Source organism: Capra hircus, assembly GCF_001704415.2.
Source record: "Capra hircus breed San Clemente chromosome X unlocalized genomic scaffold, ASM170441v1, whole genome shotgun sequence".
In the NCBI taxonomy this organism is placed as follows: domain Eukaryota; kingdom Metazoa; phylum Chordata; class Mammalia; order Artiodactyla; family Bovidae; genus Capra; species Capra hircus.
Genome location: NW_017189517.1, coordinates 7290747 through 7549131, shown reverse-complemented (window position 1 = coordinate 7549131; position 258385 = coordinate 7290747). Strand labels below are relative to the sequence as shown.

Here is a 258385-nt window from a genome sequence, read left to right as displayed (position 1 = left end):
TTCATAAGATCAGTTCAGTTGCTCAGTCATGTCTGAATCTTTGCGACCCCATGGACTGCAGCATGCCAGGCTTCCCTGTCCATCACCAACTCCCGGAGCTTGCTTAAACTCATGTCCATCGAGTCAGTGATGCCATCCAACCATCTCATCCTCTGTCGTCCTTTCTCCTGCCTTCAGTCTTTCCCAGCATCAGGGTCTTTCCCAAGGAGTCAGTTCTTCACATCAGGTGGCCAAAGTATTGGAGCTTCAGCTTCAGCATCAGTCCTTCCAATGAAGGATGAGATGGGAGATGGTGCAAGAGGACTAGAACTTTCTCTGCTCTCAAAGGCCTGCACAAGTGGCAATGTTCTATCATTTAGATGAGAGTTGACTCATTGGAAAAGACTCTGATGCTGGGAGGGATTGGGGGCAGGAGGAGAAGGGGACGGCAGAGGATGAGATGGCTGGATGGCATCACCAACTCAATGGACATGGGTTTGGGTGAACTCTGGGAGTTGGTGATGGACAGGGAGGCCTGGAGTGCTGCGATTCATGGGGTCGCAAAGAGTCGGACACGACTGAGAGACTGAACTGAGCTGAACTGATTAGGCATTAAAATATTCCTACATAATAAGACCCAATTTCCTCCCTGCTCTGATCAGTAGAAATAACTATCAAGATAAATGGATAAATTTGATGTCAGGTGGCAGATCTGGAAACACTAATATCTGCAACCTGATTCCTCCCATACCATTCAGGCTGTCACATAGTTACAGAAACTATGTCTATTTATTCTACATTTAAAAAAAAAATCCATTCATGTAGTAAGAGAAGCATCAAGGCATAAAATAAAAGGCTGAGGGCTGGGAGTGGGAGGACTGGACCTGATGCTGGCATGGCCACTGAGCGGCTCTAGGGTCTGGGGCAAGTCACCTCCACTCCTCACTCATTAGCCACCACAGGCAATACAACAAGTGCTCCAAGGCCCCAGACATCCTGAGATCCAACAACAAGTAAAATCCAGAGACAAAAGGAAAACACCCTGATGTTTCTGTCATAAAATGTCTTCCACAACTGTGCTGACAAAATCACATTTCAACACCAACACAAAAGAACAAAATAATGGTTAAAAGAAACAGACTCACAGGGATAGAGAACAAACTAGTTGTTACCAGTGGGGAGGAGGAAGGGGGAGGGGCAACACAGGGGGAGGGGATTAAGAGGTAAAAACCAGTATGTGTATAATAAATAATCAGCACAGGAAATGCAGCCAGTATTTTATAATAACTTTAAATGCAGTATAACCTTTAAAATTTGTGAATCACTATATTTTTCACCTGAAACTTGTATTATTAATCAACTACACCTCAATAAAAAAAAATGGTTAAAAGAGAAGATGGTACTATTGGGTTGGTCAAAAAGTTTGTTTGGGTTTTTCCATGGCATCTTACAGAAAAACCCAAAGAGATTTTTGGCCAAACCCAACATTTTAGGGAATGATCACATTCTTGGTTGAAAACAGGGTGAAGGGAGAGGACATAGCAGGAAAAGGAAACAGAAGCCACGGGGTTGTCACTGGGCAGCCACAAAAGACGCGGTGGCCTTGTTGCTAAGAACAAAGAAATAGAATTCAGAGAAAGCTGACACTGAGTTAAACCCAACTTTGTATCTAACCTCTTGAATTTCCACACAGATTTCCCTCAGAAATGTAAAAATGAGAACAGATATGGTTTAGGATGTTCTTGATGACCCTTTAAACTCTTTTACTCGAGAGCATGAGAAATAAAAAGCCTAAGTCACTAAAGCTGGATCAGATCCACATCACAGCGTGTTTCTTGTTGACCAGATTTATATTTGATATAAAACTTGCAGAGCTGCCCCATGTGGAAAATTCAATTGCTCAAAAATGAAAGGTGTGCAGTCTCCTTACTTTGGACTAGTTGTGAAACCCCAAAAGGACTGGTTGGGAAAACAAAACAAAAAAGCACTAACGCGATAAATTGGGAGATTTGGATTGACGTATACACACTGCTGCTGCTGCTGCTAAGTCGCTTCAGTCGTGTCCGACTCTGTGCAACCCCACAGACGGCAGCCCACCAGGCTCCTCCATCCATGGGATTTTCTAGGCAAGAGTACTGGAGTGGAGTGCTATTGCCTTCTCCAATATATACACTACTATGTATAAAATCCTGGAGGAGGGCATGGCAACCCACTCCAGTATTCTTGCCTGGAGAATGCCATGGACAGAGGAGCCTGGAGGGCTACAGTCCATGGGGTCGCAAAGAGTCAGACACAACCGAAGCTACTTAGCACAGCAGCACGTGTATAAACAAGATAATTAATGAGAACCTACTGTAGAGCTCAGGGAACTCTACTCAATGCTCTGTGGTGACCTAAGTGGGAAGGAAATCTAAAATAGAGGGGATGTATATTTACTTACAGCTGATTCACTTTGCTGTATAGTAGAAACCAACACAACATTGCAAAGCAACTACACTCCAATAAAAAAACTTTTTTTAAAAGGGCACTAACTCAACAGGCTTCCCTGGTGGCTCAGACAGTAAAGCGTCTGCCTGCAATGCAGGAGACGTGGGTTCAATCCCTGGGTCAGGAAGATCCCCTGGAGAAGGAAATGGCAACCCACTCCAGTACTCTTGCCTGGAAAATTCCATGGACGGAGGCACCTGGCAGGCTATAGTCCACGGGGTCTCAAAGAGTCAGACAAGACTGGGCGACTTCACTTCACTTTAACTCAACAGGTAATTTGATGAACACCCTCAAAAACACCCTGATGGAACACTCTTCACTGACAAGCTCTGCTGAAGAACCATGTAACTGCACAATCAAACACAATTAAGGACATATTGAAGACAAGACAAAGAGAGTGCTTGTCAACTTGTTCATTCCATACATTTGATCAGGAAGTAAAAGGAGCAAGCTTTTATTGAATTGGCTATCAAATGCAAACTCAATCTCTAATATTTCTTTTATAATATAAAAGGTAGTTGTGCAAATGAGAATACAAGCTCACAATTCACATATGAAGAATTTTAGAAGTCCTAAAAGGTGTGGAAATAAATAATATATTTAGGATGGTTTGCAGAGGAGGAAGGTAAACCCATCCAATTAGTTGATTCATTTCAGTGATGTCACTTGCAGGGGAAAAAACAAAACAAAACAAAACAAAACACAACACTTGTCACCTTAATACAGGGTGCCCTTTATAGTTTTTAAAGATTTACTTTGGACCATTTGTTTTTTAAAAACAAATATTTCTTGAGCACCTACTAAGTGCCAGATTCTATTCTAAACTGTGGATAGATGTTCTGGGTAACAGTAAAGATTTACAATCAAAAAATTTTGTGAACTACTGGGGTTTAAGCATACTGTAACATTCCCCAGGAAACACAGACACACTGCATGCAACTCCTCCTTGGGTATGGGCTATGTATGCAGTGTTTCCCAAACCTATTCCTTCAGGTACTTCTTTGGTTGGTTGGTTGGATAGTTGGTTGGTTGATTGGTTAGTTTTTTCCCTTCAGAGTAAAAGAGAAGACAAACAGAAAGCAACAGAGAGCTACACTGACTCCACGTAAAGAAGCACTTGTTTTAAAAGTCAGAACGCTCTATAGACGAAATGACTGCCATGGTAGCTAGAGAAGCCCTTTCCCATCACTAAGAGCATTGAAACAAAGGCCAAGCAACTCTGTAGAAAGGAGACTAGAGAGAATAGCGGAGCATGTAGGTGGATTTGAGTAAATGATCTTTCGTGTCCTACTTCTCCAAGAGTCTATGCCTCCATGAACTGAATATGTGCTGCTATTCCAAGGCATTTAAATTCTGAGTTTATTAATGACTCTTATAGGGAAAATAGTGGTTTATTTGATATCTACAAGCATTCTCATTTGATAGAAAGCGTTTTTACTCCAGATTCTGGTGTATAACAGCAATAATTCCAGCTGTTGAGCTTTACTTCCTAGTGACATGTTCTCATGTACATTTATATTTATCCCTTCCCTGGGGGTTCTGTCAGAGAAGGCAATGGCACCCCACTCCAGTACTCTTGCCTGGAAAATCCCATGGATGGAGGAGCCTGATGGGCTGCAGTCCATGGGGTCGCTAAGAGTCGGACACGACTGAGCGATGTCACTTTCACTTTTCACTTCCATGCATTGGAGAAAAAAATGGCAACCCACTCCAGTGTTCTTGCCTGGAGAATCCCAGGGACGGGGGAGCCTGGTGGGCTGCCATCTATGGGGCTGCACAGAGTCGGACACGATTGAAGCGACTTAGCAGCAGCAGCAGGGTTTCTGTTCCTATCCCATAGAAGAATATGAGTTCTGAACCATGCTGCATAATATGCCATTCTGTCCAAGCACCAGAGAACCAGGGCAAATATTAACTGCTTAAAACAGCAAATACCTCTGCTTTCATCTTTTCTGAAAAATAAGATCCAAAAGAGAGGGCATATATGTCTAGTAGTCATGTATGGATGTGAGAGTTGGACTATAAAGAAAGCTGAGTGCCAAAGAATTGATGCTTTTGAACTGTGGTGCTGGAGAAGACTCTTGAGAGTCCCTAGGATTGCAAGTAGATCAAACCAGTCAATCCTAAAGGAAATCAGTCATGAATATTCATTGGAAGGACTGATACTGAAGCTGAAACTCCAATACTTTGGCCACCTGATGCGAAGAACCGACTCATTTGAAAAGACCCTGATGCTGGGAAAGATTGAAGGCTGGAGGAGAAGGGGACGACAGAAGATGAGATGGTTGGATGGCATCACCAACTCAATGGACATAAGTTTGAGCAACCTCTGGGAGTTGGTGATGGACAGGGAAGCCTGGAGTGCTGCAGTCCATGGGGTCACAAAGAGTCGGACATGACTGAGTGACTGAACTGACTGATAGCTGATTTACTTTGCTGTATAGCAGAAAGTAACATAACATTGTAAAGCAAATATACTTCAATAAAAAATGTTTTAAAATGCGAAACAAATTAAAATAGAAAAGGAAATAAAGGAAATGTCAACCAGAAAGTTATAATCTCTTTGCCACCACCAATGTGAAAACAGAGGGGTAAAGTGCTGTGAATGATTAAAAGTAGCTATTTACTGAGCACCTAGTACTTGCCAGGTTTCATGAGATTTCTCAGGCAAGAATACTGGAATGGCTTGCTATTTCCTTCTCCAGAGGATCTTGCCAATCCAGGGATCAAACCCACGTCTCCTGCTTGACAGGCAGATTCTTTTATCATCTGAGACACCAGGAACCACATGGACAGAGGAAACCTGACAGGTTACAGTCAATAGGGTCGCAAAGCGCCTAACATAACTGAGGGACTAATACACAGTACTTGCCAAGTATGCATAAAGTACTTTGTATGCATTTTCTCTGATCTTACAACAATCCTCCAAGATGGATATTAAAACCCGGACCTTACAGATGAAGTAACAGGCTCAGAGAGGCTCCCATTCATGCACTTATTTATTTAAGAAATTCACACAGAACAATTGCTAGGCACAGGCACTGTTCAGACCCTAGTAGAAGATGCAGAAGAAGTTTTCACAGTGTCATCCATTTGGTTCCCTAACCTTCAGACAGGCAGAAGAATACAATCAGCTCTAATGCAAATTACTAACTAGATATGGTTTATTAACCTCATATTTTCTTCCAGGAAGAGTTTCATCCCAAGCCATATCAAGAATGTTTATAACACAATCTTTTGCCAGAAATGCCATTATTCTTACAGACTGAAATTCTTTTTGAAGGTTCACTATTGCTGATGTTCACGACTCAAATAAAACTTGGTTTTGTTTTGAGTCCTAAATTCCATTGCAAGGCAGATGGGAGTCTATGTGTATAATTCTTCCCTTTCAATATGAACATCAGATATACTATACCATCTGTAAACAGTAATGACTTTGAACATGCAACAAATTCAAGTGCTCTCTTGACAAGTGTTATGCTTTAAAAGGTGGAACAAATAAAAGGGTAATTCTGAAACCATCACAAAATGAATTCCCATTAGACTATAGTAGAACAAACTATGCAGTACTTTGTTCTGTCGTACAGGTACAGTATAAAAGACTCACATAATCCTGCACTAACAAAGGAAAACCAAGATTCTTGCTAAACCCCTCTGCTCACAACATCCTCCAATCTATTTTATTCAACTCACCAAACATCTATTGGGCTTTTATTTGTTCCTCCTGCTAGGTGCTGTGGCCTACTGGAATATGAAAGAGTGTCTCACCACAAGCTTAAAAATTAACAGAAGATACATTTAAACAACTGACCATAATATGTAGTACAGTATGCGCTATAATAGATATGCACAATATAGACTAAAGGAAGAGGAGAAAATATTGCATTGAGATTAAGAGATTAAGAAAAAGGAAGGAAAAAAAAGAAAAAGGAGGATTTCATAGATGAGGTGACATCTGACCTGAGCCTGGAAAACTGGGTGGGATTCAAATACACAGACAGAGGAATAAAAAATGACATAGAAATGAGGCACCAACGCAGGAGTAGGTGAAGGCATCAGGGACTGTATATGTCTTGATATGGGTTGAGTTCAGATAATGGGATAATCTAACTAAAGCCAGACAGCAAGACTGGAAATAAAAAGTGGAGAACTTTTCCAAGCCTCCAGTGGAGAGCAAGCTTCTGGAATGCCTCTGATCCAAGATCTCTGCCTTAGCACAAAGGTATTTTCCAAGCAGGCAACACCTACAACACAGTGGTGGGGCTGGAGAAACTGGCAGAGTCTAGAGTCAACTACCAACTCTGGATATAACTTCAAGATGCCCCAAGACTCAGGTTGTTGATAAGCGCTTGTGAAACAAAACGTGCAGGAAGGAAAAGGGAAAGGGAAGTCCAAGGCCCTCTCTCCTGTAGTATAAACTCCAAAGAAAACTTGGCCTGAGTACTAAGATGCCCATTTTTTTTTTTCCAAAAGTTAACATTTTGAAATCTCACATTTGACTCTTTTTCATTCTTCTACCTCAAACCCAATCGTAAGGACCTTAGAACAAATCAATTAAAGTCGTAAAAAGAAAAACAGCAAATTTAAAACAATTAATTCCCAGACTTCCCTGGTGGCGCAGTGGATAAGAATCCACCTGCCGATGGAAGGGACATGGCTTTGATCTCCGGAAGATTCCACATGCTGTGAGGCAAGTGGACCACAACTATTGAGCCTGCGCTCTAGAGCCTGTGTTCCACAAGAGAAGCCACCACAATGAGAAGCCCGCGCATGGTAACTAAAGAGAATAGACCCCCTCACCCCACCTAGAAAAAGCCCATGCAAAGCAACAAAGACCCAGCACAGCCAAAAATAAATAAATAATAAAATGAAGAAATAAAATTTTAAAAATTAATTCCAAAACTCTTTGTAGCTGCTATAGACATGTATACATCATTAGATTTCACAACTGTCATTTTAGATGTCATATAGTCCAAGATGGGCTTCCCAGGTGGTGCTAGAGGTAAAGAACCTGCCTGCAAATCCAGGAGACAAAAGAGACGCAGGTTCGATCCCTGGATCAGGAAGATCCCCTGGAGGAAGGCATGGCAACCCATTCCAGTATTTCTGCCTGGAGAACACCATGGACAGAGGAGTCTGGTGGGCTATAGTCCATAGGGTCGCACAGAGTCAGACATGACTGAAGTGACTTAGCATGTATGCACACAGGGTGTATAATGTCATATGCAGGCTGTGATGTTGCAGGAGATATATATATATATATATATACATACACATATATAAATACACACACACAATGGAATATTACTCAGCCACAAAAAAGAATGAAATCATGCCATTAGCAGCAACATGGATGGACCTAGAGATTATCATACTGAGTGAGGTTTGCCAGACAGAAAAAGACAAGTATCATATGTTGTCACTTATATGTGTAATCTAAAAAAAAAATACAAATGAACTTATTTATAAAACAGGAACAGACTTGTGGTTGCCAAGGGGGATGGGGGAGGGCTGGATTGGGAGTTTGGACACAAACTACTATATATAAACTAGATTTTTAAAAAAAAAGGTGGGGGGGCTTCCCTGGTGGTCCAGTGGTTAAGAATCTGCCTGCCAATGCAGGAGACATGACTTTGACTTGGTCTGAGAAGATCTCACATGCTGCAGGGCAACTAAGCCTGTTCACCGTGACTACTGAGCCCATGCACCTAGAGACTGTGCTTTGCAACCAGTGAAGCCACCAAAATGAGAAGCCTGCATACGGCCAACTAGAGAATAGCCCCCACTGGACGAGATTAGAGAAAGCTCACACACAGTAATGAAAACGAAGTACAGCCAAAAAATTAAAAATTAATCAATTTTTTAAAAAGAATCTATAAAAAAATATATAAAAACAAGGACCCACTGTATAGTACAGGGAACTACATTTAATATCTTGTGATAACTACAATAGAAAAGAATATGAAAAAGAGTATGTATATATTTGTATATCTGAATCACTTTGCCTTACACCAGAAACTAACAGAACATTGTAAATCAACTATACTGCAATTTTTAACAAAAGTGTTTATCCAGTATGATGTCAAATATATAATTAACAACAACAACAACAAAAACTAAAAAAACTTCAGTGTTAACAGGGCTTTTCCTCTGGGCCATAAAAATTTTTTGGTATATTTTTCACTTTTTTGGGGTAATGATCATGTTCACTTTTTTAAGAGCAGTTTTAAGGTTAACAGCATAATTGAAGGGTAAGTACAGCAATCTCCTATATACGCCCTGCCCCTACATATGCATAGCCCCGTAATAAACATCACTCATCAGAAAAGTACATTTATTACAACTGATGAACATTCACTGACACATCATTGTCACCCAAAGTCCATAGTTTACATTAGGGTTCACTTTTGGTGATGTAAATTCTATAGGTTTGGACAAAAGTATAATGACATGTATCCATCATTATGGTATCAATGCAGAGTATTTTCACTGCCCTAAAATTCCTCTGTGTTCCACCTATTCATCTTTCCCACACACAACCCATGGTAATCACTGGGTTTTTTAAACTGTCTACATAGTTTTGCCTTTTACAGAATGTCTTATTGATGGAATCATACAGTATATAGCCCTTTCGGATTGGTTTCTTTCACTTAGCAATATGCATTTTAGGTTCCTCTATGTCTTTTCATGGCTTGCTAGCTAATTTCTTTTTAGCACTGAATAATATTCCATTCCCTGGCTGTACCACTTTTTATTTATCCATTCTATTTTCCTCTTTTGATAAGTTGTGTTTTCATTTTCATTTAATTCAAAGTATTTTTCTAAAATTGCTTTGAGATTTCTTCATTGACCCATGTGTTATTTAGAGGTATGTTGCTTAATATCCATGTATTTTAGAATTTTCCAGTTATCTTTCTGATATTGGTTTCTAGTTTAATTCCACTGTGGTCTAAGAACAGCCATTGTTTGATTTACACTCTTTCAAATGTGTTAAGGTGGTATATCATGGTTAATATTCCCTATGAGCCTGAAAATAATCACTTTTTAATTATATACTTATTTATATTTATTGAACTATAATTCACATATCAAAAATTCATCCTTTTAAAATGTACAATTTGGTATATTTTAGTATATTTAAAAAATTTTGAAACCATCACTGCTATTCTTATTTTTTTAATTGGAGAATAATTGCTTTAAAATGCTGTGATGGTTTCTGCTGTACAACATGAATCACTTATAAGTATACATATATCACTTCCCTCTTGAGCCTCCCTGCTAGCCCAGCCCCTTCCCACCGCCCTGTGTCATCACAGAGCACCAGGCTGAGCTCCCTGTGCTGTACAGCAGCTTCCCACCAGCTGTCTGTTTCACACACGGTAGTGTCTATATGTCAATGCTACTCTCTCAGTTCATCCCACGCTCGCTTTCCCCCATTGTGTCATCACCTCTGTTTAACTCCAGAACATTTTCATAATTTCAAAATGGAATCCTGTAAAATGCAAAACAAAACCACAATGAGATACCACCTACACCTGTCAAAATGGCCATAATCAAAAAGAACACAAATAACAAATGTTAGTGAGGATGTGGAAAAATGGGAACCCTCGTGCACTGTTGGTAAGAAGGTAAATTGGTGCAGCCACTGTGGAAAACTGTATGGAGGTTTCTCAAAAATTGAAAATTTAAAAAAAAATGGACTACCATGTGACCCAGCAATTCCACTCCAAGGTATATATCCAAAAGAAACTAAAACACTAATTAGAAAACATACATGTACCCCAATGTTCATGTGTATGTGTTAAGTCACTTCAGTTGTGCCTGATTCTTTGTGACCCTACGGACCATAGTCCACTAGGCTCCTCTGTCCATGGAATTCTCCAGGAAGAATACTGAAGTGGGTTGCCATTTCCTCCTCCAGGGGATCTTCCCGATCCAGGGATCGAACCCAAGTCTCTTATGTTTCCTGTATTGGCAGGTGGGTTCTTTACCACTAGCGCCACCTTGGAAGCCCCAAAGATCATAGCAGCCTTATTTACAATTGCCAAGGTATGGAAGCAACCTAAATGTCCATCAACAGATGAATGGATAAAGAAGATGCGATGTGTGTGTGTGTGTGTGTGTGTGTGTGTGTATGTATATATATACATATATATATTGGAGAAGGCAATGGCACCCCACTCCAGTGTTCTTGCCTAGAAAATCCCATGGATGGAGGAGCCTGGTAGGCTGCAGTTCATGGGGTCACGAAGAGTCGGACACGACTGAGTGACTTCCCTTTCACTTTTCACTTTCATGCATTGGAGAAGGATATGGCAACCCACTCCAGTGTTCTTGCCTGGAGAATCTCAGGGACAGGGGAGCCTGGTGGGCTGCCGTCTACGGGGTCACACAGAGTCGGACACGACTGAAGTGCCTTAGCAGCATATATATATATATATATAATGAAATATTACTCATCCATTTAAAAATGAGATTTTTGCCATTTGCAGCAACATGGATAGACTTGGAGGGTAATGCTAAGTGAAATAAGTGAGACAAAGACATATGTTATATGATATCACTTATACGTGGAATCTAGAAAATACAAGAAAAAATTAAAAATTAAAAAATACAATGAAGTAGTGTCTAAAACAAAAAAGAAGCAGAAATACAGACTTTGAGAAGAAACTAGTGGCTATGGGGAAGAGGGGCAATACAGGGGTGGGGAAGTCGGAGGTACAAACTATTGGGTGTAGGATAGGCTCAAGGATGTGCTGTACAACATGGAGAATATATCCAGTATTTTGTAATAGATGTAAATAGAAAAATTGTATTTAATTTTTAAAACAATTTTTTAAAACTTTCTGGGAAAAAAAGAATCCCTGTAGCATTAGAAGTCAGTACAGAAAGAGTTAACATAGCAGGCCTCCACTGCTTATCCTTAGAAAGGCCGAATTGCAAAGTAAGCCTTTGGCTGGAATCTGGGAACTTTGACTCAGGAAGTAAACAATGCGGATTATGCTAAACACCTGCTTTCCTTTAGGGAGCAAGGAAACGTTGGTATCTGCTAGTGATAGAGTCTCCAGTACTCTTGCCTGGAAAATCCCATGGACAGAGGAGCCTGGAAGGCTGCAGCCCATGGGGTCGTTGAGGGTCGGACACGACTGAGCAACTTCACTTTCACTTTTCACTTTCATGCATTGGAGAAGGAAATGGCAACCCACTCCAGTGTTCTTGCCTGGAGAATCCCAGGGACAGGGGAGCCTGGTAGGCTGTCGTCTATGGGGTCGCACAGAATTGGACACGACTGAAGCGACTTAGCAGCAATAGCAGCAGCAGCAGTGATAGAGTGCCTATGTGACTACCCACCACTATCAACCCTGCAAGAAGCCTCTAAGAGTCCCTGATTGGCAACACTTCATATGTGTCACAACTTGTTGCTGGGGGAACTATTTAAGCACATTCTTTGTGACTCCACTTGGAAGAGAACCCTTGAAAGCTTGTGCCTGGTTTTCTCTAGACTTTATATTGTGTGCCTTTCCTCTTGCTTATTTTGCTTTGTATCTGTTTGTTGTAATAAACACCAGCTATGAGCACAACAATAAGCTTGAGTCCTGTGATTCTGCCTAGAAAGTGATTAAACCTGGAGTGGTCTTGGTGATACCCAACACACAGTCACTTCCCCAAAGGAAAAAGTAAAACTATCTCTATTTGCAAATGACTTGAATGTAGAAAATAATAAGGAATTCACACACAGAGACACAAAAACAATAAAGCATTTTAGTATTAATAAGCAAGTTCAGCAAGAGTACAGTATATTATTATAGTATATTCCAGCTGAGCTACTTAAAATCTGAAAAGATGATGCTGTTAAAGTGCTGCACTCAATATGCCAACAAATTTGGAAAATTCAGCAATGGCCATAGGATTGGGAAAAGATCAGTTTTCCTTTCAATCCCAAAAAAGGGGAATGCCAAAGAATGTTCAAATTACTGTACAACTGCACTCATTTCACATGCTAGCAAGGTAATGCTCAAAATCCTTCAAGCTAGGCTTCAACAGTACGTGAACTGAGAAGTTCCAGATGTTAAGCTAGATTTAGAAAAGGCAAAGGAAACAGAGATCAAACTGCCAACATCCGTTGGATCATAGAAAAAGCAAGGGAATTCAGAAAAATATCTACTTCTGCTTTACTGATTACACTAAAGCCTTTGACTGTGTGGACCACAACAAACTGTGAAAATTCTGAAAGAGATGGGGATACCAGGCCAAATTACCTACCTCCTGAGAAATCTATATGCAGGTCAAGAAGCAACAGTTAGAACTGGACAGGGAACAATGGACTGGTTCAAAACTGGGGAAGGAGTACATCAAGGCTGTATATTATTTAACATCGATGCAGAGTACATTATGTGAAATGCCAGGCTGGACAAATCACAAGCTGGAATCAAGACTGCCAGGAGAAATATCAACAACCTCAGATTTGCATATGAAACCACCCTAATAACAGAAAGCAAAGAGGAACTAAAGAGCCTATTGACGAAGGTGAAAGAGGAGAATGAAAAAGCTGGCTTAAAATTCAATATTCAAAAAACTAAGACCAAGGCATCTGGTCCTATCACTTCACGGCAGATAGTTAGAGAAAAAGAGGAAGTGTGACAGATTTTACTTTCTTGGGCTCCAAAATGACTGCAGCCACGAAATTAAAAGACGCTTGTCCTTGGAAGAAAAGCTATGACAAACCTAGACAGCACATTAAAAAGCAGAGATATCACTTTGCTGACAAAGGCCCATCTAGTCAAAGCTTTGGTTTTTCCAGTAGCCACGTATGGATGTGAGAGTTGATCCATAAAGAAGGCTGAGTGATGAAGAATTGATGCTTTTGAATTGTGGTACTGAAGAAGACTCTTGAGAGTCCCATGGACAGCAAGGAGATCAAACCAGTCAATCCTAAAGGAAATCAACCCTGAATATTCACTGGAAGGACTGATGCTGAAGCTAAAGCTCTAATAATTTGGTCACCTTATAATAAGAGCCAACTCATTGGAAAAGACCCTGATGCTGGGAAAGATTGAGGGCAGGAGGAGAGGGGAGTGACACAGGATGAGATGGTTGGATGGGATCAATGACTCAATGGACACGAATTTCAGCAAACTCCAAGAGATAGTGAAGGACAGGGAAGCCTGGCATTCTACAGTCCATGGGATTGCAGAGTTGAATATGACTTAGTGACTGAACAACAACAAAGAGCCTGTAGACCTCAGGACTGGGTTGCCTCAGGCCAAACAACTAACAGGAGGGAGCACAGCCCCACCCATTAGTAGAAAAATGAGCTGAAGATGTACTGAGCCTGGCCCTGCCCAACAAAGCAAGACCCAGTTTTCCCCACAGCCAGTCCCTCCCATCAGGAAGCTTGCACAAGCCTCTTATCCTTACCCACCAGCAGGCAGACAGAAGAGGCAAGAACTACAGTCTCACAGCCTCCAGAACAAAAACCACAATCACAGAAAGCTAACCATAAAGAACATTTAGTAATCAATAATAAAAAGGCAAATACAATTAAAAGTGGGCAAAGTGGATTTGAATAGACACATCTTCAAAGTAGGTATAAAACTGACCAATAAGCACATGCAAAAATGCTCAATATCATTTATTCATTATGGAAATACATATCAAGACTACAATTAGATAACACTTCACTCCCACGGGAATGGCAATAATGAAAAAAGATGGACAATAACAAGTATTAGCAAGTAAAAGTCACTCAGTAGGGTCTGACTCTTTGCAACCCCATGGACTATACAGTCCATGGAATTCTCCAGGCCAGAATACTGGAGTGGGTAGCTGTTCCCTTCTCCAGGGGATCTTCCCAACCCAGGGATCGAACCCAGGTCTCCCACATTGCAGGCAGATTCTTTACCAGCTCAGCCACCAGGGAAGCCCAAGAACACTGGAGTGGGTAGCCTATCACTTCTGTAGTGGATCTTCCTGACCCAGGATCGAACCAGGGTCTCCTACAATGCAGGAGGATTCTTTACCAGCTAAGCTACCAGGGAAGCCCAGTTAGCAAGTATGTGGACAAATCAGAAACCCTATATAGTGTTCAGGAGAATGTAAAATGGTTCAGCCACTGTGCAAAACAGTTGAGCAATTTCTCAAAAACCTAAACCATATGACCTAGCAATTTTACTTCTAAGTACATACCTGAAAGAAATGAAAACACACATCTACACAAAACATGCAAGAAATCTCAATAGCATTATTCATAATAACCAAAAGTAGAAACAGAAATGTCTATCAACTGAAGAATGGGTAAACAAATGTTGTATATCCATGTGATGGAATATTATTCAGCAATACAGAGTAGTAAAGGATTGATACATGCTACAACATGGATGGATCTTGAAAACACTTTGCTAAGTGAAAGAAGTCACAAATTATAAGATTTCATTTTATGAAATATCCTGAATAGGCATAGAGAGAGAAAGAGTAAGTAGACTAGTGCTTGCTTCAGTTCAGTTCAGTCGCTCAGTCATGTCTGACTCTTTGCAACCCCATGAACCGCAGCACGCCAGGCCTCCCTGTCCATCACCAACTCCCAGAGTTCACCCAAACCCATGTCCATTGAGTTGGTGATGCCATCCAACCATCTCATCCTCTGTCGTCCCCTTCTCCTCCTGCCCTCAATCTTTCCCAGCACTAGGGTCTTTTCAAATGAGTCAGCTCTTCACATCAGGTGCCCTAAGTATTGGAGTTTCAGCTTTAACATTAGTCCCTCCAATGAACACCCAGGACTGATCTCCTTTAGGATGGACTGGTTGGATCTCTTTGCAGTCCAAGGGACTCTCAAGAGTCTTCTCCAACATCACAGCTCAAAAGCATCAATTCTTCGGTGCTCAGCTTTCTTTATAGTCCAATTCTCACATCCATACATGACCACTGGAAAAACCATAGCCTTGACTAGATGGACCTTTGTTGACAAAGTAATGTCTCTGCTTTACAATATGCTGTCTGCTGCTGCTGCTGTTGTTGCTAAGTCACTTCAGTCATGTCCAACTCTGTGTGACCCCATAGAGGGCAGCCCACCAGGCTCCCCCATCCCTGGGATTCTCCAGGCAAGAACACTGGAGTGGGTTGCCATTGCCTTCTCCAAATATGCTGTCTAGGTTGGTCATAACTTTCCTTCTAAGGAGCAAGCGTCTTTTAATCTCATGGCTGCAATCACCATCTGCAGTGATTTTGAAGCCCCCCAAAATAAAGTCAGCCACTGTTTCCACTGTTTCCCCATCTATCTGCCATGAAGTGATGGGACCAGATGCCATGATCTTAGTTTTCTGAATGTTGAGCTTTAAGCCAACTTTTTCACTCTCCTCTTTCACTTTCATCAAGAGGCTCTTTAGATCTTCTTCACTTTGTGCCAGAAGGGTGGTGTCATCTGCATATCTGAGGTTATTGATATTTCTCCTGGCAATCTTGATTCCAGCTTGTGCTTCTTCCAGCCCAGTGTTTCTCATGATGTACTCTGCGTAGAAGTTAAATAAGCAGGGTGACCATATACAGCCTTGACATACTCCTTTTCCTATTTGGAACCAGTCTGTTTTTCCATGTCCAGTTCTAACTGTTGTTTCCTGACCTGCATACAGGTTTCTCAAGAGGCAGGTCAGGTGGTCTGGTATTCCCATCTCTTTCAGAAGTTTCCACAGTTTATTGTGATCCACACAGTCAAAGGCTTTGGCAAAGTCAATAAAGCAGAAATAGATGTTTTTCTGGAACTCTCTTGCTTTTTCTATGATCCAGCGGATGTTGGCAATTTGATCTCTGGTTCCTCTGCCTTTTCTAAAACCAGCTTGAACATCTGGATTCATGGTTCACGTATTGCCGAAGCCTGGCTTGGAGAATTTTAAGCATTATTTTACTAGCATGTGAGATGAGTGCAATTGTGCAGTAGTTTGAACATTCTTTGGCATTGCCTTTCTTTGGGATTGGAATGAAAACTGACCTTTTCCAGTCCTGTGGCCACTGCTGAGTTTTCCAAATTTGCTGGCATATTGAGTGCAGCACTTTCACAGCATCATCTTTCAAGATTTGAAATCCTGGTTTCTGAAAGTGCTTGCTTAGGGCTGGGGACTGGGGAAACTGGGAAGATCCTAGCCAAAGGGTATAGGGTTTCTTTTAACAATAATGAAATGCCCCAGCATTGGTTTCAGTGATGATGACACACATATGAATGTGCTAAAAACATTGAATTTAACATTTTAAATGGGTACATTACATGTATGGTATGTTAGTGAAGCGAAAGTCACTTAGTCATGTCTCTTTGCAACCCCGTGGACTATACAGTCCATGGAATTCTCCAGGCCAGGTTACTGGAGTGGGTAGCCGTTCCCTTCTCCAGGGGATCTTCCCAAACCAGGGATGGAACCCAGGTCTCCCGCATTGCATGCAGATTCTTTACCAGCTGAGCCACCAGGGAAGCCCATGGTATGTTAAGTATATGTAATAAAGTTGTTACAAAATAATAAATCAAGGAAAGAATCACTGTTTGTAAGAAAAATGTTCATCTGAATTATCTGAGTAAAGGATGCCTGTTTTCTACCTTTCCTTCCAAAGGAATTTGAACATGGAAAAACAAATAGAAGTGGGTTCAACTTTTGAAAATGTGTGTTAAGGAAAAAAGATGAAGGTTGTGGGGCCTCCCTGGTGGCTCAGATGGTAAAGAATCCGCCTGCAGTGCAGGAGACCTGGGTTCGATCCCTGGTTGGGGAAGATCCCCTGGAGAAGTAAGTGGCAACCCACTCCAGTATTCTTGCCCGGAGAATTTCATGGACAGAAGAGACTGGAGGGCTACAGTCCATGGGACTGCAGAGAGTCAGACACCACTAAGCAACTAAGCAAAATAATAATAACAATAAAGGGATTTTTTTTACAAAAGTTAAAGGTTGTGCATAAAGGTAAACCACAATGACATCACACAGTCAGTAAGTTCACACAGTGCTTATATTTCATTATCTTGGGTGATGTAGAAATATAAAATTCTGATATTTTCATACACACAAATATTTCTTATAGAGTTAATATAGCACAGTACTTTTGACTGCATGCTTCAAAGGCAGACTGTCTATATTCCAATTCCAGCTCTCCCACTTACAAGCTGTATCACCAAGGACAAGTTGCTTATACTCTCCGTGTCTCAATTTCCTTTACTGGTAAAATGGAGAAAAATGACAGTAGCTATTTCATTGTGTTGTTGTAATAAGTAAGCAAAGACTTAATATGCAAAGACTTGGAATAGTGTCTAATATATGGTAATTACTCAATACACACTGGCCATTGTTATAGAGGAAAGAAAAAAATAAGATTCCAATTTAAAAGGTTTACTGTACAAGTGAGCATTCAGGCAATGGCAGATAATAACTGGGTTAGCATTATGGTTCTGCAAAGAGTTTCATTCCCACCCCTCCCCAAATAGCCACAGCTGTTCCTGGCCAGAATACCACTTCCATCTTTCAGTTCATCTGCAAATAGGGGAGTAGGTCACGGTTCTTTATCCATATCTAGGGTTTTGTATACAAGGAAAACTCTGAGATGGTATCATCTTTGAATATAAAAATGGAACTTTCGAGTCTGAAAAACAGGGAGGAGTTTACCCTTATTGGTCTCATGGGGGACTAAAAATCCTAAAAAAATCTTCCTGCTACAAAACATAAAAACATAGTGGAAAAAACAAAATTAAATCATTCCTAATTTATTTTTCTGCTCAGTTGGCAGGAAAAACAAGGAAGTCTTCAAAGGCCAAAACCATTACGAGGGCAAATATCCTGAGAGAAGCCAACAGAGAATAGTAGTTGCCCCAGGGCAGCTGCCAAATCACAGGTGACTTAAAACCTGGTTTTAATAGTCATGCATTGATGGAGATTCAAAGCCTACAGCATTGGGAATCAGATCAGAGAAAATGTGTATAATCTGTGGGTAAGATAGAAGTTTCTAAACAGGACACAAGAAGCACAAAGCTTAAAGAAAAAGACTGATAATTTAGGCTATACTAAAGGTAAATTTTTCTTTCATCAAAAGACATCACAAAGAAAGTGATGACAAGACGAATTAGAAGCAGACACTGCAATACATATGTGACAAGTAATATCAAGGATATATAAAAAGATTGTAAGCCAATTTTAAAAAGAGACAAACAACATGACAGAAAAATGGAAAACAAAATAACAGGAACAAGCATTTCACAGAAAAGGAAATAGGAATGGTCAATAAACATTTGAAAAGATCTTCCAAGACATTTGTAAAGTGTGAAATGCAAATTTCAAGGACAGTAAGATAATCTTTTATACCCAATGCTTAAACAAAAATTTTATTTTAGCACAAAGTATAAAGGGGCTTTTTAATTATATGTAACATAGGCAAAATTATTTAAGTCATGGCAAAACCAATACAGTATTGTAAAGTAAAATAAAGTAAAATTAAAAAAATAAAAATATTCACAGGAAAAAAAACTTTTAAGGAATTGCACATGTTCTCATTCTTTCCATTGCCAATCACGTTAATTCCTCCAATGTCAAAAACAAGATAAGATTGTCCTTTCAGAAAGAAGTTTTGCTCAGTCCACAGCTGTCATGCCAATTAGTCCACAATTCTTTTAGTTGGGCTTCTCTGATCTCCAATGGAAATGGACACACTTCAAAATTCCCCACCTATAATCTCTGGGATCCAGTTTCCTCAAGCAATTCATTTTAGGACCACATTTAGGGTCAGGAGATGGGTCTGTCTGGTTCTGAATTTGACACCCTGTAAAAAGGCATTAAGTTCAAATCATATTCACTCCTAAGCTATCACATCCAGAAAAGTACAGATCGTTGGGTTATACCAACCCCTAGTAGCACGAAGTGGATTTCTAAGGGAAGCCAGGGAAGGGAAGGAAGAAATGAGAGGCTGGAAGGAGAAAACGGGGATACAAATGAGGAATCCACATTGCAAAACCACTTAAGTGTCTTCTTATTTAGGCACCAGCCACTTTCATCATCTGTGTATTTCTTCTTTCAACAAACTTTTGTTAGACTCCCATCTGTTGCCAGGCCCTGTGCAGCGATGGGGGACACACAAAAATCAGTGACTTACTGGCCCTGCCTCAGGAGCGTGTCATCTGGGAGAATGCAGTGACAGCTCAGAGTACTAAGTGTTACAATAGCGTTGAGCCCAGGACAGCATGAGCACACAGAGAAACGACATGGAGTACTAAACTGATGAAATAGATCGTGTCTAAAAAACGGGAGAAAAAAAAAAAAAACGTTTTGTGGCCTGACCTTTGCTGAATATATCTCCTGGTATTCATTTTCAGCATGTTCAGTTTGCAGTCATGACTCAACATTATACCAAGGTCGATGGTCTCTGACCTGCTTCCAAGGAGGGGAGTAAGTGGTGGCGAGCTCCCTCATCCTGTCATGGATAAGATAAATGAAAGGGAGCCATTCATTTCTGTAACTTTTGTCAACATCAACGTTTACATGTTTCTCCACATGCATCTAGTCCAGAGAACTGGAAATAATAAGTATGCAATTTAAATGACTGATTTTGAAAGTTCATTCTAGCATCTTTCAAATAACTTGTAGGGAGGGAGGCTCAAGAGCAAGGGGAATGTGTATGTGTGTGTGTGTGTATATCTTATTCACTTTGTTGTATAGCAGACACTAACACAACATTGTAAAGCAATTATACTCCAATTAAAAAAAAATCACTTGTAAAGTCGATAGGCAATATGAAGAGGCTCACACTGATAAGAAAATGTTAAAAACTGCAGGGTAGAGCCTTTATTTACTCTTCTCCACTGTGAAAGCACTTTTACGACTTGATCATGTGCCTTTTAAAATTTACACTCCATAAAAATTGACAAGATCTTTGCTAAATGTCAGAACTCTGGTAGGGCTCTTTAAATTGGCTATGAGTATATATATATTATATACATTTTTCATATATGTTTTATACAATTCTACATCATCTTCAAAACTATACATTACCTGTCATGGAAATAAATGTCTTTGAGAATTAGCTTCCATGAGTACTTCAGAAAGCACAGGTTTAAAAAAAAAACTCTTCATCACACAATTTTGAATGTTCCAGATTATTTCTTAGCAAGAGAAATTTTGGGGGAAAAAAGCATGCAAATCAAAGGGCCATCACTTTATTCATCTAAATCATACTCATTCAAGTACCCACAGTGCAAATGATCAGGGACAGGTTGGAACATGAGCTTAAAATCAAATCACAACCCCCAACCACCACAGTCACCGCCACCACTAGATAATTCTAAACACAGTGACTTAGTAACAGGTAAATATTAACATCAGCCTGTTTTTAAAATTTTTATTATAACATCAGGCCTTTTGAAAGCAGCTATTTAAAGTACAAGCTATAAAATAAGACAAGACGACCCACTAATGTCAGAACTCACAATATCCATGTAGGCATATGACTAAGTGCCAGATCTCCTATTCCATGGCTATTCATCTCTTCTTAGGTTCAGAAAATCTAATTTTGAAATACATAGCATCTGCAATGGTAAATCCAATTACAATGACTTACTTTAGCTTATAAGGCATGCAAAAGAACACATAACATCTGTCAATGGTCCTTGTAAAGTGTTAACGGAAGGACGCAAAACTGACCCTCTTTTGGAAACTGACACGTACAAAATGGCAAAGAAAACCAGGGCAGCTGCTTTTTGCGCTATCACTAATCATGTGATCAGGCTGGCACGTACAAACACAAAGATGTCCTGCAAATACACACATTACTTTTCAGTCTTATCAAAGACTATAAGAATACATAATCACACCATTTCAGTTTAAGTAGGGGAAATATTATTTAAAATAATTTCCTATGGTATTTCTTGTCTTCAGTCTGCATATTGAGCAGCTAATTCTTCAACTTCACTGACAGTGGCACAGAAGTGCAAGTGAAGGTTTGATGAACAGAGAACCCAGTGCCTTGAATGTGTAGAAGCCTGTCTTATATGAAAGGAAAAAGATAACAACATGATTTTATATATCTTATATTTCCTGTACTCCTGTGTGTATCACACACTTTATAATGAAATCACTTTTAAGTAAACCTATTCAAACGCAAGTCACAGTTTAACATAAGGCGGGAAGATTACAATTTGGTGAAATGCTTAGATATACATGGATTCTATTATTTTTAAGTTAGCTCTTTTCAAAAACAAAACAACTATTTACTTATTTATTTGGCTGAACGAAGTCTTGGTTGCGGCATGTGAGATCTTTTTTTAGTTGCAGCAAGAGGGATCTAGTTCCCTGATTAGGGATCGAACCCAAGCCCCTGAATTGACAGCAGAGTCTTTTAGCCACTGGACTACCAGGGAAGACCATACATGGATTCTTTGTTTCCCTCACCATTTATTTAGAAATAAGCTCCTTGTTGGCAGGGATTTTCGTGTTTTGTTCACTGAAATACCCCAACAGTATCTAGCACACAGAAGGTGATCTACACATGTTGAATTTATGTATCTATATCCATAAAAAATGTCCACACATCCAAACTGACTGCTTATAAATAACTTAAAAACCAAAGACAATTTCTTTCTCTTATTTCACTCTTATTTCAGGTCCATCCACTTTGCTGCAAATAGCAAAATTTCATTCATTCTTTATGACTGAGTAATACTCCAGTGTGTGTGTGTGCCTGTGTGTGTATCACATATTCTTTATCTATTCATCTGTTGACACTTAGGTTACTTCCATGTCTTAGCTATTATAAATAATGCTGCTATGAACACTGAGGGTGCATGTATGTTTTCTAATCAGTATTTTTGTTTCCTTTGGATATACACCCAGGGGTTGAATTGCTAGGTCATATGGTAATTCTTTTTTTTTTTTTTTTTTTTTTTTTAGTTTTTCAAGAAACCTCCATACTGTTTTCCACAGTACTCCACATCCTCACTAACATTTGTTATTCATGGTCTTTTTGACAATAGCCACTTCGAGAGGAGTGACGTGATACTTCATTGTTGTTTTGATTTGCATTTCTGTGATGATTAGCAATGTTGAGCATCTGTTTATGTTCCCGTCGTCCATCTGCACATCCTCTTTTTAAAAATGTCTATTCGAGTCTTCTGCCCACTTTTTAATCAGGTTGTTCAATTTTTTTATTATTTATTTTTACCTGGAGGATAACTGCTTTACAATATTGTGTTGGTTTCTGCTATACATTAACATGAATCAGTCATAGGTATACATATGTCGCCTCCCTCTTGAACCTCCCTCCCATCTCCCTCCCCACCCCACTTCTCCAGGTTGTTACAGAGCCCCAGTTTGAGCTCCCTGAGTCATACAGCAAATTTCCACTAGCTATCCAATTTTACACATGGTAAAGTATATGTTTCCATGCTACTCTCTCCATTCGTCCCACCCCCTCCGCCCCCACTGTGTCCACAAGTCTGTTCTCTATGTCTGTGTCTCCACTGCTGCCCTGCAGACAGGCTCATCAGCACCATCCTTCTATATTCCATATATATGCATTAATATATGATATTTGTCTTTCTCTTTCTGACTTACTTCACTTTGTATAGTAGGCTCTAGGTTCATCCACCTCATTAGAACAGACTCAAATGCATTCCTTTTTATAGCTGAGTAATATTCCATTGTGCATATATACCACAACTTCTTTATCTGTTCATCTCTTGATAGACATCTAAGTTGTTTCCATGTCCTAGCTATTGTAAATAGTGCTACAATGAACACTGGGTACATGCGTCTTTCTCAATTACGGCTTCCTCAGGGTATATGCCCAGTAATAGGATTGTTGGGTTGTTCGGTTTTTTTGATGTTGAGTTGCATGAGCTATTTACATTAGGTTGGCAAAAAGGTTCATTTGGGTTTTCCCATAAGATGCTATGGAAAAACTCAAATGAACCTTTTGACCAACTCAATATATTTTGGATAGTAACCCCTTACTGGTTATATGATTTGCAAATGTTTTCTCCCATCTGTAGGCTGCCTTCTTGTTTTGCTGTGCAAAAGCTTTTAAGTTTAATTAGGTCCCGTTTGTTTATTTTTGCTCTTATTTCCTTTACTTTAGGAGATATCCAAAGAAATATTGCTATGATTTATGTCAGAGTGTTCTGCCTATGTTTTCCTCTAGGAGTTTTATGGTTTTTCCTCTTACATTTAGGTCTTTAATCCATTTTGAGTTTATTTTTTTATATAGTGTTAGAGAATATTCTGATTTCTTTCTTTTATAGGTAGCTGTCCAGTTTCTTAGCACCACTTATTGAAGAGACTGTCTTTTCTCCATTGTATATTCTTGTCTCCTTTGTTGTAGATTCATTGATCATAGGTGCATGAGCTTATTTCTGGGCTCTGAATTCTGTTCCATTGATCTATGTGTCTTTTTTTGTGTCAGTACCATACTGTATGGTATTGCTTATAGGTAGAATCTAAAAAATACACAAACTAGTGAATATAATAAAAGAAACACATCCACAGATATAGAGAACCAACTAATGGTTACCAGTGGGAGAGAGAAAGGTGGAGGGGCAATATAGGCTTAGGGGATCAAGAGGAACAAACTATTACGGATAAGACAAGCAAGAAGGATATATCGTACAACACAGGGAATAGAGTCAGCATTCTATAAAAACTTTTATTTTTTAAATATTTTTTAAAATTGTGAATCACTATATTATATAAATATAACTTATAATTCTTGTTCTTATAATTTTATTTATTTATTTTTGCTGTGTCTTCATTGCTGGGTAGGCTCACCCCTGTGGTGAGCAGGGGTTACTCTCTAGTTACAGTGCCCAGGCTTCTCATTGCAATGGCTTCACTTGTTTCAGAGCACGGGCTCTAGGATGTGCCAACTTCAGTAGTTGTGGCACATGGGCTGAGTAGTTGAGGCTCCCAGGCTCTAGAGCACAGGCTCAATAGTTATGGTACTTGGGCTTAGTTGCTCCACAGTATGTGGGATCTTCCCAGATCGGGGATTGAACCCATGTCTCCTGCATTGGCAGGCAGATTCTTTACCACAGAGCCACCAGGGAAGCCCAGCTGTAACTTATATAATGATGTACATCAATTATACTTCAACTAAAAAATAATAATAATATAAATCAGATTAACGTGCTAAAGTAAATTGAAACTTTGACAACAGAGACTGCACATTTTCCTAGTACAACAGCTGGAGCTGTGATTGTCTTGGGAACCTGCCTAAGGATCAAGGCCTAGTCAATTCATTACTTGGGAACCCAATACATATAGGTAAATTTTGAGAGGGACTGAATCTTACCATAAAGAGAACTAGATATGTGGTGATTTACTCTATGTAAAAATCTGGATAAGTAAATGTTTTTCCTGCTTAAAGCATCAGCAAATCCATGGCAGAGTTGGCCCAAGCTTAACTGTTCAGCACTGAAATCTATTTTCCTAAAAGATACCTGCTGCCAAGGGAAGCGGATTATACATTTGATTGACAAATGGTATTGTCCAGCATGAGAAGGTCTTTTGCAGATTCCTGGTAAATATGGTATAAAAACACATTGCTTCTCATTTTCTCTATGTTAACCCACTCCAGTCACACACAGACTCACACATCAAATGCTGAATCACAAACACTAAGGCAATTGAGTTTGTGATTATATTTTGTTGCTGCTTTTGTTTTCATTGTGATTTTTTTTTCTTCAGAACTGTATATATTTATATTTTTTCTTTTTTTGCTTCTTAAACTGCTGGCAATGTCTCTAGAATTACCATAATAAGAATGAATTAATATATCATATTAATAATCATTAATATATCATAACTCTAACTAAATTCTTGAAAATCTACACATGAATAACCATCTAATGTGAGCGCTGACGGGCCAGAAAAGCATTAGAGTACATAATTATCAAATATCTTAAGAATGAATGCACTATATTGGGGGAAAACCTCAATTTGCACAACACAAAAATGAGATTCAGACACTCCCTAAATTGATCCACAGAGTCAATGCAATCCCTAATAAAATCCTAGCTAGTTTTTTTATGCAGAAAATGACAAGCTAATCTTAAAATTAATATGGAAATGTAAGTGTCCCAGGATAGCAAAAACAATCTTGGAAAATAACAAAGTGGAAAAACTCACAGTTTCTGATTTCAAAATTGAGTACACAGTTACAATAATCAAGACAGTATGATACAAGTATAATGACAGACTTACAGATAGATCGGTGGAATGGAATTGTCCAGAAATAAACCCTTACATCTATGGTCAACTGATTTTAAACCAAGGTATCGAAACATTTTAGTGGGGAAAGAATGTTCTTTTCAATAAATGGTGCTAGGAACACCTGTGTGTAGGCCCATGGTTAAAAGGATGAAATTGAATCCATAGCTCACACCGTATACAAAAATCAACTAAAAAAACTATCAAAGACCAAAATGTAAGACCTAGAACTATAAAACTCAGATGAAAATATAAGTGGAGTTCTTTGTGACCTAGGATTAGGTGGGGCTTCCTGGGTGGTTTAGATGGTAAAGAATCTGCCTACAATGCAGGAGACCTGGGTTCAATCCCTGGGTTGGAAAGATCCCCTGGCAACCCACTCCAGTATTCGTCCCTGAAGAATCCCATGGACAGAGGAGCCTGGGGTCACAAAGAGTCAGACACAACTGAGCAACTAACACTGCACAATGATTAGGTAATACTATATACGACACCAAAAGCACAGAAGACAAGAGAAAAAACAAGTCAACAGGTACATACAAGAAAAGATGCTGAACATCACTAGTCACAAGGGAAATATAAATCAAAACCACAGTGAGATATAACCTCACACCTTGTAAGAATAGCTATTATCAAAAAGAGAAGAAATAACAAATGTTGGAGAGGATGAGGAGAAAAAGGAACCCTTGTGTTAATGTAAATTGGTGCAGTAACTATTGAAAACAAGATGGATGTTCCTCAAAAAATTAAAAATGAAGACTTCCCTGGTGGTACAGTGGATAGAAATCCATGTGCCAATGTAGGGGATATAGGTTCGATCCCTGGTAGAGGAAGATTCCACATGCTGAGGAGCAACTGAACCCGTACATCACAACTATAGAGTAACCCCCACACTCTACAAATAGAGAAAGCCTTCTTGCAGCAATGAAGATCCAGTGCAACCAAAAATTTTTTAAAATTAATTAAAAATGAAATTGCCATATGATCCAGCAATTCCACTTCTGGGTATTTATCCAAAGAAAATGAAAACAACAACTCAAAAAGATATATGCACCCTCATGTTCATTGCAACATTATTTACAAATAGCCAAGACAAAAAGAACCTAAGTATACAAATAGCCAAGACAAAAAGAACCTAAGTATACATCAATGGATAAACAGATAAAGAAGCTATGGTATATAAGTACAATGGAATATTATTCAGCCATAGAAAAGAAGAAAATCTTGCCATTTGAGACAACATAGATGGATTTGAGGGTATTATGCTAAGTGAAGTAAGTTAGACAGAGAAAGACAAATATCATATAATGATTCTACTTATACGTGGAATCTTAAAAAAAAAAAAAAAGCGAACAGACTGACGGTTGCCAGAGGTGGGAGATCGAATGGGGGTGGGAGACATGGGTGAAGGAAGTAAAAAGGTGCAAACTGTAAGTTATGAAATAAATCAGTCATGGGGAGGTAATGTACAGCAGAGTGACTATAGTTAAAAACATTTTACTGCACATTTGAAGGTTGCTAACAGAGCAAATCAAAGTGTAGTGATGGATGTTAATTAGGCTCATTTCCTAATATACAACTACTGAATTATTATATTGTATACCTGAAACTAATATCTCAATTATGTCTCAATTTTAAAAGAGAATTGAAAACAGAAACTCAAAAAAGAGAAATAGGTAAATTTGATTCCAAAGTTAAAAAGGCTTGTGCTTCAAATGAAACCATTAATTAAATGAAAGATAATTCACAGAACAGGAGAAAATAGTTGCAAATTAATATTTTGCAAGGATCCTTGAATCCAGACTACATAAATAACTCTTACAACTAAACAGTAAAAAGAGACATAGCCCAATTTAAAAATGGGCCAAGAATCTGCACATATATCCAAAAAAGATACAGCATACAAGTGGCCAATAAGCACATGAAAATGTCCTCAGTTTCACTAGCCATTCGGGAAATGCAAATCAAAACCACAATGTGAAACAACTTCACACCCACTAGAATGGCTGGAATCAAACAAGTCCTCAGAAGGATGTGGAGAAAATGGAACCCCCCCTACAATGATGATAGGAATGAAATGTTACAGCTGCTTTGGAAGTCAGGGAGTTCCTCAATGATTAAACTCAACAGTGACTCTATGACCCAGCAAATCCACTCCTCCATATATACTCAAGAGAAGTGAAAACACGTCCACACAGAAACTTGTATAAAAATATTCATAGTAACATTATTCACAATAGATAAAGATGGAAATAATTCAAATGTCCATCAACTGAAGAACTGATAATTAAAATATGCAGTCAGATAGAAGAATGAATACTGGCACATGCTACAATATGGATGAAACTTGAGAACATTATGTTAAGTGAAAGAAGCCAGACACAAAAGATCATATATTCTATTTATCTGAAATGTCCAGAATAGGCACATCTTTAAAGATAGAAAGGATATGAATGGCTGCCAGGGGCTGGTGGGAAGAGCCAGTGGGAGGAAATGAGGGGTCATGGCTAATGGGCATGAAGGTTTCTTTTAGGGGTGATGGGAATGTTCTAAACTTGTGGTAATGAATGCACGACTGTGATTATACTAAAACCTACTAAAATGTGTACTTTAAGTGGGTTAATTGTATGGCATGTGGGCTTCCCACATAGTTCAGTTGGTAAAGCATCTGCCTGCAATGAGGGAGACCTGGGTTCAATTCCTGGGTCGGTAAGTTCTCCTGGAGAAGGAAATGGCAACCCACTCCAGTATTCTTGCCTGGAGAATCCCATGGACAGAGGAGCCTGGCAAGCTACAGTTCATGGGATCACAAGAGTTGGACACAACTTAGCGCTATCTTTCTTAAAGCTGTTTTAAAAAAAAAAAAAAAACTAGAAGGGATCCTATTTTTTTCCATCTGCCTTCTTGCTAACAAAACTTTTTCCACCTTCCCTTTTCAGATTAATGCAAAAATTATCTGAAAACAGAGCAGACAAATCTCCGTTAAGTTACTGGCTCATAATTTTCCAGAGATGAATACACAAATGTAAATTATAAGTGCTGTTAATAAGTCTGGTTTCCCAGCATCTGTGGGGTGAACCAGACAACTTAACTTCTTCTTGGCAAAGGCAGCAATATCACTGGTAAATATTCGAAAGTCAGAAAGGAGATAATTACCTTTTGAAGTAAATTTCAGCATATTAAAATGTCACTATATTTGCTAATTCAACTATTTTATAAAGCCCCAAACTTTATTATAAGTATAAACTGTTCCTTCTTTCCAATATGCCATCAGCTTTTTATTTTTTTCATTAACACGTGCATGTACTTGTGCTTAGTCACTCAGTCGTGTTCGATTCCTTTCAACCCAATAGACTGTAGCCCGCCAGGCTCCTCTGTCCATGCGATTCTCCAGGCAAGAATACTGGAGTGAGTTGCCATGCCCTATTCCACAGGATCTTCCCAAACCAGGGATTGAACCCAGGTCTCCTGCATTGCATGTGGATACTTTACCATCTGAGCTAACAGGGAAGCCCTTCCATTAACATATGATTGTTTTTTAAAAAATTATACCATGAATTGAAAATGGTAGAAGGTAACTGATAAAGGTCTTCTCAATTGGAAAGCAATAGTGGCTGCTTAGTATTTCTACTGAAGAAAGAATAATATGGGAAGGAATTCATCTGCCGCAGGAATTTAAGTCGCGAATGACTAAACTGAAGATTTCTTATGCCCATAAAGATTAAGGCTCGTTTAGCCCTGAAGTTGTAGTTTCTCTCCTTGTAGAGCTCTCCTAGACCTCTTCTTTGTTGTTGTCAAGTCACTAAGTCATGTCCGACTCTTAGGACTGTAAGAGTTGCGATCCCATGGACTGTAGCATGCCAGGCTCTTCTGTCCTCCACTGTCTCCCAAAGTTTGCTCAAATTCATGTCCATTGAGTTGGTGATGCTATCTAACTATCTCATCCTCTGTTGCCCCCTTCTCCTTTTGCCTTCAATCAGACTTCTTCTTTACCTCCAGGAATAGATTATTTTGGTTCCAGACTCTGAGCAAAGGAACGTGAGTCAAAGTGACCTGTGGGCAAATGGGACAGTGCAAACATTTGAACAACAAACCACAGAAATGATTTGTCTCTTTGGAGCACGGCTTTCACTTGTGCTCTGTTAAATAAGATCGGGGGGAAAGGTTATCCCCAAGTCTTTATTGAGGGAAACAAAGAACTGTCCCTTCTCACTGATCTCTTCTCTAGACTCATTCATCCAGGCTTCAAATACCACTTACGAGGCTGATGACTCCCAAGTTGATATCCCTAAGCCAGATCCCTTCCCTGAAGACCAGATTTCTATATCCATTTGCCAACTCAACAACTCTGCATGGACATCGAACAGACACCTCAAAGTTATTAGGTCCTAAACCAAACTCTTTTTTGGGCTGTGCCACATGGCTCATGGGACCTCAGTTCTCAGACCAGGGATTGAACCTGGACCTATAGCAGTGAAAGCATTGAGTCCTAACCACTGGACCACTAGGGAATTCCCCCTCAAAGCAAACTTCCAATCATGATTTCGCCACACCCTGCTCCACCTGCAGGCATCTCCATCAATGACAATTCCTTCCGTCTGCTTGCTCAGGCCCACATTCTTAGTCATCCTTGATGCATCTCTTGCTCTCAGGGCCCACATCCAAACCATGAGCAAATAATTTTGGGTCTACTTTCAAAATATACCCAGACTCTCACCACCTCCATCATTACCTCTCTGGTTCAAGCCACCATCATCAGTCTTTGCAGCCTTCTAATTGGTGAACTTGTTCTGGATGCGAGGTAAGTCTCTCCTTTGCTTAGAACCTACCTATGGCTCCTCATGTGACTCAGAGTAAAACCCAAGGTCCTTACCATGCCCTTTATGATCCAGACCCGTTACTTCTCTGGCTTCATCTCGGTCTGTCTCTGTCTCTCTCACATACACATACATACACACACACATAACTTCTGCCACACTGGTTCTCTTCCCATTCCTTGAATTTGTCAGTATTTTGCCATCTCAAGGCTTTTACATTGATTGTCCCCTCTGCCTAGAACACTCCCTCAGACCCCTCTGGTGACACCCTAACCTCTCTTAGGTCTTTGTTCACTGTCACCTTGCCAGTGCTGAAATGAACAAGAAGCCAGTCAAAGCCTTACATTTGCCATGCATACACAGTAAGGGGTGGACTTGGGTGAAAAAAAAAAGAGAGGATGGCTTCTTGCTAGGTTCGGAATAAGACCTGGATCAGCCAGGAGGTATCTCTCTTAGGGGGCTGACCCCTGCTTCTGTGCTGGAGCAGGTGAGGAGCAGGGTTTTTATTGAGCTTTCAGAGAGTGCTTGGTTGAGAAGATACCATAGAGGGATTTTGCTTTCAATCCTTGGGAGCAACTCCTAAGATTGAAATGCTTCCTAGTGCCAAGCACTTGCAGCCATGCCCAATGCAATGGATAAAATGAATCTCAATTTTCTGATGGATTTTTAATACGCTTATCTGTTTCCTTTATAAGAAAGTAAACTTACAATTTCACAAATTGTAATAGCTCAATTTGTAAGAGACACAGGTTTCAGTCATACTGATTTAACAGCCTCAACCCTTCAGGATACAACTAAGAACTAGGAAAAAAAAAAACAAAAATCTTTTAGGAACAGAAATAGAGGCACAGATATAGATACTAGGTAAACTAGTGGTTACCACGGGGAGTGGGAAGGAAGGAGGAGCAAGATGGGGAAGGGGATTGAGAGGTGCAAAGTACTAGGTATAAAAGAAGTACAGTACGGGGAACACAACCAATATTTTATAATAACTTTGTTTGCAGAATAATTTATAAAAATACTGAATCACTATTTTGTACTCTTGAAACTAATATTGGATAAGTCAAGTATACTTCAATCTTAAAAAAAAAAAAAAGCTTTTATGCAACCAGAAGAGATCATACTAAAGTTCATATACATTAGTATTAACAGAAGCAGAATCCCCACAACCCTACTCATAGTCTATTTATTCATATTTTGCAAACAACACTAACACGTGTGGTTCTCTCGTTTCCTAGCTCATAACACATGAGAATGGGCAACGAAGGAGGGAGATTAGAGGATTAGGCAGTAACTGCTGGCTGGTAGAAACAGTTAAAATAACAGCAGCAAGAAATGGCAGCTATGAGGGGTGGGGTGAAGGCACAAGAGGGAAGAGATATATGTATACATATAGCTGATTCACTTTGTTGTACAGCAGAAACCAACACAACATTGTAAGGCAACTACACCTCAAAAAAAAAAAAAGAAAGAAAGAAAAAGAAGTGGCAGCTAACAGAGAGGGGATATATGGAAAGATTAGAAAACCAGGCATTGCAAATTAAGAGGCAGAACAATCTGTGCCCAATTTAATGTGAGGACAAACAGACCCATCACGGTTTAGGAGCCCTTGAGGCAACACTATATAGAACAAATTAAAATAACTAATGCTATTATAAGGATAATCTTGAAACATCAGGAAAAGATGCAATTATTTCCAGGTTCAGGAGTCAGGAAGGTAAATAATCTTTTTGAAAAGCTTCCCATCTAAAATGGTTAGATTGGGAAGAGGGAAAAAAAATCAAGCTCTAAAAGTGCTGAAACCTCAGTTACCCAGAAAATCATTTATGCGGAATCACTCAGAAATTAGTGTTACTCAGTAAGTGACCCATTATCATTGGAATCCATTTTATACCATGTTGCAATGTATATTAAATAATTAATCTTTGTTGTGATTTACACATCTTTTTTGTTGTTGTGATTTACACAGCTAAACTCTGACAAAATCAAATTTGCAATGAACAAGTTTTCACAACTACTTCTCTGAGTTACAGAGACAGTTTGCCTTCTTTTGGACTGCAAGGAACGAAAAACATTTCTTTTTTTTTTTTCATTTTTTCTCCATCATCAGGTAAGGAAAGTGTGAGGGGGGAAGACACTTCTATTCAAGGGCAAGTTCAAAAGATAATTTTATACTAAGTGGGCTCCATCTAGGCTAGATTTTCTGAGTGATCAAGATAACCCATAGAAGTCATTTAAGGAAAGAACTTGAATGCCAGGAATTGTTTGATGGGCGCCACGGATGACTGTAAGAAATAATATTCACTTCTTCCCAGCTCTAGACCTATGCGTCAGCTCTCCCTGAATGAAGAAACCACATATCCAAAACTGAACCCCAAATTTCCTCTCCCTCCTCCATTCCTGGTCTTTTCTCTCTCCCTGCCTCATCACTTTAATGAGAAACCTGCGATTGACCTAATCTCCTGTGTTGTTCCTCAAACCTCACAACTAGCCAACAAGTCAAATCAATTCTACTTTTTCAGTTCCCGAAAAGGAGTACCTCAAGGCTGTATATGGTCACCCTGCTTATTTAACTTATATGCAGAGTACATCATGAGAAACGCTGGGCTGGAGGAAGCACAAGTTGGAATCAAGTCTGCCGGGAGAAATATCAATAACCTCAGATATGCAGATGACACCACCCTTATGGCAGAAAGTGGAGAGGAACTAAAAAGCCTCTTGATGAAAGTGAAAGAGGAGAGTGAAAAAGTTGGCTTAAAGCTCAACATTCAGAAAACGAAGATCATGGCATCTGGTCCCATCACTTCATGGGAAATAGATGGGGAAACAGTGGAAACAGGGTCAGACTTTAATTTTTGGGCTCCAAAATCACTGCAGATGGTGACTGCAGCCATGACATTAAAAGACGCTTACTCCTTGGAAGAAAAGTTATGACCAAACTAGATAGCATATTGAAAAGCAGAGACATTTCTTTGCCAACAAAGGTCCGTCTAGTCAAGGCCATGGTTTTTCCTGTGGTCATGTATGGATGTGAGAGTTGGACTGTGAAGAAGGCTGAGCTCTGAAGAATTGATGCTTTTGAACTGTGGTGTTGGAGAAGACTCTTGAGAGTCCCTTGGACTGCAAGGAGATCAACCAGTCCATTCTGAAGGAGATCAGCCCTGGATGTTCTTTGGAAGGAATGATGCTAAAGCTGAAACTCCAGTACTTTGGCCACACCTCATGCGAAGAGTTGACTCATTGGAAAAGACTCTGATGCTGGGAGGGATTGGGGGCAGGAGGAAAAGGGGATGACTGAGGATGAGATGGCTGGATGGCATCACTGACTCGATGGACGTGAGTCTGAGTGAACTCTGGGAGTTGGTGATGGACAGGGAGGCCTGGTGTGCTGCGATTCATGGGGTCGCAAAGAGTCGGACACGACTGAGCGACTGAACTGAACTGAACTGAGCTTCTCTCCTTCTCCCCATTCCCTGAACTGACTCATCCACTCTTGCCCAGCTTGTTCCAGCTGCTCTCTAACTGGCCGCCCTATTTTTGTACTTCCTCCTCTGCTCCATATGCCACACACTGGGTCCTCCCTACAACCTCCAGAGTCGTATTTGCAAAAGAAAGAAGCTCCACCACACACTAACACAGCCCACCACTGTGCGCCCTGTGCGCCCTTACAACCCTATGCAGCAGCCTTGCTCTATTCCTCCATTCACAATGCTCTGACGGCTCCCCACTGCTCTACAAAGTAAAGCCCTTTAACATGCCTGATCCAGCCTCTGCCTACTCCTCCAAATTGATCTCCTGTGTTTTCCACACTTTCCACTCCCATCATTACAAAAAGACTCCCCCAACCTATGATGCTGCCCCCTTTCTACTCTTTTGGCCACATCTTATTTCCTCCTTTGCCTAGACGACCTCTCCCTACCTTTCCCCACCACATTCCGTGCTCAGTCTCCAGTCCACCTGGACATTTGGCTGCATCCTTAAAGTTGCAGATCCTTCTTCACCCTCTCCCTGAAGTCTTTCCTTAACTTCCTCTGTCGAGTCAGCAGAGGCTTTTCTGGCTACCCCACAACAGATCCTGCACAAACAGGTGAATTTGTTTATTACACCTTGGTACATCTTGGTAGCGAGCAGGCTCTAAATGATCATCCTTGAAATGATCTCTTGGAAAGTTCTGAACCACGAAGAAAAGCCTTGTAAATATATGTTTTAAATGGATGAATTATTTTTAAATAGATGAAATCCTTTCCACACATAAAACTATCGGCCTAGGGTGTATGTCCTAACAGCCAAGCTAGCTACAGACCACTTCCAGGTCGTTCTGTTGGTCCAGCCAGCTACTAAAAATGCCAAAAGGCAAAACAGCACCGTTTGCCGGTGTAAAATACAGCACAGCAACCGGTGTCATTCAGGTGCTGCGACTTACAATGCTGAGGCGACAGAAGCCTGCCAACACGCTGGAGCCTAGAGGTATAGAGGATGAAACACCGCACCCAACTATAGTAAGGGAGAAATCACTGGAGTAGAAATGTCAACTTCGAGTTCATAGCATGGCTAATTTAATGTTTGTTAAGAAAGCATACATATCTTCTATGGAGATTTTTTTTTTCACTCTCAGGAAGATGCAAGAGACAAACACAAGACACAAAGGACTCCCCACACTTCCCTGAGCTGCCCAGGTTCCAGTGAGGGTCTGGTGTAAGCATTTCAAGCCATTTCAGACGCTCAACACCTGAAGAAGGAGCACGTGCCCCATTACCACACTCCCCTTACTGCTTGATCACACCTGGAAACCCATAGCATGTGTATATGCTAAGTCGCTTCAAACGCGCCAGATTCTGTGAGACTCCAATGGCTGCAGCCCGCCAGGTTCCTCTGTCCATGGGGATTCTCCGGGCAAGAATACTGGAGTTGGTTGCCATGCCCTCCTCCAAGGGATCTTCCAGACCCAGGGATTGAACCTGCGTTTCTCACACCTCTTGCAATGACAGGCAAGTTCGTTACCACTAGCGCCACCTGGGAAGACTCGGAAAACAATAGTGCCCACCCCAAAAACCAAACGTGGAGGGCTTCTGAAAGAGCATAAGCCGCAGCCTTGGCTTACTGAGGTCTAAATACAGGGGTTGGCCTAGAAGAAGGAGGCAGAATATTTTGAACATGTGTGGTGGCTATCTGATTTTTTCAGAAAATTGTCTCCAAGTCTATTTCTGGGGATGCCAAAACTTCCTGCGCCAGGCTGAGCACCTGCTAAGGCAAAAGCACCACGGGCTGCCGGGGAAGACACATCCGTGAATTGCAGTACCTCGAAAACTTGCCTGAAAAGCCCTGGCTGAACGTAAGACAGCAGAGCTGCACCCTCCCCATCGCAGGGCCCCTCTGACGGGGTAAACGCATGTGCATCGGTGTGTGAATCACGGCCGTCAAGTGACCGCGTCCAGGGTCCCCCAATCGCCGCTCTCATCCCTCATCCACACCGCGGAAGTGGCAGAGAAAAACTTCTGCCTTTATAGTGAGGACCCCGGGAAGACAGGAAACTCGTGGACCCAGCTGGAAGGACGCACTAGTCCGGGTGAGAAAGCCAAGGCGCCGGCGGCACGCTTTCTCTGCAACGACCCCTCCCAGCGCGGTGCCAAGGGTCTCTGAATCCGAGCGCTTTTTTTTTTTTTTTTTTTTTCGCTTTCCCCAAACGTGCGATTCAACCCCCAGCCCCCGCTTTTCCAGCATTCATACAAAGGAAATGCACTTTCGGGAGGCGGAGGCGGGGAGCATCTGGTCGGCGGGATGCGGAGTTGGAAGATACGGCGCAGCCCCACCTCCCCCAACGGGCTGGTTCAGGTCCCATCTCCGCTCCTCGCCCGCCCTGGAGACGTCCTCGCACCACCCGGACCTTCTCACGGTCCCGCGGCAGCGCTGCCCCGGGCCGGAGGAAAACGGCGGGCCAGCCAAGGGCGCGGGCGGCAGGGGAGGGCGAGCGAGCGGGCGCCGGTGGAGGAAGGACAAAGTGCGCCCGGCAGCCGGGCGGCCGGGGCTGGAGCGCGCGAGGAGAGGGGCGCGCGAGCCGGCCTGGGGACGGCGGGCGCGAGGGGGGAACTTACTTGCGACGGAGGCTGCTTGCAGCAGGCTGAAGTAGCTCTTGCTGTACTTATCGGAAATCCGCACGCGCCGCAGAGCCATGGACATGTCCACCTGCAGAGGGATGTCCTGGGTAGCCTGCACTAACGCGCCGCCTTCCCGGTTCCGGGGCAGTTCCCAGGTACTGCCACTCGGCGCCAGGGTCCGGGGCTCCGGTATCCCGGGCGCGTGCCCGGGGTCCGTACCCAGGTGGTACCGGGAGCCCGCCGCCGCCGCCATCCTCAGCGGGGAGCTCGGCCGGGACAGCTGGCCCGGCCCGCCACCGCCGCCGCCGACCTCCACCGTGCGTCCGGCCCCGCTGGTCCGGGCTCCGGCGGGGGCGTTCCGCTGCCCGCCGGCTCGGTGCCGACGCCACCACCGCCCGACGACCCCGAGCCCTCTCGTGGGGACCCGGGCGCCAGAGGCCGAGAGCGCGGCGCGCCCGGAGACCGGGAACTTGCTCGGACTTTGGGGCTCCAGTGGGGCGCTTCTGGCCGTGGCCGCAGAGGGCGACTCCTCCCGGGAGCGCACACACGCCCCCTTTTAGCTTCCCGAAGGATGGGGGCGGGGATGTGGAGGAGGGACTCCGGTAGCCCAAAGGGAGAACCCCTGCAGAGACGCCCATTGTCGGGGGAGGGGAGGCGGCCAGGGCGCGCACAAGTGGTGGGAGGAGACGGCCCGGCCGTGCACTCCCAGGGTAACTATTGCAACTCTTGCAACTCTTGCAACTCTAGATCCCATCCAGCTAGCCCTGGGCGAGACAGATTCGCCACGCGCGGGAGTGGCTCAGTGAGAACGCTTGCTCGTGGCCCTGCCAAGATTGCCTACCCTTGCCGGCGCCAATAGTGTGCTATAGCCCTGGAGGGTCTGAACGGGTCTGTGCCCTCCCCCCACCCCCAAAGCAAACACCCACACCCACACATCCCGCCCCCTTGGGGGTGCTAAGTCCTGAGTCCCGATTCTCAAACGCTGGGGTCTCAGGAAGGGCCCTGTAGAGACACCTGGGCTGCCATCCTTCTCCGGCTTTGGAATCTTGGCGTGTCCTAGAGAGAGGGCTCCAAAACGCAGAAGAAAACCGGAAGGCAAGAGGAGGCGACCCCTTAAAGAAGCAAGAAGTGGGAAAGAAAAGGAGTCGACCTCTTTCCTTGTCCCAAAGCCCCCGGAGATGGGGTCGATGAACTACCGGACTCCGCAGAGCCGTGGTGGAGGTGGGGGGTGGGGGGTAGAGGGGTGGGCCGGGGTGGGGGGGTGCGGTTGCTGCCCAGAAAGCTGTGGCCACTGGGGGAGAAGCCTGGGGTGTCAGCATAAAAACTGCAAGTCTGAAACTGAGTGACATCGGAACTCACCACGAGTTTGCTCCAGTGCTACAAGTCTTTATGGGAATTGCAACTGCCATTTCTTTCTTGTTGAATCCTTATTCTTCTCAAAATGTTCTGGCAAGAGAGTGGTCTGATATTACATAGACCAATTATTCCTGGTCCATCTTTTAAAGGCTCTATGGGAAATTACTGATCTACACCTCTTGAAAATGCGTGCAGCCAAATACAAAAGGCAAGAGTTACAGAAGGGAGGAAAATATACACATACTCACGTGCACGCATGCACACACACACCCCAAGGGAGGAAAATATACACATACTCACGTGCACGCATGCACACACACACACACACACACACCCTCTTCCTCTAGGCAGTTTAAGTTCTGTCTGAATGTGTCAAGTTAACAGGCACAATGTTTTCCAGCCCCTCTCTTGAATGTGTGGAGACGTCCCCTCTACATTGTGGACCAGATGATATTAAGAATTCCACTGACACCACAATTGTTCTTTTACAACAACTTTATTTTAATAACTAAGTTAAAGATAAAAAAAAATAGCTTCTAAAACTACTAAAATGACAATATAGGAGGATATTTTTTATAATCATAGGTGGAGAAGGCTTTACTTAGCATAACAAAAAAAAAGTATGAGATTGATCTGCATATGGAAAGATGCCTTGCTGTACTGTCAAGTGAAGAAAGATGCAAAAAGATATTTATAGTTTGATCCCACTTCTTAAACATTATACCTATGTTTATGCTTAGAAAGTGGTTAGGAAGGATACAAATTGCTAACAGTAGTTATCTCGGGAGGATAAAATTAGGAATCAACTAATTATGGGGAGCTATCACTTTTTACTTCATAGGTAATTATATTAAAATTTTCACAATGGGCAATTTTTTTTGTAACGCATTTTCTAGATAAAGAAGGAACCAAAAAGTAAACTTAGGTTCTGAAGGGTGTTAGAAAATTAACAATGAAAAATAATTTTCTAATTATAAAAGGAATAGATGCCCTGATTTCACATTATGCTACAAAGTGATAGTAATCAAAACACTATGGTACTAGTGCAAAAACAGACACATAGATCAATGGAACAGAATAGAGCCCAGAAATGAATCCACACTTATATGGGCAATTAATCTATGACAAAGGAGGCAAAAATATACAATGGAGAAAAGAGCCTCTTCAGTAAATGGTGGGCTTCCCTTGTGGCTCAGCTGGGAAAGAATCTGCCTGCAATGCAGGAGGCCTGGGTTCGATCCCTGGGTTAGGAAGATCCCCTGGAGAAGGAAAAGGCTACCTGCTCCAGTAGTCTAGCCTGGAGAATCCCATGAACTGTATAGTCCATGGGGTTGCAAAGAGTCAGACATGACTGAGCTACTTTCACTTCACTTCACTTCACTTCACTTCAGTAAATGGTGCTGGCAAACCCGGACCACTTTCTCACACCATGTACAAAAATAAACTCAAAATGGACTAAAGACTTAAATGTAAGACCTGACCTCCTAAAAGAAAACATAGGTAGTACACTGCTATATGTTGCATAAAAAGTTGTTAGAGTAAATTCTGACAGTTCTCATCACAAGGAAAAATTTTTTTTTCTATTTTTAAAATTTTGTATCTATATGAGATGAATATTCACTAAACTCATTGTGGTCATCATTTCATGATGTATATAAGTCAAATCATTACACTGTATACCTTAAACTTATATAGTGCTGCATGGCAATTATATCTCAATAAAACTGGAAGAAAAAAAGGATCATCATCATAAAAAATAAAAAGATCAATAAACTGACATAAAATTTGAAACTGTGTAATTAAAACTCATTAAAAAAGTCAAACCACAAATGGGAAGTCTTCAGCAAAGAAATAGTTTCCAAAACAATAAGATCCTTCAAGAGATATAGAATAGCCAAAACAATCTTGAAAAAAATACTGTTGGAGGACTCACACTTGCCAGTTTCACAACTTACTACAAAACTTCAATAAAAAAGTGGAAACAGTATGATACCAACATTAGAACAGACTTCCAGTTCAGTGGAATATAACTGAGAGTCCAGAAACAAACCCTTACACCTAGTGCTAAGTGCTAAATCACTTCAGTCGGCTCCACCTCTTTGTGACCCCTTGGGGACTGCAGCCCACAAGGTTCCTCTGTCCATGGGATTTTCCAGGAAAGAATACTGGAGTAGGTTGCCATTTCTTTCTCCAGGGGATCTTCCCAACCCACAAATCGAACCCAGATCTCCCGCATTGGGGGCAGATTCTTTACCGGCTGAGCCATGAGAGAAGCCCAAGAATACTGGAGGGGATCCTCCTGACCCAGGAATTGAACCAGGGTCTCCATGCAGGCAGATTCTTTACCAACTGAGCTACCAGGGAAGCCTAGACCTAGAGTCAATTCTTTTTTGACCATGATGCCAAGACAATTCAATGGAGAAAGAAAAATTTTTTCCAACAAATGGTACGGAGACAACTGGATATCTATGAGCAGAAGAATGAATTTGGACCTGTACTTTACATCATATACAAAAAGTATTCAAAGTATATTAATGATCTAAATGTAAATGCTAAAACTACAAAACTGTTAGAAAAAAACAGAGGCATAATCTTTATCACCTTGAATTTGGCAATTGTTTCTTAGATATCACACCAAAAACACAGCAACAAAAAAAGCAGATAAACTAAGTATCATAATTTTTTAAAAATCATCATTCAAAAACACTATCAGGGAGACTTCCCTGGGAGTCCAATTTTTAGAACTCCAGGCTTTCACTGCTGGGAGGTGGGTTCAGACTCTGGTTGGATAACTAAGAATTCTACAAGCCATGTGGTACAGCCAAAAAAAAAAAAAAAAAGGGAGAGAGATACTATCAGGAAAATAAAAAGGCGACTCACAGAATGGGAGAAAATATTTGAAAATCATATATCTGTCAAGAGTCTACTGTCCAGAATATATATAAAATTCCTACAACTCTAAGATAAAAAAGACAAACCAATTTCAAAGTGGACAAAGGATTTAAATAGACATTTCTCCAAAGAAGATATACAAATAGTCAAGAAGGAGGTGGAAAGATGTTCAACATCATTAGCCATCAGGTAAATCCAAGTCAAAACCACAATGAGATACCACTTCAAGTCCACTAGAATGATTATATTACAAAAAAGACAGACAATAACAGGCATTGGTAAAACAGTAGAGGAAATGGAACCCTCATTCATTGTTGATGAGAATGTCAAATAGTGCAGCCACCGTGGAAAACAGTCTAGCAGTTCCTCAAAAATTTAAATATAGAGTTACCACATAACCCCAGCAATCTCACACCCATCAATCTACCCAGGAGGAATGAAGAAGTGTTCACACAGAGAGCTGTACATGGATGTTCAGAGCAGCATTATTCATAATAGCCAAAAGGTTGAAACAACTTAAATGTCCATCAATAGATGAATGGATAAACAAAATGTGATATATCCGTACACTGGATTATTATTGAGCTTTAAAAAGATATGAAATTCTTGTACATACTACAATGAGGATGAACCTTGAAAACAAGATGCTTAACTGAAAGAAGCTAGTCACAAAAACCACGTTTTATAATCCCATTTATGTGAAAAGTCCAGAATAGGCAAATATATAAAGACAGAAAATAGAATAATGATTGCCAGCAAATGGGAGGATGGAGGGAGTATGGGTAACAACTAAAGGGATTAGAATTCCTTTTTTGGGAGATGAAATATTTCAAAATTCATTGTGCTGATGGATGCTCAAGTATGTGACTATGCTAAAAGCCACTGAACGATTTTTCTTGAGGTATAGTTGATTTACAACATTATATTAGTATTAGATATACAACATAGTGATTCAAAAATTATATAGATTATGCCATATATACTTATTATAAAATATTGACTATATTCCTTGTGTTGTGTGTTCCCTATATATCCTTGTTGCTTATTTATTTTATACATAATAGCTTGTACCTCTTAATCCCCCACCTATTGTTCCCCTCCCATCTTACCTTTCCCCACACATAACTATAGTTTGTTCTTATATCTGTGAGTTTTATTATGTTTTTGTATATTGTTTTTTTTAACTTTTTAATATATTGTTTTAGTTTTTTAGATTTCACATACAGTATTTGTCTTTCTCTGTCTGACATTTCACTAAACATAATACCCTCCAGGTCTGTTCATGTTGTTGCAAATGGCAAAATTTCATTCTTTTTTATGTGAGATGTAGTTCATTGCATATATATCTACCACATATTCTTTACCCATTCCTCTGTTGATGGACAGGATTTTAGTTTCCTGATCAGGGAACCCCTTGAAGTGGAAGTGTGAAATCTTAACCACAGGACCACCAGGGAAGTCCGAAATGTATAGTTTAAGTGAGCAAAATGTTAGTTTTAGTTTCCTGATCAGCACCCCCTGAAGTGGAAGTGTGAAATCTTAACCACGGGAGCACCAGGGAAGTCCGAAATATATAGTTTAAGTGAGCAAAATGTATGGTATTTTAATTTTATTTCAATAAAGGTGTTAAAAATAATATCTTTAACATGTAAAGAGTATTTATAAATTAAAAAGAAAAATGCAATGGAAATGGTCAAAAGATAGGAGATAACTCTAAAAAATTTTAAAACCAAATATATACATAAGCATACATATATATAAATTTTTTATTTTCATATTTGTAAAAATAAACCAAAAAAGTCTCAAAATATCATTTTCACTTGCAGAATTGGCAAAGATTTTTACAATACTCTACATCAGTTAATGTGGCCTGCCAAGCACTTTCATGTACTGCAGGAGTGTAAGTTGACACAAACTTTCTGGAAAGCAGTTTGACAATCAGTATTCAGACCCTAAAATTGTACATATCCTTTGACTCAGCAAATCTCCCAGGAGTTTCCCCTACAGAAGTAATCAGAGATTTTGGCAAAGATTTATATACAAAGACATTCTCTACATCATTATTTATTATATTCCCAAATTGGAAGCAACCTACATTTTAAACAATAGTAAGATTAGTAAATTATGATAGATTCCAAAATCAATTATTCAGTTATCAAAAATGACTTTCCCTTGAGATGGAACTGTTCTGTATCTTGATTGCACTAATGTCAATGTGCTGGTGGTAATATCATACAATAATGTTATGAGATACTGTCATTAGGGGAAACTGGGTGAAGAGTATATGAGATCTCTCTGTATTATTTCTTGAAACTTCTTATAGATCTACAATCATCTTCAAATAAAAATTCTAATTTTTTCAAACTGACATTCTTGAAGAATTTGTTTTTATTTTTGGCTGCGCTGGGTTTTTGTTGCTGTGCTCAGGCTTTCTCTAGTTGTGACTTCAATAGCTGTGGTGCATGGGTTTAGTTGCTCCATGACATGTGGAATCTTCCTGGACCAGGAAGTGAGCTCATGTACCCTGCATGGCAGGCAGATTCTTAAACCCTGGACCACCAGGAAGCACCCTGAGGAATTTTTTAGACCATGAGAAAACATTCATGGTCTGATGGTGATTGGGTTGTCTGTATGCAAAATGAATCTGAACTGCATGCCATTTTTAAGCATTGAAAAAATGTTGGAAGAAACATTGAGGAGGTAGGTAGGTAGGTAGGTAGGTAGATGGATAGATGATCAGAAGATAAACAGCCAGCCAAGCAAATTGATAAAAGAGAGAGAAGGCTGGGATTACATGAGCTCCTTGTATGTCATCCATACCATGGATTCCACAGTCATTAGAAATGATTACCTCCTCTATGAAGCTTGGCCACAGTTCCTGAGCCACTCCCCTTCTGTTATGACCCTTTGTCCTATCACTGATTCTCATCAGTATGAGGACAGGAAAAAGAGCTTATTAAGCACTGTCTTCTGGGGCCTGGAATATAGCCGACACTTGAAATATCAGTTAATTGAATGGATGAATAAAGTAATAATGGATGAATAACTGTTTTTTAATTTACTGTGGACCATTACTGGAAAAAACACTAATCTCAGGGTTTCTCAAAGCTAAAAGAAGAAAATGTAACAAACTAGTATGTATAAAATAGACAAGCAACAGAAATCTAGTGTACAGCACAGAGAATTATGCCCAATATCATATAATAACCTCTAATGGAGTATAATTTGCAAAAATACTGAATCACTATGCTGCACATCTGATACTAACACAGTATTATAAATCAACTATACTTCAGTAAAAAAGAAGAAAATGCATGACTCTATTCTCCAATTTGCAGAACACATTCAGATCCACCTTTGTGCAACTGCTCTTAGGTGCAATCGTTGGGGCCCTTGCTACAGGTCAAACAATAGAACATCTTTGGAAATCAGGTTGTTTGGTATTTCATTAATGTCCTTGAAGGCTGAGGATGAACTAGGCTTATAACAAATTCCTCTCTCTAGTAACACTGATGAGATAACCTTTCATCCCATTTGGCTAAATCCATAAATCTCACCTATCCTAGGTAAAACAGAGGGAATCTGAGTAACACAAATCAGTTCAGTTCAGTCACTCAGTCCTGTCTGACTCTTTGCTATCCCATGGGCTGCAGCATGCCAAGCCTCCCTGTCCATCACCAACTCCCAGAGCTTACTCAAACTCATGTCCATTGAGACAGTGATGCCATCCAACCATCTCATCCTCTGTCATCCCCTTTTCCTCCAGCCTTCAATCTTTCCAAGCATCAGGGTCTTTTCCCAGTTCTTCACATCAGGTGGCCAAAGTATTGGAGTTTCAGCTTCAGCATCAGCCCTTCCAATGAATATTCAGGATTGATTTCCTTTAGAATGGATTGGTTGGATCTCCTTGCTGTCCAAGAGACTCTCAAGAGTTTTCTCCAACACCACAGTTCAAAAGCATCAATTCTTCGGCCCTCAGCTTTCTTTATAGTCCAACTCTCACATCCATACATGACTACTGGAAAAACCATAGCTTTGACTACACAGACCTTTGTTGGCAAAATAATGTCTCTGAGTAACAGGAATAGTAAATTAGGCAGACGCTTTGAGAAACCAGAATCTCTGAAATGCTGAAAGTGGAAGGGGACAATACATTCAAAGGCGCCCTTAGTTGCTTCTTACTACCTTTGATTTTGAGATGTTCTGTTGACATCTGTGAGGATTACCAAATGAAAACTCATTTGTAGAATAGGAATAATAGCAACCTCACAATTTGTAGAGATTCAGTTCAGTTCAGTTCAGTGGCTCAGTCGTGTCTGATTTTTTTTTTTTTTAATTTTTCGGTTGTACCACATAGCCTCTTAGTTACCCAGTTCAGTTCAGTTCAGTTGCTCAGTCGTGTCCGACTCTTTGCGACCCCATGAATGGCAGCACGCCCGGCCTCCCTGTCCATCACCAACTCCCAGAGTTTACCCAAATGTCCATCGAGTCAGTGATGCCATCCAGCCATCTCATCCTCTGTCGTCCCCTTCTCCTCCTGCCCCCAATGCCTCCCAGAATCAGGGTCTTTTCAAATGGGTCAGCTCTTCGCATGAGGTGGCCAAAGTATTGGAGTTTCAGCTTCATCATCAGTCCTTCCAATGAACACCCAGGACTGGTCTCCTTTAGGATGGACTGGTTGGATCTCCTTGTAGTCCAAGGGACTCTCAAGAGTCTTCTCCAACACCACAGTTCAAAAGCATCAATTCTTCGGTGCTCAGCTTTCTTTATAGTCCAACTCTCACATCCATACATGACTACAGGAAAAACCATAGCCTTGACTAGAAGGACCTTAGTCGGCAAAGTAATGTCTCTGCTTTTGAATATGCTGTTTAGGTTGGTCATAACTTTCCTTCCAAGGAGCAAGCAGTGATTTTGGAACCCACAAAAATAAAGTCTGACACTGTTTCTCCATCTATTTGCCATGAAGTGATGGGACCAGATGCCATGATCTTAGTTTTCTGAATGTTGAGCTTTAAGCCAACTTTTTCACTCTCCTCTTTCACTTTCATCAGGAGGCTCTTTAGCTCTTCACCTTCTGCCAGAAGGGTGGTGTCATCTGCATATCTGAGGTTATTGAAATTTCTCCCAACAATCTTGACTCCAGCTTGTGCTTCCTCCAGCCCAGCATTTCTCATAATGTACTCTGCATATAAGTTAAATAAGCAGGGTGACAATATACAGCCTTGACATACTCCTTGATGTACTCCTTTTCCTATTTGGAACCAGTCTGTTGTTACATGTCCAGTTCTAACTGTTGCTTTCGGATCTGCATACACATTTCTCAAGAGGCAGGTCAGGTGGTCTGGTATTCCCATCTCTTTCAGAATTTTCCATAGTTTACTGTGATCCACACAGTCAAAGGCTTTGGCCTAGTCAATAAAGCAGAAATAGATGTTTTCCTGGAATTCTCTTGCTTTTTCGATGATCCAGTGCATGTTGGCTATTTGACCTCTGGTTCCTCTGCCTTTTCTAAAACCAACTTGAACATCTGGAAGTTCACAGTTCACACACTGTTGAAGCCTGGCTTGGAGAATTTTGAGCATAACTTTACTAGCAAGTGAAAGTGACGTCGCTCGGTCGTGTCCGATTCTCTGCGATCCCTGGTTCCTCTGTCCATGGGATTTTCCAGGCAAGGATACTGGAGTGGGCTGCCATTTCCTTGAGTGCAATTGTGCAGTAGTTTGAGCATTCTTTGGCATTGCCTTTCTTTGGGATTGCAATGAAAACTGACCTTTTCCAGTTCCATGGCCACTGCTGAGTTTTCCAAATTTGCTGGCATATTGAGTACAGCACTTTCACAGCATCATCTTTCAGGACTTGAAATAGCTCAACTGGAATTCCATCACCTCCACTAGCTTTGTTCGTAGTGATGCTTCCTAAGGCCCACTTGACTTCACATTCCAGCATGTCTGGCTCTAGGTGAGTGATCAAACCAACGTGATTATCTTGGTCGTGAAGATCTTTTTTGTACAGTTCTTTTTGCCTCCTCTTCTTCATATCTTCTGCTTCTGTTAAGTCTATACCATTTCTGTCCTTTATTGAGCCCATCTTTGCATGAAATGTGCCTTGGTATCTCTAATTTTCTTAATGAGATCTCTAGTCTTTCCCATTCTATTGTTTTCCTCTATTTCTTTGCACTGATCACTGAGGAAGGCTTTCTTATCTCTCCTTTCTATTCTTTGGAACTCTGCATTCAAATGGGTAAGTCTTTCCTTTTCTCCTTTGCTTTGTGCTTCTCTTCTTTTCACAGCTATTTGTAAGACCTCCTCAGACAGCCATTTTGCCTTTTTGCATTTGTTTTTCTTGGGGATGATCTTGATCCCTGTCTCCTGTACAGTGTCATGAACCTCTGTCCATAGTGTAGAGATTAGATGTGATTATATTATACAAAGGACTGTATCAAGTTGCACACTGTGATAGGTTCTTTGCTTTGTACAATAAGGGGTATCTGCCATTTTTGTCTGCTTAGCACCTGTGTACTTCAGTATTTCTATGCAGAACCATCCCTGCTCCACTCTAAATCTACGTGGTGCACATAAGACTGCCAGTAACTGCATGCCCACCACCCCATTCCAGGGTGGAAAGGTGACCCAGGCCTAGCAGCTCAGTGTATTCTGTTTCCTTGGCCACTGTGATAGGTGTAAACTAGTAAGATATTATCCCAGGACTTTCTGGAGCCAGTGAAAGGGAGAGTAAATCTTTGCTGGAATTGTCAGTTCTAAGAGTGAGGTAAGTCTGAGACTCAGAGAGAGCCTGTAGTTGCACAGATTAAGCCATTTTCTTCTGTGCTTAAAACTATTTGCAATTGGATTTCTATCATTTGCAACCAAGCAAACCCAACTAATATGTCGTGATTAACGTAACACATAATCTCATCTAATTCTGGGTTGGCATCAGGGCATCTTCTGTATGTATGCATAAACCCACAAAAGCATGTTGAACATAGAGGCATCCCTTTGACTCCAGACCTCCAAGATATTATAAACTAATTGATCTGAGCCCAGGCCCTGCCAGGCGTGACTTAAAATTTATCCCTCCTCAGGAAATTCCACAGAAATCTTTTCATTCATTATCATTTTTTAAGATTTATTTATCTTATTTTTTGGCTATGGTGGGTCTTCATTGTTGACAACAAGGGCTTTCTCTAGTTGCGGCAAGTGGGTGCTATTCTCTACTTGTGGGGCTTGGGCTTTCTCACAGCAGTGGCTTCTCTTGTTACAGAGCATGGGCTCTAGGACATGCAGGCTTCAGTGGTTGTGGCACTCAGGCTCAGTATTTTTGGCTCCTGGGCTCTAGAACACAGCCTCAAAAGTTGTGGCTCACAGGCTTAGTTGCTCTGCAGCATGTGGGATCTTCCTATAGCAAGGATTAAACCGGTGTCTCCTGCATTGCTAAGTGGATTCTTTACCACTGAGCCACCAGGGAAGCCCCTCAGAGGGAAGTATTTTAATTTCTGTCATTTGTTAAAGGAAGTGAGTACTTCAAACTTTGCCCTGTTTAGATGGTCATATAGTTCTGGTTTTGTTTTGGCCGTGGTGCCTGTGGGATCTTAGTCTCAAAACCAAGGATCGAATCTGCAACCCCTGCATTGGAAGCAGGGAGTCTTACTCACTGGACCACCAGGAAAGTCCCATTTTTTTCTTTTTTTCAGCTTTGAGGTATAATTGAATTTAAAAAGAAAAAACAGTACCTTTAAAATGCTTTCAGAATATTTCCAATGCAATTATACTTACAGTGGAGAAAACAACTGCTCCTATTAAGGCTGGCAGTCCTTTTATGAAACGCTTTGGATACCTACTCAGAGAATGAGAAAATATTGGAAATGTAAATGTTAACTACTTGGGACTAAATTTGCGTCAGAATTAGAAATTTGGAATCATTACTCTCCAACTCGAATTTTTGACTAGGACCACCTCTTTCCACATTAGCCATGATGAATGAGTTCAGGCTTAAACAATGAAATGGAAATCTATTCTACTGCTGAATGTCTATACTACCCAAACAAGTAGTTATTACAGTGGACTGGAATTCTGAAGCGTGTTCATGTAAATAGCTTAATTTTAAAAAACCACTTTCACCAGAGTGGTTATATAAGTCACATGAGGATAAAAGAAGTGCAAGTGCTCAATCTAAAAAATAAAAATTAATAAATTTTCAAAAACTAATTAAAACAGAAACAGACTCATAGATACAGAGAATAAACTGGTGGTTGCCAGAGGGAGGGGGTGGGGTATAGGTGAAATAGGTGAAGGGAGTTAAGAAGTTCAAACTTCCAGTTATAAAATAAATTAGTCCCTGAAATAAATAAGTCACAGAGGTGTACAATATGGGATATTGTCAATAATATAATCACCTTGAATGATGACAGGTGGTAACTAGACTTATTGTGGTGACCACTTCAAAATGTATATAAATTACTGGGCTTCCCTGGTGGCTCAGATGGTAAAGAAGTTGCCTGCAATGTGGGAGACCCGGATTCAATCACTGAGTTGGGAAGATCCCCTGGAGAAGGAAATGGCAACCCACACCAGTATTCTTGCCTGGAGAATTCCCTGGACAGAGGAGACTGGTGGGCTACAGTCCACGGGGTTGCAAAGAGTCGGACACGACTGAGTGACTAACACTTTCACTTTTCATAAATTATTGAATCTGTGGCGTACACTTGAAGCTAGTATCATATTCTATGATACAATTATACTTCAATAAAAGAAAGAAAGTATAGGTAACAAACCAATGCTAAATCCATAATTATATTTGTTCCCTCATTATTTCTCAAACATATATATTCTTTAGTAACAATGAGCAGTGAAATATATAAAACATGCTATTTACTTTATGTACGGCCAAATTTAAAGATGCAAGTCTTTGTAAGATTAGCAGGTCACAATATAGAGAAAAAACTAGTGGTTACCAATGGAGAGAGGAAAGGTGGAGGGCCAAGATAAGGGTAGGGGAGTAAGAGGTACAAACTGTTAGGTATACAGTAAGCTACAATGGGACTTCCCTGGTGCTCCAGTGGCTAAGACTTCATGCTCCCAGGGCAGGGGGCTGGTTCTATCCCTGGGCAGGGAACTGTATCCCATAAGTCACATCTAAGAGCTTGCATGCCACCATGGTGAAAGGGAGATTCCATGTGCAACAAATCACACTTGGTGCAGCCAAATAAGTACATTAAATAAATAAATTTTTTTAACAAAATAAAATAGATTTTTAAAACGATCAGCAGGTCACCATCTTCATTTGCTATAAGACAGGGTTGCTGTTATTACTGCTACTAATAATAAAATTAATGTGTCCCACCCTCATTTTCACAGTTCATTTTCATTCATACTTTAAGTACTTTTTCATCTCTTATCTCCTTTGATCCTAAGAAACCTATAAGGTAGATGCAGTTTATTTATCCCCACTTTCTAGGTGAGGAAACTGAGGTTTTGAGAGACTGAGTTGCCTGAGCTCATGCTATTAGTTTGTAGCAAAACTAGAACTAGTCAGTTAACTAATTTTAGCATTTTTGAGGTGAGGACAATCACACAAATGAATTGTGATTTTCAAATCTGGACATTGAGTATATTATTCCAAACAAAAATTTTTTTTTTAAATTTCTCAGACTTCCTCTTTCCTAAAGCAGTCATAGTCCTTACAAAGTGTAGTCTCCCAATCCATGAAGAAATTCACTGATTAACAATTGTAATATCATCGTTTAAGATTCTACTTTTCTAGTACCCATGCTTTTTTTTTTTTTTTGGTAGTAGTTGTATTGAGACAGAATTCATATACCATATAATTCTTCCATTTAAAGTGTATAATTCAGTGCTCACAGTTGTGCAATGAGCATAATAATTTAATTGTAGAACACTTCATCCCTCCAAAAAGAAACCCATACTCTTTAGCCATCACCTTCCAAGCTCCCCAAGCAACACCAGGCCTAGACAGCTACTAACCTACTTTCTGTCTCTGTGGGTTTTCCTATTCTGGACAACTTTATAGAAGTGGAATCATATAACATGTGACCTTCTGTGTCTGATTTCTTTCATGTAGCATACCATTTTCAAGGTTCATCTATGTTGTAGCATGTGTCAGCACTTCATTTCTTTTCACAGCTCAATATTCCACTGTGGAGCTCCCCTGGTGCTCCAGTGGCTAAGACTCTGTGCTCTTAAGGCAGGGGGCCTGGTTTTGACCCCGAGTCAGGGAGCTAGATCCCACATGCTGCAACTAAGATCCGACACAGCCAAATAAATAAATAATAAATAAATGTTTTTAAAAATATAATATTCCATTGTATGGTTAGACCACATTTTGTCCACTCATCAGTTGGTGAGGGATACTATTGAGACCTAGATACTTTTGAACTAACCCAATATTTTTTTCTCCTTAAGCACTGTCATTTAAAAAGTCTAATCTTGAATGCACACAGTTAAATTTTTAAAACAGAGCTACACTCACTTTCAAAGTTAAGAACCACCCTTTCCTGTGTAAAACCCTTCCAAGGTCACTTACTGTTGGCTAGCTGATTGACTCTGGGTTACTTGTGGGGTTGAGCATCTTTTCCTGTTTCCAAGTCCTTTATCAGTTCTCTTGGAATCTATATCCTTCGTCTGTTTCCACAGGTCCAGAAGGAGTAAACTTAGAATGAGGTGTGAATGTGAAAAAAAAAGATTGGTTGGGGAGAGGGACGCTAAGACAGGGTGATGATGAGAGGGGAAGAATGGGGGCCTTAGGCCCAATTCCCAGCTCTCTACCTTGATCTTGAACACCTCCTTTTCCCTAATTTGGATTTCTTATTTTCCTCCCCCCTTTTTCATCCCAGCCAGATTTCTTTCCTTAGGATCTCATCCTTCTTCCTCTATGATAATTTATTCTACCCAAGATCTTTGTCTGTCATCCTATCTGGAGCCAAGACAGAACAGCCTCATCTGAGCCTCCCCCAGGAGGAACAGTGTGTTACAGGGATAAAGATACCCTTATCTCAGTATTTAATAAAATGCTGATTTTTTTGTGTGACTTGTAACAAATACCCTTGCAGTTGGAGAAGAATTTCACCACCACTACCAGATCACTGAGCCTGGGCTGTCAATTAAGACCTGGATAGTCTATAGCATTGGACTGGATTTCAGCCACCAGTTGTGCTTCTGTTTCTATTGCAGACCCCTCCTGGGCCATGTGGTTCTTAGGATACAAAGGATACTCCTTTCCCCACCTTCTTCCCACTACATGGGAAAATGAGACTGAGTGGTTTGAAGCTGCAGATGAAATTCTATTGATTTATTACTATTTATTGATTTATTACTATTGATTTATTCTCTAAGAGACCACACTATTTTTGTTTTTAAATGTATAAATCCACAAAGATGAAGAGAATAGGAAAGGGCCTATGAAAGAGATTTCACCACAATTTGGAAAGTCAAAACTGGATAAAGGCTGATTAGATATGAGAGAGCCAAAGCTGAACAGGGGGAGGCTGGGACTCACAGAAACCGGATGTGGATCAAATGGAGCCAGTTTGCCTCAGAGAACCCTGGAAAGTCTGGGGATTTGGAAATATCAGGTACTCTGAAAGGTGACAGTGAGATGTGAGCCTAAAGACAGGAAGATTCATGAAAAGACTTTGTGTGGGCAAAGTCCTTACTGTCCCCCCAGCTCCACCCCTTACACCTTAGCCCCCATCCACACATAGCACTCTCACTCCAGTGAAAGAGCAAAGATGTTGCAGCAGAAATGAAAGGCCTTCAAAAAAATCCAAATTTTGCTACTCAAGGGTCTCCCATCAGAGGGCTCTTTCTTTCTTTCTTTTTAAAGATTTCTTTATTTACTTTTGGCTGTCCTGGGTCTTCATTGCTGCACAGGCTTTTCTTTAGTTGCAGAGCAGGGTCTACTCTCTAATTGCAGTGTGCAGGCTTCTGATTGTGATGGCTTCTCTTGTTGCAGAGCACGGGCTCTATAGAATCATTCAGCTTTAGCTTCTTCAGCATTACTGGTTGGGGCATAGACTTGGATTTCTGTGATATTGAATGGTTTGCCTTGGAAATGAACAGAGATCATTCTGTCATTTTTGAGATTGCACTTAAGTACTGAATTTTGAACTCTTTTGTTGACTATGAGGACTACTCCATTTCTTTTAAGTGATTCTTGCCCACAGGAGTAGATTTAATGGTCATCTGAATTAAATTTGCCCATTCCAGCCCATTTTAGTTCACTGATTCCTAAAATGTCAAAATGTTCACTCTTGCCATCTCCTGCTTGACCACTTCCAATTTTCTTCATTCATGGACCTAACATTCCAGGTTCCTATACAATAATTGTTCTTTACAGCATCGGACTTTACTTCCATCACCAGTCACATCCACAACTGGGCGTTGTTTTTGCTTTGGCTCCATCTCTTCATTCTTTCTGGAGTAATTTCTCCACTCGTTTACACACTTCTCCTTGACTGATGTAAGTCACCAAATGCAAAGACAGACCAAGATAAACAGCAAAAATGATCTGGCCCTGCCTCCTTCCCCACACTCCTAGCACTCTGCTTCCTGGTACACTTTGTTCTGCCCACTTTAGCCTTCTTCCTGTTCCTGCAACAAGCCCGTTTTTAGGTCTCTACTCAAATGTTACCTCTGCAGAGACAATTTCCCAGGCAGTCTATTTAAAACAACAGCCCCCGACCAGTCCACATATTACACTGTTTCATTCATTCGTAGCAAAGATGATTTCCTTCAATTAGATTATATGTTTTCACATTTCTTAGTGGACTGTACAACAACTACCTTCATGAGCTTGGAAGCTCCAGGACAGGTACCTTTTGTGTCTTGTTTATTGTATCATCATCACCTGAAATAGTGCCTAGTCCTTTATTTGACAAAATGATACATAGATGGATGGGTAAGTGAAAAAAATCCATGGAAGTAACAGACATAATTCAGGGAATGGAGACCTTTAAAAGCAATGCTAATTGTTTATACACTGGAAGATTTAAGTCATTATTACAAACTATAAACAATAACAGTATACTGTGGAAAAGGAATGGGCTTCCCAGGTGGCGTTAGTGGTTAAGAACTTGCCTGCCAATGCAGGAGACATGAGATGCAGGTTCGGTCTCTGGATAGGGAAGATCCCCTGGAGGAAGTCATGGCAACCCATCCCAGTATTCCTGCCTGGAGAATTACATGGATGGACAGAGAAGCCTGGCAGGCTACAGTCCATGGGGTCACAAAGAGTTGAACACAACTAAGTGACTTAGCATGCACGCATGCATGAAAAAGGAATAATCAGAGTTTTAAAAAAAGAGAGAGCTCTTAGAGTGGAAAATGATTGGCAACATTTTTAAAATTCCATTAAAGGGCCAATTTCAGGCTACTATCTCGATGTCACTGAATGTCAAGTTGGGAAGAGAGGCACAGTGTTGGTTGGGACAGGCTGCTCTGAACCGATTTCTGGGCACCACCGAGGTACAGGGGGGCTGATGCATTAGAAACTGTGATGTGCCATTCAGGTCCCTCTTCTGGAGGTAAGGATTTATTCTTCCATTTGTTGAAAATGCTGCCAGATAAATTAGAAACTGTCAGCACCCCACAGGGATTGCCTAAACTGAAAAGAGCTACCCAAGCCAAGGTCCTGGTCTCTGCCAAGGGCAACCCAATGACTGAAGAGCATGGGGTGTCAAGATCTAGCTCCCTTGCTCCAAACAGGAGCCACTCTGACAAATAATCCCATCTCTAGAACTTACTGGAGGGGCTGGATGAGACTTCTGTTCAGAATGCTTCACCAGTTGACTTCTGCCAAATCCATCTTCCTTCTCTTCCCAACTCCTCCACAGGAGTTCATCTCAGTAACACATCTTAACAAGACTCCTGTATCTATTTTCTTTCTGATGTCATGAATTGATGTTAACAGATGATAGTAAGGAGGAAGAGTAGGGGTAGGAATTCCTCTTCCTCCTCCTCACTGTTTTTAGAGTGGAAAACTGGGTTTCTAAGAAAATATAGTGTGGGTTGCCTGGCAGTGTTGAGTGAGAGAGCAGAGACAGAAAGAATGAATTCAGGAGGCTCAGAATCCCACAGAAGCCCAAGAAAGAAAGAAGAAAGAAAATGGGGAGGGGCATTTCAAAGATATCAGAAAAGAAATAGAAGAACATTTTTTCTAGAACTGAAAACCACAAGTATTTATATTAAAAGGGCCCATCGAAAGCAAAATGAGATAATTTTTTAAAAAGAAGTACACTGAAACACACCCTTACAAATTTTTCAGGATACCAGGGATATGAAAAAGAACTCAAATATTTCCAGAGGGGTAAAAATAAATTGGGATTGAACTTCTCAGTAGCAATACTGGACTCTAGAAACTACTGGAAAAAATACATGACAAATGGAGGGAAAATACTTTTCAACTTAGAATTCTTTACAGAGCCAAAATCCCAAAGAAATATGATGGTAGACTGAAGAGATTTTACAGCCGTGCAAAGAATATTATTTAAAAAGTTTGTCACCCATAACCTTTCTTAGGATGTTACTAGAGAATGTATTCCCTCAAAATTAAGCAGTAAATCAATAAAGAGGAAGACAGGGAATCTAGGAGAAAGTGATTCAGTCTATGAGCACAAATAAGGGAAATGCTAGAAAAGTTGATGTGTAGGAATCCTGGAAAACAACCAGCTTAGGAGGGATGAGAACAGAGGGCTCTGAGATGGAGCTGCCCCATCTCTTGGTACCTCCATCTAACCAAGTTCAAATATGCTTTCATTGGGGCCTTTTCATCCACCCAAAGAAGCTTTAAGAACTTGGCACCTCAGGGGAGAATTTTCCTGCTGGTCCAGTGGTTAAGACTCAGGCTTTCACTGCCGCAGAGCAGGTTCAATCCCTAGTCAGGGAACTAAGATCCTATAAGCCGTGTGGTTTGGCCAAAAAAAAAAATAAAGAAAAAAAAAAAGAAAACAACTCTGCAACTCAGAGAAAGAAGAATTGGAGTCTCCAACACTTCACTCTTAGAAGGCCCCCAGGCTCCTTACACAAAGGAGTCCTTCTCCAGAAACTTCCTCCCCTCCAGAAATCAATATTGTAGAGCAAGTATAAGATGTCGTTTTGCCTCAATAGATACCACTCCACCAAAATGTGAGGAAGATTATCACATTCTTTCACAAAATTGTTCTTCAGACACTTGATTTCTCTTTGTTCTCCAAGTCTATGCTTCCCAGCCACCTTTTAGGGACCAAAGTGGTTTCCAGGCATTTTGGTCCTGGGAAAATATGTTTAAAATGAACTGGTCACAGGTATGGAAAGGTCTTGTACTGACTGCAAGGGAATAATTTAGTGTTCAAATTTATAAGCCAGTCTTGCCTACATTCAGGTAGCATGAGGCACCCTCTCATGTCCTAATCACTATAGGGCTCAGAGTCTGAGACTCTTGGATTCCATAGAAAACCGCGCCCCCTCCACCACCACCAACATACAGCTGTCCCATGAAGGTCAAGAACAAAGAGCCAGCAGACCAGTCTGGTGCACCAGGAATCCCAGCTTCACGCCTGGTGAAATCCCAAACCAGAAATGACAAATTCATGCCTCTGTTTCCTTGAAGTCCCTAATTACTTTAGGAGACATCTGAAGAGGAGATAAAGAACTGGGGGAGAACTCTGAAGTAGGTATCTCAGTCTGCATGTATGAATACAACAAGAGCTGCAGGGACTTCCCGAGCCGTCCAGTGCCTAAGATTCTGTGTTTCCACTGTAGGGGGCTGGGGTTTGATCCCTGGTCAAGGAGCTAGAGGGCTTCCCTGGTGGCTCAGTCAGTAAAGAATCTGCCTGCAATGCAGGAGACCTGGGTTCGATTCCTGAGTAGGGAAGACCCCCTGGAGGAGGGCATGGTAACCCACTCCAGTATTCATGCCTGGAGAATCCCCATGGACAGAGGAGCCTGGTGGGCTAAAGTTCATGGGGTTGCAAGGAGTCGAACACAACTGAGCGACTAAGCACAGCACACAGGGAGAAAGATCCCACATGCTGCAACTAAGACCCAGCATAGCCATATTAACACAAACAAACAAACAAAAAACAAGAGCTGCACTGTGTCCTGCAAATCACTAGCTCTAGAACTGCGGGGTTCTAGGGAAAGAGTGCAAGGGACTGGCTATGGTGGATGCTCTTTTCATAGTATTATTCCAAGATAGACTTACTCATGCCTAAATTCATTTCTTGTATTAGTCTAAGGCAGAGAAATCCTTACCACAGATATTGGTTCTTAAGACTGTTGATGCTTATTTTCCGTTTCCTCAGCCAAAAGGAACCTTGGCACATCACAGCCTCTTCCTGGCCGTGAGAACAAACTCATGCTTGCTCTTAACTTCAAATTAAACATGAATATTTGGAAGAATGTTTCAAAACCAACCTGTTTTTGCAACTGAAAGTATAGAGAAGGCTTGACTTGGAGTAGAACACAGAAAACAATTTTATAAGCCATACACTGTATCACAGTGAAGGAGGGGGACCTACAATAGTAATGCAATTACTATTTTAGTTACAAGGACAAGGCTGGGAAAATGGAGCTTCTACTAGAAAGAATTAGCCTGCCAGGTTGTAGGTTGTAAGCAAATTAATTGTGTATGTGTGTTGATTGGTTGATTTACAATATGTTAGTTTCTGGTGTACAGTAAAGTGATTCAGATACATAAACAGATACATATAGATGTATATGCATACATATACATTCTTTCATATTCTTTTGCATTATAGTTTATTACAACATATTGAGTATAGTTCCCTGTGCTATACAGTAAATCCTTGTTGTTTACCTAATTTATATATAGTAGTGTATATCTGCCAATCTCAGCCTTCTAATTTATCCCTTGCCTTTTTCCACTTTGGTAAACATAAGTTTGTTTTCTATGTCTGTGAGTCTATTTCTGTTTTATAAATAAGCTCATTTGTATCATACTTTTTAGATTCCACATATAAGTGATATCATATAGTGTTTGCCTTGTCTTACTTCATTTAGCTTGATAATCTCTAGGTCCATCCACATTGCTGCAAATGGCAATATTTCATTATTTTTTTATTGCTGAGTAGTATTCCATTGTGTATAGGAGGGTTCCTTTTTCTTCACACTCTCTCCAGCATTTATTATTTGTAGACTTTTTCATGATGGCCATTCTGAGGAAAGTGGGATAATACCTTTGTAGTTTTTATTTGCATTTCTCTGATAATTAGTGACATTGAGCATCTTTCATGTGCTTATTGGCCATCTATATGTCTTCTTGGAGAAGGAAATGGCAACCTACTCCAGTATTCTTGCTTGGAGAATTCCAGGGACAGAGGAGCCTGGTGGGCTGCCATCTATGGGGTCGCACAGAATCGGACATGAGTGAAGCGACTTAGCAGTAGCATATGTCTTCTTTGAGGAAATATTTATTTAGGTTTTCTGCCCAGTTTTTGATTCAGTTGTTTGTTTTTGTTGTTGTTGTCTGTATATTTTGGAAATTAATCTCATATCAGTTGTATCACTGGCAAATATTTTCTTCCAGTTGTCTACATCATCTCTTCCCTCCCTACATCTCTAATTTCAACTTCTACCACTCTCCCTCCATTTGGGTCACACCGATCTCTTGGCAGTACCTCCAATATGCCATGTAAACGGATCTGTGCAGTGGGAACAGCCAGGATAACCCTCATATGTTCATCCATATATCCTTTTCTTGCTTATTTCAACTCTCTACTCAAGTGTCACCATGTCAGAGAGAACTTCTTCCACTACTATATCTAAAACAGCATTTTCTGAACACTTGCATTGATCGCATGTTCATTAAACTTATTTTGTAATGTAAAAAATGCCTGACATAAAGGTAATTGGACACAGAGAAAAAAATAGTCACAAAATATGTGACAAAATATACTTTTCCCTAATATACTGATACAAAGCGTTCTTTCGAAAAAGGAAGGAATAAAAATGAGCAACCAAATAGAAAAATGAGAAAGGAAATGTAAACTGCCAAAAGAAGAAATACATGTTTAAAATATTTAAACTCACAAGAAGCAAAGGAAAAAAAAAGCAAATACTACAAAGAATAAAGCACTATTTTTCCTCTAAACCTATGGTTGACAAATTTTTTCTGTAAAGATCTTCTACATAGTAGAAGTTTCCATGTTGTGGGTCACATACAGTCTCTGTCACATAGTTTTCATCTTTTTTTTTTTTTGGTTGCACTGCGCGGCTTGCAGGATCTTAGTTCCTCCACTGGGGATCGAACCTGTGCCCCCTGAAGTAGGAAGCGCGGAGTCTTAACCACTGGACATCAGGGAAGTCCTCACATCAGAATTTTAAATATGCACATTCTTTGCTCTAAGAATTCTCCATCTTTGATTTTATATCAGAAGTTAATCCAGTAAGTGTGAAAATATTTTGGTTGAGAGTGCACTGTCACTCCATTCACAGTAGCAGGCAGGAAGAGGAAAAGGGAGAAAGTTACATAGGCATCAAGCAGGCAATGGTAAAATAATCCATGGTTGGCACTAGTGGTAAAGAACCCACCTGCCAATGCAGGAGACATAAGAGGTGAAGGTCAATCCTGAGTTGGGAAGATCCCCTGGAGGAGGGTGTGGCAACCCACTCCAGTATTCTTGCCTGGAGAATCCAATGGACAGAGGAGCCCAGGGGGCTAGAGTCCATAGGGTTGCACAGAGTCGGACATGACTGAAGTGACAGCATGCACTCATGAAATCAATAAAATACTACACAGTGATTTCAAAGGACGCTATATATCTGAATCAGTTAATGTGAAAAGGTCTTCATGGCCTTTCTGGTTAAAAAAATATATGTTTATATATGTAAATATATACATGTAAATATGTGTGTATATATATATATATACATAAAATGGTGTGTTTATCATGGTTTATTTTATACAAAATTATACACATGTATATATATATATGTGTGTGTGTGTGTGTGTGTGTGTGTGTGTGTCCAGGACTTCCCTTTAGTTCAGATGGTAAAGAATCTGCCTGCAATGCAGGAGACCTGGGTTCGATCCCTTGGTCAGGAAGATCCCCTGGAGAAGGAAATGGTAACTGACTCCAGTATTCTTGCTTGCAGTATTCCATGGACAGAGGAGCCTGGTGGGCTACAGTCCATGGGGTCACAAAGAGTTAGACATAACTGTGTGACTAACACACACACGTGTATAGCCCTGTTAAGATATACATAGAGATAGTCTGAAGCGTATAGTTAACAGGAGTGGAGTAAGATGTTACATGACAGACGGTAAAGTGTCTGCCTGCAATGCGGGAGACCCGGGTTCGATTCCTGGGTTGGGAAGATCCCCTGGAGAAGGAAATGGCAATCCACTCCAGCACTCTTGCCTGGAAAATCCCATGGACGGAGGAGCCTGATAGGCTACAGTCCATGGGGTCGCAAAGAGTCGGACATGACTGAGCGACTTTACTTACTTTACTTAATTTTGAGAAGGTATCATCATTATAATCAGAAAAAATAAAGCTCTTATTAAATTAGAAAAACATCAGGCAAACCACAATGGATTTTTGCCTGAAATGCAATAATTCTCTTCCAAAATTATTCTTACAATAGGATCATGGTAGATATTTTCCACCATTTGAACAAATAGTTTTACTGGCTTCTTGTGTGTTTTCTTGTACTGAAAGTACAAAGTTACTCGTTAGTTTGTCATCTTATGAATATTCTTTTAGGAAATCAATTATGCATTTAAATTTTTGCTACTTCTTTTTCTCAAACTCTGTGTGAACATTCACTGACACTGTAAGATCACCATATTCTCAAACAAGGGCATGGAAAATGGATCTAGAAGAACATCACACACTGACCACTGCTGTACAGAAGCTGGGGCATGGAACAGTAGAGAGAAGATGGATGGTCAGAGCACTCCAAGTGCATCACTCTGTAATTTGCAAGGAAAGTCGTCCTCAGTTACTGTATCTTGCAAGTTTGCATATTTGAAAATGAACATGTTAAAGAACATAAATATCACAGCCTTGTGGTCTACATAGCACTTCACTTGTACCATGTTTTGCACAAATGAGCAGCTTTTATGGATCAACATTGTATAATTCAGTATTCAAATAGGCCTCACTGACAAAATAGGACTTCAGATGAAAGCTCTTATCTCAGAAATGGGATGCCTTTATTCTTGGAGAATAACTGTTATTTTTTGTGTTTGCATTTTTTTTGATTGTTTGTACATGCTCATTGTGGAAGATTTGCAAACTATGGAAAAGCATTAAAAAAAAAAAACCCTAGCCTTAATTCCATTATCTAGTGGCCACCATGATTAATATTATGATGTTTCCCCCAGTCATTTTGAAATCATACTGTTTATAATTTTGATTTTTTTCACTAAGAATTAGAGTGTACTCATTTCCCATTAGCAATATTTCTTTAATAAGTGTGAAAAAACACATCTTGGATTTCAATATCAAACTAGTCACAAAATAAGGGTAATGGGTTACATTTGTACAATGTGTTTTTCCACAGTTCTATCATTAAAAATCTCAAATAGACAAAAATGCATTTTAAATACCACAAGGAAAATCAAAGTGGAAAAAAACCCACTAAAATTTAAATACTGGAATGGACAATGTTTTCAATCAAATGGTCAGAAGATTTTTTATAATCCAAAGGAGGGTCAGTGTTACTCAGAGCCTTAATGACACTTTAGTGATGGACAAAAAAGTTAAAATTGCTATTTAAGTTGTAATATACAGGCCCACTTTAAGGCATAAAAAGAAAACAAGATAAAAATCTGTCATCCCTTTCTAGTTCCAAAACTATTCAACAGAACAGATAATTTAAATGTCAGAGAAAGGCTTTTCAAAAGATTCCAGAAATACTGACAAATTATATAAATAATTTTCACTTAATATTTTTGTCATTTAAGAGGTATTCTTCATAAAAAAACACTTTCTGAAGTCTTCACAACAATTTTACCTGTTAAACAATCATGCTATTCAATGAAAATTCAAGGCAAATTTATATTTAGATTTCAATAGTACATGTTCATCCTTAAAGGTTATAATTTGTTTTAAATAGCACAACCATCTGTCCTGTGATGGCTCACATGAGTTTAATTATTGGAGAAGTTTGAGTGGAATTTCTCCCATGAATACGCATCCTGCTGAACTGTACTGAAAACAAGAGATTTGACTCTGACATTTTTATCCTACAATAAAATTATAGTCGAGTTCATGATTTTTCAGTGGTGTAGATCACTATTGTCTGCTACCTTATACATTACATTCAGCTGTCTATCATATCATATCATAAAGCAGTTGTTACTCTTAGAATAATTTTCTTTATTCTTATTTCCTTCTTTTCAAGTTTAAGTTGTCATTTCCACTTTTTTTTTCAGTTTAACCTTATTTTTATTGAGGTAACAGTGGTTATATGTTTCATGTGTACAACCTTATATTTCCACTTCTGTACACTACAGCATGCTCACCTCCAAAAATTTAACCATCCATCCACCATACAGCTGACTCACTTTACCTGTTTCACTGTCACCCCCAATCTCATCCCACTGGTAAACCACTACTCTGCTCTCTAAATCGATATGTTTATTTTTGTTTGGTTTATTCAGTTTCTTGTTTTTTTTTTTTCTTTTTTTATATTCTACACATGAGGGAAACCATACAGTATCTGCCTTTCTCCCTACAACTTACTTAACATAGTACCCTCAACGTCCATCCGTGTTGTTAAAAATGGCAAGATTTCAACTTTTTAATGGAAGAATAGTATTCCATTATATATATGTATTCCATATATAAAAATACATATATATGCATATATATATAATATATATAATATTAAAAAGCAGAGACATTAGTTTGCCAACAAAGGTCCGTCTAGTCAAGGCTATGGTTTTTCATGTAGTCATGTTATGGATGTGAGAGTTGGACTATAAAGAAAGCTGAGCGCCAAAGAATTGATGCTTTTGAACTATGGTGTTGGAGAAGACTCTTGAGAGTGTCTTGGACTGCAAGGAGATCCAACCAGTCCATCCTAAAGGAGATCAGTCCTAAATATTCATTGGAAGGACTGATGCTGAAGTTGCAACTCCAATACTTTGGCCACCTAATGCGAAGAACTGACTCATTTGAAAAAACCCTGATTCTGGGAAAGATTGAAGGCTGGAGGAGAAGGCGATGACAGAGGATGAGACGGCTGGATGGCATCACCATCTCGATGGGCATGAGTTTGAGTAAACTCTGGGAGTTGGTGGTGGACAGGGAGGCCTGGAGTGCTGCAGTCCATGGGGTCGCAAAGATTCAGACACAACTGAGCAACTGAACTGAACTGATAATATATACCACATCTTTTTCATTCATTCATCTGTTGATGGACATTTAGGTTGTTTCCATGGCTTGGCTATTGTAAATAGTGCTGCTATGAACATAGAGGTGCATGTATGGTTTCAGGTTATAGTTCTTGTCTTTACTGGATATATGCCCAGGAGTGGGATTGCTGGATCATATGGTAGTTCTATTCTTAATTTTTGCAGGAATCTCTATTCTGTCTTCCACAGTTGCTGTACCAATTTCCATTCCCACCAACAGTGTAGGAGGGTTCCTTTTTCTATATATCCTATCTAACACTTATTTTTTACCTTTTAGATAATAGTCATTCTATCTTGTTGTGATTTTAAGTGTCCCTGATGATTAGTGATGTTGACTATCTTTTCGTGTTTCACTTACTGTTGGCCACCTGAATATATAAGGAAGAATTCTTATAGCATTCTCTGAGTCAATGTGGTCCTGTCAACACCTTGATTTCAGACTTCTAGCCTCCAGAACTATGACAGAATACAATTTTAAGCCATGAAGTCTGTAGTAATTTGTTCTGCCAGCCCCAGGAGAGTAATTCAGGGACACATGGCTTGAAAACAGTATACATGAAAATATCTGGGCCAAAAGTCTGATGTGACTGATAAAGAATGCAAATGCTGCCCTGGGCCACAGTAACAGAACCAGAGTTAATAGACCAAGGAAAGAAATTTTCAACCATATAGCCACAGTATTGCACTCTGTGCTTAGTACCACATTTCAGGGATGAATGGGAGCCTAGTTAGAGGCAAGTGACCAGGACAGTGATCATTTTGGAAAGCTGTTCATACAAAGGATGATTTGACGTCATTAGAGAGGGGTATCCCATAAAAGGGGTGGATGAACGTGAGAGCAATCCTGAAAGATGTGAAAGGCTTTGTCAAAGACAGAGTCACCTGATTTTGTGTTGCTCCAGGAGGCAAAATTGGGTCCAGCAGGTGGAACATAAAAGCAAGAGAAAAGTTATCTAATGACTGTTGATTGTTGTTCATTGTTTTTGTTCAGGCGCTGAGTCATGTCCGACTCTCTGGATCCCATAGATTGCAGCATGCTAGGCCTCCCTGTCCATCACCAACTCCCAGAGTTTACTCCGAGTCATGTCAATATATGTCAGAGGCATATGTGAGGTTATGGATATTTCTCCCGGCAATCTTGATTCCAGCTTGTGCTTCATCCAACCCAGCGTCTCTCATGATGTACTCTGCATATAAGTTAAATAAGCAGGGTGACAATATACAGCCTTGACGTACTCCTTTCCCTATTTGGAAGCAGTCTGTTGTTTCATGTCCAGTTCTAACTGTTGCTTCCTGACCTGCATACAGATTTCTTAAGAGGCAGGTCAGGTGGTGTGCTTTCCCATCTCTTTCAGAATTTTCCAGTTTATTGTGATCCACACAGTCAAAGGCTTTGGCCTAGTCAATAAAGCAGAAATAAATGTTTTTCTGGAACTCTCTTGCTTTTCTGATGATCCAGTGGATGTTGGCAATTTGATCTCTGGTTCCTGTGCCTTTTCTAAAACCAGCTTGAACGTCTGGAAGTTCACAGTTCACGTATTGCTAAAGCCTGGCTTGGAGAATTTTGAGTATTACTTTACTAGCGTGTGAGATGAGTGCAGTTGTGTGGTAGTATGAGCATTCTTTGGCATTGCCTTTCTTTGGGATTGGAATGAAAACTGATCTTTTCCAGTCCTGTGGCCACTGCTGAGTTTTCCAAATTTGCTGGCATATTGAGTGCAGCACTTTCACAGCATCATCTTCCAGGATTTGAAACAGCTCAACTGGAATTCTATCACCTCCACTAGTTTTGCTCATAGTGATGCTTCCTCAGGCCCACTTGACTTCACATTCCAGGATGTCTGGCTCTAGGTGAGTGATCACACCATCGTGATTATCTGGGTCATGAAGATCTTTTTTGTCCAGTTCTTCTGTGTATTCTTGCCACCTCTTTAATATCTTCTGTTATGTCCATACCATTTCTGTCCTTTATTGAGCCCCTCTTTGCATAAAGTGTTCCCTTGGTATCTCTAATTTTCTTGAAGAAAAATTCTTACTGGAGAAGGGAATGGCAGACCACTTCAGTATTCTTGCCTTGAGAACCCCATGAACAGTATGAAAAGGCAGGACACTAAAAGAGGAACTCCCCAGGTCGATAGGTGCCCAATATGCTACTGGAGATCAGTGGAGAAATAACCCCAGAAAGAATTAAGGGATGGAGCCAAAGCAAAGACAACACCCAGTTGTGGAAGTGACTGGTGATGAAAGCAAGGTCCAATGCTGTAAAGAGCAATATTGCATAGGAACTTGGAATGTCAGGTCCATGAATCAAGGCAAATTGGAAGTGGTCAAACAGGAGATGGCAAGAGTGAACATCGACATTTTAGGAATCAGTGAACTAAAATGGACTGGAATGGGTGAATTTAACTCAGATGACCATTATATCTACTATTGTGGGCAAGAATCCCTTAGAAGAAATGGAGTAGTCATCATAGTCAACAAAAGAGTCCGGAATGAAGTACCTGGATGCAGTCTCAAAAACAACAGAATGATCTCTGTTCGTTTCCAAGGCAAACAATTCAATATCAAGGTAATCCAAGTCTATGCTCCAACCAGTAATGCTGAAGAAGATGAAGTTGAACGGTTCTATGAAGACCTACAAGAACTTTCAGAACACCCAAAAAAGATGTCCTTTTCATTACAGGGGACTAGAATGCAAAATTAGAAATTCAAGAAACACCTAGGTAACAGGCAAATTTGGCCTTGGAGTACAGAATGAAGCAGGGCAAAGGCTAATAGAGTTTTGCCAAGAGAACACACTGGTCATAGTATATACCCTCTTCCAATAACACAAGAGAAGATTCTACACTTGGACATCACCAGATGGTCAACACCGAAATCAGATTGATTATATTCTTTGCAGCCAAAGATGGAGAAGCTTTATACAGTCAGCAAAAACAAGACCAGGAGCTGACTGTGGCTCAGATCATGAACTCCTTATTGCCAAATTCAGACTTAAATTGAAGAAAGTGGGGAAAACCACTAGACCATTCAGGAATGACCTAAATCAAATCCCTTACGATTATACAGTGAAAGTGAGAAATAGATTTAAGGGACTAGATCTGATAGACAGAGTGCCTGATGAACTATGGACAAAGGTTTGTGACATTGTACAGGAAACAGGGATCAAGACCATCCCCAAGAAAAATAAATTCAAAAAAGCAAACTGGCTGTCTGAGGCGGCCTTACAAGTAGCTGTGAAAAGAAGAGAAGCAAAAAGCAAAGGAGAAAAGGAAAGATATACCCATTTGAATCATTTATCATGCAATATTATCTCAAACACACCAAAAATCAGAATGCTTTTGAGACATTCAAATAGTTATGCCAAAGTCTATGCATTTAAAACATCTATAAACATAATTCAGAAAAAAAAAAAAAACCAACAACAACGCAGGGCCTTTTTCTCATCATTGCATCTGCAATGCCTGGTCTTCCTCTATGAAGAGAAGGGCCAGTGAGAGGGCTGATTGGTGGCCCCCTGGGAACCTGGGACAGCTGGGGTGGCTGGATTTGGAAGCATGGAAGTGAAAGCAAGAAAGAATAGCAGCCTCCTGTGGAGCTTGTACAAAAAGAGAACACAAATGGGATGGCAAGTTCCAGCTCCTTAGAATTCCACAGAAGAGGGGCTCCACTCAAAAACAGGTAGGAGAGGCCTGGAGGAAGGTCTTGAACCAAGGAGATTTTATATAATTCTGGAGGCCTTGTGATCGTGAGTGGGCCCCTGTCTGGAGAGCTCAGTAGACCTTGAGATCCAAGCACATCAAGTTCTGACCCACTTATTCATCTGCATTTCCAGTCATTACATGTTGTTGTCACTTAAAGAGTAATTGGTGGGAGACTTTTCTGTTGGTCCAGCGATTAAGAATCCACCTGCCAAATAGGAGACATGGGTTCCAGCCCCGCTCTGGGAAGATGCCACCTGCAGGAGGACAACTAAGCCCGTGCGCAACTACTGAGCCTGTGCTCTAGAGCCTGGGAGCCACAACTACAGAAGCCTGCATGCCTAGAGCCTGTGCTCTGCAACAAGAGAAGCCACTGTAAAGAAGCCCATGCACCACAATGAAGAGTAGCCCCTGCTCATTGCAACTAGAGAAAAGCCCATGCAGCAATGAAGACCCGGCTCAGCCAAAAATAAATAAGTAAATAAAATCTTAAAAATGGGTGGGGAAAGTTAAGAGGAAGAGTAGTTTTAGATCTATACACATCACAAACTCCAATACTTTGGCCACCTGACGGAAAGAACTTACTCATTGGAAAAGACCCTGATGCTGGGAAAGATTTAAGGAAAGAGAAGGGGACAACAGAGGATGAGATGGTTGGATGGAATCACCAACTCAATGGACAGGAGCTTGAGCAAGCTCCAGGAGTTGGTGATGGACAGGGAAGCCTGGAGTGCTGCAGTCCATGGGGTCGCAAAGAGTTGGACGTGATTGAGTGACTGAACTGACTGACACATTACAAAAATAGCTGTAGCTGACAGCATGGCACAAATACGGGAACCATCGTGCTTCCAGTACGGCACTGTGCTGGATCTCCATAACGATGACCCAGTGCCATCAATGGAAAGTAATGTGGTAGCTGGTGCCTTCTGCATATGGAGGCAGAGAACAGTGCAGCACATTGGAAAGACTTCCACTTAAGAAAGTTTTGGTGCTTAAATAAGTAAACTGCAGCTATCTAGAAAATCTAACTATGTAGAAATTTGACAGTGTAGGATGAAGGAGAAAATGCTTAAAAATAATGTGAAAGGGAGTTGTTAAGGAAATATAGCAAACTCAAGGGGAGGTGCTCAATAAATATATTTAAAAAATCAATTCAATTCAATCTGTAACCCTGCCTAGTTCCCATCTTGCCAGGCTGCATAAATGAATATGAGTGAATGAAAACTGTCCTTCCATGGGCCCCCCTTCTCAGGGCTGTTCTATGTTCTTGGAGCTAATGCTAAGGTTTTGGAGACAGACAAGAGTACCTATCTGGTCCTCACTCATCATCCACACTTACACTGCAGAGATCCATCATCTGATCTACATGGTGTCTTCTGCAGCCAGCAACTTACCTGGCTCTTGCCATGTGGAGGCTTGGAATTGTCTGCCAAGACTGGTTGGCTGGGATCCTGTCTGCCTAGAGGCACTCGGCTGTTGCTGCTTTGCAGGAAAGCGTAGGTCTTGCCTGCCCTTTGCACTCCAAGACTCCTTTCTCATGTCTCCTCCTGAAGACACTCTATGGCCATGACTCCCCTTTGTCCTCTCCTCTGCAAACCTTCTATATTCTTCTTAAAGATCTGCCTTTGGAACACAAAAGCCAAAACCTGTGCAGCTTTTGGTACTATATACTTCTCGAAGTTGTAAACTGGGGTTGGCTATTAGTTTGAATATGGAGAAGGCAAAGGGGAAGATGCAAAGAACACTCCTCCCCCATCTTGTCATCTCTCTCCCTTGGGAGTTCAAGCCGCTTGAGCAATAGGCTCAGGCATCAATCAGTCAGGGATAAAACACACTGGTTTATTTGTTATGTATTTGTTAACCAGTATCTCTGGTCCCAGAATTGCTCTAGGCATTAAGAATACAGAAGTGCCTAAAGCAGACAAAATAGCCATCTATTATTTGCAAAGCTGCATTTTAAAACTTGGTTCAGCTTGCGGTGGAAATGACATCCCTGACTTGAATTGATCCATGTAGTCAAGAGACTTCACTGGCTGGAAAACTGAAGTTACCCTTCCAATATGGCTTCCGGTCCCCAGTGAGCTTATTGCACAGAAGATCCAGGAATGGAGAAAAGAATAGAGCAGACTCCAGGCTGGTAGCTCTAAAAGAGAAAGGGCCAGAGCAGACTAAAATATGCACACGTGTACACAGGTGCACCACAAAATAACCCCTTCTGCAGGCTCACCAGTTAGCACTCGAGTGAGTGGAGAGGGGCAGAAACCTTGTTCTACATGCTTCAGAGAGTGAGAGTTCGTATTTTATTTAGGCAGAAACATAAGAGGGAAAATTATTCCCTTTGTTGATTGCAGCTTTTTATTGAGACCCGTTGTGAATTTTTCTTGAATTTGGAATGTGACATAGGTGAATTTATCTAGATATGCTTACTCCTTCATTTAGCTCTAGTATTTATGCTACAGTGTTTTTATTATTACTAATTGAGAAGGCTGTATTATACAAAGGCCTTTTACTCCATTAATTATGTATCCATAAAATCATATGACTCACACAAAATGCTTTACAGAAGTGAGTTCAGATTAGAGGCATTTCTCCAACTTTCCTGCTCTGCTGTTCTGTGATGATGGGGAGTGACCCCTTCAAGCTGCTTCTCAAGGAACCTATGGCAGGCACGAGAAGCCAAGGCATTTGTACCTCAGGGTGTGTCTCCAACGGTGGTTGATGCTTGTGTGGGCCCAGCTGCTCCAGGTAGGTCCACCATCTTTCCTGTTTCTGCCAAGTGGACCAGGTCCTAGGATCCAGGATCTCCACCTTCCCCTTGTCCCCTCAGCCTGAGTGCTTCTGGCCTCCTGTCGTTGTTGTTCAGTCACCAAGTTGTGTCCGACTCTTCACCACCCCATGGACTGTAGCACGCCAGGCCTCCTACTCTTTCTAATCTCTGGGATGCTTTACAAAGAGTCCCAGTTGAGGACTTCCCTGATGGCCTAGTGGTTAAGACTTTGCCTTAAAAGTCATGGGGTGCAGGTTTGACCCCTGGTCAGGGAGCTAAGATCCCAAATGTCTTGTGGTCAAAGCCATAAAAAAATCCAAAGAGCCCCAGTTGGCTTTGCCCCTCTGCCATCACTTGTGTAATCAATTCGCTTAAGTTCCCTCCATTTTAAATACATGGAATGGTCTGATTTCTACTTTGGAGCTTGACTGAGGATTTTGGCTTGAAAACTATCTTCATTTACATCTTTCTCAGATCATGAAAATGAACTCCGTCAACTGAGTGGGAAGGAAAGAGAGTTCCATGGAAAACTGAATTCCACGTTAGATGGTCTATGCAAAAAGGTTTCCTTGGTCCAGTGTTTGGAGTGGGTTAAAAGAAGTTAAATGGATTTAATATTAGAGTTCTTATAGAGTTGTAACTTAGAGCAGTCATACATAGAACTTCCCAAAGTTGTTTAACCAGAGAGTGCTCTCTTTTAAGGATTTTCTAATAACATTCCCCAGGACTCTAATGCTTCATACAACCCAGTTCGGGAAATAATAAACAATTATTTCAGCCAGACTTTTTGCTAGGAGTGAGGTAGAATCATTTGAGATGGACAGTGCCTTCAATATTCCCACGTTCTTTAAGTGATGTACATATTTTAGATACCAGGTGGCTAGCTTGATGTCTCATTATTAAATTGAAAGGGGTTATTTGCATTCTCTAATGGTAGAAAGCGAAGCAGAACTGAAGAGCCTTTTGATGAGGGTGAAAAGAGGAAAGTGAAAAAGCTGGCTTAAAACTCAATATCCAAAAAACTAAGATCATGGCATCTGGCCCCATCACTTCATGGCAAATAGATGAGGAAAAAGCAGAAACAGTGACACTTTATTTTCTTGGGCTCCAAAATCACTGTGGATGGTGACTGCAGCCATGAAATTAAAAAAGACGCTTGCTCCTTGGAAGAAAAGCTGTGATAAACCTAGACAGCATATTAAAAAGCAGAGACATCACTTTGCTGACAAAGGTCCGTATAGTCAAAGCTATGGTTTTTTTCAGTAGTCATGTATAGATATGAAAGTTGGACTGTAAAGAAGTTTGAGTGCTGAAGAATTGATGCTTTTGAACTGCGGTGCTGAAGAAGACTCTTGAGAGTCCCTTGGATTGCAAAGATATCAAACCAGTCAATCCTAAAGGAAATCAACCCTGAATATTCATTGGAAGGACTGATGTTGAAGCTCCAATACTCTGGCCACCTGAAGTGAAGAGCTGACTCACTGGAAAAGACCCTGATGCTGGGAATGATTGAGGCCAGAAAGAGAAGGGGGCAACAGAGGATGAGATGGTTGGATGGTATCACCAACTCAACGGACCTGAGTTTGAGCACACTCTGGGAGATAGTGAAGGATACAAAGCCTGGCGTGCTGCTGTCCACGGGGTTGCAAAGAGTCAGACATGACTGAGGGACTTAACAACTATTTGTATTCTCACTCAGATGAGGCGGGGGAAGCTGGGTTAGGAAGATCAAACTTGCCTCAAGAACCACCTGAAAAAGCAGTACTTGAGGGAAACCCAGTACAACATCAAATTAAATGAAAGAGAAATCCTAGCCTGGGGCATTCTGAGGGCACTTGCCTCAACCTTAAGGGCATTGGCATGACTCTTGTTCATGGTCTGATTTGGGTTAGACCATCGCATCCAGATGGGCCCACAGGAAAACTGACTTCAGTAATTTCCTCTTTAATTTTTGTAGACTCCAGCAGATATGCTTGAGAAGTGCTAGACAGACCGCAGGGTAGAGTAGCAGAAAACACATGGATTAGACCTAGGTTCAGTCCTGAGGGACCAGGGACAAGATAATTAACTTATCTGAGCCTCAGTTTCTTTATCTGTAAGAATCCAGAGTCTCATGATTAATCTCTACACAGAGCTGCTGTGAAGATTAAATGAAGTATGTTAAAAACATTCTGTAAAGTGCCATGCAGATATTTGTTAATAAATTATATTTTAGTCTTCTAGAGTCAACTCAATGCCTTCTCCCATTAATATCTGGTATACTTCATTATGTTCTAGCTTTATTTTTCAAATTATGATTTTGAAATAATCTGCAAAAACAGTGCAAAGAATTCTCATATACATACTCTCCACTCAGATCCCTCCAAATATATACAATCACAGCAAAATTTTAAAAATCAGGAAATTAACATTGATATAACCTATATATCACAAACTTCACCAATTACCCCACCAATGTCCCAATTTCTGGTCTAGGATCCGAGGATCACACGCTGCACTTGTTATCATCTTCCTTTCCTTCATCTGGGCATCCCTGGGTCTTGGTCTTTAATCATGTTAATAATGTTGATGATTACAAGCCAGTTAAAGTGTAGAATAGCCCTCAGTTTGGGTCTGATACTGTCTCATAGCTGATATCAAAAAAGAGTTAATACCTATTTCATAGGGTTGTGGGGATTACTAAAGGAGTGAATATATGTAAAGTCAGTGGAACAGTGCCTCACACATAGTAAATGCTACTTAAGTGTTAGCTTATATGATGAGCTAGGATTTTAGTGACTTTACTGGTAGGAAATCTGTCTTAACAAATTGATGAAGAGATCAAAGCAGCAGCAGGCATTTTAACTATGAACATCTGTTGCCTCTCCCTATCCAAAGAGCCAAGGCCAAAGACCCATGGCTAGCAGGAACTCTGCTCCACCAAGAGGGGCACTGTTCAGCCAGTGGCCTGCCCATAGGATGAGGACTTTTTTGCTCTACACAGCAGTGCTTTTTCACAGTAGGTCCACATACTAGGAACTGAGGCCACATTTCCTTACTCATCCATTGCTGGAAAAATGTGTCAAATTAAATAAAAAATGCTGTGAAATAATTAAGCCCCTCATTTTCCTGACAACTATTCCCAGAACTCAGGCTTTCAAGCTTCGTTAGTATGCACCCAGCGCTTCAGTCACCGACACATTCACTGAATAACCATAGTGATAACCTCAGCCCCTAACCTTTGCATTGCTTCTTACTGAAGAGGCCAAACCACTCAGTCCATCACAATACTTACTTCATTGGCCAATCCTGGGCAGACTCCACAGTGAGGCAGTGCCTTACCAGGCTGTATGGGGGAAGGGAAGGAAACCTAAATAGACTAACTCCAAGAAGGTAGAAAGAATCTAAGACACATGTATGAAAACTTGGTAAATGACAACTACTGATTACAAGTGTCAAAGCATCAACAAAACCCCTTAATATAAAAATACCAATGCATTTGTCTGGCTAGTAAATGTCATTTTACAAAGCAATTATGATCTTTTACCTCATATGCTGATCTTTTACCTCATTTGCTCTCCCCTCACCCCCAAGACACCACTTTACAGGTGAGAGAAAAGAGGATCTAGAGGGAAATGGCTCTTAGTGGCAAAGCTGAAACTTGAACTCATGTCTCACCTCCTCATAGAGCACATTTCCCACTTAACAAAAAAAGAGGAAATGCATTTTCTCAACGTAGGTCAAAGACTAACAGGATTAAAAGATGATAAAAATACAGAGACGGAAGTGTACAAATGTAATGAAACCAGCTACCCAGGTGACTAGTTTTTTAGGAGTCAAGGAGAGCAGGGTTTTTCAAGGAAAAGGGACACTCACAAGGCACTAGAGGCACGCTGAGCAACAACAGAGGGAAGGAACGGAGGGGGAGGGGTGCGAGGGAGAGAAAGATGTACACACACACACACACACTCTACTGTAAAATCCCTGCATCTTCGGCTACTTAAGAATCAAATGATTTCAGGAACTTCTCTGGTGGTCCAGTGCTAAGACTCTACACTCCCAATGCAGGGGTCCGGGTTCCATCCTGGGTCGGGGAGTCAGATCCTGCATGCCACAACTAAAGACCCAATGTGCTGCAACTAAGACCCGGTGCAGACAAATAAACCAATCAATATTAAAAAAAAAAAAAAAAGAATCAAATGATTTCAATGGGATGCAGACATGGACCATATATTGCACAATGTCCAACAAGTGGGTACTGCCTAGCACACAGCAACCTAGCAATACATATTTGCCTATTTAGCTGGACTTTTCTGTATACAGCAACCAGATCCAGCCTTATTCAGAACTCCCAAATATTGGAACGTCCCCAAATTAGTTCTGCCCTCAAATGCCAGTGTGCACGCAGAAATGGTCAGTCTTTTGTGAGCTGTACAGGCAAAGAAGAAAGTAGAAACTTATTTCCTATCACCAAATTGCTTCCATATTACTTTTATGTCAAACGGACCTTTACAAAAAAGAGACTGAAAATGTCAATTATATCATACCAAAGTTTATTGATTACATTGAACAAAATTTCTGTAATGAAAAAGGCAAGTTGCATTCATAAAAGATGGCATTCACATTCATTATAGAAAGCAATGATGTAAAAAATTGCTGAAGTGAAAAATGTAATATTGCAGTCCCATTTTGTAAGCTGAAAAATGATTTTGTCAACACTTGCATAAAATCTGCATTTATATACTGCATGTTATTAAAAAATTCCATCACTAAATTATTATGAATTTTGCAAATTTAGGCTTACATTTTATACTGTTGCTGGTGTAAATGTGGTAGATATGGAATTTATGTTTTCAGTTTAGTAGTAACATCCTTAAACAATGGACAACAGTTATGAAAACTATAAGGACAGTTTGTAGTTCAAAATTATTCAAATGATGGGTATATGATCCTATTATTACACTTTATCAGTTTCTCTGGTGCAAAATAAGGTGGTTAGATTGTAGTGATAGGAATACTGGATGGCTTACTTCTGCTAACCTCATGCCAACCCTTTTCTTTAGCTCATTAATAAAATATCTATCTTTAAAAAAGTCAAGTCAGGTCCCTTTCAAGAATCTAGGCCATATCACACATCACTGTCATCATGAATTTGAGCTGCAGTGTAATGTGTTCCTTATAAGACACGACTTTACATCCCCCTTACTTATCTTTCTTCCAGGTTGCAAGGAATTTTACATGCCACCAGTTATATTTCTGCTACCCTAGATATTTTGATTATGTCAAACCTCCAACGGTCTGCATTAAACAAGGCTCTCTAGTTAAGGTGGGCTCTTTGTATTCACAGTCTCTATAATTCTTATGTAAAACAATAATAATACAGCAACAATTATAAACACAAAAACAACAACAAAACATCAAAAGCTTTCCTGGCTCCGATTTTTAGCTCTTTGGAATAGGTAGAGAATATACTGACTTAGTTTCCAGCAGACTTCTTCAAATACTAGGCTACTAAAACACAGCACACTTAGGAAGGCGTGATGACACCTAACAAATACTCAAAAATAATACTGATAGATGGTAACAAATGAAATAATGAAAAAGGGTCGGTAATGATGGAATGGCTTCTGATAACTGAAATTATGTCCTTTCGAGAATTTAAGAAAAATTATACCTAAACATTAACACAAAATGTAAGTGGAAGAATCAAATATGTCATCTGGACTTTATAAATACATTGGCATAGACTGAATCTAATACTTCTCCAAATCAAGGTACAATATAAACACTAATAATAGTACAGGCATGCCAGAAAGACAACCAAAAATGGAAACTGGAACAAAAATACCTTTTAAAAGACCATTTCAATCTAGGAGTCAAATGTAGTCACTTATATCCAGAAACAAGTGTATGTTTAATTTTAACATTTAATAAAGACATATCACATTTATTTTTATGTTTTAAGTGAGCTCCTTAGGAGGCTATAATCTCCCTCTAGTCCAGTAAGTGGAGGATTTAACCAAGGTGAATCTCATGGTTTAGAGTTAGACCATTACTCTAGCCATGTTTCCTAAGAGAGACAATATTCATGTTCAGAGTCATGTTATGGACCCTTCCTCCTTCCCAAATTGCCAAGTTAAAAAAAAAGTGCTGCATATGTGCACAGATGCAACCTCTTTCAAATAGAAACTGTTAACAGTTTCAAACAAGCTATTCTTCCTTCTTCTCCACAAAAAAATTATAAAAGACTGATGTTCAGAATGGCATTTTAATGTAACTATGGGTTTGCCCATTTTACCTCTGATCCCAGTAAAACTAATATTGGAAAAATCTGTTATATCTTAACTATTTTGAGGGTCACTGAAGTGATTGGAAATGATTTCTTTTCAAATCTAGTAGTCTTCCACCCATTAAGTGTAATTCAGAAGAACAAAAATAAATTTTTTTGATTTTTGCAAAAATACCCAGGGTCAACATTCTTTCCACCTTTCAATGCACTATTTGGCAAGGATAATCAGCATGTAGGTGAACAGAAAGGATTAACTACTATCTGATGCATTGATTTAGCTCTTTTATATTTTCAAGTATTCCTTTCATATGTGGGAAAAATTTAAGATCATCATTCAGTAGGAACAAGAAATGTGATCCAAACAGCCTATTTCTTTTGCCAGGCAAAAAAGTAAGATTAGCAAAATCTATTCATTCCCATTGCATGACTTCTACTTTATTCTATCATATTTAAATCCATTCACAGAGTTCATGGGTTAAAAGAGAACCCATTTGGTAGTTATTCTATCTAAAGCCAGAAATTCTATATATTCTTGCTTTCAACTTTCATATAATTCATAACTTAGAGCTTTGGCCATAATGGCTACTTATAATAATTATAAATGCTTAAGAGAGTCATTTGGTATTTTACTGGACATTTATTCTGAACCTCAGACATAAGATAGTGGTTTAGTTAGTTGCATATCAAGTATCCTGAGATGATAACTTTTTGAAGTTGTTTCTTCATGCTTTCTCTTTTATCTGTAACCACTGTCAATATGCTTGTAGGACAATAACATAGGCAGTTCAAGATTCGGATTCTGAAAGATGTAAAATATATGGAGTTAAAACATTAATTTTAATAATAATGTGAAACCATCTGTTTAGCACTTAAAAAAAATAAATCATGTAGTAAATTTTGTTATGAGAGTAAACCAATTGTCTTAAAAAAGCTGCCAAGTTTTATTCACATGCTTGGGGAAAAAAGTGACACAGTAACCAGTTTTTAATCTTTTCTTCATCTGTCAGCTGAATAGATTCAGACTTGCTTTTTGCTTTTGGATTGCTCCAGGGTTCTCCTAAGAACTGTTACCACTAGGATAGCAGAGGCTTAGCTGACTAGGATCCCTTCTAGCTGTGAGCCCCACCCCATGAAAACAGGGATGTTTTATTTAACTTTTTGTCTCTAGCACCCAGTCCAGTGTCTGGCACACAGCAGGTGCTCAGGACAGGATGAATGAATGAACTGATTACTGGTTTTTGGTTGTGTTTATTATGACAAACTCTAATTTGAAAGATTGTTAAGAAAGCACTTTTACTTAAAGAAACATGTTTCCTCTCTATAATAGCTAAGTTAATTTTTTTCTGATAGATCATGTATCTATGAGTCAATTGACTCTTCTGTTTTCCCTATTCATTATCTTTTTAGAAAAGAAACCACCCTAAGAAATCTAGATTCTTCATCCTCTAAACACTATCACACACTATCATTAGGATGCTACATGAGAATTGGTGCCTGTAAATCAGGTATGTGGAGAAGTACAAGTCCTATTGTCAAGGAGGTGAACCTAACCTTAATTCAACACTCAAAAATTCAAATTTTAAAAACTTCAGTAGTGGAGGGCCTTAAGGGGTATACTATTTTCTTCCCCTTTTGGTGTACCTTCCTTGCCATTCTTGGACTAGAAGTCCTGTAGAATACCTTCTATTTCTTTTGATGTTTCATTTTCTTATACTGGGGGCTTCCCAGGTAGCACTAGTGGTAAAGAACCTCTTTGCCAATACAGGAGATATAAGAGACGCAGGTTCGATCCCTGGGCTGGGAAGATCCCCTGGAGAAGTGCATGGCAACCCACTCCAGCATTCTTGCTTGGAGAATTCCATGGACAGAGGAGTCTGGTGGGTTATAGTCCATAGGGTTGCAAAGAGTCAGACATGACTGAAGCAACTTGGGACACACACATATTCTCATATTAGTTCTTCAGGTAGCAGGGGCAAGTTGACGCTAACCAAAATAAGGCTGACATTCACATGAGAACTTATATAAGGAGTCAGGCAGTTTCCTTAACAAACAAGGGACAAACTCGGTGGCTAAACTAATTGCCAGATTTCTTTTCCTTGGAGAAGAAATAATGTTATATGAAAATATATTCCTAGAAGAAATAATTACTTTAAAAATAGAACAATCGTTTTTGAAACAAAACAAAACAAAACAAAACCTTACTTAGTTTTAACACTAGGAGTTAAGGCCCTGGAGAGACCAAAAGCAGTAGCAATGTCTGCTATCCAGCCTAGTCTCCCAAACCACAGACCAAGCTAAGTAAAGCAATCCAGGGGGATTAAAAAATTCACTAAAATACACCACACAACTTAGGACACGGCTATCTGGGACAAGATAGTCAAAGACTTTGAAGGCTACTGGGAACCAGACTCATTACTGAGGGAAAATATTTTGGATGGCTTCATCGACTCAATGGGCATGAGTTTGAGTAAACTCCAGGAGTTGGTGATGGACAGGAAGGCCTGGCATGCTGCAGTCCATGGTGTTGCAAAGAGTCAGACACGACTAAGCGACTGAACTGAGTCACTCCAACTGGGTAAAAGGAGGTAGACCGAGACAAAATGAGTCATCTCCCAAAATAACACTGCAGATACAGACTGTGATGAACTGTAGGAGATAGAAGAACCAATGGATTCAATCTTTTAGCTCAATTTTTATCCTTTGCTGAAGGGTAGGGAAGCTGATAGCTGATGAAAAAATGGGCCTATGAAGTGGCCTCACAATTGTTAGCATCAAAGTGAACTGATGTGCAATATCATTCATGATGATCATTAATTTTTATGTGTGCATGGAAGATGCCCTGCCCTAAGCTGTGTGGAATTGTTTCTAAGCTGACAAATTTGTAAACCTCATTCATGAAGTACTTTAAACGTCCATGGATGGATAAAACACCTTGAAAGGCCTGGGGTGACAGAGGCCCCTGCCTCTGTGGGAAACAGAATACACATACAGGAGTCAACTTCAAAAATTCCTCCCATGGCATATCAATTTCTTCCAAATATTTTTTTGGGGGGGGAGGTAAATGAAATAACATGTTATATGATGAATATACTCACTTTTGGAAAAAATAATTATGATGCATTCTAAATCATTAGGCTAGCATCCCCCTGAATGGCTAGGAAAGCTTTCACCTTCGAAAGTTGAAATACTTAGCTTGAATAAAACTTGACACTACAAAAAGTGATTAGAGTAGATTGGTTCATTACCATACACTTGGGGATCAGACATTTACAAGGACATAAATATATACCTGCAAACACAGACATAGCACATGGAGGTGCAGACACATTGAATTATTTCCACATAATTCCCAAAAGAACATGCAATACTAAAACTGACTTGATATTATACAGATGCAATTTTGGAATATTTATTTTTAATTTTCCAAATGATCTTCTAAAATCCAATTATATTTCCTGATCAGTGGTAACAAGCATTTTCATGTGATGCCATGAAAACATGCCCCTTACAAATTAAATATATTATATTACTCTTCAGCTCTGGAAAATGGATAAAATTTTATTTTGGGGCTCAGCAAATTTAAAATATGTATTTCCCCATATTCCAAGTAATGCATCTTTATATTTTTTCAAAGAATAGTATAAAGTTCACCACACCAACAGCAGAGAAAATTTAGAGAGTGATATTTTCATTTTTTGTTTATAATGCTGTTAATCTGTTTCTTTAAAGCCAGCCCACTTGTTTTAACACTAGGTACCTGTTAAAATATATTAGATTCATCTGAGAATGTTCGTAAAAGAAGAGGTCTGACTGAAGGTCTGGTGGATAATGAGTCAGATGCCTTTTTACAGCTTAGATTGCTCTGTAATAGTGAGGTAAAGATACTTAAAGCATTTAAAGATTGGTAACCTACCTGGTGATAAAAATGTAGGAAGAAAAAAAAAACCATTTCCTATAAGACTACTCTTCTGGCCAAAAGTACACATGATTATACTATAGCAAATGCATAACATTTAAATGAGTACACTTAAAGACCTAAGAAAGTCTCCACCTCAAATTGAATTGTTTTCATGGTAGAATACAGACATTAGTAGTACGTGGCAAACTTGAGTTTTTGAAATGGTAAGTTATGTGGTAGATGAAGGCAATATGGTTTGATTAGTAAACCTTACCATCCTTTTGGTGAACACCTCTGAGAGTTGTTCCGGTACTCTGAGTGTACTGAACAAAGAGAAATTTGTGCAAAACATTCCTGCCTTAGTGAACAGACTAGCTCTAACACTCTGTGGCTTCTACTGTGTACCAGGAACCAGTGGGACTACAGACCTACAGTCCAGGTTTTTGATTCTCCATTGTGACAATTGAGAAGGTGAACAAATGATTAAAGGAAAATGGCAAAATATTAAGTATCAAGTAGAAGATATAAAGATGAGTCATGAGAATCTTTCATAAAGAATCAGAAAATGTTGTCAAGCAAATGAGAATGCAAGCAAGTTGGTACATTAAGAAAGGAAGTCACCTTATTCACTCCAAGAGAAACTGTGATTGCTGGAAGTTTGAGAAAGCATGAAGATAGTAGATGTTCCTGAGGAAGGGAGGCGTTTCGTTACCTTGTTCACAATTGCACAAAAGGTGGAAAATTGCAGTAGAAAAAAGAGAAATGCAGAAACCAAAAAGAAAGAAAAAAGTAAATATTCTCTGAAATGTAAGACATTTAAAAAGAAACCTTGAGAATTAGAAGTCGAAATGACATTAGTTTTAAAGACGTTACTTTCTGAAGTAAAAGAGAGTTAGGAATAGTTTATTGTATGAGCAAACTGCTATTTCTCTGTATATCAATTTAAAAACTTTTGGTTCATGGGAATATTGACTATTTTGAATAAAATAATTTAAAAGTATGTTTCTCACTGAAATAAAGCTCATCTCTAATCATTAGTTCACTAATTTACACTGTTTAAAATTCAATGATCAAAGAGCTATGCTCAGGATCTATCACCGACCTATCTTCAAGTAACTATCTCATCTTGTCCAATTGCACACATGTAATACGGACTGACTGTCCTTGGGCATTTTCAGGTTAAAAACCTAATCAAAACTAAATAATGGAAAAACTGTTGGTGAAACCACACTTTAGTACCATTTACCTCTGAACCAAAGCTTAATTCCTTTATTCTAACATAATTTCATTGGTTTCCCCTCCTTTTTCCTGTAGAGACTCTTTAAAAGCGTTGCCTGAAAAGCTATGAATTTTTCCTTTAAAACACTAAAAAGTGAAAATCAGTGACTTAAAGTTTAGTTAGAAAACCTAAGAGGTTAGTTTTTTCCCCCTTATTCTGTGCCTGAAGCTGTAGGCTATGCTCTAGCAAAACAGATGAGTGGTGAACTATGCGGATGAGCTTAACAATTCTGCTAATCAAGATTACCCATATTATCTACTTAGCAACTAACAGAAATAGGCTTAACAAAAAGAAACCAGCTAAAGCAACACATATATCTAGCAGAGTCTAATAAACGTTTATGCTTCCAAAGGAAAAATTTTGTTTATTCATATATGCTTTAACATAACTACATTTCTCCTGTTCATAATTTACCTTAATAAAGTTGGTGACATGTTGGTAACATGCAAATTACCAATTGATAAAAGCTAGAGAGATTAATATTTAGTTTCTGAGAAAATTTTTTAATTGTTTGCCTTCTCTTTTGTAGGCAAAAACCTTGCAACAAGATTAACATGATACCAAACCCCCCACCCTGTGTTTAAAATACAAGCCCATCTATTTAAGAGTGTAACTTGAAACACATTTTGGTGTGCTCAGAACCTTGTATCCAACTGTCAGAGATAAAAGTTTCTCTATGAAGTAGAAATTTTAGGGATTTATAGGCTACTTTATAAAGGAAAACAGAAATATGAGAGTACAGAAGGCAGTAGAGAGCATGAAAAGAGTAAAGCAATAAAAAATTGATACAGCCAGCAACTGGTTGGGGGCAGGTAGCGGGGGTAGAAGCTTGAGAGATAACAAACAAAATAGTATGAAATTTCCACATTCCTTTGCAGTCATCTAGGGAGCTTTGACACTGGCTCAATTAGCAGTCTGTCAAAGAGGCCAATGCATAAAGGTCCACCTCCACAGCCACGATGTTAAGATTCAACTTTATTTTTGTCTAATCTAGATCACTGGAGAAGGCAATGGCACCCCACTCCAGTACTCTTGCCTGGAAAATCCCATGGATGGAGAAGCCTGGTAGGCTGCAGTCCATGGGGTCGCGAAGAGTCGGATGCGACCGAGCGACTTCCCTTTCACTTTTCACTTTCATGCATTGGAGAAGGAAATGGCAACCCACTCCAGTGTTCTTGCCTGGAGAATCTCAGGGACAGGGGAGCCTGGTGGGCTGCCGTCTATGGGGTCGCACAGAGTCAGACACGACTGAAGTGACTTAGCAGCAATCTAGATCACAGGGCTGTTAACCTTAGAGCTCATGGTTGTATGAGACACTGTAAGGATTTCAATAGTCATCATCAGTCACCATTGTTACTAAAGTGCTTTCTCTGGGAATTTTGCTCAGATACCTGACATTCTTCCTTCTCCTGGCTGCCACTCTGAAAGAGCTCCCTATGTAACTGAATGTTTGCTTTTGTTTGTGCAGATGCCACCTGCAAGGTATAGCCATGTTGCTGCATCCATTCTCATTACATTATAGTGTTTCCGTGTCTACTAGGCAAAATCAAGCCTCCTTTGGATCATGGTGGTTTCCATGGGAAAATTTAACATAAAGATACGTGGAAAATTCCTCTGCCTGAAGTGGTAACTGGTATTCACTAGTTGGCTAGAGGGTCCAGGTGTATTTTATTGATTAAGAGCCAGCCCAACAAAAGTGCTGAGAGGGGACACGGCTTTTTGAAGTGCCCCAAATCCTAAACTTTACATTTCCTTTGAAGTGTTATCTGCTGTACCCACTGTTCAGTGCTCAATGATAATTTCATCATATACTTGCTGGCAGCGTAAAGCTAAAGAAAAGCCCTATGATCCTTAATGATGGGATTTTAGCTCAAAAATTAACTATATTGCTGAAAATAAGGGTGTGAAAATGTATTTACCTCCTGTGTTAAACGACTGAGGGAATCTATTTTCGAAGATAGCAGAGTTCTTTTATACTGCTAGTATCAAGACAGAACTCAGCTATGGTGGGGGCTGCCAGACTGGCTTTTTTATCAGAGGCTTCTGGAGGTAGTGACTTGGACCCTGAGATGGCTCAGCTGTGTTACAAGCCATATTATTGACTCTACTATTCTGTTTATACCTGCTTCCAGAAGTGTTCCAAATAAATCCCTTTATAACTCAACTAGAGTGAGAGCTTCCTGTGAGCTGGAACGACCAACCTAGCACAGCAGCTAGCTTATCCTGGACCCTCGGGCAAAGTGTTCTGAATTGAATAGAATTCAACAGAAGGCTGCTTCTACAACAGTTAAATGTAAATGGCTTAGCTTCCTTCTCAAATGCCATGGAGACATTTTCTCTATCCACTACCGAGTTCCCTTCTTAAAGCAGCTGCCAAGACTCACAGGCAGATAGCACTGGCAGTCTACTTGCCACAGGCATTTCTGGCTCTCCCTGCAAAAGATCTGACCCTTACTGGTTGAGTTCAGGGGGATCTTCTACTTCTAGCTAGGGACACACACTCTACCCCATTAGGAAGCCTCTCAGGAATGAGGTGGATCCAGTGTAAAAGAATCTTTTGCTGTTCTTTAAATGAGGCCAATGTCTTAGCAAGGGATACTGAATAAGTAGGAAGTCACCCTGAATGCCAGATTGTTGCTCACTGAAGTGTGAGTTGCTCAGTCGTGTCCAACTCTTTGCAACCCCATGGACTGTAGCCCGCCAGGTTCCTCTGTCCATGGAATTCTCCAGGCAAGAATACTGGCGTGGGTAGCCATTTCCTTCTCCAGGGGATCTTACCAATCCAAGGATTGAACCTGGGTCTTCCACAGAGCAGGCAGATTCTTTACCATCTGAGCCACCAGAGAAGCCTTTAAGATACTCTTTCTTTGAAGAAAGATCTTTGAAGTGGCCTCTGCCTCTTTGATGTGGCCAACTAGAGCCTTGTGTAAATAGACATGACTTATCAGAGTAGTCATGGCTGCCATGTTTCAGTTGCCCTTTATGCATTGATATGCACTACTTTGCTCTTGCATTTTCTCACAAGGGGGTGGAAAAAAGGCAGTGCTGATGAGTGCCCACAATGTTCTGTCTCATCTGCAAGTTTCAAAATTTCATAGGGTCTGAAAAACCATTTAGCCTTTCAGACTTTGGATGTTAAAGAGAGATGTTCATCAGTAGGTGGTTCAACACATGTTCACTGGTTCAATGACGACAGGAATAAATGAATGAATGAATGAAGGTGATTATGGAAATTCTCCTGGTTGTTCTAGCACATCAGCATGCCAAGCTACAGCACAGACACTAGAATTCCTCCTATCATGGACATAATTCATGGCAAACAAAGTTCATGCTGAACCCTGGAAATACTCTATACTGCTAAGTGAAAAGGGCTGCAGGCCCAGAACTCCATGCTTTCTTTCCACAGAAGTCTGGAATCTGCTGTTTGCATGGAAAGAAAATGTTCTAAGTCTTTATCATCTGTGACTGCCTTGTAGCATCCCTCCATTTAATGGCCATTTAATTTATGTAAGTCACATCCAGCCAGTGTCATTTTTTTTAAAGGGCCTATCGAAGAGGATAAAATATTATGTTTGAAGGTTTTGATTTCTGAGATTTTTTGTCTCATCTTTACAGGATGAAGCTTTGTCAATTTATAAGTTGGCTGTGAGCCATTGTTTAGCATGAGCTCCATTACCTCAAGTAAGAAAAACATCAAGGAGCTCCTCAGAGTGCATTTCCAAATAAAGAGATCCTTTGTAGACAAATCTCTATTATGACAAGGCACCAAAATATTTCTTACCGTGACATTTTTAAAATTTGGTTTCATACAAATTGCCATTTGAGCCGTTAGAGAAGTAACCTGTTACACCCCTGTCCAACTGGTATTTAAGGTATAATCAGACAAATAAATGCCACTTTACCATTCTAAGACTAAACACCAGGCTGGAGGGAGTCAGTAGCTGGTCTAATGGAAGAATTAGAGAGATTAAGGTGGTTTTAGTTGGTTAATGTTACAGTGTCCACTTTCATCTATAAGGCATGCAGAAGCATGGAATTAAGGCCAGTTCTGACCACCTAACCATATAGTGATTGGCCAGTTTATACCACGAATCAATGTGGCTTGTGCCACTGATCATCTGTTGTTTTTCATTGGGGTTGATACTGACTTGGATCATGAAGCTTCTGTTTTATACACCCAATCACTGAAGATTTTTCCCACTATAGACATTTTAGTTCCCTATTCTATATGATGTCAACCACTGGAATCTACCAATAGGAAAAAATTTAAAAATTAAAAATCAAGACAAACCAGTTTTCTGGCTAAACTGGCAAATTTAATCAAACAGATCAGGTAGATATACTTTACACTACTTCTTGAAAATACTGCCTTAGAGGGGCTATAAGATCTAATTGGTGTCAGTATGATTGAAATAGGGTTTTGTTGGGCAAAATTAGCTAGTGTTGGCAGGAATATGACATATTTACTTAACCTGTAGGTCAAAATTTGCCAGAAGTTTTATTTTTCTAGACTAATCTACCTTTTTTCAGTTTAAAGGCTTTTTAAGAAAGGTTCAACAGATATCAGACAATGCAGGTCCAAGCGATTAGGCTGACAGAGGATAATAACTTCTCATTGCTGCAAAAAATTTACCATATAAGCAGCAAAAATAAAAACACACTCATAAAACCATCTTAAATTTTTACAAGTGTGTTTGAGAGGGGAAGGATGTAGAAACCACATCCAGGGAATTCTCTTTGGTTTAAATATATGTTGGACAGACAGGGCTAGAAGCAACACAGAGATTAAGCAGCACTATAATTAAAGGAAGGGGAAAGGTTTGAAAGAGGCAAATTGGGATTATCAACTGAAAAAAAAAAAAAGTCTGCAAACAACCCACAGGGAAATTTCTAAGGTTAAAGCTGGAATGCTTTGTTTAAAAAAAAAAAAAAAAAAAAAAGCTGAAACGTTGGTGTGGACATTCCCAGCATGAAAATTCTAGGCTAAATTAAAAAAAACATCATTTTTTCTGTTTAAGTTCCATATGGAGCATATGAGATACTCCATATGGATCACTAAAGGTCACATAGAACACTATTAAGGAATCTACTTACCACCTGCATTGGATAACGAAGTTTTTTAATATACTTTTTATGCAGAAGAGGAAATTAAGTGATGAACCTGTAAGGAGGGGTTTAACATGCTGTAACTAAGGCAATTCTCTAAATAAAGATTTTAGTTCACGGCAGATATTGAAGCCCCTTACAAAAATCAGGTTATAATATAAAGTTAGTTCTTACCCTGGTACTTCTTCTTCTTACACTCCTTAATACAATCCTGAGCATCTCAGGGGAAAGGCTGACAAATATTAGAAGAATTATGGTTAACCATATGGATACAGATGACAGCATTTGAGCAAATATGAAATACATTCTCTGTTGTTTCAAGAATGGCCTAGAGTGGAAAGAGAATACATAATGGAAAAGCAAATCAGTTCCTGTTATATGAAATAGAAATGTTACTGAAACTAACTGTTGTATTTAAAAGGAATCCTCATTATATACATTAATAAAAATAATCTTTAGAACGACCAAAAGTAGTAAACATATTTCATTTACTAAATGTTTGGAAAGAAAAGGGATGATAATCAAAGGGGAAAATGCACTTGACTTGAAAGTAATCAAAGAGATAATAAAATGCACTTGACTTGAAAACAACAAAGCGATCTATTTTAAGGTTGCCAACTGGAGAGTATTTATTTGCATTAGAAAATGCTGGCACTTCTGACATATTCAAGAGAAATGATGATTAACTTTATGTTAACAAACATTTTACTTCCTTGGCTGTTTTATTAATGTAAGAAAGGATTTGTGCTCTACATTAAAGACATTTTTATTACCACTGCCCCACCTCTGCAAAACACCTATGTAAGCATAATAAGGACTGTAGTTTTTCTCTCTCAAATGTGAGAAATCTACCATTCTCATCTACAAATATATACTGAGAACCAGAGTGTGCAAAGTAGGTTGTCAGAAGAATATTGCTAATCATACATTAAGCCTTGGGGTCCAGAAATCCAGGAGGATGCTACATTCTGCCGAGTTTAGTCATCCACTGAACCATTAGGTGGCCACTGAGAAGTCCAGCCAGTTGCCCATCCTTATCTGAGCTGAACCACTGAGAGACTCACTAAGGTAGCATGAATGTTGTCTGAAGCTGAGGTGGAGGAAGTACAAAGCAGCTGCTCGAGCTCAGGGAATGTACCAAACTATCCTTGGATTAGGAGCCTTAGGTATGTAAGTGGCTGGTCCCATTTAGTAGATGACAAATAGTGCTCACTGAAGATAATGGAAAAGCAAATCAGTTCCTGTTATACGAAACAGAAGTGTTACTGAAGCTGCCTGTTGCATTTTAAAGGAATCCTCATTATGCACATTAATAAAAATAAGATGATACACTGGTTTCTCATTTAAACACTGATGTTTGTGCACTGTCATGCAACATAACATGATCACATCAAGCTCATGGCTCTACACAGATGAAGACTAGACTGTGGAATATATGTGGACCCACTACCCACTAGATTGTGGGGATTCCTCGTAGCTCAGTTGGTAAAGAATTTGCCTGCAATGCAGGAGACCCCGGTTCGATTCCTGGGTCAGGAAGATAGGTTACCCATTCCAGTATTCCTGTGCTTCCCTGGTGGCTCAGTTGGTCAAGAATCCGCCTGCTGTTTGAGACTTGGGTTGGATCCCTGGGTTGGGAAGATCCCCTGGAGAAGGGAACAGCTACCCACTCCAGTATTCTGGCCTGGAGAATTCCATGGACTGTATAGTCCATGGGGTCACAAACAGTTGGACATGACTGAGTGACTTTCACAGGGCACTAGATTGCGAGAATAGTAAGGTGGAGAAACTTAAGAGTTTTCTAGGGCTCCTACCATAGAGAAAAGATTTCCACAGAGCTCAAGTTCCACTCTAATGTAGAAGAACACCCTGACCAGGCAGCTAAGACACAGTAAGGGTCCAGCAGACAATTCTGACTGCTAGTTACTGGGTATTCCTTTGCATAGTACCCATAATACTCTGTTTCTAAAAGCTCCACAGTTTTCTTTCTGATTTTGACAGCATCTATGGAGTCTTGTAAGGGAGCAGTCAAAAACAAAAGATATTATTTTTAGAAGGGGTTTGGAGCTCAGAAATCATCCTCACTGCCTGTCCCTGAAGAGAGGTGAGTCATCATGCCTCAGGGTTGAGCGTGTCTGGAGACTAGCTGTAATCAGCATTCAGCTGAAGTTTTACAATTTCTAGTCACATTTTGTTGGTTGATTTATGATTAATATAAATTTTATATTCATGGAGTAGCTCAACTCAGACAGGTCTACTTAAGGACAGCACTAGAGGCAAGAAAGTAAAACAAAGATTTATTCACATTTCATTTTTAGTCAGCATCTCTAATCAATAGAAACAGGTATGACAATATTTTAAATCGTGTCAAGGATTTGTTTTAATCAATAAGGAACAGTCTGGAGAGAGTGAGAAACTGGTTCAGTTTGCTAGAAACATTTCATTCTTGAGGAAATTTTGCACAATTAGTTCAGATGCTGATTACACAGATTCCTAGACAGAATTATGGTCCTGTGGGCAGATCTTACTATTGTATATCATATTTGGTTAATCAACTTTGATGCATTTATATATTATTAAAAAAAATAGAGACTTCCTTCAGTGTCACTGCTTCAAATAAAGGTGTCAAATAAATGCTGTAAGTATACTTTCTGGAGTTGCTACTTTTGTAAGTGATTCGGTTTTCCATATTTTTATTACTTGAGCCCTTTATTTTAAAAAGCTTTCCAAAACAGGACGAGTTTCTTCTAATTAAGTCTCAAGGGACATAAACATGGTCCTCTGTGATAATGTGGAATGTTTTGTAAGTACAATTTTGCTCAAACTAGTGAAAATATGTATGCCTGGAATTTCAACCAATGGCTTGCTTTAGCCCTGTTCTCTGCTGCTGGTTTCCTTGTCAGGGGAAATCACCACTGAATGAAAACAACTGTGATATTTAAAAATAAAATACAGGCCTCTGGCAGTAAGGAAAGGAGATGAAACTCTGATTTTACTTTCTAATGACTCTCCCAATCACAGCTTATGTGTACTCACTGGACTCTCATCTTCTTGAGGCAGGGGTATAGTCTATTCACTGCTATATCCCATAGAGTGCCTCTCGCAAAATGGATTCTGCATAAACATCTACTGAACCAAGATGAATGGAATGAACTTTAAATCCAAGCTGCAGAGTCCACCTTTACCTTCCCCAAAACAATGGGATGGTGATTTCAAGATATAACCACCCTCTGAGTATTCAGTGATATATATTCTGTACCTTGAGCACATCTGCAGTAGCAAGAATGAGAGTGATATACCATAAAGGGAGAATAGGGTCCACATGGATAAGGCTGTATCTATTGGCCACTACACTGTGCAGAAATTTCATAGGATGAGTATTTCCACTGGAAATCATACTGGAAAGGACATGCTAGAAATTAGTTTCACTTCACAAAGAGATGTTTATATACCTTCAAGCTGAAAGATTTGCACAAGGGCTACCAGAAGGAAGGCCAAAAAGTCTTTTGAGTAATTTGTGCAGTCTATAAACTTACATTTAAAATCTCACCTGAAATTAGCAGCATTACTGGCTGGAAGTAACTTCCAGCCCATTAATATTGAAGATTTGTCATTTTATATAATCAAAACTTTAAAAGTATAATTAATGTTGGCATATACAATATACATATTCTTAATATTTACATATCACTTCCACATGTTTAGTTGCTTACCATATAATTCCTCCCCAGAAGAATGAGAAAAATACATAAAATGCTAAAGAACCCCAAATCACAAGGTGGTTGATCCATGTCCAGAAACGAGTATCCAAGGCGAGCTGAAAAGATACAACACAGGAAATTTCATGATGTGTACACACCACACCAGGCAGTGTCCTGTGGCATTCAATAACTCATACATGATACCCGTGGGAAGCTTGGGCCAGGCAACAAAAGCCAAACAGCACTAGAATAACAGAACCCAGACTTCCCAAAGAGCTCTGCCCCAAGATATTTAGACACCAGAGTACAGGCATAGAGGTGTGGACAAGCAAGTACCCACTGCAGATGCCTCACTACTGAAGGAAGGACAAGGAATGAAATCATGGTAAGATCATGGACACTGGAGCCCCCATGTCCTTAAGTGGTGGTGGTCAGGAAGCTGATGGCAGAAAGAGAAGGCCTAACTGGTGGAGGCAGGTATACCGAGGATCAGGAGAAGAGGGAAAGAGTAGCTAGGAAGAAAGACCAACTACACAAAGGAGTCATGAGACCTCAAACACAACATAAGGGAGGTTACTAAATGCAAAGGCAACTAGTTCTACATATCAGGCATCATGGAACCACAGACTGCGGGTCTATGTAACATGCCTTTCAACTGCAAACCCCACAGCTACTCCATTGAATCAATAACCTTTTCAGCTGCCTAAGATTTTAATCCTTTCATGTTTCCTCCAGGACTGATTGTTTCTTCTGACTGTGGCACCTGGGATTTTCACATGCAATCTAAAAATAAAAAGTATGGTCCACTCTGCTTTCTTAAAATTTCTGGGCCACAATGCTTACTATCCAGGGCATTTCCTTCTTGAAGAGGAGGTGGTGTCCGTTTTGTTACTTGCTGTTCTGACACCCTGCTCCTCAGCTCTCTGTTAACAGTCGCTCATTCATAAATAGGATATTGATAACATTGTGAATGCAGCCCAGTCTTGAACCCCCTCCACCCCACCCCCCACCAAGCTACTAGGAAACATGTCACAGTAATACTCATGCAAAGAAGACAGACTGGATGGCTTTTCAGAAAAATGTGGCAGTAAGGCCAACTTTAACTATGAAGGGTGCTTGAAGGCCCTGGGGCCATATACAAGGCCAGGGGTAAAAAAGGGTGAAGAGAATCCCCTTTTAAGTCATGATCCTATGAAATATAACAGTAAATAATAATAATTAGCATCTATTGTACCAATCTCATTCTATGTGCCAGACACTACTTTAACTGCTTTATACATATTCACTAATTGACTTCTCATAAAAAAATCCCAGTGGAGGTAGGTGGTCCTTTTATTTCTATTTTATAGAAGAGGAAATAGAAGTGCTGAGAAGCAAGGTCACTTGCCCAAGGACACCAAGCTAGTAAGTGGCTAAACTGAGTTGAATTGTAACATTTTCTAGCAAGCCTAAAATATCACTGAAATAGTACATGAAGAATGCAAACACGTTAGTTCTATTCAGTACGACAAATGGACCATGTTAGTCAATTATACCTCTGAATCTAGTTCTGATCAATGGGCAGAATGAAATTCATTTAAAGCTACTCATTCTTGGACTCCATGTGAGGTGTTTATTACTGGAATGATCAAAATAATTTGATTATACCTTCAACTGTAACGGTGGCCCAACTCATGAGTCTTAAGGGCAGTATTCAGCATACAGCATTATTACATGGCTGCATATTAATGACAACAATTTTGCCAAAACTGCTTTCCTTGTATGTTATCTGCCATATATTCTTATGCATTTCATCACTAATATGGGTAAATTTCAGTGATGAACACATTATATGAGATATCATCACTACCAAGCTCTTTGGCATATGTATTTTGCTCACGGACACCTATTTTCAACTGTCTTAAGTATCCAAATTCCTTTAAGGACTGGCCTTCTTAAACAGATATATAACTTCAAAAAATATTCAAGTATTTATGCAAATCAAAACCACAATGAGGTACCATTTCACGCCAGTCAGAATGGCTATGATCCAAAAGTCTACAAGCAATAAATGCTGGAGAGAGTGTGGAGAAAAGGGAACCCTCTTACACTGTTGGTGAGAATGCAAACTAGTACAGCCACTATGGAGAACAGTGTGGAGATTCCTTAAAAAACTGGAATTAGAACTGCCATATGACCCAGCAATCCCACTGCTGGGCATACACACTGAGGAAACCAGAATGGAAAGAGACACGTGTACCCCAATGTTCATCGCAGCACTGTTTATAATAGCCAGGACATGGAAGCAACCTAGATGTCCATCAGCAGATGAATGGATAAGAAAGCTGTGGTACATATACACAATTGGCCATTAAAAAGAATACATTTGAATCAGTTCTAATGAAGTGGATGAAGCTGGAGCCGATTATACAGAGTGAAGTAAGCCAGAAAGAAAAACACCAATACAGTATACTAACACATATATATGGAATTTAGAAAGACAGTAACAATAACCCTGTATGCGAGACAGCAAAAGAGACACAGATGTATAGAACAGTCTTTTAGACTCTGTGGGAGAGGGAGAGGGTGGGATGATATGGGAGAATGGCATTGAAACATGTATAGTATCATATATGAAATGAATCACCAGTCCAGGTTCGATGCATGATACTGGATGCTTGGGGCTGGTGCACTGAGATGACCCAGAGGGATGGTACGGGGAGGGAGGAGGGAGGGGAGTTCAGGATGGGGAACATGTGTATACCTGTGGTGGATTCATGTTGATGTATGGCAAAACCAATACAATATTGTAAAGTAATTAACCTCCAATTAAATAAATTTATATTAAAAAATAAAAATAAATAAAAAATATTCAAGTATTTAACATGGAAAGACACACACACTCACAGTACATTTATATACCACTTCTCATAACATCTCAAGAACAGCAGGAACAAAGGAAGAGATTTCCAATATAAGTATCGTGTATTAAAAAAAAAAGAGGATAGACAATATACTGGGAAAAAAAGGATCACAAATAGTATACAAATGTCCAAATCTCTAATACCACACATAATTTTAATGAGCATTCAGACTTGAATAACAGCTCACAGTAAAAATTAAGATATATTAGTATAAGACCAGAAAGTATTAAAAAAAAATATGGTGTTAAATATATTTGAATAATAAAAATCTAACCTTCAGAGTTACGGTGAATACTAAGATTGTAAAAATAATGGTTCCAAAAGTCCAGTTTCCATATACCTGAAAAACATTCAACAATTACATGTACCATGAATACACAAGCCTGCTTAAAACAATAAACAGCCAGTTTAATCTTGTGTGTAACTGACAAGGATTTTTGTATAAAGTGTTTAGGGAAATACCTGCTCAAAAGATCAGGCCAATATGTTGGCTTTTACTGTGAGCCTAAATTTTTTTGAAGAGGTACACCACATGTGTGGTTGGTAGGGTTTACTTCATGATTCCATGTAGCACAAAACAAAGAACAGACTAGCATGATACAGGCAGGAAAAATTCTGTTCCACTACCAGTAACGTTCGTAAGACAACTCATTTGGATGTCTCCTGTCTCTACAGAGTTTGATATGGGCTTTTCCTGTCATATTGCTCTGAAAGTGAAAGTCACTAAGTCATGTCTGACTCTTTGCGACCCCATGGACTATACAGTCCATGGAATTCTCTAGGCCAGAATACTGGAGTGGGTAGCCTTTCCCTTCTCCAGGGGATCTTCCCAACCCAGGGATCAAACCCAGGTCTCCGGCATTGCAAGTGGATTCTTTTCCAGCTGAGCCACCAGGGAAGCCCAAGAATACTGGAGTGGGTAGCCTGTCGCTTCTCCAGCAGATCTTCCTGACCCAGGAATCAAACCAGGGTCTCCTACATTGCAGGCGGATTCTTTACCAACTGAGCTATCAGGTAAGCCCAGTATAGCTCTAAAGATCTCAAATAAGGACTAATTTGCAGACAAATGAACTCTCATTTTAAAAATAGAGTATATGGTGATATGGTGACAGGGTAACTAGACGACTTATGGTGATCAATCAGTACATACAAATATCAAATCATTATATTATACAACTGAGACATATAATGTTACATGTCAGTTATATCTTAATAAAAAACCGAAATAATTTTGCGGCTATATTACAGCTGTTAGCATGTACACATCAAAGAAAAGTAGATACCATGTATAAATCCGAACGATGGCAATGAATGGCACGTATGCTTACCAAATGCTGTCAAGATCTGAATGCATAACATTAAAACAGAAAATGAAATGTAAAAGGTTTTTAAAAAATAAAAACAAAAAATTAAGGTTAATAGCAAAAAAAAGGATTTGATCAAATGGTGTTATGTTTAACTGCTGATAGTAGTTCTTATTACAATTTTAGCAAACATACAGTAACGTCTAACTCATTTGGACTTCATGAACTCAAAATGGGTGATGAATTAAACACAGGGTGGGTTGAGGCTCCCCATGCACCACTAGTAGAGTTTGCTGAGCAAATGAACCATATCAACAGAATTGTGGGAGAGTATAGTCAGCTGTCTATAATTTATGTGCCAAATAAACATAAAATAAAAAGGTAAAGTTACAGAATCAAGTCATAAAGCTGAAGGGATCTGAGAAATCATACAATCTCATTTCTTCTGCTTACCACTGGGCAAAGGTGACTTCGAAAACTGAAGTGACTGGCCTGAGGATGCACACAGATTCACTAGGGAATTCTTCCTGGCAAATGCTATGTGTGCCTACACTAAAGTACTAAATCTGTATTTCATCAACGCTTACTCAGTGATTAAACTGATTTCTGTTAGTCCAAATTAGAGAGGTTTTAACTGTAGTACCTAATTTCAGTATATCATTCAAATTCACTGAGCCTATCACTTCTGTAGTAGATGGTGATTGCATGGTTCTAAACATAGTCATTGTACTCAGTAAAGTCTTTTTGAAACTTTGCTTTGCTTCACATGATTATAAACTATGAATGACCATAAAAGAGGAAGCTGAGAAGTAGCAAAGAACCTAGTGGAAGCAGCATGCAAGGTGGGTTCGATTTTCTACTGTGCGGCTGCCAAAGACCTCACCCTATCAGCAATTCTCTCCTAGAGCACAGCCAGGGCAAAGTCACCCCAATGCAGGTGCTGACCTATGGAGTTGCTTGCTAGGAAGACACTGACAGGATCAGTGTAGCCTTTCTGGAAAACACTATGCACCCATGTGGAAAAGAAGGAGGAAGAGAAGGGAATTCCCTAATTATTGGGCAAATACTACAAACATATGGCAGCTACCTCCTTGCACTCTAAGCACAGACTAAGAACTGACTGGGGACAGACTTTGCTTTTAAAACAGCAAAAGCCTGGCTCACATCAAAGTGTACAGGTTCAAAGTCTAAAGTCCCAAGAATTCTGTTCATCTAGTAAAAATTACAGCCAAGTTAAGCTTCCAGAGGTTTGCACATAAGCTTTCTAGTTAGGCGTGCACGCAGGAAGTGATTTTTTATTTTGACATTTCAATTGTTCTAAGGATGCTGTGAGAACTAAATACCATACCTTTAAGAAATAATTTGCAAAATGATTACAGCTATAGTATGTGTACGATAGATCCAATGCCTATGGAAAAAAATTAAGCCATGCTTATAACAGCAAAAGACGTAATTTTTTTACCTTTCCATTTTCGTCTAAGGATGTAGTCTGAAAAAGAAAGTAAGTCCCAAAGAAAAACACTGTTCCTTCAAATGCAGCCAGAAATGTCCAGTATAGGAATGGGCCCAACTGTAGCATGGCATTTCCAGATATTTTCCTATTGAGAAATGGGAAAAAAGACAAGTTAATGAATCTCTGTAGGCTGTTTATTTAAAGATACAGTGAAACGCTGACGGTGCGCATGGGGTTTGACCCTGTTTATAGAATGAAAGGAGTTCCTCCTGAGGGATTGGTAGGCTTTCATTAAAAGATCAGATGGAGACACAGGTTTGTCTTTGTGTAATCACCTCCTGTCTGAGGTGTTGGAGCAAGTTGTTAGAATGCTTCTACGTTACAATTCTGGTCACTGACAATATTAATATCATCAATAATAATAATCAGCTCATTTATTGAGTACTCATTATACGCTTATAAAAATGGGTTAAGAGTTTTATATAGTCCATTTGTGTACACACAAAAACCATGAGATAGGTATTCTTATCACTACCATTTTCAAATAATGAGCCTCAAAAAGGTATATCATAATGGTTTCCAAACTCTGATCCACACTGGAATCACAAGGGGATCTTTATAAAGACATTGATGTCTGGCTCCCACTCTCATTCTGATTTAACTGGCATGAGGTATAACCTGGCTAACCAGGACAATTTTAAAACTTCACAAGTAGGAGTTCCCTGGTGGTCCAGTGGCTAAAACTCTGTGCTCCCAATGCAGCCGACCCAGGTTCCATCCCTGGGCAGGAAACTAGATCCCACATGCTGCAACTAAATATACTACATGCTGCAACTTAAGAGTTCTCTTGCCGCAACATAGATCTTCAATCCCACGTGCCACAACTAAGACCGAGCACAGTCAAATTAAAAAAAAAGTACAACTCCCCAGGTAATTCTAATGTGTAGTAAAGTTTGGGAACCACTAATACAGCTATATACCAGAGCTGACTTTAAATCACATGCTCTCAACCAAATAAGCTACCATGACTTTGTAACTATAATTATAAAAATACTTCTTTTAATCAAGATTTCTTTCTGGGAATTTAACCTTTCTTAAGTCTTGTGGTGCCCTTTATATTTTTAAAAAGAGTCAAATAACATGTCTGAAGCTGTACAGCCAGGCTTTGATAAATGGCGGGTGGACAGATCCAAAGTTTAACATCCGTCAAAAATAAGAGTGTTCTGGGTACAAGTCAGGATGTCAAATAAGGCTACCGATTCTAATGGGATAGAGCTACAGAAAGAAGATATAGGTCTGTGCATGGAATTCTTTAGCTTCTATTTCAAATTCCTCTTAACATGTATCAAAAAGTATGTAATCACTCAAACAGAGCACTTGTTGCCAATATTATGAAGACTGTCACTGAGCTATAATGAATAAGAAAGACCTTTGTAATGTAAGTGCAACTGATCCCTGTTCTGTTGGTATGGAGTGCTGTGGGCTTTCCTGAAAAACAGCCATTAAGCAACTTTTACCTACTAAGATGTCCAAGTGCACACAGAAATCAGCAATGGAGCTAGCTGCTGCTGCTGCTAAGTCACTTCAGTAGTGTCTGACTCTGTGCAACCCTATAGATGGAAGCCCACCAGGCTCCTCTGTCCTTGGTATTCTCCAGGCAAGAATACTGGAGTGGGTTGCCATTTCCTTCTCTAATGCATGCATGCATGCTAAGTCACTTCAGTCACGTATGACTCTGTGCAACCCTATGGACAGCAGCCCACCAGGCTCCTCTGTCCATGGAATTCTCCAGGCAAGAATACTGGAGTGGGTTGCCATTTGCTTCTCCACAGCAATGGTGGGGTTGCGTAAAGCTATACGCTGCTATTTGCCCTAGAAAGCTGCAGGAGGAAAGAAGTAACTGCTTTCCAGAAATGAGGTCTACCCACAGCCAATAAGCCACATTCCCAAGGCAACAGGGAGCCACTGGGAAAGCAATTCTCTTAAAGAGCCTTGAAAGGCATGCCCAGCAAATGCCAGCCAATGAGGGTTTTGAGAGTCACTGAGTAGGGTTGAGGCAGGAAGTGGTTCCTGTCTTTCCAGCCAGTCACTGGATTTACATCACGCATTGTGGGAAGAAAGGAAGCAGCGTCATGGTGTGTTGGGTTATAGCTGAAGTTTCCTAGCTGAACTCAGGTGAATGACGGACCTGCTGTAACTTAGAATGTGGTAGCTAATGTGAAGGGGGAGAAGACAATGGCACCCCACTCCAGTACTCTTGCCTGGAGAATCCCATGGACGGAGGAGCCTGGTAGGCTGCAGTCCATGGGGTCGCTGAGAGTTGGACACGACTCAGTGACTTCACTTTCACTTTTCACTTTCATGCATTGGAGAAGGAAATGGCAATCCACTCCAGTGTTCTTGCCTGGAGAATCCCGGGGACGGCAAAGCCTGGTGGGCTGCCATCTATGCCCACACAGAGTCGGACATGACTGAAGCAACTTAGCCACAGCAGCAATGTGAAGGGAACAGGAGGGAATAAAGATGAGGGGTGCTGACCAGCAGCACAGACCTGAGTATTTCCATATAATCAGAGGCAGCAGGTGTACCGAGACCTTTCTTTCACCTTTTAAAGTGGTAGAAGACTATGCCCCTACCCTCGAAACAAGTACTACAGTTTACTTTTCAAATTTCTCTCAAAAAATATGGAAAGATCCATTTATGTCACATTTCACATCAAAATTTTTGGTAAACGCCTGCATTGCTAAGTCCATGAAGGTGACATCTATAATATGTTACATAAGGCCACACGTCACATTAAGTGGTACAAATGTGGAGAAAGCCACGTATGAAGTCTGGAGCTTCCTGTTTACAAAGGAATGCTCAGAGCAATGGAGCAATCTCCAACACAGTGACAGGCTGAGAGCAGCATCTCGTCAGGGCAGGCAGGCAGGAAGCTGCCTTTTGGGCTATGTGATAGGTATGCCCTGGCTTTCATTTCTCCATCAGATGTGGCAACTATACCCTCTATGCAAAATTGTTTAAAAATTCATGACGAGGCTTCCCTGGTGGCTCAGTGGTAAAAAATCCACCTGCCAATCCAGTAGACATGGGTTTGATCCCTGATCCAGGAAGATTCAGGAACAACTAAGCCCATGAGCCACAACTATTGAGCCTATGCTCCCTAAGAGAAGCCACCTCAATGAGAAGCCCATGCATACCACAACTAGAGAGTAGCCCCTGCTTGCTACAGCTACTGAGAGTCCCGCATGTATCAATGAACACCTAGCACAGCCATAAATAAATAAAAGAATAATAAAAACTCATGATCTATACCCATGTGTTGTTACTAAAACTTCATAGAAACCCTTACAAGAATTTGTACTCAATAGCTTGCTTCAAGTTTACAACATTCTTAATGTGCAAAAGTGCTCAGTATAGCCCTGAAGTTATGTGGAGAAGGGTGTTATTAATAGAACAGTAAGATTATATAGCTCCCATCTACTGAAAATTTTGGCATGGCAACCCACTCCAGTATTCTTGCCTGAAGAATACTCATGGATATAGGAGCCTGGTGGGCTATAGTCCATGGGGTCACAAAAAGTAGGACAGGACTGAGCCACTAAGCACATTGAAAATTTACTATGTGCACCACTGTGGGCTTCCCTGGTGGCTCAGTGGTAATAAATCTGCCTGCAATGCAGTAGACTTGGGTTTGATCCCTGGGTCAGGAAGATCCCCAGGAGGAGGGCATGGCAATCCACTCCAATATTCTTGCCTGGGGAATCCCATGGACACAGGTGCCTGGTGGATTAGAGTCCATGGGGTCACAAAGAGTCAGACATGACTGAGAGACTGAGCACATGCATGCAGGCACCACTGTAAGTTTTTCCATGTAGTCACTCATTTAATCCTCCCCCAAACACCGTGATTAGATCTGTTGTTACTGAAGAGGAAACTAAGGCCCATCTCAGTGAAGTGACTTCGGCAAGGGCAGAGCTGAGATTAGGGCATAGGCAAGGCTACAGCTCTTGGTGGCGCTGAACAGGAGGCATTCTGCTCCCCACCACCCAAATCCCTCTTCCACCAGAGTCATTGCACTACTGGTCTTCACTTTAGTTGTTGTCTGAAGACAGAACACTGCTGCTCAAGATTTGAAAACCACCAGCCTGTGGAAAAGAGCACAGGCCTGGTCATCAGGAGGAGGGAAATCGGATCTTGCCCTGGCCTCTCATTATACCCTCTATCCTTAGGCAAGTCGTTTCTGGGCCTTGAGTCTTCATTTATTTAAACAAGAGGGTATGAGAGCTCATGCTCTGGAAGATTTCTCCCAAGGGTGCTATGATTCTTCTGTTGATCAAACTATACCCTTTGCAAGAAATACCAGAGCAGAACACATTAACGCCATGAGGAAGCAATCAGCAAATACCAGATTGGGGGAAACTCTACAAGGTAAATGATCAGGTTTCATTAACAAATAAATTGTCAAAATAACCTACAGATTAAGAGAGTCTCAGAAGCCTATTAACCAACTGCAGTATATGGGCCTTACATACAGTTTCAAATAAGCATGCTATAAGACATGAGTCAACTGGAAAAACCTGAGCATTGACTGGATATTTGATGATATAATGAACTTGTTAAATTTTTAGGTATGGTTCAGTTCAGTTCAGTTGCTCAGTCATGTCCAACTCTTTGCGACCCCATGAATCGCAGCACGCCAGGCCTCCCTGTCCATCACCAACTCCCAGAGTTTACCCAAATGTCCATCGAGTCAGTGATGCCATCCAGCCATCTCATCCTCTGTCGTCCCCTTCTCCTCCTGCCCCCAATCCTTCCTAGCATCAGTCTTTTCCAATGAGTCAACTCTTCGCATGAGGTGGCCAAAGTACTGGAGTTTCAGCTTTAGCATCATTCCTTCCAAAGAGATCCCAGGGCTGATCTCCTTGCAGTCCAAGAGATTGAAGCCAGGTCTCCTGCATTGTAGGCAGACGCTTTACCGTCTGAATCACCAGGGAAGGTATTAGGTATGCTAGTGTACTGAAATAACTATTTTATATAATGATTGATATTTGCTTTAATATAAGTCCTTGATGGAGAAGACAAGGTTATTAATGAAGTAGGATTGGCCGTGAGTTGATATTCAAGCGGAGTGGTGAGGACAGGGAAGTTCACTATATAAATAGTATTGTTGCTACTTCTGGGATGTTTTAAATTTTTCATAATAAATATTTTTAAAATGAGAACAAATTTTATAACTCTGGTTAAGTCTAACAATTCTTAATTGTGAGTTTTATGAGTCATACATCTTCACTTTGCACAAATTAACCTTATTCAACTCTCTCTATTGCAGTTGCTACCCACTATTCAATAATGCTTACAATCTGCAGTAAATTAACATCTTTATCCTTAGCTGTAGTTTTCACTTACAAAAATCCAATTTAATCAAAGGTTAAGGAAATGGGGCTAGTGCCAAGTACCCATGCAAGACAAAAACAACTATTTCCAACTAACACAACATGAATATAAAGGCTTGATGAGTTAATTGTTTTCTTCAACAATGCCATTTTAGAATGGGAGCTAACAAGGCAGGGAAGCTATGTTTCAGGGACAGTTTACAAAAGGAAGCCTAACATAACATCGTCAGTTCAATCTATTATATCTTTGGGTGGCCCTTTTTGGGGTGAAGGAGTTGTTCAGTTGCTAAGCCGTGTCTAACTCTTTGTGACTGCATAGACTGCAGCACGCTTCCCTGTCCTTCACTATCTCCTGGAGTTTGCCCAAACTTATGTCCATTGAGTCGGTGATGCCATCCAACCATCTCCTCCTCTGTCCTCCCCTTCTCCTCCTGCCCTCAATCTTTCCCAGCATCAGGGTCTTTTCCAATGAGTCAGCTCTTCACATCAGGTGGCAGGTGAGGTGGTAGGTAGTTAAAACTAGTCTGTCTTCATCTAAGACTCTAGAACTCTATGACAATGTAGGCAAAGTTTTAGGAACTACTGATTGTGAACTAAATAATTTCACCCATCCAAGTATAAGACATATACCTAGGACAAGTCATTTTCCAACTGGATGATTTAGTTTAAGTAGCTAAAAATTCAGAACAGAACCACGTAATCAAACCAGGAGGGAAGTTCTGTGTCCTTCTGACCTGCAGATAAAATGAAACCCGCAACTTTGAATGTCTGAGGGGATTTTACCTTACATATGTTCAACTTACATGTACAATCGGGGATCTGAGGTCAATGTGTCAATATTGATGTGCTGTTCCAGTAGACTGTAGGCCAGGATGGGCAAGGATGTGAAGCAGATATTGTACATTGTAAGGTAAGCAGCATCATACAGTGGCTGTAATGACAAACCACAAAAGAGAAATAAACGTACTGGAACAATCATCTGCCAGAGGATATTAAACTGTCTAGAAAAATCACAAGCTAAAACAAGACAGTTTCCTTTCATACTTTGTGTGACTGCACAAAAATGTTTTGTAAATAAGGTCACTCTGATGAGTACAGAAAAGAAACTAACATATTGTAATACATCATATTAATATATCTCCCTTTAAAAATAGGCTCTTATTCAGAATGTTTACATGCTATAAACTATTTATAACAGATATTAACCAAGAACTTTTCAAAAAATTTTCAGTGAATGAAGACCAATTAGGTATAAGAGAGGAACTCCTTAGGAAAACTAAATATAAGCAGTGGGCAGCCCATGTCACAGTTTTTTGGGTTGATATTTTACATGCTTTTAAATACCACTATGACCTTTTCCGGACTGTATTTATAATATCAAATATGGCCATTTAGTAAGAACTAAATAAATATATTCACAAAAATCAAAGCTAAATATATTCATATGATCATGATTCTTTCTTGCTCTGAATTCCATAGGCTCCAGATCAAACTTCCTGCTGGTTGTCCCATAGGACAACCTGCAATTCACAATGTCTAAAAGCAAACTCATTCCCTTTAAATCTGATTCCTCCCATGTTCCCTACTTCAGTAAGTGGCCCCACAATGTTTGCAACCCTAGTATATACCTTTGGTGTCTGGTACTGCTTACTTGCTCAAGACATTTTTTTGATTTGAGTGATTCTCTTTCTACTTCATTGGCCATTCCTTCTCAGGCTCCTCTTCCTCCTGAACCCTCTGTGTTGGCGTGTTCCAGCACTCCAAGTCTGGAACTTTATACTAGTTCTCTAGCTGATCTCATACAGTCCTGTGGTTTTAATACAACCCATTCACTGAAAATTCCTGTATGTAGCCCAGACCTGTTTCATATGACCAACAGCCCACTCAATACTTCCTCCTAAATGTCTAGTATCTTTCAAACTTATGTCCAGGACTGAATTCCTGACTTGTCTCACCTGAAATCTGTCTCTCTTGAAGTCTTCCTCATCTCTGGAAAGGGCAACTAAATCTTTTGGATCAACCAGAATTGAAATCTTGTACTTACCCTTGACTCTTCTCTTTTTCACAATCCCTATCCAGTCTATGAAGAAGTGTTTACTGGCTCCACTTTTAAATATATTCAGAACTACATTACTTCTTAGCCCCTCCACTCTGACCATCATGCAAGCCTTTAGTTGATCTCCCTGCTTCTTTTCCCTTTGACCTGTAGCCTATTCTCAAAAAAACCACCTGATCAGCTCTACTAGAAAATAAGTGAAATCAAATAATTGTTTTGTTCAAACTCTCCGGTGGATTCCTTTATCTCTAAAAGTAAAGAAGTTTCTATAATGGTGGGGCTGTAAAGTCCCCCTTGATTTGGCTTCTCTTTACCTGTCTGTCACCTTCTCAGTCAGACCAATCTTGATTTAACGTGCCACGTCCTCTCTTGAACACATTTCCTCCACCCTGTTTTTTCCCTCTTATAGTACTAATCACCTTTTAATTTACATGATAAATTTATTATGTTTACTGTATCTCTCTTCATACTAGAATTTAAGCTCTGTGTGCCCAGGGATTTTTACTTATTTTATTGATAGCTGTAGCTTATGAAAAAGCAAAGCAGCCCCTGACATCCAAGAGTTGGCCTGGCACTCACAGCTAGGCACTGGTACTCTGTAGAACACAAACAATTTCACAAAACAGCAACATCAAACAAGGCCACTGTGACTGTGATGGATGGAGACAAAAACATGACCACTCCATAACCACTTCTGAACACAGACACAATATAAACATTGTCCAGATCACAATAATGACCAACATCTATGTTCTGGCTAATCTGGGTGACTACTACTTCTTGACCAATGACATGTTAACTTCCTGGACAAGATTTACTAACATAGCCAGTCATAAAATTAATCCCATTTGCTAACAGCAGCCAGCAAGGCCCTACTATTTCTTAAACCCTTCCCCAAATCACCTAACTCAAGCCCAAATCTTACAAGACTTTTCTGACACTCTCTTTCTAAGAGGCTCCACTGTTCCTCATGGTATACATTCTTTCTGTTGCATTGACAAATAAACCTAGTTTGATGAACTGCAAGTGTTCTCCTGGCTTTGACAATCTTGAATTCCTAGAAAAGAACTTGGCTTACAGGAAGCATTCAACAAAAAGACTAGAGATTGGAAGCTATAATGTATTTGTATAGGACTGATCTGACATTATAAATATTCCTTTATTGAAAAAATATTAAGGTGTTTATAATGAACCTTGTTGTGATGAAAATATTTACTGAGTTCAATAATTTCTACACAGTGCTACATGGGGAAAAAATATTTACTGAGTGTTTACCAAGTGTGAAGTACTGAGAACAGAGAAGATTCATGCCCTATCTGCAAGGAGTTCAAATTCTAGAGGGGAGGGAATTGCTTCCTGGCCTTTCAGCTAAGATCAAGCGTAGAGGGGGAGGCAGTGTGGTGACTGTATAGCGAGCTGGGAGAGCCTAGAGGAGGGGACCACACTTCTTGCCTGCAGCAGACACAAAGCAAGAGATAATGTATGCAACTTTTTCAATAAGCTTAAAAACATGTTCTACATGTAAGATGGAGACAAAATGTGGTCCACTGGAGAAGGGAATGGTGAACCACTTCACTATTCTAGCCTTGAGAACCCTATGAACAGTATGAAAAGGCAAAAAGATAGGACACTAAAAGAGGAACTCCCCAGGTCAGTAGGTGCCCAATACGCTACTGGAGATCAGTGGAGAAGTAACTCCAGAAAGAATGAAGGGACGAAGCCAAAGCAAAAACAATACCCAGCTGTGGATGTGACTGGTGACAGAAGCAAGGTCAGATGCTGTAAAGAACAATATTGCATAGGGACCCAGAATGTTAGGTCCATGAATCAAGGCAGATTGGAAGTGGTCAAACAGGAGGTGGCAAGAGTGAATGTTGACATTTTAGGAATCAGCGAACTAAAATGGACTGGAATGGGTGAATTTAACTCAGATGACCATTATATCTACTACTGCGGGCAGGAATCCCTTAGAAGACATGGAGTAGCCATTATAGTCAACAAGAGAGTCCAAAATGCAATACTTGGATGCAATCTCAAAAATGACAAAATGATCTCTGTTCATTTCCAAGGCAAACCATTCAATATCACAGTAATCCAAGTCTATGTCCCAACCAGTAACACTGAAGAAGCTGAAGTTGAACGGCTCTATGAAGACCTACAAGATCTTTTAGAACTAACACCCCCAAAAGATGTCCATTTCATTACAGGGGACTGGAATGCAAAAGTAGGGAGTAAGGAAACACCTGGAGTTACAGGCAAATTTGGCCGTGGAGTACAAAATGAAGCAGGGCAAAGGCTAATAGAGTTTTCCCAAGAGAACACACTGGTCATAGCAAACACTCTCTTCCAACAATACAAGAGAAGACTCTACACATGGACATCACCAGATGGCCAACACCAAAATCAGACTGATTGTATTCTCTGCAGCCAAAGATGGAGAAGCTCTATACAGTCAGCAAAAACAAGACCGGGAGCTGACTGTGGCTCAGATCATAAACTCCTTATTGACAAATTCAGACTTAAACTGAAGAAAGTGGGGAAAACCACTAGACCATTCAGGTATGACCTAAATCAAATCCCTTATGATTATACAGTGGAAGTGAGAAATAGATTTCAGGGATTAGATCTGATAGACAGAATACCTGATGAACTGTGGATGGAGGTTCGTGACACTGCACAGGAGACAGGGAGGAAGACCATTTTCAAGAAAAAAAATGCAAAAAAGCAAAATGGCTGTCTGAGGAGGCCTTACAAATAGCTGTGAAAAGAAGAGAAGTGAAAAGCAAAGGAGAAAAGGAAAGATACACCCATTTGAATGGAGAGTTCCAAAGAATAGCAAGGAGAGATAAGAAAGCCTTCCTCAGTGATCAGTGCAAAGAAATAGAAGAAAACAATAGAATGGGAAAGACTAGAGATCTCTTCAAGAAAACTAGAGATACCAAGGGAACATTTCATGCAAAGATGGCCTCAATAAAGGACAGAAATGGTATGGACCTAACAGAAGCAGAAGATATCAAGAAGAGGCAGCAAGAATACACAGAAGAATTGTACAAAAAAGATCCCATGACCCAGATAATCACGATGATGTGATCATTCACCTAGAGCGAGACATCCTGGAATGTGAAGTCAAGTAGGGCTTAAGAAGCATCACTAAAAACAAAGCTAATGGAGGTGATGGAATTCCAGCTGAGCTTTTTCAAGTTCTAAAAGTTGATACTGTGAAAGTACTACACGCAATATGCCCACAAATTTGGAAAACTCAACAGTAGCCATGGGTCTGGAAAAGGTCAGTTTTCATTGCAATCCCAAAAAAAGGCAATGCCAAAGAATGCTCAAACTACCGCACAATTCCACTCATCTCACATGCTAGCAAAATAATGCTCAAAATTCTCCAAGCCAGGCTTCAACAATACGTGAATAGACATTCAAGCTGGTTTTAGAAAAGGCAGAGGAACCAGAGATGAAACTGCCAACATGAGCTGGATCATCGAAAAAGCAAGAGAGTTCCAGAAAAACATCTATTTCTGCTTTATTGACTATGCCAAAGCCATTGACTATGTGGATCACAACGAATTGTGGAAAATTCTGAAAGAGATAGGAATAGCAGACCACCTGACTTGCCTCTTGAGAAATCTGTATGCAGGTCAGCAAGCAACAGTTAGAACTGGACATGGAACAATAGACTGGTTCCAAATAGGAAAAGGAGTACATCAAGGCTGTATATTGCCACCCTGCCTATTTAACTTATATGCAGAGTACATCATGAGAAATGCTGAGCTGGAAGAAACATAAGGTGGAATCAAGATTGCTAGGAGAAATATCAATAACCTCAGATATGCAGATGATACCACCCTTATGGCAGAAAGTGAAGAGGAACTAAAAAGCCTCTTGATGAAAGTGAAAGAGGAGAGTGAAAAAGTTGGCTTAAAGCTCAACATTCAGAAAACAAAGATCATGGCATCTGGTCCCATCACTTCATGGGAAATAGATGGGGAAACAGTGGAAACAGTGTCAGACTTTATTTTTTTGGGCTCCAAAATCACTGCAGATGGTGACTGCAGCCATGAAATTGAAAGACACTTACTCCTTGGAAGGAAAGTTATGACCAACCTAGACAGCATATTGAAAAGCAGAGACATTACTTTGCCCACAAAGGTCCGTCTAGTCAAGGCTATAGTTTTCCCAGTGGTCATGTATGGATGTGAGAGTTGGACTGTAAAGAAAGCTGAGCGCCAAAGAATTGATGCTTTTGAACTGTGGTGTTGGAGAAGACTCTTGAGGGTCCCTTGGACTGCAAGGAGATCCAACCAGTCCCTCCTAAAGAAGATCAGTCCTGGGTGTTCACTGGAAGGACTGATGTTGAAGCTGAAACTCCAATACTTTGGCTACCTTTTGCGACGAACTAACTCATTTGAAAAGACCCTGATGCTGGGATAGATCGAGGGAAGGCAGAGAAGGGGACGACAGAGGATGTGATGGTTGGATGGCATTACCAACTCAATGCATTACCAACTCAATGGACATGAGTTTGGGTAAACTCGGGGAGTTGGTGATGGACAGGGAGGCCTGGCATGCTGCAGTCCATGGGGTTGCAAAGAGTCGGACACGACTGAGCAACTGAACTGAAGTGAACATGGAAGATAGAGATATTTTCCACACACAAAGATTTAAGTTCAGCAAAATATATTACTGAACTAAAAAGTACCCCTCAAAGGTGTTAGATTTCTTTTAGTTCTCAAGGGAGACGACCAGTCTGTTGGCACACTGCACTACATTCTCATTGAAAACCATCCATTCCATTTCTTGGCTTATGAGAAATTGAAAAAAAGAAAAAAAAAACAACCCAGATTGACTGGTGTTTAATTTAGTCTTGAATTTTATTTAAACAAAAGGAGCATCAATCTACTTTTGTTCTACTATGGTACTTTGAGTGTATATGAGAGATAATTATAATTTTTAGATGCATAATCAGAGGAGACAGAAAAGTCCTCAAAACAAACAACAGGTTTAGTTGACAATACTGTTGTTGTGAAACTGTTATGAATGGTATCTTTTCATGAAGAAAAAAGACCAGTCTATTCCAGCCTTACTAAACGAAGAGTTGATTTTTGTTTAAATAATCTGCATTCTGGTGCCATTTCTACCTGCTTCATAGCTCATATCTAAGTTCCTGGGATGCAGACAACACCTGAAGTAGACCTAAACTGAAAAAGGCTGACTAACCTGTATGTATTCCACCAGTGAAGTTGCTTTGTCGTGTCTGACTCTTTGTGACCCCGTGGGCTGTAAGCCTACCAGGCTCTTCCTCCATCCATGGAATTTTCCAGGCAAGAGTCCTGGAGTGGGTTGCCATTTCCTTCTCCAGGAAGATATTCCCGACCCAGGGATCAAACCCAGGTCTCTCGCATTGCAGGCACACGCTTTACCGTCTGAGCCAGGTATTTGCAATAACAGTCTATGCATTCAGCAGCAGCACAAGGCCACAGTGAAAATGAAAGCTATGAACATCACTAACCTCAGATATGTTAGTCATTCGGTCATGTCTGACTCTTTGCGACCCCATGGACTGTAGACCACCAGGCTCCTCTGTCCATGGGATTTTCCAGACAAGAATACTGGAGTGGGTTGCCATTCCTTTCTCCAGGGGATCTTCCTAACCCGGGGGTTGAACCCGAGTCTCCTGCATTGCAGGTGGATCCTTTACCATCTGAGCCACCAAGAGACCTTCCTTTTATCTGGTACACTTTTTCTAAGATGTCTGCCTAGGTTCTTCCCTCTTTTCCTCCGAATCTTTGCCCAAATGTCACCTCATCAGAGAAAACTTCCCAGATCAGGTTGTCTAAAAAAGCAGCTCTCTTCCTCAGTCAATAAATCCCCTATTCACTTATTGTTTGTTTTTTTTTTCTTTTTTTTTTCCTTCAGAGGATGTATCAGTACCCAGCATAATATGTTTGATTGCTGACTGTCTCTCTGCCTATCACTCACTGTACTGCAAGCTCCATGGGTAAGAAATATGATCACTGTTACATTCCCAATACTTAACAGGGCAGACAGTAGGCACTCAAGAAGTATTTGTTAAATGAATTCACATACCAGTTGAGCAACTAAGGAAGGCAAACATCAACTCCTATGAGAACCTTAAGCAGACCCCTGACAGCCCAGGGTTTCAAAAACCCAGGGTTTCCTTTCTTTCTTCATACAATTTTTGTTTGGTCAACATGGTTTTAAAAGCCAGCTTCCCTGTATCAGTTTGCTTCAAAATTTCAAAGTGTCTTTTTAAAACTTGCATTCATCATCCATGGAAGTGAAGAATTACAAATATTTTGATCAATAGCAATCTGAATGTTCAAGAAAAGTATAACTATCAGAATTTTAAAAACTGTTACCAATGCTGTTACTTGCTAATACAAGAAGGCCGATGGCACTTACTGCAGCCAGTAGATAACTAATTCATAAAGTGATCAGCTTAGCAGGCATCATGGGGCTGATGACATGGAACTGATATAAGAGACAGCATACCATATAGCAAAGAGGCAAGTTTAAGAGAAAGATAGCAGTCACTTCCCATTGGAAAGAATACATTCTCTAAAAATACTGCCAAGAAATTAGGGAAAAAATCACTTCCTATCATGAGGAATGGAGCAGGCCTTGAAATACAGAAACTCAGTTTCTAATACCTATGATGATGTTACCAGAAGCTCAGCTTGGTAAAAATCACTGAATTGCTCATAGGTAAACTACAAAATTTCTGAGTCATTGAGCATTATAGCTCCCTTGGTTAGCTATACTTCCACTAGAAGCAATGCAAAATGTATTTCAGCTGTTAAAAGAAACCTACAAATGTGCCTGCTCATCCAACCACTTACATATCAAGTCAACATATAGCACATTCTGTATGCGAAAAATGTTCAGAAAACTACAGAGGGCTACAAGTATAGAATTCTTTAACTAATCCAAGGCTTTATCCAGGAATTACTGCTTCTTGGCTAGCTTAAACATCAATGTTTTTTTTTTTTTTCTAGAAAATCAACTTGAGAAAATGTAAAGATAAAAAATTTTATTTGATGAAATATAAATATAGTATAACATTTTAAAGTCATTGGAAGACATTATATACACTGACAAAAAATTTTTTTAAAGGATCTCAATTCTAACAGGATGTACCAAATAACTTTCAAAAAGAAAATAACAATAAGACCATTACTGAAGCAAAGACATAAAATTTTGCTATTGGTCAAAAACTAGGCCAAGAAGATCAACTGTTGAACCAAGAGGGAAAAAAATCCTTTTATTTTGGATATACCTCTTTAAGTCTCTACAATCCAGTACACAAAAGGTAATTTATTAACAGCAAGTATAAACTACATTACAACAAATACCTAGGGAAACCAACCTGCTGTGAGAATCCACAGAAGAACTGGTACAAAAATTGTGGCAAAATGAAACAAAGGTTCTGGAAAAAAAATGAAGAAAAGGTTTAATATGTTTCACTCCATCAACTTTTTGAAACTAAAACAGGAAACTGTACTCAATAGTATAGGCAGTCCTAAATGCTTCTAATGTCACAATGCGATAAGCTTCCACTCCTGAGTTGTAAGGAAACAATTCAAAACAATAGATTACATTCATATTGATATCAACTTCTGCTCTTCCCAGGCAGAAGATAACCTCACTTACTTTATGAGATCCTCTTGCTGTTCTAGAGAAGAAATGAGCTCATATAATATGAACACCTAATGGTACTGCACCTTAAATGCCAACTGGGTTTGTAAAATCATCACAAAGTAGACTGACATAAAGCTCTAAGTGTATATTTTAAAGTCTGTTAATGCCAATAAATAGTCAGGAAATTATTATAGTATATATTGACACAAACAAGTATCAACTAATGGTTTATTGCCTTTGTTACTGCCTAATTAAACAACCAACTATTATTATTGATCATCTACTACAAGTAAAGATGACACTGTGTGATACAAAAAAACAAAACCTCTCATTTCTAAGCGAGTTATCACTTAACTGAGAGAATATGAAAAACTGATTAAAAAAATACAAGCTGAGAATGCATAAGGCAGTAAAAGCTACCAGGTGAGAGGATAAGTACTAAAATTAATGTCTTCAGGCAAAACTACCAGCACTAATGTTTTCAAATGACTGCTGTCCTTCAATATAGGCTTTGACTGTTTTTGAACACTGCTGTCACTTGCTCACGTGTCTCTGGATTTCTCTTTGGGCAGCCACTTCAATAGTCCATTTTTGAGCCACGTCAAAAAACCATCTCTTTCCTTCTGTCACACGTTCTCACTTAGCTAATTTCCCATTCTGCGAGACTTGAGGCTGTTTTTAAAAATCCAGTGGATTCTTTGCCGCAGCTGAGGATATTTAGGTAAATACACTGCAGGCTGTGGAGGACATTTCTAAAGAAAAATGCTACACATCTTTTGAATAAGTTCTACAGCACCAGAGTGTCAGAGCTCCCAAGGTCATCATCTGGAAGGGCAACACTCATTTGTATGGATCAATTCTGGCAGAATGCAATATACTTTCGGTCGCCTTTCTACAGTACTTTATGTATATAAAAGAAGTGCTCTGAGGAAGAGACAGTGCTAGGTGTGGATTAAGGGGGTGCTTTGTGGGAAGGGGAGGTTTGACTCTCCCATAAGAGCAACAGTTCCATGAAAACAAGGACTTTGCCTGTCTTATTTCATTATGAATTCTCAAGGGCCTGAAATAATGCTAGGCACATGGTAACACATTCAAGCATATTTGTTGACTGAATGAAAAAAGAAGTCAGACTTTGAACTAGGTGTTAAAGATGAATACGATATGGTGATAGCAGGAACCAAGGCAAGACCATATGTATTTTAAACATATCATGTAGCACAGGGTGGGGTGCCTTAAAAGCCAGACTAATTCTTAGACAAAGGATTGTGAAGTTTCTGGAGGACAAGTTGAAAAGTGGCATTTTCTAAACATTAACCTGGCTGAATTATGTAACCGAGTGGAGAAACAGAAAGCAGGAAGACCTGTCACTGCAGGGTAATAACAACTGGAAGATGCAAAGGCAAGATAAGAGGAAGGAAGGCATCTTAGCTCAGCCAGAGTGGGCAAACATATTAGAGATCATCTTGGGACGAAAGGCAGCATAAGAAAGGAATTATGCTAAGTCAGTAACTAAGGTAACAATGGGCACAGAGATTCTAATGAAGACAGAGGGCTTCTGCATAAATAATCCGCTAAATTGAGAACAGGGATATGTAACGTACTGATCACTGGTAAACATTAGCCATCTTAATACTTCTTTTGTTTTTCTTAACAGAGTGCTCCTTCCATCTGGTGGCAGTTGCTTGAATTGCAGGCCAAATTCTTAAAGAGGCAAACAAGCTTCTGGAACAGGGTCAGAATGCTAGGCAGATATGTATGGCCAAAGCTTCATGGGCTCCCCTTCAAGGGGGAGGTAAGAGAGAATAACCATCCATCCCCACATGAGGCTGTTAAGTTACTGAGTCCAAGGCCCCACAGACTCTATATAAATAGCATAACCACACCGAAATGGCGGAAAAGGAAAAAAAAAAAAAAGTAACTTTGGAAACAGTATTTTGACTACATACTCTAAGGCTAAAGAAATAAAGACAGAAGTGCGCACACACATATTTAAGTTAGTCAGGCTTGTTTCTCACAGGAATATATGAGTTAGCAATTCTGGAACTACTTTAAGTATAAACTTGAGGATTTAGCAAATAAATAAATAATGCAAATGAGAACCAGGTTTCTCACTGCTGAAGAAAGGAGATACTAATATGGAAAAGGGAAAGGTCAGATAGAATGAACCTTGTGTTGGCTTTAATCAAAGGTATCCATACAAACTGAGTTCAAGTATTGAGTTTATATGGATACCAACGACAATGAGCACAACGAGCACCAGATCTAGATTTCTAAATACCATTTGTTAAAAAAAAAAAAAAAAAAAAAAAAAAAAGGACCAGAGATCCTTGGAGAAAAGTCTGAATCCAGGGCTGGAGAAGGAAAAAATACAAGAGGCGCCTAGAACATCATGTGGTACCAGAAAACAAACAAGACTTAAAAAAAGGTGATGTTCAGGGATGGGTATACTCAATGGGTATAAAGTTTTAGTAAGTTCTAGAGATCTGCTATACTTAAAGGACTGTATTCTTCCACTTAATAATCTGTTAAGGAGATAGAGCTCTTGTTACATGTCATCACAATAAAATAAAAAGTTAATGATGGGGACATGGTGAAAGGACGTGGGCACCAAGTCTGTGACAATCTGAGTAACAATGAATGATGGTAATGAATTTCAACACAGAATAAAGTATCTGGTTTAGTGGGAGAGTTCTCTTTTCAAACAAAATTACACAAGCAAAACAGGTGTCCTGAGACCCTCAAAACACCATCTGAATCAATGTATCAAAGTTGACATTATCATGAATGGGACATCCTGATAACACATCCTCCTGATATGATGCCCTCAGCAGGTTGCAATAACGCTTCTGTGGTAATTGTGCCCAAACTTGAATCTAATAACAGGCAAATATTAGACAAACCCAAATTGAGGGACATTCAACTAACTAAATGGCCAGCATTCTTCAAACATGTTAAGATCATAAAGACAAAAAAGATAGGAACTATCCCAGGTTAAAGAAGACTAAGGAGATCAGGATCCTTAAATGCAGGCATGAGTCTGAGATGGACCACAAAACAAATATCTGTGGGACCATTAGCAAAATTCCAATACAGTATATAGACTAGTTAATAATGTGCTAATTAATATCAATTTATTGATCTTGGTAACTATGCTGTGTGTTATCTAAGGTGCTAACAGTTGGCAAAGCTGAGCAGAAAGTATACGAGATTTCACTAATTTTGCAACTTTTAAAAAGTATGAAATTATCTCAAAATGAAAACTGAAAAAACTTCAAAAAAATAAACAGAACAGAATATAGGATAAGAGATCAAGTTCTGGTACACGGTTAAAACAGGTAAACCTAACGTATATGTTGCATAAATTATATCTAAATTTATATATTATATATCATTTATATTACTATATATCATATAGTAATGTCAATAGGATAAGTCATTGTTTGGTGCAAGGGTGGAGAAGATTGGAAAAGCACAAGAGAACTTTCTGGGGTGATAGATGTCGTCAATATTTGATTCTGGTGGTAGTTACATGGGCGCAAACATTTGTCAAAATCAAGATATTAACATTTAATGGGTACACTGTACTGTATTTAAACTATACTTTAAGAAAATTTACTTAAAATTTTTCATCTCAAATCTCTTTCATTAAAAGGAATTTCTGGTTTCTGATTCATTAAATAGAACACCTCTCTTTTACTGACCACAAATTTCAGGGCTAAGACACTAAAAGAAATATGAAAAAAGAACAAAAAAAACCCCTACAACCAAGCTAAGTCAATGCTGTGTTAAACGCTCATAAATTACAAATATTTTATCACATACCTTATAGAAGAAATACTGGACAAGGTGTGCGATTCTCACATAATATAGATGTCCATGAGCCAACAGCAGTTTCTTTAAATGTTTAAACTTTGGGACCGCATAATCGCTATTCCTGGATGCTTGGCGACCTTCTTTGCCTTTAATACCTAAAATAAGACAATCTCTATAGGGTATTTTTATAGAGTAAGTAATCACCTCATCTGTTACTTCCATGTTTTTCTTGCTTACAAGTACAGTTCAATTGAATAGTTTAGCTTTGTTTTCTTAAGCAAAAAGTGCTTTTATCGGTGAGATTTATCAATAAAAATTGTTTAATTGGCAATTACCTATTTATAACAAAATATAAAACAATTAATGAAATCATTATTTTAATCATGATAAGGCAAAAATTATACTGAGGAAAAAATTTAATCTGAAAAATATCTTGAAGGTACTTGGTTAGTGATTAATTATACATGGCACCAGACTAGGTGCTATGTTAAAGCAACTCAGAGACCTGGGGTTTATGGTTTAAGAGCTCAAAACTGAAGAGTTGTAATGAGATGGTTAAGTCCTCATACCAAATGATACTCTGAGCAGTGGTTAGCTAACACTTAGTCCTGTCCAAAATGTCCATAAACCAGCTGATTCACACCAAAGATCATTGAAATTTGCTCTTGTCCAAAATGCCCATCAGCATACTCGGTCTACACCAAATAGTTCTGGACAGCACCAAACTTCAAGGGGGCTTCTCAGGCTGCTCTGTGGTAAAGAATCCACCTGCCAATACAGGAGATGTGGGTTCAATCCCTGGAGGGAAGTGGAGTTCCCCTGGAGGAGGGCATGGCAACTCACTCCAGTATTCTTGCCTGGAGAATCCCATGGACAAAGTAGCCTGGCAGGCTACGGTCTATAGGGTCACAAAAGAGTCAGACACGACTTAGGGACTAAACAACAGAATTTCAAGGACTTTTTTGTGTGGACAAAATGCACTATGGACATTTTAGACAAGATCAAATGTCCTGCAAGGCTGAGTAGCAGCCCATGCTCAAGCTTGAGCCCATGAGCTCAAGTGGCTTCAGGCCATTTCTGGTCAGTAGCCCATGAGTCGAACTAGAGTTCCCCAGTAAATAGGGTTACTTCCAAATGGAAAGAATTTGGGAATCCAAACTGCTTTATAATAATCTCCAAAATACTAATAATGCTATTATTTTCTCCCCCTCCAAAAAAATGCTGGGGTGTTAGGATCGCTGCCTCCCAGAAACCTAACAGGGGGCAAAATGGTGAGGTCGTAGATAAGCTGTTGTTGCATGCCAACATGTAAATTCATCACTACAGCCCAAACGACCATGCATAGATATCAGCATGAGGAAAATTAGCCAGCCAGTTATTATTTCTGAGTTCCAAGCAGTTAAGGACCTCAAAAGATACAGTGTAGCAACATAAGCAGGCGATCTGGCCAGTGGTGAAAAATCAATAAAATTTCCTGCACGCTGGCAAAAATGAGAGCTAAATGATCAATCACACGGCCAAGAGGTTTCAGAAATTTGGTTTACTTGGCTAATAAAATAATATCCTCCAGCCTGGTATTGCTACATTCCCACCAGGGGTAGGACTTATGCATGGGCATATTCCATGATCAGATGAGAACCTTCATTTGATTAACAATGATCATTCCTGAATTCAAATTCAAGATGAGCAACGAAAACAATCTCTAGAATAATAAGACCACTCTACCTAAAAGCAATACTGATACCTTACAGCTGCCATCTCATTAGATGTTTCTTACCTATGCCCACATGGGATTCCAAGATCATGCTAACATCATTGGCACCATCACCTATCGACAGTGTGATTGGGCTGCCTTTTAAATTCTTCACCATTCTTACAATCTAAATGTTAAATACAAGAGAGGTATAGAAAAGGTCAAAGCAGAATGTGAGCTTGTACTCCACGGGGGTATTTGCCTCATTCACACTTTTAAATGGATGCCTTGCAAACAGAAAGGTGGTCTGTGCATATAATAGTGTCGAATTCTCAGGGGAGAACAACACAGCTTTTCAAAATGTAACACCAGTGCCCACTTGTTTCTGGTTTTGCTGATGGATGAACTGTCTAATCCATGCCTTCTACCCACATTAGAGAGCAGAACACATCCCCTCTTGTCACTGCTTCACATATCCTTTCAGATCAGGTAGTGAAGGAGAGAAAGTGGAGACCAGAGAGCTGATTTAGGGTAATATGCATGGGGCAACCAGGACAAAAGTGGGCAGTGAGAGGATAATGGTTTTGGTCACCTCTGCCTCTCTGCTCCCTGCTGATACTCCAACCACCCCTGGGTGCACCCCAACCCTTATTTTCATCTACCTGCCGACTAAACTTTACCAAATCTTTGAGTGCTCAATATGATTTGATCTCTCATACAGGTTGCTGCATTTTAAAAGGGGGTACCCTAAAGGTGATGGATGACCTTTGCAGAAAGATGCCTGAGATGTGTATAAAGCATCATCATTCCCTGAGTGTCTTTTAAAGATATGTTGATGGCACAGTGCAGCTCAATGCTGTGTTCACGGTAGGTACTGAATAAAAGAAAACTTCTCCTGGCAGAGTTACTGTGGGAAGAATATTGGGTAAGTGGCTGTCCTCCTACCAATGACTGCTTTATGTGTCAACCCTCAAAACCCCTTGGAATCTAGCAGCTTTTAAACAGCTTATGTAAATAAGTAGTTAAATAATGTCTTGCAAAAATTTTGTACTCTCAAAGGCTTTCACCAGGTAACATAAATAAAATCCATTCCCATATAGATTAAAAATAATTTATGAGGCAAAACCACCCTGCAGTCTTTTCTTTAAACAAAATTCAGTCAGGTTTTAGTTAAATTGCACACCAAAAAAACCTGATGCCCAATCCATCTGACACAAAAATGATGTTACTAGGAAATGCCAGGTTTTCCCCAATCCTTCACCTCAACTTGGTTCTTTTTAAAAACTTTATGAGTGTCAGAAATAATCAGTAAGTCAAAGACAAAAGTAAACTTGTTTTTAATGGGCTACATTACTGGTTTAAATAATTGCACCTATTATACTGTATGCAGTAATGACCTAAAAGAAGAAAAATGCAGTCAGGAAAGGTCTAGGGAAGGTGATAAAATTATCAAGGATGACAGCTTCTGCATGCAAATACAGATTAAAAAGATGAAAGCCAGTCGTTGCAGAAAGATAAAAGGATATATTGCTATGGACCATAAGCCCATAAAGATCTAGATAGATAAACATCAAGTTTTTTTTCCAGAAGTTCCAAGTCACTGAAATTAAGAACTCTTCAATCTCTAGATAGCCTCACCAAAAAAGAAATCAATTTACCAAAAAGTATTTATTGACCTACTATAACTATATGCAACACAATGTGCAAAGTGAAGTGCAAATCCTCAAAAAGGATATGTGGCTTGGTCACACACCTAAGGAAGCATGTAACGGGGAATGGATACAATAACATCAAAGAACCAGATTAACAATAAAAGATAATAATACTCAATATTTATGCAAGAGAATATATAACACTGTCATCTAAGTTGTCCACATAAGAAGGCCTATGATATCAGAGAAGGGAGAGGACACTACAGGCCAGAGTGATGAGAAATGATTTTATAGAAGGAAGCGTGGGTTGATCTAAACCATAAAGGACTGGTAATATATGCATGGATAGGGAAAAGGGTTTGGAGGAGTATTCCAGGGAAAGGGAAGAGCACAATCTAAGGCATACTGACAGTTAAGTCCAATATATGCTCAGAAAATGGGTCTGATTTCACCAGACCAATTGAGTTTTCATAAAGGGGACATGGACAGGTAGATAATATAATATGGGGCCATATTATAAAAGTGGTAACAGGGTGCATGAAAAAGGAGAAATGAGAAGAAAAGCCTAGACTGCAGGCTAAGAAAGAAGTTAGTTGACATGGAGTTCAAAGAGCTGTTAAAGTCCTGGACCTGGAAGCTGATGGAAAGAGATGGAAAAGACAATGTACTAGAAAATGGTCAGAATTTGGTGACTGAGAGCACACGGAAGGTTAAAGCAGAGGGGACGTTAACATACAGATCTAGAAGTACAGTGTGCTCAGTAACACTTGTAAAAAAAGACAACGAAAATGACAACTGGACTCTAGAGAAGGTTGAACTGAGGTGATAATGACACACCCAAGAAAACGTATTCACTAAGCAACTGGAGAAATCAAGTGGAACTCCAAAGACTGGGATTGGAGAAGTGATTTGAAAAACACCTATGAGTAGATGATAGTAAATGGTAGGTGATATTCTGGAAGAGGTGATGATAGTGAGAGAAATAAAAGAGACTATGGACTGAATGACAGCAGGGGTGGGGCTCCATGTTCTGGGTGGGAGAAGCAGCATGGTGTTAGGAATTCAGATACTGGCCTGGGCAGTGGAGCAGTCAAAACCCAGGTGACCAATCTGAGCAGCAGACAATGAATGTAGGGGGAAAATAAAAAGGAAAGAGGTATTACCTTTGATTAGAGGAACAGATTTCTATGGATATTGTTCTGATAGGATCTGCTTCCCCAGCTGGGGCTAACAGAGGCTCTGAAGCTTGAAGAAAGAAGAGCATATGATTGCAGTAGAAACTGTAAGTGAGAAGGTAGGGAGAGACAATTCCCTCAATTAGGATGGGCTGGGTGCATGCAAATGCCTGTGCAAGGTAGGGGCGAAGCCTGTGAAGGAGAAGCCAAAGACACAGCACCAGCCCCTGGGTCTAAAGCAAGCAGCTAAGGGATGGGAAGAAGCAAGACCAATGCATATAAAAGAATACAGTGTACACAGAAGTGAAAAGTTGTATACCTAACACTCTAAGGTTCCAGAGATGCAGTGAGTACAAGGAGGCAAGGTGAAGCAGATTAATGCAAGCTGGAGGAGCTGGAAAAGACAGCACATAGGGGGTGGCCTCTGTACTGGGTTTTGTTAGGAATACAATTTTTGTTAGGTCAAGAGGAATTCAGAGACAATTCCAGATGAGGAAATGATATGAGGGAAGTCCTGGAAGTTGGCGTGAGCATGGCACATGGGAAGGGACACAAAAGGGGAACAGCCAATAGGAGTGGAGGATTCACGCTGGATGTGGGAGTGATGGTGGACTCAAAGTGTGTACAGACACATGGAAAGGGTTCACAGGGGTGGCTGCCATACTGAGTCATCTGCCCTTCATCCTAAGGGACTAGGAAACTACTGAAAAGTTCTGAGCGAGAATATATGTTGGAAGGACACTTTTAACAAGATTAATTTGGGAATATGGGGAAAGATATGGAAGGGGGAAGGGCGAAAGCAAGGGGATTAGTAAGATTAAATGAAACACTCTGTGTATAAAGTCCTAAGGGCTTGCTTGCACTAAGATGGAGACAAAAGGTTTAAGAAGACGGCACCAAAATGAGAGCTATAACAAAAGGTAGGAACAACAGGACATGGTGATTATATGGAGTGAGTGAGAAGAAAAGGGTCAAAGGCAGTTTGGAGACTTGGGGAGCAAAAGAAAAATGTCACTGGTGACAGGAATAATAAAGAAAAAGGGTAACCCAAACTGGCCTGAAGGAGAAAATTATAAATATCTGTCTTGGATACTAGAATTTAATGTTACAGAGGGAGTCCACATAGAGCCGTCTAGCAGGCAGCTAGAAATATGTGACTTAACAAAAAGGACAAGTCAGTTGGAGTCATAGAAAAGGATGTGCTTATCCAAAGATAGGATTTAAGTGAAAAGCAGATAGAAGACATAGCCCCAGAAAAACCTGATAATCAGGGAGAAAACCAAGGATGAAACAAAAAAACACCATCTTGTCAAGATGGAAAAAAAGAGGACTGTGGACTATCATAGAAACCAAGGGAGGAGAGTTTAAACAGGGACATAATTGCAGTGTCAACTGCAGTAGAGAAAGGAGGAGAAAATGGAAGACAGTGCAATGGATTCGGCAAGGAGTTTGCTGCTCTCCTCCAAGAGATTCTACAGACTAACATGGGAAGAAAGTATGTATGGAGCAAATGGAACAGTGGAGCCAGGAGTAGTGGGATGAAGGCAGCAGGCACCAAGCACTCATTAGAGAAGTTTGGAAGGTGAGCAACTGGACAGACAGCTTGAGGGGACAACAAGGTGCAGCACAGGTTTAATTCAAATTGGCGGGAAGGCTCCTGAGTTGGACCACACAGAGGAAGAGGTCAGGGAAGATATAATAAGGTACTCAGGGCCCTTTGAAGAGAATTAAAAGTGATCATTTGTATGTATGTGTACAGAAGTACCCAGGATGGAACATCAACTAATATCCAGTTACCTGGGCTTTCTGTAACGGGGCCATCCGACAGCAGAGCACTGCTGTGCACTTCATGCAGATCTGTAGGAAAATGCTTTTGTAATTGTTAGAACCAGAGTCTTGACTAGAGTTTAATATAAGAGACAGAGTGGAGCCATCAATGATTAATCCGTATTCCTGATGTTCTGTCCATGCTCTGAAAAAGAAAAATAATGCAAATATATTTGAATCTACTACACATTGCTTTTTAGGAACTTGAAAAAACCACAAAAAGCAGACTTTATCGTCAATCTGGTTCCTGGACCTGTGAATTCTGAAGAAGCAACCATTTCTATTAATGGCACAATAGAGACTTTCTATCACATCTTTGAGGCTCAAGTTGCCCAGACAGAAGTCACTAAGTTCTAAATATAAAAATAATGAAAATCTAGCAGCCAGTCTCCATATAAGAAACTCAAAATGAATTTTGGAAATTACAGTTCAATCAGTAAAACTCTGATACGAAGACAAATCATTAGTCAATCTGAAAACTGAACGATGCAGGGAAAAGACAAAACGGCTTTGGGGTATACAAATCACAGAAGATATTCTTAACATTTTTGCCTGACTGACAAAACCTATCAATAGATCTGGCTTCTCAAATATGACAGACTACCAAAAAGACAAAGTGTTCATTAAAGAATTCCATACAATGATTTATGTTCTTTAAATAAGTATCATTTTATACTAGATAAGTGATTTTCAACCATAGCTTTCCCATTAGAGTCACTTAGGCAGCTTTTTAAAAAGCCCATGTCTTAGGTTTATCCACAGACAAATTAAATCTGAGTATCTTGGACAGAGCTTGGTTAGACTGCGTTGGCCAAAAAGTTCACCTGGGTTTATCCAGAATAGGTTCATTCATAACATGGAAAAACCCAAATGGACATTTTGGCCAACCCAATATATAGGCATATTCTAAAAGGCTCCATAGGTTATTTGCATACATAGCCAGGACTGAGCAGTATTAGTTGCCAGGAAAGACAAATATAATGGGTGCCAACTATTTAAGAAAACCATATGGAGGGAAAACATAACTGAAAAAATGCTACCAATTAACATTTCATTTTTTTTGCAATTATGAAAAAACCAGCAATTAATCAATTTCTTCTCAGGCAATCTTGGATGCCATTTGAGAATCGCTGCAGAAGTGTTAAACGCAGCAGGGTCTTATCATTACAGATTCATTCGTCTAATGCTATGCTTCTCAAAGTTTACTGTTTAAAGAGCTGCTGTTTTACAGACTATGAGTAGTGAGAGCCTAATATGCCTCATCATTCCTTCCTTCCATATTTTGTTTCATACTATTATGAGCATGTTTTATTCACTAATTAAAGAGATATCAATCATGCATTCCTTTGCTCCCCTACTCACAGAGCTAACAATGTCCAGAAAACAGTGGCTCAATAATCAATCAAGCAATATCTGTAAACATCAACTCTAACTAAGCCATATAGAAAAACGGAAAGAATTATTAACTAAATTTTTCCTGGAGACTAGAAAATCTTGGGGTGAAAGAGGCACACATGAGAGAAAATGCCCCACTAAACATGATAAATGGTCAACATCTGAAAAGAATAGATACATATATAACTGAATCACTTTGCTATACACCTGAAACTAACACAATACTGTTAATCAATTGTACTCCAATATAAAATAAAATAATTTTTAAAAAGGTTAATATCCAGTGATTGGGAGAATAAATACACACCAGGAAAGAACAATGGGTTCTTTATGAGGTATGACATCTAAAATGGAACTTGAGAGGACAGAAAGAGGTGAAGAAAGAGAGAATGAATGTATGGTGTGTGTGTTAAGTTGCTTTAGTTGTGTCTGATTCTTTGTGACCCCATGGACCATAGCCCACCAGGCTCCTCTGTCCATGGGATTTCCCAAGGCGAGAATACTGGAGTGGGTTGCCATTTCTCCAGTATGTGTGGTACACTAGGAAAATAAGTTGAAAAGGTCACCTGGGGTCTTTGATATGACCTAATTCTGTGGGTAATGGAGACCCACTAAAGGTTTCTGAGCAGGGTTATGATATGGGCAGTGCTTTACACCTAAGGACCAGTCATTGGGCAGAGTGCTTTAAGGCACAAATTACTAGGAATCTGATAAAGCTCCAGTGGAGAGAGTGAGAACATGGGTAGGGCTTGGGGGCGGATTTGCAATGGAAGAGACAAAGGAGCAGAAGTTGGCCAAAGGGATGCTGTGTCTCATGTTTGTGTAACTTGGGGAAAGACTTCACCAAACTGCAGATGAATGAGGAAGAGGAAATGTTTTGAGATGGCGAGTTCAATTTTCCATAAGCCCTGGCTTTTACACAAGTGCCCAAGAGCTGCTGAATGGTGCTGCAGATTTAACTGTGTCTCTCATGAAGTCCCATGTTGAATCCCTAACCCTCAGGGTGAGGGTATTTGGAAATGAGGCCTTTGTGAGATAGATAGGTCTAGATGAAGTTGTGAGGGTGGGGCCCTCATGATGGGATCAATATCCTTATAAGAAGGGGAAGAGACAACAGAGCTTCCTCTCAGCTAAGAAAGGATACAGCCCACTTTCTACAAGCCAGGCAGGGGGAACCTCACCAGAACTTAGCCATGTTGGCACCCTGATCGCAGACTTCTGGCCTTCAGAAATGCAAGAAGTAAGTTTCTATTGTTTAAGCCCCCCGCTCTGTGGTATTTTGTTATGATGGCCTGAGCAGATTAAGATAAATGCACAAGTAAAACATGTAATCTGGACTGCCTTAATAAGTACCATTTGGCTAAAGGAAGGAAACATTTATCACAGACAATTAATAAAAACCTGTTTACTCTCACTCATGTCCAAGTAACAGAACAACAACAGCTGTTTTAAAATTGGCCATCACCTCATGAATGTGGGTTGTTCATTTTTAAAGCCTGTGAAAACCCTACAGATGAGGACAGAGATACAGCAGAGTTGTTAAAAGCATAGGATCTGGAATTGGATAGACCTGTTCTACATTTTATTAGCTGTGTTACCTCGAATAAGTCACTTCATCTCTCTGAGCCTTAGTTTCCCTATTTTTAACATGAAGAAAATTAGTTGTTACTGGGTTGTTGTGAAGATTAAATGAGAATAATTTAAAGTGCTTAATGCTGTTCCTGGAACAAAGAGTATGCTTAAGAAATGTAAAATAGTATTACCTAGGGGTCTTTGGATTTAGAAGAGGAAATCGATTTGCGTATGGCCAAGGTAAATTCCAGTAATTGGTTTAGACAAACCTAAGCCATGGTCAATGTATCTCTGGGTATTGAATTATTGTGGATCAGTGCCTTTCCTTGAGAACCCTAGGTTCTACAAGTTCTTCCTAAGCAGCTTGTTGAAAGCAGTCGAGTGGCTATGCTATCAAGTGTTTGGTCTCCTTTGAAGCATAAAAATTCACAGAGAAAATGGCTCCAGGACCTCAACCTGCACAGAAACTGTTACAGAGACTGACTTTATTACATTCAATTTAAGAGACCATGAAAAGGGATATTTTTTCTTAACATGGACCAGGCCAGGATATCAATGCGAAATACCCAGACCCTAAATATTTAGAAAATGAACCACTTTTCTAAAGCTCAAGAAGTGTAGGTTTTTTTAAAAACAGAAACATGAAGTGGAAAGTGCCAAATAATCTCAAATAGGCCATTAGCCAAGTCCTCAGGGAAGGTTCTAACTCACAGGGATAAACCACCTACAACCAACCAATGATAAATTAGAGAAAACAGAGCTTTCTGCATAAGTAGCTGTGGTTTACATCTGTACCAAGGTTTAAATATGACAAATTGATGCACTTTCTTACTTTTTAAGGCTTCTAGTACTTTTAGGAAATTCACGCAGCAGCTTCTTACGATATTCAGTCAACAACTCATGTAATCGATCCTCTTTCCTTTCGCTTTCTTCAATCGTCTTGGTAGTCAGTTCCAAGAGCTCAGTGTTGGTTTGGAAAAGGCGGCAGGCATAGCAGGTGGATTTTGCAGTCTCCATCTTGTCACCAGTAAGCACCCAGACTTTCAGACCTGCGGCATGCAGGGCTTCAATGGTCTCAGCAGCTTGATCTTGTAGCCTGGGAACACAAAGGAAACCTTGTTATCTTTGAAAATTCCTGACACAGATTCTGCAAGAAGGCTTGTTAAAGAGAATATTCTTATAATTCATAGCAATTTTGGAATCTTGACATGTTTTAATAGTTACTTTTCTTATATATCCTCTACCCTTTCTAAGCATATTCTTGTTGGCATAATTTTACTTATTAAAGTACATTTCAGACAATGAGGTTTTGAAAGTTCATGACCTCTCTTGAGGTAACTGGTATCTAATGACAGAAATAAGAATCATCACTCTTAGCTAAAAAGTTCAGAATCTCATCAAATGGTCTTACTCATTGACACTTTAGCATATTTCATTATGTTGTCTACAAATATTTAATGTGGTTCAAAACTGAAAGGGCCAGACATCCTAATGAGATACTGAGAGAAGTCAGCAAATTCCCATCCCTGAGGACCTTGAAAGCCAAACATTCTAAAAGACAATTTAAGCATAATTCTGAAAGGGAAGGACAGAAGAAGGATACTTTGTATTCCTTCTGGCTATAGAATAACAATGAAATTGTTGTTTAGTTGGCAAGTTGGTCTGACTCTTTGTGACCCCATGGACTGTAGCCAACCAGGCTCCTCTGTCCATGGGATTTCCCAGGCAAGAATACTCAAGTGGGTTGCCATTTCCTCCTCCAGGGGATCTTCCTGACCCAGGGATTGAACCTGTATCTCCTGCATTGGCAGGCCGATTCTTTACCACTGAGCCACCAGGGAAGCCCAACAGTGAAATTAGACTGTATGAATTCTATTAGAACCTTCCAACATAGCTGAATCTATGTTTATAACTTTGTGTTTGGGTTAAGCCTGATAATTCACATTCATTACTTCCAGAAAACTCCCAAAATAGAATCTAAAACATATTTTTTCAAACAGATCAATTTTGGAGCCCTATAATCATATCTAGCAGAGCCAATTATTTTAAAAATGTGCTCTAGTCTGTTAAACTAGGTTACAATGAGTTCTCATGTTGCTTGCTCTACCTTGAATTTCCCTTCTGCACATATGTCTGTCAAAATCATATTGATTCTACCAAACACCAACTGAATGATACCTCTAGCACAAAACTTCCTACACATAGTAAGACTACTTCATAAATAACTGTATAAATGAAGGGATGGCATAAGAAGTACTCAAAAGACCTTAGAGATGACAGATTCATATTCTTTTAAGTCACAAATACTTAAAAATTATTTCCACAAACAGTTTAAAACCTGGTATACAGACAAAGCTAAAACAAAGATTTCAAAGCTTGAGAATAAATAACCAATCTGGACAGATACTACTCTAAACGATTGGTCATTAAAATAACAAGAGTATCATTTTCTAGTTACTTGTCTTCCACTGCAGTGGCTCCAATTAAATGCATGTCTGTCTCAATCTCATCGAAAACCTTTTCCATTTTTTCTTCTCTGTCTTGTAAGGCCATTTTTGCCTCTATGAGCTGTCTGTTAACTCTTTCATAATCATCTGGAGCAATTTCTTTGAAGGCTATACAAAGTGTCCGATACCCCTCCTAGAAGCAAAGTAGGAGATCTCTAGTTATCCAAATAACAAAAACAAACAAAATACACTCTTTCAATACTCTTGCTTTATCATACCAAAAAAAAAAAAAATTCTGACTAATTTCCTTTTCAGTTAAAAAAGGGAGAAAAAACAGATTGCATTAGGTTAACATTCAATTGGGTTCAGAATAACAAAATAATACCTCTTGGGTTTAAAAAAAAACACAAAAGCAGAACATAAAACAAAGACTCTTGAAAAGTCTTCAAAGGCTACAAATTTTGAACAGAAACTTGCTCCAGGATGTTTTATATTAAAATAAGGAAAATAATATTACAAAATCCCCCAATACAAAAATAGACCATAAAAATAAGCTAAAATTCATTTAAATTGTCCTTTATATAGCAATCCACAGACATAGTCATCTCTAGCATTTCTCCTTCTCTCTATTGAGAGGTGGGGTGCAGGCTCACCATTGCATTATGTTCCACATGGACTTTAATTAAGTCGATTTCATGATTTTGCACCCTGGGGAAAACTGCTGAGTCGGCTCCCTTACAAAAGAGAAGTATGTCTCCTAAAATAAAGAAACAGAGTACTTGACTTACTTAGAGTTAGATTGATATTGGGATTTTCATAACAGGTAACTATTATGGTAGCTTCTCCCTCCCAGCAGCTGTGTATCCTGAGACTGCCTTGGAATGTTTACCCAACTTGAAGCAGACATCTTGACCTTCACTCTGTAAGGACAACATCCACCACCTCTGAGGACCAATAAGGACACAACTAATACCCCAGAGTTTACAGTATGCACCTCTGTTAAAAGATACACCCTGTGAGTGAATCACTTGTGTCAAGGAGCTGCATCTGACTAAATTCACTATGAGGATACTATCAACCACGGTCTAAAAGCCACATGTAGCATCTACAGATGTCAAGGAGCAAACTCAAGCTCAAACAAGAAAAAATCATTTTCAAAGTCTATACATGTTAGCTTTTAGCAGTAGCTTGCTGATTTTCACTGGAAACTGGAGAATTGCTCCGTAGAATGCTATTATAAATATAGCTTTATACCAGTCTGTGTACCCAGGAGCATAGACAGTTGACCTTTAAGAATGAGATTCCAACCTTATAAGGCAAAGTGCTAAGTTCAAGAAGTTAAAAAAATGGTAGCTCTGAGGTCAAGGGCCTTGGGAGACCACTTCCTCAGACATCTCACCATCTGCAATAGAATGTAGACATGCATAAGTACAGGTAAAAACAGAAGAATTCCACACGTTAGGTGTCTTTTTTTTTTTAATTTCTCTCACAGGGGCCTCCCTGGTGATCAAGTGGTTTAGAATCTGCCTTCCAATGCAGGGGATGCAGGTTCAATCCTTAGTCTTGGAAGTAAGATCCCACATGTGGTGGAGCAACTAAGCCCATATACCACAATGAAGAGCCTGCATGCTGCAACTGATGCAGCAAGACCTGATGCAGCCAAATAAATAAATATTAAAAGAAACTTCTCTCGCATATCCATGGTATGTTTAAAAGTCATAGAACAAATTCCACATTCACATATAATGAAATCAACGTTGTAACTTTGCAGTCACACCACAAAGTATGAATAAGACAGTCCCTCAAGGGTCTGTCTATATCTTTCCATTCTCATATTAAGAAATTTTCAACAGATTTAATCCTGAAAGTTAATTAATAGGAAATAAATCAAGAATATTTTGAAAAACCACCCAGAGACATACATACAGAGATACACACAGACACACACTTACACAGAGGAATCTGAGCCCACAAATGAAGCAGCAATGCTACCCCATGAGTATTGCTGAATCTGAGCAGAAGGTATCACAGCCACCACAGCTTCTCCTAAGAACATGGGTGAACCCTGAAAGGATGGCACTGGTTCCCCTGCAAAGGGCAAGCTTCTCTATTGTGTGAAACAAAGAGCCCAGGTGCTAGAGTAAATCACGTGCCCTTTCCCAGTAGTGGGGCCTTGGTCATCTCTGGCTCACCTGCTCCCAGAAAGTGTAAAGCACTGGGGAGTTAGGATGGTCAGGGAGGGAGAACCAGCAACTCTCTACACTCAAAACTACTGCTAGTAATAGCAAACCATGCAGTTGTAGTGGGCTGCCACAGGTAGACACTGGTGGTGATTGTTCAGTACCCTGAATTGTAAAAAAAAAAAGTCACCCTTTCTGTTCCTGTTTGGATATCCAAGATTGAGAAGTGGAGCTCACTTCCCAAGAAAATTCATATATTGTCATACTAGGGGTTCTGCCACTGATACTTTGACAAGCTGAACAGGTGCTTATGTAAATATATTCAGGGATATACAAGAGCTTTAAGTAATCAAACACTACTACATGAAATGTTTTTCTCTCTTGAAGTAGTTGATCAACAAATCTACAAATGGAAAGAGAGAAAAAGTCAAGTCTTAAATATGCATACCTGATTGAGTCTTCACAATTACACTCATACGACGGCGGACAGAATCAAAGTTTAAGGTGTGAAGAAGTTCATACCTTTAATAGAAAAAAAAAGTGAGAAAAGTGAAATACCAAGGCCACACTGGGGAAAAAAAAACACAACAGAAAACATCTTACATTAACAGAGCTTTCCTCTTGGATTAAGGGTTGCTGCTTGTGTGCACAATGGGTACTTTCCATTGTGTCTTTGGAATTTCTCTCCACTTGGAACATGATGTCAGAGAATACCAGCAGTGGTTAAGGGGTATCTATACCCTCTCATTATATGACTTAAAATAGTAAGGGGAGAGTGACTGCATAGGAATGAGGTACAAAGAGCTGTCCCACCAAGCCATATCTAGAGGCTATCTAGAAATAGTCCCATCCTGCCACTTGTTTTAATCATCTACGGAATGCCTACTATGTGTCGGGCACAGTGACAGATGCTGGAGAAGATATATGAATCTTCTCTTAAGGAGCTTATCATATGATAAGGATGTGTGTGTGAGTTAGTTGCTCAGTTGTGTTCGACTCTTTGCGACCTTACGGACCACAGCCCACCAGGCTCCTGTGTCCATGAATTCTCCAGGCACGAATACTGGAGTGAGTTGCCATGCCCTCTGCTAAGGGATCTTCCTGACCTAGGGATCAGACCCAGGTCTCCTGCATTGCAGGCAGACTCTTTACCGTCTGAACTACCAGGAAAGCCCATGATAAGGGAGGCAGAGGTTAATGAAATGACTACCTCCTAGTCTTCCAAATACTGAAGTAAAGGAACACACAGAGGAGATGTAGGAGCACAGAAGGAAGGCCTCCTGGAGGAGGTTTTGCCTGAGCTGTGTTTTGCAGCAGTGACATGATGGAAAAAGGATATCATGGCACTCTGAGTATAGAGAAGAGCATGTGTAAAGGCAGAGCAACATGAGAGCACATGGCCCATGGCGAGACTGACAATAGTCCACATAAGGCTGAGATCTAGTTGATAGGGGAGCAGCAAGAGAAGTAGGCAGGGGTTAGGACCTGACAACACTGTGGGCCATTGCAGATACTTGGGATTTCATCCTAAGGGCAATAGTAATCCATTGAAGGGTATAAAGAGTGGAATGATATGATCAGCTCTGTGTTGCACTGGCTAAGCTATACAGTAGATGAAATGAAGAAGAAAAATAAGAGTTATCTGAGAATAAGCTATACAGTAGATGAAATGAAGAAAAATAAGAGTTATTTGAGAAATGCGTGGAAATAGTTTCTTGAAAATAAATAACTTATATACAACTATCTGATTTAAAAGTATTTACTACCAAGCTTGTCTTTGATGGGAGTGAGCAGGTCACTGGTTTGGGGATATAGGATATGTGTGTAAGACATTTACTTGTAGCATAATGTCTCATTTGCTATTGGCCAGATGGGGGTACTGTTGTGAACTGGCTAGAATCTAGACTTTGACAATAACTCGGCTCCTTCCTGGCAGTCAAGCCAAAGAGTCTTCCTCTGGTTCTTGAACATTCCTTTCCAAAGAGGCATATTCCCCAGCAAACTTACATGTATTACAGGTTTATGAGATGGGTCTCAGGAGATGCTAGGAGTCAGAATGAAAGTCAGATAATTATATTTCAAGTTCTTATAAAGGATATAAAATTAATCAGAGGACCTAATTAAAACCTGTTATTAAGGCAAGGTGGATTTGTTTGTTGGGATCTCTGTGGCAAAAAGAAAAAAAAAAGGAAATGTGGAGCTTACTACTGCATCAGAGTATTTGCCCTGGGGCTCACACACAAGTATCTAGAATAAGAGAAAAGTTTCTGACACCAAAGCTATTATGATTGGCAGGGCGTGTAATCCCAAAATGATTCATTAGGTTCTAGACAGCAGAAGGTTTCATACATGTTCACTGATTTTTCTTGCAGCATGTGCTGGAGACCTGAAATGGCGTCTAAAATTCAGAAAAGTCCAGGCAGATGCTCATTCAGGCTACTGGATCGATGAGTGAACAAAACTGGAATCATTTACACCTCAAACACTAATTTCTGCCACTCTACGAAAAATGTCTTCTACTCCAGCTACATTTATATAAAACTCTTACCTGGGAAAGCAGAGTCTTATATTTATAGATGCAATCACTTCCCTTTGCTGCCCTTCCTAAATCCATCTAAAGCTGACTGTGGAGTTAAGAAGTGAGAATCATCAAACATACAGGGCTACTTACTCTTCTATTTCTTTTCTTTGGTTCTCTACTCTCATATAGCCATTCTGAACTCCTACAAATGTGAATCCATACCTGTGAAACAAAATAAAAAAGACCGTTGTGTATTTTTAAAGAATGATGAATTCCCCTTTGCACTGGGGTTTTTCATACTTATTTATTGTTTTCTTCTTTTTCATAAAACCCCAATCTCCTTTTACTGGCTGAGATATAACACAGACCAAGTCAATGCCGAGTCACAAATCATAACCAAAAAAATAGGCAATTTGTAATTTCAATTCTGTAGCTAACACATGGGGTGTCCTTTTATCCACTTAATCATCTTGGGCCTCACGGATAAAGCAGGACTTTCAATAACCAAATGATATCAAAATTGCTGGAAGTACTTCAGAAATAACATGTGTTATATGAAAAGTGACCATTGTTAGAAGATTTCCAAAATATAATGTGAACATTTGGACTTCTGGCTGGAATGCACAAATAGTGATGAAAGTTACCACTATGCATTGCTATATTCTTTTTGGTCTTAACTGGTTAGGTTTGGGAATTTTTTCCAACTTTCCGATAAAGTAGCTTTGCTCCTTATTAAAGAATAGCGATATCTATAAGATAAGGTTATTGAAGCAAGTAAGAGAAAAAAACAAAATAATGCCTGTCCTCCTGTGATTTCACTTTCTTTGGAGAAATACAAGAAATGTTTGATTTTTTTTTTTACTCTTTGAAAATGCTAATGTATTTTTCTACAACTTATTTTGGGGTTTTAAAATAGCATTACTTACTGAGGTATAACTAATGGAGAACTGCAAATATTTAACATGTGCAACTGGATAAATTTGGAAACATGCATATGTGACATCATCATCACAATCAAGGGAAGAGATATCCTGACATTTCTAAGTTTCTTTGTGTCTTTTTGCCTTTTTGTTGTTTGGGGCAATAAGAACATTTAACATATGAGATCTACTCTTTTAACAAACTTTGAAGTGAGAATACCATATTGTCAACTATAGGGAGAACGTTATTATTATCCTGAAATTATTCATCCAGCATAACATATGTGCTTACTTTTTAGCTCCTTTGACCAAAGCTATTTCATCTGGTGAAGATGACATATAGGTTAATTCAGATGACTCTGTAACTCCATCAACAGTATCATTTGGTTTAACTTCTACAGTGTGACATAAACACAAGGCACGCAGAAAGAGCTCTTCTCGATTCTGTTGAATAGTGACAGAAAAATGACTATATTGTTTTTATTGTGATCACTTGGTAAGTAGTCAATGAACAGAGAAAAGTTATTAATGTGAGAGCATGTTGCAACCACCAGCAAACTGAATAGCAGAAATTTATGAATTCCTAATACTAAAATGAGCTATATATTCTCCTAATCCCTGCCAACATGCCTGGTCCCCAACTAACATACCTTAGGGGCTCTATCAACGCATTCTTACTGCAGTGCCACCTAATCCCAAAGCAGTGACATCTCCATAGCCTAAAAGAGTGCATTCAGTTCTAATTCACAATCTGGCAATAGCTCAGGTGCATGGAGACTCTGGTTCATTTAATGCCTAGACACTCCTGGGGCTTGAATGATTTCAGTAGACATCATTCTTGGAGTAGCTCATATTTTTAAAGATAAAGCACCAAATATGATCACACAGTGAAAGATTTACCCAAATGCCATTTCTTATAATGTTCTCTTTCTATAAATTCTACTTGTTTACAAATTCCAGAAGTGTCCATAAAATAAGAAAGGTGAAGTTGCAACAACGAACAAATGGCTATTCAAAAGTTTATGTCACGTGCCAAAATCCTTCATTTCTACTATGTTAACATATGCCTATCTAAATTGATTTCTCAAGGTGAAATGGTAACGCAAAAAATGCCACCTTATCAGCTCTGTCCAAATATGGTAACGGTCCATCAGTTTGAGAGAGTCCATCAGTCTCCTGAGCTACACCTTTATACTTATGCCCATCTATGCAGCATTCAATGAATTCCATGCTGTTTTCAGTAAGTGTTCCGGTCTTATCAGTAAATACATAATCCACCTAAAAACAAGAATACAAACATATACATTCTTACTTTCTTCAATGTGATTAACTTTTAGTTAGCATGGCTATTTTCATATCCACAGAAGTCACCTTTTCCAAAGACTTGTCAAATGTCAGACAATGACAGAAGCAGTATTATCAAATGAATGAGAAATTAACATGTATTTTTTAAAAGATTCTGAAATAGTATCACATGTCTAAGGTTCTTGTTGTTCATTCGCTAAGTCGTGCCTGACTTTTGGTAGACCTACTCAAATACAGGAGATTACTAGGAAGGAAAACTGCGGCTATTTTGTCCAAACTAAGACTCCTTCAATTTAACACCCACTTGTTTTGATATAAAGAAGTTAGCATAACAAAAGTCAATTTTCCAAGCAGGAAACATTTTATGGACCACTTATTTCTCTATTTCTCTGACACACACAGAAAATATATTTGATAGGAACTAAATTAATTTGGCCCTGGAGAAGGAAATGGCAACCCACTCCAGTATTCTTGTCTGGGAAATCCCAAAGACAGAGGAGCCTGGTGGGCTATACAGTCCATGGAATCGCAAAGAGTGGGACACGACTTAGCAACTGAGCACGCACGCATGCAAATGGGATGTAACAAAAGTTGTCCTTGAAAAATAAAATTTTCTATAAATATACTGGATTGAAGTGAAATGCATTGTGTCTTATACGTATGTAACAGTTACAGAATATAGACAGACAGGGGAAATAATAATAACACTTACTTAATTAGGAGACACAGTAAGTCAATAAATGATCAAAAACATAAACGAAATTTCTTCCCCAATACTATGTATATTTTCAGATACTCCTCAAAAAAGTTTCCAAATTAAAAAAAAAAGGAGCAGAGTTTATAATGATAGGTTAAAGTATAAGCATACTTTCATAAATAATGGAAAAAATAGGCTATGAAATAAATTTTCCATGTAAAATAAGCCTTTTTGAGCATTTCCATTTTATCTCAGTTTTTATCTCTTCTATTTATAACATCTGGCTTTTGGAAACCCACAATTTTATCCTCCTTTTTGGCAATTTATGCTTAAATAGTTAAAATTACGGGCTGACAGGAACAAGCATAAGTACAAGATTAAGGTTTTTATTATGTAAGGGAGAAAGAGATGAACTGTGGCAGTAGCTGCTTTCTAATTATTTTTCAAAGCTTTTCACGGTAGCAGCACTGGCACAAATATAGCATTCCAATCTTCTCTTTTTTCTGTTAGCCAGCCAAGTTTGAATTCTCCCTTTAAATTAATCCAAGTGCTATTATTCCTGTATCATCTAGATTTTTCTAGTTAAAGTGAAATTATTTGGGGCTTTTTGTGTGATCAAAATTATTAACCTTCATTTTCTCCCAAAAGGTTCTCCTGGGTTGGTACAGCTCCTACAATTGAGTGAGCATTAACCCATTTTGAAATCTTTTATAGATGACAAAGGTAATAACTTTAAAAACATAAAGTGCAACTGTTTGCCTATATATAACAGTTTGTACAGCATGGATCTGTCTACAATTAATCTCAAAGGTATAGGCCAACAAAGTATACCGTGATAGAGGGATTATCAAACTGTAGTCTGCAGCACACTCAGTTGGAGGGTGCTTGTTAACTCAAATCACTGGGCTCTACCCTCAGAGTTCCTGACTCAGTAGGTCTTGGGGTGGGGCTAGATAATGTGCACTTCTAATCAGTTCCCAGGTGATGCTGATGCTGCTGTTCCTGAGCTCATGCTCTGAGAACCAATGATCTAATATATGCACTATACTAAGGACAAGAGGAGGAGAAGATCGGCTGTTATTAAAGAGTATCCTCATACTTATAGGAGAGACAGGGCTGACGAGTGAGAGGCTACTGCCTGCCTCCGATTCTCATCAGCCTCCTCCTCTTTAGTGGTAGGTTTGAGCTGGTTGCAGACCCTCTCTATCAGCAAGCAAGCTCAAAGTCATCAATTTATGGACAGAAAGCCTAAAGTGAGATAGCTGCTCAAGAATGGAGAGAGCCCTAAGATAAAGGCTGAACACATGAAATCATCTAGTTTATAGGTCAAAATTGGTCAAAATATTTTTTATCGTTTAACTTAATGAAGACCTTCTACTGGAGTCATGGCTCTAACACCCAGTAACTTTGTGACCTTGGAAAAACTCCCATCTCTCTGAACATTAAACATTAGCCTTAAATAATCAAAGCTGCTTCACGAGACTGTAAAGATTACTAAATATGCTTGCAAGCTCTAAGTTGTTACATAGATGTTGACTGTCATTGCTGCTGACCTGATCAAAATCATAGTACTGAACTCTTTCCATCATTTCATAGTCCCTATAATTTTTCTGATAATCATCACATTGCTACAGTTAGGGTACGATAAGTGAATTTCTTCAACTATATGGTGAACAACTCAAGGTTTTCTTGTTTACTTTGTAACAGTAGCCCCCAGTACCAAGAACGTATCTTAGATAACACAGAACTTTAGTGCACAACCACTAGATTGAATTACTGGAATCAGAGTATATACTCTGGCATACTGCTGGGCATAGCTGAGAGACTGAGAGGGCATATGAAAAAACAGGCTATCCCCACAATTTTTTAAAGGTTAAAACCATTTGGTTGTCTAAAGGACAGATGTCTAATCATAAAAGACCCCATTCTATTCCAATTGAACTGAGCAGTCTACTTCTTTTTGCTTTTCAAGTCAAAGACGAACAGTGTTCTAAACATATCTTCCTATTTTCTTTTAATACCAATGTGGGTCACTTTGAAAGAGGTTAAGCAAGTGTTTGCAATGGTACTGATGGAAATTGACACTGCTCTTAAGTAAAATAAAAGTCCTATAGATTTTAAACTATGACTCATCAAAGAGGAAACTGGTTACACTTGATTTTGTGTGTACTGGTCCACTAAATGCAAAATGAAATCATTTTAAGACTTCTTTGCATTTTAATTTAGGTTGTTTCTATACATACAAGCTGATGTAAGTTGGTATGATGGTAAGTTGTTTTTATACTGTACAAATGAAAGTGGTGGTCTGGTTATTACCTTAGTTAGTTGGTTAAATGACAATCATACCCAAAAAAGCAGGTTTTAGTGGGGAAAAGAAGTGGTGGCTAAAATGAAAACTGGTTTGTTCTCACTGATCAGATTTATTATTAATAGATCATTATCCAAAGCTCTATTTTACTTTCTGAAGTATGAATAAGTCTAGATGATAGGAACAAAACCACATCCTCATAGATAAGATGGAATCTGATGAGGTGGAGATTTGGCCTGGATATCCTGCCTGTCTCTCATGAGAATTAGGTGCCACATGTGGAAAGATGGCTGTTCTATTTGCAGCAGCTGGGGACTTGCCATGTTCACCCTTGGGTAGGTTAATCCATGCAGTCAGGCACTGAATCTAGAACAGGCAGATCAGCTGTCAGGGAAAAGTTCACCAGAGGTGGCTTATAACTCATTTTTCCCCCATGCAAAAGAGTTGCAGAGTAATGCCTTTCACTGGGACTAGAGCAGTTCTACCAGGCTGTCCCTGGATGAAAAGTTCTGGTTTACAAAGGCTAAGGTCAGCTGTGGTCACTGAAGTGACCTAGAAAAGAAACTTCTGGGAACAATATATAAGGGAAAGGCATTTGCCTGTTCATGGCTTATTCTATCCTCTGTGACTCAGTGTCTCTGTGGGAGGCAGATGCCACCCTCTGGGATCCTGGAGTCCTAGAGTCAGGTCTCAACATAATGGTATCTGGAGAATCCTTTCAGCCTTGTGAGTAGTTGTCAAGAGGATACTCTAGTTTAGGCAAAGGTTGTGTAAAGAACAGAAATAGAGAGTGGGGGTAGTGGGAGACTGAATTCAGGAGCAGAGTTTTGAGGTATAGGTGCAAATCTGTACTGTTTAAAACAACTGTGAGGCCCTGTTTCAGCCACACAGTTCCATTAACTGATTCTGCATCTCCTAGCCCCAGAAATGACATTTCCACAGCCTTGACATTCTAAATATAAAGAGAAGTAAATGCAAGCCCAAACACTCCCCTCGGCTTGTGAAAATCATTATGTGACACAGTAAATTCAGATAAAGGCAAAAACTTTCTCAAAACTAGTCAGAAAAGAACCCAAGAAGTCAACACTTGAAGAATTACAGCTAGGCTGCAGCCTAGCATTTGAAAACAACCTAGGTTAGCAAGAAGGTCAAAGCTTGGACTACACTGGTACATGAAGCAAAAGGCATTTAGTGGAGTGCATGCCCTCACATCTTCCCTTCATTTAAATTCTTGCACAGAATAAACAACTCTGCTTTCTAGGTCTATATTCCATCTGATCAGAAATGTCCAAGAAAATGTACCAAGAAAATGTCCATAGGACAACTCTGGTCAATTTGGTTTATGGAAGAAAATGTATTTATAAAATAGCTTTATTAACACTACCTCATATTCTATCCCTAAATGATTATAGATGGTGATGAAGACTACTTGTTTCCTGTTTCAAAGCAATAACCCATAATCAACACCACCAACAGGTTGAGTTTTAAAGAGAATTTCTGTAACATTCAAATGTAATACATAAATCGGGTCTTTCTCAAAAATGCCAGCAAAAACTGACACTATAGTTGAAATAACATCGCTTGCCTTCATTACATGCCTGCATAAAGAAATTTTTATTGAGTTACATTTCCAAATGTGAAATGGTCACAAACACTGGTGATCCAGACTACAATAAAAGCAATTTTCACTATGTTACCTTATTTTAAGTAAAAATGAGTTCTTACCTGACCAAGTTCTTCATTAAGGTCTGATGTGTTAACCAGGGCTCCTTCATTAATTTCTTCATCATAGAAGTCGTTATCCCATGAAATGAAGAAGGAGCCCAAGAATTTTTGCATTTCTACTGTGACATACATGGAGACAGGAATGATAAAGTTGAATAGAACCATAAATGACAGGAAGTCGGTGAACATTTTCAAAACCTAAAAAAAGGGGAATAGTTCATGATAATTAAACACACAGTTCCATCAAGCAAGTGTAATATAAACTTTCTATCTTTTAATTTCAATGCTGAAAGCACTGCTCTTGCTATAGAAAAGAAACTTCCCAATGACACTATATCATTGGTCAACATTATTATCATAGCATGTGAAAACATGTAAAATACCCTGAATTTTGTCACTTTTGTTTAGTGAACGTACCTTGACTTAACACTTATTACTTCCTTAAGGTCTCTGCTTCTCCCACCCTCAGATATGAATGTAGGATCAAAGTTTTCATGTAGGCATCCTTTATGTTTCTATCATGATATATCACAAGCTCATAACGTATCAACATGCCAGACCTTTTGACCCAGTTGCCTAAAACTCTTAACCTAAGAGTTAAAAACAAGGATATATGCCTAGGGTTAAGAAAAAAATCCTAGAATGTCTTAAAGTTAATGGCTTGGGGCTACCATACAACCAAGAGAAATCCCTAATACCAAGGTATCATTATCTGAGCAGTATTTCAATAAAGGGTGCCCCTGTCACAATGTACTAGGGTTACAATTTTCAGCATAAAACAAATTACCTTCCAAGTTTCCCGTTCTTTCTGGGTCTTTTGGTTATACCAAGGTTCATCATTATATGGGGTACTTTGCCAAACATACTTTAGAGTAGTGCATATTGCAGCTTTGGTCAGTAAGATAAATAAATACACAATCAGGAAAGCGTTAATAGATCTGAAAAATAAGATATTATGAATTTAAAAACCATTAAAATACTGAAGATATCAACCAGGTATAGACTAAATTGTTCAGTTTTCTAAAGCTTCTCCTATGTACAACGTGTAACCATAGTACAGGCCTGAATGGGTGGACCTCAGTTATCACTGCTAAAGCATTACTCTTGACTGGTAAAATGGAAAAGTCACTCCTAACCGTAATCCAAAGTGCAATGGCTGATTAGCTCAACACACCTTTAGTAAGGATCCTATAAAGTGACAGAACATACACACCATTACCTACTCAACCCTTATAAAAGGAGTAGATTGTTTCCAAACCTGAATCCTAAAGGTTTGGAATAGTGGGTAGAGGAGCAAATGTGAAATAGTCAAGCTTAGTGCAGATTCTTTAATCCCAAAGTAGAGCTATGAAGAGGGTGTTACTGATATACTGCATGTCCATGGCAATAGGAGAGTGAGGTCTGTGCCAGTACAAATGGCTTTGAAGGTGTGTCAAGTACCACACAATTATTTGCAAGGAGACTATTATCTGTGTTGCACCAACTCCTTACATATAGCAACTAGAGGACCCCAAACCATTAACCGTCAGCAAAAGAGAATAAATTTTACCTAAACTCTGCCCATGAATAGCTAAGTGAGCTTAGGTAAATCACTTATCATCTTTAAGACTATTTCTCTATCTGTAAAGTGGTCAGACTAATAGGAATTACTCCAAGTTGCCTAGAGGATTAAACCAAATCAGCCATACAAAACAGTGAGCACAGTTTCTGGAACAAAAGAAGTGCTTAAAATGGTAATGCACAATTTATGTTGTTTTTTCATACTGTTGATATTTGGAAATACTGAGAGGTAACAATTTCAGTTCAATAACAAAGAAATTGTGAGGCACACTAACTTTTCAACAGCAGAACGTTTCTGAGATTTCCCTTGGTAGTTCAATGCCATTTTGGTTTCCATTCCAGTGTAAACAGCAACTCCTAAGGAATAACAATACAATGAAAATTAGGTTACAAATGAGACTGCCAACCCAACTCCCCACCCAGTTGGATCTACCAACTTTTTCAATCTACAAAAATTGGAATTATAAACTCTCTTCTATTTACCAGTTAATAATCATTTACAGTATACTTTCATAGTATAATTTTAATCAACATAGTTTGTCATATTTCAAGTTAGCTTACCATCTTATAAATTCCCAACACGTAAAAAGAGACTTAGACTAAATGGAATTAAATGCCATGTTCAATTTTTTTTACTGCACTATTTATGAACATTTAGGTATTAAAAGGCCTATTTCTAGTAAGTATATCTTAAAAAAACGTTCACCATATATCTTCTTGGTATTTTTTAGTGTAGCTCCTTTCAACAAGAGATTTTCAGGTCCCAAAGACCTAAACAAAAAATGAACACAACTTACTCAAAGAGTCCAACTAATAGCACCATCAACTTTGGGGACATAGTTTGCTCTCACACACATCTATTTTCAAAAGATTCAGGATGCATCTGTCTACTTATATGCTTACTAACACAGGATGAGTTGAAAAATCCTCCCCTCTGAAGTTACTTAGGGTACAGCACAGATAAAAGCACACAGTACAGGAGATGCCAGCCACACACAGAGGTAAAGACATGCACAGAGGTGAAAGGACTATGAGTCATGAAAAGCAAGATAACAGCAGCAGCAAGAAACAGAAAGAAAAAGTGACTGTAAAAGACTGGAAAAGGAAATGTAAAGGAAGGAGACACGGTGCTGTATTTATAGAGCGCGAACCCGCCTTTGAGGGGGGATCACTGAGCTCCTGGTGGTTAACTTCCTTCTGAGCACTGGCTATAAAGGCCAAGTGGAAAAGTTAAAATAACTGACTGGATGATCGAAGAGGGGAAAAAAACATCCCTTTTTATATGAATTGTTTCATTACCAACTATTAAGCCTTTCATTTTACATAAGTCCAGCTAATTCTCCCAGCATTTTGTCTACCATCTAGCCCCTAAATTATTCTCCCTCAAACACTGCTTTCCAGATATACTTCCAATATGGTCAGGCACTTCACAAGCAAGGACAATCAATAGAGTGCATAGAACATATTTGGGAATAGTGGTCAAAGAAGTCTGGAGTTCTACAATTTTAGAAACCCTCATCATCACTTCCAACACCACCCTCTCCCAGGACACATACACTCTGAGTCGCTGCCACTACAACCCTACCAATCACAAGGTGAGCTATTTAAGACCCATCAGTGGCTAGTTACTCCATATTTATTCACTTTTCCCCATCCCTTTCTATAAAAGAAAGTATTTAGCTATTTTAATGGGCTTAAAAGAGAAACATCCCTCCCCTAAAGGACAGATTAAAGGAATTATAAACTAACCTGGCAACAGCTTCAAGACTATTACTATAGATATTGATTCGGCCAACAAACCTGCAAAAAGAATATAATAGCACATGTGTCTTCTATATCTAGATAAAATCTATTTACCCCAAATATGGGAATGAATCGAAATACAAATAATGCAAAAAGAGATAAGACAATAAACTACGAAAGCCTATTGTCTTAATTTTAAAAGAAAAAGCTAAGTTGAACCAATATGGTATGTAACATTTTCATCTCATTTAACGCATGTAAGAATTAAAGATTTTAAAGTTTAAAAAAAAATAAAAAATTAAAAAAAAAAATAAAAAAATAAAAGATGAAAAAATAATAATAAAATATTATGGATTATAAGAATGTAAACAAAGATTCTAAGTTGATTTTCAAGATCTACGTGGCACCATGCATGCACACAATACCCCACTCATCTATACTTCATATAAATAATTGGCTTCTATTTTACATTCATGTGAAGAAAGGTTTCTGCTGCTAAACCATCTTTCAAAACCATGAGTTCAGTAATTCTTTCACTTGAGCATGCATCAGAATTACTGAAGGGCTTCTTAAACCATAGATTTCTAGGCCCCATCCCCAGGCTTTTGGTTTAGGTAAGAATTTGAATCTCCATTTCCCACAAGTTTCTGGTGATGTGCATGCTGTTGGCCTGAGATCATCCTTTGAGAAACAGCCATTAGGGAACACTTGATTGATTACCATCTTGGAAATTTCCAAGCTGTGTCTTGCAGCTGATCTGAATACTGAGCTTGATCTGATCAAGTGATCAGATATATGGCTATGCACGTGGTAATCTACATTTCTGAAAAATATGGTAAAAAGCTCTAAATCCTTACTAAGAATGTTATGAGTATTTTATAATGTACATTATGATTTTTTCAGAAAAACTGAACTATTATTATGAAATACACAAAATATGAATGTCTGCATTCATTCAACATGTATTAACTGCACCATTACTATGCTTCCTAATAAGCAAGAAAAATGTGTTCCTTGCACCAAATAACATAATCAGGCAATTACATTGTAAGTGATGATTATTAGGGTGGTGGAGGTATCAGGCTGGCCAAAAAATTTGAGTTTTTCTGTATGATGTTGCAGGAAAACTTCCAATGACCTTTTTGGCCAATCCAATAGAAGGTATTCTGAAGTCACATACCAAGGGTACTCAATCTGTTAGAGACATTAGGAATAACCTTCCCTCACTAAAAATCTCCTTCATATTTAAGGTAACTGAAAAATTTAGGAGTTACCCTATAAATATGTAAGGATCTATATTATTCTCTAACTCACAAAATCAGTCACTCTCCTTTCTGTGATTCCATGTTTCCTGAAGGCAGCAAACAGCTATTTTGCTCTGTGATCCTAAGTTCCTACTATCAAGGTGGATACAGAAGAAGGGAAAAAATAAAGAAGGAATGATAGGAAGGAGGGAGGGTATAATTCTTATAGAAGTATGAGAACTTTCTTTTTCCACTACTGGGCATTGTTGTAAGCCACATCCCACTATTTGGTCCCCTTTTATGATCAACAGCGTTCATTAACAAGATGAGTACCATGGGTGATGGATGCCATCTGTAATGGCAGAACAGAATATAATTAATTGGCTCACTTGGCCATAAACCCATTTTTCTACCCTCATTAATACCATGCTCTAAAGAACCAAACTAATCAGCAGTCTTAAAAATCAAATGCCTTCCTTGGTGGTCCAGTGCCTAAAACTCTATGCTCCCAATGCAGGGGACCTGGGTTCAATCCTGGGTTGGGGAACTAGATCCCACATGCCTCAACTGAGACCCGGCACAGCCAAATGTGTTGTGCTGTGCTATGCTAGTCACTCAGTCATGTCCGACTGTTTAGCCAAATAAATAAATGGTATAAAAAAAAAATCAAATGCCAAATTTTTGACAACCCACAATGACTGTTAATCAGCAACTCTGCTCCAGAAAGCCTAGGTGTAGCAAAACAGAGGAAATCACACCATTTCACTGCTCCCTCAACTTAGCCGTTTACTTTGGACAAGAAACAGCCTATATACAATACTTAGTTCATCATGATCCTCATAAAAAAGGATGGAGTGCCTACTAATTGCATGGTCCCACATTTCCTTCTCTCTTTACTGTTGGATGACACATAAAGCGTTTTATTTTTGTTTTAATTAACTCTGTCTAATGCACGAGTTTGATAGCTCACGCTTATGGGATTACATAATCTTAAAATGTGATGGACAGCCATGTCTACAAATAACAATAATAAAAGAAAAACCACAAGTGAGATGCCTGAGCCCACAATAATTTATCTTAGGCTGGTAGTGAACAAGGCTGATTTGATTCATTTGCCTGCCAGAAGGAAGGAACAGCTCATAAAAACACAAATGAAAGGAGGCTGGTAAGTGGTGGGTATTTCAATACTGATGGCAAAGGGAAGCAAAGCCATCAGACAGCAGTAAAATGAAACCAGGTAATTCTTACTTGTAGAGGTCAGATTGAGGCTGTTCACATTCAATTGCTGCTCTGAGGTTATCAATGGATTCGACTGTACGCAGTTCAATGGTATCACGTACCGCATAATGCGTCTAGAAGAAAGCAGAAGAAAAAACAAAAACAGCCCCCCAAAAAAAGAAAAAAAATTATAATCATACACCCACCTGATTTCAGGAACACTGTGTTTTTAGTAAGAGGCTTTGGGAGAATAATACGAATACATCTCCAACTAGATAAACTTTATGGTATTATTCTTAAAATATATTACAATAATTAGACAGTGAACTCTGCTGTGAAGGGATTTCAAAGATAATGAGAAAACTAAAAGCTTTTCTTGATACTGACAGCAGAGAAAATTCCATTTGCACCATGCATATAATTAACTGAAAACCCCATGAAAAATTTAAAGCACTTTTCTTCCCTCCTATTTATAGAACTGAGACCTATTATTATGCTCACCATTGTATATGGTGAAGTTAACATACAAATAAGAATTGATGTATGGCAAAAACCAATACAATATTGTAAAGTAATTAACCTCCAATTAAAATAAATAAATTTATATTAAAAAAAATTGAATCACCCTTTTGGTCATAAGAATACTAACATTTTGCTAACAGAAAGAAAAAAATCATCAATAGCTCCCATTACACAAACAGCAAAATTAATGATCTTGAAAATGCTTCAAGTAGCTACAATTCATGTGAGGAGCAGAGACATGATGTATCTTGCTTTAGTCAGACAGTTAGAATATTTACTAGGGTATATTATGTACTTACTTGATTGACCCAGAACTCAAGGCAGGTTCTAATGAATCCTTTTATAAATCATCAAAGAAGGGCTGACACAAAGACTACACTACTTATGCTGAAGGAAAGCTGTTGCATGATCTCTGGAGAATATTATGGAACTGCCTGAGCTATATTTAAAAGTATCTCCTGACGTTGTAACCTATGTACTTTTAGCTGATTTGATCAGATAAACTTAAGTGGCAAATGAAACCACTTGAAAGTTAAGTTTTCTTCTTCTAAACAACTTTGTCCCTTATTAGGAAATCTTGAGGTAGATTTCTCAATTTTCACCTTGACATTCCCTTAAATATAACTTTGTTTTCAAATAGTTGAAATGGGACTAGTTCATCACCATGCCCCTGAAGTGGTAACAAAACTAGTTATCAAACAGGCATTTAAGTTCCTTTACCACACACTGAGTCCTGGTTCTCAAGTTCAGATAGCATAAACAAGTGCAGGAAAGCCCTCAAGAAGATACACAGAGGTGAGCACATACAGGGTAAAGGCAGCAGCACATACAGGGTAAATCTTCATGCCCTGTGGAACTCTGGATGATAGACAAGAACTGACTGTGCCAGAAAGTACCAGGGAAGTCAGTTATCCTCCAGTTTGAACAAATTTACTCACACATTTTTAATTCTTCCTAGTTGCAATAAAGCAAATATTTGCCAAACTATACCCTAAGGTATTTTTAAAAAGTAATCAAGCCAATAGCTTAGATTTTCAAAATGCCAGGAATAAACATTTTTTAAAAGAGGATATTCATCACTTTAAAAACAAAAATAGATCAAACTTAAGAGTACATTAGATGAAGGTGAGAGTACCTTCAGATGTAGTTATTTTCATAGCTATATAGTTTCAGCCTAAGAGCACTTTCATTTTAAAAGCCTAAATACAATGTGGAATGGGTTAATGTCAATATGAAATGTAAACAGTGCTATAAGAATGTGGTGGCTTTAATCTGGGGTGTGGATTTCCTCACCCAACACCACCCTTTCCCCCAAAGCTGAGTATTTGCTTAGAAGTTTCAAAGACAGTTACATAAACACTGTCTTCAAATACAAAATTTCCACAAATAGGAAAAAATAAGGTAAAAAATTAGGGGCAGTGGGACGGAATATTGCATGATTACCTATCCTTAGCTGAGAATGTTTACCTTGCAATTGGATTCCCCATCAAGACTGGCTGTGGTAACATAACAGGTTCCATCAACTGTGCAGGATGACAGAAGAATAAGATCACAGGGAAAGGTTTCATCTGCCTGTACTTCTACTATATCACCGACCTAGTACAGAAAGAAAAATAAATATCAATGTTCTTTTTTTTTTAAACTTTATTTTACTTTACAATACTGTATTGGTTTTGCCTTACATCAACAGTATCAATGTTCTTAATTCCAATCAAAGCATTTATTATACTTCCAACTAAACTCAAAACAGTAGCAAAAGACCTTTCCCCATCTAAGGCTTAGAATGTCTCAGCATCCTATACCATGCGAAAGGTGACGACAGAATATTACTCAACATTCAGAATCCTCTTTAAGGTCACAAGGACTTACAATGCTTTCAGATTACCTGAGTATTGAACTTTAATCTCTGATACATGATTTTATTACCCAGGGACTCTTTTGCTCTCTGATGTTTTCAGCACTGGTGTTTGATAAGAGAATGACCATTATCATTTCATGACTGAATCAAGAAAATCTATACATTTTCATTTGAGTACTTCAAAAATACTGGGCAGCTGCACTCCCACTCTGCACAGGACAAATATTTCTAAATGCTTTGTGGTAATAGCTATTAGTGTCAGGTGACAGTTCTCTCTTCAGTGCTCAGAAAATCTCACTTAATTATAGAGGCATTAGGTCATTTTCCAATAATTCATCTGCTATCAGTTAGTGCCCAAAGCTCAAGTAGAGAAAAAACCTGACAGAAGAAACCATGAACGATTTCTAGTGCATAATTTAATAATATACGAAATCAATCATGATTAAAACACAGATCTTTACAACTTGATTTTATGTCCCAGCTCTGCCACTTAACTATATGACCTTGGATTAAGTGTCTTTGATGACTACAACTACCTCATAGGATTGGTTTTGAGTATGAAATGAGGATACAAGTAAAGTGGTTTGCAAAGTACCTGGCACAAAGTTACCATCTGATAGTTGTTTATTAAATTATTACTAATATCCTGCAACTACTTTACTTCGAACTTATGAATAGTCATAAAGCTTTTTGGAAGGATGTAAGAAATTATCCAACCCAGTCCATTCCAACATTTTCCATGCCCTGGCACACATAGAAAATGATAAATTAACACTTTTTTTTTTTTTACAGCACTCCATAGATAAAGGGAGGAGGCTGCTAGTGTGAAAGAAGACAACCCACTTTAGGGAGTCAATATCTAGCTTACCAGCTTGGACACACTGGTTATAAAACATGGAACTAATAAATGACATACCTGCCTTCCAATTGCTACATAATTTGGCAGATAAATATGAGGGTTTCAAGATTTATTCAGAAACGATTTTATTTTATTTGCCAATTTTAATCAGTAGCCACAAACAACAACATCAATAATGAAATTAATTTGTAAATAATATTTTATTCTCTTGGATCTTTCCTTCTTCACATCCGTAAATACTTACAGTGCTTACATCATAATCTATGCTTAAATACACAGAAGCAAAATAACAAACAAAATCCTAAAGCATCTCAGATGAAGGAAACACTCATTTAAAGGATGGAAGATGATTCCCAGGCTCTGATAAATATAAACCACAATTTCTTCTACAACACTGACAATCAGCTCAGATATGAAAAGGTCTCTGCACCTGGAGTACAAGTTAAGGCTGGTAAGATGGACTGGGGCCAGACCACAAAAGGTCTGACAGGTCAGGTTCAGGTGTTGAGGCCTCATCCTGAAGCCAAGGGGGGACCGAAAAAGGACTTTTAAAGAAAGGGAACAACATGGTTCAGTTAGACAATCAACTCTAGGGTTGTTTCCACTTAACTTGTACAAAGTCAACAAGAGAACCTCACCATCCATTATGACAAACATTAGAAAAAGTCAGATAATCAAAAGAATTGTAAGTTTTTTGGATTCATCAGAGAGTTGAGGTTGCAAGGCAGCCAAGTTAACTGAATTTCAAAGGGCAAAAAGTCCCTCTGAAGAGAGGCAGGAGAAACTGACTCTTTCACAATTAACAAAGCACAGAAGGAAGAGATGGCTGTCATAAAAGTGCACAGGAAGAAAATAACTAGATTTTCAACCAACTGTAAAAGGCTTGGGAGGGGCCAACATGACAGTTTCAAATCTCTGCAAGCCTCAGAGAAAATAGGAGACCATAAGCACACATCAGTTCTTCTCTCTGGGTATCCACTAGGTGCTCACGAGAAAGGTACAGGTTTGACTGAGTGCTGTGGAGGAAAATGCTGCAAAATATGCTGCAACTGCAGACCCTTCTCTCATAGGGTGCAAAAGCCATCTGTGCCTAAGAGCAAGGCAAGAAACCCTCCCTGGCAGGGTCTCAGGGACACGTAACTACTGCTAGTGGAGAGGTAGAACAAAGCCATCTGCTGCTGGGGATGGACAGGAAACACCCTCACATTGAGGACCTGGTACTAATAAAAGGCAAAGTTCAGCTGCCAAGGGAGGTTGGGATGGAGATCAGGGAAGAGTGCTAAAAGTTCTACCCTGAGGCAAAGGTGCATAAAGGCTGCCTAATAATGAGACAGAGTAGGAGAATCAAGAAACCACTCTGATCCCATCAGGAACCCTGCAAAGAATAACAACAAGAAAGCACAATTTACCACTGCGGGAGGAGAAAGGGCATATAGAGAGGCATCCACTGTGTCTCAGGAATACAGGACCTGCTGAAAGCAGATAGTGGAATAGGAACACTGAGAAAACCCCTGTGGCAGCCCAGATGTGCAGGAATTTAGAGTCCAGGGAGGTACTGAAAGCATCAACATCTACAGCAAAATCCAAAGCCAGCCAACTCCTGACCAGACTGACTCAATCCCCAATACTGATGGACTGGCTGACAAAAGGTATGACCACTGCAGACCAGAAATACAGGTTACCTGCCTCGATCTCTAGCATTCTTTTCCATGTACTGTCCAGAATTCAATTAAACACATGAGATGCACAAAACCAAGAGAAAAATGACCTATCATCAGATTTTAGAAAATCAGTTTCATGAGTAAAATACCGATATATTTACTGGAGGGACTTTCTGGTTGTCCAGTGGTTAAGACTGAATTCCTAGTGCAGGGGGCATGGGTTCGACCACTGGTTGAGGTACTGAGATCCCTCATGCCGCGACCAAAAAAAAAAAAAAAAGTTTAAGTATTTACTGGAAAATACAGATAACATACATGTGCAGATGAAGAATTTGGGCATCAAGATGGGAACTTAAAAAAAAAAGCATATAGAAAAGTGAGAAATTACAAGCATGGCATGAGAGATCAAGATTTCCTTCAATGGGCTTATCAGCTTATGACAAAAGAAATCTGAAAACTGAAGAAACTTCCAATATTTCCAATGCCAAAACCCACACTCTTTTCCTTATAAATAACTATGCTTTTCCACTGGAATTCCTCAAGGCCTGTTGCTCTTCTCTATGTTTTACATCAGTTCAGTTCAGTTGCTCAGTCGTGTCTGATTCTTTGCGACCCCATGGACTGGAGCATGCCAGGCCTCCTTGTCCATCACCAACTCCCGGAGTTTACTCAAACTCACGTCCATTGAGTCAGTGATGCCATCCAACCATCTCATCCTTCTCCTCCCGCCTTCAATCTTTCCCAGCATTCAGGGTCTTTTCAAATGAGTCAGTTCTTCACATCAGGGAGCCAAAGTATTGGAGCTTCAGCTTCAACATCAGTCCTTCCAATGAACACCCAGGACTGATTTCCTTTAGGATGGATTGGTTGGATCTCCTTACAGTCCAAGAGACTCTCAAGAGTCTTCTCCAATACCACAGTTCAAAATCATCAATTCTTTGGTGTTCAGCTTTCTTTATAGTCCAACTCTCACATCCACACATGACTACTGGAAAAACCATAGCTTTGACTAAATGGACCTTTGTTGGCAAAATAATGTCTCTGCTTTTTAATATGTTGTCTAGGTTGGTCATAACTTTCCTTTCAAGGAGCAAGCGTCTTTTAATTTCATGGCTGCAATCACCATCTGCAGTGATTTTGGAGTCCCCCCAAATAAAATCTGTCACTGTTTTCACTGTTTTCCCATCTATTTGCCATGAAGTGATGGGACCAGATGTCATGATCTTAGTTTTCTGAATGTTGAGTTTTAAGCCAACTTTCTCACTCTTCTTTTTCACTTTTATCAAGGGGCTCTTTAGTTCTTGTTTGCTTTCTGCCATAAGGGTGGTGTCATCTGCATATCTGAGGTTATTGATATTTCTCCTGGCAATCTTGATTCTAGCTAGTGCTCCATCATGTTTTACATGATTCCATCCAAATTTCTATTTCTACCTAAAACATCTCCTCTGAGCTCCAGGCTTGACAATTCCATCTGGCTATCTAATAGGAATCTCAAAATGAACATGGCCCAAACCTATTCTTTTCCCAGTCCTTTCCAAGTTATTTAATAGCACCAGCATTTTGTTTAACAGCACTACCTAATACAACTAGTTGCTCAGGGCAAAATCAAGGAGGCTATGTTTATTCTTTATTCTTTTTTGCTCTTTTTCTCACTCTCTCCATGGAATACATCAGTAAGTCCAGATTTTATCTACAATAAATATCTTGAATGGATCCATTTATCTTGATCACGCAATAGGAGGGACAAAATTGTGCTTATGAGCATGGACACCACACCCAGACTTCCTTCAATTAAAATCCCAGCTTTCCCACTTATAAGTTATGGACAAGTTTCTTAACCTCCCTATGCCTCAGTTTCATCATCAGTAAAGAGGAGATAACAAAAGTACCTATTTCATAGGACTGTTATAAAGTAAGGATTAATGAATTAACAGAATGTAGAAGGGAGTGCCTGGCATATTTATCTAACATATAAATGTTAACAAATATTTCTATTTTTATTGTTATTATCTCTTTTGCTATCACCCTATATAAGCTTATATTTTGCTTATACTACAGCAATAACCACCTAACAGGTTTCCCTCATTCTAATTTTGCTCATGCCTCTACTTTGCTTGGGCTTTCCATGTGGCACTATGATAAAGAATCAGCCTACCAATGAAAGAGACATGGGTTGGATCCCTGGGTCAGGAAGATCCCCTGGAAGAGGACATGGCAACCCACTCCAGTATTCATGCCTGGAGAATTCCGTGGACAGAGGAACATGGATGGCTACAGTCCTTAGGGTTGCAAAAGAGTCGGACACAACTTAGCAACTGGGCACACACTAACTACTTTGCTTAATCTTCAAAGTTGCCTTTTTCAAAAGAGTAAGATCAAGTCACTCCCCAGCTTTGAAACCCTTTAAAAAATACCCAGCGCACTGAGGATACAGAACAAGTCACTCTCCTGTTCAACAACAGTACCCACAATCCCCGGCCAAGCAATCACTTGGATACTTTTAGTTTGTAGGCATCTCTTTATAACACAAATTGTAGGCGTCTGCCTACAATGCAGGAGACCTGGGTTCAGTTCCTGGGTTGGGAAGATCTCCTGGAGAAAGAAATGGCAACCCACTCCAGTATTCTTGCCTTGAAAATCCCATGGGCCGAGGAGCCTGGTAGGCTACAGACCATGGGGTCACAAAGAGTCAGACAAAACTGAATGACTTCACGTTTCTCACGTTATAACACAAATACTCCAGAAAGGGCTCAATCAAGCAGCATTTCACACAGCAGCAATGTAATATAACTGAGATTATACCCGGCTGAGGTCAGCCAAAGATAAGTAGCCTAGTGAGAAAAGGTGGAAGATGGGGGTCCTTCTAAGGCATTGGGGGTGACAGCAAAAACAGAAAGAGGAAATGAGAGAAAAGGAGAGAAAAGTGGGAGACTTTATTTGCTTTGCAATTTTACTTCATAACCTGGGAGCAACAGATTTCATACTATGAATCATTTATGCTGCCTTTGGTTCTTATGTGAACAAAAAGCTGAGTTTCTACTAATGGTTTGGAAACGTCAGATCCTAACCACTCCAGTTCATCACAAGGCCCTCCCTTCTGGGATGCGGAAAATAGAAAAAAGAGTGGGAGAAATACAGTTTATGTTAAACTTGGGTAACTCTCCCAGTCTGTGGCCTTCCTCCCATCATTACTATAAGAAGGTGTGAGATGGTTTACTTATTGCTGGGGATATGGAGAACTTTAAGCTTGAAATTCTGGGTATTAAGTAAATAATTCAGTGGTGATAATAACTGATAAAACAATAGAGAGGAGAGTATCATTTTGTATGAACTCATACCACAGCCCTGAACAATTCTGCTCCACACATCTTCCCTTGCTCTGAAGAATTTGATTTCCATTAACTTTCATGTTTTAATTCATATAAAAACATTATTTTAATGATAACACAAAATTGACAATTTCGGAAGATTAACACAATTGGCAGATTAACATAATTGGCAAACCCTTAGCTACAACAACAACAACAAAAAAAAGACTCAAACATCTAAAAAAAGAGGAAATCACAACTGTCGTCAGAGAAATAAAAATTTTATGATTATATGAGACTACTACAATTACATGCCAATCAATAAGTACCTAGAAACATATAACCTACCAAAGCTGGAACACTGAGAAATAAAGAAATCTGAGCAGATCCAAAACTAGTGAGAAGACTGAAGTAGGAATCAAAAATCTCACCCAAAAGATAAACCCAGGATTAGATGACTTCACTGGAGAATGCTACCCAGCATTTGAAGAAGAAATAACAATCCTTCCTAATCCTTATAAAGAATCAAAGAGGTAGGAACACCTTCAAACTTATTCTGAGCCTAGCGTTACCCTGATACTATCACCAGAAAGACACCACAAGAAAACTACATACCAATTTTCTCAACAAATAATGATACCAAAAAAAAAAAATCTTAAAATACTAACAAATCAAAAATCAGTAACATTAAAATGATCATGCTCTATGACCAAATGAAATTTATTATTGGGATCCAAGAATATATATGAAAATCAATCAATATAACGCAGCATATAAACAATGTGTTGCATGAACATCTCAGTTAATGCAGAAAAGACATTTAGCATAATTCAACACTCTTTCATGATAAAAATATTTAATAAAATAGGAAGAGAAGTAAATGATCACAACCTAATAAAAGTCTACAGATAATATCACACTAAATAGGCAAAGATTAAAACCTTTATCTCTAAGATCAGAAACAAAGCAAGGATGTCCACTCCAGAACTATTATCAATCATTGTACTAGAAGTTCTGGATAGAACAATTAGACAAGAAACAAAAAGGGTATACAAATTGGGAACGAAGTAAAATTATCCTAATTTGCCGATGACATGATATTGTATGTAAAAAAAACTCTAAAAATTCCACCAAAAATGTTAGAACAAATTAATTCAGCAAAGTTGCAGGAACTAAAATTAACACTCAAAAATTAGATGCATGCCTATACATTAACAATGACCAGTCCAAAAAGGAAATCAAGAAAACACTATCATTTATAATAGCATCAAAAATGATAAAACACTTAGGAACAAACTTAAAGAAGTTAAAGAGTTGCACACTGATAGTTACAAAAGCACTGCTAAAAGAAATCAAAGAATACAAAACAAATGGAAACATATTTCAAGTTCATAGATTAAAACACTTAATACTGTTAAAATGTGTATACCATCCAAAGTGATCTACAGACTCAGTGGACTTCCTATCAAAATACCAATGTCATTTGTTTCAGAAATAGGAAAAAAAAAAAAAAAACCCTGACACTCATATGAAATCTCAAGGGACCATGAGATCTTGGAAAGATCTTCAAAAATTGTCTTGAAAAGAAGAAACGAACTTGGAGGTCTTATATTCCCAAATTTCTCCAAACATACTACAAAGCAACAGTAATTAAGACTGGCATAAGGGAAGATACGTAAGACAATGAATTGAAAGCCTAAAAAATAAACTCTTTGCACATAAGGTCAAATGACGTTCAACAAGTGTACCAAGACTATTCAATAGGGAATGAGAATTTCTTCAACAAACAGCTTTGGGAAAACTGGTATCTACTTATAAAAGTACTGATAGAATTGGATTCTCACCTTAGATCATATACAAAAATTAACACGAAAAGAATGAAAGATCTAAATGTCAGACTTGATTCTATCAGACTCCTAGAAGAATATGGAGAAAAAGCTTCAGGACATCGGACTTGGCAATGACTTCTTGGATATGACACCAAAAGCACAGGATAAAAATCAAAATTAGAAAATGAGAATACATGATCAAAGAAAAGAATAGTGAAAAGGCAACCTATAGAATAAGAGAAAATATTTGCCAATCATATAGCTGACGAGGAGTTAACATCCAGAATATATAATGAATTATCATGACTCAATAACAAAAAAATACCCCAATTAAAAATTGGGTCAAGGACTTGCTTCCCTGGTGGATCAGACAGTAAAGGGTCTGCCCACAATGCAGGAGACCTGGGTTCGATCCCTGGGTAAGGAAGATTCCCTGGAGAAGCAAAGGGCAAACCACTCCAGAATTCTTGCCTGGAAAATTCCATGGACAGAGGAGTCTGGTGGGCTATAGTCCAGGGGGACACAAAGAGTCAGACACGACTGAGTGATTAACACTTAACACAAGGACTTGAACAGACATTTCTCAAAAGAAAATACACAACAGTCAATAGGCACATGAAATGATGCTAAACATCACCAATCATTCAGTTCAGTTCAGTTCAGTCACTCAGTCAAGTCCGACTCTTTGCGACCCCATGAATCACAGCACGCCAGGCCTCCCTGTCCATCACCAACTCCCGGAGTTCACTCAGACTCACGTCCATCGAGTCAGTGATGCTATCCAGCCATCTCATCCTCAGTCGTCCCCTTCTCCTCCTGCCCCCAATCCTTCCCAGCATCAGTCTTTTCCAACGAGTCAACTCTTCGCATGAAGTGGCCAAAGTACTGGAGTTTCAGCTTTAGCATCATTCCTTCCAAAGAAATCCCAGGGTTGATCTCCTTCAGAATGGACTGGTTGGATCTCCTTGCAATCCAAGGGACTCTCAAGAGTCTTCTCCAACACCACAGTTCAAAAGCATCAATTCTTCAGCGCTCAGCCTTCTTCACAGTCCAACTCTCACATCCATACATGACCACAGGAAAAACCATAGCCTTGACTAGATGAACCTGAGTCAGCAAAGTAATGTCTCTGCTTTTGAATATGCTATCTAGGTTGGTCATAACTTTCCTTCCAAGGAGTAAGCGTCTTTTAATTTCATGGCTGCAGTCACCATCTGCAGTGATTTTGGAGCCCAAAAAAATAAAGTCTGACACTGCTTCCACTGTTTCCCCATCTATTTCCCATAAAGTTATGGGACCGGATGCCATGATCTTCATTTTCTGAATGTTGAGCTTTAAGCCGACTTTTTCACTCTCCTCTTTCACTTTCATCAAGAGGCTTTTTAGCTCCTCTTCACTTTCTGCCATAAGAGTGGTGTCATCTGCATATCTGAGGTTATTGATATTTCTCCCGGCAATCTTGATTCCAGCTTGTGTTTCTTCCAGTCCAGCGTTTCTCATGATGTACTCTGCATAGAAGTTCAATAGGCAGGGTGACAATATACAGCCTTGACGCACTCCTTTTCCTATTTGGAACGAGTCTGTTGTTCCATGTCCAGTTCTACTGTTGCTTCCTGACCTGCATACAGATTTCTCAAGAGGCAGGTCAGATGGTCTGCTATTCCCATCTCTCTCAGAATTTTCCACAGTTTATTGTGATCCACACAGTCAAAGGCTTTGGCATAGTCAATAAAGCAGAAATAGATGTTATCCTGGAACTCTCTTGCTTTTTCGATGATCCAGCAGATGTTGGCAATTTGATCTCTGGTTCCTCTGCCTTTTCTAAAACCAGCTTGAACATCTGGAAGTTCACGGTTCACATATTGTTGAAGCCTGGCTTGGAGAATTTTGAGCATGACTTTACTAGCGTGTGAGATGAGTGCAACTGTTCAGTAGTTTAAGCATTCTTTGGCATTGCCTTTCTTTGGGATTGGAATGAAAACTGACCTTTTCCAGTCCTGTGGCCACTGCTCAGTTTTCCAAATTTGCTGGCATATTCACAGCATCATATTTCAGGATTTGAAATAGCTCCACTGGAATTCCATCACCTCCACTAGCTTTGTTTGTAGTGATGCTTTCTAAGGCCCACTTGACTTCAAATTCCAAGATGTCTGGCTCTAGATGGGTGATCACACCATCGTGATTATCCGGGTCATGAAGATCTTTCTGTATAGTTCTTCTGTGTATTCTTGCCACCTCTTCTTAATATCTTCTGCTTCTGTTAGGTCCATAGCATTTCTGTCCTTTATCGAGCCCATCTTTGCATGAAATGTTCCCTTGGTATCTCTAATTTTCTTGAAGAAATCTCTAGTCTTTCCCATTCTGTTGTTTTCCTCTATTTCTTTGCATTGATAGCTGAAGAAGGCTTTCTTATCTCTTCTTGCTATTCTTTGGAAGTCTGCATTCAGATGCTTATATCTTTCCTTTTCTCCTTTGCTTTTCACTTCTCTTCTTTTGACAGATTTTTGTAAGGCCTCCCCAGACAGCCATTTTGCTTTTTTGCATTTCTTTTCCATGGGGATGGTCTTGATCCCTGTCTCCTGTACAATGTCACGAACCTCATTCCATAGTTCATCAGGCACTCTATCTATCAGATCTAGGCCCTTAAATCTACTTCTCACTTCCACTGTATAATCATAATGGATTTGATTTAGGTCATACCTGCATGGTCTAGCAGTTTTTCCTACTTTCTTTAATTTGAGTCTGAATTTGGCAATAAGGAGTTCATGATCTGAGCCATAGTCAGCTCCTGGTCTTGTTTATGCTGACTGTATAGAGCTTCTTCATCTTTGGCTGCAAAGAATATAATCAATCTGATTTTGGTGTTGACCATCTGGTGATGTCCATGTGTAGAGTCTTCTCTTGTGTTGTTGGAAGAGGGTGTTTGCTATGACCAATCATTAGCAAAATGCAAATACAAACCACAATGAGATATCACTTTGTATCAATCAGGATGCCCACTATCAAAAGAACAGAAACTAACAAGTCCTCAAGAGAACCAGGAGAAGCTGAAAGCCTTGTGTACTCGGCACTAAGGTAAAATGGTACATCCATTATGGAAAACAGTATGGAGGTTTCTCCACAAATTAAAAACAGAATTCCAATACAATCTAGAAATTCTACTTCTGGGTATATATCTAAGATAATTCAAAGCAAGAACTTGAGCTATTTGCACACCTGTGTTCATTGCAGCATTATTCACATAGCCAAAAGGTGCAAGGAAGCCAAACTTCTAGCAACTGATGAATTAATAAAGTGTGGTATATACATATAATGGAGTATTATGTAGCTTTAAAAAATGGGAAATCCTGTCATATGAAGACATTATACTAAGTGAAATAAACCAGTCACAAAAGGACAGATACTATACATTTCCTATCACAGGAAGTATCTCTCTAAGGTAGTCCAAGTAACAGCAACAGAAAATACAAGCGTTTACCAAGGACTAGAAGCAGTGTTTAGTGGATATAGAGTTCTAGTGTTATAAAATGAAAAGGTTCTAGAGATCTGTTGTACAACAATGTGAATACTTAACACTACTGAACTGTACACTTAAAAAATAGTTAAGATGGTAAATTTAGTGTTAAGGTACCACCATTCTACAGATAAGCAGATTGAACTCATTTCACATGGTAGCAAGATAATGCTCAAAAACTTTCATATGCTAGGCTTTAGTACTACATGAACTGAGAACTTCCAGACGTACAAGCTAGATTTAGAAAAGGCAGAGGAATCAGAGATCACATTGCCAACATCTGTTGGATCACAGAAAAAGCAAGGGAATTCCAGAGAAACATCTACTTCTGCTTTATTGACTATTCTGAAGGCTTTGATTGTGTGGATCACAACAAACCGTGGAAAATTCTTCAAGAGATGGGAATACCAGACCACCTTACCTGTCTCCTGAGAAACCTGTATACAGGTCAAGATGCAACAGTTAGAACCAGACATGATGAAACAATGGACTGCTCCAATTTTCAAAATTGGAAAAGGAGTACATCAAGGCTGTATACTGTCACCCTGCTTAGTTAACTCATATGCAGAGTGCATCATGTGAAATGGAGCTGGAGGAAGCACAAGCTGGAATCAACATTGCCTGGAGAAATATCAACAACCTCAGATATGCAGATGATATACCACTCTAACAGCAGAAAGTGAAGAGAACTGAAGAGCCGCTTGATGAAGGTGAAAGAGGAAAGTGAAAAAGCTGGTCTAAAACTCAACATTCAAAAAACAAAGATCATGACATCCAGTCCCATCACTTCATGGCAAACAGATGGGAAAACAATGGAAACAGTGGCAGACTTTATTTTTTTGGGCTCCAAAATCACTGCAGATGGTGATTGCAGACACAAAATTAAAAGATGCTTGCTCCTTGGAAGAAAAGCTATGACAAACCTAGACAGCATATTAAAAAGCAGAGACATCATTTTGCTGACAAAGGCCTGTAGAGTCAAAGCTAAGGTTTTTCCAGTAGTCATGTATGGATGTGAGAGCTGGACCATCAAGAAGGCTGAGTGCCAGAGAATTGATGCTTTCAAACTGTGGTGCTGGAGAAGACTGTTTAGAGTCCCTTGGACAGCAAGAAGATCAAACCAGTCAATCCTAAAGGAAATCAGTCCTGAATATTCATTGGAAGGACTGATGCTAAAGCTGAAGCTCCAATACTTTGGCCACCTGATGCGAAGAGCTGACTCATTGGAAAAGACCCAGATGCTGGGACAGATTGAGGGCAGGGGGAGAAGGGGGCGACAGAGGATGAGATGGTTGGATGGCATTAACAACTCAATGGATACGAGTCTGAGCAAACTCCAGGAGATAGTGAAGGACAGGGAAGCATAGTGTGCTGCAGTTCATGGGGTCACAGAGAGTTGGGCACAACTTAGCGAATGAACAACATAGATAAGTATTAATAAAAACACAGGCATTAGAGCCTTAATATTCTTTAATTGTGAAGGACTATCATTTATTTTTCTAATTCTGTTCTTATTTTTTATCCCAATAACACAATAAAGTAAAAATAAGTAATACCTTAAGACTAGGATACAATATTTGTAAAAGACACATCTGATAAAGGACTATTATCCAAAATATACCAAAAGGACTGCTACCAATTTTCACAATATGAAAATGAGCAATCTGATTAAAAAATTGGGGAAAAGACCTAATAGACACCTCACCAAAGAAGATATTCAAACGCAAGTAAACATATGGAATTATTTTCAACACCCTATGTCATCAGGGAATTGCAAATTAAGATCAAAATGAGATATCACTATACAGTCTTTAGAAGGGGCAAAATCTAGAATACTGACAACAAATGTTGGCCAGGATATGGAGCAACAGAACTCTCATTTACTGCTTACAGGAAATGCAAAATGGGTAGCTATGTTGGAGATAGTCTGGAAGTTTCTTATAAAACTAAACACGCTCTTACCATATGATCCAGATCACACTCTTTGGTTTTTACCAAAATGAACTGAAATCGTATATTCACACAAAGACCTGCATATAGATGTTTATAATAGTTTTATTTCTAATGGCCAAAACATGGAAGCAAGCATGATGTCCTTCAGTAAGTGAGTGACTATTAAATAAGCTGGTACATTTGGACAATGAAATACTATTTAGTGCTAAAAAGAAATGAGCTATCAAACCATAAAAAGATGGAGAAAACTCAAATGCATGTTACTAAATGGAAAAAGCCAACTTGAGAAAGCTATATACTGTATGATTTTAACCACATGACACTAAGAAAAATGCAAAACTATGGAAACAGTAAAAGGAAGAGTGGTGACCAGGGGTTGGAGGGAGGGATGAATAGGCTAAGCACAGAGGATATTTAGGGCAGTGAAATGATTCTGTAGAATACTGTAATGCTGGAGACATGTCCTTATACATTTGTTCAGACTCACTGAACATACATGATCAAGAGTGAAAACTAACTAACCTAAACTGTGGACTATCACACTGATTGTAACAAATATGCCACTCTGGTGGGGGGTACTGATTGTGAGGAAGGTTGTACCTGTGTAGGGAAAAGGACTGTATGTGAACTCCATAATTTCTGTTCAGTGTTGCTGCTCTGAAGACTAAAAGAAAGTGAAAGTGAAAGTGAAGTCGCTCAGTTGTGTCCGACTCTTTGTGACCCCATGGACTGTAGCCCACCAGGCTCCTCCGTCCATGGGATTCTCCAGGCAAGAATACTGGAGTGGGTTGCCATTTCCTTCTCCAGGGCATCTTCCTGACCCAGGGATCGAACCCAGGTCTCCTGCATTGCAGGCAGACGTTTTAACCTCTGAGCCACCAGGGACTAAGCTTACATTAATTAAAATTTGCTAGGTACAAAAACTATTATTTGATTTGGACAAGTCAAAAATTTTATCAATAGGAATCTTATTGTATAATAACAGTCAATGGCTAATTTGAATAAAAAATGAAACTGTCCGAGATATTTAAAAAAAAATACCTTACAACTATCACATATGGTAGTGGAATATAAAATGGCATATGGCTGCTGTGGAAAACAGTTTGGTGATTCATAAAAACTAGAATCACCACAGGACCTAGCAATTCCACTCCTAGGTATGTACCCAGAAGAATGGGAAAGAGGTGTCTGAAACAAAAACTTGTACATGAATATTCATATCACCAACAATCCTAATAGCTCAAGTGAAGTCGCCTAGTCATGTCCAACTCTTCACGACCCCATGGACTGTAGTCCGCCAGGCTCCTCCGTCCATGGTATTTTCCAGGCAAGAGTCCTGGAGTGGGTTGTCATTTCCTTCTCTAGGGGATCTTCCCTACTCAGGAATCAAAGCTGGGTCTCCTGCATTGCGGGCAGACACATTATCATCTGAGCCAACTGGGAAGCCCCCTAATAGCTCAAAGGTAGAAAGAAAACAAATGTCCATCAACTGATGATTGGATAAACAAAATGTGGTATGGCTATATTATGGAGTATTACTCAATCAAAAGGAATGAAGTAATGAAACATGCCACAACATGAATGAACCTCAAGAAGATAGCAACAAGCAAGAGAATGCAGACATAAGGGCCACATAGTATATGATTCCATTTATGTGAAATACCTACAATAGGTAAACCCACTGAGACAGAAAGATGAGTGGTTGCCAGGGCCTGGGTGAGGGAGGAATAGAGGATGACTACTTCATGGCAGTGAGAATGTTCTGGAACTAGACAGTGGTGATGGTGGCACAGCACTGAGAACATATAAAATGCCACTGAAGTGTACATTTTAAAATGATGTGTTCTCACTATAATTAAAAAAAAAAAAGAATGTACTACAAAACTTAATACCTTGATTTTTTCACTCTCTTTTTTCACTCGCTTTGCATTTTCAATAATGTAAACAGTGCTCTTATTGACTTCATTGTCAGCCCTGTGCCTCAGCCAGTCCTCATATCCCTAGAAGAATAAAAATAAGGACATAGTCAAACTCACATAATGAAGTAAAGTTGTTAATAAATTTTTACAACCCCTTCTCTGAGTCACAGCAGATACTTGTACTTATATTACTTTCAATGCAGAATAAAGAGACAATACTGTAAATTTTTGCAGCAAAAATGAAAATATACTTTCAAAATATTCCTTAGGTAAAAAGCTTTATTGCATTAAAAGATTCCTCCATTCTAGAGATAAGTATTAATAAAAATACAGGTAATAGAGACTTAATATTCTTCAGCAGTGAAGGACTATGGTTTATTTTTCTAATTCTGCTCTTAGTCAAGCTAATGTTAATGTTCTCTACTTTTTAATTTGAAAGACATTTTTCCAGGTTTTATTTTCTTATAGACCAAATTACTTAAACACATTCTTCCATATTAGACTGTTGGGAGTGATCATCTCTGAGGAAATATAATTCCTTCCCAGAGACAGAGAACAGAAAGAGCAAGTAGGATTACTTTGGAACAGTATCTATGATAAGTTTTAGAGATCAACAGTTAAATTTGTCCACTGACTTGGTGACAAAAGAAAATATAAATTGGTGTTCGTCTTTTAGAATTAAAAGTAATGAGTTCATTTTCCTTTGGGCTTTCTTTGGTCTAGAGTAATTTAAGCCAAAAGTAAGAATGGAGGAACTCTATTTGTTTGAGCACCATCTTCTTTTTTTACATCACTTTGCTTTTTTTCCTTACAATAGGGTCTGTACCTTTTCAAATCTAACTGTTTGAAAAGTCTCTTAATCGCCTTCCCCTTTTTTTTCTCGGGTGCTATATATTGATTCCTATCCTGTCCTTCTTTAGGGCAATGCTTAGACTATCACTTCATATGGGAACTTTCAGTGATGTCAGTGAGGGAACAAAGGCCCCAGCATGAACTAGTATTGGGAGTAAAATGAATCAGTAAGAGCTTTTTGAAAACCAAACAGGCTATTCTTGGAACCAGCAATTCTATGATGTTAAAGAAAATAATCTTAACAGCTTCAGGGAAATAACATTCCCAAAGTCTTTATTTAGCAACCAAACATTTGATAAAATATCCTTTCAGTTCTGGGTAGGCAAGATAGAAGACCAGATAACCCCAAGAAGAAAGGTAACCATGTTCTCAATATTGTTAAGCAAACCTTTATTTTGGATATTCTTTGGGACACTTTCTAAAGGACTTTGATAAGTACTGTCTAAAAGTCTCCTTTCTAAAGGACTCTGATAAGTACTGTCTAAAAGTCTCCTTGTAGCCTGTCAGTTTCTGGTACAGGAAAAACATTGTTAACTACTCCTTAACCACACTTCCTGTTTCCGTTTTTCAGTTTCATTGGGAATTTGTCAAAACACCTCTTCAGCAGCATCAGGAAAGACAACAAAATTAAAGTATTTATACTCTTGAGTTCAGAGAAGGAAATGGCAACCCACTCCAGTACTCTTGCCTGGAGAATCCCAGGGACAGAGGAGCCTGGCTGGCTACAGTCCATGGGGTCACAAAGAATTGGACGTGACTTAAGTGACTTAGCACACACACACGCACTCTTGAGTTCTCTGCTATAGGTGGCAATTTAACAAGTCCACAAGAATGGGAATTTTTCAGACAGATACAGCACATTGAAAAATGCAATGCACATTACAAATTTACCTTCCACTCCCTGAGTGAGGTGTACCTCTACCTACTCTCCTTTTAGGGTTATATTCCTCCTTCCAAAAAATGGGAAGAAAGGAGCAAAGAAATTAAAGATGTGTCTTATAACCATTTTAATGGTTTTCAATAAGAACAAAATATAAACTCTCATGTCAGACAGGACTGAAATGCAAGCATAATTGTAGATTAGAAATTTACCTGCTTGATGGCTGTAACAGTTATAACAAAGAAAAGTGGAAGTCCACTCGTAATTGGGCTAGTTGGTGTGTCCACTGTGACCTAGGTAAAGAAAGTAAATTGAGACTAAAATGAAAAGCTGCCATTAACTTATACACAGCACTTACATGCTATAAACATTTCAGACAAAAATGTAAACAAAACATATCCCAGTAGCAGCATGAATGTTAACTTTCCTTAAAACAAAAGCAATCCACATAGCCATTAGTTTAAGAAAATAGTTCTAAATTTAGGCTTAGTTTTCATGCCAGCTTGGACTAACCCCTAGACTGAAATATATCCATTCATTTACCATCTGTCTGTTGAGCACCATTCTGTCAGCCTTTGTGCTATTATCAGCCAGGCTCTAGAGATGCTGCTTTATTTTAAACAAGATGGAGAAAAGTTCCTGCCCTCATAAGAGCTGGCAACTTACAGTGAAAACCAGACATTAAAACAAGTCAGATTTGAAGAGTATACAGAAGTTAACTAGATGGAAGGGAGGGCTTCATAGGCACAGTGAGGTGCATAGAGAAAGTCTCTATGGGAGGAGGGCATGTGGCACCTATGAGAAAATAAAGGAAGCCAGCAGCAAAAAAGCATGTGGTGTGAGAAGAGGCTGGAGGGGAGATGGGGCCATACCTAGCAGGGCTCTCCAGACGAAAGTTCATTCTTTATCTCACAAACAGTGGGAAATAATTGAAGCTTTTAGGTAGGGAGAGGTCACGTGAACAGAACCACATTCCAAAAGGTCATTCTCATTGCTTTGTGGAAAATGGAATGGAAGGGAACAAAAGTGGAGGGAGGCTAGTACACTCATCCAGGTAAGAGACGTACACTCATTTAGGAGGCTAGTACACTCATCCAGGTAAGAGATGATGGCTTGAACAAAGGTGGTAGCAGCAAATACAAAAAGAAGTTCCAGAGACATTTAGGAAGCAACACTGGTAATGAATTTCTTATAAGTGGTGGTTAAAAATGTCTCCCAAGTATCTGATTAACATGGCTAGGTGGATGTTGTCATTCACTGAAACAGGAAATTCTGAAAGAGAACTAGATTTGAGGCAAAGAGGATCATGGGGTCACTCTCCTTTTACGTAGCACTGAGATATTAGTCTGGATTCCTCACCACATAAGCTCTCTAATCTTTCAAGTCTTAAAGTCACCTATTCTTTGAAGTTTTCTCAAGCTTCTCTTGGGTAAGAAGAAAAAACATAACTTCCACTGTGTCCACACAGCATTTTGCTCATACTAGTTTTACTACATTTACCACATTAAATTGAGTGAATACATGACTGTCTTTTTTTGCTTTAACGTAAAATTCCTTTTGGGTAGAAAAGGCAATTTTGATCTTTACTGTACCTGCTAAATCTTTGTTATCTGGACCACTGCCTGGCACACAGGTGCTTGCTGAACTGAACTGAAATGTGCTGCATGCCAAGCGGAATGATGGTGTGCATAATCTTCTACACAGTTTATTTATTCTATGCTGTGCTGTAAGACATTTCACCATCGATCTAGAGGAGCTCCGCCTCAAATGCCCTGTCATTCATGACTGAAATTGGTTCTTCCCCATATCACAACCCAGACTGGTTTTAATTTGCAGAGCTAAATTGAATTATAGTACTATTTACTCAAAGTGAATAAACAGAAGCACTTAAGATCAGCCAAGGCATTTGAGCAATTTTATTGGGATGTTTTTGCTTTGCTTTAAAACAATGAAATGAGAAAAAAAATACCTTTAATGTAGTAAAATTTTCAAAGGGTAATTTTGGCAAGGGAAAGATTTTAATAGCTTATAGACTGAAAGATGGAAGATGAAATTTTAAATGTCTAAAATTTAAAACACAAAACATTAGGAACACTGAGAAGCAAACCAGTGTACAAGGATTTATTTCATCCTTAAAGTAAATAAATGAGGAAAAGCAAAACCGGTGATCAAGAAGATAAGTGATAAATTTTCAATTAAACTGAAATGGGTGCTTAACAAAGTGAAACTATTAATTTGAACTATTTTCAATTTTCATACATACCACTATATATAAAAATACACAATGCATGTCTGTCTAAGATGAACAAAGATATGAAATCCATGAAAGTTTAAAAAAAGTAACAAAGTCTCAATAAGTTTTCTAGTGAAAGAGCTACTTTAGAAATATATAAAATTGAGTACAGCTTAAAATATATTAGTACTTTAAAAAGTGTTATTATAAGCCATGAACAACTTTTTAATCACAGGGCATTTCAAGGTTAGAAACGGATTGAAAATTTGCTTGAAGAAATGAAGTTTCTAATAGAGCTCTTACCTGTATAAGAAAAATGATAAGAAAATAAAAATTTGCAATTCTTCTAAACTGTTCAAACAGATTCTTTGGGAGGAAATTCCAAAGTGTATACTATATGGGAGGGAAAAAAAAAAAGATTATTAGAAAAGAAACTTGAAAAAGATTCCAGATTATCACAATACTTTGAAAGCATGTTAAAACCCAAACCTCACAGACGAATAAGTGTGTGCTTAGAGGTATAGCATATAAGCACTCTGCAGGAGTCAAGTTTTCACTTGGAGCATTCTAACTGGGCCATCTGTCCCTCAGCTTTGCTTTCCCTGGCCAATCTAAATTAGGTTCCCTGTTATCTGCTCTCATATCACCCTATACTTCCCTGGGATCATGCATTTCAGTGAATAATTATATGTGTGCATATTTTAATTAAAGTTTCTCCCTCAAGAGGCACTGAGATCTAAAAGGGCAGACTATTCATCTAGTCTTTTTATTACTTTTCTCCAACTCCTAGCATAGTGCCTGACATAAAGTAGACACTCAATAAATTAGTTGGATGAATGAATGAACTAATTAAATTAATTTTTCTGGCTGTGCTAAGCTTTGGAATCTTGATTATCATCACAGATAAAATTCTGTCCCTATCACTGCTTACCACCTCCCTGACAGCGTTGGTGTACACATAACCTTAGGTCATAGACAGTTTACATTTTAATCAACAACATACCAACCTTGTACTTTGATAATAGGTAGTGGGTAAAGGTTTCAATGCTAAATTGTACATGGGCAGGAGGAGAAAACTCTTGGGCCAGCTGTCAAATCACAAAGACTTTCTCACTGGTACCTTAAGCTCAAGGACCAGGGCATTTTAAAATCACCCAAAGTTGGATTTTCTAGATGTCTTAATAAAGACCAGAAACCAGAAACAAAGAAATGTTTCTTAACCTAAAGATCTAAGTTTATACTTGCACGGTCTCCATTTGTGAGAAAATATTCATTGTATTAGGTAAGGTGACTGACAAAGCCAAAGTTGCAGAGCATGATACAATAGATGGGGCTTTACTACTAACCTCCCTTTAAAAGGTATATAGGCCCAAGGTTCAGGGAATCCCAAGAATAAAAAGATGAATGGAGGCAAATATATTCAGTGAAGCAGCTGCATTACAACCAACAGCCCACCTAGAAGGTTCTTCTCCCAGGGTTCATAGAAGTGCCTCAGGGAAGCCCATTCGACACGAAGTGCATACTTGTGTGTGGATGTGTATCACTTGGGAGAAGAGAGTCCACAGTTTTCAGATTCCCAAGGCAGCTTGTGACCAAAAAGAAAAGGGATCAAAACCACAGGTCCAGTCACTCTGAAGCTGCCCCCTAGTTCAGATGACCACTTAACTGTCCCGATGACTGAAGGTCAGTTTTCTAAAACAACAAACTAAACTCCAACAGGCTAACAGCTGAGCTTCTGGCTCGTTGACCTTCTGTTCCTTAAGTAAAGGGTTTTAAATTGAACAAACAAACATTGGGACTGTGAGAGTCCTCTGTGGGGTGTGAACATGTCGAAGGGAACATTTTTGTTGTTGTTTCTAGGCCCCCACTGTTTCCCTCTGTTTTAACTTCCTAAATGAACTGCTTCTTTGAGGAACTCTGGTCAGTATCTTGATAAGCAACTATTACTACATGCCTTCTTCTTTCCTATATCAGATCATGAGCTACTAAGAGGTCAGAGAACATATAAACATAAGCTCCTTTCCCTTCCATGCCTAGAACAGTGTTCAGCATGTAGAAGGTATACAAGAAATGTTGACTGAAACTTGTGTTTTGGCCATTTCCTCCACTGCTCTAACTAAAACGTAAATTAAGCTTCTTGTCTCTGTTATAATACAAATGCAATATAGCATACATATTTCAAGGCAGACTAAGAGAAGCCTACTTTTAAATAGTGTTCTAATTAAAATTGAAATGGAATGAAAGCTGCATACACCAAGTTATTCAAATTGACTTGTTTACCTAAAAAGTGAACTCTCAAACTTAGTTGCTACAAACCAGAAATAATGTTAACTCACAGGAAGAAAATGTTTAGAGCATTTGTTTTATACATGATGTTGAAAATGGACATTTTTTGGGGTCAAAAGTCAGTTCTTGCTCAAGAGAAGTCAGTAAGTGGATCTTCTATACTATTTTAACGTGCAAGCCTAAACTAAAAAAGCAACCCTGACATCTAGAACACGTTTTAAAAGTTTCTTGGTGGCTCAGACGGTAAAGCGTCTGCCCGCAATGAGGGAGACCTGGGTTTAATCCCTGGGTCGGGAAGATCCCCTGGAGAAGGAAATGGCACCCCACCCCAGTGCCCTTGCCTAGAAAATCCCATAGGCGGAGGAGCCTGGTAGGCTACAGTCCATGGGGTCGCAAAGAGCCAGACACGACTGAGCGACTTCACTTTCACTTTCTTCAAAAGTTTCTTCAGAAAAATGCCAGCTTCCCAAGTATGTGCAAAGCATTTTCATTTTCCCTATAGTGAATTAAACAACTGGTACACAACTGTGGCCTTTGATTGACACAAGTGTGGGTCCCCCCCTCACACATATATCATCTAATTTAATTTGAAATCAAAACCTTGTAACTTTGATAAATAACTTTCCTAATTTAAAGTAGGGAGTATGAAGGGAATCTCAGTTTTGAGAGTCTATTAACTGAAAATTTTAAACAAAAGGAAACTTTACAACACTACTTGTTTTTACCCAAAGTCCAAAATTTTTCCAATTTAGCCTTTAAAAAACTTGTTCTAATATTTCTGTGTATCATGAGAAAAAGGATAGCAGCTAAAATGAAGTAGTTAACTATGTAAAGTGGCAAAGTCAACAACCAGTTGTGAAGGGAGCACTGACTTTTCTTACTACTGGCATTTGAATGCAATGTAACAAAATAACCGTACCTGAAGATTAGTTGTAAATAAGTAAAGCTCTAGGTTGAATAACTGTTCATTTTGCTAAATGACTGTATCCACGTGATTATCAACTCTCCTTGATGCAGGCAGTAAATCCAATTTTGACCATCACAGCAACCTACTTTCATTTTCATTACCAATGTCAAGCAGAACTTTCTGCTTTTTCAAAGTATCACTCTTTCTACCATAAATTCAGAACAGCAAAAGGAGTTACCAAGACAGTACTACATTAGGATGTAGTAACTTTAGCTTAAAAGGCACCTTCAGGGAGTTTGATAAAATGCAAAGACATGTCTAAGAAATTCTATTGATGCTTTTGATTTTTAAAATGAGAGAAAATGCTAGTGTAATTTTAGTCTTGAAACTTTAATACATTCTTTCACATAGGAGAAGTTAAGTTTAACCTTGGGCATAGCTTCAAAGAGTTAGGAGGAGCTCCCTGATTCTTATCCCACTGAAGGGCCTTCAAGATGAGGCTCAGAAGTTTTAAATGAAAAAAAAAAAGTAGAATAGAGAAAAATGATGGAACCTAAGATCATAAAGATCTAGTTTCTTTTGCTGCAGAAGGGGATTTCCAAGTTTTGTACCAGCTACAAAGTTCTAGTGATTCCCAAAGGTCCCTGCTCAGTGCACTAAAATAGGAAGGCCAAAGAGAACAAGTTTTTCTAAATAAAGTATTTGTGCATCCCAAAAGAAGAAAAGGATGCTAATTTTGTAAGTTAATAAAAGTTAAATTTTTATCAAGTGTTATTTTCAGTGTTCCTGTATTAACAGGACTTATTCTCAGTGATATTACATTACTGATGGCACCTGTAAACAAACAAAAGGCAGCCAACTGAGAAAGTTATTTTTATTATTGGATGGTTTAGAAAGGAAATCAACACTTGCTACAAATGTTGCACATTTCTTTCATTAAAAATGTTGTACATTTCTTCAATTAAAAGATTCTGGTGCAAATACCATCACCTAAAGGGCAATGTGAGGAAGAGAAAGTCAAATTATGAAACACTTTTCTCTCCGAACTGGACCTGAAGGCTTCTTTTTAAAAGTAATCGCTCTTCATATTTGAAACACAGGAGAGTGAGGAAATCACTACTACTGCTCAGGACTGCAGTAATAATAATAATCACAAAAACATAAATAACAATAGCAGTTACCATCTACTGAGTTGTTACTGCATGCCAAGCACAGTGTTTCAACGTTTTCTGTGAATTACTTTATCCGCATCACAATCCTGTGAGATAAGTAGTTAACAGCCCCATTTTACAGATAAGAAAATGGGGACATAGGAAGGTTATATAACTTTAACTTCAAACACAGATCTCCTGTTTATAAGGGTGAAGCTCTTTACCACTACACTATATGCTGTTCCCTTATAACTATTGTACTAAAATTTCATTCTTTTTGTGAAATCAGTATACTGTCAATTCCTTTTTTTCTGTTCTATAGCTGTTATGAAAAACAGATCAGTTAATAAGCAATGAACTAGACAAACTGTAAAAATAAAATATTTACAAAGAAAAAGATGTGTTAGTCTATCAATGTAGACACATTCACTACTGTGGTTTCTAAAACACATACATATAAACTGTATATGCAAATATGTTTAGAACCAGTTTGTATTTGCCCATGAATTCCTTATTATTTAAAAAATACCCTATTGCATTGTTTTGACTACTGGCAAAACTAAAGTTAAAATATGAAAAATATTCTATGAAGTGCAAAAACAGTTGAGAATTAACTGAGTTTTATATGTTCCTTTAATATGCAAAAATACATGGTATATTACAACAAGTGGATTTTCACTAGCTCAGTGAAAAGTCACTTGACTATCAGTGTGTCACTTTATCATTTTCTACGTAAAGCACTATGGGAAAAAATAATTCCCTTAAAGTAAAGGAGAGAAGACTGAGGGAGGAGCCCGAATAGCACAATGACATGAAACAGCTCTTTATTCAGAGCCACTGTATCTTATAAAGCAGGTCTGTTCCTGGCTTTATCACTAACTTTGCTTCATGACCATGACTAACTTAAGTTCTCTGGGTTTGCTTTCTCCATCTGTGAAGTCAGGGAGTTGAACAACAGGATCTCTTAGGATGTTTCAGTTCTATATGAAGTCCATGATTCTGAGCCAAAGGACTACTATTGACTGTTTTCTTGAATACTAAGGGTGAGTCACAATTTTCGGTGAAAGAACTATTCACTATCTCGGGCACAGGTACAGAAAATTCTAGCTGACAATAAATTTCTGCCACAAGGTTAAAGATTAACAGGAAACAGACATTTAAACTCAGAGTGTTCTATAGTCCCATGGATCTGCTCATTAGGTGACACAGTTTTCAATCATTCTGTCCATATTTTACATGCTACTCTCCCAGCTAAGTACAATCTATCTGTATTATATCACTACCCAAACAGAAACCACATGTTTGAAAATTAAAATGCTAAATTTGCAAAGGAAGGGTATAACTCTGTGTTTCAGATCCTCAGTGTCTGTCAACATGCAATGAACCAATAGTCACCAACATTTGAGGTATACCTTATCATGCTACATGAGGAAGCGAGGAAAATTATCAAGATCTGTGCCATACTAGAAGACACAGCAGTCTCTAGACGGTGCCAGCCATCTAGCACCTAGCACCTAACCTCCTCAGTCAAGGGGAAAGATTAGCAAACTAATACTTGTAGACTGATGACTACTGGGTACTATGAGTTATAAAGAATGCTTTCATGAATGGAACATAAGCTCCATTTCACTAATGAGGACATTCAGACTGAGAGATTAATTTGCCCAAAGTCACATAGCTAGTAAATGATCAGACCAGGATTTAAACAGGTCTTCAGGCCGCTTCTTTTAGCATTACACAATGCTAAATAAAGTAAGATGATTATTCAAATGGTAACACAGCTATGGTGATTGAACCCTTAACTGTTCAAGCAGTGCACAGAACAGAATGTACCCTTTAGGACCCAGGAGTGTACTTGAGAAGCTCTGCAATGGAACAGAAACAGATACAAATGTCACTCTAAGATAACACCCTCTGGAAGAATGTAAATTATTTACAACCCAGTCCATCCACACAAGGCCAATTCAGGAAGCTTTGGGCATGTAAATAATTCCACTTTTAGCACACTTTAAGGCTTAAAGTGATACATATAATCAACAGGCATGATGAATCATAATGGAGAGCAAGGAAACACTCTTTCAGCTATAATGAGACAAAGTGATGCTTTTAAAGAAACTGCCTTTTGGTGGAGTAATTACTACAGTTGGTCTATGATTGGTACAAATGCACATTCAGGAATGCATATATAAATGTCTCAGCTTACAGCATAAATAAGTATTATTTGGCTTACTATATGAAAATCTATTGAGTTAAACAACTTACCTTAGATGAGATTATTCTATTATCACAAAATTTTTGTGCAATGTATGCTTCAGTTTCTGAAACTGGATGATTGCCAACAAATACTGTGCGTGTACCAACTCGCTTCTCTTCTCCAGCACACTGACCAAGAGAAACAGGAAAACAGATCAGTTTTTCATCACATTTCTCCATGCTTCTACTGAGCACAGAATTCTTATCTAAGTGTCTAAGCATGTTTGGCTATTGTCTAGAGAGAGAATAGTAGGAAGAGTAGAAACCTTGTTAGGAAATTCGAACTTCACTGTTAGTAAAATTTTGTTTAGGCCAACTGCTCTGAGGCCAACATTGTGATTCTAAATGTTTAAATTGAAGTATCCTAGAGAAACAGTATTTTTACTGCCAAGCATTTTCTTTCATCTACAGGATCTCAACCATCACTGTCACAGCAACATATTAATTTAGAAAAGGTCAGATTGGGAATATTTATTACACAAAAAGCGTTGAAGACAAGTTTGTAAATTTCATTATCAGACAGCAGAAAGCAGACTGCAAAATTATTATAAACTGAAAATAATTGCTTATAAATACAAAGGAATATAGAATGGCTACCTCTATTCATGGAGTGATCAACTATTTCTAGAAAGAAAAGTTACAATTCTTTGGCTTTTCAAGGAAAGATATTCTTTTGTGATCTCTCAGAACTTATTGCCAAAAAGTCCCATTTCACACAATATAACTCTAATGCCCATTCTGTATTTTTAAAAAGTAGATTTGTTGAATCTACAAGCTGCAAGATTCAGGCGCATTTTTACCTCAAAGTTTTCTTTCATTGAGGCTTCACTCTGTTTTCTCATCTTAAATCAAGATAATATCTTTCCTTATATAAATCTAGAATAGTCTCTTTTTTAAGTTTTTAAATTTATCTATTTAATTGGAGGATAACTACTTTACAATATTGTGATGGGTTTTGCCATACATCAACCAACATGAACCAGCCACAGGTGCACATGTGTCCCCCCATCCTGAACCCCCCTCCCACCTCCCTCCCCACCCTATCTCTCTGGGTTGTCCCAGAGTACTGGGTTTGGGTGCCCTGCTTCCTGTATTGAATCTGTACTGGTCATCTATTTTACATGTAGTAACGTACGTGTTTCAATGCTATTCTCTCAAATCATCCCACCCTTGCCTTCTCCCAGAGTCCGCAAGTCTGTTCTTTACATATGTGTCTGTTTTGCTGCCCTGCATATAGGATCGTCATTACCATCTTTCTAAATGGATAGTCTCTTATGATGGCACTGTTTTTACATGTTTGAGACAACCATTTATTTAAGTCTAAGGAAGTATGATAGAAACCAATATCCACTTATATATTTCCTTATTTTTTAAAAAAGAGCGTAATTCCACAACCTAAAATGTTTTAAAGTATATAGCCACAAAGATTTTTGTTCAGTGATCTATTTAAAGGTCAAAGATATAACTCTCTATCCCTGAAATAACCATTTTAAGCAAGACTACTTAGAGGTTGCCAAGTTCTCCAAATGTCTATATTTTGCTGTATTCCAGTCTGAATTTCTGTACCTCAAACAGATATAGGGAAAATAATTTTTCTGAATGAAAAAAACATTACCTAAAATATGGTAAGACCTCTTGCTTCACTATTTTCATTCAAAGATTATTAAGTAATTATCTAGTGGGGTCCGGCCTCCAAAATCAACAGGGAATCACTGGAAAAGTAACTGAGATAAATTGAAGTAGGAGAGATTTAGGTTGTATATAAATGATAACTACTGGAAATACACTCTGGTATGGGCTAAAAGGGAGCTTGTGGGAATTCAATCTACGGCAATCTGGGAAAAGTCACAAAGTCATCAATACTCTACAAGTGCTATTTACCCACCTGCCCCAAGACAGGGCATTAGAACAACTGACTGTACAAGGTCCTTCGCATGCTAAGGGTCAGTGATTAACACGTAAATTTTCAAACAGCTCCTGGAAACCAGTAAACAATACCTTTACCTGAATGGGAACTATATACATTTTGATTAAGGGACTGACTTTGTTTGCAACTGTAATATACAGGGTCTGAACACAGAAGAGCACTATATTTCCCATAATACCCATTTTGCAAAAAGTAAATACACCTTCTTAGAAGTATAGTTTACTTTGTTCCCCTCCCCTAGCTTTCTGTTGCAAGTTACAGTCCCAATGTAGTCTCTACAACAGACCAGAAATTGTCAAGTCCACACACACACTACAATTTAAATTCTTTCATTTAATAGTCACATGGCTATCTAGTTTTTCACACAAGAAGTGGCTATAGAGCAAATAAGCAAGAACCACCTTTCATGCCAGTTCTCAGATCATTCAACAAATGAAAAGGGGGAAGAGGAAAGAGGTAGAAGACCAGTGAAGCGGGATGTTTCCTGCACTGCCAGTACAGATAGATTGTTTTCCTCAGTTAACAGTGGCCACAGATTAACTTAAAACCAAACTGAACTAGCACTATCCCAATTCTGAATTGTCTTCGACTTTCTTCTGTGGCAGATAACTTTCCAAAGAACAAAAGGAAGGTACAAGCATAAAGCAATTTTTCAGGCGTGTGATATTTCTATGAATTTTGTATTTGTATAGCATTTATAGTTTTACTAAGAGCTTTCCTCATACCTCATCTCTGATTTCTTTCAAGTGACCTCTATCTCCATTAAATAGGAGAAAATGGAGTGAAATTGTTGTGCAGGTTTGGGGAGGGAGAGAGGGGATGGGAGATCCAGACAATGATCATTGTTAGACGAGGAAATAGGAGCCTGAAAAAAATTGTAGAATGTATGCTCCTGAGGATTTTTCAAAAAAGGGCAAAGTCTCCCCAGGTCAGGCAGGTTGAAATTTGGAGCTGCCTGAGGACTGGGTCTGGGGTGGGGTGAAACAGATGACCTTTCCATGCTTGTCAACCTAAAAATCTGATGAACCTGCAATTTCTGGTAGAATTTGTTTCAACTCTGTAATGTTGCTTGGTTCACATAAAAATGGCAAAGCTGACTATATGTGTAAATTCATTGTAATTTTCCACGTCTGCCAATGTAGTGTTAAAGCAATGGTTTTAGCTCCTGTGATTTTGAATAATGTAGGTGCCTTAGCCAAGGGAGAGAAACTCTAAATAGGAATTATAAAAAAAAAATTCCTGTTTGGATGGCACACAATGTAGTCTAGAATGGGAGTGTATGATTCCTGCCACTTCGTAATGAATTTTACTTCATTAGGAGTACATCCTGTGTTTAAGTGCTTCCCGTGCAAATGTCCTTAGAAATGCCATTTATTAAAATTGAAATGAGTTGGCACCAATTCTATTTTAATGACATATCATACACACTACAATTAAAAGGGTGAAAAATATTTAAAAGTATATAGTCTATGAATTAACACAGAAGTCGACATAATTTTCTTATTCATGATAAAAATCACCCTGTTGTACTCATGAATTATAAACTGAATCCTGTTTTTTAAAAAACAAAAAACAAAAAAAACTCCAATAATTTATTCAAGATACAGTCTCTCAATAAACATCAGAGTAGGGCTTTCCTGATGGTCCAGTGGTTGAGAAACTGCCTGCCAATGCAGGGCACACAGGTTTGATCCCTGGTCCATGAAGACCTCACATTCTGCAGAGCAACTAGGCCCATGCACCATAACTACTGAGCCCACACATCTCAACTACTTAACTCTAACCCTAGAGCCTGTGCTCTGCAACAAGAGAAGCCACTGCAATGAGAAGCCCATGCACTGCAACTAGAGGAGCCTCCCCTCAGTCCATGCAGAGCAAAAAATAAAATAGATAAATAAATCTTAAAAAACAACAACAACAAAAACCGAGAGTAAAATGGTACTGTTATTCAACTAGTACCATCTTAAAATCCTATGCCTTTGCTAGTCATAAACAAAAAAAGCTACTGGAAGTATACTTTCTTAATTGTCTCTAGACCAGTGACTCAATAAGAACTGAGGGAAAACAGAGAACTCAACACAAGACTTTCATCATGAAAGCTAGCACAGTTTCTAAAACACAGCTCACCTCTCCATCCATTCCACATATTGGCAGACTTAAATTTATTCCTTAGTCATAGATCAGTGGTTCTTAAGTCTGGCCACACATTGGCTTTAAACATAATACCAATGGCTGGGTCTTTTTATTTAATTTTTCTAGAAGCTCCCCAGGTGACAGTTCTAATTTGCAGTCAGGACTGAGAATTACTGCTACAGAACCTCACTCTTTGAATTAATGATTGACCTTAATGAACATCCTACAAGTTTTTAGTACACCAGGCATAATGCTACACTTCTAAAGCAATCAAAATAATTTAAATAATTAGCTTTTCAAAAGACAAAAAATACAAATAACCATCAAGTAGTAACCCTACCAAACATTTTAAGCTGCTCACAAAATGAGATTCTTCGTCAATACTCACTTTGCATGTATCTACTAGCCATTGATCATTCAGATCATTGATAATGAAAATTACAGGCCCTGAAAACATGGAAAGCTACTCGGGTTATCAGCAAATAATCAATAATGTAATCTCCAACAATCACAGCATACTTTTATTGATCATCAAACTGCTCTCTGTGAGTTACTAAAGCAAGCAAAAGGACAGCTCTCCTTATCGGTGGGTTCCACGTCTGTGGATTCCAGCAACTTCAGATTGAAAATATTTCACTGGTGAGGGAAGATCCAGAAATTCCAAAAAGCAAAACTTGAATTCATTACGCACCTAAAAACTACTTACATAGCATTTACATTGTACTAGGTATTGTAAATAATCTAGAGATGATTTAAATTATATGGGAGATGTATGTAACTTACATGCAAATACTATGCCATTTTACAGGACTCAAGCATCTGAGGTTCCTGAAATCAATCCCCTGCAGACATTGAAGGACTACTATATTTACTCTAAACTGAACAAAATAATCCTTATTAATAATCTGAACACTTGGCAATGTGTAATCTATTCTCCACATTCCAGCCCCAAAGCTATTTTTTTCCCTCTGAAGCTCTATTGTTGTTGAACAGTATAATCAGTCTTTAAAAGGCCAAACAAATTCATGAGAGAGCATTTCATGAAAATTTCAGCATTTCTATACTGAAGTTGGAAAAGTGAAAGTGAAAGTCGCTCAGTAGTGTCTGACTCTTTGTGACCCCATGGACTGAAGAGTCCATGGAATTCTCTAGGCCAGAATACTGGATGTGGGTGGCCTTTCCCTTCTCCAAGGGATCTTCCCAACCTAGGAGTCAAACCCGTCTCCCACATTGCAGACCGATGATTCATTACCAGCTGAGCCACAAGGGAAGCCCAAGAATACTGGAGTGGGTAGCCTATCCCTTCTCCTGGGGATCTTCCCAACCCAGGAATCGAACAGGGGTCTCCTGCATTGCAGGCAGATTTTTTTTACCAACTGAGCTATGAGGGAAGCCCACTAAGGGTGGAAGTTCTGCACAAGGTTAGAAGCACTCCAGTGCCAGGCAATATTTCCAGTGTATTAAGCTTCCTGGTTAAGATTTCTACAATGAATTCAGTGGTCATATTGCTAAGGCTTCTAAGCCCATCCCATTATAACAAGCCAAGAATAGCCTTCATGCCTAATTTACAGTCATAACTCTAAAACGAGTCTTAAAAATTGCACTTTTCTGATTTTTCTTTTCCTGCACCTTCTTAAGTCATGAAGCTGTCTCTCCTTTGTTAGAGGAAGTGAAGCAAGATTGAGCCAGGACATTTTGTCGCTTCTTGCCTTTAAAGGCAAGAAGACACTTAATTATGGCTATATTAATCAATACTCTCAAACATCTGAGCAAAACACAACTAAATATCCAAAGTACATCCCTAGGCATGCAGGTAATCTCTAGGCAAGCATTACCCGATGGCAGCACATTAAATTGAATAGAAACTCCTATAGGAAAAAGATACTAAGTGCCAGAAAAACACTTCAATCAGCAAGTACAAAGCTTAGGAAAAAGCAGTGACCGTGAGGACTTGGGTTTGGAAGCTCAAGGTAAAGCTTTCATTATCTAAATGTAATCCACTGAGCAGTTTAATTTTACCAGGAACAATTAATTCTAAGTGTTCCCTCTGTGATCCTTTTCCCCACCATGCCTCACCCCAAGGATCTCAAGGCTACAGAAACGGGGCTCTGAAGAAGAAATGCAGGAAGTTTCTCACAGGGTAGCTATTAAGAGTCGACAGATCGAAAGTGCTATAAGCCTTTAGTGATTCAGGAGTCTAACAGGAATTAAAAAAAAAAATTCAGAGATTCTTCCATTTATAGAAGGTAACCTGAGACAAAATTCAAGCTGGGGCTCAGGAACTCCACTTTTTTTGGTAATAGCATCTCTCCTAAGACAAACTTAACTGAGATGAACTGGACACATCTACAAGGCCTCAGAAGTGACTTTTCATTTTTACTACACATATCTACACACCACCATGCATTCCCAACACTTAACCAGATGTTAATAATCAATAGGGAGGTACACAACTTCTAAGGATTGGAGAAACAGTAAGGCTGACTGACATGCCAACCACACATTTACTATCACCCTCAGGAAATGGATAAAAATACACAGGCAAACAGAAAGCAAGTCTAAAGAAGGCCCCAGGACCTCAAAGCCCAACCAGGCTGAAAGGGAACAGAATAAAATACAGATCACAAACCTCAGAGGCAGGAGAGGAAGGTGCGACCCTCTGCATACCGACACCCAGAAATTTGCTAACACAATGGCAGCTAAGTCACAGAGAGAACACTGCAGATTATCACACTACTTGTACCAACCCCTGTGATTTTTGTAAAGTTTCCCAGAATTTGGGAAGACAGCCAACTGGGGCTAGCAAGTTTGTGTATGTCTGAGGGAGGTACTAGAAGACTTGGTTTGTTCCTTTAAGACTTTGAAGGGGTGCTCTGGTGGCCTGGCCTCTATTATCAGGTCATTTGACATCTTTTTTGTTACTTTTTTCTGAAGTCTTGATTTGCCTTTGTAACTTTTGATTTTAAAGCAGCATTACTTTAAAATATTAGTATTTTATACTACACAGCATTTTCTCCTCATCTTGTAAGTTCTTTTTTAACCCATGCCTGTATTAAATGGACCAATGTAAGAAGTGAGGCTAAAAATCAAACTTTTGAGGAAAATTCAATTGAACTTTTAGTTCTAAGCAGGTATATAGTATAAAAGGAAGAGATATAACCTAGGTATTCACTGTGATATAAGAAGTCCCCCCACTGTAAGAGTATTGGTCATAGTGTACACTGAAGCATCAAAAGATGCATACCAAAATAAATATAATACTCAAGCAGATGGTTTTTGTAGCAAAATCCCTTAGAGCTGAAAGATTTTCTACTTTGCATTTAATTTTTTTTTCCCTTTGGCCCTGCAGCATACAGGATCTTAGTTCCCTGGCCAGGGATGAAACTTGTGTCCCCTGCAGTGGAAGCGTGGAGTCTTAACCATTGGGCCACCAGGGAATTCCTTTCCCCATTTTTTAAACATCTCATAGCAAAATTTTATCTCAGAAGCAAACAGTAATATGTAACAATGGCAAGGGAGAGACCCACTGGCTATTAGGGTGAAAAATACAAGAGACAAATTCTCAGCCAAAAATCTTTCTAGGTCACCAGGGAAGAATTCTTATTACAATGTAAGAAGAGATAAACTTAGGCTAGAACAAAAAACATATTGTAAAAGAGGTGTCTGATGTCCTGAACAGAGTTTTATCTTCCATTTTAGTAACAGATTGTTTTTATAAAAGTGATAATAAGTTTCCTAGAAAGGCCTAGCAGTTCAAATATATGCTGGAGCATGTCCACTGAAACCAACGAGTACATTCCTCTCCCCAACCCCGGGGCATTGTTAAATATCACACACAAAGCAAACTAGCTAGAAAAAAATGTCCAAGTTATAATTAGTTTAAATAGCACATCCAGGCTATAGCTTTAAAAAAAAAATCTCCAACAAAAGAGGTAGGTAAAAAATAATTTCCATTGTGGAGCATCACGGAGTTGAATAACCAAAAAAAAAAACAAAGTGGGAGGGGCCTTACACGAGGTCTCCACTTCTTCAGTGACAATTTTCTACCCTTCCATTCAAGGACATCGTGGCCCACTTCTTGGCTCAAATTACAATGTCCTAAAGAAAAATCTGTTCTTGAAAAAAGCATCCTCCCTAGAGGTGAAGACTTTTACAGGAGAAGCAGTAAAGTGTGAGACCCGGGGAAAATCAAGCCTTAATTTCTTTAATAGTTAAAAAAAAAAAAAGGGTAACGAAACTTAAATGACTGCCTATAGTAGTATTAACAAAACACCCAGAGATCACTTTAAAGGACTTAAAAGGCTATCCAGGTGAAAAAAGGATGGTGCTTGCTAATATCCAATTATGTGAATATTAAAACTCTAAGAACTGCTAGCACAGAACCAGGCAATGGCCTCACATAATTCAAGTGTACATATTTGATTTAAAGCAAGGAAGTTTCTGGCTCTACAAAAGAGGCATACCCAATTCTGATGCTACTCTTATTCAAGGAGGCAGGTTGAGTTATGGTCTATTGACCGAGAGCAAGCTCTTGGTGTTGAAAACATCATTCATGAAGAGGACCAGAGTTGGCCAGGGAGACTGACAAATGTTGTATCTAGAAGCATGAGAGGGCCACTCAAAAAGTCCCCTGAAGCTGCTGTCCACAACACAGACCATTAGCCCTTTGAAACAGATGATCTGACACCATGGGAGTACAATTAAGAATTTATTTTTCTGTTTATTGGCAAAGCACATGGTCATTTAGGAACTGTACTAGAATTATTTGGCTTCCTAGGTGGCTCAGTGGTAAAGAATCCACCTGCCAATGCAGGAGATGTAGGTTCGACCCTTGGGTTGGGAAGATTCCCCTGGAAGGAAATGGCAAAGTCACTCGAGTACTCTTGCCTGGAAAATTCTATGGACAGAGGAGCCTGGCGGGCTACAGTTCATGGGGCCACAAAGAGTCTGATGCAACTGAACACGCACCCCACCCATATACACAGGTACCCAGACACTGGAACACACACACTGGAATTATTTACATTGTCTCTAAATCTCACTTCTCTTCCAAGGTTTTGGATTAGTAACTGGTGTACAGTATAAACACTAGGTGCTGCTATAAACATAATAGGTGATCTATTTGTAATTATTCTTAAAACATGCTTAAAAGAGACATTAAAAATCAGCAATATGTTTTAAGTATAATGTATAACCTTCAGAATACTGAAGCACAGAAAGAACATATACAATATCTATTAGTTATTGTGTGTAGTAACATTGGTTTGGTTTGCAAAATTTTAATATTTGGCCTTTTAGTACTGCCAAGTAGGAATGCCACACAAAGATGGATTAACAAGAATATTAGAAAACTCCATTTAATGTTTCACAAACTGCATTACATGGAATAAGTTAAGAATGAGGTTCCTTCCAGAAGGTGGAAAGTTACTCCTGTAACCCCTCCTCCTGGCTGTTCACAACAAATATTCACACAATAAATGCTTTAAAAAGTCTTCCAGTAAAGAAGCCTCTATCTTTGTGTCAGTCAGCACTTCCCATAGAACACCCATCCCCCAAGGAAGATCCAATGACACTGGATTCTGTAAAACATGGTTTGGGCAATGCTACTCTAGTGTATTTGTTACCTCATCACGATCAGCTATACTGGCAAAGTAGCCAAAGTTATAAGGCGAGATAATTGCTGAATTTGTGACAATTTCACCCATGATCCCAGGTGTGTGCTTTTGCTTCTAAGGCTTAATTATGAGAAGCAAGAAACCAGGAGATCTTGGTTTTAATTGCCTTCTACTACAGACTGATGTGTTTGTGTCTCAGGGGAAGTCCTGGAATAGGTTTCTTTAGCGGTAACTTGGGGAGAGCTTGACTAAATAATCTGATCTGAAAGGCTGCAGGGGAATTGGAAGTCAGACCTTTCTAGCAATAAAATTTGAAATGTGGTTTTGGTTGCTGTATTATTCACCACTTGTTTCAGCCTGGACCAAAAATCCAAACACAAACAAACAAAAAAAAACAACTGTTGAAAGGAGGGGGACAGATGACCTGTTAGAGGATAAAGAATAATATATAAGCCAATATACATGAGAAGATAATGTAGTCAGGATAAAATTTATTTGTAAGCTTCAAAGTAGACAAGAAAGGAGAAATAAAAGGAACATTATGAAAAATTACAAACATCAGGGAAAAGCTTCAGGGTGCTAATTTCAGTACACTAGAAGGTACATTGGCTCTTTGGGGCTCTAAGGATGCCCATTTAAAGCACTACAGTGCCAATTTATTTAATGGTAACATTTAGATGTGAAAAAATGAATGCCTTCTCAAATGTACCTGTTACCCAAGAGAATCACTTTCCTCTGATAAAGTGGAATGAAATTTATGTCCCGGCACCCAAGGTACAAACGTTAAAACAGGTTAGGATTAACTGCGGTAAGTGCAATTTAAAAAATAATGAACCACTTAGAATTACAAGTTTTACTTGTTCAAAAGGATTTTGCTATAAAATGAAACACATGCACACAGATTTAAAACCATTTGAAAGAATTTTTATTAAACCAGACACACTCTAAATGTATGACTTCCCAAAAACAAACACTACTCACACCAAAGGTCACACACCTCTAAACCAGTTTTTTTTTCTTGATTTTTTACCAAATAGGACAAACAATAGTTTGAAATTCTATTCACATGTATGATTGAAAATAGCAATGGGATATTTCCAAAACACACATAGGGGGTATCTAGAACAATTATAAGAATTTACAGCCAACATTAAAATTACCTGGCAAGCTTTGAACAGGAAAAATGCTTTGAGCTAAATCATGAAACAGCATAGCAGTCACAGCATTAAGCGATTGAGTCAGTGGAACACAAGCAGATTAGTCATGACCAGTACTGGATAATTAAATGTCCACAAAGACTCCATTCTCCTGATTGTGATGAATTTCACTCTAATTCACGTTTTCATTAAAAGCATGTGTGTATGCAAATGTGTTAATATATTTGAACTCATTCTTACTCTGTGAACTCAGATATGATATAAAACTTTCTAAATGTTGACAATCAGAAAATAATTACAGCATTAGTTAAGAACAGAAAAATGGCAGAACCTGAAAGAATGGAGGAGGGCCTCAAAGGCTGGCAATTAAAGTGTATTTGCAAAAATGCAAATATTAATTAAGCATTATTAATGAGAGCCTATTTATGGTGGACTGATGACTATGAATGGGTATTCCAACATATTCTGCTTATAGCCCTATTCTGTTTTGAGCCATTAGCTACAGTTCTGTCCCAGACCAAAAGCAAGCAGGTACATCTACTCTCTGGGAAGAAGAGCTAAGCTTAAAATAAATGAGCAACAAAGGAAAACGAAAAGTAAAAGGGAACAAGTACAAATGTGTCAGGCCAAAAGAAAATTAGCTGTGATGAGAGCATTCTGCTAAGACAGCATACGGCTTCCTCATCATTCTCAGTGTGCAAAGTCGCTTCAGTTATGTCTGATCCTTTGAGACCCCATGGACTGTAGCCCACCAGGCTCCTCCGTCCATGGGATTCTCCAGGCAAGAATACTGGAATGGGTTGTCATATCCTTTTCCAGGGGATCTTCCCGATCAAGGGATCAAATCTGTATCCCATGCGTTTCCTACATTGGCAGACAGATTCTTTACCACTGCGCCACCTGGGAAGCTCCCATACTACTCTTGATCTCAAGACATCTCCAAAGAGCTTTTAAGCAACATGTATATTTAGAAGGAAGACATTTGTTTAAATGTCAGATTAGTCCTTTAGACTTCATCTTCTATCTTAAAAACAGAGGTAAGAGGAAAAGGTGGGATTCTCCTAATACTTACAAACCTTTCTTAGAAGGCAATGTACCAGAGTAACACAGGACATAGATTTTATGGATTTAGAATCCAATTCAGTCCAGTGTACCTTTGAGCCTCACTACAACTTTTCATAATGTTGAGTAACAAAGTGATGAAGTATCAAAGAATGAGATATTCACTGCATATAAGGGGAAGTTCATTCATGCATTTTAAAGACAAAGTGCTTCTTGGATGGCTAGAGTTTAAAACAGATATGGAAAATTAAGAGTGCTGAGAATGTAAAGAAAATGGAATCTCCATAGTGGCAGGAATGTAAAATAGCTCAGCATTGGTGGAAAACATTTTGGTGGTTTCTCAGAAAACTAAGCAAGTAATTACCATATGAGTCAGCAATTTTATTCCTACTTATACATCCGAAAGAACTGGAAACCGGGGGTTCAAACAAAAACTTGTTTATTAATATTCAGAGCAGCATTATTTACATAGCCAAAAGGAGGAAACAACCCCAAATGTCCAACAACTGATAAACAGGTAAACAAAATGGAACACTGTGGAATATTATTCAGCCATAAAAAGAGTGAAGTACGAATACATGCTACAACATGGGAGAACCTAAAACAAAATATTCTGTTAAATGAGAAGCTAGATACAAAAGGTCACATATTGTAGAATTTCATTTATATTAAATATTCAGAATAGGTAAATCTATTAAACAGAAAGGAGATGGTGGTTCCCAGGAGCTGGGGAGGAAGTGGAGACAGGGAGTAACTATTTAATGGGTATAGAGCTTCCCTTGGAGTGATGAAAATGTCATGGACCAAGACATTTTCACAACATGTGAATGTACTAAATTCCACTGATTGATTCACTTTAACATGGTTAATTTTATGCTATGTAAACTTCACCTCAAAAAAAAAGAAAAAAGTTAACACACTTGCCTTAAAGCAGGTCACAAGGCTTGATATGGTCGATGCATCCATTCAACTAGTATTTATTAAGTCCTTACTGTGTGCAAGACACTGGAGATAGGGTGATAAATAAACAGAAACAGTCCTTGCCTTCATGGAGCTGAGAGTGTAGTAGGAGACATGACACTGATAATATACTTATCAAATCAGCTAAGTGCCAAGAATGACAACCGCAGAGTATTCTGAGAGCTGACCCAGCCATGACCACACAACAATCACATACAACACAAACCTGATCATATTGTTTTTCTAATCCTTGCTTTAATAAGTCTCCCACTGATATTAAAACTGAAAACTAAAATCCTTCTTTTGACCTGCAAGGTCTCGCACAGAATCGGGTCTCTCCCTCTCACTTTTCCAGTCTTTCCTCCCTGTTCACTCTGGTCTTCTTTCCAACCCTCTTGAGCTCCAGGCGCCTTCTTGCCCCAGGGCCTCTACTCTATAGCTTCCCTCCACCAGGGAAGCTCCTCCCTCTCCAGTTTATCTTCTGGTAATCACCTTTCCAAAATCACTGCAGATGGTGACTGCAGCCATGAAATTAAAAGACGCTTACTCCTTGGAAGAAAAGTTATAATCAGCCTAGATAGCATATTCAAAAGCAGAGACATTCCTTTGCCAACTAAGGTCCGTCTAGTCAAGGCTATGGTTTTTCCTGTGGTCATGTATGGATGTGAGAGTTGGACTGTGAAGAAGGCTGAGCGCCAAAGAATTGATGCTTTTGAACTGTGGTGTTGGAGAAGACTCTTGAGAGTCCCTTGGACTGCAAGGAGATCCAACCAGTCCATTCTGAAGGAGATCATCCCTGGGATTTCTTTGGAAGGAGTGATGCTAAAGCTGAAACTCCAGTACTTTGGCCACCTCATGCGAAGAGTTGACTCACTGGAAAAGACTTTGATGCTGGGAGGGATTGGGGGCAGGAGTAGAAGGGGACGACAGAGGAATGAGATGGCTGGATGGCATCACTGACTCGATGGACATGAATCTGAGTGAACTCTGGGAGTTGGTGAGGGACAGAGAGGCTGCTGTGATTCATGGGGTCGCAGAGTCGGACACGACTGAGCGACTGAACTGAACTGAATCACCTTTCAGATCTCTCAACTGTCACTTCCTCACTAAAGCCTTCCCTGATGGCAACTCAAATCAAGAGAGACCAATGACCTGTTCTCCAAAATCTGTGTCTGCTGCTGCTAAGTCGCTTCAGTCATGTCCGACTCTGTGCGACCCCCATAGACGGCAGCCCACCAGGGTCCTCCGTCCAAGGGATTCTCCAGGCAAGAATACTGGAGTGGGTTGCCATTTTCTTCAGGAATTTACAATAAGCAAAGCAAGAAGAAAATCTCAATTCAACTTTTCAAAAAGTTATTAACTGCAAGACTCCCCCAAACTCTACTCAAACATTCTTGTCAACAGTTACCCAAAGAAATCTTTTATGACTTGCTTGACTTTGCATAAAGTGCATTGTTTTAACCTTCTGCTTCATTTCAGTAAAAACAAGACAGTTATTGTAACAATAAGAACTTTGTATAGTCCACTAACTCGTTAAACATAATTTAATGCGACTGGCTATTGTGATGCCTTCTTAAACATATACTTCAGACCATTTTATCCTGAGCAGCATTCAGATTAATCATTTCCAGTTGATTAAACAGTTGATTAAAAATGGTGGTTATCGTCATTTCTATTAAATAAAAGAGTTAAGCTTCAGTCCAGGAATATAATCTTCAATATAATATTTTGTTTCTGTGAAGAAAATCAGATTAGATTTACATTACTTTGACTTCCATAAACACAACTTGCCACAGAGTACAAGGACAAGTTGACAAGGTTTTCAGGAAAAGCTATCACCCAGCTAGTGTGTACTATGGAAAGAGGCTAGGACCAGGGCAAACACAATTCAAATCATCCAGTCACACACTGTTCTCTTTTAAGTCTATCTCATTTAATAATCATAAGCTGGGACAAGGTATTTTTTGTACCACGGATTTCTCTGCAAGCAGAGAGGAGCAATTTCACTGACCTATAGAAAGTTCCACACAAAAAGACTGTGCTAGGGAATTCCCTGGCGGTCCAGTGGTTAGGACTCAGCGCTTTGGACTCAGCGCTTTCACTGCTATGGCTGGGGTTTCAATCCCTGGTTGGGGAACTAAGATCCTGCAAGCCATGCAGTGCAGCCAAAAAACACTCTGCTAAAGCTGTCAAAGGACATTTAAACAATGTAACATTATCCCTGTGCTTTCTGGAAGTGAAAATAAATTGCATTTGTGAAATAACATCTTAATGATTAACAGACATTATTTGTATACACATTTAACGTAACAATTAGTAATGATGCTTGCACACAAATGAGTAAAACAACAGCATGCGATCAGCACTACTATTTCTTGGATCATAACTTCCAGTCTTAAAGAGCACTATTGGGAAATCAACACAAAATTGAAACACCCCACTCCAAGCAGTTTTCACCCATACTGCTAAATGTTTAAAAGTCCAAAATGCCAATTCAAGATTTATGACTAATCCCTACTAAGATCATGTAGTTGCTCGGGCACAGTTATTCTAGATAGATTTTCAGATTAATGCACATCCAAGCCTTGGGTGATTCTGGCCTTTATCCAGAATATGATCCAAATCATTTAAAAATCTACTGGGTAGGTATGTCACATGTGGCATACTCCACAGCTAGAATCTGGATATAATGACAAGAAAACTTACTTTCTTTTCAGTTTTATACTGTGGTTGACTTCAAGGCTTCTCTATCGTAACCTGACCTAGTCTACCCATTCTAACTGCATTTTCCACTAGCAGTCCCCCTCCAGAAGGCTATGCTCTCAGCAAACTGGTCTCCCTCCTCATTTTCTAAGTATCCCAGTTTATTTCTAACTGCTGTTCTCCTGGACTGGAATTACCTACATGAATCTCCTTAAAAGTTAACTGAAGGTTCAACTAGTGATCTACAAGATCCTGTAACATAAGAAGAGTTGTAGATACATTAAAATTTACAGACCTTCATAAATTAATTTACTTTCCCCTCAAGGTGAGCCAGTGATTCTTGGAGCTCTGTGCCTCATTCACTTAGTATACATTTGGGACTTGATTCCTCGATGAAGATAAGCAACACCTAAGTGTGTGTCTGGAGTCACAAAGAGTTGGATATGACTGAGCATGCACACACTCAAGCAAGTGTATGTCATAAGAAGACGAAGAATTCTGTAGATGGATGGATGGAAGGTCGAATGGATGGAGTGGCAGAAGGTGTATGGACAAACAGATATGGCACACTCACTTGATTAAACCAGCATGGCTCCAAAATCAGAGTATTGTCTACAGCCATTTGAGATCACCAAGGATCACTAAGTGATGACCTGAGATGAGACTACTTTGATCAAGGCTAGTAGCTCACAGTTTAACTGTCTTGTAAATATCTTCTAATGGGTATATTTTTAATACTCAAAAATCAAGACGCATTCTGCCATTTGCTATTCTAATGGCCTTCTTTCAGAGAGCCTGGCAATTACCAGGTTGCTTCAAAGGGGTCACACAAGATATAGTGAGGAAGAGAAGCGTACCAGCTCAATACGTTGATTCTGGAGCCAGATGTCTGGGTTTAAATCCTGGTTCTGCCACTTACTACACCTGAGAGATCTTGGCCGATTTCCTTAACGGTACTGTGTCCGTTTCCCTATCTGTATAAATGAGGATGATATCAATGACTTAGAAGGCAGTTGTGAGACATTGCCTTCATATAGTAAGTGCTGAAAAAATGTCAGTTGCTTTTATATAGCACAGTGAAATAGCTAATTTCTTTGCTGCCATTATCTAGTTGCTTCCAACCCAGATTTTTTAAAAATGTGTAAAAAATGCAACCTTAATGCAAATCATTGAAATACATATGCAGGGTTATTACCCTGAAACACAGTGCCACAAATAAAATCTATGTGAACATTTTCTTGACTAAAATAAAAACAGAAAGATACAACCTCTGTGAAACTGAAAAAGAGAGAAAGGAAGCACGCCTGCAAAACCTTAATGATCATGAGCATTTCTTTAAATGAACTACTGCCCAGATTTCCTACTAACTACTGATCAGGGCTTCCCTGGTGGCTCAGCTGGTAAAGAATCTACCCGCAATACAGGAGACCTGGGTTTGATCCCTAGGTTGGGAAGATCCCTTGGAGGAGGGCATGGCAACCCACTCCAATTTCTTACCTGGAGAATCCCCATGGACAGAGGAGCCTGGAGGGCTGCAGTCCATGGGGTCGCAAACAGTCAGACATGACTGAGTGACTATGCACACAGCACTGACCAGATACTATCTAATCAGCACATGAGCATAAGACAGAATAGTTCACTGTGACTTTACTCAGGACTTCAACATACTTCATTCGAAATACTTGCAAAAAAGAATCTAAAGTTAACTTCAGATGGGTTCTCAAAGGTTACAGCACCCTAACTTGATTAAACAGGCCTGACTCAACTTCAGGGTTGGAATTTGGGAAGTCTCAGCAAGTGGAGGCTCTGGGTTAGGCACTAGGTGGGAGGCAGAAATAGCTACCACGTGAAACCACATGGATGTAACTATGAAAAGGCACTGGCTCAGCTCTGCCACACGTGCAATGCTGAGGAGGCCAGAACCCGGAGGGAAGGGTAAGCACACACAAAGGCAGGCAACACCCTAACTAAAGGGGACAAGCAGCTCTGAACAAAGAGAGGGTAGCAGGTTTAGATCTGGAGATAGCTGGTCTCTACCTTATCAATCATGCTTAGGCTTGCCAAATATTGTCCCATTTGTTTTTCATATGTTTGAAATGATTTGTTTTAGGAATAATTAAAGTTTAAAAAAGAAACTCCCTCAGCAAAAGTTGACCACTATAGTTTGCTAAGACTGTTCTCTGACAATCTCCTCATGTAAATTTCATTATGAATCTTTCGATTTTAATGTGATCCTCCAGAAGAAAGTTTGCCTACACATTTATACTTAAAGGTTTATAGGAAAGGGCCACACACTGATTGACCTTAAGAAATAGTAACTCTTGCAAAAACACAGATAACATCTAGCTATTAACTGGTATATAACAAACTGGAGTAAGATTTGCTAAGGGTTTCCATTTTACTAATGTCCATTTATGGCCTCCCAGATGGCTCAGTGTTACAGAATCTGCCCGCCAATGCAGGAGGCATGGATCAATCCCTGGGTCGGGAAGATTCCCCGAAGGAGGGCATGGCTACCCACTCCAGTATTCTTGCCTGGAGAATCCCCATGGACAAAGGAGCCTGGTGGCCTACAGTCCATGGGGTCACAAAGAGTCAGACATGACTGAGCAACTGAACAATAACAAATTTGTTTCCAATATAGTAAACACTTGATTTCCTTCTTAAATAATCCACTCACCCAACTCCAGACCCCTGCAAAAAAAAAAAATTCCTAATAGCTAAATTGTAAGATTTTGTGGTGTCAGTGGCTATAAATCTCAGTAATAATCACCTCTGGACTGGGCTTAGTAGACTGGAGTCTGATTATCAAGATTAAAGAGCTAATCAAAACTGGCTCTGTAAATGTTTAAGTAAGGTTGGGTTGAGCATCTGTCTGTGGCATAATGCAATCCACCATGTCACTCCTAAAATTTGCTTTTTGCCACTTCTTTTCATTATAAATAAACAGATATATTTATTTAGGTGAATAAATACCCAACCACCCAGTTACTGTTGTGAAAGTAGAAGTTGGGTTCTGATGGTGACCATAAAATACAATGAAGAAATTCCTTCATTCACTCCTGGGAATAAACATTAAAAAATTTTTAAAGAGTAACTATGTGAGTTGGCTGATATGTTAAGGAACTTTAATGTGATAATCATTTCTCAATGTATGCATGCATGTATGTGGGTGTACTCAGTTGTGTCTGACTCTTTGCGACCCCATGGACTGTATGCCAAGCTCTTCTATGCATGAATTTTCCAGGGAAGAATACTGGAGTTGCCTGCCATCTCCTCCTCCATTCTCAACGCATACATATGTCAAATCATTATGCTGTACACTTTAAACTTACACAATGTTGTATGTTAATTATACCTTGATATTGCTGAAAAAGGCCCAAAATTTAAAATAAAAAACAGATAAGTATATTGTAACCAAGGATTTAGGTTGCACTTCTAAAACAACATGCTCATTGTTATAGCTTCTATTTTGCACAATGTTGAGTCACATTAGTTAAAATAAACTTTAGTTTGGTGTGGGAAGCACATAACCTACAACTCTAGTCAGGTTCAGACCCAGACAGCATTTGAAGAGGGAAAGAATTGGTGGGAGCAATTTCCAGGTATATCTGTGACACCCTGAACTACTCTTTTCCAGCAGATTTTTACAAAAAAAAAAAAAAAAAGGAAGGGGACCCCAAATCTAATCACTTCCACCCATGACTCTCATCAAACTTCCTCACTTCATCCTGATCCTCATACTGCTCTGTGCTTCTTTCATCACCCCACATTCATGATACCAGTTCCCCTTCCCTCTCTTGCTCCTAACTCAATGGTTAAACTCTGCCCTGCAGAATCTGCCATCCTCATTAACCAAACTCTCTACATCCTTAAACACCAAAAAATGTTCCCTACAAATATTTGCCTTCCCTAAGCCTTGAAAGTGAAAGTCGCTCAGTCATGTCTGACTCTTTGCAACCCCATGGACTATACAGTCCATGGAATTCTCTAGGCCAGAATACTGGAGCGGGTAGCTATTTCCTTCTCCAGGGGATCTTCCCAACCCAGGGATCAAACCCAGGTCTCCCTCATTGCAGGTGGATTCTTTACCAGCTGAACCACAAGGAAAGCCCTAAGCCTTAGCTCTCTTCTGATGATTCTTCCCCAGAGATGTGAGGGGTCAGTCTCCTCTTGCCTCTCCACTGCTTGTGCAGTCCATGAATCCAATCTCCTGAAAAGTGTGTCCTCCTTTTGGGGTCATACAATCTAGAGATACAAACTTTTACCCCCTCCTCCTCATGGACAGCATGTCTCCTGGACATTTCCCCTTACTCATTTGTGTCACTGGAGGCCTTTCCATCCCATCTCCTACCATCATTCTGTGAAATTTTAATGTCTGTGTGACAACCAACTCCATACTCCTGTTTCATAATTTTTGGACATCGTTATCTCAAGTGACCATTACTAACCTTCATCTGATCACTTATTGACATCAACAGCAGACTTAGAAATTTAGCTTTAAGTCCTATGTCCTATATTTCCTCTTATCATTGCACTTGGAAATACCATCATCCATACAGACAACTCATCCAGAAACCTACCTACACTGTCAAGTCTCAGAACTCTTTTGCTCTAAGGATCTTCACCTTTGCTCTACTTTAGCCAACTGCTCTAGGCTGACAGACTGGGATTTATTAATATCACTTACTGCTTCATCTCTGACACCCCGAAGGAAAAAAGCACGCTCTCTTAGTCTTTTAGCTCTTTCACTCCCACCATAGCTCTTTAAAACCTCTGGTCTCTCGATCCCACCTTCAGTTTCTCAAATTCCTTACCTTCACTTTTTCTATAAAGTGTTCACTCATAGAACCTATTTCTCACCAGCTCCGTCAACTTCTTCCCAACTAGGCTTTCCGCAATAGACCTACATTAAGTCCTAATTCTGGGACCAGTCTCAGAGATCACTGTCTTCATTCCTCCAGTTTTGTTAAAAATCACACTAACGTGAAGTTCATGGCATTACAAAATCTTCAGTGCCACTCCATGAACGTCCTACTTGTTCTCATTGATTGTGCTCTCCACTTATCCTAAGTGCCTATTTGAAAGCTTCATGACTCTCAAGTCCCATATCACACTCCTCTATGTGAGTGACCTTGCTCCTACATCTGCTGGGCACGTCTTCGTACTTCCCTGTTGTGTGTGAGCATCAGGTCTCGCCCTCCAGTTTCAGAAGAGGGGTTTCTTTTCTTGTTCTTGACTGATAAAGAGCTTTCACCTATGCTCCTGATCTCTATCTGCCCATCTTTTTGCACCAATAATTACTCCATCTCCCTTATACTATGAACCATTTTATTTCCACTCTCTATCTCCCCCTGGTTTTTTAGCTTTAATGTTTAGTTTAAGTCCTTATTTTCTTAAACACACATACTTTTCTTGACAATGGATCCTCTTCCCGCCTTATCTCTCTCCTTCCCAGTATAAAATAAAGCCCAGTATAAAGTAAAGTTCTCTTAGGGCAAGGATTTGGGTTTTTGTTGTTGTTGTTTTTGTTCCCTGGTACACCACTAACCTAGAGCAGGGAATGGCACACAGTAGAAGCTCAATAATTAGTTGCTGAAAAATGAGTCACTACCTCAGAAGAATACAGTCAGTATGTCTCCTTCCTCACCTCCTCTTTACTCTTCCAGCCCTTTCTCTGTAGGCTGGTTCCTGCCCCTACTCCCACAGGTCTAACCTGCCAGATCAAATGGACAGTTTCTAACCTAACCTCTTTCTGGCACTAACGCTAAGAACCATCTTCTCTGCTTCCATGACATCACACCTCCTCTTATGTCTCCAGATACTCCTTTTGAGCTTCCTTTGCCAAATCTGCTCTTTCTATTTCCTTGTATTCAGCCCTCAGCTCTCTGTCTTTCACCACTCCCCATGGCATGCTCTCCCTGGGTAACCTAGTCCATAGGCATGGCTTTAATTACCATCTATATGATGACACCCGAAAAGGATACATCTCTAGCCCCAGACTTCTCTTCTGTGCTCTATACATGATAACAATGAGGGCTCAGGTTCCAAAGAACAATATTAAGTTCTTTACATATATTTATCCATTTTCTGCTCACAAACAGCTCATTAGAAAGGTACTGTTATTACTGCCTTGCACAGACGAGGAGGCTGAGGCACAGAAAGGAGAGCAACTTACTCAAGGCCACACAGCCAGCTAGTGAGCAGTAGAGCTTCTTAATGGTGATATAAGCACCTTTCTTTTTCTTAAATAACAACTTTATTTCTACATAATTACATGCCAAAGATTTCACTCATTTAACAACAGTTTGTATTATGTTCATGGTGCTGTGCAAACACCACCACAATCTAGTTTTAGATCATTTTCATCACCCGAAAAAGAAATGTGGTACCCACTAGTAGTTATTGATATGAGCAGTTTTAAACTTTGATTTTAGGAACTGAAACCTTCTGAGAAGTACATTTTTAAAAGAAGCAATTATAATGTGTGAAGTCAGTTAAGACAAAATGGTTTCTTTAAGTGTACATATACTATTTTTTACAATACAAAATATTCTTTTTTGTGTGTTTAAAACAGGAGTTTTCTACCAGGACTGGATTTACCCATATGGTACAAGAAATTCAAACAAGAAAGAGCTAAATATTCCTACAACTAGACAAATATTACAGCCTTACTGGTGTTATCACAAGGAAGACAGAGTAAATTCTCACAGGAAGAACAGTAAAAAGGAGAATATCTTTAGGAGACTGTATAAAGAATGACCTCTTTTTACCTACACAACTTACATATAATAACCATGTGTCTGATTACATTAAAAATGAAACCAATTGTATGAAGCCAGAAGAATATATAAATGGAAATTATCAACAGCATCTATGGCACAAATGAAAAGAAATTGCTTAACAGAAGAAAATGTAAAAGGCTTTTTAAAACAAAAAAGTTCATTAGACTTTTAATGACTATAATTAGAGAAGGTATTTCCATGCTGCTCCAGGTGGAGTGACACAGCAAGAGTTAAACTGCACCAATGAAGCCAGCTTTCCTTGTGCAATAACTGCAAAGCACTACTGAGTTATTTTCAATCTAATCTGCCATTTGAAAACTTGGGATAGACCAGGAAAGAAAAATTAAATCAATTTATATGCTATACATGATAGGAGGGAAGAATCACCAGTGAAGAAAAGCATCAGTAGCCAATTTTAAGAAACAGAAGTCTTTCAAATGGCTTGCTACAAGCTCTTCCCTCTCATACATACTGCACCTAAATTGAGGTTTGAAATGTGTTACTTCAAAACATGTCAGAGGCAGATCCCATAAGCCCCTAATAACCCTGAAACCATCACTGGTGTGAAAAGCTCTTTATTTCCATCTGGGATAAAGGTATGAACTCATCTCTTGGGGCTGCAAAGACTCTTTGTTCGATTCATACATCATCAATCAAGTGCCTACTATGCCCCAGACTCTACAGCCTGGATTTAATCAGATTGTTCTGTTTTTAGACCAAGTATTCCAAACTTTTATTCTAAACAACATGGTGAGTTCAGCTGCAAAAACCATGTGGGTCATGGCAGGGAGAGAGACAACAGTTTCAAAGGAAGTGGAAGGGGGCAAGGGTAGGTCTGAGAAGCATAAAGGTATTCTTTCACTTACTAACTAATTCATTGCACAAATATTTTGCAAGGACTGATGATGAAGCTGAAGCTCCAATACTTTGGCCACCTGATATGAGGAGCCGACTCACTGGAAAAGACTGATGCTGGGAAAGATTGAGGGCAGGGGAAGGGGGCGACAGGATGAGATGGTTGGATGGCATCATTGACTCAATGGACATGAGTTTGTACAAACTCCAGGAGATAATGAAGGATAGGGAAGCCTGGTGTGCTGCAGTCCACAGGGTTGCAAAGAGTTGGACACAACTGAGCGACTGAACAACAACAACCTACTATGTCAGGCTCAGAAGCTAAAAAGAATCTGCCCAATCTCCAAAGGAGGTTTTGGTTTAATGAGTAAATGAACACTGACACTGCATGCTGACAACTGAGATGAGAATCAAGATCACTGTTGCTGTTGTTAATGGTTAATAACTATTTAGGATTTACCAGGTGCTAGGTATCTTTCAAAGCATTTCATACATATTAAGTCATTTACTTCTGAAAACAACCTGATGAAGTAAGCAGTTATTAGTTTTCCCATTTTACAGATGAGGAAACTGAAGTACAAGATTATATGACTTAGTTTAGGTCAGGTGGACGTCCCTGGGGGCTCAGATGGTAAAGCGTCTGCCTACAATATGGGAGACCTGGGTTCAATCCCTGGGTCAGGAAGATCTCCTGGAGAAGGCAATGGCAACCCACTCCACTATTCTAGCCTGGAAAATCCCATGGATGGAGGAGCCTGGTAGGCTACAGTCCATGGGGTCGCAAAGAGTCCGACATGACTGAGCGACATCATTTTCACTCGGGCTTCCCTTGTAGCTCAATCGGTAAAGAGTCTGCCTGCAATGCAGGAGACTTGGGTTTGATCCATGGATCAGGAAGATCCTCTGGAGAAGGAAATGGCAACCCACTCCAGTATTATTGCCTGAGAATCCCATGGACAGAGGAGCCTGGCAGGCTACAGTCCATGGGGTCGCAAAGAGTTGGACACAACTGAGCAACTAAGAGCACAAACAGATGAGCAACTTTCACTTCACTTCACCAGGTCAGGTGGCTAAAAAGGAACAGAGCCAAGATCTGCATACTGACTGACCTTCAAACTTGCATCCTTAATCCCAATACCATACTATCTTAAATAAATGTAAAGATCAAGATTATGTAATCCTGGATAATAATCCTCACAGAAAAGCTATGACGCAGGTTTTATCATCCCCACTTTAGAGAGGAGGAAACTGAAGGACAGAGAGGAGAACCAAATCACTTGAAGTCCTCCAGCTAAGCAGCAGAGCCAGAATACAAATACACATCACCCATAAATCTCTTTATAGATCAGAAACGTTAGCTCTAGTCTAACTTTACACTGGGAAAGTAAACCACTATGTATACACTTCTTCCAGAGTAGCAGTATCATACTGAAATATACTCCAGTTCTTAAAATGCCTTAGGCACAGGTTACCTTGGGGAGCAACTTCAGCAGCATCCGTGTCTGAATTAAACAGTTACCACAGAAAATAATAATTCTTGAGGACTAGCAATTTGCACTGCACTTTGATTTGTTTTGATAAGAGCAGAACTGCCCCGGAGGAGGAGACAAATAGGACATAGGACTGCCATTACAGTTTTGTTGGTAGTAGAGTTGGGTCTGATACAGTTACACACTGTGCCACACAAAGAATTGTTCAGGGAGAAATTTTGTTACTTGTGAACTTTAATTCCAAACTGATTTTATCTATTAAGTCTACCAAACTGATTTTATCTATTAAGTCTACCACGTAGGAAAATGCATTTGTTTGCATCATTCCTGAGAAGCATATAAAATAGCACTCATCAGAGCCACACAGTAGCCTGAGTCACATGCAAATAATAAGATGCTCTATTTAAATGTAAACAATTGACATTACATACAAATACTGCTTCTGAGTTAGAAGAGAAACTAGAAAAATTTTATTAATGGAAAATGCAACATTTCCAAAAAGTCTGAACCCTTAAGAAAAAAACATTCCTCAAAGTGTCTTTTAAGAAAAAATATTATCAAAAAAAGTATTTTAGAATAACTGAAGCCTATGTAATCGGGTTAAGGATTCTTTACATATTTAAAATAATTTCCAATTTATAATACATAAAAATGAATCACAGTGTATGTGTAACGTAAATATTAAACTATAGTTTTACAACTATTAAATTTAATCTGCTCTTCAAATACAGGACTTCTTACCTATGAATCATACTACACGTTTCTTAACTTTAAGAAATCCAAGGTTGTTTTAACACTATGCCAATTTTTGAAAAGTAGCCAAAACTTCCCTAAAGAACAAATTATCAATATTTGAGATGAACAATAATGGTACGATTTCTTATCCAAGTGTGTGACTGACACAGATAGTGGGGGGGAGGGCGGTCAAGAAGACCTTGGATCAAAACCCCAGCCCTGCTGTTTACTAGCAAGGTATGTTGTATTTGGCAATTAAACTACTATGTGCCTCAGTGGAGCCATACTATATTCCTATAAAGATTAAACAAAATAACATATATATAGTGCCTAACATAGTTGGAACTCAGTAAGTGTTAATTTTCATCACCACCACCCACGCCTCCATTTTCTGAAAAGAGAAGGAACAAATATTAAATACTACTTTTGCCAGATGGAGCTTAGTACACATACAGTTTCACTTTCCAAGATACAAAAATGAGTGGTTTTCTGCCTTTTTGCATCAGATTTTGGGAGAGTGACTAAGATGCCAACCCTATGTGGATGTCAGTCTTCATAAGCCTAGACCAATTTCCTTCCTGGCTGCAAAAGATGGAGGGCTCTGAAACTGATGAAAATGAAACAAGGAGGTAAAAAGGATGTCAATAGAGACAGATCTAGTAGACCAAGCCCAGCCTTAAATTCTGTGATAGTAACAATATTCCTCAAAAACTGAAATCTGCATGGGCTTACTGCTCTAATAAAGGTCGAAGTCCCAAAGTTCCCATTTTTGTCTAAAATGTGTATGGTTTTCCTTTAGATATTCACATATCTAATTTAAACAAGCTGTTGTAATATTAAAAATCCTAAACACTAATATAAAGATAGAACATTACTGTTGAAAAATCTGTTTTAATTCCATTTACACATTTATTTCACAAAGATTTGATTCTTTCAAGCAATAATACACTAAGTTCTGGAAATGCAGACACTGAGCACCTTTTCATGTGCTTATCGGCCAGATGTATATATTCTTTGGAGAAATGCCTATTAATATCCTTTGCCCAAAATACTGAAAAGATACTCAATATTGCTAATTACTGGAGAATCCAAATCAAACTACAATGAGGTATTACCTCCACACCCACAAGGGTTCACTGGTGGCTCAGTGGTAAAGGACCTGCCTGCCAATGCAAGAGACACTGGTTCGATCCCTGGTCCAGGAGGATCTTACATGCCTCAGGGCAACTAAGCCCATGCTCCACAACTATTGGGCCTGTGCTCTAGAGCCCAGGAGCCACAACTACTAAAGCCCGTGCACCCAAGAGCCTGTGCTCCACAACAAGAGAAACCACTGCAATGAGAAGCCCTCACACCACAACTAGAGAGTAGCCCCAGCTTACTGCAACTAGAGAAAAAAAGCCTGTGCTACCAAAAATAAAGTAAATAAATAAATAAAATTATTAAAAAAAAATACTTGGTGATCTCAGACAGGCTGGGACCTGGGACCCTTTGCTGCAGTGCTGCAATGCTTGCACCTGTACATACTGCTCTTTGAGCAACAAAACACACAGAAACTGTATGGGACTAAAAGTAACTGCATGCATGCACACCTGGGGCAAATTCTGGACCCCAAAGATACACAGAGACCAAAAAAATAAAAAACCAACTGTCACTTTTAAAGAGCCTGGAGCAAAAACAGGGTACTGAGGGTGCTCCCTGTACACAATACCACCTAAGTCACCTCTCTGGTCTGACCCCTGGACACACCCCTACCCTTACCCCATATAAGGGCACAAGCTAGCCCTCTTTCAGGGAGAGGGCAAGCAACAAGTGAACCTGTTGTTTGTTGTGGCTCCCCACTGCTGCAGCAGGGCCCCAATAAAGTTTTGCCTGAATTTCTTGTCCGGCTTCTGATCAATTTCTATTGATTAGGGAAGGCCAAGTAGTCTGGTTCGTAACAATTTTACAAATAAGAGTAAATAAAATATAGAAAAGATGTTTATTAACAGCATTGTTTAAAAGAGTAAAAAAAATTAAAAATTAAATAATCCAAATATCCATCAGGAAGGGACTGTTTAAATTAACTGTGAAATATCCAAACAATGGACTATTGTGCAACTGTCAAAATATAGGAGTAGCTCAGTATATACCAATGTGAAATTATCTCTAACATACATCAAGTAAAAAAACAAATTAAAGAATATGATATATTGTATGATTCTAATTGTGTATAAAGATATATGTGCATGAGCATAAATGTATGAGCATATGCATGTGTGCACAAGTGTACATATGCTTCAATAGACATAAAAACAATTTGAACACCCAGAGAAGAAATTTAACAGTGGTTACCTCTGGGGAATAGGGCTGTAAATGAAGCAGGGATATACACTTTTTGATACGTTCTGTAGCTTAAAAAAAGTTTTAACCAAATATAAAACTTCTCAATTAAAAAAATTTTGATAACTGTCAAATTTTTCTCAGTCATATCTATCCTAGTTATATAAAATGTAATTGAGAGAATCTGAATTAAAATAAATCACTCCTATTGATATTAGGACTAAATAGATATGGATTTGAATTTTAAGTTTTTATAAAGCTCACTTCAGTCCCTGTTTGGCTGACATAAATTGGGTATTTTAAGACAACTCAAACAATTAAAATACAGGAGTGCTATCTTAATACAGCAAAAACAAAAACAAACAAAAAAAATTACTTCAACCACAGTTAACGTTCACAACATCTGAAAGATTCCACATCAAGCTTGATCATATGATCAAATATATGATTTGTGTCAATTCTGAAGGAAATGTGACATCCTGAAAAAACTTCAAAGATTGACTGCATAGACTCACACTTTCAACAAACATTTATTGAGCACCTACTATGTATTAAGCAATCTGTTAAGAACCAGATACTATGATAAATATTACTAATGGAAGCACGTATAAAATACTCCAGGGAATTCCCTGGCAGTCCAGTGGTTAGGACTCCATACTTTCACTGTTCAGGGCATGGGTTTGATCCCTGGTCGGGGAACTAAGATCTCACAAACCCCCAGGTCCCCCCACCAAAAAAAGTCTCTAATGGGCACAGAGCTGGGAGAGATTCATTCTATCCAGGTTGTCAGGGAAGAGAGCTCTAGGACAGCTTCACTGAAGAAGCCACATTTGAGCAGGTCCACTTCCCTGGTGGCTCAGACGGTAAAGAGTCTGTCTACAGTGAGGGAGACCGGGGTTCAATCCCTGGGTCGGGAAGATCCTCTGGAGAAGGAAATGGCAATCCACTCCAGTACTATTGCCTGGAAAATCCCATGGACAGAGGAGCTTGGTAAGCTACAGTCCATGGGGTCGCAAAGAGTTGGACACGACTGAGCGACTTCACTATATCAGCCGGATTTCATCAGAGAATGGGAACAGAGGCAACTCCAGAGAGAGGGGAAAGCAGGAGCAAATGCCTGGAGTTATCTGGCAAACCCTAGAGGCATCTGAGCCTGTGAATAACTCAGTATGGCCAGAAACCCGGTACTGCGGCGAAGAGGAGTGGTTAGAGAAAGGAGACTAGAAAGGCAGGCCTGAGAACACCTGTGAAGGAATCTCAGCATCCTTACCTAGGCTGCAACATAGAGGTAACTGGATAGGCAAGAGTGATAATTTTTAAAAGCACCCTCTTGATTAAGAACTGTAAGAAAATAATTACTTGAAAAGTCACGATAACGGTTATTTTGGAAGGAGGGAAGGCTTATGATCTATCTGGATGGAGATTTTAAATAGGCTTGCCCTGTAGTATCATGTGTCTGCTCAGTTGTGTCTGACTCTCCGCAACCCCATGGACTGTAACCCACCATATTCCTCTGCCCATGGGATTTTCCAAGCAAGAAATACTGAGGGTGGGTTGCCATTTTCCTCTCCAGGGTCTCTTCCTGACCCAGGGATCCAACCCATGTCTCTTGTGTCTCTTGCATTAGCAGGCAGTTTCTTTACCACTAGTGCCACCTGGGAAGCCCAGCTTTCTATTTGTTCTATTAATTTTTGAGAATGATACTGAAGCTCCAACTGAAAATCTCAATTTATCTACTTTAAAACATACCTGTAACATATAGTGGAACTATATGTAACTTTGCTCTGTATTTTCCAAGTTTCCTGTAAATGTGTTACCATAGTTTCATAATTCAAAAAAAAAAAAAGATGTGTATAAACATACATAAAGGAGAAGCTCTTTAGTGAAATCAATGACTCAGCAGTTTAAGACAGAAGTAAATCGCTAATATCCCAAGTGAACTATCCCACTAAAAGGGAAGAAAAGATCTGTAAGGCAATGGCTGTTGGGTCAAAGAGCTTCCCAACCTGATCAACAAAAGTCAAAGGAGGGGACTATACCATGCAGCCATGTTATATTCACATGTCTGGGGCATATTAGGTATATGTAACCTACAGAAGAATTATAATAGAAATTTGAAGGTGAGAGAGATGGGCCAATGAGAAAGAGAAGAAAGGTATTCCCTATTAGGTCAGAGCACAGTGGAGGAGTAAGCAATTTTACTTATGTAAAAGCCAAATTGAACTGTTCTTACTGGAGAAGAGTTGGATACCAGCAACTGTGTGAGAGAGATTAACTACAGAGTGGGCCAGAGAAGCCCATGCCCCTAGAGAATAGGCCCTCACCAACTTTTAAATTATGTACCTAGAAATATTAAGATTTTTACCCTTACACCCTAGCTTCTTTAACTATGAAAAAGTGAAAGTGAGTCGCTCAGTCCTGTCTGACTCTTTGTGACCCCATGGACTATAGCCCGCCAGGCTCCTCTGTCCATCCGGATTCTCCAGGCAAGAATACTGGAGTGGGTTGCCATGCCCTCCTCCAGGGGCTCTTCCGGACCCAGGGATCAAACCCAGGTCTCCCACATTGCAGGCAGACTCTTTACTGACTAAGCCACCAGGGAAATCACTCTTCAACTATATAATAATAATAAAACCTAGCTACCACTTATTGAACAAATACTCTATGCCAGGTACAGTCCAAGCCCTCAGCATATCCACTTGGTGGAATCCTCACAGTGAGCCCAGGATGTAGGTGCCAATATTCATCCTTTTCTTACAAATAAAGAAACATGCGTCCTTTCAAGTGGTACCTGTGGAGAAACAAGACATGAGGGAGAATGCAGAGGACAGAATTGGGCCCGGGCAAAAAGGAGCACCTGCCTCATACATAGTCCAACCCAGGCCACCAGAGCAAAACTTTACATAGGGATTAGGAGCTAAACCTCTGTTGCTGATAAAGAGTGATTTTTGAGACCTTATCCTTGGCATGTCTACCTCCTCTGGCAACATGTAGCAGAGGCAGGCGGTTGGTAGTAACACTGAGATTTGGGATCCTGGCCAGCTCCCTGTTTCCTTTCATCAGAAATATGGCCAACATCTGGCAGCTTCAGTAAATGTCAAAATGAATGAGTCTCCACTAATTCATATGTTACAAACCGGACTGTCAAAATTGGTCCAATTCCATCATGGAATTACAGTTCAGCTGCACTAAACACTAAATACCTATGAGCCATTAGGTGGGCCTTTTAAATCTCTTTGCTCTATGGAAATTTCTATTCTGGTAGCAGTTGTAAGAGATTTGATCTTTATCATACTCTTCCTGGCAGCAGTAAAATTCCATTTCCATCAACTCTGTTTCCTCTCAGAAAAGAAATCTCTCAGGAAATACTCAATACATTGTTTTTAACAAAGTTCTCAAATATGAATCATTTTCAACTGCCAGGAAAAAAAACCTGCCCCCACTGTTTTGCATCGTAATATACTTTCCCTAAAATGACAGTTTTGGGGCAAGACATACTTATTTGACTCGGCTTAAGCAGTTCACTCTGCCTCAACTATCTTCTCCCTTAAATCTGCTTGTCCAAGTCTTACCAACTCATTCACTGCTTCAAAAGATTATTTCCTGAACACCTATTAGTTTCTCAGATGGCAGGGGTTCAAGCAAGTGTATCAGAAATTAACAAGGCAGAGATTTGGGAATGATCACTGTAGACAGTGGGCCCATCATCTGACATGCTGAGAATTTCTTTCAAGGAAAAGTTTCCTAGAAGAGAAAACATTTAAAGTTGGTCCTTTAAATACAGGCAGGAGGAATTCAACGCAAGAGGAAAGGCACTTACAGAGGCTAAGAGGAAGGCCTCCAATGACAGGGAGCACAACTGAGCTGCTACCTCAGAAATTCATCCTAATGTTTGTGCCAAAGGCTCACTTCCAATGGGTGGAGCACAGCAGGGGCAGGACTGTACTGACCTTTGGACTTTGGGACTCCCCAAAGGTTTTTCTGAACCTCCCTTCAACTGTACAGCAGTCTAGAGAGCTTTCACCCAAGCTGCTCTGTCTCCTCTTCACTAGGGGTCAGACTTGCATCATGGACTGGCATCATGGGCACGCCCACCCTTCCCATCTCCTCATCCTGCCACATCTCTCACACAGGCAGTTGGTTATAAAACCCTTGCCTGTTTCATCCTAAATTTCTCCTTCTAAGAGGACTCAGACTAACACAGCATTCTAGACAGAGGGCTCAGCATGAGCAAACACCAAGAGGCATGAAAAATCAAGGTGTGCTCCGAGCACTTAAAAATATTAAGATTTTACCCTCACACCCCTGCTTCTTCTATTGTATAATAATAATAAAATACGCTATGCCAGGCACAGTCTAAGCCCTCAGAATGCATTCTGGTTGAACCCTCACAGCAAGCCCAGGATGGAGGTGCTGATGTTGATCCCCCTATTACAAATGAAGAAACCTGTGTCCCTTTAAGTGACACCTGTGGAGAAACAAGACATGAGTGAGAATGAAGAGGACAGAACTGGGCCTGGGCACAAAGCTCACCTACCTCATGCATAGTCCAACCCAGGTCACCAGGGTGTTGAGATTTGGGATCCTGGCCAGAGGAGTGGGTATGGAGGGAGAAGCTGGAAAAATAAGAGAAGGCCTTTTCTGTCCTGCTTGGACTTGGGCCTCTGAGAAACAGGGAACCATCAGAAAATTTTATGGGAAGGACATGTGCTTTCAAAAGACTCTCCTGCTAGAAGAATGAAGAATGGACTGGAGGAAACAAAATGGAATCATGTCTATGTTCCCATCTTGTTTGTTGGCTTGTCAGGTCTAAAGAGTAGAATACTATTTTTTGGTTTGTTTCACCTTTAATCTTTATGTCCCTATAATGATTAGAAAAGTATTTAACACAAAGTCAAATTCAAGAGGCTGCACCAAATCTACCAGGCTGGGCCACACCTCACTGTGCTGTGCTTAGTCGCTCAGTTGTGTCCAACTCTTTGCAACCCTATGAACTGTAGCCCACCATGCTGCTCTGTCCATGAGATTCTCCAGGCAAGAATACTGAAGTGGGTTGCCATGATGCCCTCCTCCAGGGGATCTTCCCAACGTAGGGATCGAACCTAGGTTTCCCACATTGCAGGTGAATTCTTTATGGTCTGAGCCACCAGGGAGGCCCCTTACCTCACTGGCCAACATTTTAATTAAAACCATCCCAAAAGTTTAATGGCCAGCCTTTGAACATTCCTCCTTGAACGCTGGAAGTCTCTAACCAGTTTAGAAAGGGAAAGTTACAAATATGAAATGCAGAAGGTCTTCTCCAAACTATCTCCATGAAACTACTTGTTTCATGAACTCTCTTTGAAGCTGTCATCAATTACATTTGTTGATCCTAATTGTGGGGACAAAGGTAGTCATTAAACATTTAGTTTTCAAACAGTTTACTAGGTCAATAAAGTTTAGAGAGCCAGATCAGGCTTAAGGGCCAGAGGTCTTATGCAAAGAGCACTGGACAAAATTCAAAATTGGTTCTGGGTACTGGCGCAATATCCAAAGGTGATCTTTGGGAAAACATATCCCTTAGGTCAATTTTTTCATCATAAAGTAAAAATAAGACCTACTGTACTTAAGGTGTAAATTAAATTAGAAGTTGTGGTTAAGGCGCAGGTGCTTCGACAATATGTAATATGTAAAATACTATGTATCATATAAATATGTAATATGACAATGCAATAATATGTAAAACACTTCATTTTCACTTAAAATGTGTTAAGAGGATAGATCTCAAGAGTTCTTAACACATACATACAAAACATAAGGCAGGAAGAGACTTTCTTGGAGGTGATGGATATATATATTATCCTGATTGCAGTGATAGTTTCAAGGGTGTATGGATATGTTTAAATCCATCAAATTGTATACATTAAATATGGGCAGTAACACTGTATAACAATCACATCTCAATAAAGTCGTTTTCAAAAAAAGAGGACTACTGACTGCCAATCCTGATTTGCAGTAACACCAAGGGATGGTATGACATTATCCCCCAAATTCGCAAAATACAATTGATTTTCCTGTCAAACAGCATTTTCAGTTGGAAGTGTACTGCTAGGAAATCAAAGAATAATGAGAATCAATTCCCAAAAGGCTATGGATTGGTGATACCAGAGCCAAAAACCCTCCTTAGGTTCTGGGCAGTAGAAAGCTCACTGGATGACAGCCTGATGTCCTTTCTCAAGAGTCAGCCTTTTTCTCACTGCTACCTCCTGACCTGACTGACGAAACACAGAAGAAGCTGTTGGGCTCTACTTGTGATAACCAAAATAACCTTACCAAAAAAAGGAATCATTACCTCCAAACAGCCTGAAGTGGTTTGTGTCAGAGTAGAGTTTTGATGACTCAGAAACTGTCAGATCTGCATGAGCGAAGGGACTTAAGCTGGCTATCATTGGTTGGCTGCTCATGTAAAATCAAAGTGGTCTCTCCGGTCCTCAGGGCTGAGAAAACCACTTCCAGATCACATGTACAAACACACATGCACGCAATCATTTCCAGAGCCCAAAGCATTCAGCAGGAGGTTTTAAATCAAACTTGCAAACTGATTTAGTAAAGTGAGTATTGTTTTGACTTGGGATGTGGGTAAAAAGTAGAGGAAACCAAGTCCATTCTTTAAAAAAAGAAAAAAAAGACTTGTTCTAGGCTATTTTAGCAAAAGAATTAAACTACATAAATCACTTTCCAAAACCAAATTATTTCCAGTTATAAGGTGTATTTAATGGTAGGAAATCAGTAATGAGGATAGTAATGGACACCATAATTTTGAGCACATTCTATGTGCGTGGCACTTTATTCTTCATAACAACCCAGGTTAACAGTCTACAATTCAAATACTAACAATAAAAAAGAGTCTCAGAGATACAAATGTGCCACAAATCAAATAAATGACAGAGATATGATGCAAACCAAGATATCTAAAAAAGTCCAGGTTTTTAGATGGCAATGAATGGTGGTGGAACATTTCTCCCTTTCCTAATCTCAATCAGTCTCTCCTCCACCACCCTCCCTGCAGTCTTCCACCCAATACCTGGTTCCCTGCCCCAACCAAAACCTGCCACATGCAGGCACTCAATTCCAGGGAGAGGTATTAAAATGTGATGGTCTTATCATGGTTTTTTACAAAACAAACCTGTACTTTAGTTCTGAGTGTGCCATCGAACAGCTCCAAGACTTCAGTGGTACGAATTGCTTGTTGGACCTCAATTTCCAATTAAGATTAAATTAACATACACATTGCCTAGTATTAATACATAGACACTCATTATATTTGTTGCCTTTCCCCTCATTCCCTTATGATAGCCGAAAGACCAAATCAAGATGAAGGACAGCACTCTACATGCATTGTATCATAGGTAAGGTTAGCAAAGATGGAAGTGGTTCTAACACTCATATGTTCAGGAATTGCCAACAACTATGCAGCATCTAGCCATGATTCCATAAAGTATAAGAGAATAATATACTATAGTCATTTGGGATTTGGTCTACACATGCGAGGTTGGTTCATAATTTTTAATTTAATGTCATTTACAATATCAACAGTTTAAGGAAGAAAATCCATGTTTATTTATATAGATGCAGAAAAAACTGTGATATTCGACAGCCATTCACAATTTAAAGGAAAACACACTTAACTAGAAATAGAAGGGAACTTTCTCAGTCTGGAAAAGAGCATCTATGAAAAACCTACAGCTCATACTTAATGGTGAAAGACTGAATGATTTCCCCCTAAGATCAGGAACAAGGCAAGGAACCCATTCTTATCATTTCCATTCAACAGCCTACTAGATGGAAGTCCTAGCTAATGCAGTAAGGTACAGAAAATAAGATACACAAAATTGGAGAAGAGAAATAAAACTGTCTTTATTCACAGAAAACACAATTATCTAAGTAGAAAATCCAAAATAATCCATAAAAAAATTAGTAGATCTAATAAGTGACTTTACCAAGGATGGAAAACATTAAGACCACTACACAAACACGAACTGTATTTTTAGATACATTAATGAACAAATGGGAGGCTGAAATTTGGATAAGTACTATTTGCAACAGAACCAATAAATACACAATACTCAGGAACCAATCTAACAAAGTATTATAAGATTTATATGTTGAAAATTACAAAAAACAATGATGAGAGAAATCAAAGACATAAGTAACTGGAGAGACACAGTATGTTCATGGATTAGAGGACTCAACATCATCAATACTGCAATTCTCTTCCAAATCAATTTACAGATTCCATTCATCCTTAATTCAGCATTCAAGTCAATGCTCAATAAAATCTAAGCCAACTTCTTGAGAAATTTATAAGATAATTCTAAAATTTATATGTGAAAACAATCTAGGATAACCAAGACCATTTTGAAAAAGAAACAGCTGAAGGATTCAAAACAACTGATTTTGAGACTTACTATAAAGGTACACTATTCAAGACAGTGTGATATTGGTTAAAAAGTAAACACATAGATCAATGGAATAGAAACTGATCCATATATATATAGGCATACCCTGGAGAATACTGTGGGTTTGGTTCAAGACCAGTGCAAAAAAGAAAATATTGTAATTGAGTTACACAAATTTCTTGGTTTCCCAGTTCATATATAAGAGTTAAATTTACAGTATACTGTAGTCTTTAAAGTGTACAATAGCATTATGTCTAAAAAAAAAATCTACATACCTTAAAAAATAAAAAATAAAAATAAAAAATACTTTATTTTTACTGCAAAAAATACTAACCATCAACTTAGTCTTCAGCAAGTTGTAATCTTTTTGCTGGTGGAGGGTTTGAAGTATGATGAAAATTGCCAAAATGTGGCACAGAGACACGAAGGGAGCAAATGCTGCTGGAAAAAAATGGAGTTGACAGATTTGCCTGATGCAGGATTGCCACAAAACTTCAATTTGTAAAAAATGCAGTATCTGCAAAGTGCAATAAAGCAATGTACAAAATAACGAGGTATGCTTATATATGGTCAACTGATTTTTGATGAAGATGTCAATTTAATTCAATAGACAAAGAATAGTCTTTTTGTCTTTCAACAAATGATGGCGGAACAATGGGACAAATCAAGATTTTTAAAAAAGAACCTCAACCCAAACCTCACTCTATACATACAACGTGAAATGGATCATAGACTGAAACATAAAACTGAATGCTACAAAATGTTTAGAATAAAATAGAAGTAAATCTTCATGATCCTAGGTCTGGTAACTATTTCTTATATAGGACAGAAGTAGCATGAACCATAAAAGAAAAGATTGATCAACTGAAGTTCATAAAAACTTAAATATTTTGCTCTTTAAATAGTAAGAAAATTTAAAAGAAATAAAAAGACAAGCCACAGACTGGAATTTTTAAAAAATGGCAGAGTCACGTTGAAAAACAGAGTTTTGAAAAACACATCGTAAGATCCAGCCATCCCACTCTTTGGTATTTACCTAAAAGAAATAAAAATATATGTCTACACAAAAGCTAAACTACAAATGTTTACAGCCACTTTATTCATGATCACTGCAAATTTCAAACTATCCAAATGGCCATCAACTGGTGAAAGGATAAACAGATTGTTGTACATTCATATAGAATGTAATAGAAGGCAGAAAACTACTGATAAATTCAATGACATGGATGACTCTCAAAAGCATTATACTAAGCAAAATAAGCCAGACTCGAAAGGCTACATACTTTGATTTCACTTAAATGAGGTTCTGGAAATGATTAAACTATAGTGACAGAATCAGAGCAGTGGTTGCCAAGGTTGGCAATATAGAGAGGAGACTGACTACAAAGAAGCATGATGGAACACTTTGGGTGACAGAAAAGTCTATTATCTTGATTTCAGTGGTGGCCATGAGCTACATAATTTTGTCAAACTTCATAGACTTGTATATGCCTGAAAGTGAAAGCCGCTCAGTTGTGTCCAACTCTTTACGACCCCATGGACTATAGCCTGCCAGGCTCCTCTGTCCATGGAATTTTCCAGGCCAGAATACTGGAGTGGGTAGCTGTTCCCTTCTGCAGGGGAGCTTCCCAACCCAGGGATCGAACCCAGTTCTCCTGCAATGCAGGCAGATTCTTTACCGTCTGAGCCACCAGGGAAGCCCTGTACATGTCTAAAAAGGGTGAATCTTACTTTATGTAAGTTATATCACAATAAACCTAAAAGAAAAAGGTATACTACCTCAGAAATGGCTGACTATTTCAGGCAGAGATCTACATCTGATAGAACTAAAAGTGCTGGGTTTTGACTAAAAGTTTAAGATCCACAATTAAAGAAGAGGAAGATAAAGAGGACAAAGTTCATGACAGTTTTGTGTGTCTTTCACTGCTCACTGATATAATTATGTACAAAGGGGGCTCTAGTAGGAAGGTGCTAAATGTGTAATTTAGGAACAAAATACTTTATTTGCTACTTATTTGAAACACATCAACTTAAAATGATAAATGGCCATTAACTGTCCTCACCAATTGCTTGAGTTTGTAGATGACTCTTCAAAAGATTGCTTAACAAGACAGGAGCTTGTTCAAGTACTAATTCTCCTCACTTTACAAATGTTCTGATTTATCAAACAGGAATGAAGCCAGTTTCATTTTGTACAATTTCTTTCTCTTGATTAGAGTTTTGAAGAGACACAGCTTATCTTGGCAGCAGAGGGTGCCAGGTGGGAGAAGGTGAAGAATTATCCATCATTCCCCCCACCACTGAAGGGTCTTTCTCCCTGTTGGGTAGGCTATTTGGTGATAGATCCCTGGTTTGGGAGACCCTATAGAGAAGGACACAGCAACCCACTCCGTATTCTTGACTGCAGAATTCCATGGACAGAGAAGCCTGGCAGGTTACAGTCCATGGGGTTGCAAAGAGTCAGACACAACTGAGCGACTAAGCACTTGGTGATAGCTGCAGGCAGGTGTTTGGTTGTGCCTAAGCCAGTGAGCATGGTCATAGGTTTGCAGGGAGCTACAGTCAAAATTGTGGTAGGAGTCTTTTTAAGTAGCACTTGCAGTGCTCCAGGGGAAACCTAAAGTAGAAAACAGACACCACAGAAAGCTTGTACTCATTTCTTTACTTATCCATTCACCAAACAAGTATTTATTGACTGCCCATTCTGGGCCAGTCTCTGTTAAGGCTAAAGACAGAGATAACTGCTTGGGCGGAAGGGGTGGAGTGCATAAGGTATAATAGTAGCCAAAAGGTCAAAGTACAACTTAATGGAAAAGGGTAGAGTTGTCATTTATTCCTCCCTGTGTACCATTTTCCATCAGACTCTTACAGTGCCCTGGAGTTTATGGTAAAGATAGACTGGCAGTCATTCTAAGTAGCAGGAACAACATATACGAGAGAAGTGCAAGCATGATGTAGCCAGGAAACTACACGAAATTTGGGAGCACTGAGCGCCTGATGAAAAATGGTGTGTATGAGACTGGAGAGGTAGGCATGAACCAGAAGGCTTTACAAGTTGTGCCCAAGAATCAGATGTCTGTTCCTGGGTGAAGACAATGGCAGCGGGCGGGGGGGGGGTGCGGCGGGGGCTATTAACAAGGAAGTAACAAACCAAGATTTCCATTTAGAAAGATGATTTCAAGGGCAAGTCAAGGATAGACAGAGGCAGAAAGGAGATTCCTCTCTTCACTGAGCAACTGAAAAAGTGGTGGACCAGAAAGCTGATGTTAACTGGAGCAACAGAAAGAGCCTCTCCAGAACTAACCTTCAGTCATGCAGGAGAAATGACTCCTCCCCCACACCCACTACAGGTCTCTAGTTAACAATCATGATTGTTTATTTCTCTATTCCCTCTAGAGTAGCAGCTCCCTAAGGACAGGAATGGTGACAAACACAGACACACACACCCCTGCAATGCCTGGCTAAAAGTAGACCTTCAGTAACTGTGTTGACTGAATAAACAAATGAATGAACCGATAGTTTGGGGCCCAAGAAACCAGTTGAGAGCTGTCAAAAACATAACTGATGAGTTATTTTACCATCACATGGAAAGTTGAACTAGATGTCTCTGAAAGTCTCTTCCAACACAAAGATTTTATGATTTGAGGTCACTTCCTGTGAAGGTAACAAGTGGCTGAAATGGGGATACATGAGATTTGTTCTAAAGAAAGACAAAAGAAGTGATCCAATAAAAATGGCAAAGAGTGGGTTTATAATATCAGGGGAAAAAACAACTAAGGGAGCTAAAAGCTGATCAATTTTTACAAAGAGAATGGAAAACGCTGTTGTCATAATTAAGCTTCTAAAGGCAGGCAGTATGGTAGATCAGGCTCCATTATCCCTCCATACTGGAGGGAAGGTGCTTGGAGATGGACTCAGAAGCAAGCTCTAGGAGGAAATGCAAGCAGGCAAGAGAGTGTGATTGTAAAAGGAGAGTGGGCAGCACCAAGTAGAGGTCCAGATAGGTAGGTGATCAGTGAGTGAGCGTCAGGATACTCAGCAAGGAGAAAGCAGACAATACTATAACAGGTAAATCTGGTAAAAAGCAATTGGGTCAGTGAGCATCTTCGTCAACAATGGGCAGCAGAGCCCCAAACATCAGCATGGATCTAGGCAGAGTTCAAGTCCCTGAGAGGCGTGGCTAAAAGAAAGCATGTTTCTACCCTTAGAGCAACTAAGGTACCAACCACTGTACCCAGACAAGGACTTCACCAAGGGGCCAGGTTCTGCATGGAAGTATTGAAAACAAGGCCAGTCTTAATCACAAGGAACTAGGCAAGAGCAGCCTTACAAAAACATAAGCGCACACAGTGAGAATGGCGCTAGCAGACATGCTGATCTGCTGAGGTTTCCAAATTTTCTCCAACTCAGGACAGCCTGGGGCCCAAAGCCTCATTCAAGGCTGACCTTCCCCAACTCTGTCCTCTGGAGAGCAGTGAAGACGGAGAAGTCAACAGGCCCTCCTGACAACAGAGAGCCTAAGGCAAGGCCATGAGCAGAGGAGACCGGCAATGAAAGAGAAATAGCAAGTCTGTAACAGGGGAAGGACCAAGGATGAAGACTATGGAATTCAGTGTATAGTGGTCTCTGTTCACCCACCACCATCTTCTCTACCTACCACCACTTCCCTAGTCCAGAATATAGATCTTAAAAAGCTCTATGGCTCATATGTATTACCTAGAAATCTATTTTTCCTAATGCACTGCCTCATATCATACCATGGAATTGGGCAGACAGCCCATACTGCTACTCTTGTTTCCCATTCTGAACAACAAACTTATAAGGGGGTATAAGCAATGCTCTGGCCTATCCACTCCCACTATGTGCATGAAAATCTGAGGGCCACCAAGAGGAGACACAGAAAAAAAAAATCACCCCCCAAACTACATAAGTAGTGGCAGAGCCAGCAATAACACCCAGATGTCTCTGCTCCTTTCGTGTTTGTAGTGTCATCAATTCTAGTAGAGATGTCTGTCATTAGGAAGTAAAGTTGAGTTAAACGCATTCATTCCTAATTTTTAACCCTTCCCACTGAGCTCACACACACCCCAACAGAAAATCTCTTTCCATTTGCACAGATACAGACTGATACATGACAGAACGGAAATCCACTAGAGGTCATACAATTTAGATTATCCAACTCCAAAGCAACACCATCTGATTCTGAGGTCTTGCTGCTGTGGAGAATTAATCAAATTCATCCTAGAGGCTCATCTGCTGCATGCTCATTCCTTGATATCAAAACTCCCTAACAAACTTCAACACAAGATGCTCTGGTGACTTCTCTTCCTAGTACTTTCTAATCAGAATCCATTACTGTGACTAGCATTTGAGGAATGTAAATAAGTAGGAGGTTGCTTAATCCCTAATATCTATATAATCCTATGTACTTAAACAAAAGCTGGGAAGGTAGATAGAAAGGGTCTCATTTCCACTGTTACTTCTGAATGTGAAATGAGTGAAAAGCGATGGTAAGAAAGTCTAATTTAAACTGGTATATCATGAATAATTGAGATGCCATAATATTTGAAGAGTGTGATTTAAATTATTTAACAATATTCATCAGTGGTCAAACAGAATTTTGTTGAAAAACTCAGTATATTTAGAAAAGCTAAATAAATATACACCATACACCAACAACTTGACCTTAACCAACTTTTGTTACCTACAAAATACTGGCTATGCCTTAAATAAGGTTCATTTCTCCCATCCATAGAGTGGGACTTGGGGGAAAAAAAAAAAACCCTAAAATTTACCTAAAACCATGTTTTCTTTAACTCAAAGTAACATCTGTTATGGAGAAGGCAATGGTAACCCACTCCAGTACTCTTGCCTGGAGAATCCCATTGACAGAGGAGCCTGGTAGGCTGCAGTCCATGGGGTCGCTGAGTCTGACACAACTGAGCGACTTCACTTTCACTTTTCACTTTCATGCATTGGAGAAGGAAATGGCAACCCACTCCAGTGTTCTTGCCTGGAGAATCCCAGGGATGGGGGAGCCTGGTGGGCTGCCATCTATGGGGTCACACAGAGTAGGACATGACTGAAGCAACTTAGCAGCAACAGCAACATCTGTTGAATGAATAAATGAAACAAAACATATTCCCCTCCAGAATCACAGAGGTAGAAAAACCAGTAAAAATCTCTTTAAAAAAAAACTTCACAGCAAAGAAACCTGACAAATGCTACCCCAGCCAAGTGATCAATTAACATCGTGAAAAGTCATGTTGACACTATGCATGGCAGATAAGAGGTGATGAGGACAGCCCTTCACTTTTCCAGTCTTCTTCCAAAAAATCCATAATCTGCACCTCATCTTGAGAAAAACATCAGACAAATCTTATTTGAGGGATCTTCTACAAAATCCCTGGGTGGTATTGCTCAAGACAGTCAATGTCATCAAAACCAAAAAAAGGGTGAGAAACTGTCACAGCCAAGAGGAGTCTAAGGAAACAGGATGACTAATTATGGTATGGTATTCTAGGTGGGGTCCTACAGCCCAGAAAAGAACATTAGGGAAAAAGCGAAGACACGTGAATATGCGAAGACAAGTGAATAAAGTATGGACTTCAGTTAATAATAACATAACAGTATTGGTTCATTAATTCTGACAAATGTACCATTACTAATATAAGATAATAATAAGGGTGAACTCTCTGTACCATCTTTGCAAGTTTCCTATAAATCTGAAACTATGCTAAAATGAAAAGTTTACTTTAAAAAAGTTTAAAACAAATTCCAAAAATAAGTGGGATTCTTCCATACTTATTTGTACAGATACAAATATATATATGAGATATTAGTAACATTAACAAATTAAGAGTCTAAACCTAAATATTCTTTAACTCTTTTGGGTGGGGGGGCATGTCTCTCAAGTGGACGGAGTCCCCTTAGACCTTATTAGTCAAAACTTGGGTTAATAAATGTACACAGGTAAAAAATTCTCCGATTTTTCCCATCTGCCTTGCAATAGATGTATTATCTTCAGTTATCTGAAATATATCTAATTATAACGAGGCATGTGGCTGCTATTTTCTCTATTGAAGAGTCAATCTAGAAGCCAAAACCACGAATAATATACTCAAGGCTAATTTCAGCAAAAAGTTTATTGTTTACTTTCTATGTGCCTTTCACTCTGGAACAATCCTTCTGAGAAGTGCTTTAAGTGTATTTTAGGAGCCAAGGACATGAATTAGGGATGTGGTGAGGAAAAGAGTAAGCGGGGCGGCTGGAGACAATGTTCCTATGGAGCTAACCCTGGTCATCAGTCTCTGAGCAAGGACTCTCACTTGCTTTAATTCCTTCTCCCTCATCCTTCACTCCCTTCAAATCTGGTGATTTCTAGGAATGAACCTTCTTTATGATATATGCTGTATATTATTTGGTTTGAAGAAGCCTTGAGTTTGTGAAGTAGAGCAACGCTCTTTTTCAAAGCTCTCAGTTCTTAAAATATCAGAACTTGCAAAAAGCACATGCAGGGTTGTCATTGTCCCTTCAGATCAATAGCTAAAGTCACTGCAATGAGATATTAGAAAAGGAGTTAGGAAGACAAGCAAATCTTTTGGGCTGCATCTATTCTGGCAGAAGCAGCACAGTGGAGAGGCACCAACATATTAAAAATCATTTTAGCAAGTGAGTTCTTGCCAAGCAAAGAAAATCCTGGGCCACTCTATCTACTCCAATGTTTTCATAGAGGTTTTAGCTAGCAGGTAATTAAATTCTAAGAGCAGCTACAGGCAAACAGATGCTTGGAGGCTAAGAAATAAGAGTACATGTGGGCAACAGCTGGACACAGGAGTATTTGCAAAACCACCTTAGGTTCCCCTAACTTCCACAAAACGAATATTCACTGAAATAGCCACTTTACTTTCGAATCCCTTCATCAGCTGAAACACATTTCACAATTGTAAGTATTTCAAACATGTAAATCACATATACCTGTCTGATTAAAGTAAAACTTAAGACACCAAAAAAACAATGGTGAAGGCACCACTCAGTGAAAAAGATGTTACTTGTTTCAAAAGAACAAGCTCTTGAGACTTCCCTAGTAGTCCAGTGGTTAAGACTCTGTGCTCCCAATGCAGGGGGCAGAGGTTCGATCCCTGGTCAGAGAAATAAAATCCCACATTCCTCGTGTGGTACGGCCAAAATAAATAAAAGCAAAGCACTCCAACACTAGAATCATGAGCATTATCAGTTCTACAATCATTTCCTGGAATTGCAGGGCATGTCCGACTCTTTGAAACCCCATGGACTGTAGCCTATCAGGCTTCTCCATCCATGGGATTCTCCAGGCAAGAGTACTGGAGTGGATTGCCATTTTCTTCTCCAGGGGATCTTCCCAACCCAGGAATCGAACCTAGGTCTCCCACATTGCAGGCAGACGCTTTACCGTCTAAGCCACCAGGGAAGCCCAGATAAAAGTTAGATTCAGGCTCGTGAAGGCTGAAAAATACTATGTAATTTCTAAAGTCCAGGTTTGGGCTGATTAATCGGGCAGATCTTGTTTACATTTCAGTTGATGTCTTGAGACATCAGCTGATAAAATGGGGGCTGGCGTAGGGTGGCAGCTGAAAAGTGGTTTCTTAACACCTGCTACTGATTAGAAACTATGTACCTAATTTCAAAAGTAGAGACACAGATGTATAGAACGGACTTTTGGGCTCTGTGGGAGAGGGAGAGGGTGGGATGATTTGGGAGAATGGCATTGAAACATGTATACTATCATGTAAGAAACGAATCGCCAGTCTATGTTCAATACAGGATACAGGATGCTTAGGGCTGGTGCACGGGGATGATCCAGAGAGATGATATGGGGTGGGAGGGGGGTTCAGGATTGGGAACTCATGTACACCTCTGGCAGATTCATGTCAATGTATGGCAAAACCAATACAGTATTATAAAGCAAAATAAAGTAAAAATAAAAATAAAATGGTCAAAAGATATGAATAGAAAATTGACAAAAAGTAATTGCAAACGGCCCTTTAAAATGTTCATCCTATAGTAAAAGAAATGTAAATTAAAACTACACGAAATTATACTTCTCACTTATCAGATTGACAAAACTAATAAAAAAATTATAATAAAAATAAAGTAGGTTTAGGTTGCACTTCATATTTTAAGTAGCCACAATCAAACTTCAGTCAGTATCTTTACAGAACCCTGGTTCTCAAACATTATTCAGCATCAAATGGAGGACCTGTTACACCAGACCGTCAGGCCCCACCCTCAGGGTACTGATACAATAGGTCTGAATTAGAACCTGAGCCTCCTATTTCTAACAGCTTCCAGGTGTGTTGATGCTTATCTTTTGTAAACACTCAGAAGTTAAAGCTTCTGCCTCCAATGCAGGAGACCCGGGTTCAATCCCTGGGTCGGGAAGATCCCCTGGAGAAGGAAATGGCAATCCACTCCAGTATTCTTGCCTGGAGAATCCCATGGATGGAGAAGCCTAGTAGATTATAGTCCATGGGGTCGCAAAGAGTCAGACACAGCTGAGCGACTTCACCTAACCTCACCTCACCAGCAACATTAAAAAGCCTAGGGTTCAGACTTTCCTGGTGGTCTGGTGGTCAAGAATTTGCCTTGCAATGTAGGGGACAAGGGTTCCACCCCTGGTCAGGGAACTAAAGATCCCACATGCCATGGGGCAACTAACACCGCAGTCAGGAGCCCATGTGCTACACCTAAAGAGTCCTTTCAACACAACAAAAGATCCTGCATAACCCAAATAAGATCCTGTGTGTCACAACTAAGACTCAAAGCTGACAAAGAAATATTAACAACAAAATCCAAAAAACACCTAGGATCAATGTAAACACCAAAATAAAACCTAAAACCAAATTTACTTGACTTGGGAATTTTTTGCAATTTTTCTTTAGCAACAAATATTTCTTAAGCATTTATTCCTATGCCCAGGACTATACCAGACACTGGCTGTGGGTTCAGTTCAGTTCAGTCTCTCAGTCGTGTCCGACTCTTTGCGACCCCATGAATCACAGCACGCCAGCCATCCCTGTCCATCACCAACTCCCGGAGTTCACTCAAACTCATGTACGAGTTGGTGATGCCTCCAGCCATCTCATCCTCTGTCGTCCCCTTCTCCTCCTGCCCCCAATCCCTCCCAGCATCAGGGTCTTTTCCAATGAGTCAACTTTTCCCATGAGATGGCCAAAGTATTGGAGTTTCAGCATCAGTCCTTCCAATGAACACCCAGGACTGATCTCCTTTAGGATGGACTGTCGGTTGGATCTCCTTGCAGTCCAAGGTACTCTCAAGAGTCTTCTCCAACACCACAGTTCAAAAGCATCAATTCTTCGGCACTCAGCTTTCTTCACAGTTCAACTCTCAACATCCATACATCACCATTGGAAAAACCATAGCCTCGATTAGATGGAACTTTGTGGGCAAAGTATTATCTCTGCTTTTCAATATTCTATCTAGGTTGGTCATAACTTTCCTTCCAAGGAGTAAGCGTCTTTTAATTTCATGGCTGCAATCACCATCTGCAGTGATTTTGGAGCCCCGCCCCCAAAACAAAGTCTGCCACTGTTTCCCCATCTATTTGCCATGAAGTCATGGGACCAGATGCCATGATCTTAATTGTCTCAATGTTGAGCTTTAAGCCAACTTTTTCACTCTCCTCTTTCACTTTTCATCAAGAAGCTTTTTAGTTTCTCTTCACTTTCTGCCATAAGGGTGGTGTCATCTGCATATCTGAGGTTATTGATATTTCTCCCGGAAATCTTGATTCCAGCTTGTGCTTCTTCCAGCCCAGCGTTTCTCATGATGTACTCTGCATAGAAGTTAAATAAGCAGGGTGACAATATACAGCCTTGATGTACTCCTTTTCCTATTTGGAACTAGTCTGTTGTTCCATGTCCAGTTCTAACTGCTGCTTCCTGATCTGCATATACGTTTCTCTAGAGGCAGGTCAGGTGGTCTGGTATTCCCATCTCTTTCAGAATTTTCCACAGTTATTGTGATCCACACAGTCAAAGGCTTTGGCATAGTCCATAAAGCAGAAACAGATGTTTTTCTGGAACTCTCTTGCTTTTTCTATGATCCAGCGGATGTTGGCAATTTGATCTCTGGTTCCTCTGCCTTTTCTAAAACCAGCTTGAACATCTAGAAGTTCACGGTTCACGTATTGCTGAAGCCTGGCTTGGAGAATTTTGAGCATTACTTTACTAGCATGTGAGATGAGTGCAATTGTGCGGTAGTTTGAGCATTCTTTGGCATTACCTTTCTTTGGAACTGGAATGAAAACTGACCTTTTCCAGTCCTACGGCCACTGCTGAGTTTTCCAAATTTGCTGGCATATTGAGTGCAGCACTTTCACAGCATCATCTTTCAAGATCTGAAACAGCTCAACTGGAATGCCATCACCTCCACTAGCTTTGTTCGTAGTGATTCTTTCTAAGGACCACTTGACTTCACATTTCAAGATGTCTGGCTCTTGGTGAGTGATCATACCATCATGATTATCTGGGTCACGAAGATCTTTTTTGTACAGTTCTTCTGTGTATTCTTGCCACCTTTTCTCAATATCTTTTTCTTCTCTTAGGTCCATACTATATCTGTCCTTTATCGAGCCAATCTTAAAATGTTCTCTTGGTATCTCTAATTTTCTTGAAGAGATCTCTAGTCTTTCCCATTCTGTTGTTTTCATCTATTTCTTTGCATTGATAGCTGAGGAAGGCTTTCTTATCTCTCCTTGCTATTCTTTGGAACTCTGCATTCAGATGCTTATATCTTTCCTTTTCTCCTTTGCTTTTCACTTCTCTTCTTTTCACAGCTATTTGTAAGGCCTCCTCAGACAGCCATTTTGCTTTTTTTGCATTTCTTTTCCATGAGGATGGTCTTGATCCCTGTCTCCTGTACAATGTCACGAACCTCAGTCCGTAGTTCATCAGGCACTCTATCAGATCTAGTCCCTTAAATCTATTTCTCACTTCCACTGTATAATCATAAGGGATTTGATTTAGGTCATACCTGCATGGTCTAGTGGTTTTCCCACTTTCTTCAATTTAAGTCTGAATTTGGCAATAAGGACTTCATGATCTGAGCCACAGTCAGCTCCTGGTTTTGTTTTTGTTGCCTGTATAGAGCTTCTCCATCTTTGGCTGCAAAGAATATAATCAATCTGATTTCAGTGTTGACCATCTGGTGATGTCCATGTGTAGAATCTTCTCTTGTGTTGGAAGAGGATGTTTACTATAACCAGTGCGTTCTCTTGGCAAAACTCTATTAGCCTTTGCCCTGCTTCATTCCATACTCCAAGGCCAAATTTGCCTGTAACTCCAGGTGTTTCTTGACTTCCTACTTTTGCATTGCAGTCCCCTATAATGAAAAGGACATCTTTTTTGGATGTTAGTTCTAAAAGGTCTTGTAGGTCTTCATAGAACTGTTCAGCTTCAGCTTCTTCAGTGTTACTGGCTGGGGCATAGGCTTGTATTATCGTGATATTGAATGGTTTGCCTTAGAAAGAAACAGAGATCATTCTGTCGTTTTTGAGATTGCATCCAAGTACTGCATTTCCGTGATGGCTAGTCCATTTCTTCTAAAGGATTCCTGCCCACAGTAGTAGATATAATGGTCATCTGAGTTAAATTCACCCATTCCAGTCCATTTTAGTTCGCTGATTCCTAGAATGTTGATGTTCACTCTTGCCATCTCCTGTCTGACCACTTCCAATTTGCCTTGGTTCATGGACCTGACATTCCAGGTTCCTATGCAATATTGCTCTTTACAGTATCAGACCTTGCTTCTATCACCAGTTGCATCCACAACTGGCTGTTGCTTTTGCTTTGGCCCCATCCCTTCATTCTGGAGTTATTTCTCCACCAATCTCCAGTAGCATATTGGGCACCTACTGACCTGGGGAGTTCCTCTTTCAGTATCCTATCATTTTGTCTTTTCATACTGTTCATGGGGTTCTCAAGGCAAGAATTCTGAAGTGTTTTGCCATTCCTTTCTCCAGTGGACCACATTCTGTCAGACCTCTCCACCATGACCTGTCCATCTTGGGTGGCCCCACATGGCATGGCTGTTTCATTGAGTTAGACAAGGCTGTGGTCCGTGTGATCAGACTGGCTAGTTTTCTGTGATTATGGTCAGTGTGTCTGCCCTCTGATGCCCTCTCGTAATACCTTCCGTCTTATTGGGTTTCTCTTACCTTGGATGTGGGGTATCTCTACACGGCTGCTCCAGCAAAGCACAGCCGCTGCTCCTTACCTTGGTCGAGGGGTATCTCCTCACAGCCACCCCTCCTGACCTTGAACCTGGAGTAGCTTCTCTCGGCCCTCCTGCGCCTACAGGATTTACCTATAGCACAGGGAATTATGGGACTTCCAAGGTGGCTCAGTGGTAAAGAATCCGTCTGCCCAGCAGGCGACATGGGTTCAATTCCTGGGTCAGGAAGATCTCCTAGAGAAGGAAATGGCAATCCACACCAGTATTCTTGCCTGGAGAATCCCATGAACAGAGGAGCCTGGCAGGCTACAGTCCATGTGGTTGCAAAGAGCCTCTGGGTACAGAGCATTAAATAAGTAAAACTGTACATACCCTTTTTAATCTTCTTCTAGGAAGGAACAAGATTTAAAATTCTGTGGAAAAATTTTTAAAGAGATAGGAATCCCAGACCACCGTACCTGACTCCTGAGAAACCTGTCAAGAGGCAACAGTTAGAACTGGACATGGAACAACGGACTGGTTCAAAATTGGGAAAGGAGTATGTCAAGGCTGTATATTGTCGCCCTGCTTATTTAACTTTCATGCAGAGTACATCATGCAAAATCCCAGGCTGGATAAAGCACAAGCTGGATTGTGCTTGTGCACAATCAAGATTGCTGGGAGAAATATCAATAATCTCAGATATGCAGATGACACCACTCTTACAGCTGAAAGCAAAAAGGAACTAAAGAGCCTCTTGATGAAAGTGGAAGTGGACAGTGAAAAGCTGGCTTAAAACTCAACATTCAGAAAACTAAGATCATGGCATCTGGTCCCATCATTTCATGGCAAATAGATGGGGAAACAATGGAAACAGTGACAGATTTTATTTTCTTGGGCTCCAAAATCACTGTAGATGGTGACTGCAGCCATGAAATTCAAAGACGCTTGCTCCTTGAAAGAAAAGCTATGACCAACCTAGACAGCATATTAAAAAGCAGAGACATTACTTTGCCAACAAAGGTCCATCTAATCAGCTTTTCCAGTAGTCATGTATGGATGTGAAAGCTGGACTATAAATAAAGCTGACTGCCAAAGAATTGATGCTTTTGAACTGTGGTGTTGGAGAAGACTCTTCAGAGTTCCTTGGACTCCAAGGAGATCACACCAGTTCATCCCAAAGGAGATCAGTCTTGAATATTCATTGGAATGACTGATGCTGAAACTCCAATACTTTGGCCACCTGATGTGAAGACCCGACTCGTTAGAAAAGACCCTGATGCTGGGAAACATTGAGGGCAGGAGAAGAAGGGGGTGACAGAGGATGAGATGTTTGGATGGCATCACCAACTCAGTGGACATGAGTTTGAGCAAGTTCCAAGAGATGGTGATGGGACAGGGAAGACTGGTGTGCCGCAGTCCAAGGGGTCGCAAACAGTTGGACACAACTAAGTGACTAAACAACAACCACAAAGCCAGGAGGCAGCTAACAACTAGCTCCAAGATTCATAATGAATTACAATTTCAGGAAGACCTAAGTAAAAGAAGTACAAGGTGCCATGAGACCTTGTTGAGATGGGTAGTCTGATTCTGCAGGGGTCAGTGAAGGCTTCCTTAAGGATGCCTTGAGTTTAGTAATGAAGAAACAGAAATGGTTCCGATAGGGGAGGATTCCATACTGTGGGAGCAGTGTGCAGGAGGAGGGCAGGGCCCCAGTGGAAGGCCAGTGTGATTGCCGTGTACAAGGTGAGGGGCAAAGGTCAGGGATGTTATCGCACAGGCAGGCAGAGCCTGGTACGCACAATAAGAAGGTGAAATCTTGCTCTGTGAGGGGAGCCACTAGGGATTCAGAGCGTGAAACTGACTTAAACTAATGTTATGTTTTTAAAAAGTCAGCTGAGCTGTTCTGCAGAGATGGATTAAGCATGACAAGAGGGGATCCTCGAAATATTCAGGGGGCATAATCTTGGGGATTTGGTGAGGCACTAGGTAAGCTGAAGTGAGGGAGAGGAGGAGAGATTCAAGAGTAACTTCCAAGACTATAAAACGCTGTGATTAGCAGTGCTTTTCCAGTCTAACTGGAGTTTTTCTCTGTCGTGTAGCATGACAGGCCAAAAAAAATGTATTTTATCTGTGCCTAGCAAAGGACTAGACTCACAAAAACACTTAAAACAGTAGGAGAATACATCAAATGCTTCCCTTTTCTAACAAGAGAAAATTCCTTTTGAGAGCATTACATATTTAGCTCAAAGTTAACCTTACTGTCTCCTTTCATGACCGTAGAAGCAAAGACTGTCAGGGTCACCATCTCATCCTGCAGTCTGTGAACTACAAAGGCATTTTATTTTTACCTTTCTTGTGGCATTTATCACTTTCTGCCTTGTATGTTCATTATGTATCTGTGTATCTTATCTCCTTTCCTAAACTGTAAATTCTGTAATGAAAGATAATGATTATTAACACGGAAATAAGCCCAGGACAACCTATGGGAGTATTGGAGATGGAAAGGGCATTAGAGAAAGAAATAGGCAGAAAATTCTTTTGTCTCATTAACCCAATGAGTTGTAGTTTAAAAAAAAATGATGTAGAAGTAGGGAAAAGTGCTTATTATGTATTTTACATTGACATATAACCTAAAGCAGCACTCAAATATAATTAAAGAAAATAATGAAGTATTGGAAACTATTGATTTCTCTAATTGGAAAGGCAACTAAGCAAGATTTTGGATGAGTAAGTGTGAACATGAAAATACTTCCATTCTTTCTAACCACAGCCTTAAAACTGCATTGACAGGAGTTGACTGAAATTAGCCAGAGTTCTACAGCAGACTCAAATCATCAAAACTTCCTACACTTAGGGGGAAAAAACAATCACCCTCCCCCACCAACCCCACTCTGAAGTGAGCACTTCAGAGAGTTTCTTGGTCCCTTCTTTCTCAGGGAGCTAAGCCTACCATCAAAGATCTAAGAAAAAATTCTGTCAGACAGATGCCTCAGTCTAGGTCCTAGCGTGATAATTCATCAACTCATTGTTTAAGGCTTTCTTCTATTACTTGTTCTCAGTGAAACTGTAGTATTTATAATGATGCCTTTTCCACTAACCTAAATACTTTCAGATAAGGTCCAAGATTCAGGCGTGTAAAAGCCTACCCTGCATATGGCAACCTCAGAACAACTCAGAATATTTCTTGCTCACAGACTTCAGAGCTTTAAGCAAATGACACCTTCCCAATGAGGGCTTCCTTTGTCACTCTATTAAAAAATTGCAACCTCTACCACCTGATACTTCCTACCCTTTACCACTCATCTCTAGCACACAAGATATTACACTTATCTTGTTTACTATGTCTCCCTGTCTACTGGTTGTCCCCCTAAATCTGCTCTTCTTTCTTCCTGAGCACCTGGCTTTCCAGCTATAAACTACATTTTCCTATCTCCCAAAGGCATGTGTTTACAGTGATGTGTATAATTTCCTGGTCATTTTCCTAAAGAAGCTTGCCCTGGATCCCTCTTTCCCTCTGGCTGGCTAGAACCTGAAAACCAAATGCTGAAGAAGGCAGAACTGCCCCACTACCCTGGAACCCTAGATGTGCGTACATGCTCAGTTGTGTCTGACTCTTTTGTGACCCCATGGACTGTAGCCCAACAGGTTCCTCTGTCCATGGGATTCTCCAGGCAAGAATACTGGAGTGGGTAGACATTTCCTTCTCCAGATGAGTTCATGCAATAGAAGCTGCCTCTGTCCTGGGTTATTATTAACGCATGCCAGAGACACGAAGGGGCTTCCCTGATGGCTCAGATAGTAAGGAATCTGCCTGCAATTAAGGAGACCCAGTTTCAATCCCTGGGTCCCAGAAGATCCCCTGGAGAAAGAAATGGCTACCCACTCCAGTATTCTTGCCTGGAGAATTCCATGGACAGAGAAGCCTGATGGGCTAGAGTCCATGGGATCGCAAAAGAATCGGATGTGACTGAGCAACTAACTTAACTTTCACACTTTCAGAGAGATGAAGATCCAGCTTTTTCTGGCCATTGTATTTTGGAACTATCAGCTTCCTCTTCACCCTAACAATACCATCCCCCATTAAAATCGAAGACCTATGGGTGCCGAAATTTTTGTCTGTTTGCTCACCACTGCATCCCTAGCAAGTAGAATAGTGCCTGACACATGGTACAGTATTTAGTATTTGTGAACTGATTAAATAGACAAATTCATTACTATCACTTCCACATCTTCAAACCACCTTCATGGCTTCAAGAAGTTCAGATTACAAGATCCAAATTGCTCCTAAGAAGTTCCTATAGCCCATTAATTGCCTCTGTCTCCCTCCTCCACTGAGTATGCCCTTCAGCCCCATTTACCCTCCTTTGCAGTTTCCCAATGTGCCTGGCTCTTGCCCAACTCAGGGCCTTTAAACAACTGGTTTCAGTAACTACTCACAATCCCCACTGCAGAAGTAGACCGTCATTCCTTCAGTTATCTGCTTACATGTCATTTCCTCAGACAGAACTTGCCAGCTACCCTATCAAAAATAGATCCTATTTCTGCTATCTCTGTTTCTAATTAATTTCACTCATAACTTCGGAAATGAATAATTAGAATATTTGCTGCCTTATTTTTTAAATTGAAAATTAGATTCTAAGTTCCATAAGGACATGAAGCACTTTTTATTTACTACTCAATCCTGTTTGCTTAGCATAGTGCCTGGCTGGTCATAACAAGGCAATAAAGGGGTGAATGAATGAACTCCACTAAAGATGCTGAGTGTTCATTTTTAAATATTTTGAAGTAGACAGGAGTTTAAAGCATTCACAGCTCTCCGATAAATATAGTCTTCAAACGCCCTTAACCACCAGCATGACAATAATGTAAGTTTCTACTTATGGGGATATAAACTAACGTATATTCTGGTGCTTTTAACTGTTTTTTTCTGTTTTTATGTAATTTTGTTTTTAATGGTTTTAATTGTTTTCCTAGAAGGATTAGCATTACTCCTTTACACTACTACTTTGTAGTTGCTAACGACCACATGGAATTTGAATGATTCCTATTGGTATGATGGACCAAAAGCAGCTTTTACTAGGATGTCTCAAATGCAGGTTTATATGGGCATATACAATTCAAAATAAAGGATGATTATGCTTTGGGGGCATGCCAACTGACCTCCCAGGACCTCAGACCCAAAGATCAAAGATTCTTTCATCTCTCAGGTGAAGGTTTCAGTTCATCAATTTGCTTCCGATTATGTAACCTGGAGGTGGCCCTCTAGAACCGTGTGGGCACCAGCCAAATTGGGTACTGCAGAACACTCTAGAGGTATTCAGTAATTCAGACTTTAAAAAATGTTGTTTTCTCTCATATCATTCTGCAGTGGTGGATATACAAACATACACATGGGATAAAATTGCACAGAACTAAATACACAATACACACAAATGAGTACAAGTATAACTAGAGAAATCTGAATGAGATCAGTGGATGCTATCAATGTCAATATCTTGGTTGTGACATTATACTACAGTTTTGCAAGATGTTACCATTAAGATAAACTGGGTAAAGAGTACATGGGATCTGTATTATTTTTTACAATTGCATTATCTCAAATTTCAATTAAAAAGTGGTGCTTCGACACAGAAACTTTAGGATTCTGCAGGATTCAACTGGTTATTTTCTGAAGAAACCCGGAAGGAAGAGGCTGGGGAAATGAGAAAAAGAAGTAGGAGTGAATATGAAACCTCATAATGGAAGAGATTACTGAAAGAACATGGCAATCTCTGAAAATATACACACATATCCTTTCTACTTCAGGTCACAATGTTAAAGAATAAAAGACTATTACAAAACAGCTAGATCAACTCCTGCATTTTAAAGTTCTGAAAAATGAGGTTTGAAAAATAATTTGCCAAATTTTAAAACTTTTGAAAAGAATAAAAAGGAGACTAGTTTTCCAACTTTGGAATAGGGAAGGAATGCTTAAACAAGACACAAAGCAGTAACCACAAAGAAAGAACCAAATCCGGACTACATTAAAGCTAAGAATTTCTTTATCAAAAGACATATATATATAAAGCTACAAACTAAGATATTTGCAAAAAATGTAATCAACAAAGGATTAATCTGATTATGAAAAGGACTCATAATTATAAATCAGTATATGATCAATAACCTAATAGAAAACAGTTAAAAGACATGAACAAGTATTTCAGAGGCGAAACATAAAGGGCCCAGAAACATATGCAAAGATGCTTAACCTCATTAGTAATCAGAGAACTGACAAAATGTAAGACGTCAACCAATATCAAAGGCAAAAATATGAAGCAATGGAAACTCATACATTGCTAGTTGTGATTCATATGGTAAAACTACTCTGGAGAACAATTTCACCTCCTCTTGTAAAGTTGCACGTTTCTAGAGCTATTACATGTATTTGTCTTCCTATAGATGTGGCTGAGCGTGTGTTTATATATGTGTATCCTACATACATTGGGGAGGAACCTCTTTCATAAATATACATTAAAAGACATATTCTTCTGGTCATACAGGAAAAAAAACCTGCAAAATAACCTATAAGTTCATCGACAGAAGAATGGATAAATTCTAGTAGATACCCAAAGTGAAATATTATTCAGCAGTGACAATCAACGACAGCTACATGAAACCTTATGAAGAATCTTAGCAATTTAATATTGAGTAAAAACAAAACAAAACAAAACAAAACAGTATACTATCTCTATAAGCTCAAGAAATATTGACGATCCAAGAGCCCTCACAGTTCACAGAGGAGGAAACTGAGGACATAGGTTACAAAGCTGAGCCTGGAATTTCTTTTTGTGAACTCCCAGTCACTGAACAACCTTGGACAAGCCATCTGCCCTCTATTTCTTCACCTGTAAAATGAAGAGGCTGGACAACTAAAAGGTCTCTAAGATCCTTTACCAGTTCTAGGACTTCAGGGAACCTTACAGACCATGTAGCAATCCAAGTCCTTCACTTTACAGATGAGATGGTAAGGCTAGCAGACTATGGGCAATTACAGTAAAGTCTTCTACTCCTGGGCTGTACACACTTTAGATTTGTTCATTTATCTTCACATGATCCTAGGACATAACTGTGATAGTTAATTTTATGTGTTAACTTGACTGCACCACATACTGCCAGATATTTGGTCAAACATTACAGGGGGTTTGTCTGTGAGGGTATTCCTGGATGAGATTAATATTTGAATTGGTAAAGAGAGTAAAGCAGATTGTCCTCCATAACATGAGTGGACCTCATTCAAGCAATTGAAGGCCTAAATAAAACGGAAGGACTGACCAACTCTCCTCTGAGTAAGAGGCAGCTCCTCCTGCCTAACGGCCTTTAAGCTGGGACACTGGTTTAATTGGCCTTGGGACTTGAAGTGAAGCACTGATTCTCCAGGATATCAAGCCTGCTAGCCTTTGGACTGAAACTTACGCCATCAGCTGTCCAGGTTTTCAGGCCTTTGGACTTGGACTAGAACTACACCATTGGCTCTCCTGGGTCCCCAGCTTGCTGACTCCAGCTCTTAAGACTTGTCAGCCTCCAAAATCACGGAAGCCAATTCTTTGTAAGTTTCTTTCAGACAAGCTTTCAAACTCTATGATTATAAATGGAAAATAAGATTAAAAATACAGATAGTAATCAAATTTCATTTATTCATTCAATTTTTATTGAGCATATTACTACATGTCAGGCACTGAAACATTAGCGATATAGCAATAAACAAAAATAGTCACTGGAGATGGAAGTGGCAACCCACTCCAGGATTTTCGCCTGGAGAATCCCATGAATAGAGGAACTGGGCAGGCTACGATTTAGCGACTAAACCACCACCACCACCACCACCAAAAATGGTCACAATTCTTACTTTCATGACATTTACTAGACAGAGGGAAGCTTGATACTATATAGGTTAGCAAACAAATATAATATGCAAATGTAAAGTCAACTGTGATAAAGAGTAGAGAAGAAAGGTTCATAGTACTATGAGAACCTGGGAACCTGCCATAGTCTGTGGGAAGGATTAGGGACAGCTTCCCTGGGGATGTGAGATTAAGACAAGCCCTGAGAGATGAGTAAAAGTTCAGGAACTGACTAAAAGAGAGAGGTTTACCAGACAAGGGAAATAGTATACACTAATGTCCTTTGACAGACGGAAGGTAAAAAGTGAAGATGACTTTTTGCAGTAAGAGAAAAATTCATCCTAAAATCCACAGCCTTTTCAACAAATGGCACTGGGAAAACTGGATATCTACATGCATAAGAATGAAGCTGGACCTTTACCTTACACCAAATACAAAAGTCAACTCAAAATGGATTAAAGATCTAAATGTAAGCCCTAAAACAAAAACAAAAACAAAAAAAACCCTAGAAGAAAACATAGGGGAGAAGCTTCATGACACTGGATTTGGCAATGATTTCTTGGAGATGACACTAAAAGAGCATAGGCAACAAATGCAAAAACAGACAAACGGGACTTCATCAAATTAAAAAACTTCTATGCATCAAAGGAAACAATCAAAAATATAAAAAGGGAAACAAACCACTGAATGGAAGAAAATATACAGAAAGCATATATCTGATAAAGGGTTAACATCTAAGATATAAAGAACTCCTACAACTGGACAACAAAAAATTATCTGATAAAAAATATGCAAACACATGAATAGACATTTCTCCAAAGATGATATACAAATGGCCAAAAGTATGAAAAGATGCTCATGTCACTAATCATCAGAGAAATGCAAATCTAAACCATATAAACAACCATCAGGATGGCTCCTACCAAACATCACCCTCTCCTAAGGGGGGAAAAAAAGTGTTGGTGAGGATGTGGAGAAACTGGCAGCCTTCTGCAATGATGGGTATGTAAAATGGTACAGCTACTATGGAAAACAGTAGAGATGCACCTCAAAAATTAAACACAAAATCACCATAAGATTCAACAATCCTACTTTTGCATATATACCCAAAAGAATGAGATCTTGAAATCAGGATCTCAAAGTGATTATCTGCACACTTTTGGTAATAGCAGCAATATCCACAATTGTCAAGAAATGGAAGCAACCCAAATGTCCATCAATAGATGGTTGGATAAACAAAATGCAATACATAAACAGAGTATCATTCAGCCTTAAAAAGGAAGAAAATCATGTCACATGCTACAGCATGGATGAATCTTGGGGCTATTATGCTAAGTGAAATAAATAAGAAAACTATGTAGGACTCCATTTATATGAGGCCACAATAAGAAAAATATGGTTTAAAAAAAAGAAAAGAAAAATATGGTAGGACTTCATTTATATGAGATATCTAAAATAGCCAAATTCCTAAAAACAGAAAGTACAGTGGTAGTTACTAGGGGCTGCGGGGAGTAAGGAATGGGAAATGAGGTGTTGCTATTTAATGGGTAGAGAGTTTCAGCTGTGTAAGATGAAAAAGTTCTGGAGATCTGTTGAACAACAATGTGAATATACTCAACACTACTGAACTATGAAAAAAGAAGGTGAAAGTCACTCAGTCGTGTCAGACTCTTTGTGACCCCATGGAGTCCATGGAATTTTCCAGGCCAAAATATTGGACTGGGTAGCCTTTCTCTTCTCCAGGGGATCTTCCCAACCCAGGGATTGAACCCAGGTCTCCCACACTGCAGGCAGATTCTTTACCAGCTGAGCCACAAGGGAAGCCCAACTGAACTATGTACTTTAAAAAGTTTAGGATAAATTTTATCTATGTCTTTTAACAGAATTTTTTTAAAGTAATAAATACAGAAGAGCGGTGGAAACGTTTGGCAGTTCCTCAAAATGTTAAACATAGAATTAAATATTTAACCCAGCAATTCCAAATCTAGGTACACAGCCAACAGAAATGAAAATGTGCCCACATAAAAAACATATACAAAAATGTCCAAAGCAGAATTATTATTCATAACAGCAAAAAAATATAAACAATCCAAATGCCCATTAGCTGACAAATGGATAAACAAAATGTGGTATATCTATTCAGTGGAATATTACTGAGTCATAAAAAGGAATAAACTACTGATACATGCTACAATACAAATAAACCTTGAAAACATGCTAAATGAAATAAGTCAATCACACCTGATACTGGTCAGGTCTTTATCTAGAGAGTACTGGAAAGTCACTGAAGGCTTTCAAATACACATCTGTGAAAGATCCCTTTGATGCTGTGTGGAAGGTGGATTGGAGAGTGCAGTAGGAGATGAGATCATCTACTGCAATGATCCAGATAAGTGATAGTGGTAGCTTGGACTTGGGTGGTGGTAGGGATGGCAAAGTAGAGAAGAGGATGGATTTGAGAACTCTTTCTGAATTAGAACCTATTGGATTTGCTGAGAACAGATGTAGGAGAAAAAGGGAAAGGCGTTATTAAGGATGACTGCTAGGTTTCTAGCTTGAGCTACTAGGTAGAAGATGGTGCCATCTGTTGAAAGAGGGAAGACTGGAGGAGGAACAAATGTGAAAGAGATGCTGATGACTTGGACTAGAGTGGCAGTCGTGATGATAAAGCACAAGTAGCATCAACAGCCTGTGGTGATGAACTATGTGGGAATAAGATGCAATTCATGTTCTGGTAAGGTACAATGAAGGTCAGAAAGATGCCCTGGAGAAGGAAATGGCAACCCACTCCAGTATTCTTGCCTGGGAAATCCCATGGACAGAGGAGCCTGGTGGGCTACAGTCCATGGAGTCATAGAAGAGTCGGACACGACTTAGTGACTAAACAACAACAAAGATACAATGAAGGTCAGATCTGAATGTCTATTAAGAACCATGTTGGGACTTCCCGGGTGGTCCAATGGCTGATACTCCAAGTTCCCAATGCAGGGGGCCCAGGTTTCATCCCTGATCATGCTGCAACTACAGCCTGGTGCAGCTAAATTAAAAAAAAAAGAGAGAGAGAGAGCTATGCTATTTAATGACAGTGAAACAGAAGTATTACTATAAGGTGCTCCTGGACAAATGCTGGATCCTCAGCTTTTTAAAATGACCAACAGTACTCAAGATAATAAACTACCATATTGTCTCCATGTAGTAAAAATTTCTGTAAGTGTGCACTTATTATATAAGCAGGAAAACCAAATAATCAGTCATATAATGTTATTATCAAGCAGGGTCATGAAATACTACCCCAAATGCTTATTCCATCCCAGTTCCTGTATCAAATCAGAAGACTGAGCACCACCATCATTGGAATAATGAATTTCAGAAGAGTGTCTACTGGCACTGTTGCCAAGGGAGTTGGCACACTAGTCTGAACGCCGGCAGCACTTCCTGTGTGTACCTTCAGGAGGATAGCACTGATTACCTGCTGCCTGGGGAGGTTGCTCTTATGCGTGGTCTTCTGTCTCTAATAGACTGCAACCTACTGGAGAGCAAGGCTGTGCCTTATATACCTCTACAGTAGGGCACGGGTGTTCAAAGGAAGCTTTTGGTTCATATGGATGTTTTCAGAAAAGAAGCCAAAAGTAAACTGTGCACTACATTATAGATCCCTTAATCTATATTATTGCAAGCTACATTAATTGTGAAGCTTCAAGAACATCCCCACTCCTTACACAACAGGTGTAACTTACATAATCTGCTCTACCCAGCTGTTACTTATTTGTGACAGCTCCCTCCTGGCTTCTGCTCCCCATTGAGCTGCAGGGTTACTGCATCTTCCAATATGATTTCCTAATTTATTCTTTGCCCCAAATCATAACTGAATTATTAATTTTCTTTTTTGATAACAGATTAAAAAAAAAGATTGAAACTAAGAATAACCAGAGATATCACTGAGGTTTTCCATGATCACAGAACTCAAAAATCCTGCAGTAAAGTACTACTTATAAACATTTCCATAAAATTCATTCATTAGCCCAAGAATTTAGTCTTCCTTTTGACAGCCTTTCCTATATAATTATCCTTGACCAAAAACTCTTCACTATGCCTGCTCTTTGGACCTGTGTTATCCAAAAGGATTTTTAAAATTGGCTGCCTATAAGCTAACAGCTAACCATCACAGAATGGGATGAAGTAATGATGCTAATGAGTGTTGGCTGGGACTATGGGTAAATGGATGGAACATGGAGGAGTTGGGGCAGTGACAAAAGTCAGAAAAACTGAAAATCCACGAATTTAGTGATGCTCCAGAGAGGAAACCAGCAAGTGTTGACGCTAAACTGGCAGAAACATCAATACTTCCTGGCTCCCCCACTGGGTGCATCAATTTATCACCGGCAGGCTGCTCTTCTGCTGCAAGCGACAGTGAATACATTCAACGATCTGCAAAGCGATGACCTATCATCCAGAAGCACGATGTGTACAGCAATGAGAACAAGGTGATGATTGCTGGGAGTTTCAGACAGACTCAGTTCTGCTGCTTCATTAGCTTAATGACCCAGGGTCAGTCATTTCCCTTCTCTGAAAAATACCAGTATTTCCTAACAGTGAAAAAGTTAACAGAGCAGGTCTGACTTCTATTCTTAAAAGTGTCTGCTTACAAGGTTGGTATAGACACAGATGGTGTCTGGGGAATTGGACGTGGGGAAGGTTCCCACCATCCTAAGTGGTAAGAATAGCTCGCTGTGTTGGCATAACGTTATGGTTTATGCTAAATATCTGTTTTCCTTCTGGGAGTCTGAAATTCTGCATGTACCAGGCAGAGGGTGTGTGTCCATGTGACCAGCTCCCAATAAAAACTCTGGGCACTGAGTCTCTAAGAGGCTCCCTTTGGAGACAACACATTGCTGGGAGGAATTAAGCACAACCTGTGTGACTCCACTGGGAGAGGACTGTTGGGAGCTGTGCCTGGGTTCCTGCAGACATGGCCTCTTGAGCCTTTTCCCTTTGCTGACTTTGCTTTGGAGCCTTTCTCTATAATAAATTAGAGCTGTGAGGACAACTATTATGCTGAGTCTTCTGAGTTCGGCCAGTAAGCATGCTGAGTCTTCTGAGTTCGGCCAGTAAGCCATCGAACCTGGGTGTGGTTCTGGGGACCTCTGGCACAATTGGTATGTGCTGAATAGCTTACCAAACTTCAACAATCATGCCAAGTAGGTGTGATGTTCATTCTATAGGTGAAGAAAGGAGACTTCAGAAACAGGAACAGAGTGTACACAGAAAATAAACATTTCAGCATTTATCAAATATGTGTGTGAAAGTCACTCAGTCGTGTCTGACTCTTTGCAACCCCATGGACTATACAGTCCATTAAATTCTCCAGGCCAGAATACTGGAGTGGGTAGCCGTTCCCTTCTCCAGGTTATTGAATATGGATGTTCTCCAATTTTTGTGAACTGAGGAACTACTTGGAGTGCCTGCTAAAAATGCAGTTTCCTGGCACCTATCACCTGAGACTTGGATTCAGTAGATTTGAGGCTCAAGAGTTTCTATTTCTAATAAGATTCCCAGATGATTCTTCTGCAGGTAGTCTAAGGACCATACTTTGGGTAACACTTTGATGTACAGGAACTACAGTGCCCAATTCCCAAGCTAGGATGTAAATGGCAAAACCAGGACTTGCACTAACCCTTTTAAACAAGGTTAAGGCTCTTTTCTCAACAAAACTGCTTCCCTCAAACTCCACAATTCCTCTGGTTGCTCTGCCTTCTCACTGCAGGTATCCACCCAGCACCAAATACCAAGTGGAATCTGGAATCCAAATAATGCTCTTGGGAGAGTGAATTCTGTAGCTTTGGTTTTCAAAAAGATTTGATGTGCTGGTGGCAACAAAAAATATAAGCTTATGCATAGGATTTAACAAAAAGAATACAGATTTGCTTATAATTGTAGAAGTTGAGAACAGGATATGGGTTATAGTTTTCTGTGACTGGCCAACAAAGGGGAAGGCACTAAAGATAATCTTTTTCACTGATCGAGAAACTAGCGTCAAGTAAATGCTAAAGCTTTTCCTTTTTAAGTGGGTAGGAAAGTATAATTTTTTTCTCATTTAGAATAAATATAGTGTAGTATTTTGTAACTGAAAGGGTGTTATTTTTAGTGCCATGCACTCAAGCCCAGTCTGAAACGCATAAGCTTCTCAGTAGCTGGTCATTTTTCAACTTCTATTACTGACTCAGACTATGCTATCAATTCAGAAAGTATTTATTGAGCATCTACTGTTTACTTGATGCTCTGCTAAAGGCACAATCATTATCAAGAAAACTGCTGATTTTTTCAATATCTACAGGAAAAAGAGACTAGAAAAATATAGCCACACTACTTTATGACAACATATAATGGAGGAGTCTAAAAGAAAGTACACGGTATCTGCTTGAACAGGGTAATCTTCACCAATCCTCCCATATTTTATTAAATAAATATAGGGCAAAAAATTGATGACAATCTGTATTTCACAAATACATATTAACCTCCCGAATCTGGATATCCACAGTCCAATATTATCTATAAACCTCAAATAATCAGTAAGTCAGCCAAACCAGCAATCCCTCCACACATTGCAGTAAGTGTGGGGCTGCCTGCCAATGTACTGGCACAGGGCACCCCACGCCCATATCTGCAGTGCTGAGTACTCATTCATCACTAAACTGCAGTAGTGTTAACATATGCTGCAGTCGTGCTAATGTTTGTTTTACAGTCACCACTGATCTACCTTTATTCTAGGCCAGGAAGGTTAGTGTTAAGTGAGTGTAAACAAACTTGAGAACAGCACCTACTTCACTTACGGAAGCCTAGAAACTCACTCTGCCCAACCAGAAAATTCCTTCCAATCTGAGGAATTCGAGATGCAAAAGATTATTCCATATAAAGCACTACAGATGTATAGGAACTCCACTACCTTGAGGGGGAAAAAAGTGTTTTTCATTTGTGTCCCATGCTTCCACCTCTTTGGGAGAACTTATACCATGTTAGACAAGCAGTCAACCTTAATGATTTTTTCCCATCACTCAACAAACCAGTATTTGAATTCACTCATGAGCTAGTTCTCTGCACATCATCCAGAGGCAGGGATGTTAATTATGGTTCTCTAGGGGTCACTAGTAGCTCAGATGGTAAAGAATCTGCCTGCAATGCAGGAGACCCTGGATGGATTCCTGGGTTGGGAAGATCCCCTGGAGGAGGGCATGGCAACCCACTCCAGTATTCTTGCCTGGAGAATCCCCATGGAAAGAAGAGCCTGGGCTACAGTCCATGGGGTCACAAAGAGTCGGACATGACTGAGTGACTAAGCACAGCACAGGGGTCACTGGCTATACTTTACCTTTCAGAACCCACTGCAGTCGCTGGTCAACTGGCAGCCTACATGAGGAAACAAGCTCACCTGGATAGTTGTATCAATATGAAATTGGCCAGCTTTACCTGCTCAAATCTCACTTCTGCTAAAAGCTCATTAAGAGCACTGGAAACTACCTGATTTATAGGTATTCACTATCACCCACTAAAAGGTTGAATTATGCACAAGAATCATAAACAGAAGAAGCAAACAGTAAACCCTTATAGGTGTTCAGAAGACATCCCAAGTTTTATGTTGCTGAATCAGTAAAACCCAGATCAGGATTTTAAAAAAAGACAAAACTTGTTTTCAGGTTATCTAATATTTACTTCAAGTAGTAGTGATTCATTCCTAAATAGGTGTCCCACTTTACAGAGAATCAGACTAAACATCTATTTGCAAAAGAGCCCTTTGCCATGTCTAGGTCATATTGAAGGTATCAAATGCAACAAATCCCTTTTTATCTGAAATCCAAACAACCAGAAAATAATCGAAATTGTTCACTCTATTTCTGGTAGAAAGACAAACAAGTAAGTATATAATAGTAACTTATTTATAAAAAAGCAAGTTGCATGGTTTGTCACAAATGTGTTACACAGCAGTCACCACATCCTCTAAATCTATAGCCGTGTACATAATGACCATTAACGCTCATGAAGAGAGGGAGTTTGTCTTGGTCACCAATGTGTCCCAGGGCCTACTATAGTGCCCAGTACATAACAGATGTTCAGTGAATATTTGTTGAATGAAATAACGCCCTGCAAAATCATAAAATGGTGTAATCATCTAAGAGATTATACTATGGTCAGTATAGCTTTGTCGTTAGATATATTTATTCTAATAGTTTAAAAATTGGTAATCAGTACACACCAATGTTTAGGTTCTGATCACAGTTCCAATGTGGAGGGGTGTCCCCACACCAACAAGCAATTCTCAGACATAACCTGAGTGTCCCATAATTCAACTTATCTCTGAATAGAGGTAGCATCAGATACCCCAGGTTAGGCACTTAGTCGCACAAGACTCCCCCAGCCAGCCACTTCATACACCAGCAGCAGGTCCAGGTTATCAGCTGTGTTTCTTACCAACTGACTACAAACTGGGCTTCCCAACAACCTCCACCCTGGGTTTCAGACACCAGCCTCAAGTCCAGGTTGTTACCAGTACTTCTGACTGACTGACTATAAATCAGAGGTTCCCATAATCTCCGTCTTTGGTTTCATTAATTTGCTAGAGTGGCTTACAGAACTCAGAGAATCATTTTACTTCCTAGATCACTGGTTTATTATACAAGGATCAGCCAAATGGAGGAAATGCATAGGGCAAGGAATGGGGAAAGGGCACGGAGCTTCTGTGCTCTCTAGGAGCACGGCCTGCTCTTCACAAATCTCCAACCTGGAAGCTCTCCAAACCCTGTTTTTTGAGGGGGGGGGTTTATACAGGCTTCATTAATAGGCATGATTGACTAACTCATTGGTCACTGGTGACTCAATCACCAGGCCCTCTCCAATCCACAGAAATCAGGGGTTTGGAACTGAAAGTTCCAAGCCTCTAATAAAAGGGTTGGTTTCCCTGGTGACCAGCTGCCAACCAGAGATGCTTTCCCAATTCACCTCATTAACATTATAAAAAAAACACCTTTATTGCTCTCAAAGTCGGAAATGCCAAGGGTTTTAGGAGCTCTGGGCCAGAAACAGGCGAAGACCAAATACACATATATATTTGTTATTATAAATCAACCTGGAAGCTCTCCAAACCTTGCTGATTGGGTGTATCACACCCAGTTAACTAGAACTCATTTTTAACCATTTTTTCATAAGAATTTCATAAATATCACTATGAGCAGAAGCTATTATTTATGTGAAACATAAAAATTTTTCATTCAAATATTTATCAAACACCTACTATGCACCAGGCACTGTGCCAACTGTCCCTGCCCCCAGCAGCTTTCAACATCTAGGGCAGCCTTTTTCAACTGGAATTCCTCATCTACAGATGCATGCACAGGAGATAAGTATAACATAAAACAGATTCTTTAGGGCATTAGGAGTTGATTCTCTCCCAGTGGAGAAAAACTAATGTAAAGTGCCACAGAAATTAAAAGGAAATGACAGGGGTTTACCTGGTGTCCAGTGGTTAAGACTGCGGTTCCACTGTAGGAGGTGTGGATTTGATCCCTGGTGGGGGAAGTTCTTTATGCAGGGAAAAGGAACCCCTGCTCTCAAAGAAATTACAATACGATAATAAAAGTTTGCTTTTAATAGGGGCAAATTCACCTGTTAAACCCAGCCATGGGGACTTCCTGGGTGGTCCTCTGGCTGGGACTTTAAGCTCCCAAAGCAGGGAGCCCGGGTTTGATCCCTAGTCTGGGAACTGGATCCCAGGGGCCACAACTGATGCCCAGTGCAGCCAATAAATAATTAATTTTTTAAAAATCCAGCCATGTATGAACTACCTGGTAGGAGCAAAGATGAACAGGCCATTTGTAATGTTGGTGTAAATGCAAAAATACTGCACTACATACATTGATAAATTTCTACACATAATAAAACTCATCAATATTTTCCTTGCTCAGCAATGTCAGGCTGAGGATTTCAGTTAAGTGAAACAAGAAAAAAAATATAATTACTCTGATAATATTAATTCAAAGAGAAAACAAAAAACCTTACTACAAAAAGACCCCCCAATTACCTGAATTTTATTCACTGTCTCCATATATTGATTGCTTCACTAAATTGGTCTTGCCTTGGATTTGAGGCAGCAGACAGATGGGCCCCAAGCTGAGCAGCTGGAGTTTGTCCCCTGTGGACAGATACTCCAAGACAAAGATAAAAGCCAGAGCAGAGGAGCTGCCCAGATAAGAGACAGACCACACATTCCTCATTCTCGAGGTCAAGGAGGCCTTCCCGACTACACAGGCGCAGAGAGCCTCCTTGGATGTCAAGAGGGGATGCACCCCATAGTAGGCAATGTCAACCTACCCAGAGGCCTCTTCACTAGACTCCATCTTGGCTAAAAGAAGTGGGTGCACACATGGGAAGATCCTGAGATAAACCAAACTGCAGACTCAGAGCCAGGCAGAGCAAGACTATGAGGCAAAGGAAACCCGGAAGAAATACCCCATGTAAGTGACTCAAACTACCACCAGGGCACAACTCTCTTTCTGAGCCCACCCATGTATGTCTATCCACACGTACACTTTTTCCTCCTAATAAACACTTTACTTATTTCACTACTTTCCATCTCTTTGTGGCAATTCATTTCTACAAAGCCAAAGGGCCAGGGTCTTGTCACAGGCCACTGGCCCTGGAGGTCTAGTGGCCAGGATTGCTGCTACCTGCCTTCAATCTCTGGCCCAAAACGGAAATCCTGCTTCAAGCCACTGCAGGTAAAGGCCACCAGAGATCAGACTCAAAGAAATACATTATCTACCTATTTCATTATTTTGAATATTTTTTTTATCTTAGTTTGAATTTTCCTTAAAATACCTTATGCAGTCAACTTCTTTCCAGTCCTGGGTGTCTTCGACAGATACAACATTTTCTATGTGATGATATTACTATACGCTGCATGCTTTATGGAGACAAAACAGTTTGAGAGCTAATAGAATCAGAGAGAGGTTTTTTTTTTTTTTCCCCAATATTTCAACTCGAAACTTAAGCTTTTATATGTCGATGATCTAGAAATTCACACCTGTTTCATATCATTCTCTGACAGGCTAGTTAAATAGCATCCACCTGGCCAAGTCCCCTGAATTATTTTATCAAGTAAAGTCTTGTTAGCATGAAATAAGTGAGTAAGCCAAATGGGGTTAATTCTTGTTGTTTAGATTCTCATTAAACCTTTCAACTCATGTGAAAATGCAACTGTAATCACTATGGAAGTCACGAAGAGTAAAAGATAGAATAAAAGTCCCTGACACTTAAGTTTCAATTAGTCCAGACTTCCAATTAAACATTCTTTTAATGGAAAGTAAATTGTACAAAAAAAACTACCATTATTTATTTTATTTATGGAGACTAGAGATGTTGACTGGGAATAGGCTATATAGTTTTTATTATACTCTCAGACATCCAACTCTTAAATCTTTTATGACATCTCCTACATATCTAAATCCGAAAATCCTACACCAAATCCACCAATTTCTTTCTACCACAAAATTGTCAGAAGGAAAGTCATAATTCATCAGAAAGGACACAAGACAATTTCTTAATGGCAAAGACATCAAGGCCATGTCTTTAAAATATACAATGAATCACTATTTCTTTTAGCTCAAGCTAAAGAACTTTCTTTTATGGCAGAAAGTGAAGAGGAACTAAAAAGCCTCTTGATGAAAGTGAAAGAGGAGAGTGAAAAAGTTGGCTTAAAACTCAACATTCAGAAAACTAAGATCATGGCATTTGGTCCCATCACTTCATGGGAAATCGATGGGGAAACAGTGGAAACAGTGTCCGACTTTACGTTTCTGGGCTCCAAAATCACTGCAGACGGTAACTGCAGCCATGAAATTAAAAGACGCTTACTCCTTGGAAGGAAAGTTATGACCAACCTAGATAGCATATTCAAAAGCAGAGACATTACTTTGCCAACAAAGGTCTGTCTAGTCAAGGCTATGGTTTTTCCAGTGGTCATGTATGGATGTGAGAGTTGGACTGTGAAGAAACCTGAGTACCAGAGAATTGATGCTTTTGAACTGTGGTGTTGGAGAAGACTCTTGAGAGTCCCTTGGACTGCAAGGAGATCCAACCAGTCCATTCTAAAGGAGATCAGCCCTGGGTGTTCTTTGGAAGGAATGATGCTAAAGCTGAAACACCAGTACTTTGGCCACCTCATGAGAAGAGTTGACTCATTGGAAAAGACTCTGATGGGAGGGATTGGGGGCAGGAGGAAAAGGGGACGACAGAGGATGAGATGGCTGGATGGCATCACGGACTCAATGGACGTGAGTCTGAGTGAACTCCGGGAGTTGGTGATGGACAGGGAGGCCTGGTGTGCTGCAATTCATGGGGTCGCAAAGAGTCGGACACGACTGAGCTACTGAACTGAACTGAAAGAACTTTCTCTTTCAAAACTGGAGAACCTGGGCCTGGAGAAATAAATGGCATTTTTAAAACGATTTGGCAAACACTGCTGCTGCTGCTGCTAAGTTGCTTCAGTCGTGTCTGACTCTGTGCAACCCCATAGACGGCAGCCCACCAGGCTCCTCCGTCCATGGGATTTTCCAGGCAAGAGTACTGGAGTGGGTTGCCATTGCCTTCTCTACTGAGCTGTAAAAGATGATACTACTTCCCACGTTAGGTTTAAAATCTAACTGAAAGTCGCTCAGTCGTGTCTGACTCTTTGCAACCCCATGGACTATACAGTCTATGGAATTCTCCAGGCCAGAATACTGGGTAGCCTTTCCCTTCTCCAGGGAATCTTCCCAACCCAGGGATTGAACCCAGGTCTCCTGCACTGCGGGCCAATTCTTTACCAGCTGAACCACAAGGGAAGCCCTTAAAATGTAAAGCCCTGTCCTAACATGTAGTATCTAGTTTTGTGACCAAGAACTACAATCAACATCACTGGAATTTATATTACATTCAAAGTAAATTTCAGATGTACACGGGTACACAAGAAAAACACTTAATTCTGAAAGGAATTCATAGCCCCATCTCCAAAATATAAAAGCACACAACTTAGACTACATCTATATTACTGTGCAAGGCAAGCTAAACTAAGTCACTTCAGTTGTGTCCGACTCTGTGCGAACCCATAGAAGGCAGCCCACCAGGCTCTCCCGTCCCTGGGATTCTCCAGGCAAAAACACTAGAGTGGGTTGCCATTTCTCTCTCCAATGCATGGAAGTGAAAAGTGAAAGACGAACCTAAATCTTTAGTTGTATCCTTCTAGTGATGTAAATGGGAGTGCCACTCAGTCTCTACCAAGGAAAAGATGAGGACAGCATTTTGCTTACTGACTTCGGGAGCTAAAAACCGCCCCCCCCCCAACTATTTCGAAGTCATTCTTTAGTAGTAAGTATTTGATAGTATATTTCACATTCCGTCCAAGGGTTTGCAGATTAATTCCTTGCCCTAGGCCTAGGGCTCAGATACAACTCCTGAGAAGCTTTCAGTTCACTGCACTGGTAGAAATTCTGGAGACTTAACCAGAGTCATGGTTGCTCAGGAAAATGCGAGCAGTCCAGCATTCCAGCAGAAACAATGAGGTCAAAGCTCCTTTCAGTGTGAGCATATTCTCCGCAGAGATCTTGGACGGGGATGCAAGGTACTAGCCTCAAAACCTGCAGGCTGGCACCTCAACAACTGCTGCAAATTCTACTGCATGCCCTGCCTTCCCCGGCCAGCACTGCTTCCTTACTAGACTCAAACAACGCAGACCACTCTGAGCAAAAGAAAGATGAAGGGGGCTTTTAGACTGATACTTTTAGACTGGTTGTTTGGTTTCAAATCTTTAAATCCTTAAAAAAGGGGGGGAGTCATCATCTCAATGTTGAGCTAACAAATATATTACGAACCACAGTCCAGTTGTTTTCCAGTATAAGAATGCCATGTGAAAAGATTATCCTCTTCCCAAATATTACAATTAGTCCTCTTTGTCACCTTTCCTTTTCTAACACCCCCAAACAACACTCAGGATCACAAGAATCTACATGAAATAGAACTATGAAGCACAATGCTCTTTTACCTTCTCAGGCTAACTGTGAGAAACCAATTTTAGTCACTTGCTTTAGCAAAGCATACAGTTCAAGCCAATTCCTACGGATTTCAAAATCCTGATAGGAACAACCTCTATTGCTGTGCCACAGGTAAACCTGCTCCAATTTCATAAGACATGCTTCTGGTGAGGTAAACCTTTAGAAAAACATTAACAGCACTCTTGTGATAATAATAGCCTAGAAGGGGACGTACAATTACTTCGTTTAGCCAGGGTACATTTGTGAAAGTTTCAAATGCAGAAAAAATGAGAGCAAATTCATCCAAAGCGTGAAAAATGCTAGCAATGCTTCGATTACGAATAATCGCAGGAAAACAGCCAAACCGACAAGTTCTTAAACAGATCTTGTAAGGGGGGTTGGTAGGCGTGCACAGCACTCAACCATTTCTCCTAAGGCCAGAAAAATCCACATTTACTGACGAATCCTTCCTTTCACATTACTGGCAGAAATAAAATCCTATTCCCGCCACCTCATCTTGCAATTAAGGAAGTTGCTACTAATAGCAGCATAGAAGTAGATGGTCCCGGTTTCACTCCATTCTTCACGTACCCTCTAGGAGTGAACAGGTTACTCAAGAAAGTCAGTAATCGGTTTTCCGGGTGCCAAACTCCCTCGGCAATAAAATTCCCTTTTCTGGGGATCGGGGAGGGGGAGTCGACGTGGACGGAGGCGTCCAGCCGCAGCTCGCCTCCTCCCCCGGGTCAAGGTCTGGGCCGTTCGGTGCTCGGCGAGGCTTCAGCCCCGGCGCTCGCTTGGTAGCGGCGGTGCCGCCTCCTCGCGTTTCCACCTCGACTCAGCCCACCCCGACGATCGCCCTCGCTTTTATTAAACCCTCAAGGTGAGAGGTTCAGGCTGGGTCTCCAAAGTTTGCGCGGCCTCGGGTGAGCAGCCGGCTGAGCCCGGCCCCAGCCTCCCACCCCTCAGCCCCCAGGGCTTTTTTGGACCACGGTGACAGGTCTAGGTTTACCTCCATGTGCTCATGGCAGAGGAAACAAAAGAAAGCAACCTCCCTGATAATAAAACGCCATCTTCGAGTAACTGGCACACCGAGGGACCCTTGGGTCGGTCCCCCCCGGGGGGTCCCCCACCATCCAGCTCGGAGGACGCCCCCGCGCCGTCCGCGGCAGTTTGTAAGGAACAGCCCAGGGAAGCTCCGGATAAATGGGCCGGGGTCGGGGTGGAGTGGCGGGGTGCTCCGAGAGCCCTATCTGACTCCCCACCCCGACCGCCCCGGGCAGCGTCGTTTCAGTGAAAATGTAAGAGCGGGCGCTGCTGGTGTCTCCCAGAGACGCAGTCTTCCCCTCAGGAAACTGTTCTGAGGGACCGGGCGAAGGGGCTGGCGAGCAAGCGAACCGACACGCGGGGAGCCGAAGCGAGTGTACTTACAAAACGATTAAAGCTCCGGCGGAACATCGCGTCGAAGGCTGCCGGGCGCCGAGCTGGACTCAACTGGGCTGTCTGAGAAGGTGCCGTCCACACACGACACTGCGGCGTGGGCCGGCGGCGCGAAACGGTCGGCGAGGCTCGCGGCCCCGCCAACCGCCGGCCCTCCGAACTCCCCCCGCCCCCCTCGGCCCCCGCCCCACCTCACTCACCGCCCCCCCCGCCCCGCCCCGCCCCGCCCCGCGCCGGGGGCGGCGGCCCCGCCTCTCCCGCAGCAGCCCGCGGAGATAGCGAGCCGAAAGCGCGGGGGAGGGATGGCGGAGGAGCGCTAGGCTCCTCCTGCGGGAGGGGGACGCCCAGAGCTCTCCACCAGCGGCGGGTTCGGCACCCCGCTGTCTACACTCTTTCCTGCCGCGGAGCCACCGCCTGCTTCTCCGCGGTCAGCCCGCGTGCGCCCGCCCCGCTCGCGGCCACGGGGGACCCTCCCGAGGCGCCCCGCGCCTCACCTCGACACTACTCCCCGGCTCGTGCGGGAGCCGCAGCCTACCCTGCCCCGGCCCTAATACGTCCGCCGCTCCGCTTCGCTCACAGCCCCTCCTCGGTCCGCGGCAGCTGCGCCGGCCGTCCCGCACTCGGGCCGGGGAGCCACGGTGCAGCCTGCCGGCCCGCCCAGAACCCGCCAGGCAACCGGGCTCCCCGCTCCCCGCGGGGCGGAGCCGGGCTTTGCGTGAGGAGCCGGGACCGGCGGGGCGCTGTAGAGACCCCAGCGCAGGCGGGGCGCGGGCCGGGGGACTAGTTATAAGAGGCCCCCTCCTCGTGTGCCGAGGCGCGGATCTCCCCACTACCCTCGCTTCGCTCAGCTACCTACGCGCCTTTCCCTCCTCAGGTTTTTTCTCATCCTGTCTCCCCACCTAAACCATCTCACTTCCACTTTCTCTCTGAGGTTGTAAAGTCAGGCTTTGTGTCGCCGCTGCTGCGCAGCGGGGCGGGATTTCCCTGCCACCCCCAACTACCCCTCCCGCCTATACCCCAAGCCCGTCCCTCCCGCCCCCGCCCCTTTGCTTCTCGCAGAGCAGCCTGGGAGTTGTAGTCCCGCCATGCCCCCGATTCCGCCTAGTACCGCGGGCTGGGAGCTCCCCCACTCGCCCGCTCTGGGTTTGCCCAGAGGGTTGAAGGAGGAAGCGGCTGAGATCTCAGGGCTGAACCGCGGTTCTCGGCTCGGGCTGGAAGTGGAGGCCACTAGCGCTCCTTAGATTCCCCGCGGTGGGAAATGTGAAAAGGATCTGCGAGGCAAAGCCACGAAAGCCCGGAACCTTCCCTGGGACGGGAAAAATTGTTCGCCAGGAAACGCTCTACCCTCTCGGCTCCTAGTTTAGAATTGGGAGTTTGCGAAACTTTAAACATTACATAGGAAAGCCGAAGCTAAAATTGCCTTGAGACTGGCCATCCCAACGCCCACGTCGCTCGGTTTGCACCGCACTTTGCGGCGTGCCCCGAGGCTGCTGGAGCAGAATGTAGATTCCTCTGCAAAAGTAAAGAAGAAATTAGTCGAAGGAGATCAGAGGGATTAACAGGAGCCTCTGCCGCGCCACCGTCTCCTGCCAGCGAAGGGCTGGGGACAGGGCTAGCTGCACCGTGGGCCTCCCCTGGGGTCGTGAAGGGCCTTTAATCCCGGGCACGGGCACTTCTCCTTTCCACTCGGGTTTAGGTCCATTTCAACAGATCTTTCGTGGGCATTTTCTTTGTACTCGGCTGTGTTAGGGGCTGGATACGGCGACTTCTGAAAAGACCTCCCCAGCGTCTGTGTGGGTGGGGAGGGGGTGCCCCACTGTGGTAAGGGGCTACCCACCTGCAAAATCAGCAGGTTAGAAAGTCCTGGCTGCTAGATGAGAGGCTTCAAGTGCTGAGAGCGCCAGTGCACCTCAAAAGGGGGTCTGGGAAGCTTTCTCGAAAGCACTGGAGGTTAAACTGGACCTTGCTATGTGAGAAGGCTTTAGAAGGAGCCCCGTGGGCAAAGTCCAGGGTGGAGGGAGGGGTCAGCGAGGACGTGCCAGATGATCTAACAAAAAGAACTCACTCTCTGGGCAGATGCCCAGGATGTGTGGGCAGGCATGGCCCCCGAGAGAACTCTAAAACCCATTCAGTTCAGTTCAGTCGCTCAGTCGTGTCCAACTCTTTGCGACCCCCCCCATGAATCACAGCTCCCCAGGCCTCCCTGTCCATCACCAACTCCCGGAGTTCACCGAGACTCATGTACATCGAGTCGGTGATGCCATCCAGCCATCTCATCCTCTGTCATCCCCTTCTCCTCCTGCCTCCAATCCCTCCCAACATCAGGGTCTTTTCCACTGAGTCAACTCTTCGCATGAGCTGGCCAAAGTATTGGAGTTTCAGCTTTAGCATCAGTCCTTCCAAAGAACACCCAGGACTGGTCTCCTTTAGGACGGACTGGTTGGATCTCCTTGCAGTCTAAGGGACTCTCGAGTCTTCTGCAACACCACAGTTCAAAAGCATCAATTCTTCGCTGCTTAGCTTTCTTCACAGTCCAACTTTCACATCCATACATGACCACTGGAAAAACCGTAGCCTTGACTAGACAGACCTTTGTTGGCAAAGTAATGTCTCTGCTTTTGAATATGCTATCGAGGTTGGTCATAACTTTCCTTCCAAAGAGTAAGTGTCTTTTAATTTCATGGCTGCAGTCACCATCTGCAGTCATTTTGGAGCACAAAAACATAAAGTCTGACCCTGTTTCCACTGTTTCCCCATCGATTTCCCATGAAGTGATCGGACCAGATGCCATGATCTTCATTTTCTGAATGTTGAGCTTTAAGCCAGCTTTTTCACCCTCCTCTTTCAATTTTATCAAGAGGCTTTTTAGTTCCTCTTCACTTTCTGCCATAAGGGTGGTGTCATCTGCATATCTGAGGTTATTGATATTTCTGTCAGCAATCTTGATTCCAGCTTGTGCTTCTTCCAGCCCAGCGTTTCTCATGATGTACTCTGCATAGAAGTTAAATAAGCAGGGTGACCATCTGCAGCCTTGACATACCCCTTTTCCTATTTGGAACCAGTCTGTTGTTCCATGTCCAGTTCTAACTGTTCCTTCCTGACCTGCATACAGATTTCTCAAGAGGCAAGTCAGGTGGTCTGGTATTCCCATCTCTTAAAGAATTTTCCACAGTTTATTGTGATCCACACAGTCAGTAAAGCAGAAATAGATGTTTTTCTGGAACTCTCTTGCTTTTTCCATGATCCAGCGGATGTTCGCAAGTTGATCTCTGGTTCCTCTGCCGTTTCTAAAACCAGCTTGAACATCTGGAAGTTCATGGTTCATGTATTGCTGAAGCCTGCCTTGGAGAATTTTGAGCATTACTTTACTAGCGTGTGAGATGGTGCAATTGTGCAATAGTTTGAGCATTCTTTGGCATTGCCCTTCCTTGGGATTGGAATGAAAACTGACCTTTTCCAGTCCTGTGGCCACTGCTGAGTTTTCCAAATTTGCTGGCATATTGAGTGCAGCACTTTCACAGCATCATCTTTCAGGATTTGAAATAGCTCAACTGGAATTTCATCACCTCCACTAGCTTTGTTCTTAGTGATGCTTTCTAAGGCCCACTTGACTTCACATTCCAGGATGTGTCGCTCTAGGTGAGTGATCACACCATCGTGATTATCTTGGTCATGAAGATCTTTTTTGTACAGTTCTTCTGTGTATTCTTGCCACCTCTTCTTAATATCTTCTGCTTCTGTTAGGTCCCTACCATTTCTGTCCTTTATCAAGCCCATCTTTGCATGAACTGTTCCCTTGGTATCTCTAATTTTTTTAATGAGATCTCTAGTCTTTCCCATTCTGTTGTTTTCCTCTATTTCTTTGCATTGATCACTGAGGAAGGCTTTCTTATCTTTCCTTGCTATTTTTTGGAGCTCTGCATTCAGATGCTTATATCTTTCCTTTTTTCCTTTGCTTTTGGCTTCTCTTCTTTTCACAGCTATTTCTAAGGCCTCCTCAGGCAGCCATTTTGCTTTTTTGCATTTTTTTTCCCATGGGGCTGGTCTTGATCCCTGTCTCCTGTACAGTGTCACGAACCTCCGTCCATAGTTCTTCAGGCACTCTATCAGATCTAGTCCCTTAAATCTATTTCTCACTTCCACTGTATAATCATAAGGGATTTGGTTTAGGTCATACCTGAATGGTCTAGTGGTTTTCCCCACTGTCTTCAATTTAAGTCTGAATTTGGCAATAAGTACTTCATGATCTGAGCCACAGTCAGCTCTCAGTCTTGTTTTTGCTGACTATATAGAGCTTCTCCACCTTTGGCTGCAAAGAATATAATCAGTCTGATTTCGGTGTTGGCCATCTGGTGATATCCATGTGTAGAGTCTTCTGTTGTGTTGTTGGAAGAGAGTGTTTGCTATGACCAGTGTGTTCTCTTGGCAAAACTCTATTAGCCTTTGCCCTGCTTCATTCCATACTCCAAGGCCAAATTTGCCTGTTACTTCAGGTGTTTCTTGACTTCCTGCTTTTGCATTCCCCATTAGGAGCTTCAGAAACACCTGGGAAGTCTGCACTTGATAGTGTGAGCCACTAAGTAGCCCGTCCTCATTGCCTTAAATGCAAGGCACATAAGGTAGGTTCCCAAACTGTTCTGGTTGCCTAGAAGTAAAACCGTCCATTTCCACTTATTTCTCTATTGTGGTTCCTTGCATTTACTCGCCCTTGAGGCCACGTCTAATGATTTTTTAAGATTTATGTTAGATGTCTATTAATCTGCTGTTGTTTAGTCCCTCAGTCCCCGCCAGGCTCCTCTGTCCACGGGATTTCCTGGACAAGAATACTGGGGTAGGTTCCCATCTCCTTCTCCAGGAGATCTTTCCAACCCAGGGATCTAACCTGTGTCTCCTGCATTGGCAGGCTTATTCTTTAACACTGAACCACCTGGGAAGCCCAATCAGATATTAGGATACTTTGTTTTATTGGCAAAATGGATCTAAGATTTTGCTCTCTAATATTTCAATGATTTATTTTCAAATAGAAAAAGTTTTACTAACTACTTTTGTTGAGAATGACTAATGTAATTTAATTCACTTATTGTTTGTTGAATACCTACTATGTGGCAGGCACTGTTCTAGATACTGACTGGAATTTGTGGGTTGAAGAGGTTGTTGTCAATTGTTCTAGGCATAAGCCTTATCAATAAGAGACATCGTTATCAGTAAAATAGGTAATAGAAAATGAATTTAGACATTTGGATATGCAAGTGCTTACTAGTAAATAATAAGCAATATCTTTCCATATGCAATTTGTTAAATAAATTGAAAAAATGTACTTAACTTATAGATTCAAACAGACCAACTTAAAAAACTTTAGAGAACTGGATATTGGTTTTCGGTGTTCTCTCACACATCATTGTGTGAGTATTTTTTCATATACCATTGCCATTTTATCCAGCTTAAAGGCAAAGCCTTTAGGATCTCCCAAGATATAGAAATATTGTTGGTCAAATTTTCATTTGTTACTGTAATTCCACCGTCTCTCCCTCATCTTGCTAGTTTGTTGCATCACAACACCTGTATTCATGGGTCCAGACTAATTTGCTTGACTATAAAAATGCAATCCCACAAAAATCAAATATGCTCAGCAAAACCTGCAATTTATGCAAGGTAGTCTTTCCATATCCAAATGCAACCTGAATTAGAGTTACTCTCACACACATTCAGATTACTTTGTGAGTTTTTTTTTTTTAAAGACAAGAAGAAATTATTTTTGTTCTTTTTCAGTGCCCCTTCACAGCTTCCAAAGAAAACCCAGGTGTTGTAGGAAGCTGTTGTCAATGGCTATGAAAAGCAGACCATCAGCCAGCATTTTCATTTGGCCAGTTCCATAAACAGAACTGCAAAAACTAATTTCTGGCTGTCTGAACTGTCGGACCCCATGGTATATAACACCAACTCTCATGGTGCCTCAGCTGACTGCAGCTGAAGCCCCAGGCTCCTTGTAGGCAGGAGTTCAGAGGAAGCAGTCTGCTGTCATTTTTACTGTCTCAACTCGACTAGAGCTAATGCATACTGTCTCAGAAATGGATGGGAAACTGTTCTCCCTTGACCGTTTCAATTCAGCTGCCCTATTTCTGTGCAAGCCCCTCGGTCGCCTCAACCCCTCAGAAATCTCACCATGGTAAGTGGGTAGACCATCCAGTGGAGACCGGAGGCTGTCCAGGCTTGGGAAGGAGGGAGGCAAACTGCTTCTGGGATCAATTGGTTGGTCAGCAATTCGGGGATTCAGCAGGAGGGTGAGGAGGAGCGGGAGGAGGAGTCCCCTCCTCCATCTAATACTAAAAAAAAGGGGGAAAAAATTGAAGCTGTTATATGAGCATGCCTATCACTGCCATCAGCAAGTTTAAGAAATTCCGAGGTCTCTGCTGAGCTTTCTAAAGTACCTCATAAGACTACCTTTTGCCCGTTTGAAATTTTGTTCTCCCTTACAAAGCTGCCCTTAAACTTTTCCTTGAAACCAGTTTTACCTGTAACTTTCTAACTCTTGGCCCTCCCCAGTTCATTCCCTACCCTGCAACCATAGAAATCTTTAGAAGACAAATCAGATCAAATCACTCCCCTGCTTATGACTTTTCAGTAGCTTCTCATTGGTTTCAGGATAAGGCTCAGATCTTGCCTGGACCTCAGCTACAAGGCTCTGAATTCTCTAACTTCTGTTTTCCTTTCTAGCTCCTGGTGAGCCTTCTCTCCCCCTGAAGCACCAAGCTTCATCCACTCCACTGACCTCCTTTTATTCCTTGCATTCCCAAAGTTCCTTTTCCCCTGAGAGGCTTTGTACTTGCAACCATCTCCACAGGAATGCTTTCATAGCCTTTGCAATTTGTCTTTCAGATCTCAGCTTAAATGTCACTTTGTCAGATGAGATCAGGGTTCCCTGTTATAGTGCTCCAAATAGCCCATATTAATTACATTGAGGATACTGTACTGACAAATGAGGTTAGTAATCATGGAGAACAGAAGTCCAAGGGGATTGTGGATGATCTAATATTGTGTTGCTTTTAAGAAAGGGAAAGTAGATGTATTCTAGTAATCAGGATATCAAAGGCACACACAGTTCTAGAAGCGACTGATAAAAGGATAGGGTATTTTATTTTAATGGAAGGGAAAAGGCAATCACAAGTAGCTATAGTGAATTCACTGGGATATAGTTTGGCCTTCAAGATTCTGAGAAAATTCTTTTGTAGGATGAAGGGAAAGTAAATTGGAAAGGATGGTATTGTAAGAGGTCTAAATATTTATCTTCCATAATAAGAAGGCAACAAGTATTTATCTAAAAATGGAAAGATCAAGAACCATCAGTATAAGGACATTATTTAGAAATATGGAAGTAAATGTTAGGGAAAACAGTTAAGATTATTGAAAGTGGTTGCTTTCCTAGTACAGATCAGAAGTTAGGCAAGATGGAGTAGGGGTCTGCTCTTTTGCTTAAGAAGTCTTAATCTATTCAAGTTTTTAACTATGAATATATATTACTTTAAAAAATAAAATTAACAAGAAGAGTAAATAGCATTTTGAATGGGCAGAAAGAAAGGAGAGCATTCAAGCCAAGAGAAACAGCAAAGATATAAAGCAGTAAGTAAACCTCTCTAGGGGAGCAGTGAAAGATAGTTGAATAACTATCACTTATTGAACCCTTGCTGTGTGCCAGGCACTGTGTGAAGCACTTTGTACACATTACTTCATTTATTCTCATTAATCCCATAATGTACCCTTACTATTCTCATTTTACAGATTAAAAAAATTGAGAGGTTAGGGAACATGCCCAAAGTCAGAGTTTGACAATTGCAGAGCAAAGAGTCAAACGGGTCTATGTGACTCCACATCCATACCCTTAACCATGACATTTTGAGTCATAATTGATAAGGTTTCATCACTGATGTAATTTATGGAACAAAGGAGGAAGGTGAATCCAAAATGACTCTAAAGAATTCGGGCTCAGTGAGTGGAAGAATGATGTTTGTTCATTTCAACAAATATTTACTGACTGTTGATTACATCCAAGCAGTGTGAAGGACCTATAGTAATGTACCTGAAAGGTGTGATCCCTGCTCTTACAGGACTCATCATCAGTTACACATTGGAAAATCATTCAGAGGGAACATCAGTAGAGAAAATTATGAGTCGTTTTAACTGTGTTGAAGTAACAATAGAATGCTCTAATACAAATGTCTAGTATGCATTGAAAATGTGGTTTTAGAGCTTGGTATAAGATGCTTTAAACCTCAAAAGTTTACCCCTGGTCAAGGGAAATCAGAACTGAAGAGAGCTATTTCATTTAATGCTTCAGAAATCCTGCATGAGCCTTAAGAATGCAGTTTCAGTGGTGGTTGGGCTGGAAGCCGGATGGCAGGAGTTTATAGATGTAACCCATTCATTTTCAAAGCTTAGTGGTAGAAGAAGGAATAAAATATTGAATACAATTTCTAGGAGGACCATCAGGATTAAGCATCCCCCCCAAAAAAAAACTAAAGGAGACCTCAGTTCAGTTCAGTTCAGTTCAGTCGCTCAGTTGTGTCCGACTCTTTGCGACCCCATGAATTGCAGCACTCCAGGCCTACCTGTCCATCACCAACTCCTGGAGTTCACTCAGATTCACGTCCATTGAGTCAGTGATGCTATCCAGCCATCTCATCCTCTGTCATCCCCTTCTCCTCCTGCCCCCAATCCCTCCCAGCATCAGAGTCTTTTTCTAATGAGTCAACTCTTCACATGAGGTGGCCAAAGTACTGGAGTTTCAGCTTTAGCTTAAACATGTTTAAAAACAGAGAGGGGAACAGACTTTGTGGACACAAGGTGGAAAGGAGAAGGTGGGATGAATTGAGAGAGTATCGTTGAAACATACACATTACTATATTTAAAATTAGATAGCTGTATGATGCAAGGAGCTCAAATCTGGTGCTCTGTGACAACCTAGAGAGGTAGGATGGGGTGGGTGGTGGGAGGGAGGCTCCAGAGGGAGGGGGCTACGTACACCTATGGCTGATTCATGTTGATGTATGGCAGAAAACAAAACAATATTGTAAAGCAATTCAGTTCAGTTGCTCAGTCATGTCAGACTCTGTAACCCCATGGACTACAGCATGCCAGGCATCCCTGTCCATCACCAACTCCTGGGGTTTGCTCAAACTCATGCCCATTGAGTCAGTGATGCTATCCAACCATCTCATCCTTTGTTGTTCCCTTCTCTTCCCACCTTCAATCTTTCCCAACATCAGGGTCTTTTCCAGTGAGTCAGCTCTTCGCATTAGGCAGCCAAAGTATTGGAGTTTCAGGTTCAGCATCAGTCCTTCCAATGAATATTCAGGACTGATTTCCTTCAGGATGGACTGCTTGGATCTCCTTGCAGTCTAAGGGACTCTCAAGAGTCTTCTCCAACACCACAGTTTAAAAGCATCAATTCTTTAGCACTCAGCCTGCTTTATGGTCCAACTCTCACATCCATACATGACTACTGGAAAAACCATAGGTTTGACTAAATGGACCTTTGTTGGCAAAGTAATGCCTCTGCTTTTGAATATGCTGTCTAGGTTGGTCATAACTTTTCTTCCAAGGAGGAAGTGTCTTTTAATTTCGTGGCTGCAGTCACCATCTGCAGTGATTTTGGAGCCCCCCCAAAATAAAGTCTGTCAATGTTTCCATTTCTTCCCATCTATTTGCCATGAAGTGATGGGACCAGATGCCATGATTTTAGTTTTATGAATGTTGAGTTTTAAGTCAACTTTTTCACTCTCCTCTTTCACTTTTATCAAAGGATCTTTAGTTCTTGTTTCCTCTCTTCTATAAGAGTGGTATCATCTGCATATCTGAGGTTATTGATATTTCTCACAGCAATCTTGATTCCAGCTTCTGCTTCATCCAGCCCAGGGTTTCTCATGGTTTACTGTTCATATAAGTTAAATAAGCAGGGTGACAATATACAGTCTTGACATACTCCTTTCCCAATTTGGAACCAGTCTGTTATTCTATGTCCACTTCTAACTGTTGTTTCTTGATCTGTGTACAGATTTCTCAGGAGGCAGTCAGGTGGTCTGGTAGTCCCATCTCTTTAAGAATTTTCCAGTTTATTGTGATCCACACAGTCAAAGGTTTTGATGTAGTCAATAAAGCAGAAATAGATGTTTTTCTGGAACTCTCTTGCTTTTTCCATGATCCAACGGATGTTGGCAATTTGATCTCTGGTTCCTCTGCCTTTCCTAAATCCAGCTTGAACGTCTGGAAGTTCTCAGTTCAAGTACTGTTGAAATCTCGCTTGGAGAATTTTAATCATTACTTTTAATTTTAATCATTACTCACATGCTAGCATGTGAGATGAGTGCAATTGTGCGGTAGTTTGAACATTCTTTGGCATTGCCTTTCTTTGGGATTGCAGTGAAAACTGACCTTTTCCAGTCCTGTGGCCAATGCTGAGTTTTCCAAATTTGCTGACATATTGAGTGCAGCATTTTCACAGCATCATTTTTTAGGATTGGAGAAAGCTCAACTGGAATTGCATCACCTCCACTAGCTTTGTTCATAACCACACTCCCTAAGGCCCACTTGACTTCGCACTTTAGGATGTCTGGCTCTAGGTGAGTAATCATACCATCGTGATTTTCTGGGTCATGAAGATCTTTTTTGTTGTTGTTGTTGTTGTTGTTGTTTTTGAAGATCTTTTTTGTACAGTTCTTCTGTGTATTCTTGCCCCCTCTTCTTAATGTCTTCTGCTTCTTTTCGGTCCATACCATTTCTGTCCTTTATTGTGCTCATCTTTGCATGAAAATTTCCCTTGGTATTTCTAATTTTCTTGAAGAGATCTCTAGTCTTTCCCATTGTATTGTTTTCCTCATTCAGGTATGACCTAAATCAAATTCCTTAGGATTATATAGTGGAAGTGAGAAATAGATTTAAGGGACTAGATATGATAGATAGAGTGCCTAATGAACTATGGATAGAGGTTCATGACATTGTACAGGAGACAGGGATAAAGACCAGCCCCATAGAAAAGAAATGCAAAAATATAAAATGGCTGTCTGGGGAGTCCTTACACATAGCTGTGAAAAGAAGAGAAGCCAAATGCAAAGGAGAAAAGGAAAGATATAAGCATCTGAATGCAGAGTTCCAAAGAATAGCAAGGAGAGATAAAAAAGCCTTCCTTAGCGATCAATGCAAAGAAATAGAGGAAAACAACAGAATGGGAAAGACTAGCAATCTCATTAAGAAAATTAGAGATACCAAGGGAACAGTTCATGCAAAGATGGGCTTGATAAAGGACAGAAATGGTAGGGACCTAACAGAAGCAGAAGATATTAAGAAGAGGTGGCAAGAATACACAGAAGAACTGTACAAAAAAGATCTTCATGACCCAGATAATCATGATGGTGTGATCACTCACCTTGAGCCAGACATCCTGGAATGTGAAGTGAAGTGGGCCTTAGAAAACATCACTACGGAGGGGGGCAGTCCTGAGATGGCAGAGGAATAGGACAAAGAGACCACTTTCTCCCCCACAAATTCATCAAAAGATCATTTAAATGCTGAGTAAATGTCACAAAACAACTTCTGAATGCCGGCAGAGGACATCAGGCACCCAGAAAAGTAGCCCGTTGTCTTCAAAAAGAGGTAAGAAAAAATATTAAAGACAAAAAAAAAGTGACAAAAGAGGTAGGGACAGAGCTCCATCCTGGGAAGGGAGTCTTTAAAAGAGAGAAGTTTCCAAACACCAGGAAACACTCTCACTGCCGAGTCTGTGGCAAGCCTTGGAAGCACAGAGGGCAACATAACAGGGAGGAAAAATAAATAAATAATTAAAACCCACAGATTATGAGCCCAATGGTAACTCCCCCAGCAGAGAAGCAGCGCAAATGCCTGCATCTGCCACTAGCAAGCAGGGGCTGGGCAGGGGGGCACGGGCTGCATTGCTTAGAGTAAGGATTGGGCCCGAATGCCCCGAATGTAATCAGAGCAAACTAACTTGGGCTAGAAAACCAGACTGTGGGATAGCTACCACGCGAAAAGCTCTAATATAAGACACCGCCAAGACACGCACAGAACAAAGGATGGAACAGAATTAGCTGGCTGCAGACCATACCCCTCTGGTGACAGGCAGCCAGAACCACAAGGTCCAGAAGGGGGCAATCGCAGCCCCAGAGAGACATTATCTACCAAACAGAAAGCAGACTCCTTTGCTAACTAATACTTCTTGTGGTTCTGGACAGTCATCATCCACCTGGGAATGTGCGCCAGTTGTACACCCAGAAAACCGAGCAGCAGGAATGGGAGAGATGATAAGTCGCAGTGACCGCGCTCACCAAACACCTGAGCTACTCGGACCTGGGAAGGGCACAAAACGCAGGCCCAACCGAGTCTGCACATCTGAGGACTACCTGAATGCCTGAACTTGAGCAGATTAGACTTGGGAGGTGCATACAGCCCAAGGACTGGCCTTGGATGGTTCCCAGAGGAGCAACCTAGAGCCTGAGCTGTGTGAGCCGTGAGCAGGGGCAGGCCCAGTGTGGCTGAGACACTGCGAGCACACGCCAGTGTTATTTGTTTGCAGAGTCCCTCCCTCCCCACAGTGTGACTGAACAAATGAGCCTAAAAAAAGTGTCCACCACCGCCCCCCTGGTGTCAGGGCGAAAATCAGACACTGAAGAGACCAGCAAACAGAAGAAGCTAAAACAGAGGGAACCGCCTTGGAAGTGACAGGTGCAATAGATTAAAACCCTGTCGTTAGTACCGACTACATAGGAAGGGGCCTATAGATCTCGAGAAATACAAGCCGGACCAAGGAACTATCCGAAAATGAACTGACCTCATACTGCCCACAACAACACCAGAGAAAGTCCTAGATATATCTGTACTATTTTTACGATCATTCTTTTTTTTTTCCTTTTTTTAACTTTTTAAAATTTTTAAGCCCTCTTAAGTCTTCTATTACCCCTTTAATTGTCATTTTTATGACCTACTATTACTTTTCAAAAAAAAATACCCTATTTTTAAGCAAACTTCATATATACATATTTAATAATTTTTGTGACTTTTTTTCTTCTTCTTTGCTTTAATATTGTGTTTTTGAAAATCCAACCTCTACTCTAGATTTTTAATCTTTGCTTTTTGGTATTTGTTATCAATTTTGTACCTTTAAAAACCCACTGTTCAGTACCCATTTTTACTTGGGAGCGAGATTACTGGCTTGACTGCTCTCTCCTCCTTTGGACTCTCCTTTTTCTCCACCAGGTCGCCTCTGTCTCCTCCCTCCCCCTTCTCTTCTCTACCCAACTCTGTGAATCTCTGTGTGTTCCAGATAGTGGAGAACACTTAGGGAAGTGATTACTGGCTGGATCTGTCTCTTTCCTTTTCATTTCCCCCTTTTATCCTCCTGGCCACCTCTGTCTCCTTCCTCCCTCTTCTCTTCTCCGTGAACATCTCTGAGCAGTCCAGACTGTGGAGTACACATAAGGAAGTGATTACTGGCTAGCTTGCTCTCTCCTCTTTTGATTCCACCTCATCTCGTTCAGGTCACCTCTACCTCCCTCCTCCCTCTTTTCTTCTCCATGTAACTCTGTGAACCACTCTGGGTGTCCCTCTCTGTGGAGAAACTTTTCATCTTTAACCTAGATGTTTTATCAACGGTGCTGTATAGAAGGAGAAGTCTTGAGGCTACTGTAAAAATAAGACTGAAAACCAGAAGCAGGAGTCTTTAAGTCCAAATCCTGAGAATATCAGAGAACTCCTGACTCCAGGGAACATTAACGAATAGGAGCTCATCAAACGCCTCCATACCGACACTGAAACCAAGCACCACCCAAGGGCCAACAAGTTCCAGAGCAAGACATACCATGCAAATTCTCCAGCAACACAGGAACACAGCCCTGAGCTTCAATATACAGGCTGCCCAAAGTTA

At 39.9% G+C, this 258385-nt stretch overlaps 1 protein-coding gene and 1 non-coding gene across 6 annotated transcripts; both read right to left on the bottom strand.

Annotated features, from left to right (window-relative positions):
- Positions 1 to 74192: 74192 nt before the first annotated feature.
- ATP11C (ATPase phospholipid transporting 11C) lies at positions 74193 to 244619 on the bottom strand. 5 transcript variants are annotated; one of them, XM_018044206.1, is made up of 30 exons: positions 244450 to 244619; positions 171700 to 171819; positions 165397 to 165486; positions 163073 to 163153; positions 161102 to 161209; positions 145695 to 145823; positions 143736 to 143839; positions 141250 to 141300; positions 140207 to 140271; positions 139776 to 139857; positions 138728 to 138878; positions 137941 to 138138; positions 133022 to 133183; positions 132198 to 132349; positions 131136 to 131207; positions 128913 to 128986; positions 126938 to 127041; positions 126296 to 126477; positions 124670 to 124933; positions 120841 to 121015; positions 116301 to 116403; positions 114533 to 114678; positions 110439 to 110498; positions 101793 to 101920; positions 95603 to 95738; positions 93111 to 93176; positions 89946 to 90049; positions 86407 to 86560; positions 86221 to 86287; positions 74193 to 76748 (listed from the first exon to the last, which is right to left on the bottom strand). In XM_018044206.1, exons 1-29 carry the CDS (start codon positions 244474 to 244476, stop codon positions 86258 to 86260), a joined length of 3318 nt encoding a protein of 1105 aa, XP_017899695.1. In that variant the 5' UTR covers positions 244477 to 244619; the 3' UTR covers positions 74193 to 76748; positions 86221 to 86257. The 5 variants fall into 5 exon arrangements, with proteins under 5 accessions (XP_017899695.1, XP_017899692.1, XP_017899693.1 ...); XM_018044203.1 differs by lacking the exon at positions 86221 to 86287 and adding an exon at positions 79707 to 79811; XM_018044207.1 differs by lacking the exon at positions 74193 to 76748 and adding an exon at positions 79707 to 79811.
- Positions 233234 to 233343, bottom strand: MIR505 (microRNA 505). Its single transcript, NR_129777.1, has one exon. It is a non-coding gene; the product is annotated as a microRNA 505 (primary transcript).
- Positions 244620 to 258385: the final 13766 nt, after the last annotated feature.

What these genes read in the sequence shown, in the direction of transcription:
- ATP11C (XM_018044203.1), bottom strand. Translation starts at nt 244,476, where the DNA reads ATGTTCCGCCGGAGCTTTAATCGTTTT. An exon ending in GGAATCCCATGTGGGCATAG is followed by an intron (nt 114,679 to 116,300) that starts GTAAGAAACATC and finishes GTCTTATTTTAG; the next exon opens with GTATTAAAGGCAAAGAAGGT. An exon ending in TAAGAAGAAGAAGTACCAGG is followed by an intron (nt 79,812 to 86,406) that starts GTAAGAACTAAC and finishes TCACTATTACAG; the next exon opens with AGCAATCTAAGCTGTAAAAA.